Genomic DNA, 288,358 nt, shown 5'->3' on the forward strand with positions numbered 1-288,358 from the left:
CTGAATCTGTGATAGAAGTTGCAGATGTAGATGCCATGGCAGACAGAGATATGCTCCAAGTAGACCTTCCTAAATCAGACTCTGATGTCACTGAGGGTCAGTCAAGAACGCAGACAGTGATAAAAATCAGTGAAGTTTGTTTTATACCGCAAATGGACACAATGCAAGATGAGATTGCAACAGCTGAGGTTACAGTCACATCGGGCAGCGAGGTAGTAGAGCCTGAGATATGCCCTCCCTCAACAGAAAGTGAGAGAGTGGAGTTTGAGATAGCAAAGGCTGAGCCTGAAGTCACGCTTGACATTGTTACACTGAAACCTAGTATTGCAAAGATCGAGCCAGATCTCAGACCAGACACAGACAGACTGCAAACTGAGCAGCTAAAGGTCAAGATTGATCTCTCATCAGATAGTGATAGAGTGACACCTGAAAAATCAGAGACTGACACGGATGTTACACCGGAGAGAGAAACCCTGCTATCAGACATTCCAAGTCCCAAGGCTGATGTGGTGTCAGGGAGTAAAAGAATAGAATCTACTAAAAGAAAAACTGAAGTCAAAGTGAAAACGGGTCGCCGGCGAGTGAAATCAAAATCACAAGATGTTATTTCATTGGGAGGATTGGACAGGGAGAGGCAGCCATCTTTGAGCCCAGATATTAAAGCCGATGTAACATCATTCAGTAAAAGAGAGCAATTAGAGATATTCAGCACAGAGTCTGACTTTAAACCTCTTAGTGCCAGTGTCCAATATGAGATTCATAGTACTAAAGTAGAAGTTAAACCTGCCCCTGAAATTATAAGCTTGGAGACACCTAAGACAGAGACAGAGGTGACAGCTGACAGAGAGTCAATGCCATCTGAGGTATCAACATTAGAGGCAGAACTGACAGCAGATGAAGGCAGACTGCAAGCTGAGATTCCAAAGACTGAGGCAACAGTTGCGTTCGATACAGAGCTAACTGAATCTGTGATAGAAGTTGCAGATGTAGATGCCATGGCAGACAGAGATATGCTCCAAGTAGACCTTCCTAAATCAGACTCTGATGTCACTGAGGGTCAGTCAAGAACGCAGACAGTGATAAAAATCAGTGAAGTTTGTTTTACACTGCAAATGGACACAATGCAAGATGAGATTGCAACAGCTGAGGTTACAGTCACATCGGGCAGCGAGGTAGTAGAGCCTGAGATATGCCGTCCCTCAACAGAAAGTGAGAGAGTGGAGTTTGAGATAGCAAAGGCCGAGCCTGAAGTCACACTTGACATTGTTACACTGAAACCTAGTATAGCTAAGATCGAACCAGATCTCAGACCAGACACAGACGGACTGCAAACTGAGCAGCTAAAGGTCAAGATTGATCTCTCATCAGATATTGATAGAGTGACACCTGAAAAATCAGAGACTGACACGGATGTTACACCGGAGAGAGAAACCCTGCTATCAGACATTCCAAGTCCCAAGGCTGATGTGGTGTCAGGGAGTAAAAGGAAACTATCTATCACCGGAATACAATGCTTTACAATAGAGGACACAGACACTGCAGTCACCGGAATACAACGCTTAAAGACAGAGGACACATACACCGTGCTCACTGGAATACAAAGCGTAAAGATAGAGGAGACAGACACTGCGGTCACTGGAATAGCACATTTAATTATAGAGGACTCAGAAACCGTCATCACAGGAATACAAAGTTTAAAATCAGAGGACACACACATTGCGGTCACTGGAATACACAGCCTAAAAATAGAGGACACAGACACTGCGGACACCGGAGTACGAATCTTACAGATAGAGGACACAGACACTGCGGACACCGGAGTTCGAATCTTACAGACAGAGGACACAAACACTGCGGTCACTGGAATACACAGCCTAAAAATAGAGGACACAGACACTGCGGTCACCGGAGTACGAATCTTACAGATAGAGGACACAGACGCTGCGGTCACCGGAGTACGAATCTTACAGATAGAGGACACAGACACTGCGGTCACTGGAGTACGAAGCTTGAAGACAGTGGACACAGACACTGTAGCCACAGGAATACAAAGCTTGAAGACAGAGGACACAGACACTGCAGTCACAGGAACAATAAGCTCAGAAAAACTTGACAATGAGATTGCCGTTAAAGAAAAATATTTATCATACCAACAGGATTCTGAGATGCCAAAGCCTGATTTCACAACTTATGTGGAAGAGGTTGCCAGAGAGCCCAGAGTAGAAGTGCATGGGGAGAGCACTGAGACACTTCAAGAGGTGCTTTTAGTCAGTCGTAACGTTCACTGGCCTACCACAGTCCAAAGTGTTGAACATGTGGAAAGCCTCAGTACGGCTACTTTACTCACAGATGATCCAAGTGTTAGCATAAGTTCCCAGCCAAGGAAAACCCACGCAGAGCAAATGGACTCTGATATCTTGCCAACACAACCCCTTGGAACATGGACTTCCATTCACAGCATGACACAGCACATCATATCTGAGTCAGCTGACTCGGACTCCTCCAGTCTTGGGCCTGGGTTACCCCAGAGCAGGCCGTGGGACCTACGGCATAGAGTTGCCCATTTGAGCAGCCTGCAGCCACCTGATCCTGATGCTCAGGAGGATACAGGAAGTGGCAGTTCCAGTCTTCCCACTGCCACTTTGAAAACGGGACACACAAAGAGCCAAAAGGGTGTTAACCAAGGCAGCAGCTGTGTGCCGCAGGTAACCCAGCCTGTCAAACACATTCACACCAAGTAACCCAGTCCAAACATGTCTTAGGAGAAGGCTTTGTGGAAAAAGCCCTTCAGTGCTTGAGTGATTTCAATCATTTCAATGATGACATTAATGTATGACGCAGATTTCACTACAAGGGCTCCTGCACTTGCCCTCACCCAGAAACTTAATTATTACTTATTGCTGCATCCGAAATCATGCACTTACTTACTAAACAGTATGCCAAAATAGTGCACAAAATATATATTAGCGTGTCCGAAACCACAGCAAACACTGGTTAAGTGTACGAAAAGTTCCCAGATGGCATACTCTGTCTGGTCAAAATCCAAAGCGTGTGAACACTGGACACTAATCGATCCCATAATGCTTGACTTGACTTGTGAGGAAATCAGGAAATGGCGAGCGAAGGTAATGGTGTTTTCAAGTGTGAAGATAATTCATATTTGAACTCATATCTTAATAAATGTGATAAAGGTATTGTGTTATGCTATTTTTTCTGTTATGGATTTCTAAAAAGCAGGACGCAAAATTGTCGATGTGAAGAGCTGTTCTAGGAAGATAACATTAGCGCGTAACTCTAGCAAATAGAGCTAACTCATAAAAACACAACCACTGATATACAGGACATTCATCATTAAAGGCCAAAGTCCAGCCGTATAACATGAGATAGTGTGTCCAGAATGTATAAAACGTTCGTATTTGCACACTAAGGAATTGTATTAAATGATCGCTGATGTAGTGCGTAGTGTGTGGTTTCGGATGCAGCCCAGGTAGCTGTCATGGCGACGTGGCCTAAGGGGCTGTCAGAGCCTCATGGAGTACGTTGCCTCAACTTGTCGCAGCTTCATAAGTCACTTCCTGCAGCGTGCAAATACAGTAGCACAGGTTATGCGTAGGCTGGTGGCTGTGAGGCTGAAATATGGTTGCTTAGCTGGAAAGCCTCAATAATTTTTTAAGGTTGCATAAAATGAAGATGGGGTTAAAATGAGGACTATTAAGGCTGTTCTGTATGAAATCTTGCCTAACCAGTAAGTATGGCCTATGTAACCTATATAATAATAATCATCATCTCTTTATTAATCCCTGTGGGGAAATTGTCTTTTATGTCTCCCTCAACTTTGTAGAGCAATTTGCTTGTGAAGGGCAGCCACCCATAGCAGCACCCAGGGAGCTGGGGGTTAAGGGCCTTGGGGCGCCCAGGGAGCTGGGGGTTAAGGGCCTTGGGGCGCCCAGGGAGCTGGGGGTTAAGGGCCTTGGGGCGCCCAGGGAGCTGGGGGTTAAGGGCCTTGGGGCGCCCAGGGAGCTGGGGGTTAAGGGCCTTGCTCAAAGACCCGCAGATGTGCTGAGGCTGCGTTTGAACCAGTGACCTTGTGATTACAAGCACACAGGGTTTGCCACCTGAGTCACACACTGCCCATTTACAGGAATCAATATGACGTCCCATTCTAAATCCGTTGGATGTGGTATTCATATAAGACATTTCAAGATTCAAGATTCTAGACAATTCTATGCTTCCAGCTTTGTATGAACAGTTGGTGAAGGACCTATTCCGTTCCTGCAGGACTGTGCAGGAAAGCAAGGTCCATAAAGACGTAATTAAGTGAGTTTGGTGTAGAAGACATTTGACTGGCTTGCATAGAGCCCTGACCTCAACTCCTTCAAACGTTTGGAATGAACTAGAATGGATATTGCAAGCCAGACCTTCACATCCTTGTGCCTGACCTCACAAATGCTCTTCTGGATGAATGGGCAAAAAATCCTACAGACACACTCCAACATCTTGTGGAAAGCCTCCCCAGAAGGGCGACAGCTGTTAGCTGCAAAGGGGGGACCAACTCTGTATTGATGCTTATGGATTTAGAATGGGATGTCATAGGAGTTCCTGTATGTTTAATGACCAAGTGCTCCAGTACTTTAGTCTGTATAGTGTATATCACATACAGACCTTGTACAAGTATGACAGATATGGAGCTGACTTACATATGACTGCTGTAGACATTGGCGGCGTTTGGCCAGTATGGTGCAGTCTGTGTGTCGCCATTATAAACCAGTAAGTGTGATCAGAATCACCTCAATGTTTTGGGCCCCTGTTCCCTGCATTCCATTACAGTGTAACTCTCACTGACCCATCCAGAAATCCTGTAACCGCAGCCGTGCACGAGTACCATAAATATCCAAAGTTATTTTAAACAGTTGAGTCTGCGGGGGGCAAATTTAAATTTCACGTGACTTCTGTGGTTTTTCTCCTTTGTCACTCACACTATTTGCATTCAGCATGCAGGGGCAGGGGTGCATGACAGTGCAGATCACATCTAACTGCTTCAGTAGCTTCTGCAGATTAATGGCTTAGAAATGCCACTTGTCTCTTTTCGCTTATTTTCTTGGGTAAAAACCACAGATGAAACAAGGTCCCCTGCTGAGTCATGGTGACGTCAGTCGTTTGCCTGCTGCACGGTAGCGGCTTGAACCTGCATAATGAAGGCTGGTTAGATTCCCTCAACTACTGCTTTCCACACATTTCTGCATCCTAATTCTCTCTTAATGGTTTTTAGATGATTTGTACTCCCTGTATTATGGTCTGCATACATTGGGCACATGATCTTTCTGTACCCCAATGAAGGTCATATTCTCTTGAAATGTAACCATAATATGAAAGTTAATGGCAGAAATTCACTTGGAAATGCCACGTGCAGGAACTGTTTCCTTAGAGGTGAAGGTTCGTGTTCCTTCTCAGCTTAGCTGATGACTACATTCTGAATAGGTTAACCAACAATTCTCAGGAAAAGTTCTGCCCCGGGGACATAGAACCAGAGCTGGATCATGGAGAAAATCTCTTTGAAGGAAATTTGGGCTTTCTGGTTGCAGAATCAATGGTCCAAGGAAAAACTGCATAATACGATTTTATTTAAATGACGTTGGAAAATGTTTACCTGTGTTGATTGCATTTTTAGATTCTTTTGGTTCTAAACAAATGGCAGCGAATAGGGCTATATAGTGCATTAAGGATCTCGTGTGTAAGGATTTTTTCCCCCTCTCACAGTACAGTAGCAGTGTAGACTGTCCCGCCTGTACTGAAGGAGTGCGACTGTCCCTCCTATGTACCTGGTATTAGCATAGCACTGACTCTTCTCTGGAATCGATTGCTAGTCCTTAGCTCATTTGTGAGACGGGCTGTACACATGCTGGGAGCATGACGGCTGTGAGTATGACTCACACTTTGGTTTTGGCTCCTGCTGCACCACCCTTAAACCGGTTTAAGGCGGGGAGACACACCCCCATTATAGGCCCCGCCTACTGAATTCTATCCTAACTGCTGAAGAGCTGCACGCCACTACTCATGTGCGGCTGCTAGATGTTGCAGGCTGAAGCTCGAGCCACAGCAGCGAATGAGAGTGCTTCTGTTTTCTGGGCAGCAATGGGAACGACGTGGGGGTGACCTGGTAACAGGGCCAGCAGAGGCAAGGTCAGGGGTGGAGTCGGGGGCGGAGTCAGCCAGTCAGCCCACCATGACGGAGCTGCTGATGGACTGCTTGCAGCTCGAGAGGCAGGAAGCCAGCAGCAGCATCAAAGGGGTGAGAAAATTCACGTCTGAGCGTCTCTGCTGCAAACTCTGAACCTGTTGTCTTACCTGTCTTCAATTTGCGTGACAGTCCAACTTTGAAAAATACATTTCATTGCATATTATTCACGCAGCTTATAGCATTGGATGCTGAATGACCTTTATGTAATCTTTCCTACATTTTTTTTCATGGATAAGAGTGGTAAAAATCAATAGCTAGATAATTATATTGTCTTTGATATGATGAGATTGCTGGGAAATAGGAAGTGACACCGGAAATAGGTGTAAGCCAGTGGAGTCTCCAGTGGACGAGGGACACATGGGACACATGGGACAGTCCTCACATGTGTCCATGGGCTATTGAAGCACGCGTGACTTCTGCTCCTGAGAAATGTGACCAGCTGTGTTGAATTGCAGAGAAGCCCGCTGTGGGACGCAATGGTCTGCATAGATACGTCGCCCAGGAACCAGGAGAACCACCTGATCCTGAGCCGTGTGGCATTCAGGATATTATGCTGTCAGAACCAGCCTGCCCGTATCAGCACCACAGCTATGGTCCAACAAGTGGATGAGGCTAAGGTAGGAGAGCGCCCCCTAGAGTACTGTTTCTCAACCCAGTCCACGGGGCCCCCCGACATTCCACACTGCTGTTCCCTCCGTGCTCCCAACACACCTTCACCAAGGAGTGAGGAGCACAGAATTCTTGTTACAGGTGTGTTGGGGCTGGGAGGGAAAAAATGTGGACTGTCTGGGGTCCCTAAGGAAGCTCTGCGCTGGAGTCTCTGCCCTGTAAACCCTATACCTTACACTGTTTTTTTGGCAGGTATAAATATTGCGTAACTACTTGTTTATAACTTTCTTTGTTCCTGCATTCTAAGTGTTTTTTAACGATATGCTGGTACTTTGCCAGATGTGTTCTGCATTTGGCTGCAGGCCAAGCCTGATGAGTATTTGGGCTGTGCTGTGTTGTAGGGCTGTCAGCAGTGGGTGCTCCTGTTGTGTTGCAGGCCTGTCAGCAGTGGGTGCTCCTGTTGTGTTGCAGGCCTATCAGCAGTGAGTGCTCCTGTTGTGTTGCAGGCCTGTCAGCAGTGGGTGCTCCTGTTGTGTTGCAGGCCTGTCAGCAGTGGGTGCTCCTGTTGTGTTGCAGGCCTGTCAGCAGTGGGTGCTCCTGTTGTGTTGCAGGCCTGTCAGCAGTGGGTGCTCCTGTTGTGTTGCAGGCCTGTCAGCAGTGGGTGCTCCTGTTGTGTTGCAGGCCTGTCAGCAGTGGGTGCTCCTGTTGTGTTGCAGGCCTGTCAGCAGTGGGTGCTCCTGTTGTGTTGCAGGCCTGTCAGCAGTGGGTGCTCCTGTTGTGTTGTAGGCCTGTCAGCAGTGGGTGCTCCTGTTGTGTTGCAGGCCTGTCAGCAGTGGGTGCTCCTGTTGTGTTGCAGGGCTGTCAGCAGTGGGTGCTCCTGTTGTGTTGCAGGCCTGTCAGCAGTGGGTGCTCCTGTTGTGTTGCAGGCCTGTCAGCAGTGGGTGCTCCTCTTGTGTTGCAGGCCTGTCAGCAGTGTGTGCTGGAGAAGCTTGACGCTCTGCCTAGTGCAGGCATCGCCCTGGAGACGGTGCATCCCACAGAAAGGCAGTGGAAAGCCATCCTGCAAGATGCCAGTGCTGCTGTGCAGATGAAGGAGGCCCAGATGCAGCTTGTAAGCCAATATGAAGAGAAGAGGCAGACTGCTGAAGGAGCACTGGCTAAGCTGAAGGTGGAGCTGAAGGCCGCGTGCGGGTGAGCTGGCTGAATAAGTTATGGGAGAAATCCACTGCAGTGTAACCCAGCAACAGTGTGTGTGGGTGGATGGATGGATGGATGGACGGATGGATGTTTATTGATTAAATGTATGCACTTTATTAATCCCAAGGGGAACTTGTTTGTATACAACAACAAAACACATTAAGTGCAGACTCAAGACAAAGTGTGAAGAAAATGCATGCAGGGCAACAAGGTTGTGTAAAAATGAATAGATAAATATGACTTTATGAGGGGTATGTGATGTACCAAATATTACCCCTTTTTAAGAAGAATTTTAAAGCCCTTTCCATTATTTTCTCTCTCCTTTTTCTGGATTTTATTTTGCTTATATACTGTATTGCTCTGTATTTTTCCCGTTTAATATTCTTCTGTTTCTCTGGGAATAGTGACACTACGGAATGCATGACACTCCAGGAGGAACAGCTCCGAGGCTTTCTGCAGAACCTGGAGCAGGAGAGCAGCACGATGGCAGCCGTGCTGCAGGTGTTTCCTCAGGTGTCACCCGTCCTCGATGAGGACGACCGGACTGGGACCCTCATTCAGCTCGAGGACCTGCAGGGACACTGGTGGACACTACAGAGGGTAGCTGAGAGGGCCTTGTACCACGCCACAGCCTATGTCCAGGAGTCTGCCACTCTGCTCCGGGAAGCTCAGGACCTTCACAAGCAGCTGAAAGCCCTGCAAGCATCTGAGCTCTTCCAGTCTCGGAGTGGAAACTGTGCCTCAGTACAACTAGTGTTCTTTGGTGCCACTTTAGCAGCCACTGAATATCAGTATGACAAGCTAAATCAGCTCTTTGAGGCTCTTAACCAGAGTTTAGCTGGAGAGACGGAGAGGAGGGATATTAGACTAGCCCTCCAGAGCTTGAAGGAGGGACTAGATCTTGTTAAAACACAATTGTCAGAGATGTCCATCAGTGTTATCTCTGATGCTTTAAGTAAGATTATGAAGGTGATGCAGGACCACCTCACATGGGCAAAGAAAATGGAGATCAAAATCACAGAGAAAATGAGGAAGTTGGATCTTTTCCCAGAGAAAGTTCACCGCCAGATTTTTGAGCTAAAGAAGCTAAAGTGTGAGATCCAAAGTAAACAGATCCAGCTAGAATCTCTGGTGGAAGACGTGAAGGAGCTGACCCCCGTCCTGGATGAGAAGGAACTTCCCCCATTGCTTTCCTTAGTGGACACCTTAAAAGACTTGACCAAGTCAGCAGCGGATAATTCAGTTCGAGCTTTACTGGACGTAAAGCTGAGTTTGCAAATGAAAGAGAAGTTATTTGAGCAAATTACCAATGTGGATGCCTGGGTTGCAAAGCATGTAGAAAAAGAAATGACCAGTTGGGCCAACCAACCAGACAGCGAACCTGGCATAGCCAGTAGACTCCGGCATCGAATGGCAGAGCTGAAAGAGGCAGAGAAACATTCAGCCGTCATCATGACTCTGCTAAATAAGGCTGGAGAAATGGCACCACAGCTCAGCCTTGCTGATAGATGCAAGTTACATGACCTACTCATAGACCACCAGGGTACCATTCATGGAATCATCACCTCAGAGAGGAAAGGTTGTCGGGAGCTGGAAGACCTGCGCCAAGCAAGGGTTTCCTCACTGGAGACATTGGCATCCATTGAGGCAGGACTGAGACAGATAGACTTAGACCTAACTAAGCACAAATTTCCTGTAACTAAAGATTCTCTCACTATTTTGGAGCATTACAGATACTTACTGCTAAAGCACAGATGGCAAGTGGAGCGGCTGCATCACTGCAAGAGGGATAAGAGGAGGGAGCTGCAGCGTGTGATGGTGGATTTACAGAAGAAAATTAACAGTCTTGGTCTTCAGGCTGAGGCGCACGGGAAGTATTTGAGCTCCAAGAAACAGATGGAAGACTGGAGGCAGAACCTGGAGAAACAGGCACTTCAACTGAAGGATGAAAAAATCAGCAAGGTGGAAAGGTTTAGAAGCTGCCACATTCTCTCAGTGCAATTTTCTCTGACTAAGAACATCTGTCAGGAGGTGACTAATCAACTGAACAACATCTCTCAAGACCTGTACCCATCCCAGCTGAACTCAGAGAGGCAGAAGATCCGGCACACAATGCAGGGCCTAGCCTCATGGGAAATGGCCATCCACAATGATTTGAAGATTCTGGAGAGTGCCCTGCTTGAAGGAAAATGCTATTTTGCTGAGCTCCATGCCATGTTAGAGTTTCTCAGAGATGCCCAACATAAGCTAGATCATGCTTTGCCAGTGAGTCCAGATGAGCAAGCTATTGACAGGGAGCTTCTGTGGTGTTTGAGCATCGAGAAGAGGGCAGAGTCTGGAAAGCGAGCACTGGAGGCTCTGAAATATAGAACGGGAACCAGGCAGGACAAGCTGGAGAGCAAGCATAGCGAGCTGACAGACTTAATCGAGAAGGTCCTGAAAGAATCTCACTTGCGCACAGTAAGTGACATTTGGTTCCTCCAAACACACTCATCTGTTGTGTGGTGGATTGTCTTAATGGTTACACCCTGAAACACATGGATGACTAAGATATGTGTTCCTTGCTTAGGGGAGCCTACACCAGGCGAAGGAGGCCTTGAGGGTTTACTCTGCAGCCGTCTGTGGGGCTGCTGACTTTTTTCAGGATGCTGAGTCTCAGCTCCTGCCCGTTCTGAGTGAGACCTCAGGCTGTGCAGACGAGCTGCAGTGCCTTACCGCCGCCTCGGCCTCCCTGACTCAGGGTTTCGGCCATCTCCTCAGCCGGCTGCAGGAGCTTCTACCTCTTCGGACGTGCCTGTCCGTCTCTCAGGTGGAGCAGATCCATATGTGCGTTATGAGCCACCTGCTGGTCACACTGGCCATGCTCCAGGCACGGGCTCAGCTCCAGCACGAAGCCCTGCAGAGGTAACCCCTTCTTCTCTGCTCCTAGTTCACCCAGTGTTTGCTGTATAAATGTTCATTCAGGGTCACCTTGAACAGTTGTTTTCTGTAAAAGGCACCTCCTAAAATGTGACTGCCCCATGTTTTGTAATATGTAATGAAAACTGAAGAGGCAGAGGTGGAAAGTTCAGGTTCAGAAAGTAAAAATCCAGACCCAGATTTAGTTTTAACCAACTAGTTGAGTTCACTGTGACTGTAACTATACTCCACTGATCTGGATTTTTACTTTCTGGACCTGAACTGTCCACTTCTATCTCCAGTTAATTATTATGACCATTCAAACAGTCATCAGCAGAGTGGACACGAAGGGCTCTCAGTTCTGTTCTGATAGAAAAGTGTTGATTTTTTGCTGTTGTGGTAGTAGACCATCTTTAGGACATCCTCCTAGCAACTCATAAACAAGCTGTTTACCTAAGTGATTTGAGCTAGATCCAGGTTGTGCTGTTTCACCCTTTACAGCTGTACAAAGAGGCAGAACCTCTATAGAAAGTCACTTGACGATATCTGCCACCACGTTGAGCACCTTGAGAAGAGCCTCTCAGAATGCGTGTCTCATAAAGTCACGTCTCTCCAGGAATGTTCAGACCTACAGGAAAAACTGAAGGTAAGCATTAGGTCTGAAAGACACATCTGACGATTGAATAACCTGCCTTTGTATTTCACACTTATTATTCGATATGACCTGATGACTTATTTAAATTAGCCACTCTCCTGTCACTTTGCTTGCTTATCTAGTGGGCTCTGCTACATTAAGCTTCTGTCAGTCACATTCCACTGGTATCTGTTGTGAGGCGGAAGAATGGCATGTTGAGATTTGTTCCAACTAGTGTCTTCCAAACCTGTACCTGGCTCTGTACAATAAATTGTTTATATGTCACTTATACAGTGAATATAAAAGCCTACACACCCCAGGTAAAATGGCAGGTTTTTGTTTTCTAAAACAATGAAATCAAGATAAATCATATCGGATCTTTTCCCATCTTTAATATCCTGTTGCAACCAACAAGGTTCAAGTGAAAAACAAAAGGAAGCTTTATGAGAAAACAGAATTAATTAAACAAACATTAGAACAAATTAAACTTACCTGGTTGCATTTGTGTCCACACCCCTTAGTTCATCCTTTGTCCAAAAACATCTTGCTTGTAATTCATTACTCACCACAGCATAACGCACCATGATTTGGCAGTTTTATTCCAATATTCATTGCAAATGAAGTTGCAGATCCATCGTATTAGACTGTGATCTCCAGCTTACAGCCCTCTTCAAGGCATCCCACACTTTCTCAGTAGGACGTAGGTCTGGACTATTGGGCCATTGAAAAACTTTGGGACATTATTGTGTTGGAAGGTGAAATTCATCTAACAGATAACTGCAGGTTGTCTGTCAAAATATGTATTTGACCATTTTCTTGCATAATTCTTCAAATACTTAGAAGGATTGAGTGGACATTTATCCATAGAAATAATCAGTCTCATTACTTTTAAGGACTGAAGAATATGGTTGCTTATTTTCCATGTGCAGGCCCTGGAGCAGGAGGCGGAGTCTCACTCTAGGGCACTGAGAGGCACGCTGACGGACCTGTGGCTGCATTGTCCCAAACCGGGCTGTGGCTCGAAGGACGAGGCAGAAGCAGTCACTCTCAGAAGGCGCTTGGCCGGGCTCCACCACTCAGCTTGTGACCTCAGAGGCTGCTGGGAGCGAAGAGCGGCGGAGTGGAAAGGCATAGCTCTGAGTGTGAGTGGTACGATGGGCAGATCAACAGCGGGGCGAGCAAAGAGTCAGAAGGTTACAGTGGGTTTAGTATTAAACATAACTGACTTAAGAAGTCAGACTGTAAAGATACTGAAAGTTGCTGTTGTAAATGCCAAAAATAACAAGTGGCAAATTTGAAGATTATCAGAGTGAAAGATCTCTGTGAATTCCAGGAACGGGAGGGAATGTCTGGCTTATTGCCAGTATAGAGGGAAAAACTCGCAGTGTCTTCCCCACACTTGGGGCAATGAAGGTTTCCAGTCCAGTTCCTGGAAGCTCTGCCTGAATTCATCTCACTTTCTTAAGATAATGATTTCATGCGTGATATAATTTTAATGAAAAAATGGTCGAAAACTATATTTTTCAAGCGCCTTCAGTTGATTTGGCACAATATTCAAACCTTTGTTGCTTATATTTGACAGTTTATAAAACAAATAGAAGTTTATTAAACTTCATTTGGAGTTATAATGATTGTTATGTAAGGCTGTAGTTCAGTGATGCATTCTTTTCCTCAGGATATGAAGCTCAAATCCCAAATGAGAATGATCGTATTCAACCATTGCATAGTTTGACCTGATTGTGTGTGATTCATTTGACTAGCAGGACGTATAAGCTGAGTTCTGTTGTAAATTTGTAAAGCAAGAATATTGTGGCCATTGTGATGAGGACTGAGGACGCCACACGCTCCTGCTTGACTTAGGACTGCGTTTGAACTGGGTCAGCGTCTGTGTGGCTGGTTAATCTGCTGTTATTTTGTGGTGATAGATGGAAGGTGCCCAGAAGGTACGAGAGCAGCTTGAGGATGAGATACCGCCCAGCCCCAGAGAGGGCGCTCTTCAGGAGGAGCTGCAGAACCTGCTGCCTGACACGGAGAAGTACCTGGAGAGCCTTAACAGCGAGCTGTGCGTCCTGGCCTCCTTAGAGATGCGGCTTCCCCGAACTCTGGGTGACCCTGCCAAAAAGGAACAGGCCACACCCAGCCAATTCTCGCAGGACCTGCAGGCCATTAGGGAAAGCTACAGAAAGTAAGGGTATCACTTTCTTGGTCTTGGTATCTGAAGGATTAGTCATAGTGTTGACGCTAAAAAGGTTGATTTTTCTCCCTGTTGTTGCACAAACCTGTCATGTCTGGTTTATTGGGTTGGGTGAACTCTGAGTATTTCCTGGTTGCATTTCACATAAATAGACAAAAACACTCCAGTAACTTGCCAAAACTGCTGATTAATTGGAAATTTGCCCAAATGGTGTGTGTCTGTTTAGCTTGGACCATAATTATCATGTCTGACGCATGATAATGCAGAGCTTGTGGACTCCATTTCCCAGCGTCCTCTGCTGTTTCTCTCCTTGTGAAGCTGCCGTGAGCTGGCACCAATCTGGGTGCCCTACATTGTACCACTTGCATCCACATTCTCTCCCCTAGCTATTTTTCATTTGTGATTCTGCCGTTTTATATTTTAGGTAGTAAACTTTTTTTTCTCTGTCTCACACTGTGAATTTTGTTTCTAAGTGGAGCTTGCCTACATCAGGACAGTCCTTGAATATTCTTGTGGCTCTGGGATCTTCTGACACAAATCAGTCACCGGTCGTGTTCATAGGCTGACGGAGAAGAGCATGCTGGGAAGACAGGCTGCATCCGTGGAGCTGCATGACCGGGAGAAGGTCCGGGAGGAGATCTATGGCATGCGGGAGCGACTGAGAGTTGCCTCCTGTCGTTTGGCCAGCCTGGAACATTTTGCATGCCAGAGCCGTCTGCAGGTGGGTAACTCTGAGTGCCACGTCCCACACTGATACCAAGAAGGCAGCTGACTTTCTGCTACATGTGGATTTTTCAGTCAATATGTTTATAGAAACTACAGTTTTTGCTACCAATTTAGATCACGATAAAATGGGTTAACTAGGTAACAGCGATACAGCGTATGACTGCTACCTAACTGTCGGGCAGAGTCCCTGTTACATAGCGGGTCTCCTGCTCCCAGCACCCACACAGACACCTGTACACTAATGGGAATACTACAGTGCTATAGCAACGAGCCCCGGGCAACAGTGTCTCACTTTTCTAATGAAGTAAAGAATGGTCCTCTTCATCCTGCCTCATGTGACCTCTGACAGCCCCCTCAGTGAGGTCTCCTCTTCATCCTGCCTCATGTGACCTCTGACAGCCCCCTCAGTGAGGTCTCCTCTTCATCCTGCCTCATGTGACCTCTGACAGCCCCCTCAGTGAGGTCTCCTTTTCCTCCTGCCTCGTGTGACCTCTGACAGCCCCCTCAGTGAGGTCTCCTTTTCCTCCTGCCTCGTGTGACCTCTGACAGCCCCCTCAGTGAGGTCTCCTCTTCATCCTGCCTCATGTGACCTCTGACAGCCCCGTCAGTGAGGTCTCCTTTTCCTCCTGCCTCGTGTGACCTCTGACAGCCCCCTCAGTGAGGTCTCCTCTTCATCCTGCCTCATGTGACCTCTGACAGCCCCGTCAGTGAGGTCTCCTTTTCCTCCTGCCTCGTGTGACCTCTGACAGCCCCCTCAGTGAGGTCTCCTCTTCATCCTGCCTCATGTGACCTCTGACAGCCCCCTCAGTGAGGTCTCCTTTTCCTCCTGCCTCGTGTGACCTCTGACAGCCCCCTCAGTGAGGTCTCCTCTTCATCCTGCCTCGTGTGACCTCTGACAGCCCCGTCAGTGAGGTCTCCTTTTCCTCCTGCCTCATGTGACCTCTGACAGCCCCCTCAGTGAGGTCTCCTCTTCATCCTGCCTCATGTGACCTCTGACAGCCCCGTCAGTGAGGTCTCCTTTTCCTCCTGCCTCGTGTGACCTCTGACAGCCCCCTCAGTGAGGTCTCCTTTTCCTCCTGCCTCGTGTGACCTCTGACAGCCCCCTCAGTGAGGTCTCCTCTTCATCCTGCCTCATGTGACCTCTGACAGCCCCCTCAGTGAGGTCTCCTTTTCCTCCTGCCTCGTGTGACCTCTGACAGCCCCCTCAGTGAGGTCTCCTCTTCATCCTGCCTCATGTGACCTCTGACAGCCCCGTCAGTGAGGTCTCCTTTTCCTCCTGCCTCGTGTGACCTCTGACAGCCCCCTCAGTGAGGTCTCCTCTTCATCCTGCCTCATGTGACCTCTGACAGCCCCCTCAGTGAGGTCTCCTTTTCCTCCAGCCTCGTGTGACCTCTGACAGCCCCCTCAGTGAGGTCTCCTCTTCATCCTGCCTCGTGTGACCTCTGACAGCCCCGTCAGTGAGGTCTCCTTTTCCTCCTGCCTCGTGTGACCTCTGACAGTGCGTGTTCGCTCTACAAAATACTGACCTCATGCTTCTTTCTCAGGGCTGACATCTCATCTCCAAACAAAGGAGAATGGAAATGTGAGATAGGACTACCAGTCAGAATATGCAGTGAGCTATGTGTGTGTGGTGCGCGTCTCCCCAACCAGGAGGTGCGTCTCGAGCTCAGCTCCCAGAGGGCCGTGCTCCGGGGCATCATGGAGGGCCTCAGGGTGAAGTACCCCAGCAGCTTCCCTTTGGTGCCCCTAGAGGTGCAGAAGCCCCTGCAGGAAGTCACTCACCTGCTGGAGGAGCTGGAGGAGAAGGTACATTCAGCAGTGAACGTTAGCTCATCTATCATCATGCATTTCAGATATTTTTTGCCCAAGTCCGGATTTACTTGCTGCCTGTACGGTAAAATAGCTCGTGTCACACCGTCCCTTTGCGAGGCGTTTCACGAGCCCGTGACAAAGGTCAAAGGTCACCGGAGGCCTTAAAGTAACCGTTGAGCTGTCTTGCAGCTGGCAGAGACAGCGGAGAAGATCAGCCCTGTGCGGCGGCTGGGTGTCGGTGTAACCCAGGTGACGGGCGGCTTGCGGCTGGTCATGTCCCTGCTGGAGCAGAAGAGTTCCACGGTGGTGGAGGCAGAGTACCTTCAGAAGGTAGTTGTGATATCCACCAGCTCTCTGTCCCAAACCCCCCATGATGTGAATTATTTATATCACCGTGCTCTTTGCGTGTTTTCTATAATATAATGGCATTCTGGTCTTGATCTTGTCATTATATTTAGTTTATTGTTAATATACTGTATTTTTAAATGGCGCAAGAACCACTACCCATCTGCCAATGTGAACATCTTATAACCACTTACTCTAGTCAGGGTTTAAAAGGCCGCGTGTTAAGGTAAGTGCAATGAAGCTAATTAATCTGGCTCTCACTGTAATAGAGAATGCCATTGAAGATCCAGGTGTGTGTCTGTGTGTGTGTGTGTGTGTGTGTGTGTGTGTGTGTGTGTGTGTGTCCTGACAGCGTGTGTGGGACGAGCTGGACCGCTGGCACACTCAGCTGGCAGCGCTGGAGTCCGAGGTGGCCGACATGAGTCAGGATCAGCCAGAACTGGCCCACAATCTGATGGACCAGCTGACGGAGCCTCTTCAACTGTACCAGAAAGTGGTCAAGCAGGCAGAGCAGAGGACCGCATTCCTCAGCAAGGTTGGTGGAGATCTGGCTCCGAGGCTTTGTGTTGTTGACGGCAGATGTCACATCACCCAACAGGATTTTGGCATGTTACCTATTGTGGAAAAGAAGCCCTTAGACTTATAGGTAAATAGAAATAAAATAATTGCCTCATTACTTCTGTAAAAGCATCTTGACAGGAGTGGCCATGGTGCGTGTCGGCTGGTGTGTGTTCACACTGATTGTGGAGAAGGAAGTATGCAATTTACTCAAGAAAAAGTAACAAATAAACAGGCAAAAATGTACTAAGTAAACGTTGAAGTACCCTATGCCCATATGAAGTACCCATATTTCGCAGTGCTCTGATTTCGAAATTGAAAAGATCAAATATGAGTAAATAATTGTTATTTGTTGAGTAAATTATAAATAATTAAAACAATGTAAAAACAGAAAATGTGCTATATCGTGATACATATTGCTATTAGGATATTTTTCTCATATCACAAAGCTATATATGTGTGTGTTATTAAATAACACTTATCAGCTAATGGTCACAGGTTGGACATTTTGCCACTTTTGTCATGACATTACGTACATAATATTCACAATTCACCAGTAAGTCAGCCTGATCGCAAACAGCCGAGGATCACCTGCCATTTCCAGTCATTGTACTTGGTTACTTTCCACCACTGCATGTGAGCTGGTGCTACAAGACTCTCCTTTCCTCTGGCCTGCAGATTCCGGCTTGCCTACAGGAGTATGAGGAGATCATGGCCAGCTCCAACTCCTGGTTGAGGGAGGCCAAAGGCTGGCTGAATACCCCCTGCAGCTACACCTCTGCCAGAAGCCTCAGCAGCCACGTTCATGCTCTCCAGGTCTGTGTCCTGCTCTCCAAATGGGGCAAAAGCCAGAGTTTTTTGTGTTGCATATCTGCAACGTGGCCTGAAATGTCTTCATTAAAGTGTTATGCGTAGTTATGGTGCATGTGGGTCATCATGGATGTTGATTTTCATTTGGTGGGTGGGACCACAAGTGTGTCTCTCACTGAGCCTCGGCACACGCAGCGGAAATCTTAAGGTAGAGATGGGCTAAACACCTCCGTGTCCGAACCGGCAGGTGCTTCTGGAAGACTCGGAGCAGATGAGGGCGACCTTGCAGGCATTTACGCCGTTTCTAAAAGAGATCTCCACTGTGTGCAACACTATGGCCCTAGAGCAGCGACTGAACCAGGCTGACGAGCATGTTGCCTCCATGCAGCAAAGCATTGTGGGTCCGCTGACCCAGCTCCAGAACACCGCTGCAGTAAGCTCTTCTACTCTGGTTTCAGCGTGAAAGCTACAATTTGGACTGAAATTTCTGCTAAAGCCTTGACTAGATCCAGGGCTCTTTTTATTATTATATTTTATTGCTTAATTAATTGAAAAGTGTGTTAGTCATTTTGGGAATGTGTTATGTGACATTTGCCTATAGGGAGTGGATGCCATTGAAGCAGAAGTGAAGTTTATGGAAAAAAATGTAACGAAAATCAGGGCCATACTGTCATCGCTGGACTCGGAATCGGCGTCTCCAGAAGAGCACCTGCGAGACTGGCAGGTGAGCTGGCTTTTCTCACTCCAGGTTGGCATTTCGTCTCTGATAAATGGCTTTTTAGCAGGTGTTTACGTGCGCATGCCTTTGCCGGCATTCTTGCATAAGTGTGTACTGTGTAATTACTCTAGTATTCCTTTCAGGTGATTCTGGACAACATCCAGGCAATGAAAAGGACAATAACTGAGATCCAAAACTGTAAACCCAGCCTGGGCCTGCCCAGGGAAGCAGAGGAGGCCCTGGATGTCTTCCAGAGAGCTCAGGACCTTCTGCCACCTATACAAGACCTGGAGCAGGAGACTGTTACCCAGATTGCGACAATAAAGGTCTGAGACTGGAAGGTGTCTGTTCTCTGCAAACGCAGACCATACAGTGACCACTGAGGAATGAGCCTCTGCGGCAGATTAACTGTGGGGCGTGTCTAGGGTATGATAAACATATAATCTACTGCGCCCGAGCAGAATGAGGAAGCTGCAGGCTGTTGTCGGTGGTGCTTTGGTTGCTCCTTTAATGCTCTTTGTCAGTTGACTGAGTGCTTTTCTCTATATCATTTAGCACCATAGTATAAACCTCTGGGGTCTAGGAGTTGAACACACTTTCACTGACTGGGGCATGAACACACATTTCTTTCAATATCATAAGCTTAATTCATGGCAGACAAATTATTTCTTATATATTTGTTTTGGCATTAAACTCATCTTAACCTTCTATTCACATATATCAGATTTATGTGAAGTTTGTAATTCGACATCAAAGTATAGACTTTGCAAAATGCAGTTTGGAACACTAGCAGAAACATTATAAAAGTACATAGTAGGCAATGGTGGAATTTTGTTTTGATCCCAGATGTCTGATCACCAAAGTTTTGGCTACATGAAGGTGACTAAATGGTGTAGTTACAACATTCAGTTGGATAAATAAATAAGAAAAAGCAAACTCATGTTACTATTTCTGGCTCCTTCCATTGAATATGTATCTGAATGATGTATCTGAATCGCGTTTCACCACTGCATTGTTCATCTAATTACCATGCAAATGCAATTTGAATACGCGGAAATGCGGCTATTTAGAATGCGAATAGCGATCTTCAGGTGAGGGCGGTACTACACGCCCCCGATGCAGGTAGAACAAAGAAAGGTGACAAGGTTTAATCTTTTGCCGATTTAACTTAATTTTAAAAACTTCCAATAATTTTAAAAATACTTCCAACAATGGACGTTTTGAAAAGACAGGTTACGGATTTAGTCAGCGTTTTTTTCATGTTTCTACAATAAGATTTCAGCGAGTTACGAACTGAAATACATGAGAAAGATACGCAGCATCGCCGACGATGCCGTCGACCCCAGAGGGATAATTTGTGCTGTTGAGGTGGGTTAGCATTCCACAGGCTTTACCAGTATACTGAACATGTGCTGGGTGCCTTGCTGACCATCTTGGCAATGAGGCTCATCTCCCTTTGTCCCTTTGCCTGTGAAGGGGAAGGTGTGGGAGACATCTCTATCTGAGGAGGAAGAGGAGGGCAGCACCCACTCGTCTTCCTCTGACACGCTCATAGGGAGTGTGTCTGAGGTAAAGGCAGCAGCTCTATTCTCTCCTTATTGCCACAGCATCTTCTAACTTTGCCGTGCAGAAACTCCATCTCTTATTCCCTCTTCTTCTTGGTTTTCTGCCTGGATTCCTGCTCATTTTATTTGTCCACATCCCTCTTTTTCTTGGGTCCAGAACATGATCTTGTCCCCTTTCTCCTTACTTAAGCTCTTCTCTTATTCATTTCTCTTTCCTATCTTCCTTCTGCCGTATTTTACTCTTTCACTCATTGTGGTTTTTTCCTTTTCTTTTGTGGGGCACTTCTCGCTACTCTCCACGGCTTGCACGTCACTTTAATCGAATGGGTTTTAGTCATTAACATTGTTAGTTCAGGAGACCATGTCTTACTGCCCTCGAAAGGCAGGAGCCTGCGGCAAGTTGCCTTATAGAGTCATAAAATGTGGGTAATATGCAAATTCTTCCATTGTCCATTGTTCCTACACGGTTCAGTTGTTTTTGTTGAAGTCTATTACTGTGCTTTTCACACCCAAGTATAGCACTCTTAAGACAGACTGGCTGAATAAAATACGTAAGGCCATAACAACTGTGGACCACACCCTGGAACCTTTGGTTCTCAGTTCAGTGATCATCGCCTCGTAGTCGACATCTTTGCTGATGGGGTCTGCAGTTAATGTGAAGGCCCTGAAAATGACCTGGGAGCGAAAGTGATGGGCTTGTTTTTCTCTCCTCTGCTGCCCATTGGTTAGGGCCCCGATGACACAGCTGAAGAGCCTGCCTTCCCTGCAGAGGGTACCATGGGAGCTGCAGGGGGAGGTGGGGCCCAGCATGGGGACTTGGTTGTAGGAGCAGCTTGCGGTGGAGTTGACTTTGGAGATGGCCTTAACGTTGGGGTCCTGGAGACTCCTGAACCCCATCTAATTCCTACCACCAAGGTAAAGCTCTTTCTGCGTGAGGCTAAGCACGCAGTGCTCTAAGTAAACTGTTTATATTTCCAGTAGCTTTTATTATTATTATTATTATTATTATTATTATTATTATTATTATTAACCATCAGCCTTTCATAACTGCTTATGTAGTACGTGGTCGCTTTAATCATATATTGCTGATAGTTAATATATGTATTACATATTAAGAACTTTGCTTGTCAGTTACTGTGGAAAAGAAAACTGAGTGGATGGATATTATGTATATATGTGTATTAATATCACATCCCTCCTCCCTCCTCTCTTCATCTTTGTGCTCCTCCTCACGCTGTACCTGGGCCATTGGGACAGAGTGCAATTGCTTGGAAAGAGGAGGACAGGTTTCCAGAGCCAATAATAAAGCAGATCTTTGACCCACATGACAAGTATATGTTCAGAAGCAGCACTCCCAGTTCAGAGATACTGAAGGATGACCATCAGGCTGAGGTCATGGGAGATGTTTTTGGTCCCCCATTGTCAGTGTCAGCATCACTGGAAACTGACTATGATTCACAACTGAGTGCAACCATTCCACGGGAGAATGTGTCTGTATCTCAAGAGGCTTTATCACTGCTTTACAAGAGGAATCTATCTCTGCCTGAAGAGACTAAATCAGTAAGACAGCACACTGTATCAGTTCCCCAAAGGGATGTGTCAGCTCCTGCAAAGACTACATCAGTAACAAATGACACTGCGTCAGTTCCACTTTGTGTTGTGTCAATTTCTGAAGAGACTTTATCAGTAATACTGGAGACTGTGTCAGTTCCAAAGAGGGATGTGCCAGCTCCCAAAGAGACTACATCAGTGACACGGGACACAGCATCAGTTCCCACGAGGGATGTGTCAGCTCCCAAAGAGACTGTGTCTGCAGCAAAAGACATGTTGTCAGTACCCCAGAAGGATGATTTAGCTTCTGCAGAGTATAAATCAGTAACACAGGAGACAGTGTCAGTTCCCGATATGAATGAGTCGGCCCCCAAAGAGACTACGCCAGTAACACAGGAGACTGTGTCAGTTTGCCAGACAGATGCGGTCCCTTTGAGAGCTGACACATCATTTACACAGGAGACTGTGTCAGTTCACAAGAAGGATGTGGCAGCAACTGCAGAAACTATATCAGTAACACATGATGCTCTGTCAGTTGCCAAGAGGGATATGTCAACTAGTAAAAAAACTATATCTGTAACAGAGGAGAAAATGTCAGTTCCCAACAAGGATGTGACAGCTACCAAAGAGACTATATTAGTAACACAGGAGACCATGTCAGTTCCCAAGAGGGATGTGTCAACTCCCAAAAAGACTTTATCAGCAATACAGGAGACGGTTTCAGTTCTCAAGATGGATGTTTCAGCTCCTAAAGCGAGTGCATCAGTGACACGGGAGACTGTGTCAATTCACGAGAAGGATGTGTCAGATCTTACAGAGACTATATCAGTAGCACTGGACACCATGTCAGTTCTCCAGAAGGACATGTCAACTCCTGCAAAGACTATATCAGAAACACTGGAGACAGTGTCAGTTCCCAAGAGGGATGTGACAGCTACCAAAGAAACTATATCAGTAACACAGGAGACCGTGTCAATTCCCAAGAGGCATGTGAAAGCTACCAAAGAGACTGTATCTTCACCACAAGACACGCTGTCAATTCCCCAGAAGGATGTGTCAGCTACTGCAAAGTCTATATCAGTAGCACCGGACACCATGTCAGTTCTCCAGAAGGATGTGTCACCTCTTGCAGAGACTATATCAGAAACACAGGAGACAGTGTCAGTTCCCAAGAGGGATGTGACAGCTACCAAAGAAACTATATCAGTAACACAGGAGACCGTGTCAATTCCCAAGAGGGATGTGTCAGCTCCCAAAGAGACTGTATCTTCACCAGAAGAAATTTTGTCAGTTCCACAAAAAGATGTGTCAGCTCGCAAAGAGACTACATCAGTGACACAGGACACAGTGTCCATTCCCAAGAGGGATGTGTCAGCTCCCAAAGAGACTGTATCTGCACCACAAGAAATGTTGTCAGTTCCCCAGAAGGATGTGTCAGATCCTACAGAGACTATATCAGTAGCACTGGACACCATGTCAGTTCTTCAGAAGGACGTGTCAACTCCTGCAGAGACTATATCAGAAACACTGGAGACAGTGTCAGTTCCCAAGAGGGATGTGTCAGCTACCAAAGAAACTATATCAGTAACACAGGAGACTGTGTCAGCTCCCAAGAGGGATGTGAAAGCTACCAAAGAAACTATATCAGTAACACAGGAGACTGTGTCAATTCCCAAGAGGGATGTGAAAGCTACCAAAGAAACTATATCAGTAACACAGGAGACTGTGTCAGCTCCCAAGAGGGATGTGTCAGCTCCCAAAGAGACAGCATCTGCAGCACAAGATACGTTGTCAATTCCCCAGAAGGATGTGTCAGCTCCTGCAAAGTCTATATCAGTAGCACTGGACACCATGTCAGTTCTCCAGAAGGATGTGTCAGCTCCCAAAGAGACTGTATCTGCACCACAAGAAATGTTGTCAATTCCACAAAAAGATGTGTCAGCTCACAAAGAGACTACATCAGTGACACGGGACACAGTATCCATTCCCGAGAAGGATGTGTCAGCTCTTGCAAAGTCTATATCTGCACCACAAGACACGTTGTCAATTCCCCAGGAGGACGTATCAACTCCTACAGAGACTATGTTAGAAACACTGGAGACTGTGTCAGTTCCCAAGAGGGATGTGAAAGCTACCAAAGAAACTATATCAGTAACACAGGAGACTGTGTCAGCTCCCAAGAGGGATGTGTCAGCTCCCAAAGAGACAGCATCTGCAGCACAAGACACGTTGTCAATTCCCCAGAAGGATGTATCAGCTCCTGCAAAGTCTATATCAGTAGCACTGGACACCATGTCAGTTCTCCAGAAGGATGTGTCACCTCCTGCAGAGACTATATCAGAAACACTGGAGACAGTGTCAGTTCACAAGAGGGATGTGACAGCTACCAAAGAAACTGTATCTTCACCAGAAGAAATTTTGTCAGTTCCCCAGAAGGATGTGTCAGCTCCTGCAAAGTCTATATCAGAAACATTGGAGACAGTGTCAGTTCTCCCGAAGGACGTGTCAACTCCTGCAGAGACTATATCAGAAACACTGGAGAGAGTGTCAGTTCCCAAGAGGGATGTGTCAGCTCCCAAAGAGACTGTATCTTCATCACAAGAAATGTTGTCAGTTCCCCAGAAGGATGTGTCAGCTCCTGCAAAGTCTATATCAGTAGCACTGGAAACCATGTCAGTTCTCCAGAAGGACGTGTCAACTCCTACAGAGACTATATCAGAAACACTGGAGACAGTGTCAGTTCCCAAGAGGGATGTGACAGCTACCAAAGAGACTACATCAGTAACACAGGAGACTGTGTCAATTCCCAAGAGGGATGTGTCAGCTCCCAAAGAGACTGTATCTGCACCACAAGAAATGTTGTCAGTTCCACAAAAAGATGTGTCAGCTCGCAAAGAGACTATATCAGTGACACGGGACACTGTGTCCATTCCCAAGAGGGATGTGTCAGCTCCCAAAGAGACTGTATCTGCACCACAAGAAATGTTGTCAGTTCCTCAAAAAGATGTGTCAGCTTGCAAAGAGACTACATCAGTGACACAGGACACAGTATCCATTCCCAAGTGGGATGTGTCAGCTCCCAAAGAGACTGTATCTGCACCACAAGAAATGTTGTCAGTTCCACAAAAAGATGTGTCAGCTCGCAAAGAGACTAAATCAGTGACACAGGACACAGTGTCCATTCCCAAGAGTGATGTGTCAGCTCCCAAAGAGACTGTATCTGCACCACAAGAAATGTTGTCTCTGCCCGAGAAGGATGTGTCAGCTTCTGCAAAGTCTATATCAGTAGCACTGGACACCATGTCAATTCTCCAGAAGGATGTGTCAACTCCTACAGAGACTATATTAGAAACACTGGAGACAGTGTCAGTTCCCAAGAGGGATGTGTCAGCTCCCAAAGAGACTGTATCTGCACCACAAGAAATGTTGTCAGTTCCACAAAAAAATGTGTCAGCTCGCAAAGAGACTACATCAGTGACACGGGACACAGTATCCATTCCCAAGAGGGATGTGTCAGCTCCCAAAGAGACTGTATCTGCACCACAAGAAATGTTGTCAGTTCCACAAAAAGATGTGTCAGCTCGCAAAGAGACTACATCAGTGACACGGGACACAGTATCCATTCCCGAGAAGGATGTGTCAGCTCTTGCAAAGTCTATATCTGCACCACAAGACACGTTGTCAATTCCCCAGGAGGACGTGTCAACTCCTACAGAGACTATATTAGAAACACTGGAGACTGTGTCAGCTCCCAAGAGGGATGTGTCAGCTCCCAAAGAGACAGCATCTGCAGCACAAGACACGTTGTCAATTCCCCAGAAGGATGTGTCAGCTCCTGCAAAGTCTATATCAGAAACACTGGAGACAGTGTCAGTTCCCAAGAGGGATGTGTCAGCTCCCAAAGAGACTGTATCAGTAACACAGGAGACTGTGTCAATTCCCAAGAGGGATGTGTCAGCTCCCAAAGATACTGTATCTGCACCACAAGAAATGTTGTCAGTTCCCCAGAAGGATGTGTCAGCTCCTGCAAAATCTATATCAGTAGCACTGGACACCATGTCAGTTCTCCAGAAGGATGTGTCACCTCCTGCAGAGACTATATCAGAAACACTGGAGACAGTGTCAGTTCCCAAGAGGGATGTGACAGCTACCAAAGAGACTACATCAGTAACACAGGAGACTGTGTCAATTCCCAAGAGGGATGTGTCAGCTCCCAAAGAGACTGTATCTGCACCACAAGAAATGTTGTCAGTTCCACAAAAAGATGTGTCAGCTCGCAAAGAGACTATATCAGTGACACGGGACACTGTGTCCATTCCCAAGAGGGATGTGTCAGCTCCCAAAGAGACTGTATCTGCACCACAAGAAATGTTGTCAGTTCCCCAGAAGGATGTGTCAGCTCCTGCAAAATCTATATCAGTAGCACTGGACACCATGTCAGTTCTCCAGAAGGATGTGTCACCTCCTGCAGAGACTATATCAGAAACACTGGAGACAGTGTCAGTTCCCAAGAGGGATGTGACAGCTACCAAAGAGACTACATCAGTAACACAGGAGACTGTGTCAATTCCCAAGAGGGATGTGTCAGCTCCCAAAGAGACTGTATCTGCACCACAAGAAATGTTGTCAGTTCCACAAAAAGATGTGTCAGCTCGCAAAGAGACTATATCAGTGACACGGGACACTGTGTCCATTCCCAAGAGGGATGTGTCAGCTCCCAAAGAGACTGTATCTGCACCACAAGAAATGTTGTCTCTTCCCGAGAAGGATGTGTCAGCTCCTGCAAAGTCTATATCTGCACCACACGACACGTTGTCAATTCCCCAGGAGGACGTGTCAACTCCTGCAGAGACTATATCAGAAACACTGGAGACAGTGTCAGTTCCCAAGAGGGATGTGACAGCTACCAAAGAGACTACATCAGTAACACAGGAGACTGTGTCAATTCCCAAGAGGGATGTGTCAGCTCCCAAAGAGACTGTATCTGCACCACAAGAAATGTTGTCAGTTCCACAAAAAGATGTGTCAGCTCGCAAAGAGACTATATCAGTGACACGGGACACTGTGTCCATTCCCAAGAGGGATGTGTCAGCTCCCAAAGAGACTGTATCTGCACCACAAGAAATGTTGTCTCTTCCCGAGAAGGATGTGTCAGCTCCTGCAAAGTCTATATCTGCACCACACGACACGTTGTCAATTCCCCAGGAGGACGTGTCAACTCCTGCAGAGACTATATCAGAAACACTGGAGACAGTGTCAGTTCCCAAGAGGGATGTGACAGCTACCAAAGAGACTATATCAGTTACACAGGAGACTGTGTCAGTTCCCAAGAGGGATGTGTCAGCTCCCAAAGAGACTGTATCTGCACCACAAGAAATGTTGTCTCTTCCCGAGAAGGATGTGTCAGCTCCTGCAAAGTCTATATCAGTAGCACTGGACACCATGTCAGTTCTCCAGAAGGATGTGTCAACTCCTGCAAAGACTATTTCAGAAACACTGGAGACTGTGTCAGTTCCCAAGAGGGATGTGTCATCTCCCAAAGAGACTGTATCAGCAACACAGGAGAAGGTGTCAGTTCCCAAGAGGGATGTGTCAGCTCGCAAAGTGACTGTATCTGCACCACAAGACACATTGTCAATTCCCCAGGAGGACGTGCCAACTCCTACAGAGACTATATTAGAAACACTGGAGACAGTTTCAGTTCCCAAGAGGGATGTGAAAGCTACCAAAGAAACTATATCAGTAACACAGGAGACTGTGTCAGTTCCCAAGAGGGATGTGTCAGCTCCCAAAGAGACTATTTCAGCAATACAGGAGACTGTTTCAGTTCCCAAGAGGGATGTGTCAGCTCCCAAAGAGACTACATCAGTGACACAGGAGACTGTGTTAATTCACCAGAAGGATGTGTCAGCTCCTACAGAACCTATGTCAGTAATGCATGATGCTCTCTCAGTTGCCAAGAGGGATATGTCAACTAGTAAAGAGACTATATCTGTAACAGAGGAGAGAATGTCATTTCCCATGATGGATATGTCAGCTACCAAAGAGACTATATCAGTAACACAGGAGACCATCCCAGCTCCCAACGAGACTGTACGTGCACCCCAAGAAATGTTGTCAGTTCCACAAAAGGATGTGTCATCTCGCAAAGAGACTACACCAGTGATACGGGACACAGTGTCAGTTCCCAAGAGGGATGTGTCAGCTCCTACAAAGACTACATCAATAACACAGGAGACTGTGTCAGTTCGCCAGAATGATGTGTTAGCGCCTACAGAAAGTATATCAATAACACATGATGCTCTGTCAACTGCCAAGAGGGATGTGTCAACTCCTAAAGAGACTGTTTCAGTAACAGAGGAGACATTGTCAGTTCCCAAGAGGGATGTGTCAGCTACCAAAGAGACTACACCAGTAACACAGGATACAGCATCAGTTCCAAAGAGGGATGTGTCAGCTCCCAATGAGTCTACATCTGTAACACAGGACACCATGTCAGTTGCCCAGAAGGATTTGTCAGCTCCAGTAGACAATATATCAGTAACGCGTGACACTGTGTCACTTCCCAACAGGGATGTGCCAGCTACCAAAGACACTCCATCAGCAACACAGGATATTGTGTCAGTTACCAAAGAGACTACATCAATAACACAGGAGACTGTGTCAGGTCCCCAAGGGGATGTGTCAAGTCCTGCAAAGACTATGTCAGTAACGCATCACACCCTGACACTTGTCAAGAGGGATGAGTTCGCTACCAAAGAGACTATATCAGAACCAAAGGAGACTGTGTCAGTTCCCCACAAGGATGCGTCTGTGCCTTTTCAAACTGTGCCACTTGGGCAGCAGAGTGTGGGTATTCCCCTAGAGCCATTGGCAGTGCCCCCCATGCATGTGCCAGTTTCTGGTGGCCCCTGGGTTGAGCAGGGCCTCCAGCCTTTATGTGACCTAACCACTCAGGTTAGAGCTTGGTTGGAAAGTGCACATGGGAGTCTCAGTGATATGCTTCCAGGGGCACCAATGCCAGGTGGCATAGAGGAGCAGCTACTCACCTGTCAGGTAAGCATAGGAGATGTCAGTGGTCAGCACTATGGAGAGATCTTTTGCCCCACTTGGTGGCAGTCAGCCTATCAGGTCACTGATAATGTCGGTTCTCTTTGTATGTGCAGGGAGCATGTGAGGAAATGGAGAAAAATGTATCCAGTTTGTATAGCCTGAGTCCACAGGATCTTGCTGAAACACGTAGATGGATAGTTACGCTCCTGTCAGCCTTAGACCAACTCAAGAGCAGCTTGCTCCCATTATTGCAGCTGTCAGAACATTCGTGCCAGATTCAGGTACAGCGATTTACTCATACTCACAAACCTGCACACACATTCACATATTTAGCGGACCCCTTAATTTAAAGTCCAGTTTAAGGCCTTTGGGGACAATCTAAATATCCATCCTGAAAATGTAGCAACTGATGCATGTTAATTCTTGTTGAACTGGGGATTCACAGTCTAAACTTCTAAACTAAGAACCAGATCTAGTCAGGAAGACTTCATAGCTGGTGTGACCACTTGGGCCAGGCTCAGGCTAATACTAACAGATTGACCCCCAATATTGCTGCAGAGTGACTTGCAGTGTGGAGTATTAGTCCAAGAGGGAGGGCTGGAGCACACTGTCAGCAATCCAGAGCTCCTGACCACTCTGAAGATTCAATCCATCCAGCAGGAGAAGGTAAGATCAGTGGCTATAACCCTGAGACTTTGGTGGAGCATATCAATGAACTCTTAACATCACAAATCCCCGCTGTCCACTCTGCACTACAGTACTTTGGTTTTCATGACAAGTTATTTACTTTGAAGGGACAATATTTTCAAGAAGAGACTGCTTAAGTCAAGTCTTGTTTAATAGTTTATTTTAATAAAATGATTGGGTTCGTGGATGGCACAGTGGTCTGTGCAGTTGCTGTACAACCTAATAGACGAGGGTTCGAGTCTCCGCCCTCGCTCAGTGTGTGGAGTTTGCATGTTCTCTCCATGTCGTCGTGAGCTTTCTTGCAGGTGCTCCGGTTTTCCCTCTACAATCCAAAAGCACACTGTTATTAATTTCCATCCATCCATCCACCCATCCATTATCGTAACCGCTTAATCCCCACTGGGGTCGCCCGGAGCCTATCTGGGAGCATCGGGCGCAGGCAGGAAACAACCCTAGTTGGGCGGCACATTGGGTTACCAAATTGCCAGTATAGGTGTGAATGGTACAGTGTGTGAGCCCAGGAAAGGGTTGGTGTCGCGTCCAAGGTGGTTCCCTGCCTTGTGCCTGTAGCTTCTGGGATCTGTTGTATTTTTCCTCATTTTTTTAAGTGTTTCAGGATGTTATGATCTGCCTCTGCAGGAGCTCCAGCTTGAATTGAAAGAGCAGAGAGATCTGGCTGTGGCGTTACAACATTACAGCAGCCAGGGGTGGCTGCAGAGAGCCACACAGGAGCACAAGGCTCAACTGCTGACCAGGTAAGGCTCCCCAGTCAGATAAAGCATTTAGGCTCTGATTGTTGGACTTCCCTTTATTAACTGCTAAATAGAAGCAACAGAAGAACATATCACTGGCATTCAGTAATATTGCATTAGAGTACAGACAGAATTATTTATCAAAAGAAATGTCACAATTTTATACTGGATCTTGTAAATGTTCAACAACCAAAATTTTAGCTGCTAACCCAAAACCTGCACGTGCTGTCCCTCTCCACATGTACGCTGCTTTGATCTTGAAGCCATTTTCTTTAGACATCATCCTAACTGGTGACCAAATCTTGGCAGCGCTTGGGAAGCTGCTTTTTGAGCTGTGTGTCGGGAATGGGAGGCAGGTGAACTGGATGGGCTGTCTGTGGACATTCCTCTCTTCAGGTCTAATACTGGGGCTGAAGGGGATGCAACAGCTCAGGAGCGAAGGCCTCAGGTCCATGGGCAGCTGGAGGCTACACTGGCCGCCCTGGATGGGACTGGAAGCACATGGCAGGTCAGTCAGGAGGAGCTCAAACCTCATGTGATCACTGATCCATGGATATAACAGCCCAGTGGTCACTGTCCCATGGATATATCACAGCCAGGGCTCACTGATCCATAGATATATTACAGCCAGGGCTCACTGATCCATGGATATATCACAGCCAGGGCTCACTGATCCATGGATATATCACAGCCAGGGCTCACTGATCCATAGATATATCACAGCCAGGGCTCACTGATCCATAGATATATCACAGCCAGGGCTCAATGATCCATGGATATATAACAGTCAGGGCTCACTGATCCATGGATATATCACAGCCAGTGGTGTATCTGACTTTCCTTAAGTAGCAAAGAATCTTACGAACACTCCTCTCAAACAGTGACAGGCATGCCTTGCTTTACTATTGTTTATTTAAGACATGCATGTCTGTATAAAGACTAAATCGGCTCTGAATAGCATGTATGGACATAGATGAGGCCTGCCCCACTTAGCCGCATTAATTACTGAATTGACACATTTCTTAGAGGTTCTCGGCAGACTATGCAGACCAAACTGCAGCACAGCCGTTTCAGTGTCTACTGCTGTGCATGGAGCAATGCCAACCTTTGTTGTGACCTGCTCCTGTAGGATGTCTTGGCGTCTGGAAATGCGGGGAAGCCTGTGACCTGGAGCATGCCAGCCATCCTGAGACGGGAGGCCATCCAGTTGGAGGTACAGTGACTGCTGTGCGAACGCTGCACTCTGTGCTGATGAATGACTCCCAGGCTGTACTGTGTATGTATCACTGTGCAAAAGTCCCTCAGCAGGAAACCTAATTAAATACCAGAATATATACAAAGCACAGTGCTGTATGCCTGTGTTTCAGTGGCCAGTTTTATTTCCTGTGTAGGGACAAAAATTGTTTTAATGAATATCAGCTGTATGTATCTGCGATTATTGGCTTCTGTTTCTCGGCAGGACTTGCTGAACACCGCCTGTACCTCCCTGCAAAGCCAGCAGGGGGCGCTGCAGGAGCAGCTGGACCAGCAGCTGCAGTATGAGCAGAGACTCCATGGACTGGCCAGCTTGGTGGAACTGGGTTGGGAGAGACTGACCCGCAGTCAGCATGTGCAGCTGCGCAGTCAGGATGAACTGCAGGGTCTTTTAAGCAGCCACAAGGTGCCCTGTCTAACGAAGTCATGTGACACATGACCTCATCAGCTGTGATTTGTGGTGTGATAATAACTAATAATAACTAATAATAAAATGAACAGCTTTGCCTGAATTGACGTCATTTTAATGCGTGCAGTGAATGTCCATCCGGGAAAATGAGCAGTATTATTCTGATGTCATGTGAAGTTCAGACCCACAGCTATTAGTCTCTTTCTCTAAGTATGAAGTAAGTGACCCTCGGCCTGCCTTTTGGGTCCGATGGTGGGGGGCAGACATTCTTCCAGAAGTTGGCGAGCCACTTGGCGATGGTGCAGCGACTCTCGCAGCGGCTGTCAGCGACCGGGCTGCAGACACAGGCGGGAGCGCAGACGGAAGCGCAGGCAGAAGCGCAGGCGGCGCTGGAGCAGGATGCTCGCACTCTCCAGCAGAGGGCAGTACAGCAGGGAGTACGGTTGCAGGACGGCTTGCAGGTACAAAGGGCCTGGGTTTCCTTAGTCTGCAATCGTTCGAGTACCAGTTTGCTGTTCATTTTTTTTAGCGATGAAAAATGATCTGATATTTTATCATTTTCTACATTTTTTAAAAAATATTCCTTGCATTTGGGTTATATACAGTTTTATTTTACTTGTTTTGTCTTGGCAGCTTAGTTATTGCTCAGTGAACTTTGTGATTTTGATTACATTTATTATTCACACAGTCCCTCCCCAGTACAAAGCTATGACACATTCAGGGAAAATGACTTCCAAAGAGCTATATGTTCATTCTTATAAGAGTATTAATTATTAGTCATTTGTCATTGCATCATTAGTCTATATCCAGTTTTACATGTGTACAATATTTACACCTCTGTTTACACAAATTTAATTGCCACTTGCCCACAATAGCCTCACCCATTTAATATGCTTGTTTAGTAAACTGTGCTCACACCTTCTGTGCTCACGCTGTCTGTGATCACACCGTCTGTGATCACACCATCTGTGCTCACACCGTCTGTGCTCACGACGTCTGTGATCACACTGTCTGTGCTCACACCGTCTGTGCTCATGTCATCTGTGCTCACACTGTCTGTGCTTACAGTATCTGTGCTCATGCTGACTGTGCTCATGCTGTCTATGCTCACACTGTATGTCCAAGTATTGTCTGTGCTCACGCTGTCCGTGCTGGCGTTGTCTGTGTCATACTCTTTGTTCTTATGCTGTCTGTGTTCAAGCTGTTTGTGCTCACACCGTCTGTGCTTATTTGTCTGTGCTTCCCTCAGGCTTGGTCTCAGTGGCAGGAGAGTTGTGGCTGGATAGCAAAACTACTGCATGACTTGGAGGCTAGGATGCCTTCGAGTACAGGGCCAGGACATGAGGATCAGGAGGAGCAGCTGCAGCAGACTCTCTGTGTCTGTGAGGTACTGCCACATCATCACACCACAGCCGGAGAAGACTGTGTCACACTGACACCACAGCCAGAGAAGACTGTCACACTGACACTGTAGCTGGAGAAGACTGTGTCACACTGACACCAAGGCTGTAGAGGGACATCTGTGCGTCACACTGACCCTACAGCTGTAGAGGGACATCTGTGCGTCACACTGACCCTACAGCTGTAGAGGGACATCTGTGCGTCACACTGACCCTACAGCTGTAGAGGGACATCTGTGCATCACACTGACCCTACAGCTGTAGAGGGACATCTGTACATCACACTGACCCTACAGCTGTAGAGGGACATCTGTGCGTCACACTGACCCTACAGCTGTAGAGAGACATCTGTGCGTCACACTGACACCAAGACTGTAGAGGAACATCTGTGCGTCACACTGACCCTACAGCTGTAGAGGGACATCTGTGCGTCACACTGACACCACAGCTGTAGAGGAACATCTGTGCGTCACACTGACCCTACAGCTGTAGAGGAACATCTGTGCGTCACACTGACCCTACAGCTGTAGAGGGACATCTGTGCGTCACACTGACCCTACAGCTGTAGAGGGACATCTGTGCGTCACACTGACCCTACAGCTGTAGAGGGACATCTGTGCGTCACACTGACACCAAGGCTGTAGAGGAACATCTGTGTGTCACACTGACCCTACAGCTGTGGAGGGACATCTGTGTGTCACACTGACCCTACAGCTGTAGAGGGACATCTGTGCGTCACACTGACCCTACAGCTGTAGAGGGACATCTGTGTGTCACACTGACCCTACAGCTGTGGAACCTGTGTAAGCAGGAACATTGCCTGATGAACAGGAACCTAAAAATACACAATGCCGCTGTTCCTTTTATAAGCTGTCTGTATTCCTGTCCTCCTGCCCGGTGACTGACTGAGCATCCCTGCTGTTTACCAGCAGCACTCTATTAATACCATGGTGTGTCTTCCCCTCGCAGCAGGTGAGCAAGGCCCTGGAGGAGAGCCGGGCACCACTGGGAGCTGCCGTGGAGCAGGGCCAGGCGCTGCAGGCTGGGGGGTTCGGCAGCACCGTGGGGGCTGCGCTGCGCGAGCTGCAGAGCCGCTGGAACGCCGTACACCACTGCGCAGAGCGGGAGCAGCTGCGGGTCTCTGCGTTCACGCATCTGTGGGCCAGGTATGTCTGCAAAGAACAGGAAATGCACTGGCATGGCTGAGGAACAGAACAGCGATACTTCATTCATCCCCGAGGGATGTTGTTATGGAGCCCATCCTACTCGCCATGACACACATGCTGATACGGTCCCCCTCTGTGCCCAAGGCCGCTGGTGCCCTGAGCAGGATATGTGGTGGAGAGCTGAATGGGAGGACTAATTCACCCCCCACACAAAGATTTGTAGTGCAGTTGGCTTTCATTAGTGTACAAATTTATACAATGTTGCCAAAACGTGTACACACTGTACATGGGCAGTGAATTAATAATACAGTATAAAGAATAAAGTACATAAGGGAGAATAATGTTTGTGGGAAATTGGAAAATATAAAAGGAAATAAGCATAATCAAGCTTCAAGATTAACGCAGCGTGTTGTCATATGTGCAGCACACAGTGAAGCTCTTATTGGCCCTTGGCTGTCTCGCCCATCCCTGCAGGTTCTGCAGTGACTCGGTGGCACTGGGTGATTGGCTGGGCAGGGCGCGGGAGCGGCTGGAGTCCTGGAGGAGGCGCTGTGATGCCACGCCCCCTCAGCAGGAGCATGTCCGCCAGCGGCTCGCCAACTTTCTGGTGAACCCTCTGTCTTCGCCGCATGTTTTCTTGATCTGTGGTTACTTGTACAGTCCTTTGGCCTGTAAGTCATGCTACCTTTGCGTATGTTTGAATTTAGTATGGAATCTCTACATTGAAGCCAGGGGTAGTGAGCTGACATTCGGCCATTTATATATTCAGCAGAGTCTTTTGATGTACAAATGAGGTAAATATGACAGCATTACAAAGACAAATGCTGTTGAGGAGGCGACTTCATAAGTGAGGCTAGGCTGAGCTTCCGGTGAAAGCCCAGGTACGAGGGTAAGCAGGACTGGAGCAGGAGCTACACGGCATCTACCACACAAAGGAAGAACCTAATAAGGTGGATATTCAACTTAGCAGCAAGTGTGACATCGAGAGCAGTCAGGGAGCATAGACTGGTACCAGGCTGGTAGAGTATGTCCTGGAACAGATGGACCTGAAGGTGTTTCCTGAAGGTGTAGTGGGGATCTGATTGGATGTCTGGATTGGATGTTTACCAGATCATTCAACCACTGGAGAATGACACAGGATTAATTTCTTACAAATAAAGAGATCGGGAATAACCTAAAACTTCCAGTAACCATCACAACATGTCATACATACATGCTGTATAAATATGTTATTAAGAGCCTTTGTTATAAGAATGAAACTATTACTAATCCTTTTGGTAATGCCCTTAATGATGGTGTCACATTGCCAGGGCTGGTGTCCCTGAGCTATTGCTGTACGCTGTTCTGGTAAACACCTGGAAAACACGTTTTACGAGACTTTTCTGATGGGGGACTCGCCTAAGCCCACAGCTATGTTCCCCTTCAGCCATGTGTCAGTCTGCACGTTGTCTTGATGTCTTGCAGTGCAGACAGCTTGCTGACCTTCTCTTAGCCTCACCCGCTGTATGTCGTGACTCACCCGCCGTATGTCGTGACTCTGGTCACACGGAGCATTCTACTTCTGCCTGCTGTGCCCTGTGAATATAGGACTTCACCAAGGAGGTGGAGGCCCGGTCTTCGCTGAAGGCCTCTGTGATCAGCACGGGTGAGCAGCTGCTGCAGCTGAAGAGGTGCGGGGACGCTGGCACACTACGGGAGCAGCTGACGCAGCTGGAGCAGGGCTGGGCCGAGATTCTCTCCACTTTGCCTTCTGTCCAGGACTGGCTGCACCAGGTACGGCCCAGCTGGGCCAAACCCTCCACGTCTCCAGCTCGTGTAGCTGAGTGGCTTAGGCCTCTGTGCCTGTGATCGGAAGGATGCTGGTTTGAATCCTGTCCACAGCAGAATAGTTGCATATTTATTGGGCCCTTGAGGGAGGCCCTCAACCCGCTCAAATGCTCCTGGGGGGCTATTTAAATGGCTAAACCTGGGCTCGGACCCCAAGCTTTGCTCTGAACTGTATATAAATGTGCGTGACTCTAAGGAGAGCAAGAAGGAGGTATTCGTTAAGAAGCATTCCAGTGTACCTGAACTCATACTGCTGCAAATAAAGCAGAATTTCATTACATTTCACGATAAAGTCTGAAGTCACCCGGTACAGTGGTTTAGTCGCCAGTAAACAGCATTCTAGTTTCAAGTCCCTGGATACTCACGCTGTGGTCAGTTACTGAAGCATCGCTCTGTGTATGCGTGACATTTTGTTATCTAACGTTCTTGGCCAGACCTTCAAGGCTGTTGGCTGTTGTACAGCAGGAAACCTCCCATGTTGCAGTAACTGAGCTGACCAAAGCTGAAACATGTCAAGAAGTAAGAGAAAAAGCGAGATAAAGAAAGGAGAACATGACTCCCAAAAGCTTATCTTCAGAAGTTACAGCTTAACTAATAAAAGTAAAACAACATTTCATAACTAAATAAACATTGCGTGCGTGTGTTTGGCAATACAGTGACACTGGCAAATCCAGTGGATGTTAAATAACACAAGTGAAGAGATTATGAGATTCCTCTCAGGAACCAGGCTGGGAGAGAATGGGAAGGTGACCTTCGGGGTGTTCCTAAATCCTGAGGAAGATCTGGATTGTTGGATTTGGGGACTGCACCAATAAATAGCTGTACGAAATGAACATAAAGAGGGTGCTACACTAACAGTGAGGTGGAGACGTTCTTCAGGTAGCATTTTGTTTCCCCACTTTTAGCAGTTGATGGAGAAGCTGCATCCTTCGGAGGCCATGACTGAGCTGGGAGTCTGGATGGATGCAATGGAGAAGAGGCTGAAAGAAGATCATCAGGAGATCCGTCAGGCCAGCAGTGCCGCCGGGCTTCAGCCGTTGCTGCAGAGATACAAGGTTTCAGCCGATCAGTCACGATCTGTCACGTTCCGTCACCATCTGTCATGATCTGACACGATCCGCCGTGATCCGGCGTGATCCGGCATGATCTGACAGAACTCTACAAAACAAAAGGAGGCAATATGCAAAAACATTTGCAGTGATTTGCAGTGAGGTAGATAAAACGGGAGGGAGCAAAAACATGGACTGTCTGGGAGTCCCTGAGGACCGGTTTGCGGAACCCTGGCTTAGAGGGAAGCTTTGGGTGTGTGTGACAGCTGTCAGGCCCCTGGGGATGTGAGGTCATGCCGGGGAGTGACAATGTGCAAAGTGTGAGCGGAATGAGGGCATCAAGTCCACATCCCCTAACCCATTTACTTCACTGTGGATAATAGCAGCTCTAAGCAAACATACGCCGATGAGTGAAAACATGAGGACCACCCCGTGTAAAGTGAATAATGTTTACTATGTAGTAAAAATGATGCGTGTCACCTGGATTATATTCCACGGTAAGTTAACATTCCGTACTCATAGTCCAGACTGCATCCCCAGGACGGCTTATGGGCTGCTCACTCACTCAGTCCCATGGGTATCGCAGTCACTCAGTCACATGCTGCACTGACTAGTCATGGCCCCCCAACACAGCCCTGCGCTCCGAGGTTCCAGCTCTGCCCACTGGACCGCAGTGTTACACGACGCCATGTCAGTTCCGTCCACGAGGTCTGCTTCCCGCTGATGTTAGTCTCCCTTCCGCAGGAGTATCAGGTTGAGATGGCCTGCCACCAGCTTACGGTCGACACGCTCGACCAGTCAGTGTCACAGCCCAGCGGCATTGACCTTCCAGCCACAAGATATGAGCTCGCGCTCCATGCTGAGAAGCTTGGCGCCCTGAACTTGCGCTGGCTCCGCCTGAAGGGGGCGCTGTGCAGCCAGGTGAGCCCTGTTGTGAAAACTATATTTCAGCTATAAAAAGTACAAAACTGTAGCGCACACAAGAATCATCTTTAAAAGTGAACTTCTAACCAAGGTTTTATTTATTTATGAATATATATATATATATATATATATATCATCTTCAGGCACCTTTGCAGCAGAGCCAGGTAACAAGGGCCAAATCCAGGCATGAATCTGCATAATACAGGGACTGGATGAGAATCAGCTTGCTACACGCTAATGCTCTCAGAGCGATGTCCTGTCATACTTAACGGGGGGGGGGGCAGCCCGTCCCGTCCCGTCCCTCTGTTTGATTATGAGCTGGATGCTGCTTACCTACAAATGCGTCTCCTGAGACCTTCATGAACAGCCTGCCCACCCGTCCTCCTTACGCACACTTTACTAACGCTAATTCAGCTTAGTTTTAGAAACTTTTTTCATTTCACTGGGTGTGCATTTGCATCTATTTATTCAGCAGAATAGTTTTAGTATAGAGCCACGTGACGCAGGTATGACATCGGAAGCAAACGGCGAGCAGCTAATTTAGGTATGAATGTAGCTCGACTTTTGAGCTCAGGTTCATTCAGCGATGTGACAGCGAGCGTGAAAATGCTCTGGTGCTCCTCAGGTCCAGCTGCTGGAGCAGAACCTCCAGACCTGCCTGGCCAGAGACGAGAGGCTGCGGGTCCTGGGCGGAGGGCTGTCCAGGCAGAGGGAGAAGCTGAGTCAGGTGGAGAGACCCAGCAGTCGCTCGCAGGCCAGGGAGGCGCTGCAGGAGTGTGGGGTATGCGTCCACACTTGCACCCGTGTCCGACATGCACCAGCTTGGCTATTGCGGGTCTGTTCGCATTGCGAAGTGCATAAATGTCGGCCTGTGAACGTGACGCAGGACACAGAGGAGAAGCTGAAAGATACGGAAGCCCAGCTTCAGGAGCTGAGAGAAGTCTGCCTCAGCGATACCGACGGAGAGCTGCGTCGCCACTGCACATGCAGTGAGCAGCTGGACATGCTCCGCAGGGACTGCGCAGATCTGCGTCAGCAGGTGCCTCACACGGCCCGGGCATCACTGCACCCATGATGTAGCGTCAGAGATTCACTGTATTATCTGAGCATGATCACTCTGTCCCGTACGTTACATTTCCTTAGTGTTACATTACAGTACAATGCATCATACATATTGACTATGAATATACTATACTAGATCAGCAGCATAGTACAATGTATAACTGTAATAAATAACTGTACTAGAAAATGCAGTGCATTATACCATTATAACACTAGACCAGACTGCGTACAAAGACAAAACACCGTAATCGCATTTTTCAAAATTGAGTTGTGACTGAAATTGGGTCTCTTAGGCTCTGTTTTATCCCGCAACAGAATTCCTTAGTTTAGCGCAGTTATTGTGTTTCACCTCTGGGGGGCAGTACAGTTTACCTCTGTCAGGTCCCGTCTCTGCAGGTCACTGCTCTCCGCCCAAGGCTGCAGGGGGCCCTGGATCTCTGGGGCCTGGTAACAAAGGGGCTAGCAGAGATAGCACTCCACACCACCAAGAGCCAGTACTCTCTCGAGCAGGGCACCCACGCCCAGTTCTCCCAGCATGCACTGCAGGACCACGTGGATGAGTTACAGGTATCTGTGCTTTCGGCCAGGTTCTGGTCAGCTTCATGCGCATGAGTGCTAAGCACCGATATACAAAATGACCAAACACATGTGATTTTCCGACGTCTTTAAAATCTTTGTTTTATTTCGTTGTCAATTTTAAATCTCTTTCAGACCTATGAGATGATGTGCACTAAAGTCTGCAAACTGTTCACAAGTTTGTGTCGCTGCTGACTTTTGTGAACTGTGCAGGTTGGGTCCCTTTCTGTGGACTGTCAGGGTTATGGAAGTTTGCTGAACGGCTGACATCCGTATTGAAGTTGTTGATGTGGATATAAACTGTAATGCTAGTGAGCTGGACTGTGTATTTCTGCCTGTAGCTCCTGCAGGTAGAGGCAGGGGGCGCTGAAGAGAAGTGGGAGGCTTTAAACCAGAACTTCTCCAACCTGAGGGACGTCATCAGTCCTGCTGCAGCTCAGCTTTTATCGGAGCAGATAGAGAAGCAGAAAATTCGGTCAGTACCTGAGTAAACAGGACTGCTGTCTCCTCGTAGCCTGGCTGGCGTGAAAATTCAGTACAACCACAATTAAACATTACCTGCATGAACAACACTCCATCCATCCATCCATCCATCCATCATCAATGCTTATCCATAACATGGCCACAGTGAGACCCACAGGGCACTGGGCAGTGGACTCCCCCTGTCTCACATGTCCATCACATGACATAATAACCAAACATACATTTAAAAAGTGTCTGTCCATTTCTGTTTGGACGGCTGTGTGACACTGCGTGTCTGCAGCTGAACTCCATGAACCCTTCTGTACCATTGGTGGCTGTGTTTGTTCGCTTGCTGTCTTTAGGTGGGCAGCAGTCAGCCAGGAGGTAGCCGGCGCTCTGCCGCGGGCCCAGGAGCTGCTGGGCCTCTGGAGAAGGTTCAGCGGGGCCTTCATGAGCTGCTCGCAGAGTCTGCAGGTCCACCAGGAACGGGCCAGCTTCCTGCTCGCAGCCTGGCCTGGGAGGCAGCACACTGCTGAGCAAGTGGTAAAGCGACTGGAAGCCAGCAGGGTGAGTCCACCACGAAGGCTGCGAAGGGCTGACATGCAGCAGCACCTCATACGCTACACTCAGTGTATGTCAGTAACCATACTAAGCTGTCATTTATTATCCATTTACATCGTTCAGAATGTAACAAACTGATGAACTCGTGTCATAAGATTAAAATGTGTTAAAATCTCTCTGACATGGTATCAGATGGAATAATTAGAACAATAATTTGGTATTGTGTAGAATGGTATCAGATGGAATAATTTTTAAAAAAGGATTGTTTTTAAAGTGGCCTTGCTTTATAACTTAAATGTTGGACAGATGCAGCAGCAGAGTTTGCAGGTCTTGCAGAGAAGCATGGAGGAAGTGATGGAAACTAGCAAACATCTCACTGGCCACATGAATGTCCCAGCATCCATCTTTATCCAATCAGAGGGCTGGATGTTGTCATGTGAACTCCTCAAGCTAAGGGAGGCACTCGCAAGGAGAGAGGGACACCTACAGGTAGGAGGTCAATGCCAGCGGTCAGACATGTCCATATGCTGATCTTTGATCTGTAATTGGTGGTTAGGCGTGTCCATATGCATATCTTTGAGCTGTAATTGGTGGTCAGGTGTGTCCATATGCTGGTCTTTGAGTTGTAATTGGTGGTCAGGCGTGTCCATATGCTGATCTTTGAGCTGTAATTGGTGGTCAGGCGTGTCCATATGCTGATCTTTGAGCTGTAATTGGTGGTGAGGCGTGTCCATATGCTGATCTTTGAGCTGTAATTGGTGATATTCAACCCAAGTAAATATTGGTGATAATGCTGACATTTCTGAATTGTATTGACAGTTTTAGGTGTCTGTTTTTACAGTAGTTTAAAAGAAATGTTTTTTGGGGGAATAATATTTGGAATAGTAGCAAAATGTAAAGACTGATCATTAGTAAGAAATAATTAACTATGCCTAATAATACTAGTGCCCTGCGATGGGCTAGCCCCCCATCCTGGGTTGTTCCCTGCCTCGTGCCCATTGCTTCCGGGATAGGCTCCGGACCCCCCGCGACCCAGTAGGATAAGCGGTTTGGAAAATGGATGGATGGATGGATAATAATACTAATAACAGCCTAATCAAACTCATGAATTTGTAAAAACAGCCTGGTTCCTCATGTGTGGAGAACATTGCTGTACATATTGTGTTGTCGTATACTGGTAATGTGTTATTGCCTGATCGACTACAGTATGTTATCATTCAGAATTTATTATAGCAATGGACATTGTTACAAGACTGAAAATATCCAAATCACGTTAAACATTGCAATAGTGGTTTAATGATTTACACATTGAGAGTAGGATCAAAAGTCTAAGAATAAAGAAAATGATATGAAATTTGAGTAAAAGCTTGGTAAACCTTGAGATGCTATTTCCACAAAACGTTAAAAATAATAAAATTTGCCTTGGGATGTATCCATGGCTAGTTCTATAATCTGAAGGTTTTGTTAGTGTCCTGAAGACCCAATCGTGGCTTGTTTTGTGTGCATGTAGGGAGTTTGAATTGCTGGACTGCATATTTTTCCCAAAGTATAGAACTTTCTGGGGCTATTAAACAGCAGCAGGCTATAGGAAGACATCCGTCAGAAGCTGTGAAAATAGTACAGACCCCTGGAGATCATCTTTTGTTTGGTTATGGTTAAGGTTAGTTCTAGGTTGGAGTTAAGGTCGCCATGTTGGGATTAGGCTTTACCCCATAGAAATGAATGGAGAGTCCCCACAAAGATATAATTACAAACCTGTCTGTGTGTATGCATGTGTGTGTCTATATGTGTGTGTGTCTGTGTGTGTGTGTGTGTCTGTGTGTGTGTGTGTGTGTGTGTGTGTGTGTGTGTGTGTTTGTGCACTTGCAGGAGGAGCTGCAGGAGCTGCAGAAGTTCACCAGCAGCCTGGCCTCACTGGAGCTGCACCTCTGCTCCTGCCAGAGCAGATTGACCAGCGGCGCAGACTCTGCCCCCCAGGTGAGCTGTGGCTTCATGCGTGTGGCGGTAGTGCGACTCCCATCAGTCCTGGAATTCACCGCTGTGCACACTGGCGTGCGGCAGGCTGGAGACCCCCCCGGGAGCATCCTGCAAACAGGCAGCAGCCCCCGACGCCCACAAGCCATGTGCAGTGTCCCACAAGGCCGTCCATGGGAATTTAAACATGACCCAGTGTCATGACCCCCTTGCTTTATTGCTGGTGGTTTACAGCACCGTTACTGTTGGTCAGGGTTAGGGTCTGGCGGTGAATGGCTGCTCCTCTGCATATTTCCAGAGCGTCCTGCAGGACCTGGGCTCCCTAGGACCTGAGCTGGAGGCCCTGAACTGGAAGGGTGACATGCTGCCCCAGGGGGACCCTGCTGGTGACAGACTTCAAGCCCTCAACAGGCAGTGGTCTGTGACCTTCTCACAGGCGGCACAGGTGTACAGGTGGGGGAGCTGCACTCTTGTCTCTTCACTCTTTCCCACAGTGCCGCAGACAGCAGGTCCTGTTATTTGTTACTGGACATGAGTGTACTGAACCTGGGTAACACCTTCTGGAGTCTGCTGTCCTGAACCTTAAGGTTCATTTTAAAAATGTTAAAAAGCCCTTTGGGGTATTTCAGACTGAGTGTGGTGAGTGAAGACCATGATAATATGGTTCTGTGGCAAAACTCATAATGCTCCAGATAAACTGACAGCATCTTTTCGCCATGCGTGTATCTCTAATGCGTTTCTCTCATGCGTGTGTCTCGCATGCGCGCATCTCTTATGCGTGTCTCTCATACGTATCATTCTAATGTGTGTGTCTCTCATGCGTGTGTCTCTCATGCATGTTATTGTAATGCGTGTGTCTCTAATGCGTGTGTCTCTCATGCATGTGATTGTAATGCGTGTGTCTCATGCGTGTGTCTCTAATGCGTGTGTCTCTCATGCGTATATCAATCATGCGTTTGTCTCATGCATGTGTCTCCCATGCGTGTGTTTCTAATGCGTGTGTCTCTCATGTGTATATCAATCATGCGTTTGTCTCATGCATGTGTCTCCCATGAGTGTGTTTCTAATGCGTATGTCTCTCATGCATGTGTGTGGCTGTTGTCGTGCATGTGTCTGCGCCCCCGTGCCTCTCGCCATGCATTTGACTGCGGTTATCGCCATGCATGTGTCTCTCATGCGTGTTTCTGCCCGTGTCTCTCAGTGAGCTGCAGCAGGGCGCCGTGGGTCAGCAGAGCTTCCAGTTGCTCTGCCAGGGCTGGGAAGCCTTCCTGCAGAGCATGGAGGACAGTCTGGCCAGGCAGGAGCCCCTCTGCTCCCCCTCCCTGCGCGAGCAACTCGCCGTGCTCCAGGTAGCCCCCGGCCCGTGGCACTCTGCCCGCTCTTTTCCTTTACCTCACTCTTACCACACCCCTGGCCCCAGTTGACGTGCCTATGTATGTATTCCTTGCCTCCTTCAGAACATATTATTTATTGCCTGGTAACTTTTGAAGCCATCGTCATGTTAATTAATAACAGCTCACGTAATTAGTCAGCTCACGTCGATTGTGAAAATGGAGCTGGAACATAGTGTCACCACTAGAGGTGATGATTGACATGCAGGGCTGCCGAAGGCCCCATATTGGCTTCCGAAGGCCTGACGTGTCCCCAGCTGTTGTGCCTGTTTCGCTTAACACTGGACAAAATCATCTCCCATATTGTTTCAAAATGGGACACAGCATTTTATTTTTCTTCAGTGTGAGGCAGAACCCATTTATACACGATGGATGGAAACTCTAGTTCCCGTGTCCGTAATAATCAGTGTCCCCCGCAGAAGCTGCGAGTGGAGCTGCCCAGGGGAGATCAGCTTCTGTGGTCCGTCCTTCGGGAGGGACAGGGTCTGCTGGAGAGCCTGGAGGCCGAGCAGAGGTAAGAGATCGACGAGCACCGGCACGGGAGTAACTCCAACAGGATGCTTTCAGTACTCTGGTACCTCAGGGATGATTTTATTGGCAGCAGATGGTGTATGAGTATAGGAACATGGTTATAAAAACTGCTATTAAGTACGTCTCAGTTTCAGCAGTACTTTCATACTAAGATCTGGTGCAGAATGAACTGTATATGCTGACAGCCCTCAATGCAACTAATAAGGACTGATGCTGAGCTACTCTTCTGCATCTGGGTGCCTATAAGCTGGAGTTACTGTGATTGTAACTGAGGCTCAGTTCATTATTGAGTGATTGGCGATGGAAACGTTTGTGAGAAGGTTTGTATCTCAAATGATAACCATGTATTTAATGGCTGTGTCGCCTTGGGCCATCTTGTGTTGATTGACGTATCACGGTAGATAAATTCTTTTCCAGAGGATGGTTTCGGAGGTCTGTGTTTGTGTGCCATTCGCTGGGAGACCCTAGCGTACCGGAGGGTGAGTCACATGACCTAAGTGAGCATGAGTCACATGACCCATTGTTCCACAGGCATGACCTCGCTCTCCAGCTGACCCATATGAGGGAGCACTGGCACTCTGTGCTGGTAAGGGTACAGCAGCATGGGGCCCTGCTGAGGGCGCTAGTGAGGTACTGGCAGCTCTACATACACGGCACAAATGAACTGAGGGCACTGCTGAGCCAGACTGACACGCTCCTGCCCCCTACTGGCCCCGCCCACTGCAGTCTGCGTGAGCTCCGATGGTCCCTGCATGACCTAAAGGTAGGGTTTACCTATCTGTCTGTCCGTCTGTCTGTCTGTCCATCGGTCTGTCTGTCTGTCTCTGTCTGTCAGTCTTTCTGTCTGTCCGTCTGTCAGTCCCTCTGTCTGTCTGTCCGTCTGTCTGTCTCTGTCTGTCTGTCCGTCTGTCCGTCTGTCTGTCTCTGTCTGTCAGTCTTTCTGTCTGTCCGTCTGTCAGTCCCTCTGTCTGTCTGTCTGTCCGTCTGTCAATCCCTCTGTCTGTCTGTCTGTCTGTCTCTGTCCGTCTGTCTGTCTGTCTGTCCGTCCGTCTGTCTGTCTGTCTGTCTCTGTCTGTCTGTCCGTCTGTCTGTCTCTGTCTGTCCGTCTGTCTGTCTCTGTCTGTCCGTCTGTCCGTCCGTCTGTCTGTCTGTCTGTCTCTGTCCGTCTGTCTGTCTGTCTGTCCGTCCGTCTGTCTGTCTGTCTGTCTCTGTCTGTCTGTCCGTCTGTCTGTCTCTGTCTGTCCGTCTGTCTGTCTCTGTCTGTCCGTCTGTCCGTCTGTCTGTCTGTCTCTGTCTGTCTGTCCGTCTGTCTGTCTCTGTCTGTCCGTCTGTCTGTCTCCGTCTGTCTGTCCGTCTGTCTGTCTGTCTGTCCGTCCCTCCCTCCCTCCCCACTCATGCCCTGTCACCATCTTGTCCAGTATGCTGAGGACCAGGTGGGCCACCGCCGTGCTGTCTACCGGCAGACTATGCAGATTGGCTGGCAGCTATGCTCTGCGTCTGATGCGCAGACCCAGGCGCAGCTGCAGACGGAGCTGCGGCTGCTGCAGGAGGACTGGGAGCGCACGGAGAGCCTGCTGGAAAAGCGCAGGGCCCTCACAGAGGCCGTCCTGCAGGTACATGGGAAAGGTCATGAGGGCAGATACTTGGCTGGGTCTGTTTGGACTAACAGCTCAAAGAGGCCTCATTGACTCTTAGGTAAACAAAATGCTTATTTGCTCTGACAGGTTCAACAGCCTTTGCCATCATTTAAGTCATAGATCCTGCTTTTCAGTCAGAACCCTGAGGTCCAAACACAGATACATAAACACATGCCTGCACCTCTGTGCCTATATGCAGTCATGCTGAGATGCTCACGCACAGCTGAGGGATTCGGGTAGGGAATCCGTCACACTGACCCACTGACCCACATCGGAACAACTCAGCAGTGACATGGCAGATGTGACGCAGTCCTCGATCTCTAACGGAGCATGCAGCCAAGCACTAGCTGTGTAGTACACTGTGTGTGGTCCCCGTATAGCTGGATCTGACTCCCTGAAGGATTTTGACTCACTAAACGGCGGTTCAAGAGGAGAAATTCCTGTGTGCTGTGCTCAGCCAGAGACCCTGGCACTGACGCTGTCCTCATGCGTTCTATGAATTCTCTCCCCAGAACTGGGAGCGCTACAAGGCCAGGCTAGCCGATAGCGGAGAGCGGCTGGAGGAGGTGAGGAACAGACTGAAACAGCCGCTGCCTGAATGTCTGGAGGAGATCCGGGTCACAGAGAAGATCACCAAGGTGCTTATCGGAGCATAACAGCGTAACACCATACTGAGCATATAAAACCAGAGCTGAAGGAATAAAAATGATCACTACCCACAACATGCATGAATGTCAGTGAGGCAGCTTAGCAAGTCAGTGAAGGTGGGGCGATGATGTTGTTTTCACTGAGGAAATTTTAGCTAGGATGGCGTTTGGCAACAGTCGCTAAGGTCCAAGTGCTCAACGACATGTACTTGCCCTTATTCTCAGTTACAGTGACTAGCGCTCCTTGGGTTAAGTGTAGGACTTATAAGTGACATTTAATTAGATTTAATAAGTACAATGGCAGCGAAATATTATTGTGGCAAAAGAGCTCCGTTACTGTGTGTAAATATATATAAACTATAAGGGAAAAAGTTAAGATGGACAATAAAATAGATAATTAAAAAAAAACTATTAGAAAAAGTAACAAAATATATATGAGTGTAATATGAAGTGTCCTACAGATGTTGCTCATCCTGTAATTCTCTTATCTGTGCCTATAGTCAATGAGTGTTATATACGCTTGCACACTGCAGCGTCTTCCTAACTGGCACTCACGGGCACCGCTGGGAAGCCGGCAGTGTAGTTAGTGAGAGCAAGACAGTCATTGTTGTACCTCCTGGTTCGCTATTGGCTGGGAAGCCGGCAGTGTAGTTAATGCAAATTGGACGGTCATTGTTTTGCCTTCTGGGTTGCTATTGGCCGGTTGCTCTTCCCTTGCCCCTCCCTCTTCCATCCCCCTCACCCTATCCCAGCCCCTGTCCCGGTCTGTTGCCCAGTCCCCTAATCTGGCGGGAGATTAAAGGAAGGGGGGAGGGAGTGTGCATGTGAGCGCAGTGGCCGTGCGGGACTGAGGTGGCCTCTGCCGTACGATGCAGGAGCAGGAGGAAGCTCTGCAGCACTGGGCGCACGACCTGACGGAGCTGGCGGCCATGAAGACAGAGCTGTCCCAGTACGTGACGGGCAAAGATGGGGGCCCCCCGGACGAGGCAGCCGAGGACCTGCAGCTCCAGTGGGAGGAGCTCTGTGCGAAGGTGGGGGCCGCAGGGCCCGTGTGTGTGGAGGGAGGCAGTGTGTGAGAGCCCATGCAACAGGGGTCCAGATGGTTACACTCATCCAGAAACTTTGTCAGAGTTCAGGGGATGGGGGGGGGGGGGGTTGGTTAAATTGGGTCTTATACATTTCCTAATTGTAATCTGTTTCTAGAGTGTTATATACTGAAGTACATAACTGTGTTTGGTAAGGTTGTAGAAGTGGCTACTTACTGCAGGGTTCTTCAAGAACGAGGTTAGTGATTGTGTCACTGTGTAGATCTAGTTCGTAAATGCTGGTGCTGCTTTGCACGCATGGAAAGCTGAATGGAGATGTCAGTAATGAACCGTGGATGTATGGAGGGAGATCGAGATAGCAGAAACATCACATGGAAAAGGACTTTGCCATAATGAAATCACAGTTACAAACTAGGGCCACAGAAGGTAGAGAGAATGATCGAGCTTCACATCCCATCTCTAAGGGAGAGCCCAGCCATTTCGGCCGCTTGTATTCGCAACCTCGTTCTTTCGGTCACTACCTACAGCTCATGACCACAGGTGAGGGATTCTGGTAGGGAATTATATACCTTGTAAATAGTCTGCAGGGTTTGCAAACTGCCCAACGCTTTTGATGTAGCTCATTTTAGGTTTATAATGGAATAATATAGATTTTCCATGAGATTTCTGGCATGAGCGTGAGAGTCTGAAAGCGTGAGAGTCTGAAAGCGTGAGAGTCTGAAAGCGTGAGAGTCACGCCGGATGCGTGACAGTTGGTAACACTGCACAATTGCACAGTCAAACATGGTTAATCTGAAAGCGTGAGAGTCACGCCGGGTGCATGACAGTTGGTAACACTGCACAATCGCACAGTCAAACATGGTTTTTGAGGCTTTTTATATTTATGTTGTGTTGCATTGCATTGGTGTTGTTGATGTTATACATTTATTTTTTGTATCTGTATTTGTGTGTAGGGTCATTGGGGCCAAAGGGAAATGGGGCCATTCACTGTGTACATGGATGTGTCGAGCATAAAAAACCCTTGAGTCTTGACTTCTGTCATTTTGATCCCCTCCTGTGCGTAACTATAGACTCGGATCCAGTGAGTGGAGGCAGGCAAAGGTGGGGCCGATAGGGTGCATGAATGAGTCACAGGTGGGCTGTTCCGTCTGGCTGATCGCGGGGGCTTCTAGGTGCCCCAGTGCCTGATGGGAGATGACAATGGCACTCTCTGTATTCAGCAGCAGTAGCACTTAATGATTACTAATGGGTTACACCTCATTATAAAACAGTCCTCTTCCGTAATTTGGCCCTAAGACTGGGGGGTGGGGTACATGGAGCTCTCGAGTTCTTTCTGTGTCATATAAGCTTCCTTTGGGTTCTTTAGTTTGCTCCCACAGACATAGAGTTAGGCTATTTGGTATCTTAGAATGCCTGCGGCATATGATTGGATGGGTGTGTGTATGTGCCCTGTGATAGGCTGGCATCACAGCCATGTGCCCTGTGATAGGCTGGTATCCCTGCCTTGTGCCCTGTGCTACTTGGGATAGGCTTCCAGGCCCAATGACCTGATGCAGATTTAGTGGTTGGAATATGGATGGATGGAGAGATAGATGGATAGATGAATGGATGGTTGCAAGAGGTTTGTGAAGTGACATTTTAATCCTCAATAATATTCTCACTTCAGTACACCCTGTGATTGGTGCTGCCCAGTTTTGTGATGGAACATGTCTGAACTTTGAACATTGGAAGCAGTTTGAACGTGTGGCTTTGACACTTTGCAGGTTTCTCTGCGCAAGCAAGAGATTGCAGATCGTCTGAGCGCCTGGGTGATTTTCAACAAGAAGAACAGGGAGCTCTGCGAGTGGCTGACGCAAATGGAGAGCAAAGTGACGCACAGGGCCGACATTAGTTTGGATGACATGATGGAGAAGCTGAAGAAGGTAGGGTGTGAGGTCCCAGTCAGAGTGGGGGGGTCCCAGTCAGAGCCAATCAGAGCTGACTGTACAGATTGGAAGTCAGCAATGCAGACTGGAGTATCTGGGGTAGAACAGCAAAGGCGTCGCTCTCTGCTTATGCTGTTTACATCATAAATAAAATGCACTCCGTGTCATTTCTCTTTAATGGAGTAATTACTGTACTTGCTGTTACTGTAGTATATGCGTCTGGGGAAACTCACCTGTTGTGGGAAGACCAATTCTCCAGTCCCTTTTCCAACCAGGACTTCATGGAGGAGATCAACCTTTTCAGTGAGAACAAGATCCATCTGAACAGGCTGGCTGAGCAGCTTCTCAGCGCCAGCGACCAGGCCCAGGGCGCTGAGGCCAGTGACAGAATGGCCGACGTGAATGCACGCTGGCAGTGCCTGTTAGACCACATCGAGGCCAGGTGAGGGCGCCGCTCTGACCTCACAGCTCTGCCAGTGGCTGTACAGCACCATTGCTTACGATGGTGGTACTGAAGGCTATGGGAACGTTCCGATAGTTCGGGCAGCTAATATGACGTCCTTTCCGTTGCGATACATCCAACTACAGTTTAAAATTCATCATCATTAAAGAAACACCATGCATTCCGCTATCATTGAGTCTGGTCTGTTCCCCCCTATAAACTAACATGCTGAAACTACTGGCCCAGAACTGCGGTGATGTGTAGAGGTGCAGCTCTGCGAATAGATGGTGATGCTTCCAGCCAGTTATTATGTGCATATTTGATAAATTGGCTGATTTATTGGTGCAGATATTGTAATTTGAGTTAATTATTTGGTTATTTGTTCAGCCCTCTCACTTATCCTTTAACGTTTACATGGAGAATTTGTCCTTAATTATTTCTTCAGAGCTTGTAATGCAGTGATGTTTATGAGATTTTACTCTGGCAGTGTCAGTGACCATCAGCAGCTTCAGCTTATTTTGTTGCCTGCTTAGACAGTAGCAGTGACACTCAGGACCATTAATTTGTCTTTGTTTTGTCTAAAATGAGAACTATTTGGTATTTATGCCCATAATATAGTTTAGAAATTGATGAAAGTAGAATTGCTACAGAAACAAACCATGTGACCAGGTCTAGCCCTCTCACTCTCCCTGTTTGCTCTAAGTCATGCCGTCACAACTCGCCCTGCCCAGGGTCCCTGATCACTGGCAGAAGGTTCCGTGTCCAATGCCAGTTCCCGTCCACGGTTCCCAGCGACTGCTCCCTGACCTCAGCCAGACGGAGCGAGCTGTGCTGGAAGCTGGGCATTGGGGTTAAAGACCTGCTCTGCCCACTGTAAACAGCTTCAGATTAGCCATCTGGCCAAGGCTGGCAGTAGGCCTGTGTGGCTGGGTCACCCGTGATTGGTCTCATGGTGCTGCATTAGGCATGATTAACCAATCAGCTACAACTGCGCCTGCGTGGCTGGGTCACCCGTGATTGGTCTCATTATGCTGCATTAGCCATGATTAACCAATCAGCTACGACTGCGCCTGCGTGGTTGGGTCACCCGTGATTGGTCTCATTATGCTGCATTAGCCATGATTAACCAATCAGCTACGACTACTCCTGCGTGGCTGGGTCACCCGTGATTGGTCTTATGGTGCTGCATAAGGCATGATTAACCAATCAGCTACGACTGCGCCTGCGTGGTTGAGTCACCCGTGATTGGTCTCATGGTGCTGCATTAGGCATGATTAACCAATCAGCTACTACTCCTGGACATCCCTGTTTTTGAGGGTGCATCACGATCCAATGAAGGTGCCCTTCATAATCCTGTTAGCCAGTGAGTAGGAGATGGACTCTGCCCCAGACTGGGCCATGGCGATGGTGGTCCTGCTCCAGGGCCGACTGACAACAGACTTGAAGCTTCACTTCCTGTCTGACCAATCATGGAGGAGTATTTAATTTACATGGAGTCTTGGTTTTACACTTAGATCTGCAGATTAAAATGATGAATATAGCTTAATCTATGTAATCTGATAAACCAGTAAGGTGCTGGTAGATGACACCGTTCTTAAAAAGCCTCAGTATGACAGGATGTTGATATTAATAACTTTGTAACAGATATAACATTCATAAACTCTGGACGATTGTTTGCAGTGCAGCCGCCTGTGAGTGAGTATGAGCCTCTGCCTTCTAAGGTATCTGCTCCATGTGCTCCTCTTGGAGTGCAGCCCATGTAGGGTTAAGCTCTTGTCTTGAGGTTTGAAAAGGTTCAGCTGTAACCTAACGGCCTACTGCTGTGCTCTTTATAGCTCTGTTGTTTGTGTAACCATGGAAACCTCAGCCACCCATTGTCAGCAGACCGTGTCAGCTTCTTTACTTCCAGCCTGGTTACTACGGCGACCTTAAGCGCGGGACCAGGTCACCTGAGACACGAGGGTACAGCCCTGGTGGGCGGAGTGGGAGGGGTGGGGGGTGGTGGTGACTGGTGAGACCCACCTGGGACTCTTTCCCAAACGTAGAAGGAGACACTCGCCAGTTTGTGCCTGATACCATTCAGGTGTGGTGGTGTTTTGCGGAACATAACCAGCAGTTTGTGAAAGGTTTTTGTGTGCACATGGAACCAGGTCAAACACAGGGGGACCCGGTTCCATGTGACATTCCCCCTCTGTATGACCCGGTTCTATGTGACATTCCCCCCAGTATGACCCGGTTCCATGTGACATTCCCCCTCTGTATGACCCGGTTACATGTGACATTCCCCCTCTGTATGACCCGGTTCTATGTGACATTCCCCCCAGTATGACCCGGTTCCATGTGACATTCCCCCTCTGTATGACCCGGTTCCATGTGACATTCCCCCCAGTATGACCCGGTTCCATGTGACATTCCCCCCAGTATGACCCGGTTCCATGTGACATTCCCCCTCTGTATGACCCGGTTCCATGTGACATTCCCCCTCTGTATGACCCGGTTCCATGTGACATTCCCCTCAGTATGACCCGGTTCCATGTGACATTCCCCCTCTGTATGACCCGGTTCTATGTGACATTCCCCCCAGTATGACCCGGTTCCATGTGACATTCCCCCTCTGTATGACCCGGTTCCATGTGACATTCCCCCCAGTATGACCCGGTTCCATGTGACATTCCCCCTCTGTATGACCCGGTTCCATGTGACATTCCCCCTCTGTATGACCCGGTTCTATGTGACATTCCCCCCAGTATGACCCGGTTCCATGTGACATTCCCCCTCTGTATGACCCGGTTCCATGTGACATTCCCCCTCTGTATGACCCGGTTCCATGTGACATTCCCCCCAGTATGACCCGGTTCCATGCGACATTCCCCCTCTGTATGACCCGGTTCCATGTGACTTGCCCCCATGTATGACCCGGTTCCATGCGACATTCCCCCTCTGTATCACCCGGTTCCGTGCGACATTCTCCCTCTGTATGACCCGGTTCCATGTGACTTGCACGCATGTATGACCCGGTTCCACATGTGCATGCAGGGTGAGGAAGCTGAAGGAGACTCGGAGCACGGTGCGCCAGCTGGACATGGACATGAATCCCCTGCGAGTCTGGCTCTGCCGCACGGAGGCCACGCTGGCCACACCTGTGACATACAGCATCTGCCACCAAGACGAGATCCAGGGGAAGCTGGCTGAGCAGCAGGTGCTTGCCGTGTTTGTTCCACACGTTCGTACCCTGTGAATATGTACAGTACAGGTGCTGCAAATGCAATCAGCTTTAGCTTTCATTTATCATTCATTATTCTTTTGGACATTTCAAGCCCCTAACTGATCCCTACTCTGTTACTTATTGTTTCTCTGTGTCTTTGCCTCCCTCTTCACTGCTGTGTCCATGTGTCCACGCTTCTCCGGGGTGGAGCAGGACCTTCAGCGAGACGTAGAGCAGCATGCCGAGAGCGTGGCCTCCATGCTGACAGTGTGTGAGGGTCTGCTTGGGGACAGCGAAGGCTGCGGCACCGAGACAGAGCGCAAGTCCCTCCAGGAGACGGCCCGCTGTCTGGAGCAGCGCTGGAGGAACATCTGCACCCGGGCCCTGGAGAGGAGGGCCAGGTGGGTTCTGCAGCACAGACTAAGGCTCAGCTTCCACAAAGACATGAAGCGTTTTAGACTTAAGGGATCTAAGGGCAACACTCAGCACAATACCTCAGAGAAGCGACATTAAATCATTGTAAATAAATCACTAATGCTACAAATACGCAAAGTAAGAATCAAAATTCTTTTAGAATATTCAGGCCACCCCCTTAAGAAGTACCCCTTGTATTTTGTCACAAGTTTTTACACATGGGTTAAGTTAGTTATGAGGATCTCCAGACACCAAATAATGGGGAGAGGTAGAGATTTTCCCACTTTTTCTGCAAATGCACATAATTATTACTAATAAAAATTATTCTGAGATCTGAAAACAACAAGTGTGTGATCTCTACCAGACAGCTGATGGCATCTCCTTAACGTTCCATCCCTTAGGTGTGGTAACAGTTACAGAGGCCTGTAGATAGAGAACCTGCCAGTGGGCAAGGTGACCCTCAGCTCTGAACTCAGCGCTGCTCCCCTGGGATGTACACATCTTACTCGCACTCTAATGAGTCTGTTCTGTTGTTCCTGCTTAATGGAGACCCAGAGGACCAGTGTTATTCACGGCCTCATTCAGATGAATGAGGACCAGGAAAAACCTCATCTGTCATGCTGGTTAATTAGAGGTTCTCCTTCCTCCTGAACATGCTCACCAGCTCCCACACATCCTGTGTGACACGTTTTCGCAAGAAATTTCACGGCAAATCTATATATTGCATTATAAACCTAAAACTAGCTGCGTCAGATGCACAGGGGTAGTTTGCAAACCACACAGACTGTGTACAAGATAATAAAACTGTGACATACAAGTGTATGAATTGAAAATCACTCCAGAGATCTGACCAAAGATGGAGACCCTGCCCAAGCTCTACATACATTGTTGCAATGCCTGCATGTGTGGTTATTCTGGAAGAGTTTCTGGATAAGACCAGCTAAACAATTCAATGTGATTATACCTCCTGCTGCAGGATCGACGGCACGTGGCAGCTCTGGTGCAGCTTCCTTGACGACCATTCGCACTTTGACAGCTGGCTGAAGGCCGCTGAGCACACAGCCGCGAACCCCGAGTCTGCAAACGTGCCCTACGCAAGCGCCAAGGAGGAGCTCAAGAAGTTTGAGGTCAGAGAAGTGAAGTGCCAGGGCTAGAGATACTCGTGTTTTGCTGCAAGGAAGAGCTTTGAAATTAGCCAGGCGGAGTCAGCTCTGCGAAGGGGTTCAATTGTTATGCCTACAAGTTGCTAGCCTCTACGGGCTGTGCTCCTACTTGGTCGCCATATTGTAGCAGAAGTGATTATCAATGAGGTACCTGTTTAGTCTGGGACTGTTCCTGGATCAGCTTTTGCCCACCCAAATCAGGGCCTCACTGATCCAGGCATGAAGCAGGGTTAGGTTCCCACTGCAGTCCTGCAATGTGAGTATCCCTCATGGGTCACCTTCTCCTCCAGGCCTTCCAGAGGCAGGTCCAGGAAAGACTGGCCCAGCTGGAGAGGCTGAACAAGCAGTATTGTCAGCTGGCCCGGGAGCACCGCACTGATTCAGCGGATCGGCTGAGACACATGGCCTGGGAGGTGAATCGGCGCTGGGACGAGCTGGAGAGCCGTGTGGCGGCCATCCTGCGCAGGCTAAGGGTGAGAATGATCTGACCAATCACGTGCAGCCTGGGTAATTCCAACCAACCAATCACTGACTGAGGTGATTGAGTTAATAACGTAAAAGCCACAACACCATATGGCAGGTTTAATCAAATTTTCTACATATTTTGTACCAATTTCTCAGGGTTGTAATGCTGAAACAAAACTATTTAAGCTAAATGATTTGGGGAAAACAAGAAAGGTTATCAGTGGTTTTAGGGGAAGCACTGACCTCATGCTGCATACACAAGACCGACCGGAGTGAGGTAGTGATCGTCCTGTCATGTACATTCAGAAACTGAGACCCTTTTTCACATTTTATGTTACAGCCTTATATTTGAAAAAAAAACAAAAACATTTTTTTCCGCCTTCAAAAATATTTTAGATGGATTTTAGAAGCTTTTGCAAATATATTAAAAATGAAAAACTGAAACATTACAATGACATAAATATTCAGACCCTTTGTTAAGACACTTAAAATTTAGCTGATCACTTTTGGGGACTGATAATCCCTCCATCCATTTTCCAAACCGCTTACCTTGCTGGGTCATGGGGGGTCTGGAGCCTATCCGGGAAACAATGGGCACGAGGCAGGGAACAACCCAGGATGGGGGGCCAGCCCATCGCAGGGCACACACTCACACACCAATCACTCACACATGCACACCTACGGGAAATTTAGCAAGTCCAATTAGCCTCAGCATGTCTTTGGACTGGAGTACCCGGAGGAAACCCCACGACGACATGGGGAGAACATGCAAACTCCACACACATGTGACCCAGGCGGAGACTCAAACCCGGGTCCGGAACCCGGTGTGAGGCAACAGTGCTAACCACTGCACCACCATGCCGCCCCAGGACCGATTATCTTTGAGATATTTCTGCACCTTGTTTGAAGTCCACCGGTGGTAAATTCACTGGATTAGACATGGTTTGGAAAGGGAATCACCACCTTGTAAGCTTCCAAATGTACATCAGAGCAAAAACTGAGCCATGAGTCGTAGGAAATGAACAAGCAAGAATCCTGGAGCTGCTCGTGCGGTCGGGGCAGAATGGCCTCGGTAAGACAGGCGACCAAGAACCCGATGGTCACTCTGACTGAGCTCCAGAGATCCAGAGACAGAAGCATCTCCTCAGTAAAAGAGCCATGAAAATCCGCTTGAAGTTCACAAAAAGGACTTTCTGTTTGCATCTGCCCATCCTTTCCTGGGTGCCTTTGTGCATATTGATATACAGGCTCATACAGGGTCATACAGGGTCACTCGGATACATTCGCCCTCTGAGCTACAGCAGAAGGACACTTCCATGTCCATTGCTTATGGATTTTTGCTCCTGAAATGCCCTTCTCTCCCCCCCCCCCCCCCCCCCCATTGCCAGTCCGCCCTTCCTCCTGTTTGTCTTTGTGAATAAAATTGAGGTTCCCAGAATTCCCACATCGCAGAAGACTTAAATAACGATGTCGCTAAAACAGGCTCCCTGTTCCCACCCCCGCTTCCCCGCAGCACTTCACGTCCCAGCGGGAGGAGTTTGAGGGCATGCGGGAGGGGCTTCTGGTGTGGCTGACTGAGATGGACCTGCAGCTGACCACCGTGGAGCACTTCAGTGAGAGTGATGTCCAGGACAAGATGAGGCAGCTCAATGTGAGTCCTTCACCAATCAGGACCCTGGCTGGGCCCTCAATGACACTGTATGATAGACAGCAGGGCCCTCACTGACACTGTACAGTACACAGCAGGGCCTTCACTGACACTGTACAGTACACAGCAGGGCCCTCACTAGCACTGTATAATAGACAGCAGGGCCCTCACTGACACTGTACAGTAGACAGCAGGGCCCTCACTGACACTGTACAGTACACAGCAGGGCCCTCACTGACACTGTACAGTACACAGCAGGGCCCTCACTGACACTGTACAGTACACAGCAGGGCTGTCATTAGTATTGCACAGTATACAGTTGGGCTCTCACTAACATCTCACTAACACATATTGGCCCTCATTAACACTGTAAAGTGTAACTCTCTCCTCTTTACTTTGGCCACTCTGTGATATCCCTGTGTCTCCCTGACTAGGACTTCCAGCAGGAGATCACCCTGAACACCTCTAAGATCGACCAGCTGATCGTGTTCGGAGAGAACCTGATCCAGAAGAGCGCTGCGCCGGATGCTGTGGCGATCGAGGACGAGCTGGAGGAGCTGCATTCCTACTGCCAGGAGGTGTTCGGTCGAGTGGGCCGCTTCCATCAGCGTCTCACTAGCCTCCAGCAGGTCAGCAGGGGAACTGCATGTTCAGGGTGTAATTACAGGCTGGGGTCACACCTTCATGGGCATGGTGGTGGGATTGTGTTCAGGTGAAAGCTAAACATTTTAAACAAGAAGTGGGTCCACCCACAGAGTGGGAGTTTTACCTGTGCAGTATTGCGAGCTGTTCTGGATGGATGCTGAGTCACTTTATAGATATCAAATTTTTATAGCAGACGCTTTTATCCATAACAACATACAATTTTTGTGAACGTGGGGTCAGAGTCCCTGGAGCAGCTGTTAAGGGTCATGCTCAGGAATCCAGCTATGACATCACTCTGTCAATACTGGGGTGTAAACCAGCGACCTTCTGATCACCAGCACAGGGTCCTGACCCACCGAGCCACACCCAGGCTATGGGGCTGACACTCTCTCCAGTATCTCCACTCCAGTTAATGTGAAGGCAAGTCTGGTAGGATGATTGGCTCACACGGTGTTCTATGCCCCTAGGTGGTACAGGAGCAGCAGCATCAGCAGGAGGACCTGGAGGAGGAGGCACGGCCTGCCCGGGGGGGGGGTCTGCTCTCCATATCCCAGGAGCGCTCAGACAGGGACACACCCGTCAGCGTGGAATCCATTCCCCTGGAGTGGGATCACGCTGTTGATGTGGGGCCACATCAGAGGAAAGGGGAGGAGGAGGAGGAGGAAGAGGAGGAGGCGACCTTCTATAGTGCTCTGTCAGGTGAGCTGCAAATGTGTGCACAGACACAGAAATACAGCACACAGACACAGTCAGCACAGAAATGCAGCACACAGACACAGTCAGGCCAGAAATGCAGCACATAGACACAGCCAGCACAGAAATGCAGCACAGGGAGACACGGCCAGCACAGAAATACAGCACAGGGAGACACAACCAAAACAGAAATACAGCACACACACAGACACAGCCAGCACAGAAATACAGCACAGGTAGACACAACCAAAACAGAAATACAGCACAGGGAGACACAGCCAGCACAGAAATACAGCACAGGGAGACACAGCCAAAACAGAAATACAGCACACACACAGACACAGCCAGCACAGAAATACAGGACACACACAGACACAGCCAGCACAGAAATACAGCATTCACAGCACACGTCTCCTATGTCAGGTTGCATTTACGTACTCAGCCTGTGTGCTGGGGGCTCCGACCTTATTCAGCAAAGTGCTCACAGTCTCACTCATCTGACTGATGTTTCCTTATAGGAATTTATTGGTCTTCTCTGAGTTTTCATCTTCGCATCTAAGTTGTTGGAGAACATTAACCATAAAATTTAATTGTGAGATAAGTAAACTGAGAGAAATCTTGGAAATTGTCATTTTTCATTTTACAATCTAGTGATTGATCTGGAAAGAGTAATAATGAACTTGTAATAATGGCTCCTCTACCTACCGCTTTGATGTCTGTGAAGCCCCATCTTTGAATGGACCAGTGTGTGATGGACAGTGCGGTACGGAGCTCTGATGGCACCTTTGTGGCTCCCAGGGAGGTCTGAGACAGAAGCCAGCTGGCACAGCCCAGAACACACAGAGACGGGCGGACCCTATCCAGACGTCATCCACACTCAGGCCTCTGGGCCCTTGGATACCAGTGTACCCTTAAAAGAAGGCTATGTAAGTCTGCTGCCCCTGGTGGCTTGGAGGAGACATCTCATGCTTCTTGAAAGCAATGCTGGCAATTTGACATGCAGTCACATTAACTTTTTTGGAGGATTATTTTCACCACATCAGGGCAGAAGTTAGATAAATAATACCCATTATTAAAAGATACCCATAAACCAACAGACAGAACATCTTCACAAGCGCATTGCAGGTATGCAGGTCTCACCACAGGAGGGATTCTGCTGACCTGAGACTGATCAAGACCGAACAGACCGGAATTACACTTCTGGCCTTAGACCTAGAAAACACAGTTATCTTCATGTAGAGAACTGTGGTGCCCATTGTGTCAGTCTTCAGTAGAGTGCAGTCTTCCCTAATGGTAGATGTCTGGCACTGGGCCATAGGTGGATTTGATGCTGGAGTGCAGTGGCACCGTGGCAAGCGTGGAAAGGGTATCTCTGATCTTGAACAGCCCCGAGCATCCAGACGACGTGGGGCTCACTGGCATAAGTGCTGCGGACAAGCAATCAGGTAAGGCCCGCCTCGCCTTCCTCATTGGCTGCTCAACACTCATTGACACTGGCCTTGACCAATTAGGGCTGAACCCTAATGTCTGCACAGGAGTGATCAAACGGTGGGAGCTGCTGCAGGCGCAGGCAAGGGGCGTCGAATTAGAGGCCGGCCGTGATCTGAGGGGGCAGCAGCTGACCTCTGACCTGGAGGGCGTGGCTGCATGGCTCGGTCAGGTGCAGTGCGAGCTGGAGCGGCTGAAGAGCAAGCCTTCCGCCAGCGTGCAGGACATGGAAGCCCACGTCAGGCAGCTGAAGGTGAGGCTCGTTCTCCGCTGTGCTCCGCATGTCTGCATCCACAGGCTGTGCCTGTGTGCGGGTCTCGGAACAGCAACCCTACCTGACGTGTCTGTTCCGGGAACATCACCATGTTCCTGTTTATTGGGGCATTTATGGGGCGGCATGGCGGTGCAGTGGTTAGCACTGTTGCCTCACACCCCTGGGACCCGGGTTCGAGTCTCCGCCTGGGTCACATGTGTGTGGAGTTTGCATGTTCTCCTCCGGGTACTCCGGTTTCCCCCCACGGTCCAAAAACTTGCTGAGGCTAATTGGAGTTGCTTAGTTGCCCATAGCAATGCGTGTGTGAGTGAATGGTGTGTGAGTGTGCCCTGCGATGGGCTGGCCCCCCATCCTGGGTTGTTCCCTGCGTCGTGCCCATTGCTTCCGGGATAGGCTCCGGGCGACCCAGTAGGGTAAGTGGTTTGAAAAATGGGTGGATGGATGGATAGATAGATAGATGGATGGATGGATGGATGGGGCATTTATGTTTTCAGCATCTGTTCTTATATTTTTGTCCTGAGGGTACCGAGCTGGAACCTTTATCTGGAGTATTACTGCACTGCACTAAGAAGGAGCTATTTTTACTGACAGTCCAGATCTATAGTGAATCCTAGAGGGTGAAATACACACTGCTGTGGTGTGTAGTTCATCTATGAGGATAGATCTATATTTGATATGTGAGGAGCCCAGTAGACGTCCTCTGACATTGTTAGTATATAGACTGACCCCCCCCCCCCCCCCACATCCAGGAAATGCAGCACAGCTTTGCCAGCTACAAAACGATGATTATTTCGGCCAACCTGAGGGCGCGGGAGCTCCAGCAGAGTGAGGCTGTGGCGGCCCGTGACCTGCAGGGGGCGCTGTGTAGCGTGAACCAGGGCTGGAAGGAGGCCTGCGCCGGCCTGGAGGCCTGGGAAGAGGATCTGCGCAGTGCCCTGCTGTGGTGCCAGGTAGGGGGCGCTGCTGCTCTGTGCTGGGACAATGTTCTCGTGGAAGGTTTGATGACCTCATGGTTTTACTGTAATATTATATATATATATCAACTGATTGAAAAAATTCTATAAATATTGAACTACTTCTACAGCTTGATCTTTTAAGGGCACCATCACCTCTTTGAAGGTTCACCAGCAGAGCCATCCTTTAACCTTTTTTAACCAGTTTGCCCCCTAGTGGTACAGGCACCAACATGCACATCCTAATGAACTCTGACAGACGACACTCAATAAATCGAACTGCTGCGTCAAACAACGAAAACATCTTCTCATTTCTCCACCCCCAAAACATTTTGAAAAGCATATGTAGAAAGTCTCACATTTTATGGGCCACAGTTTTTGTTTTAGTAATATGCAAAAGTGCAGCTGCTGTGATGGCTCATGTGATGGTACCCCCGCACCCCCCCCGCACCCCCCCCCGCACCCCCCCCGCACCCCCCCCCCCCCGCACCCCCCCCGCACCCCCCCCGCACCCCCCCCCCGCCCAGGAATTCCACACGACGCTGCACTCCCTGCTGCTCTGGCTGGCTCACGCCGAGAGCCGACGCTTCGCGGTGGACATGCAGGACCCCAGCCTGAGCCAGGCCGCTCTCCTGGAGCAGCAGGCCAATCTCAGGGTACGGGGGAGGGGCTCCGGGGGGGGGGGGGGGGGTCGTACTGGGTTCCATTCACCTCAGGAGGGGACGGGCTCTAAAGTGAGGTGGGGGTTCTGTTTTTCCTTTCTGGTGTCTTACTTTACTCCCCAGTGTGGCTCATGGCCTCAGCGTATTGAGAACAGCTATTTCCTTCCTTGCCTGGCCTTCCTCTTCATCCAATATAGCACAGATTTCACCCATTTCTCTGGTGCTCCTCAGTATCTGGAGTTTTCACCTCATTGCTGGCCCGTCGTAATAACTTCTTCAATAGCGCCCCTTTGGGCTTCTCTAAACAGCCATCTAGAATTTGCATTGTTAGAATAACTGACCACTTCTGTTGATTAAAGAAAATGTTTATAAGTATAAATATACTAAGTGTACTTGTATTATTTCCCAGCAGTACTTCTGGTTATACCACATACATCGATGTCGTATCTTAGTAGGGTTAGGTGCGTATGGTACAGCACAACGCCCAACCATGCTGACGGTGGTGCCACGCCCCCTTGTAGCAGGCGGAGTTTCTGGTTATAGCACGTACATGGGTGCCATATTAGATGTGTCATGTCACATTAGGATTAGATGTGCATGGTACAGCACACCTATGGTAACAGAAGTGCCACGCCCCCTTGTGGCAGGGTTTGGAGGCGGAGCTTCTCAGCCGCCAGCAACAGGTGGAGTCCCTGCAGGAGATCTCCTCCCAGCTGCTGCCGGAGGCGGCCATGGCTGAGGAGGAGTACGCAGAGGCCCGAGAGAAAGTGCACGTCGTCGGCAGGAAGCTGCACACTCTGCTGCAGCTTGTGGATGGGGATCTGCACGTGCTGCAGGAGCGCCTGGTGTGTATGTCGCCGCATGTAACATCTGTGTGCTGCTTATTCCATATAGAAAGGTCTGAAGGCAATAGAGGGCATCCCAACCTGAGCAGATGTGAATGTCTTAGATAGGACTGATGGGTCATAATTCAGAAAGCGGGGCCAGCCTTATCATTAGCCAGTGATATGTTTTGAATCCCTGAGTGACAGGGGGCGGTGCTGGTGTTCCTGTGGCTCCGCCCATGATCCTCGGTCACTGGAAGCTCTCAGTGACATTGTTTCCTTGCAGGTCTCCTGTCCTCCTCCTGAATCAGCAGCTGATGTTGTCCCAGGCGAGCAGGGAGAGGTACAGACATCCTGCCACCTGTACTTTTCTCTGGAAAATTCTGTTTGAGGAGAACATGCTTGCTCTTTGTACTTGTGGTTCTCCTTACAGTAGATCCAGAGTCACCATGCTGTCTTCTCAAACATTCAGTACACCTAGTGCAGCGGTGGCCAATCTTATCCGCAAAGGGCAGGTTTTCACTGCAACTTCCTAATTTGATTATAAATTAGAGGACTGATTGGCTGAAGAGTCCTCATACCTGGATTTGAACAGCTGACCTAAAGGTTACCCCAAAAACCCCCATATACACTGGCCCTTTGTGAATAAGAGTGCCCCCCCCCCAACCTAGAGTCATCAGTACCTACCTTTTCTGATAAAATCTACTTTTCACGTCCATCATTTCTATGTTCGAGTCTGTAGGTTGTCCGTAGTGTGCATTGCTGTTAAACATAACTTTGTGCAGTGTACTTTTGCTCCATGGGTTTTATGTTGTTGGTAGTAGATATTGTACTATTAGTGGAGTAGAGAGTGGTAAATAGATTGCATTTATACAGCGCTTTTCTACTCCTACGAGTTCTCAAATCACTTTACAATTCATGCCTCACATTCACCCATACATTCATACACCATGCAAGGCACAAACCTGCTCACCAGGAGCAATTTGGGGTTCAGTGTCTTGCTCAAGGACACTTCGATGGGGTCAGGAGGATGATAGCACTACCTCCTGTGCCACCATCGCCTCGAGTGACACTCGAATCAGGTTTGCTGACGTAGCTGTGATCCCGAGGAGATTTCCACACCGCACACTACGAGCTTTTTAGTGCGTCTGTCTGCTTAATGTGGGGTCTAGAACTCCTAATGTGTATGGAGGAAGACCTAGATGAGAGATAATGTGGGGCATGTTTACAGAGCATGGAGACATAGACGTTAAGAAAGACTAAAACTTGCAGTGAAAATGCATCAACTTTTATGTCAGAAGCAAATGAAGAAGCTATTCACTCAGATCCCAGTAATATTTCCATGGTTGATTTCATCATTAGCGTTTGAGAGTGTGTATGAGAGTGACTGTAACTAACTTTGTGATTCTAGGTACAGGAGGTTAAGCTGGCAGCTGAAGGGACCCCCCCGGAGGCAACAAGGTGAGGTCCTGTGATGTTGCCTGGGCAACCTGCTGTTTGAAATCCCTGCTCTGTTTAGTTTCCAGAGTCAGTGTAGAAGAATCCAATATTAAAATGTCAGCCGAACACTCGCGGTTATTTTCTGATATATTAGGTTCAAACCAGGGGTGTCAAACTCCAGTCCTGGGGGGCCGGAGCCCTGTGTAGCTCAGCTCTTTCCCTGTTGCACCACAAACGATTCAGCTCATATGCTGTGTGGTAATTAGCAGTTGAATCAGGTGTGTTAAATAAGGGGAAACCCAAAAATGTGCAGGGCTTTGGCCCCCAGGACTGGAGTTTGATACCCCTGGTGTAAACTGTGGCTTGATGAAACATCTATTCTTAACAATATTAAGTGTATTTTGCCACCTAGAACCCATCCATCCATCCACTAGAACAATTAGTATTGCTCAGGGTCACGGGTAGTTTTGAGCCCATCTCTCAGGCTACAGACACAAGGCAGGGAACAACCTAAGATGGGCCACCAACCTATCGCAGCGCACAGCCTGCATTCCATTTACTTCAGAGGTCGGAACTCAGAACTGGGAATGATGTCACACATGAGTTAACGCCGTTGGAGTACAAGATCGCAGTTTCGAACCCGACTCTGGGCGGTTTCTGTCTTTGCGTCGCATCACCAGGCACTTCCTTATCTTGAACCCTTAGGGGTGGTTGGCTGGAGGATGGTTGGGTGGCGCTACCCACAGAGTGTCCGTCCCTGGCATCATTCTTGCGATCGGCAGATCGCAGCTTCGAACCCGACGCAGGGCGGTTGCTGTCGTTGCGTCGCATCACCAGGCACTTCCTTATCTTGAACCCTTAGGGGTGGTTGGCTGGAGGATGGTTGGGTGGCGCTACCCACAGAGTGTCCGTCCCTGGCATCATTCTTGCGATCGGCAGATCGCAGCTTCGAACCCGACTCAGGGCGGTTTCTGTCTTTGCGTCGCGTCGACCGGCAGAGCTTTATAACACGGCCTTAAGGGACGGTGGGTCGGTGGATGGTTGGGTGGCGCTACCCACAGAGTGTCCGTCCCTGGCATCATTCTTGCGATCGGCAGATCGCAGCTTCGAACCCGACGCAGGGCGGTTGCTGTTATTGCTTCGCATCACCAGGCACTTCCTTATCTTGAACCCTTAGGGGTGGTTGGCTGGAGGATGGTTGGGTGGCGCTACCCACAGAGTGTCCGTCCCTGGCATCATTCTTGCGATCGGCAGATCGCAGCTTCGAACCCGACGCAGGGCGGTTGCTGTTATTGCTTCGCATCACCAGGCACTTCCTTATCTTGAACCCTTAGGGGTGGTTGGGTGGCGCTACCCACAGAGTGTCCGTCCCTGGCATCATTCTTGCGATCGGCAGATCGCAGCTTCGAACCCGACTCTGGGCGGTTTCTGTCTTTGCGTCGCATCACCAGGCACTTCCTTATCTTGAACCCTTAGGGTTGGTTGGGTGGCATGACACACTCAGCGACCGTTCTTGTGATCAGTAGATCCCCAGTTCAAACCTGACTCAGGGTAGTATCTGTTATTGCGTCGCCCAGCAGATCATTTATCATGAAGCCTTAAGGGTGGTTGATCAGAGGATGGATGGATGGATGGGTGGCACGACCCACTGTCTATGCCCATGGGGGCTGTGGCAAGGACTTAAACCTTGAACCCAGAGTTTTAGCCACTACACCACCTAGAGCCCAAGAATAAAGTAAATAGGTTAAAGACAAATGCCCACATTTGTCTTTATTATTAGAGGCAGTAAGCTATAGAGGTAGTTGGCGGAGGTAGCAAATTCTGTTCTGGCAGCTTGAAGGTTGTTGGTTCAAGCCTGACCTCAGGCTTGCTTTTATTATTAGTGGTAGTAAAACAGAAGAAAGAAACAAGACCATTATAATTTCCGCAGCATATTCAGCTGATGCAAATTTGCATAAGCAGTATTTAGAGAATGAGGGAATAGGAAGAATTGAACTGTCTGGTCCCACGACACTGACCATGAAAAGTGGTTAGAAGATGGATGGATATCTGGGAAAATCCTTCATGCCTTTCTTCTCTTGTCCAGCAGGAGGCAGGCACGTGAGCAGTCGCCACCGCGGTCCTTCTTCCAGCGAGTGCTGCGTGCCACCTTCCCCCTACATGTGCTCTTCCTCCTGCTGCTGGTGCTCGCCTGCCTCGTGTACCCTTTCCCACAACTTCGCTCCTTCCACCCAATGCTCCACTACACTAACGGCCCTCCCCCAACATGAGCCCCTCCTCCATCATAGTCCCACCCCCAACATGAGCCCCTCCCCATCATAGTTGTACGCAGTTGGTCATACAGCAGGTGCTGCTCCTTCAGAACATTCTTAATCCCAAAGAATATTTTCTTAAGATTGTATATGCAGGCATTTATAGATGTGAACTACTTTCTTTCTATTGAGAATATGCCGTAGTGGGTGATTTTAAAAGAAAATCTAGAAAAATATCTCCCCCAAGTCTATCATTTAAAGTTTTTTTTTCCCAGCTGAAATTGATACGTTTTGAGTTTTCCCTCCTCTTTTTTTCCTTATTTCTTTGCGTTCATTTTCTGGGGAGCTACATTAAGCCTAATTTTTATTACTGGTCAGCTGGTATATCAAAGCTCAGGCATCATGACATATACAGCAGTTGCTTTGTTTTTTTTCCGTAGATTTCTTGAGATGCACACAAACTTCCCTCTTAGGAAATGCCTTTTATAGCTACCGAGGACTGATTAGGTACACTGATTACGTACACTGATCAGGTACACTGATCGGTATAACGAGCTTCTCTCTCCGAGGCTGTGAATATGAAACATATGAATACAGAAGCACCTTGAAATATCTGAACTTGAGAGACGATTGTTATACTGTCCTGTACTGCTTGTATTCCAATTATTTTAATCAAATCAAAATAAAATTTCACTAACTATTTTAAATAAGTTTACACCATTATTTTTTGTTTGTAGACTATGGAGAAGTGAGGGCCTAGCGATGGCCAAAATGATGCTTCATGAACCACTTGCTGTATTTTTGACCCCACTAGATGGAGCTCTCTGTTTAAAAAAGGGCACAAAGCATGACCCAAAGCAAACCAAGAGCACCTTCTGGTGGAGCCAAAAAATCCCATAAATGGTTCGGGAAAGGTCGTTTTGGCCATCACTGGACCCCTGGCTGTGCTGAGCCAGGCCTTAGGAATAGGACTGGCTGCCACCCTCCCTATCCAAGGCACCATGGGAACTCCCTGCAGTGTTCAGTTCCCGCACTTTCTGGTACCGCATTCCCTTTTGAAAAAGATGGGGGTGGGGGGTTGGGGTGAAAATGCACTTACACAGATCAGCCATAACATTAAAATCACCTGCCTAAGGGTCCCCCCCTGCGCTGCTAAAGCAGCTCTGACACATCGAGGCCTGGACTCAGCAGGATCTCTGAGCAGGATCTCTGAGCAGGATCTCTGAGCAGGATCTCTGAGCAGGATCTCTGAGCAGGATCTCTGAGCAGGATCTCTGAGCAGGATCTCTGAGCAGGATCTCTGAGCAGGATCTCTGAGCAGGATCTCTGAGCAGGATCTCTGAGCAGGATCTCTGAGCAGGATCTCTGAGCAGGATCTCTGAGCAGGATCTCTGAGCAGGATCTCTGAGCAGGATCTCTGAGCAGGATCTCTGAGCAGGATCTCTGAGCAGGATCTCTGAGCAGGATCTCTGAGCAGGATCTCTGAGCAGGATCTCTGAGCAGGATCTCTGAGCAGGATCTCTGAGGTATCTGGCACCAAGACGTCACCAGCAGATCCTTTAGGTCCTGTAAGTTGTGAGGTGGGACCTCCATGGATCGGATTTTCTAATGAGATAATCAATGTTATTCATGTCACCTGTCAGTGGTGATGCTGTGGCTGATTGGCGTATATAACCAGTTATAGCTCAGGTGTCATTACATTTTTCACAGTGGAAAGGTCGGTTTTGGGCAAAGGAGAGAATAAAGCGCCCAGAGGCTGCGGGTCCCAGAGAGTAAACGGGCCCAAGGGCCGCTGGATCCAGAGAGTAAAAGGGCCCAAGGGGCGCTGGATCCAGAGTATGTGGGGGCTATTAAAATATTGCCTGTCTGCAGTACAGTGGGGTTCAAAGCTACACACACATTGACAGAAATCTAAATTTCGGCTCTCTCTCCTTTTTCCAAGATATTTATTGAGAAAATATAGCATTATAGCACATGATCGTAAAGTATGAACAGTTCATACACGATCGAGTCTGTGGCGAAAGCAGGATGACAAATACACAGGGATTCTGGCTGCCAGCTTCAGCATTTCAGACACCGAATCCCTACAGTTGCGTGCAGTTACAACTCAAAACACAGTGATCAATTCTCAATATACATACAGCATAAACATAAAGCACCAATTGTCCCATCAACTCCATAAACGCATGTCTACATCGGTTATAATTAAAACAAAACGATCAAATGACAAAAAGTGTGCACTGTCATGCTCTTGGGCTTTGGGCATCCATTACAAGCGTTTGCACATTTACTGCACAATGACTAATGTGTTTGTTCAGAAATGTTGCATTTTCCTATACAATGGAGTGACGACGCCACACTCAGTGTCACATTTCCCGGCGCTGGTATTAAATCAATCCTGCTGATCTTCAAACTCTCAGACTGAGAAATTGTGCATCATTCATTGCCCGTCAAATCTATTGCCAATTAGAGTAATTTCTTTCAGAATACGCCTGTTACACAACATAAGCTAAGTGGCCTATTCCCACTACAGAAGGGTCTGTGCATCCCAGCGGAGATGAGCCAAGAGTTTATGGTTGAGAGTGTAACAGCAGGGTATTAATCAGGCCTGTTTGCTGCCCTTCCTTACATTTATCAGGAGGGTTAGGAAACCCAAGAACGCTATAAGTGATGCGTCGCACTCGAAAGAACAAAGTCATCATTCAGCGCTTTTTATTGCATCCCCCTCTCAATATGTACGCATGAGACCTGATTCTTTTTCAGTTGGGACACAGGGTTTTGTATTTCAGCCAAAAGCTTCAGTTTTCTTCAGCGAAAGCACAACAGTGATCACAGCTGCACCCTTATTAAAACATGCTAAATCTCTGCAACTGAAAGCAGCAACTATATTTTAACGTGGTCGTCTTGTGCTATGTTGATAAAAAAATGTAAATAAAAAAAATAAAAAAACGCAGTGCCAGTGGTAAAAAGCAAAAGAGGGATTTCTGTAAATGGGTCATAAATGCGGCTGGAATGGAGCCTCGGATCACCTTACAAGTAATAAAACGTGTCCGGACTCCTCGGATGTTTAAGGAGTGCAGATGAAGAAAACCTCAGCGGGACAAAGCTGCAGAACAGTGACTTGTGACTCTGCTTCTTCGAGAGGGCCAGGCCATACTGGACGTCACAGGCAAGCTTTGCTGTCCATTTTGTTTGGGGTCTCCAGTGACTTGCTAAGTCAGCGCCCCACCAGAAGGCGGTGCCCCAGGAGGCCGTCTGTGTCTCCTGAAGGGCTGCTTTTAAGCAAACTTACCACTCACTTTATGACAGAGAGTGAATGAGCTATAAAAAGTGAAACACAACAGCGAGTGCAAGTTCCAGCAGACGCCGGTCCTGTAGGTCTTATGCAGACCCGCAGACGCCGGTCCTGTAGGTCTTATGCAGACCCGCAGACGCCGGTCCTGTAGGTCTTACGCAGACCTGCAGACGCCGGTCCTGTAGGTCTTACGCAGACCAGCAGACGCCGGTCTTGTAGGTCTTGCGCAGACCTTCTCCGGCTCCATTTCAGCCTGTTCTTCCATTTAATCTGAATTACCTCAACTGTAGTTGTCTGTGAATGATGACATTTTAAGCCCGTGGAAAGCTGCAGCACTGATCCTTTAGTGCTGGGGCCGTGACTCCCTCTCCGATATGTGTTTGCAGTTCGTTTGGCCTCCCCATATTCCCGGGGCTTTCTCTAGGTACTCTAGTCCCCCCCCCCAGACCAAAGGCATGCTGTTAGAAAAATTTGTATTTCAAAATTGCTCCTAGTGTACCATCATGTGGCCCAGCAATGGACTGGCATCCCATCCCGACCTCCCTGCCTCCGCCCTGTACTGCCAAAGACAGGCTCCATGTCTCCAGGAAGAAGCTGGAAGATGGATGGATAATTAACAAATGGAATGCCATATGGAAAACTTGAAAATGAATATTTTAAACCAGTCAATTTAAAGGCAGTAAAGTACAAGGCGCTGTGTCTTTGTGGGTCCTCCAGGTTCCCCTCCAGGGTCATGAGTCTTGGCCTCCCTGTGGGGAACCAGCAAGCACCTCTTAGGAATGGCCGACACCAGCCTTCTCTCTCTCTAATTCCATTTAAAAAACTGTTACAGTGATAAAAAAACTCCTGTCATCAGGTTGAGAAACTGACTTGAGTTTCTTAAAACATACTCTATAACTGTGCAGACAGTCCGTGCATTCACTACCTGTGAAACATGCAGTAGGGCCAGTCCGTGCATTTACTACCGTGTGATAAATATAAGCCCAGATTTCTCGCTACACAAATGTTTCTGCATATTACCCACGGATTCACCAAACTGCACTGGTCTCGGATATCGGATTGTGTATTTTTAAAAGGTTTTTTTTTTTTTGGACCAGCCTGATCCAAAGCCTAATCTACAAACAGCAGCAGGATCTCGCAGAGGGTCCCTCTTTATGGACTATTGCCAATAACATCCATATACTTTATTCTGAGTCTGTGGTAAACATGCTCCTCTTTAGTCTCTCCACTAACAGGGCTCTGTGAAGACTGTTGTTTGTGAGCCCAAAGGTCAGCACTGCAGTCTCAGCACTGCGATTCACTCTGCTCTCCTCGTGATTATGCGAGTCCTCTGCCTCTCACCTGATCTTCCATTTTACACGGGGATAAACTGCATAAATTCGGCACAGCCTACGTACAGTATTTATCAATGCTACAACAGTGTGTAGAGCAGTGTTTCTCAACCCGGTCCGCTGGGATCCTAAGACGGTCCATGTTTTTTGCTCAATCCCAGCTCCCTGCTGTGGGCTGTCTGGCAGGGAGATAGGAGAGAGCAAAAACATGGACCGTCTGGGGGTCCCTGAGGACCGGATTGGGAAACACTGATTTAGACGATGCTCTCATAAATTATCCACTTTCGCCTGCTCTCACCTCCATCACCTCTCATTCCTAGATGCTATCATTATAATCAAGATATTTCGTGCTGTTTTCCATGAGAATTTTTTAAGGGAACAAGAAATAATTTCTATTTTCCCAATATAGATATTTTGGGGTTTTTCTGTTGTTGTGACATGGTCACTAAAACGAAATGAAATCTCACTTATTGTTTGCATAGTTTAACCATGGGAAATGCAATATTCAGCTAAACATATGAATTTGGACAGTAGCTGTTTGTGGTTAGGTGAGTAAGGCGACATACTGGTGATTGTCAGAGCCCAGTGTGAGACCACCTCCCTGGTGCAGTTTGGGTTAGGGCCCATGCTCAACGTTCAGTAACGAAATCATATAGCCAGATATGGAATTCAAACCTGCACGGGGCTACAGTGGGGAACTTGCCTCGGGCTGGGGCGGTGCCGGGTTCGGGTAGGGGATGCGGGTGCTGTGCATGATGTGGGCATCCAGCATCTCCAGGAGAAGGTCGTACAGAGGAACCATCTTCTTCATCTTCATGCAGTACAGATGATCCATGCCTTTGTTACTGCAGATAAAAGCCAAGAAGTATGTTTGTCTAGGGGTCCTATGATTGTATTTCAGCTGCTAAAAGCAAACACAACTATAAAGATATAAAGAAGCTAGATAATTACATGCAAATGTCATTAAAGCTGAAGAGATTTTCCCATTTTTCAGCCATACAAGCAGCTAGACATGCTATAGCAAACAGGGACCACAGGGGGGCGCTATGGGGTGCCGTACCTAAGATGGCGGACGTGCGACAGAAGCATGATGAGATGCGCCAGCCGGGCAGACTGCTGCTGGAAGCTCAGGCCCATCTTGCCGATGGTCCAGATGAGAGCCTCCGTCACGGCATCTAGAAGCTTCTGCAGCTTGGACCTGCTGTGCCGCTCATCCCCGCTACCTGGTGAAGCGAGGCACATGTCTGCAGGTGACACACACACACATAAATACACACACGTGCACAGGAATATCTACGGACACACACAGTCTATAGGCAAGCACACACACTCGTGTTTATGCAAAGACATGAAGACACAAACCCGGAAACATGCAGTTAGATTTATACGGGCGCAAACATGTATACCTGTCACAGTGACCGACATAACTGCTATACAAGTTCGCCACATAAAGCCACATGCGCTGCAATCTCTTAACAGCGTAAATTCTTCTTTTATGTGCAAATATACCACAAATGAAACACAAAATCCATGCTTACACAAGCCCGCAACTATATCCGTTTTTTTTAAAAAAAAAAAACTCTTTCAACAGTCAGGACTTTGCTGAGCAGGAATTTAGCATGTAGGAGACGGGGGGGGGGGGGGGGGGGTGCATTCACTCACAAATATAATCAGCACGACCCCCGAGATGCGAAGGGCATGAAAACTACACACTAAAAACGAACAGAAGATGTACCCTAAAATACTCCCAGCTTTACGCAAGAATCAGAATGTTCTTACAAAGACACGCATGCAACAGTGGTCCAAACGCTAATGGCCAACTGTGAAGGTCTTACGGCCTGTAATCCATTATTTTTAAAGAAAAGCAAAAAAAATATATAATAATATAAGGATGTGAGTCTTCCATTCTACTATTCATCATCTGTGGTGCTGCGTTCCTGGCAAACATTCATAGCTCATCACTCTCTATTGCCCAAATTTCCCTGAAGGTTACGGCAATTAGAACAAGCAGTTCCTCTGAGTTATGGCCACTGTCTAATGCTCACGAACTCAGTGACTTGGAAATGAAGACGAGGGGAAGATGGCTGCTTCCTGGAAAGCTGCGTTTCCCTCCTACTACGGCCATAGCTACCATTAGAGCTGCTACATGCCTGTATTTAAAACCTGTAAATCACTTGATTAATAAAATACTGATAATGAAATTACAACACGAGTACAAATACATTTGCTTATAGAGGCATCCGTCAACTTACGACCTATCGAGTAACGCCCACTGTCCATATCTAAGCTGTAACACAGTACACACTGAGTAATGTATGTGAGATGACAGCTACAACAACGAGATATGAAACTGATACAGCACCTGTACACTGCCATCTCCTTACATAAACTCACTGCACTGTACCATGTGAACGCAACTCAGTTTTATTTTGAGCTCCGAGCTCTATCTCAGACATCTTCAATGACATGCATTTGAATATAAATATCAGACCAGTGGTTCCCTCTGTATAAATTAGACACGGCATATACATTTTGTGAACACTGAGCACCGTCTCTGCACTGAGCACCGTCTCTGCACTGAGCACCGTCTCTGCACTGAGCACCGTCTCTGCACTGAGCACCGTCTCTGCACTGAGCACCGTCTCTGCACTGAGCACCGTCTCTGCACTGAGCACCGTCTCTGCACTGAGCACCGTCTCTGCACTGAGCACCGTCTCTGCACTGAGCACCGTCTCTGCACTGAGCACCGTCATGGATCATGTTCTGTATTCCCAGCTGGCTCTTCGTCGCTCTGCTCCCAGCCACAGAGCTGACACACGGCTGAAAATGAAACATCTACGGACCAGAGGCAGTGGATGGTTCAAACCCCTGAGATGCGCACAGCTCCCAGCTTCTCGGCACATTCATCACAGCGCCTCCAGGGCAGTCTAGGCCCAGTGGGGTGTCGTGCTGATCAAGGCTGATAATCGCTACATTCTGACATGAGAGATGTCAGGCTTCAGGTGTGCCAGGGACCAGGAGGATCAGCGCAGGTCACGTAAACAGGAGCCTTACTGGAGTTCAGGAGAACGAGGGCTTTCAGGCAGACGTACTCCTCCCTCTGCAGCTTCAGCTCCCGGAAACGGGCAGTGGCGGCGAGCAGCATGTCGAAGATCTCCACAATGCCCTCGGTGCAGCTGCCCTCGTCCCTGCAGAGCATCACACTGTTATCACTCACAGTCACAATACCTCACCTTCACTCCTCACCTTATAGCTGCTGCTATAACCTTATATAAACCTATAATTTATTCTCATATTCTACTGAAGCAAAACGGTGTGATCGCCTGCTACTGGCACCCGCGATACACAGAAGGTAATTATTTGCTGCACTTCCTGCTGGAGTACAGAGGAGTGAGTGTGACACCGAAACAGGTGCCGGCTAACGAGCTACCTGGAAGCGCATTACAGCTGCAAGCGAACAGACAGGCTGTGCTACTCTCCACACTGAATAAGAGAATTAAAGGAAGATTGCATATTCAGAGGGTAATTACTGCCCCCTGACCTCGGGGTAACGAGACCGCTCACCGCTGAGAAAAATACACGAATTGCCTGCAAAGTAGAAAATTACCTCTAACGGTTTTCAATTAGCCCACAAAATGACTGGATTTTCCTTGCCAGCATTTAAGACTTTGAATTAAAAATTCAAAAATTAAAAAGCATTAAGAGGTCCCCACTTTGTGTTAAACTAGAGGAAAAAAAATACAAACAAATTTGCTGCTGTAATGAAAACCAGATGTGGCCCTCAATCTCAGCTGGCCCAGATGGAGTCACCGAAAATCCGGGGAGTGGCACCAAAACCCAAAGCTGCAAGTGAATGTCAGGGATTCAGTTATGCTGCTGCACTGCGTACAACAGCTGTGAAATGCGTCAATATGAGTGTTAAGGAACCATAAACTGATTTACTTTGGATTATGATATTACAGCTAATTTTATGAATCTGATTATTCCTTTCACATGAACTGTTGTGAAAAATATACATTATGGATTTAAATGTATAGTACCTAATGTAAAATATCAGAGAGGATTATGTAATGCAATCATGCAGCTGGAGCACATGCATATCTGACTTGCTGGGGGGGGGGGGCAGTGCCTGCACTGGTGTGGCTGTGCTACACAGCCTGAAGAGAAGCAGGACCCAGAGTGCTTTGGGATTTGGACGTTTTTCAGGGAGTGGAATTTAGGGAGGACACAGAAATTTATCACATGTTGATGCTGGCAGTGTGAGAAAACAGAACTGCCCCCCCCCCCTTTGGGGTCACAGCACGTAGAAGGCAAAACGGTTTGGCTTTAAGGCCCTATGTTAACTCTCTCAGCCTAGGATCCTCTAAACCATCAGAGATAGCTGGGACACGCCCTTAAGAAAATATCTACCTGAGGCAGGATATACAACTCAGGCATCGTGCACACACACACCAGCCCGCAGACAGACACCTTTAACATGCTGGGCAGGGAGGAGTTACTGTACATGGCTCAGAATTTCTGATTGAGGTCACCGCAAATCTGACAAACGTTTCAGAGGTGAAAATGACACTTGTCCGAGATACGGAAACGACGTCCAAATTAAAAACCCTGTTGTTTCCTGCTTTTGGGGAAGGCGAGACATCCACATGCGGGGTAGTGCTTATCTCGTCCGCGGTGTCTAAATGTCTCTCTTGCTGATTGCAGCTCTGTCAGCAAAGTGATGGATCACAGTGCGTGCTATATTTAGTGAACAGACAATGAATTTTGGTTTTTCACCCTTATCTCTTGTGTACATACCTAAGATCACTAGTGATGTTTACAGCTTGCCTGGGGTCGTATAATTCAATGTGAACGTTGTTCCCAGGGTATGTTACATACTTTTCATCTGCAACAATTTACTACCAAATTTATGGCAAAATAGCTTATTATTTTATGATCATTTATGATCAGAACAGTAGAGGGTTGCTAAGGACAACAACTCAGCAAAGCATCTATTTGTATCTGTACTTTTTAGATGCTACATTTGTAAACAGCCCTTGGACAAATGATTTCATCTCCCACAGATAAATTACTAATACCATTGAAATAAACGTAAAACATTAGAAGCCTGCTGATATTTATCACACTGCTGCTCTTTGCCCCTAATTGACGAGGTGTGAATGGGACATTATCTAGTGGCGGATTTATAATATTTGGCCAATGTAGCTTGTTTTGCGGGTGCAGAATAATAACTTATTTTGATCATTCGACCTTCACATTGGACACGACGTATTTTGAGAGCTTTGCTATACATGATAATATCGGTGACTTGAGTATCCACCTCTGACTCGTGACTTGACTCGGACTCAAGTCACAAATTTGATACCTCAAGAAGACTTGAGGTTATTAGTCCCCCACTGCCTTGTGCCCTGCGATGGGTTGGAGCCCCATCCTGGGTTGTTCCCTGCCTTGTGCCCTGTGATGGGTTGGAGCCCCATCCTGGGTTGTTCCCTGCCTTGTGCCCTGCGATGGGTTGGTGCCCCATCCTGGGTTGTTCCCTGCCTTGTGCCCTGTGATGGGTTGGAGCCCCATCCTGGGTTGTTCCCTGCCTTTCGCCCACAGCTTCTGGCACAGGCTTCAGATCCCTCGTGTCCCAGAACAGGACAAATGGTTACAGAAGATTTATTTACCATAATTATTATATATATAATCTATGTCTCAAAAATGGGAATGACCACGTCAATAACCCACTGTCTATTATGACTATTTCTTAGAAGACAAAATGCTGTGCATTGTGTGCACAGAGCAATAGAAGGAAGGAATTAAAACTAAAATAAGACTTCCAAAATGTGAATTAGGTTTCACATGGCGAATGTGGAGCCTGAGATCCAGCAGGGAATGTGAAAGGCTGCCTCACTGCACACGCGTTTCCGTTACGGCGGATCACTGCTCATGAGAACCACAAAAGAGGCAGATTGGTACCTGCTAAGGATGAAGTCAGGAGAAAAGATCAGCTTCCCAGGGTGGTCCACAGACCTCCACATCAGGCCCAGCATGAGCACCTCCAGCCAGCAGCACTCCAGCAGATGGACCTGATCTGAGAGGCTGAGCTCCGTGAATCCTGGCGGCATGGATGCAGAGTCACCGACGTTACTCCGACATGTGTACCTCCGATAACCCAGAGAGACACAGACATGATTCCTGCAGGTACCAAAGTCCCCACCTGGGATTTTCTTGGCCCAGCTGATCATGTGGACCAGCTCCTTGTCGGCCAGGTGGGTGAGGGACCTCATCATGCTGGCTTCAGTGAAGGGCTTCTTCAGCTCCCCCATCAGGTAGATGTCTGGCGGCTCTGCTTCCATGATGCGGCAGATGAGCTGCTCCGGGCTGAGCCCTGGGGTGCGGGGCCCCTCCACAGGAAGGGGGTGTGGCTTGAATCGCCGTGGGTTACCAATGCCGCTGCTCCCCAGGCAGCACAAGCGGCTCACATGTTTGCAGTGAACGGCCCGGCAGGCAGTGCGCTCTCTCCGCACCCCTGAAATGGCAGAACGAGGGTAGCGCCTGCCGTCAGTGTTAAAGCGGGTTACAGATGGACCAGCGACGCCAAGCACAGGCCCGACGCCTCCACACCAGTCATGTGGTCTTGGTGAGTTACAGTAAGCCATGCTTACTCACCGCCATCCAGTAATGACTGATTTACAGAATAAAAAAACATGCATTTCATTTCACAATTAGTTAAAATTCAGATTTTCCTTTTATTCATGGATATCTGACCAGCGCTACTCGAAGTGAAAGTGCCTCATGATCTTAGATGATTCCAACAAAAGCCTGGACATCGTCTCCTGCCTCGGCTGCAGTGGAGCCACATCTCTCAGGCGGCAAACTCTCAACAGAAGGAAAATCTATCCCTGGCTGCCACACAGCCGAGCGCCAGGGCCGGTTTGAGCAGGTCGGAGCCGCAGATGCTTCCCCGACTATCAGTGTCAGGAGCAAGAGAGAGAGATTTATCAAAAGATTCATTTGCTTTAAACCAGGTTACACAAACTCACTAGGTATTTGTTTTTGTTATGGTTACATTCACTTGTACATGTATATGACGATTAATAACTGAAACCACGAATCAGCCACATTACAGCCAATGACAACATGCTATTCACTTCTTTAGCTCCATCCTTTTCTGAATGATCCCTTGAAAGAATATCAAAACAAGTAAATAATATGGTGTCTGTTACGATAATATATTTTTTCCAGTCGGCCAACTGCCTTCCTCTGGATCCTGTGTCCCTGTGCTATAAGGTTGCAAGAAACATAAAATCCCCTTGTCATCCATCACCAGAGAGCTCTTAAATGAAAACACAGAGACCGTGTGAGTGTGTAGCTGCACAGACCAAGTTATGCGTATGACAACTACTTAAAAAAAACTGAAAAGTCAGAGTGATTATTGAGAAAATTCAGAAGTGTGGAATAGCTTGTCACATGGACAAGCCCTTCACTCATGGTGAGGAAGAGTGTGAGGAAGGCAAAGAGTGACCAGGTACCAGGAACCGCACAGCTGAGTGGGAACTCATGCTTATCAACCCTTGATAAGGTGTGTCAACCCTTAAATGTCACCTCCATGTCAACAAGCCCTGAGAGAGGGTGCCGAAGACGAGACGCGTCACAGGAACTACAATTAGACTGCACTGGACTACAACTGGTGTGCTGTGGTGAGATGAAACCAAGACAGAACTACAATTAGACTGCACTGGACTACAACTGGTGTGCTGTGGTGAGATGAAAACAAGACAGAACTACAACACAAATCACCACAACTACAACACATCACCAGTGATGTCAAAAGCTCTGCAGCTCTTAGCAGTGTCAGTCAAAGGCAGTCCTGCGTTTCCCGCTTGCAGTAGAGCACAGCAGGTGCCCTACATGCCCCCCATGCTGGATCGGGAAGCGCGCCAGCGGGTGATGGGGCGGGTTTGCCGAGTCGGCATCCCCACAGAAGATGGCGCCCTGGGCGGCCACCGGTGTCGGGCACCTACCACACTTCACCATGCCCGCTTCGTAGCACTTGCGCAGGCGACAAGCCTGGCAGCTCTTGCGCCGATTCTTGTCAATGGTGCACTGGTTGGTGGCTGGGCAGATGTAATCCGTTGGTCCTGTGGGAGACAGACACTGCAGTATTAAAGTGGTTAATGCTCTAGCTGACACTTAACACAGACATAACATTTATTCTGCGACTACAGCGCAAAAAAAATAATAATAACCGCAGTGGAATATAACCAAACCTAGCATGGCTCTTCAGAGAATTAATATTTTGATTCAAAAACATATCTGATGCCGAATGATTACAGCTTGCGATCTTCGTCTTTCTATCACTGACTGATGACAGGGTGTGATTCGCTTCAGTGGACCAAAAACAACATACCCTTGTGCGTAAATATTCCCATCCTGCATCAAGCAGAGTCACTGATTCCCAAAACTCAGCGAAAATCTCCATGTGCAACGACAGCCAGTCAAGAACCCACTTTATGGTGCTGGATGGGTCGAGGCCCGGTACCTTGGATGCTCCTTTTGAAGAAGGCCTTGCAGCCCTCGCAGGACCACACGCCATAGTGATAGCCAGAGGCAAAGTCATGGCACACGGCGCACAAGTGCACGTCGCTCCCCGCTGCCCTGAGCAACCCCCCGCCGTTCCCTCTCCCATTCTGTACTTCTTTGCTGGGGAGCAGGGAGAAGCAAAGGACGGTGTGTTAAGGTATAACGGGTGTGTTAACGTTAGAATCTCTTAAATTTCTTGAAATTTGCAAACTAGCAGCCGTACTGCAGACGGGTGAATCAGGGGCTGGGTGAGGGTAAGAAGCAGCATCAGATGTTACCAGTCAAGCAATGACCCCCAGTAGATGGAGGCACCTCAGCAGGTTACCTGTTTTCTGGGGAGGTGTGGGTTCTAGATCTGGGCTCCGTCGCAGAGGAATAAGACCACTGCTCGCTCAGCATCAGTGACGGCAGGTGCTGGCTGGGGAGCCAATACAGCGGCTGGTGAGCAGCCGGGATGCCGACGTGGGCGGGGCCTGCCACAGCAGAGTCCCAGCCGGCATCCAGGTAGGGGGATGGAATCCAGGGGGATCCGGTTGGCGGGGCAATACGGACGGGGGAGGACACCCGCGGGGGGTCATGCGTGGGCAACACAGGCAGGTTCCTCTCTGGAGATGCAGCCATTCGGATTTGCGGTGTGACGTCTAGCGCATCATCCGCAAGGCAAGTCAGAGCACGGCGAGCAGGGGAGCCACTGCAGAGAGGGAAAGAGTTAATAATAGAGTGCAAGGAAAAGGAGGGCGAGAGAGAGAGAGAGGGAGGAGTCAGGGCAGGGTGAGAGAGGGAGGTCACTACAGTCTATATCAGTGACACTGTGAGAGTGCAGTACTATATGTTCTACCATTCTGTAATAATACTTTTGTATATTGGAGTTTTTTTAGCTGATAATTATGACATTTACTTAATAAAGTTTTGGAAAACACATAGTTCCGTTTCCTGCATTGAACTCGACTGGCTACGCAGCAAATTCTACATCCAGTGTCACGGCAAGAAAAACCCCTTCAGTTCTGAACTCAAAAGTCCGTCCTTCACCCTGTCAATTTTCCGTTCATTAGCATACAAAGCTGTCTACATGTACATCAGCCTTCCGGGGAAGCAGGACAGACTTCTCGCCCGCAGTCGGCCTTCAGAGTATAATTTATAGTCCTTAGTTCCAAACTATATAACGCTACATGGGCTAATGAGGAAAGAAACGAATTCAGGGGCAGCAGGATTCACGCTACTAAACTAGACTTTGAACCATAAAAAGTGCCCAGGTGACACACTGAGCTGCGAGGAGAAACCTCCACAAATCTGGGGGACTCGGAACAGTAAAATCTGTTGAGCTGTAGGAAATTTTTCACTCTTGGTTTTGCTAAATGTTCCCTGGAAGCCCCAGGAACACCCAGAGAGTATCTGCCACCCACAGGGGTGCTTTTTCCTGCCTGCTCTGTCAAACGGACCAGGAAGCTTCATCCGTCAGCTAGGGTTCCGCCCACACACACCAGCCCGGCCTGTTACTTAGCAACCGCTGCCTCAGTGACGGAAACTGAGCATCTTCTGACTCTTAGAGGTTTCAAACTGATTTCCTGCTCTTTTGATAAATGAATCACGACACAAAAAAAATTATTGGATTCTACAAAAGGAAAGAAAAAAAAATATAGCCGGTAAACATACAAAATTTCGCACACTACTATGAATCAAATTAAATTTATATAGAGATAACAATGTCTAAAAAGATTATTAATCAAATTCAGAGGAAAATTCTCTGACAATAAAAAGTATATGCTTTAATCTACAATTATAAATGCTTGTGATAATTGTTACTTATTCTGTAGTTTTCAGGTTTAGGAAATATTTCATACGACACACAGAAAACATGCAAGAGCAGGAAGAAAGCAGCCCATCGCGGATGCTATGAACTCGTTTACGATACGCACACACTAGCCTAGGGGGCGCTGTGGATAAAAGTGGCAATGCAACCTACACAGCGCTCATTGGAGTTTTACTTAAGCAAGAGGTCTGAGGGCAGAAGGAAAAATGACTAGAGAGATTGCAATCTGATTGTAGAGGAGGTGTGTCCAATCAACTAGAAGAAGCAGGATCAAGACATCTGATTGGTGGGCCCCATCTCCACTAGTTTGTATACATAAAACTCTGCACCTCAGCCCCTCAGACTTCAGTAAGGGCCCTGCGGATTCACCCGAGGTCAGTCTCACCTGAACCCTGCCCAGATGTACGAACAGACAAAAGCCATGAAAAGTCATTCAGTAAACACGATGCACTGCACTGCAACACAATGGCATCCCACCCAGGGTGTACCCCAGCAGGGACTGGGCCAACCCTGTGACCCAGGCCAGGATGGATGGATGGATGGATGGATGGATGGATGGCATTTCAGAAACTAAATTGTGATCTTACATACGGCTGTGAAAGCTCACAGCACAACATGCCACTTTAAAGCATCTTATGAACATGCCAGCGTTTCCGACTGGACCTGAAATCACTTGGGTTTTGTGTGTAGAGTTCAGCCTCTTAAAACGCTCGTGCTTCCATCCCACTGCGAGCTTTTGTTCCAGAGGTGCGGCTGGGCTTTTTAAAATCTCAAAAAAATATTCAGTCAACTACAATATTCATGTGGTTTTGAAGAATTCATTTAAAATTGTAATGAGGGATTTTCAGATCAGTCAAACTTGAATGTAGAATATTTATATTAGATTAGATAATGAAAACTTAGTACTACAGTACTACTATGCTAGATGGGTACTGTAAAAGCATTATGATAGCTGCACAGAAAATCCAATGTACTGGTTCTGTGACTGAATGAGTAAGTATATAGCTATATACAAGTATATAGTAATTATTGCTACCAACACATTTTATATAACCATATCAGTGGGACAAGCTTTTACTAGCAATCATGACTTTAACATGCTGTTGTATGGGCAGTTGTGACTGTTCCCCAATATTTCTACCAAAAAATTACTTTAGTGTGTATGACAAAAACACAATGACCTTCATTTGCTCTGTTAAATTTTCCATGAAATCATAATAACTATGAGGACACAATAAGCTCGATAGGAACACTACTCCAAGGTATCTGAGGAATAGATTGTGATTTAAAAGAAAGCCAAAAAACTGCACGCTTGGATGTTAAACTCATTTAAATCCGAAAAAAAGATGCATGCACACCTAAAGGAAGCAACACGAACCCTCTGACTGACGGGTTTACAGCTGAAAATGAGGTGCAGCTCTAAGCCGAGTGGGCGCACTCAGCCCCCTCTGCGAACTTGACATGGAAAATTAATTATGATTTATTGAGAGATTAGGAGTCAACAAAAAAGAGAAACGTATTTCTTAGAAGCTGGATGAATCATTGAAGGAGCCTGAAACCTGGAACCAGAAACATAAGAAGATTTATTTCTCCTGGGACAGAAGGTACTGAGCCGTCCGTCGGTGACAGGCTTTACCGGGGGGGTGGGGGGGAGATAGATGGTGGAAGAGAGCCAAGGTCCATGTGGTCATCAAGAGTGCAGCTCATTCACTGTGTCACTCGTCAGGGAAACGGTCACAGGACCGTCTAGTAACGCTGCAGAGATGCCACAAAAGCCCATCACTGGAACATCTCACAACAGTTCTTTCAAAATACCTACTCAACCATCCAGCCATTTTCTGTAACTGCTTGTCCTATTCAGGGTCGGGGGGGGGGGGGGGGAGGCAGGAAACAACCCAGGATGGGGCACCAACCCATCGCAGGGCACACTCACACACCATTCACTCACACAGGCACACAGGTAACTCCAATTAGCCTTAAGAATGCACCACCACACTAACCACTGCACCCCCACAAGCTACTGCAGAACATTTTAAACTGGACAGACCGATTCCCTGCAGTCACAGAACTGATGGTCAGTGAAACTAAATGAAATGAAGGGTCATTTGCCAGCAAATAAGTATGAATAGAGGTGCACTGGAACAGTCCTTTGTATGTAAACCACCTTGGCTGCCTTTGAGCCCCACACACACACACACACACACACACACAGTCAGTCTGTTGCAGTTATATTGCTCATACACACATCTACAGGTGTTAGAAATGAAAAGATTCTTCATTTGAATAAATGCACAAGTACAAAAAGTATCTAAAGAAAATATAAAAATTTTTACTGATGGATTTACAGCTTAGCAAACAATCCAGCCAGTCTGTGAGCTAACAGGGAAAATTGCAGCTTAGCATAAGGCACAGGTCTGGCTCACTCGAGCCAGTCTGTGAGCTAACAGGGAAAATCGCAGCTTAGCATAAGGCACAGTTCTGGCTCACTCGAGCCAGTCTGTGAGCTAACAGGGAAAATTGCAGCTTAGCATAAGGCACAGGTCTGGCTCACTCGAGCCAGTCTGTGAGCTAACAGGGAAAATCGCAGCTTAGCATAAGGCACAGTTCTGGCTCACTCGAGCCAGTCTGTGAGCTAACAGGGAAAATTGCAGCTTAGCATAAGGCACAGTTCTGGCTCACTGCAGCCAATCTGTGAGCTAACAGGGAAAATTGCAGCTTAGCATAAGGCACAGGTCTGGCTCACTCGAGCCAGTCTGTGAGCTAACAGGGAAAATCTCAGGACTTTAAAAAGCTTCTTCTAAGCATTCCCCATCTTGCTTTCCTTAGACACACACATACTAGGGGTCCAAGCCATTTATCCAGCCCCCCCCCGGAAGATTTCAGGGGGTTAAGGGCCCCATGGGTGGTGACTGGAGGGGGGAGGGGCACATATTTATTATGGAGGGGGATCTCGGCCACCCGTTAGATCCACCCCTGGCCAGAGGGGCATGGACACCCTGGTAGACTTAGTGGGCCCAACACCTTAAAGGGCCCCCAAAATCAATTGAGGGCCCCTCTGTCACCGCAGATGCATAAAATCTCTGCACAGAATGAAAATGCCAGCCCAAGCACGGGGCCCCACCCAAGCACGGGGCCCCACCCGACATGTCATCAGGGGTCCTTGAGACCAGCTACACCGCTGGCCACACTGCAGTTAAATTAGGCAACAATTTCCCTCAATAAAGGAAACCCGACAAGACCCATTGATGGCTGTGTATCGATGTTGAAGTGTTCATTTTTCGGTTATACCGAAATGCACAGTGCATCCTGCTCAGCTATTCACATAAAAACACAACGCATCTGCATCAGAAAACACTTACTTACTGTGTCAAAACACATGAGAGCTGCTTCATCTGACACTGGTATGTTCCCCTTAAGAGCTGCATGGAAACAGTAAGAGTACTAGACAATTCCATTCACTATTTTCACATTATTTTCTCTGGTCAACCTTAAATGCAGTATTTCACACTGCCGAAAGTAATAACACTCAGCCAGCTTAAATATTGTTAAACAATAAATCACACTAACTGTATTCGCTGGTTTCGCAAATGCACCCAACTATAAAATCAGAAATTACAGTATATTCATACACCAAGGCATTATATGCGCAATTAAGATGCTACACGGTATACTAAATTTGCCTAGTAAATAAGGCCAGTAAGTAAATGAAAGCCCAGGCTAATATCTCAATATAAAAACCACCCACATTCAAAAAGAGAATGTCTGTAGGGAGAAGCCAGTTTTCAGTCTTGTAAGAAATATTATGTTTGCAAAGTATTGGGGTGAAAACCACAAATACTTTGAACAAACGCAGGCCTTTTTACGCTCTGGACTCCATCCACACTCTCTGACAGTTACATTTCAAAAACACCGATACCCCTAGACAGAAATATCTCATAATTGTCAGAAAAATGAAATAATCCTGAACTTTAAGTATAATTCAACAACAAAAAAACACATTGATAATCAAAGTATTAACGCTATACTGTATCTAGAAGCAAATATGGACCACAAAACTCGACACCCACATGCGGTTTGTCAATATTTACAAGAGGAACTCAATCATACTGCTATTTTAATTGTTTTGGAATTTCATTTCCTTAATTTCTTTCCATTGTTGAATGCAGGATTGCAATGCACTTCCCCTCCTCCACAGCAGAATCTCCCAAAAAAGAAGCAAGTGTACTCTGACATAATGTATAAGGACAAGAGGAAACTATGAAAGAGGACAAGCTATTGAACAATAAGAGCAGCTGAGCAGAGCCCAACGACAATTAATTAATGCATTTGGTTAATGCATCTGGGCATTAGTGCTGAGCAGCGGCAGCTTCAACCCGGGCGCCCGCTGCCGCGAAATGGGCTGCCCAGTGTTGCTCCGCACGTTCAAACGTTTCTAAGCAATGTAACAGAAGCGATGTAATAGAAGATGTTTCAGAAACATATTTCAGGAAAGATCTGTAATGTTACACTCAGCATTTCAAAGGTAACTTCTTTATTGTCGTCTAAAATCTCACAATTACAGCACAGTTATTAAAGGAAGCTCTTTTGCCCAGATGAATCTAAATATCTGCCTCAGATAATAATTTAAGATGAGGGGCTCCCTGACCCTCCCCAAGATGTGCCCTGGCTCGCAACCGGCATTTTAAGGACCCCACGCCTCTGCAGCGCAAAGTGTTTGATTTGTTACGACCATCTCAAAGACCCGATTTCTTAAGAAAAAGCAATTTAACAGATTAAGCTTATTTTCTATAAATGATTGACCAATTTAATCATCTGTTTTACAGAATCGTACGACGTACGCCTAATTGACCGATTAGTTTCAAGTTATTTGTTGTACGATTTGGTGTAAAGCAAACATCGTGGGGTGCAGACTGAGGGGCTCAGCGGTCCGTAACAAGAGCACGGAGTCAGTGTGTTACGGGACATGCAGCGATGACGGTCAATTACAATTAAGATGCTTATTCTCACCGTTGAAGATTTTAGTTGACGCCTTTTACTTTATCAGATCAAAAATATCCGTATTCTTCTCATACTCCACACGGTACTGATAGGGTTATATAAAATAAGTGTTAGAAGCAATAATTACTATATACTTGTATATAGCTATATGCTTACTCATTCAGTCACATCTGTAAGAAGTTCAACCCAAAGAGCTGTATAAAAAGTACAGGCTGTAAGTGAGTGACATGACATTACCTTCGACATCCATGCACAGAGAACGGCTTTAAAACTAACGAGATACTCCAATAAATCAACCGGCTATTCGTACAGTCATCGACACCTTTATCTTCCTCGATATTTTCATATTTATAAAGTCACTGCTGTAGATTTCACCCCATTGACCTCATGCCGGTTATCACATACTTCATATTCGTCTCCATATTCAATCTGGAAGCAATAAATAAAAGTCTCTGAGCACAGCAGGACACACTGGAAGTTGTTTAAAAGCTAAACGCCTCCACCGAAGCCTTTATCAGGGTATTTCAGACGGACACGGAGCCTTTGTACCGCCTGTCAGGACCGTGAAGGAAAGCGGCGGATCGTGCAGTGAGGAAACTCGAGAGCTGAAGTCAAAGACGCACCAAATCAACTTTTACATCTACGTGACGCTAAACCGCAAACATTTCCTTTATCCTTGCAATGCAACAGCAGCCCATTTCTTGTTACCACGTTCATCTTCACCGCAAATACGCCTCATATCTAGGCTATTTTAAAAATGCTTTAAATGGCTTTGGCTTTTTTTGACGTTGGCACCAACCTGTTGCTGCAGCCTTCGTGGTTACAACCGCCGCTCCGCTTCCACTTCATGTAGGATATTAGCACAGAGCCAAACCAACACCTTATCTGACCTAAATCTGGTTTAATCGAAAGAACAAAACTCGGCAATGCGAAAAGTCGCGGCGACTCCTTCCTTTCGCTTCTGGCTCTCAGATTATTTCATATTTAATATCCCGCGGCTGACGTCACTGCCCACATCCGCACCAGTCCTCCCACTCCATCCCTTGAACTTGGCCCCTTAATGCGGGACGTGGCTATTTTAATGCACTAAAAACAGTGTTTGATAGCTTTGATCCGCTGAAGCCCGAATGAAGCAGCTGTTCGCGCACCTTCCTTTCATTGCCACTAGCCCGGTGTGTCTCCGGTTGTCTCGCATAACGGTGACATTATTACTCCCACGTGACAAGTTATTAACGCTAACAGGTATAACAGCATTAACAGGTATAACCCATCGAAACCTACCCATCCGGGAGGGCTGCTCCTCTCACACTAAGTGATCCACGGTCATTCTACACTCGGGCACCCGAGCTCATTGTACGAACTCACGGGCCGGTGTGTGCAATAATTAATTGGAGAACTGGGTTTGAACAGCTGACCCAAAGGTTACCCCAGAAACCGGCGCACACACCGGCCCTTTGTGGACAAGATTGGCCACCCCTGTTCTAAACCAGTGTTTACCAAACCCTTTGCCGCCACGGCACTCTTTTCACAAGGTAATTATGCAAGGACTCCGCATTGATTTTTAACATACTTAGTAAACGGCTCGCACGCGACCACCAATCATATTGTTCTTAACCTGTTGGTTCAGGGTGAAGTAGTTTTCTGAAAATTTCCTTGACAAAAATTTGTCCATGCTCTTGTCTTTTTACTACAGGGGAGTTTTCCAAATTGCCGAACATATCGTACGTAAAGGTGGTGTAATGGTGAGCACTATCGCACCTGTGCGACCTGGGTTCGAGTCTCGCCAGGGTTCCGCGTGCGTGCAGTTCACATGGTCTCCCCACTCCAGTTTCACCCTCCCGTCCAAAAACATGCTGAGGCTAATTGGCGTTACCAAATTGCCCGTTGGCACGCATCTGTGACTGATTGGTGAGGGAGCCATGCGATGGGTTGGCGACCTATCCTGGGTTGTTCCCCGCCTTGCGCCCACAGGCTCCGGACCCCCGCGACCCTGGTTTAAGCGGTTTTCAGAAAATGGATGGATGAATGGATCGCATGTAATGAACGGTGTTAATTATAGGGGCGGTCTTATTTGATTACGTGGAAAGTGAATGCATAAGATTAATCTTATGCATAATCTTAATTCATATTTTATGTAGTTTCTCTCGCTCTGTGTGTGTATATATATACATGTATACATGTACATTTATATATATATCTGCGATGGGCTGGCCCCCCATGCAGGGTTGTTCCCTGCCTCGTGCCCATTGCTTCCGGGATAGGCTCCGGACCCCCCGCGACCCAGTAGGATAAAGCGGTTTGGAAAGTGGATGGATGTGTATGTATGTACAGTATATATACTCACTTACCGGAAGCTTTTTCTCGTACTCAGTAAATTTTATATATTAGGATCTTAATATATTCAGACCAAGTATCTTAATAAAGCAATTTTGACGCAATCTATTAGCCTGCTAAGAGTGATGTGCTGCATTGTTTGTGCAGTAATGCTTCACTTTCTAGAATGTGCTTTTTTTTGAGGCCCTTCCACCCAGTAACCAGCAGATGGCAGCCTTTTTCTTCTCTCCTAAGAAAACCTAGTTCTGCATGGCTAAAGTGAGATGCTTCGGCTTCAGAGCCCATACGGACACAGATTACAGGTTAACCTTCTGATAAAGGAGATGCATGGAAGGGCACACAGGGTACCCGCTGGGTTTATCAGTTACTCTCAAACAGCCACATGTGTTCTCATACGCCCTTTACTTGTGTTGTAATTGGTGACCTGACCGCTGCATTCACTACGCAGCGGGGAGGTCAGACCGGAAATGTCTTGTTATACTTAAGCCAGAAGACTAGAACATAGCCATCCAGGGATACAGTATACAAGCACCGAATAGGCATTCTCAAGAGAAATCATTTGCAGTAGGGCCAGGTTCTCAGACTTTGCAGCAAAAGCAAACGTGGAAAGAGAGCCGTCAAAGCCATGGAGATCGCCGCAGTTTTAGAGGCCCAAATTTCTTAGCTACACCTCGCCATGTAAAGGAAATCTATATGAGCAGAAAATACCCGGCTTCAGATACAAGCTTCTGAGGAAACAAGACAGGAAATGTATCGATAAGAAATACATTTTACCAAGACAACGAGGCTGCAAAGCTTTGTTGTTTTATGTAGGGTAAGTAATTTCTGCAATATGGGTTAAATCTTAAAATGGAAACCACAGTGGCAGACAGTCCACTGAGAGCGGATCATATTCCTAGTAGCTTTCAAATTGTGCCTCTGGGATAAAAGGATAATTAAACCTTTGTCTGCTTTGAAACCTTTACATTTATTCACTTTAAAGGCATGTTAATCTAGAGCAACTCGTATGACCATTAACACCAAGGTGCAATGCATGCAGATATGTAACCAAACTCAGCTACACGCTGTACTGGACCTGCAATGAAGACGCGGAGCTAGAGCTGCATGGCGGGTGTGCGGCTGTAGGGTGAAGCACATACACATAACAGCCCCAGTCGCATGCAAGTAACTTGGGGACAAGCCGAGCCATGAAACGTGAGGTGAATGAGGAGGCAGACGTTGCAGATAATCGTAGCGTCTCCACAATACATCCTTACAAGCTCCCATGTCCAGCAGTTCACTGACACTTAGTCTTTGCATGAGAGTTTACATGATGTCCTTGAAGTCGCTGTGCTATTGCTCTCATCACCATAACATTAATGCCACAGTAAGGGATTCCCACAGCTCTGACATTACAAAGGACCGGCTGGTCCACAAACAGATCCCAGATCAGGCCGAGGGCCATGGGCAGCTCCATAACCGTCTGTTCCCACCTGGTACGTCAGCGCCGCCCCCAGCTCTGATCACATGGAAATCTGGATGAGACAGTATCGGACTGCTCATGTGTGTCCCCAGAGTGCTCCCGTCCTGGTGAGAATCCCGCTGCCTGCTGCAGATACGGTGCTGCAGAGAGCGCACAATGCATCGCTACTGCAACAGCTGAAGGAGCCGTAGAGGTAACTAACAGGGCTGCAGCTCTCACTGAGGAATTACAAATCGAATAATAGAAACAGGAATTATAAATAGACACAATTAACGGGGAGAGAAACGATCCTCAGAGGTGTATTCAAAATGAGAATTAGTCCTATTATCACAAATCTATGCATAAAACAGCACCCTGCCTGGATACGGGTGCCTTCGCTGGGGTCCAAACAGGCCACGGCATGCCACTTCCTTTGAGTGTTTGACCAGGCAGGACAAAGACAAAATTAAAACACAATCAGCTTCCTCTTCTCACTTCTACAAAGTCGCCTTAACATCACTGACATAGGTTGTGACCCGCGTCTAAGCGGCTCCTCCATCGACATCTCAGTTTTCATTCCCTCTTCTCGCAGATCTCTCGTTTTCACCTGCTAATAATAAGCCCCACTTCCCTATTCTTCAGCAAGCTGTTTCCGATTCCGTGGCTGCTTGTGACATGGAAAGCGTTGGGCTGCGAGGAGCAGGGAGGTCATGTGCTGATGCTCCCTGCATTTCCGCCATAAGCATTTCATGCATCGCTTCCATTTTTTTTTCCCCCATTTAATTTCAAATGGGTCGTTCACTAATAATAAAGAGGAGATAGACAGACAGATAAATAGGAGGCGATGCTCTGAAGCAGTGATGCATCTGCAGTGTGAGCTTGCATGCCTGCGCAGTCGGCCGCAGCTGCCACTGATGTTGCTGTTGAGTCACACAGACGGCTGCGCAGAGACCTCTCACACGCTCCCAGGATGTCCCTGCTGGGAAACTCGTGCGGCTCGTCTGTGAGAGCGGGCGACTGGACTGGGCTCAGCGGCGCAGGCGCTCTGACAAGGAAACCTCTCACACAGTTATGGCATCGCCGCGTTAGCCAACACCGGCCTGGCGGTCCGGTCTGTGCAGCGTCTGTGTGAAGGAGCGTTTCACAGAAATCCGCAAGATCCAGTCACAGGAAAAGCGTCACTGTAAAATATACATATTTATAAAATACTAAATGCAATAAAAAAATATTGAAATATATAAAAGTACTACATGCAATAAAACAAGAAAGAATTTTAAAGGTAATGTTTCTCTGAACGTCATGTTGGTAAACATGATCAATGGTAAAAATGAAATTATGCATAAATCAGACAATTTTTTCTATAAAATTATTATTCATTGCATTGAAATCAAAATGGGAATAATGATCTAGGACACCACGGTTGGAACTTGATGACTTTAAAAAATGGCCTCCTGCAGCAAACAGCCGTAACTTAAAGCAGAAATGTGCAGATGGATGTTGGCTGGTGATGTCACTGCTGGCGAGGGAAGAAAGGACAGCCGGAACATTCCGCCGCCCCCGTGAGGTGCGCGGGAACCCGGCCGCCAGGACTCCCGTGGTTTCATGGGAAGCCTCATCAACAGCGTTATGGCACGGAGCAGTTTAAACTCCCCAGCTGCACCATCTGAGCGTCAACGCATGAAGCCAGCCTCACCAGAGAGAGAGAGAAGCGCATTGATGGTCAGTGGCGATGGCTGCCTGCTGGGTGAAGCAAGGTATATTGGAAAACCTATTTCATTCCAGAAAATAATACTGTCAACAGGGGGCGCTATGTGACTCGGCAGGATAGGATTCTGTGCCTGTGATCAGAAGGTCACTGGTTCAAATCCCCAACAGATTTCACTGTTGGACCCTTAATCCCCAGCTGCCCCAGGGACTGTCTGATCCTGCTTTCTCAGAAATTCACGCCATCCTTGATGAATACTTCCTCTAATTAAATGTGACTTTTACACAAGGTGGACCTTCGCAAAGGCAGAGGTGGGCTGCAGCCTTTAGTAACCAGCTGAGAGAGTTAGAAGGGGTTTGTTAACGACCATCGTGGAGTTAGGGAACAGAGCACTGGAATGGCGGAGGTCTGCCAGGTCGCAGGGTATGATGCTGTCACAAGACAGGAGAATGCACAGCTGTTACCGAATAGGATAAAAACGGTAATGCAGACTCCATGTGGTCTCCTGGTACCATCCTGTCACGGATGGCAGAGCAGGGCTGAGGCGCCGGCTCTTTTGGGCGGGCTGGAGCGACGACAGGCCGCTGATGAGGCCCACATTCGGCCACGCAGCCGTGAGCATTTGGGGGAAGTATATAGCCATGGTCTGGGCCCAAGCTCTGCATCAGAACATGACAGCAGGCAGGAATTAATCCAGGAAAAAAAAATATATATATCACTCGATTTCTAGGCCTTATGAGGGTATGCATTTCATTTGCAGCTGCTAGGTAGTGGTGCAGATTTACTGTGGTACGCTGCAGTGGCCAGGACTTGAGAGCCCTTACATGTGTCTGGAAGCCGCTCTGACATTAACACAGTCTGGACTTCACTTCTTACCGTCTCACTTCTCTCATCGATTTAACCCGAATTCATTCAATGCTACCGATTACGACCAATTACGTGTGACAGCTGCCATTTTAATGCATTTACTGGTGGACAAAGAAAAGACAAAAAGGCAAAGAAAAGCAGGTTTCACATACTATGCACAAGCAGAGTGAGATTCCCATTTTCAGTCCGTAGTGATTCCTGGAAGTGTGATCTGTATTGAATGTAGGGACAGACAAACATTAGGTCGCCCTCGTGTGTGATTATGTGTATTAGGATCCAGAGCCTCATTAGCACCATGTAAGTGGCTGTGGCCAAACAGAGGCGTGTTTACAAAGGAGATCAGGCTACTTTCCCCTTAACTGGTCTGTTCTATTTGGCCAGAGAACCACAGCTGTAAAGTCTATTTGAACAGTGATGGAGAAGGTAAGACTCTCCGGCGCTCCTGCATAAACTCGTAAGGGACTGATGGAGAGGAAGGTTTTGTGGACATGGTTCCCTCTCTTAGGGAGATGGGCTTCTATTAACCATTTTTTCACTTGTCTAAATGGTCCTGCAGCAGCCCACCATGACCCGTCTGTGACACAGAGAAGCCTGCAGTCTCTCCCATGAAGCATCTGTTTAAATCTGCATTCATAATGTGTTGCAGTAAAACTCAGCAAAGACCCAATGCAATTACCGTTGCTTTAGTATGTACCCTAAGCAGCCCTGAATTCAATTCGATTCATGTATCAATCATTCAATATTTTATACAGCAGCTCTCGCAACAGAGTTGTCCCATGGTGCCTTTCATGAGTGTGTTGTAATACATTCCTCTATCATGTGTAAAGAATAGTTAAAACTCAGGGAAAGAGAAGGCAAAGAAATGAAAGAAAGAAGGTCAGCTGACAACGGAGGAGAGGAACCAAAAACTCCCAAGTAGGGAGGAAAAAAACCAAGTTCAGCCCCCCCCCACCAGGCATTCTAACATTATCAGAAAATAAAGAGGCTAAAAGCAAACTGTGGTCAAGGTCTAAACCAAAGCCCATCAATGCATTTTCTGGATTTTCATCATTTTTCTCACTTAATTACACCCCTATAAAATACTCTTTAGCAACAGCACAAAATAGTCATGCTTCATTGGTTACAGTAAAATCCCCTGCCTAGCAACAACAGCTTTGGCACAGCAGATTGGCTGATTCCAATGATGCTAAGAGAAGCTGCACATAAATTTGCTAAACTGACATCATACAGCAGCAGGAAACACTGTGATTAGCTGCAAAAACACCCAACAAATAACAATTAGTGGATAACATTACGTATTGTTGGTCGATTTTACACTGAGTGCCATTAAAAATAGTTTTTACAGGTTTGAAGTGTCAATCCTAAGAAAAGCTGCACAAGAATTAAAGAAGGGAGTCGTGTTTCCGTATAGTAAGTCTCACCTTTAATAGCGCGATACAGTGATCTTGTCTAAGTGGTTTCTGTGCTAAACAGACACAGACCACAATGATCAAATACAGCATGGGGGGGGAATCCAGGCGGGTTCCTGTAGGGACTCAGACGACAGGCAAATTAAAAGAAGTGCTGGATTTAGAGGGTGTGGGACGTCCATGAATTATAAACGAGTTAAAATGGGTCTTAATTTTTCAGCATCCAGATCCATCTTAAACTCCAGATCTGCACGCAGGCCTTGCCTCCCTACTTCCTGGAGTGTTCTGGCCACAGCCCTTAATCACGCATCTCCCGTCGTGGTGACGCACCTGGATGAATCAGTGCTGCTACCGAAGCGCACAAACCCTTCTCTCATTGGCCTTTGGGATATATTTCAGGCCAGGCCTGCCTGGTTATTTCGGTACTTTCCAGACCTTGCCTAAAGAATTTAATTTAAGGCACCAGTTGGAGGACACAGTCGTGCGAAGGAGCAGCAGTGCCCCCTGCAGGCACTTGTTGGATGCTGCTAACATGAGTGCTGTTTTTCTGTGAAATTAGTTTGTGGATTAAAACATTTTGTTACACTTTTTAATTATCTTGTTGAACATGATGCATCACCTCATAATATTTTTGGCCAAGGCTGTTGTTTTAAGATTCCTCATTTTCACACCAGGCCAGTCTCCGGCAGAAATGGCTTCCTCCGCATCAGGTTTACACCGGATTTCTGTCTGTTTTTTCTATGCCAGTTTGTCTGTGCCTGGCTAACACACGAGTAAGATGCATGTTCACATATGCCCTTAATAAACGGAGGTATGTTACACAAATGTGTCTGCAGTGTACTGACGGACCGAGCAGACACTATGGCCTTGTCGCCTTTGGATCATACGCTTTCCCGGGAAAGATCCCAGCTAAGTAGAGCTTTGATTGCTAAACAGAAACAATGTAAATGACAGTGGCAGTAAACTTTGCAAGTCTCTGCATTCTAAATGAAAAAGGCAAATCCTTAAAACGTAAATTTTTTTCCCCAAAAACAAAAATAATTCTGAGGGCATCTTAAGTAATGTGCACGTTACTTATTCAGAAACTAATCTGTTATGTAGTCGGATCAAGTTTATCATTAAACATTTGTCTTATTTTATTAGTGCAAATGCTAGAATTAGAGTTAACTTTATTGATCCCCTTTACAAGAATTAAGAAATGCCTGGAAAATCATGGATCTCACTTGTATAAGATGGCCTGTTTAAGACTAATGTATTAGTACAAGCAGCATAATGGTCCCCGGCACCACAGACATCAATCACTCAGCTTGACAGTGTGGTGAAATACCCTTGATGACCTGTAAGGGGCAGCATTAACTAACCAATGACGCTATTAGCTTCACACCCCCCTCCCTGGCTGCCCTGTTCTCTCTCGCTCTCCTTCCATTCCCCTAATTGGCAGAATACACCAGCAGATGCCCCGGAGCTCGAATTAAGGATGGGCTGATCCAGGACACGGAGAAGCGAAATGAGACCATGAATCGGAGCGCTCTACACAGCCTGTACCACCAGGATCTCCCACATTACCACAGGGTGATGAGCTGGAGATCCATTAATACACAGGGAGTATAATGAGATCAATGTGACATTGTCGCTGCTGCAGATCTGTGTCTTTGTATGAAAGGAATCATTCTGAAAGGCTCGCTTCAGCAGATCAATGCCTTTCTCCCGTGAAGTCCACTCGTCATATTTAAAAGCTGAAACTTTAAACTTGCCACTCTTTGCTTCCATAACAGATCACTGTGCACAGTCCTAGGCTAGGAAATAACTTATACGTGCATGATAACCTCTGATATCAACAGGACTGTTAATTACATTTGACCTGAATTTAGAGAAATGGATGTTTTGTTTTGTAAGATGCAAGTGTTTTGTAAGTACATTGTAAGATGAAAACCATGAATATCTAGCAAGCCTTCAAGGCTTTATATTTGACAGACATTTTGACTAAGATTTGACCGTCCAGCTCATAACTACATTGCATTTGCTGATCTTGTTTTGGGTATGTGTCTCAGCACTGGCTGATGATGCATATCATTTGTAAGTACTGAATACTGAGTACTGAATACTGGGAATATTAAGGGTTGAACACTGAGTATTGCAATGGGCTGCTGTCTCCTGCACAGTGCCCTTCTTGTGGGCTCTCCAGCTCCCTGTGACCCCACCCCAGAAGTGCCAGAATTATAGAGAACTGAATAATGAGCCGCAGGTACTCATATTGAGTGTTCGGAATCGTCTCTTGTCTACCGGATTCTCAGTATTGAGTTCTTTATGACTTTGGAGAACAGTCAGAAGTGACGTGTTCGGTGCGAGCTGCCCTCTATGTCCGCTATCGTGGGACAGGAGCCAGCAGGCCATTAGCGATAGCTTTATGACTATCTATAAATGGCAGCTAGGAGACAAGTGCATTAAGGAGAGTGCTGGCAGCTGAGGGCCAGCACCTCCGGCTTCCAACTGGAGAAAAGTCCCGCTTCTGTTCAGCTTCTCTATTCCCTGGCAGCCCTCGCCTCGAAGCACTAACACCTCAAGCATTTACACTCATCCTGGTGATCTTTCAAATGGATCTGTACTTGGTCCTTTCTGTTGACCCACTGGGTCACCTCCACACTTTAGAGAGTGACCTCAAAAGCCTTGCAGTGACATCAAAGCCTCACTGCCTGTTCTGGTGCACACCCTATAATAGAAATGGTGTTGCTCTTGTTTGTAAGGCTTATACAGTCCAGAACAGGCGTATGCCACGGTGCTCTTTTGACATTACTCTCGTTTTGCTGTGTGGTAAGGGTTGTTATGGAGACGAAAAAATATTATTTTACAGTATCTCTTTTATGAGCGAGCGGGTGACTCATCACACAATTCTTCAAGGGATGTAAGCTTCACTGGAGTAATTTAAGTAAAAAGGGAAATCTGCCAGGGTTACATTTTACACTGAAATGTCGAACTGCCATTTATTTAGAAGCCAAGCATTTACTCGTACTCTCCTCACCTTAGTTTGCTTGGTGATGGCGCATTTAATACGGCATGCTTGGCTTTTCAGTGCAGAACTGGATGGATTTAAAAGCATTAAGGGTGGGATGTGTGACCAAAGGCTTGCAGGTACAAGCTACAGCAATGTAATTGCTGTTGTACACTTCAGAAAGGACTTTCCAAGTCAGATAAATCGAAGAGAAAAAAGAAGCCTAAGTGATTTAAGTGAGGTGCTGACTTCCAGTGTCTCAGAGGCGGAAGCTGATGCAGCTGATGTAACTGCTGCCCAGTGGGGTGGGTGGTGAGTGAAACTGAGCCCCACTCCGAAGAGGATATCCACAGAGCTTTTAATTAACACGATTTTTTTCTGCAGGGAAAACTCATGCATGCAAGCGACTTGATTATTAACCTGGCGAATAGTGCAAAATTTCTGGGGCACTGCTGTCTTGGTGAAATGGCAGAGAGCGATGGAATGCATGACGTCACTGCCTTTTAGACATCAGCATACCAATCATAATGTACAAAGTGACAAGCTGCTACAAGACAGCACAACGCTGATGTTGGGTTTGCGTGCTTCAGCTACAGGCCGCGATGCCAACACCTCCAATAAGCCTGTGTGTCTCACATGCCTAAACCTTTTTCATTGCTGACCTTCCGCTACAGGCCGCGATGCCAACACCTCCAATAAGCCTGTGTGTCTCACATGCCCAGACCTTTTTCATTGCTGACCTTCCGCTACAGGCCGCGATGCCAACACCTCCAATAAGCCTGTGTGTCTCACATGCCTAAACCTTTTTCATTGCTGACCTTCAGCTACAGTGTACAGGCCGCGATGCCAACACCTCCTATAGCCTGTGTGTCTCACATGCCTAAACCTTTTTCATTGCTGACCTTCCGCTACAGGCCGCGATGCCAATACCTCCAATAAGCCTGTGTGTCTCACATGCCTAAACCTTTTTCATTGCTGACCTTCCGCTACAGGCCGCGATGCCAACACCTCCAATAAGCCTGTGTGTCTCACATGCCCAGACCTTTTTCATTGCTGACCTTCCGCATAGTGCCAAATGGTTTGAATTATAAAAAACTGTAACCCACATACGAGACAAGAGCAAATTCCGTGCGTTTATAAACTCTGTAAGCCTGATTTTTTTTAGGTTTTTTTCAGCCTTTTCAGATGTCTAAGTTAACCCCTCAGGGTAGGATTTTGTCGATAAGCCAGTTAGTATCCTTGTTCTAGAGAAATATGAGGTAACCTCAGATAAAAGCTGCCGTTATAAGACTGTCTTATTACTTGATGTTTTGAAACTGCTCAGCATCCAAGCCAATAGAAGAGTCCAAGCAGCCACCCCACGTTGCAGCAGGAATGGACTGGCTCACACAGGGTCCTCACACTGAATACTTCCTGTGGTGACAGACATTATCTGACAGCTGTGAATATAACCTTTAGCTTCTCTACACACCTCATCTGGGACAGTGGGATCATATTTCTAAGCTACGTTCATTAGGGGTGAAGCTCAATGGCCTGATCAGTGTTACGTCATGTGGACACCCCTCATTCTCCGGTTCACCCCCTTGTACGTGCAGATACCTTCAGTTAAATTCCAGCTTAACTTCAGTCTCCCTGGACATCCTTGGCACCCATAAAACGAGGCCAACATGTCAACTAACCTTGGGACACTGGTGTTACAGGCCAGTGATTTCTGACCCAGTCCTTGAGGATCCCCAGATGGTCCACATTTTTTTCCCTCTCAGCTATCAGCAGCTGATTGAGGAACACTGTTATAACACTGTGGAAACCACAGGCTACAGACAGACGGACACACACGGAAACCACAGGCTACAGACAGACGGACACACACGGAAACCACAGGCTACAGACAGACGGACACACACGGAAACCACAGGCTACAGACAGACGGACACACACGGAAACCACAGGCTACAGACAGACGGACACACACGGAAACCACAGGCTACAGACAGACGGACACACACGGAAACCACAGGCTACAGACGGACACATATGGAAACACATATGGTTATGGATGCAGGGCCCCCCCAATTTGGAGAAACTTTATGAAATTTCTGGTCCCCTTCGTCCCTATGAGCAGAGCGAAGCAAAGTGTTTGAGATGCTAGTACAGTTTAGGGCACTAAAACAGCACAAAAAATATGTTTGTGTGCCATCTACAGCTTTTGCAAAACTATCAAACAATTCCCATTTAATTTCTTAAGCTAACCCAGCATTAATACCAAAACCGCGTTGGGGAAAGTAGTGATGCGGAAGTGTTAACTGCATATGACTGTACTTACACAGACACATAAACAGCTAGCAGCTGTTTGCTATTTTTGAAATTATGTCTTAATTTACTCTACTAAATTAGCAACCACGGACACATGGAGGAGAATTTACATTTACTTTTCTCCAAAGCAACACACAAGGTCGGAAAATAGCATATTTCAAACAAATGAACATTAGGGAGTTAGGTTGAAAGCCCAGGCACAACTGTAATCAGTATAGAAGCACTGACCACTACCATTTAGGGGGATAGTTGTTTATAAAGACTGTGGAAGGTAGGCGTAAGTTTCTATTTGGAGAACAGATAGGAGGTGTTTGTCAATCGAGACTGCACGGGTAGAATGTGTTTTTCAATAGACACTGCACAGGTAAGAGGTGTTTCTTAAGGGATACTGCACAGGTAGAAGGTGTTTTTCAATAGACACTGCACAGGTAGGAGGTGTTTCTCAATGGAGACTGCACAAGTAGGAGGTCAATTTGTGTGCACAGACTGATGTGTATACAGGCTAGTTGTGTGCGTCTGAAATATTGTAGATATTGTATTCTGGATGACCTGAGAAAGCACCATCGTACAAAAACTGTGGTATTCACACCACCAAAATATCAGCTGTTGAAGAAAGACATAATTATAATTAAATTATTCAAATACCTTCCGTCCCACTATCAAGGCTTGTCAACGAGGCAAACACAGCCGTCTGCACTGTGACCTTAGAAAATGCCTGTAATTCCAGAGTGTGCTGAGGACCCTTATAGAGACACGTCCTGCATCCATGGCTGCTGCCCCTCTCTGGAAGTCTATATGCCTTTTTCAGACCAACACCACCTTGGTCTTATAATATCTTCGCCCTCTTGGACAGACCTTGGACCTCGCGAACCCCCCCTACCCATTACTGGCTGTCCCAGGGAATGAAAGCTGGGAATGTTTCCGATGTCAGAACCAAATTAGCTGCCACTGGGTTTCCAGCCCACGTCTACATTAGCAAAAATCTCTGCAAAGCAAATGCTGCCTTCAGAGATTTTAAATAATGCTTGAAGCTAAACTGTGATATGTTGTGATATGCATTTAAATATAAGTGGACTGGGCTGAAAGAATCCGCCTTGCTCAGAAACCCAAACAACGGCGACAGTTTAGCAGAGATGTACCCAGAAACGCAGGGTGGGAGATGCTGCCAGGGATACTTCCAGGAAAAAAATCAAGCTACATTATCTTATTTTAAATTATAGTTAATGGCAGCAAAATTAGGTAATTAGGAAGCCTGCCTCTAATCATTGCAATTGAATGTTTGAATGAAATGTTTTAACAGTGCATACAAAATTTTTAATTATAAATTTACGATAACTTGTATGATCAGAAGCATAAAAAAACGGTCTTAAAATTGTACAAGGTAAATGTAATTCAGGGAGCTGGAACTCTTCCCAAGATCCCCAAGCGAAACAGACTCATTATTGCAAAAAGCAGAGAGACCTGCCATCACAATAAGTCATGTTGTCCCTGTGCTTCTGTTTTCCAGCTATCAGCCAGATATATCAGTGGCCAAATTCACCCCAAGTAAGGATTAAAGGAAAAAAAAGATTCTTTTTTTAATTGCACATCATTCTCTCAAGTGCATTGTTCTGCAAACACCTCCAAAAGCTGCATGGCACCTGGGTATTTTTGTGGCACAGCCCCATAAGGCAGATTCAGGGTTACAAGCCCCACCCATCAGCCTCCATACCTACACCAGCATGCTGAATCCAGACCAAGGGAGAATTTCCTTTTTCAGAGATTCATAATTAGAGGTTTATTTCAGGGTGAGGATGTGATCCATCCTCTAAGTGGGATAAGTCGACGAGGGTGCTAATAATTCCTCCCGCTATATTTTGGGTAACTTTCCATTTAGTCACTATCTATTACTTTTGTAATTAAGGCCATTGTGTTTATTTGCAGCAGGTAGCAGATGGCTTGTCTACGCACCAGGTTACGGAGCTCCACAAACCATCGTCAACTTCGGGTGACATTATTACCTGCACTCTCCCCCTTATCTCATGTCGGACAATTTGAGGAAAATCTTACTCTGCCATGGCAACACATGTATCTATGTTCTCAACAACGCATCTATGTTCTCCGCCTGTCATTCAGGGATTTTCCTGCCATGGTCCACAATCAGGCTAAGGTAAACTGGAGTTATCAAATTGTTCATGGGTGTGAATGGTGTGTGTGGCCTACGATGTGCTGGTGCCCCATCCATGGTTATTCCCTGCCCTGTGTCTGTAGCTTCTGGGATAGACTCCGGACCCCCCACGACCCTGAACAGGACAAGCAGGTACAGAGAATGGATGGGTGGACTAATCTTAAAAGGCATTTGGAGCCACAGTGGCGCAGTGGTTAGCGCTGCTGCCTCACAGCAAGGTGGTTCTGGGTTTGGTCCCGGATCCTCTCTGTGTGGAGTTTGCACGCTCTCCCCCTGTTCATGTGGGTTTATGCTGGGGCTCCGGTTTCCTCCCATGGTCCAAAAGCGTGCAGGGCAGGTTGAGTGGCGAGTCTAAATGGGCCCTGTGGTGTGTTGGCGACTGCCCAGGGTTGGTTCCTGCCTGCGCCCATTGTTCCTGGGATAGGCTGCGCCCCCCCCCGCGACCCCAGTTAGGATTAAACGGCTGTGGTGATGGATGGATGGTGTTTGTATTTACTCCCACAAGTGGTAACAAACAGAAGAGAACTGCGCAGCCTATAACAGCAGGTTGCCCCAAACAAGGTATCAGAGCTTCCCGTTGGGTTTTCAGCATTAGTAACATTTGCTGACACCTTTGGCTGTTTTTTGTTGCTTTGAGTGAAGCTGCCTGTTTAAGGAGAATTTCTGAATAAGCTGCGAGGAGATGGTCTGAGAAGGATGGATTCCTCAGTGGTGATGGGGCCGTAACAACAGCACACACCTCACACTAACATCAGTGATTCTCCTGTGTGATGGGACAAGGTCACTGCTAGATCAGATCCTGGCGGCCTGACGTAATGGGAGCCCCATCAGCGAGGGCAAGGTAACAGCCCCGTGCTGCACTGACATCTGTGGCCCGGGTGTGTGGCTCTGTGCCTGTGATCGAAAGCTCACTGGTTCGGGCCTGGTCTCGGCAGAATAGCCACTGTGGGCCCTTGAGCGGGGCCCTTAACCCTCAGCTTCATGGGCACCATGGCAGGCGGTTGCCCTTTGCTGTCAAGCTCACTCACACCTGCATGTGCGTCATGGAGAGCTAGATGGGGTAGGCGGGAAGGACATTTCCCCAAGAGGGATCTCTAAAGTGTTATTATGTCTGGCTGTGCTTTTGGGTGCATGACTGAGTGGTAACGGGTAGACAATCTTACTCATCACAGGAGAAGCAGCTGACCAATGACTGATGAGCTGAAAGCGTGCAAGAGCAGCTCAGGGTGCTGCCTGTCATATTCTCCCTCTGTCCCTCATCATTCTGCTTCTAATCTGCCATTTGTTGCATGTAGCATCCCATAAAAGCCAAGATTAACAGCCAAAAATGACTCAGGCTTTGGGCCAGTTTAGAAAATCAGCACTGAAAGGCACAGACCAGTAAAACAGTAACATATTCAATAAGACACATTTGAAGAAAAGAAAAAAAAACCCCACAAAATAATTATATATTTCGCCGGTTAATAGGACACAATAAAATAGTTTTTAGTCCCTAAAGATGGGAATTTGTCTTGGGACAATCACAAGATCTGGAACAGGGGCGACACATTTTCCATTGCACAGCGCATTTAACAACATGTAAGCCTTCATCTTCTGAAAATATGGACCATCTGCCATGCGTGTCTGAGTGAGAGCTCTGCTGGACCACAGGCCTCAGTACCCCAACAGTGAGAAATTCAGGGAAAAAAAAAATACGCAGACGCTTTTCTAGCTCAGGAACTCGTCGCGACTCTGATACATGCCGAGTTTCAGCAACACATGGGCTGGTTTTCCTATCAACTGGTTCCGAAATGGTGACACAGCTTCCCAGGAAAAGATAAAATGGAAGATAAGAATGTGCAGTTTAAAAAGGGAAGCCAGGATTATATTAAATAACGAGGTAAGGAAATGGTCTGATTTTCCTGGCCCCCACCCCACCCTATGAGCAGAGGTACGCCCCCATCAGGTGTGTGAGGAGATTATTATGTGTGGGCTGGCTGGGGGGGGGGGCACAATACAGAACAAGGCTAAAGAAAGAAAGAAGAAAAGACTAGATATGCTGTCATTCAGTGGCTGAGTGAAATATTTGTAAAAATACAAAATGATCTCAGAATCAAATTATTATGGTATACAGTTAACAGTAAATCATTTGTCTTTGTGTAGGGTAATGAAGTAATGAAATAAGTAATGAAATGTATGCTAATATATATATTAGCAATATGCTTTTACCAAAAAAATCATGGCAAACCTACAGTATATTGGTTCTAGCATACCACTGGGTATGCAGTGAGAATAGCCTATCAGTATAAAGACCAGTCACTGGGCAGGCGAAGGGGCTTGGTCATGTCCGCTTTACTTATGATGCGAGACAGGAGGGAAAGACCCAAGCGTGATATCTGGAGGATGATGGGGGAGGGAGCAGTCTGACCCTATAAGGGGGCGGTCACAGTGGCGGATTGTCTGCAAAGGGACAGCCAATGATGAATCACACGCGAACAAGAGAGGCTTCTTTGTTCAACTGTGTAAAGCCTGCGCAAGCGAGATGTAGCGTTAGCAGGCTAGTTTATTGGCTATTTGCACAGAGCCTTTGTAGTGATCTGACTCCGCTGCCCCTCCACTGCGAAACTCCCTCCGCCTGTGTCGACGGCGTGTAAGTGAAGCAGCGGGGGGGCGGCCAGGCTCTCACTGCTCCTGCAGCTCCATCTTCTGCTCTCCACACATCACCTGCCCTAATCGTCACATGCCATTGTGGTCTCTTCACACTGCATGTTTAGTCACTTCTGCAGGTGTAACATTATGTGCTATTCAGCTGACTGCCATTCAGTTCTGTTTCACTACATGCTAAAAAAAACACCACATTGCACACATTTCTGCTGATGGTTCACCACACACTGCTCTCAGAAAATACCATTTTGAACACTTATATCTGCTGATGGCGGCACTTCTTAGAGCAGCCAGCAGGGGGCAGCACTAAAACAGTTCAGACACATGAAAAAACCCTTCGTTAACATTGGTATGAAGCCCTGTGCATGCCTGTGCCTTCAGGAAGAGCGGGATGACACCCCCCTCTCCACACGAGCATACAGACAGGCCAGCTTATTCACAAAAACACACTCGCACACACACGCCACAGAAACCACACATACACTGACACGCAATTGTAAGCAGATAAACACACACACAGCCCACATCGCCCTCAGCTCCACATTTCTGACAAGTCCAAACACTACATGTTGCAAAGAAAAATAGCTTAAGATTAGCTACTGGAAGGTGGACTTGTTTTCAGCGATTCTAAACACACCATCGCACCGCGTACGTCCAAGCTGACCGGCCTAAGGCTGTGTGACCTTTCCCACCGCCAGCACAGCCAGCACAGCCAGCACCGCCAGCACAGCCAGCACAGCCAGCACAGCCAGCACAGCTCCCACATGCTCAGTCCAGGTCTCAGGGACCCGCAGACAGGTTTTTGCTGGAGGAAAAAATAATTATATTAATAAATAAAATAAATAATGAACTACTATGGGAGGGAGCAAGAACGTGGGCCGTCTATGGCTCCCGAAGGACCGGGCTGGGAAACGCTGCCCACAGGCTGGCAGTGCGGGCAGAGCTGCCGCCCTGGGTGAGCCGGAGTCCGCACTCACACAAGGAGGGCAGGTGCCTTTCGCTGGCATACCGAGCATCAGGGTCAGTGGCAGGACGGGAGCCACATTCTCCACCTTCGCCGTCAAATTAAATCACGGCCCACGTCTCTCCATCGGGGGACACTGCACATGAAACCTTATCCGTCTATTTTCCCCTACTGACCATGGAATGATCTGCTCAGGTAGGCTGTCATTACTGAGTTCTCAAGTGAAAAGATTTTTTTTTTTTTTTTTAAGAATTTAGTTGTCTACAGCACACAACAATGAATGTGTTCTCTGCATTTAACCCATATGTGACAATGTTACCTAGCAGGGGGCAGCTTCGGGGTGGAGGAGCACTTTGGGGTGGTACCTTGCTCAGGGTACCTCAATGGTGCCTTGCTGGTTGGGGATTCGAACCAGCAAGCTTTCAGAAGCAATCTCTCCATTACGAGTGCGCTTCCCTGACCATTAAGCCACAAATGCAAACCGATGGTGTTAGCCTGCCCACAGACACAGCTGTCTGAGCTGAGCTGACCTACACGGACTGATCAGAAATGAACCTGGTCAGGGTTAGAGTCAGGGACCTTCCGAGCTGCGTTAGTATGACTCCACCAGCGAGTCGCCTGTGACACACCTGACCGCTTTCCCAGACAAGCGCCCCTGAGCTCTGCTGGTGAATATCGATCTGTTTGGGGGTGAGTCCTTACAGCAATGATAGCCATAATTCTCAAGCATCTGCAAAACTCTGCCTGTGGACCATCTGAGCGACATCCAACCCCCAGGGGCCAGAGTGGCTCGCAGAGTAGCAGGACCCAGAGGGTTGGCGATTCGAAGCCCAGCCCTGCTCTGCATATGGGCTTCGCAGATAATCTGTGTGGGGCCATGTTTCTTCCTGTAGCCCAAAGACATACATTCAGACTATTTTTAGTCTTTTGTGGATGTGTGCGCTCTGTAGTGGACGTGAATCCTATGAATGAAACCCTAGGGAAGGTCTCCCACCATACAAACCAAGCGGTGCAAAAAGAGGGCCAGCTCTCAGCCAGCCCACTGCCTGCAGCACTATTATTAAAATAATAATTATTAAACAAACTATAATACCAGTTAACAGGAAAACAAAGTCTGTCACCAGCAACCTAATGAACAGCTATGCATAGATCGAGACAGACTATAAGGCCACATCCGAAAACACACAGCTGCTCTGGGTGACAATACCATTGGCCGGGTTAAAAAATGAGCCCTTGTCAAGGGGAGATTCCAGCGGAAATTCACCCAAAGACCTACATAAACAAGTCTGCAAGAATCCCTTTTATTGCCAGCTTCGGTCAGTAGCTGTAGCAGTTCCTGACCATAATTAGTTAATTAGTGCGTGAATGTGGACACTCACTTCCTGTCTAGTATGAGAAAACCTTTTCTTTATAGCAAACATCCAGGGGACGTTTTCTTCCCAGGTATCTGTCTGGCATGGCTGGCTGTTACAAAAACGCTACAAGAAGCATGAGAATGCCAGGCCAAAGGAATATTAAATATGCAGTATATTTTAAACATAATCTACTTCTCAATTTAGAGAAATATGCTGAAAATACAAAACAGACTCATGGGACAGAACCACACCAGTAAAAAGCCCCAACATAGAACACCCACAGAATGGGCTTTTTCACCATAAAACCTCGGCTAAGCAGCACATTCTAGAACTTAAGTTATAGAAGGTGGGTTTGTGGAAGCATGGGAGGGTTTGCAGTGCCTTCTAAGCAACAGCAGGCCCACCAGTTGTGGCAGTTCATGTAATCGCACTGAACGCGGTCAACATCTCTCTCCTGCACTTCACAGTCACTACAGCGGTGAGGGACTTCTACTGCCCCCACTGGACAGACGAGGGAGACACAGCATGCCATACCTGCAAAAGCCATAATAAACCAGGACCAAACCTGATATGGTGTCATATTACAAGTCACCAACACTCAAAATATAATAAAGTACAACTACTTCCTCCAGCTAATTAACCACTGCTGTACATTTACTCTAAAAAAATAAAATAAAACAGGCAGAAGTGGTAAGACAAGCCCTGGCCCCGAGGTAGGTAAGAAGTACCCACCATACAACGAACCACCTCAGGGATGAGAACCTGAGTGCAGCCATGCAGTGGGCGATACCTCAGCGCCACACTAGTCCGAATGGACCAGTGCGATTATTTCCTGGTGGCTGGAGACCCAATCCTGCCACCCACCCACAAATTTTCCCTGTAAGCTGGAGAACCTGCTTGCAGGGCTGGATGAAGATGTATATCATAGCCTGGAGAAAGCAATTGCAGGTTAAGGGCCTTGCTCAAGGTCCGAACACAGTAGGATCACTGCTGGCATTCATGTGATTCAAACCAGCAACCTTCGGATTGCGGTCCCAGACGCCTAGCCTCAGGGCCAGCACTCCACAAGCATGGAAAAAATGTCAAACAGACTTAGCCGTATATAAAGGCGAGATGAAGCTGAGGAAGAAGAGAGGCAGAGGAAAAGACAAGAGGATGATGTAGAACGCTCTGGGGGACCTTTTGGTGTTAACTACGAATTTGATCATCACATTTCACACATAATTTTCATGCACGGCCAAGAGGAGCATTAGTATAGTGTCTCCCCACCAATCTGCAATTAGCACATCACACGTGAAACGCCTCAATGAATCATTTTTCAATCCCATTTTTCACAACACACCATATATGCTGGTTTTCCATCCAGCTGAGCTTTTTTTAATTTAGACTTGACTGAGAATTCAAGCCCCACTACCCTGTCCAGACAAAGCTGTCCGAAGACAGATAATATATTAATTGAATTTTCACCATCCAAATCACGTGACAGAATACGTTAACTGAGAAAATGCTGTCTTGTTGAATCCTGATAACCAAAAACATTAAATTCACTATAGTTAATGCTTTCTGAAACTGAAGAAGAATATGCATATTAACTGCTTTAAGTCAGCTAGTCCTGTGGTAACTGAAGGCAACAATAGAATAACTGATTCATTAATAAGTAAGTGGAAGGGTGGCGTGGGCAGGGAGGCTGAGCATGTAGCAGGGTCACCTCATACCGCAGGGTTCGCGGCTTTCGACGTCCTTCCCACACTGTGCGGAGCTTGTGTGCTCTGTTCTGCTCCGCTCGGCTGTGTGCTCTGCAGACTGCTTCTTGCGGTCCACAGACATGCACCTTCGAAGGATTGCTTCCCATCATCTATACCTTATGTTGGACTATGTCATCTGGGGAAAATTCCACATCGCCCCAACCCTCTACTGCATAAATGGTTGGAAAATGACTGGATGAGGTTTTGACAAGGGTGACCACCTACTCCATGTCAGCTAGGATAGGGTTTGCAAACTACCATTCCAATTAAAAAGACCAGGATTTCACTTCAGCACTGAGTTCTTGCTGAGTGCTGATTGGTCAGTGTCCTATAGTGATGCATGTGTCACTAATGTTAATGTGAAACAGCTGGAGTCATTCAATCAAGGAAACAAACCAGTAAAAGCACAAGAGGAGCTGAACTATCTATCAAAGCACAGGAGCCTTTCAGTTTGAAGGTAGATTGTAAAACCTGACATAGCGCAGTGTCCCCCCCCCCCATGGATTAGGTGGTCACCCTAATATTAACAACCCCTAAGCAATAGAAACCACCTTTAAATTTACTATTAAACATATTTCTCTAACATTGAAAAATTAAGGCTTTGGAAAACATGATTTCATTCCAAATGCTTTCAGTTTTATGGGGTCAGTCAACAATCAAATCTGCTATCCATCCATCTCTCAACCACTTGTCCTGGTCTGGGTATATCTAACGCATAATTAAGACATCCATGATAAAACATCACTCACCTTAATGAACTGATGTAACATGAACATGATGTCAGCAAGGTTCCCTGAGATATTCAGTTGACAAGTGAAAGTGACAAGATGTTTCAAGATCTTTTTTTGTGATGTGGATGGTAGTTCTTTGGTGTGGTGAAGCGTTTAGTAAAGTGTTGGCATGTACTCAGATATTACTGGTGGTTTCTAGATATCAGTAAACGTTATCAAATTTCATTGGAAGATTCCGGATATAACTCATTGTTCCCTGAAGTTCCCTGGAAATTTCCTGAACCTGTTTACAATATTTACAACTTAGATCCGGCTTATGGTCTTTGTCCACTCTGCCTTTATTGGAAAACCAAGGACACATGGGCTCAGCCGCCTCCACCCACTCTGTCTCCATCAGCACAACAGCTGTGGCCAGCAGGACGTTGATGCTGAAAAATAAAGGCCTCTATTTCAGGACATGGTGAAGGAGGTGCAGCTAGACCAGTGGTCACCAACTGGCGGATTCCCCTCCGGATCCACACTGAAATACAGTTGAATCCGGGCAACATATGAATTCTAACCGCTACACTGGCAAATTTTTTCAGAAACAGTGGACTTTGTATTATTAATAGAATTTGGGCCACTGGGAAAAATAGCTGGGGACCCCTGAGCTAGAGAATTCCTCCTCATTATGAAACAATGGGGAAGACGTCTTCATGGGAAACCAGGCCTTCGACGTTCCTTTCATTCTGTCTCACTGACCTGTCCAATTTCCAGTTTTCAGTACCTACTGAGTTCAATCATTATTGCTATGGATTAAATTCACCAGACTTCAGTGCCCGATCTTCCAAAGCTTGTTCACTAGCTTTGGCCTTTAATTTCCCACCTGTCGCATAGTCTGTGGTTCCAACAACAATACAAAAATAACAGCAAATGTAAAAAATGTTCTTGTCTTTAAGCAGTCTCGGGACCTGTGGTCTTCATTTTTGTAAGTATTTCTATACCTGACAGTCAATCTGTAAGGAATTCCCAGCCAGTGAAAGACAGCAACATTGTCTCCACGCTCCATCCACAACTCCCCTGTAAATTTTAACCACTGAATTGCAGCAAAGCAGGCAATTAACCCGGGCCAGTGCTCTGGATGTCGCTCGATTAGGTAGCTAATGCTAGCGTGCAAATCACCCCTCCGAATAATCTTCCCTGGGGTATTGCTCTGCTGACGCTGCTTTCATGTCGCAAACATTGCTGGAACATTCTGTGCAGTGTCTAGGCAGGTCCTGCTGCCCTGGGTACGGCACAGTCATGCTTGTCATCTACTGAGGAGTGCACCTTCTAGCAAGCTGCATTGCGGAGCAGAGGCCCATGGCCCCTAGGCTCAGTTTTGGGTTGAATAATGACCGTAGTTAATCAGGAGCTCAATGTATGTATGCTATTTGTGGAGACATGGAGTTCAAAGTGTCTGGAATAACATGGCCAGCAGAGTAATCCCATCACTGTTGGGCACTCAAGCGAGGCCTTTAACCCCAGAATGCCCCGGGGTACTGTGTGCTACATCAGCTCCCTCTCTGACCTCAAGCTTGTACGTCACTTCCGACACAATGATCCACAGCTAAATTAACGTAACACGTAAATATATAAACACTTTGTGGTCAACAAATCTTTGTCATCTAATTGTTCCGAGCTACATTTTGGCAATTATCAGGGGGAGTGCAGCAAAACAAACGAACCAATGGAGACAGGGGCGTCTGGGATATGCAGGTCCCTCTGCGTTCACCACAAGAAACATCTGATCTCCTGGCCCTGGTCAGGTGATCCAGCATACAGAGAGTTCCTGAGGCAATGAAGGCCATCAGATGTCCTCAGCAGATCACATTTTTTCTTGACTTTCAGAAGTGGCCTGGAAAGCCAAGTGAGTCACGCTACGATTACGTAAGGCGTCATTGTTATTTGCACTTGCGAGGAGTCGTAAAAACGTCGTCACAAACCACTAGGCCATAATTACCAGGACCAAATACACAAACAAGCGACCGCATCTTAATGACATACATTGTGAAAAACCAAGACCTGAGCAGTGATGAATCTTATGAAAACACGGGCGGATAGCTCATCAGAACATAATCAGCGTGTAACACAACAAACCTAGAGGAAACGCGGGAGGTCTGTTAATGTTTGAAGCATCTGAAGCAGCCTGAAGGATAATTACATAACAAGTAGGGCATACAAGGTCATTCAGCTAGTTGTGCTTGCTTGGATATTTAATATCTAAGTTATGATAACATTGTACACTTCTGCTGATATGAGTCAATTCAAGGTCTATGCCACAGACACACTGCTAGGAGGACTGTAGTACTGTAAAAAGCACCCCCATCAGATTTTTTCTGCATTTATATAATTTTCACATACTCAGCCAAAACTGAATATTACATAAAAGACAAGCTGAGCCCCTGTAGCGGCTAAATAACACACAAAGACACTTATTTATTTACTGAAGAAAATGCTGCAGCATGGAATGGCTCCAAACGTCATCTTTAGGCAGAACTGCTACTCAAACAGCCCCTATTCAGCCTCCAACATCACCGCTGGATAATCTTACGGCACGCCTCCATTTCACCGTCCTCTGCGCCTCCACGACTTGTCAAACCGCCTGAGAACCACACTGGAGTTCATCACCATAAAGCTTCAGTAGGACTGAGATCCAGACCAGCCCGATCCAAACTTCTTCAGCCACTGTGATGATGATCTGCTAGTGTTTAAGCTCACAGTCCTGCTGCATCCTCCCGCTACACTTCAGCTCACAGAGGGACGACCTGACATTTCCCAGCAGCATAGAGAGCACAGTTATGGCGGTTAGCTGTCCAGACCATTATAATATCACCCCCACATTTTCGGTTAAGCAATCTTGGGGAAAAAAAACACGACCAACATTTGCAAAAAACATTCATTTCTGACTGTCCATAGAGCACCATTCAATATATAATAAGTGCTCTTCATGTATAACATGTCTATGTTTGCTAAAATATTGAAATGACTTACCCTTAGTCAGTATTTACTTAAATGTATTTGACTTTTTACACACATAATCATTGCACATTTGAACGTCACACACAAAGCATGTGGAGTCATTCCTTTCAGATTTGCATCACCACGTCTGCGCAGTTGCTGTATCGCTCCACTGGGTCTACATTAGCCCATTTACATATTGCAACTGCTGACGTGAGGCACTGCTTTCAGTCTGGCAGCTGTGTAATTACACTGCTTGGCGCATTCTACCATCCTACAGTTTTACAATGTTTGATGTAGAACTTAAAACCACAAATGCTCTAAAAATCTGAACACACCGTAAGGTTTTACTTACTTACTTATGGCTAAATACCATTTATTTTAAGTGGCAAAAGGGAGACTTACTGTAAAATGGTACTGTTTGTGTGTGTGTGTGTGTGTGTGTGTATTTGGGAATGCGTCTGCAGATCTATTCAGGTGACACTCAATGTAAAGGACTGATATTGCCATAAATGTATTAAAATCTGTGGGACATTCACATCGTCTACGTTCAGACTACAGGACGTCCTGACCTTTGATGTCGGCCGTCCTGAAACGATCAGCACAGCGGCACTATTCTCTGAAATGGCTCCATCTTGTTTTCTCCCAGCATGCTTGCTTCAAGGTTTCGTGAAACTTTCCCTTATCAGCAGGAACTCTCAAGTTCCTAGAATGGAAATATGATTGTTCCCACCATTGCACATGTAGAGGAAATTAGCTTGGAGGGCTTGTTGTTCTTCAACAGTGAGATAAGAATTCCATAGTCATGCAAGGTTTTAGATGTATTCTTTTTTCTTTTTTTAATTTTGACAAAGTGTCAAGATAATCATTCTAGGGAATGTGTACAAGTATGTGCTTCTGGCCTGAAGCCATTGCAAAGCCACATGGAAACGTGAGGGAGCGAAACTCTCAGCTCTGCTGCCTGCGCATTGTGGGCATTACGAAATGTTGATTTAGGGCAAATTGTTTGCGAAGGCTCCACCTCTCCTGCACATGAAAGCAAAAGAACAGCACGGCCAGAGGGACAGGAAGCTGCCGGTACCCCAGCCAGCCCCCATCAGTGGGAGCTGCGGTCCCTCCCGGCCTGCGGTCACCTGCTAGGGAAAGGCCCTTCTCCCACTGCCTCTTGCTTGGTCCAGGAACACGGGGCATGATGCTCAAGCAGCCCGACAAGGCATCCTCTCCTGCATAACAATAATTTATTATCATTAAATTCAGTGAGACTAATCCGGTTATACATGCCTTTTACGGTGCCTTTGACCACATTAAGCCTCCATTCATGCCAGGATCATATTTCCCATCCAGGCAACACAGTGCCTCCATCCCATAATACGAAGCATCGGAAGTGTTCTTTTTGCAGAGAAAATCCTGACGCTGTGGATACAGAGAGACTTTGTGCGTGGGCTCATGGGGATCGTTTGGTGTGGCGGGCGCGGGGGCTAAGCGCGACCCCCCAGTAAAGGCCCCTTGGGCTGGGACGAGCGGTCCGGGGCTGAGCAGCCTGCAGGTGTAGGGATGCCCCGATCTGGAGGGATGCCCTAATCCATGCCTTCCCAGCTGGTGCGAGTCACCAACCCACGGGGACTGTGACAGCTTGACTCTGTGGCTTCGTTCAGCACTCAAACACGATACCACAGTCTGTCGCACTGCAAAGTCATTCTGTCACAGTCTGTTTCCTGTGTCATCCTGGGACCACGGGGAAAAAAATCAATTTCCTAAACTTCAGAAAATAAAATATGCACCAAGCAGAGTGAATCGGCTACTGTAACTAAGAAAACATCATATCTGTAATTTTGGTGATTTTCAGGCTTTTGGTGCGCTAGACAATGAAATACGCAGGAAAATAATGTTTAAGAAACAATAATTTTGCAGATATGAGGTTTTCTTAGTTAGTGAACTATATATATATCTCTCTGTGCGTGTGTGTGTGTGTATGTAAAAACATATACAGTAATAACATAACAACATTAAATCTAAGCACTGCAGCTCCGCATCCCCAGAGCATGGAACTCAATTTCAGTTCAATTTTTAATTACAGTGAAAGAATGCTGAGTGATAACTGTTGATGTTTTCTGTATTACAATTCAGCTAATAAATGCAAGCCTCTGCTGGCTGGAACTCCAGACGGAGACAGCCAGCACTGCCTTGGTCATCGCAAGCCCAATGGCTTCCTGTCAGACATTTACATAAACCATAACAATAATGCCGGGGTAGCCAGTCCCGATTCTGCCGCTTTGGCGGGTAGATCTGAGCAGACTCCTGTTGGTTCCTCTAGTGAGTCCCTTAAGTCAAACACACCAGCAAGTTCTGAAGCTTTCAATTAGACAGTGAATATACATTGATCCAGCAGTTGGTTACATTAACTCCAGTTCCAGCTGGGCTAGCAGTAGAGACCACAGAGGAAGGACAGGACACAGATAGGACCTCTCCTCGTGTCAGAGTCAAAGGGACATGCACATCACAGCGATGCCTGGCACCCCCCTTGAAGCTGTGGCCAACTCTGGTTCAGTCAAACTGATTGTAGTTTTCGCTTATTTCACGAGTAAATGCAGAGATTTTTTAGAAATTTCTTGCAAATCTCTGCTGTAACAAAAAGAGAGAAACTTGATAAATACAATAACAGGAAAAATAGGAAAGCAGATGGCTTGATTATAGAAAACAATTTTCACTTGCCTGTACTGAGCTTGAGAACACACAGAGCTGTCTATACTCCTCTGCTAATCCTAGCTGGATCTCCATAGTGTGTGATTTAAGAGCTTAAGTGTTTCCTTAGGTGGTTCATCTCCCTAAGCCTCTTTTCATGACTCACCCACGTCATGCCCAGGACCAAGCCGGGAGATCGCTCAGCCTCTGCGTGTCAACCGCAGCCGCAAGGTCCTGCTGATAGGGGAACCATGGCTGTGAGAGGAACAGGCCATGTCCATGGTGCCGAGCTCGCGCTTGTCATATGTAACATGTGATCCAGCCAGTTTCCAGAACGCGAAGGAAGGAAAGAAGGAAGTGGAGAAACATCTAAGTGTATGTCATTGGGCTGCTGAAGGAGGGCTGAGAACTTGGAGGTAACCTGCACAACACGGGAAGAACACGCAAATGTCACACATCAAGCAGTGCGTTCAAAATTCACTGCCAGTGGCTTCACACAAAACACAGACTAATGACAATAATGAATGAATAAATAAATGTGTTGTGCAAAATAGTGAAAATTATAGGGATTATACATAGCAGTAGCAATATCAGGGGGGTGGGTTAGGGTTAGGTGTGCAGACGGTTGGGAAACAATTATGAATTAAGTTGTTCGGTGGAATTGCAGACAGGAGTGCTAAGGCAGAGGTGTGCAGAGGAGCCTGATGGGACGAGGAAAGAAGCTGGCGGTCTGCGTTCAAATGCAGACAGGAGTGCTAAGGCAGAGGTGTGCAGAGGAGCCTGATGGGACGAGGAAAGAAGCTGGTGGTCTGCGTTCAAATGCAGACAGGAGTGCTAAGGCAGAGGTATGCAGAAGAACCTGATGGGACGAGGAAGGGAGCTGGTGGTCTGCGTTCAAATGCAGACAGAAGTGCTAAGGCAGAGGTGTGCAGAAGAGCCTGATGGGACGAGGAAGGAAGCTGGTGGTCTGCGTTCAAATGCAGACAGAAGTGCTAAGGCAGAGGTGTGCAGAAGAGCCTGATGGGACGAGGAAGGAAGCTGGTGGTCTGCGTTCAAATGCAGACAGGAGTGCTAAGGCAGAGGTGTGCAGAGGAGCCTGATGGGATGAGGAAGGAAGCTGGCGGTCTGCGTTCAAATGCAGACAGGAGTGCTAAGGCAGAGGTGTGCAGAGGAGCCTGATGGGACGAGGAAAGAAGCTGGTGGTCTGCGTTCAAATGCAGACAGGAGTGCTAAGGCAGAGGTGTGCAGAGGAGCCTGATGGGACGAGGAAAGAAGCTGGCGGTCTGCGTTCAAATGCAGACAGGAGTGCTAAGGCAGAGGTGTGCAGAGGAGCCTGATGGGATGAGGAAGGAAGCTGGCGGTCTGCGTTCAAATGCAGACAGAAGTGCTAAGGCAGAGGTGTGCAGAGGAGCCTGATGGGACGAGGAAGGGAGCTGCTGGTCTGTGTTCATACCCAGCACCACATGCATGCGTCATCTTGCCACCCATAATTCCACAGTTTAGCTTGCTTATGTTTATTGTACACAGGGCGCTTCCTCATCCAGCTGCCTCAATGCTGTTAACGGGGGTATCTGGCTAACATGACACGTCAATTATACACATATTAAAAAAGGAAGATCTGAATCGTGGGTTGGGATAGTTGTACACCAATCAATTTATCGAATTTTTCCTTGGATAAGACCTGTACAGGCCATTAATTACTTTATAAGTCAGCAATTTTGAAGTCTATTATCAGGTCAATGTGCAGTCAGCGATGAGGAATAAACATGATGTTCTCATATTTTAAAGTTCATTTTTCTTGAACTTTAGAATAGAAGGGGTTTGAGTCATATTGTCTGAAAAACGATTTTTATTTTTTTTGCATGAACGGCAAAAAAAATACTGATTCAGAAAATCCAATAATCATATAAAACATTGAAAATGTACTTTTGTCCGTTTTCATTACAAAGCAAGAACATTCCAGGTTTAGCATTCCCTCCCGATTCCCCCAGGTTTCCCCATTTCCTTGAGTCTCTCCTGATTCTCCCAGGACTTTCCCCATTTCCTCAGGTCTCTCCTGAATCCCCCATGTGTCTCTCTATTTGCCCAGGTCTCCCCTGATTTCCCCATGTCTCTCTAAATTCCCCCGGGTCTCCCCTGATTTCCCTGGGTCTCCCCTGATTTCCCCATGTCTCTCTAAATTCCCCCGGGTCTCCCCTGATTTCCCTGGGTCTCCCCTGATTTCCCCATGTCTCTCTAAATTCCCCCGGGTCTCCCCAATTTCCCTGGGTCTCTCCTGAATTCACCAGGTCTCTTCCAATTTTTTGCTTCTCCCACTGTCCTTCCACCTCACCATTTCTCCTATTAAACTCCTGGTTCCCCACATCCACGCTTTAATGATTGTGAGGATCTATTTCCTACCCACTTGGCAAATTTTATGGGCAGGTGGGGACCCCCATAATGTTGGCAGGTATGATTCAGACCGGTCTAGAGTTTAGGACATAAAAGTCATTTTAAAAGCCAGGAGCAGTCGTGGCGGATGTCAGGGATGGTACAGATAAGCACAGTCAGCAGCACCAGTGAATTGTTAAAGAGGTTAGTGAGAGGGTATCCAGCGGATGGAGGAGATTTCGTTGTAGCGATGGATTTGGAGAGATCCTGAGTGGGCAGCACTGTAGCCTCACACTTCCACGGTTGGCTGTCCCCAGTCTAAAAACACGTAATCAAGTGCCCCAAAATTGGTTATAATGTAAATGTATGTGTATTCTGTGATAGGCTGTTGTCCCCCTGTCTCATGCTCTGTGCCACCCTGTGATAGGCTGGTGTCCCCCAACCTCATGCCCTGTGCTGTCCTCTGATAGGCTGGTGTCCCCTGCCTAGTGCCCTGTGCTGCCTTATGATAGGCTGGTGTCCCCTGCCTAGTGCCCTGTGTTGCACTGTGATAGGCCGGTGTCCCCTACCTCATGCTCTGTGCTGTCCAATGATAAGTTGGTGTCCCCCTGACTCATTTCCTGTGCTGCCCTGGATGGCTCCAGATTTACTGAGGTCCTGCACTGGATGAGTGGCTGTGGAAAATGAATGACTTTTTCATTCTTACTGAAGGTCACTGAAACAGCACAGGCTGCTGTGATCCCAGTCCTGTCAGTGTGTAGTAAACATGAAAGATGAATGGACGGCTTTTTCTTTTGCCCTTAAGCTTAAAGTAATGGGTATCAGACCACTGTGCAGAGCTTTCCTGTTGTGTGATAGTCATTTCATTCACTGGAAGACCATCTTCCATTTTCATTTCAGCTTGTGGCATTGCAGCTTAAGATAATGGCGCGTCAAAGCACAGTGAATATACAAACAAACGTTGTCGCTACTCTTGTTTTCAAAGGAGCTATTTTATTTACAACCTGCAGCAGTAGGCTGCGCGGTGACCCCGTACTAACGCTGTCAATGCCATGCTGAAGTCTAAATCAGCCTTTAGACACGTGACAGCAGTTTGTACAAATGCTAGCAAAGATCGAAAGGATCCAGGAGAATGAAAAATTCTTCTATTCAACATCAGCGCATATATTAAAATAACCGAATACAAGAATTCAGTGGAAATGGACAAGGTTAGGCGGGGGGCCAGTAAGCAACAAGTACTGCTGGCATCCCATTCAGACTGTCCCCTGGGATAGGCAACAGGCTCACAGCAACCCTGAGCAAGCGGAGATGGATGGATGGATGTCCCGTCCCGTCCCCCTCAAGTACAGAACAGCAAACAAGCAAAAAGTAAAAGTATAGCCCTACCCCCCCCCCATTATGGCCTTTCTTCAAGAATGCAAAGCAATTAAGCAAGTGCTCAGCATAAGGTGATAATGATAAATCCTCTATTTGCCATTTGCACACATATGAGTACAGGTGAACTGGAATGCTTCTCTTTGTCTCCCCATAGCTTGGGGGTCACAGTGCAGGGTCAGCCAATAAGTGGGGCCCCTGGAGCTGAGGGTTAAGGGCCTTGCTCAAGGGCCTACGGACGTGTCACTATTCTGCCAAGGCCTGAACCAGCGATCTTCCGATCACAGGCTCAGAGACTTAGCTTGCTGAGCCACTCACTGCCAATAAAGTGAAGGGTCTGAGAACATAAACCAGCTTGGAGTGAGCGGGCAGGTGGTCAGATGTAATGGACAAGATTAGCGTCAGTGTGGATGACCGAGACGCTGCCTGGAGGTGAGGAACTGTGGCCAGAGGCGGCTTTTTACAGCAATTAGCAGGTTGGACATTCCTAAGCGTGGAGTCCCCGATGATGAGCCACCTCCCTATCCACAAGCACGCTGCTGAAAGTGGGGAGCCTATTTTTAGGCTGCTGGTGAGCTGTATGCAGAGGCACTAGGAGCTCGGCAGGCTGACCCAGGTCACGAGCTGCTGGCTCCCCACTGGGAAGAGCTACACAGTTCAGCTGGGTCGATGTGAATCCAGTGGCTAAGGCCATGCCAACCTGTGGTTCCAGCACAAGGGCCAGACTCTGAGTGGACAATACCTGTGCCTTTCTGTCACTTGCAAATGTTAGTCAGTGCAGCACGCAATACAAATGCAGCAGAGAGATGCGTCCTCAGCAAAAGGTAGCCTGCACTGCTTTTCCCATCCTATTTGCATTTATATTTGTTTCGCAGACACATTTGTCCAAAGTGAATTATACGTGAGGAAGATAATATGCAAAAGCATACAGCTGTCAAGGAGACAGATGCTTCTAGCCTAAGTTTCCAAAGATGCACCAGAAACAAACAGAAGATGTTGTGTGGAGATGATAACAGTAAAACGCTGCATACGTTTTCTGTTCTGGTGCATATTAAATTCATTAATTAAATTAGCCTGCTTCATTAAACTTGCTCACTGCTCCCTTGCTGTGCTCCTGTTACACGTGCTTCATGGAGACAACCACGGGAATCTATTCATTCCTGTGTTTTTGAAACTGCATTGTCACTGAACTAGTGAATTTTCATGGAAAGGTAATGATGCAGCTAGAAACACAGGCTCATTCTTCACTGGTACTGGAGGAAGAGCTCTAAGGGGGAAATGGGTGTGGCACACAATGTATCCTCCACAGCCCCCCCTGTTGGTGCAGAGAGCACATGGCAGCAGGATACTAGAATGTGGGCATGGTGTTAAAGGATCATCGGGATCCATTTGGATGAGACAAATAGAGTATTATGCCCACAGACGTATTTATTTTGTTGTGACTGCCTGTGGGGGTGTCACTGTTTCCCGTTTCCAGCTCTGGTGGCCCGCACTGCACCTTGCCGCTGCTCTGCATCACCTGGGCATGATAACTGCTCCCCACACCTGATTGGTGGATGCCCAAACCAAGCCCAGCTCTCATTGGCTATTGCACTGATTGTGGCATGGTGCCCTGGTGCTACCTGTGTGCCTGTGCTTGGAGTAAATAGTAAATAGTGTAAATAGTGTAGTAAATCCTACTGTGGCTAATAATTAATCTGCTTATGTTACTGATGTACTGATGTTAAGGAAGGGAGCAGGTATACATTTTTAGTTTGTGTTCTATTTTGTTTTGTGACAATTAGGAAGGTTAAGGTTTGTTTATTTGCTGTTGTTGGACAGGTTACAATGTTTGCAGTGCCTCACTCCCAAGGTCACTTGCACTTGCTTCCTCTTGTTGGAACTCCTCTGTTGTTATTGATATCCACTGAATAACGTGATACATTGAGAATTGGGGACAGGACAACCCCAGTGGTGTCACCAGAAATTTTGATTGGGGTGGCAACAAGGGTGGCCGTATATCTACTTACATCCATCCCTGGACCCACTTTATTAACTGACATGCTCAGGACTCTGCTCTCCCTAGACCAGGACGGCGATATGCAGGTATAACCAGCCGGACTCCTGGTTATCTGGTCTACAGTTTTATGTTGCATCACTGAGACCCAGCAGCTCCCTACGCCCAGTTTATATTCTGGCTTTCTTTGCTGCCGGAGTAGCTCCATCTAAAATGTTGGCATCAACACCTCTGTGATCTTACATGAGTCATTCAAGCCAAAAATACCCATATAAGAAATGGACCAACGAGCGAAAACCAGACCAAGTGACAAGCTCACCAAGACTGACCAAGAAGCACTGGTAAAATTTTCCTTGAGGGGGTACAACTAACTTATTAACGCAGTTACTACTCAAGTACAAATCCATCCATCCATTTTCCAAACCACTTATCCTACTGGGTCGCGAGGGTCCGGAGCCTATCCCGGAAGCAATGGACACGAGGCAGGGAACAACCCAGGATGGGGGGCCAGCCCATCACAGGGCACACTCACACACCACTCACTCACCTATGCACCTATGGGCAATTTAGCAAGTCCAATTAGCCTCAGCATGTTTTTGGACTGTGGGGGGAAACCGGAGTACCCGAAGGAAACCCCACGACAACATGGGGAGAACATGCAAACTCTGCACACATGTAACCCAGGAGGAGACTCGAACCCGGGTCCCAGAGGTGTGAGGCAACAATGCTAACTACTGCACCACCATGCCGCCCCCCCAAGTACAACTCATGTACAAATATACAAACTGCATGAAATACATGAAGCGTTATGATTGGTTAATGATGCACAAACATGGAATCAGTACGTAACACTTCATTTCCGGTTAAATGATACATTAAGTATGTGTGTACTACTATATTATCTGTGCCCCTCAATAAAGTGCTACCAAAGTTTAAATGCCAATCCATCACAGGGCACAAGGCTGGGGCACACACTGGATGGGATGCCAGTCTACCACAGGGCACACTACCTGCATGAACACAGACTAAAGGAGGAACCGGGACTACTTGGCATGGACAGGACACTCAAACTCCACCAACACAGAGAGGTGAGGCCGGATCAGAATGCTGGACGCGAGTGAGCTACTTAGCAAGGCCCATAACATTCAAAAATAAGTTAAAACAATCTACCAGTGACAACGACACTTAGAGACATTCGACTTGTAAAGATGCACCATAAATAAAACTTGATTTGAAGGTGTGACTGTTTTGGGGCGTAATATTGTTGTGGCGCAGGGAAGGAGGGAAGGAGGGTAGGATGAGATGGCATGTCATGTCTGAGAGTGGGAGAGTTCCCAGCCAGAGAGCACTCAACACTTCAGCCTGCTAAATTCACACTCAGCCCTCCGCCCTCGGATTTGAGCCGACTCAGACCAGGGGTGTTAAAGATGACGTCCAGGGAGCTTTTCAGCCTGTCATCCATTTCACTTGCGGTTCACCAGGGCAGCTCTAGCAGGACAGACATGTGGAGAAGCGACTTGTTGGAAAGGTGTCCAATGACGGTCCTCGGCTGACTAACCTCTTCTATATGACCCCCATTCTGCTGCCATTGTCTGATGCTGCAGATTGCATGGCAGATTGCTTAATTACACACCTGTATACCAGCAGTGGGTGTGGCTTATGTGGCCCACTCCTGTAATTACTACCCAATACTTTTAGTGTATGAATGGCTGTCATCATCACCCCAGTTTGATCCACCACTTTCTTTACTATATCATCTCTCCCTTCCTTCTTCCACTACACAGAGGTTTTTCTACAGTATATTCCAAAGGAGACGGGTGCCAATAGCAGAGTATTTACTGTTCAGGTTATTTATTTGTTCAGTTTAGTTTAAAGTGTCTCACTGGCACGCATAATACTGAAAATCCCCACAGACTGGTGCCATCATGGCGAGTAATACACAGTGGGTGAAGTCCCTCTGTTTCTCCCTCCCTTCATCCCTCTGTTTCTCCCTCCCTTCATCCCTCTGTTTCTCACTGTTTCTCATATTCTCTCCCTCTCGTTATCCTCCCTTTATCAGCCTTTTTTTCCCTGTCATGAGAAAGTGTGACTGCCTGTGCTTGTGAGTATGCGTAAGTGTGTGTGATGTGTGTGACGGGTGTGATGTGTCTGCGTGCGTTTTTATAATTATTACATTGTGGGGACCAGATATCCCCAAAATGCGGTAAAAAAATGTATTGGTTTTGCCCATAAAAATGAATGGAGAGTCCCCATAAAGACATGAATACATTGACTTGTGTGTATGATGTGTGTATGTGCATGTAATGTGGGTATGAAGTTCACACACATCACACACTCCAGGACCCAGCCTACGCAGCATGCTAGTCTAGCGGGTAAGTCACATGACAAAAGGGTCACGTAGCAGCGTCCCTGGAGTCCATCTGTTGGGAGGCAGGTAGGTGTGAAGGAGCGTCTGGCTGCAGGGACGGGGACTCATAGCAGAGCAGACTGCAGCTGCATGCAGGCCCATAAAGGCCAGTTTGGTGTTCAGAATAACACCCCCATCACCTGCCCGAAAAAGCAGCACGTAGAGCAGTACACCCTAAAGCAGCCCCGTAAAAGCTCAGGGCTGTCACAGTACGCAGGGCACGGGCCAGGGAAGCAGGCGAGGACAAGGAAGGATCGGGGAATAAGGGCTTCGATGGGCACAAGGAGAGGCATACGAGAATCGTAGTAACAATACAATGACAGGACTAAGGAAACATGTTCTGACTGGACTTAAATACACAGAACTAATGAAAACAACTCGAAACAGCTGGTAAACAGGGAATTAACATGAGGTTAACGGGGAGACAGGAGGATCGGACGAGCAGGGCATGACAAGGGCTGCCCACAGAGCCCTGTGAAATCATTGTTTACATTTATTTTGATCTGTTTCAGATTTTAAGATTTTTTTTCCACCAAAAAAAATGAACTGAAAAAAATTGCCTTTAAGGAGACAACGATTTAGTAGTTTGCAGAGTACGACATGTCATGCTCTGTCTCTACTGCCTGTATCCACTTTTGTCTCCTAAAGGGTAATTGTTTTGGGTCGGAAGATTATAAAAACTTTGTTCTGGGTTCTGGAATATTAAGGGTATTAGGTCAGTTAAAATAAAATTGAAGCATATATATATATAGCAGGTCGGATAGGAGGTCGGATATCATTTTGTCTTTATTAATAGTTTAATTAACATTAAACATTTATTAATTATTATGTTTTGAGTTGAGGTCAGGTTGAATAAAAGCATTGGCTGAGTTTGGGTCACTTGTGAATGGACCCACGATTCTGTGATTCCATCTGCGTCTTCCACATCACAGAAATCACAGGGCCCTAAGCCTCAGGCCCATTCAGGGGCCGGTTCCAGGCAGCGTGTGCAGCCCATGAGCGCCGTCTTCCACGGGCCATAAGGGGCAGATGCTATCTGCTGGAAGAGGCCTAATCCTGCAATTCCTTAAGCCCGCTGACCATTAATAATTAACACACCGTGGTGCTGCCCTTTCAGAGATGGTACCCTGCCCACTTTCCCTCCCTTGATCACTCTCTCATTTCAAATTTGTTCACTGTTCCCTATATATATATATCTATAATCCAGCCCTACTCAGTAACCAGCTGTGTTTCCTATGGCTCTGCCAACATCTCATGCTGATGTTTGTATTAATATGTACTGATATATTAATTTTTCAGTACTTGCCACCTAAACTTCCCTTCAGCCTCAGCTAACACTGCTCAATCTGGTGCATGGACTTTGGAAATGTAATCACAATTAAGAATGCAGACCACAGAGCTTCTCCTTGGCAAAGAAGATCACCCACTGAGTTAGAGCCTTCCAACCAAGGAGACCCACCCACCCAGAATCCTCCTCCTGCCTAAAAAGCTCAGACAAATGCCCCTGCACACAAGGAGAGGCAGTGCACCAGTGTCATCTCCTCCATACTGCAGCATCCACAGGCCTGCAATCCCAGCGGTCCTGGCTAGCCATAAACAGCCTGCCCATGGAGACCTCTTTCAGGCTTCCCCCTGCCACTACTCCTGCCCAAGAGTATCGGGCAGAGGCCCACAGTCCACCCTCAGGCCCACAGCCCACCCTTAGTCCCGCCAAACAGTACTGGGCAGAGGCCCACAGCCCGCCCTCAGGCCTGCCCATGTGAACACCACGTGACTCCTATGGTGCTGGAACAGCCAACTCGCTATGCGAATGAACTGGCACGGGTGAGTTATCTGCTCTACTCAGAATGACTGCAGCCGGAGCCTGACCTGATGACCTGTGGGGTAAAAGCACAGCAGGGAACCAGCAGGTTTACCAGGTCTAATCCCATGCAGTGAGGGGCAGGTCACTACAGTAAAAGATGCCACTTTACAAATATCATGCTGTTTGGGACAGAAGCATTGCCTAAGTAACTAAATAAAGAAGAAGCACTAAAGGTCACCACAAAGGAGACACTCCAGAGGGAATTCCTACCCGCTACAGGGCACCACAAAGGAGACACTCCAGAGGGAATTCCTACCCGCTACAGGGCACCACAAAGGAGACACTCCAGAGGGAATTCCTACCCACTACAGGGCACCACAAAGGAGACACTCCAGAGGGAATTCCTACGCACTACAGGGCACCACAAAGGAGACACTCCAGAGGGAATTCCTACCCACTACAGGGCACCACAAAGGAGACACTCCAGAGGGAATTCCTACCCACTACAGGGCACACACTCACACAGGTATGTGCAGGGGGGGTTTTCATCCAAAAGACTGGATGTGTCCCTTTTTGAAGTTCTCAGTGCGCATCTTCAATAACCGACATTCAAAATTACCCCCCACCCTACCGATAGGATAATGTACCCTACGTCACGCCCCCCCCCATTGGAGTGTCTACCCTCTACACATCTTTGCACTGCACGGCACTGCACTCACATGCTCAATCTCACACAATAAGGGGAATGGAGACAGTTCACCCTCTCCGTGTGTTTTTGGGCTGTGGTTGGAAACCAGAGCAGCCAAAGGGAATCTGCATGGGGGGGGAACATGCAGACTCCACACACAGAGATAGGTAATAATAATAATTGTCATACCCGGCTCGTATGATCCTCATGTGTGCCACGCCCCCTGATTATCCACGTGTGCTTCCCTGATCGTTCCCAGCTGCGTCTAGTTATTTTTGATCAGTCTTGTCTAAGTCCAAGTCTTGCCTGTGTCCCTTGTCCGTCATTGATGTTGTCAATGCCAGTGTTCCGTCCTGCCCTTACCTTCCCCAATAAATCCCCGGTTTCCCCGATTACGCTTGCCTTGCCTGTTTCCTGCCTACCTGCCTGCCTGTGCGTATTACCCGCGCCATGGATCGTGACAATAATAATAATAATAATAATAATAATAATAATAAATAGGGGCAGCATGGTGGTGCAGTGGTTAGCACTGTTGCCTCACACCTCTGGGACCCGGGTTCGAGTCTCTGCCTGGGTTACATGTGTGTGGAGTTTGCATGTTCTCCCCATGTTGTCGTGGGGTTTCCTCCGGGTACTCCGGTTTCCCCCCACAGTCCAAAAACATGCTGAGGCTAATTGAAGTTACTAAATTGCCCGTAGGTGTGCATGTGTGAGTGAATGGTGCGTGAGTGTGCCCTGTGATGGGCTGGCCCCCTATCCTGGGTTGTTCCCTGCCTCGTGCCCATTGCTTCCGGGATAGGCTCCGGACCCCCCGCGACCCAGTAGGATAAGCGGTTTGGAAAATGGATGGATGGATGGATGGATAATAATAAATTTCAAGCCCAGCCACTACAAAAACAGAACCAAGCATTAGCACATTACATAATGTGATGAAACACATAATATATCATTTCATTTCTTCCTTATCATTTCCAAGGCATTTCACCATGAATTAACCTCAGATAAACATTTAGCACAGGGTGTCATATTTGGCTGCAAAACTCATGTGGGGACATATTACCGATGGCCGAGTGCCATCAGATCTCGTGCTGCTCGTGCAGAGACGACGGTAGCAGTGGAGAAGTGCCAAGCCGGTGCAGTGAGCGTGCCACACGTCCGGGGTCTTGGCTGTGTAGGTAGCGGTCTGTGACTCTACCTCACTCAGGTGCGTCAAAGGCTCCGTCTCTTAAGTAAGAAGTGAGAATGAGCTGCTGACAACACCTGACTTAGCTGAGCAACGGTAAGAAACAGCCACCACATCTGCTATGGCCAGTAGGCTGTGTAGCGGCTATGAATCTAGAGTGCTCTGCATATTGAGCTGAGAAGGAATTACCCGGAAGGCTGTCAGTTATATCAATAGACACTATGTCTAGATAAAGAGGTAAATTTTACTGTTATTTACATGTTATTTGCTTGGGTAAAATGTATCAGCTAAAAAAACATAGAAACAGGAAAGTTTAGGGTTAAAAGATAAAGTTGGTTTATTCCTGGCAACTTTGAATGTGTGAAGCTCTTTTACAAAAGTACATTTGTACTCAAAAATGAAGTAAAATACATCACATTCAACTTAATATATTAAATGTCTATGGAACTTAACAATGAGTCTGTGTTCGCTTTATTATTTAGCAGATTTTTTTTTTTTTAACTAATGTTTCATTTAATGCATCTGTAACCAAAATGAACTATTATAAAAATGCGGACCTGAGAAACAATCTGTCAAAGAGAGACAGAAAGTTAAAAATATTTCATACTGCAGTGATAATCCAGGCTACAGCATCCGATGGACAGGAGGCCTGAAACTGCTGACATAAGCCGCAGAAAAATGCCTTAAGCTCTGCAGATCTGCACTGGACTGGACCACAGAAAGAAAAACTTTCCTAAGATAAACTTTCCATTGTCACGTTTATGAAAAGTGATTTGTAATTTAACACAGAGAAAGTCATGAACAATAATTAGAGTAATACAGGTTACTTTCCTACCACTCAAAGACATGACAGCTTAAACCTCTGTTGCGTGTGTGTGTGTGTGTGTGTGTGGTTTGTCTTTAATGAACCACATCTATGGCATAATCCAAACCCAAATTATGCCAACCTTAACTATAAAGCAACCAAGCAAAATGCAAGACTTTTGGCATTCACAGATTTTTATAATACTGAAGTTGTCCTTGTTGGGACAAAAAAAAATCTTCAAAATAACAGGTTTTTATCACATTGTATGGACATTTGGTCCCCACAATGTAATACATACATGATCCACATGCATGCACTTATACACTCACACACACGCTGCGTGCTTGATATAAGGCAGCATGTGTGTAGGTATACATTTTCTCCACCATGACAGTCAGATGTAATGTCAGGTAAGATCCTGCCCCCCAGGTCCCTCATAAAAATCTATAGCCCGCAGCTTGATTAGCTAACGCTAAATGCATCACCTGGCGTGACCCCCCAGAGGCGCTGGACGGATCATCAAAGGCACGACATTAGGGCCCCGCGGGGGGTGAAAAGAGCAGCAGAGAGAAGAGGAGAGGAGCGGAGCGGAGCTCCACAGAGAAGGGCGTCCCCCCCCAGGGGTGACATCCGCCCACCTCTGCAACTCTTTCATGAACCTTCAGGGAGGGCAATAGTTTAGCTCTTACATGGAAAAAGTAAGGAAATTCTTTTGAAATTCTCTGTACCAGCATGACTAATCAGCTAATGGCTCCGACACTAAGATACCCGCACAGCCATATGCCTGCACAAGCACCCTCACCTCCTGGGTGAAGATAAGAATGCAGGTGTAAGGAGGAATCACGCTCACTTCTCATCGGAGACGCCAAGCCCTCACTCCGCCGTGTGAAACTGTTGCTTGCTTGCCGCCACTGGCAGCTTCGGCGACTCCTCGCTTTTCTAATCGCACATGAGAAACACTGGCTTGCTGCCCAGTGCAGCTATCTGTGAACAGTGGACTGAGAAAAAACGGACCAACGAAAACATGAGCAACAGTCACTGAAAAATCTAACTCTGAAGGCGTTTCCTCGTTTTAGGTGGTTCAGATAGCGACGGACAAGAGGGGACTTTTTCTGTGTCACCTGACGCACAGGCCGTCCTACGACATGACGCATGACGCTACAGCTGTGTAGGGCAGAACGGCTCGGGCTGTACTCTGTGCTGATCACGGTCCGCATGGATTCACTGGCAGATTCAGGGGGCCGAGCACTTGACATACATTAGAGCTAGTCCGGTGGGGGCCCCAAGGTGATATTTAGACAGGGTGCCCAGAATTTTTATGTACGGTCCTGGTGCTGGTTAAGCTGAACCTGAACTCCTGGACCCAGCCCCCCACCCCCCAAGACCTCAGCAACAGCCTCCAAGAGGAAACAGATTAACCATCTTCGCTGTCACTTCAATGACATGGATGGGGCCCTGAAAAAACACCCTGCCCCCCCTTTCTCACCCTGTTTCACTTCATCCCCCCCCATCAGGCCCATTAGGGAGAGACTGCTGCACGTGAAGGTCGGGGGGGGTCAGCACTGAGGACGGGGCCTTGCCAAAAGGTCGAGCAAGCTGACAGCACCCCGCCCCACCTCCCCTGTGGGCTCTTAATCTGTCAAGGCGGCTCCAGGCCTGCCGCTTCGCTAACGTCTGCCCAAACTTGCAAGCAAGCATTTACCCAGCGGGCCAGGAGTGACAGGCAGCCGCTGGGATTACGGAGGCAGCTGCACGCATTTTGGAGCGCGGACATCCTGGCAGGGCGCACCGGCATTAATGCGGCCGCGAACGGGGCGTGTGGGCGCCAGCACATTCTGTCTAAGAGCGGCCGACACTCCAGCCTCATTTCACGTCCTGTCCCACCATGGACGGCACATTCTTCGGCAATAGCTCATTATCACTCCTCATGAAGGACATGCGAAGGGCATGTGGGAGATCACTCTTTGGAAGACGGCCCTGACACACGAGGGCACTCAGAAACCCCTGATGCAGGGCATTCTTCATGGCTAAAGGTACCGTTTGTGGATATAAACTGCGGTTTTTGCAGTGGAGAACTGAGGTGAAGTGCAAACACTGAAATGCAGTGTCAGTGTGCAGCACATTCAAACATAAAGCGTCTTCAGTATCAGGGATGGGTTAATCCACACTTTTTCAGTTCCGATCCGATGCTGATACACAACTGCCGATACCGATACAAATTCCTATACAAGAACTCTTTTTACATTCATATTTTAATATAATAAATATATATAATATATATTTATACTTTATGTGTTATTAGACATTCATCTAAAAGTGCATTTTACTGCATTCAGGACGTTTCTCTAAGAATGATCTGCGTTCCTTTTACACCAAATACGGCCTTTGACAAAAAGACCAGTTTTATTCATTTTAATATTTAATTAATTCGACACGTCTCAGATTGTACTGTCACTTTCCAGCCCACATTCAATTTCTACTCTACATTTCTCTTCTATTGTATATTTCCTGTATTTTTCTTTATTATTTTTCTATTTCTATTCTATTCTTTTAACTTACTCCTTATACTCAGTCTCCTACTCCTTTGCGCTGTACACCAGGACAGGAGGAAACACATTCACACAGTGCGCTGACGAAAGGACAATGGCAATAAACCTTTGAGTCTTGATAAACCGATACTGAACATCATTTAAACAATCCATTACCTTATACCTTTATATACAATAATATGCAAATTGTAACACAGCTTACTATTTTTTACCTTGCACATATTTAACTTTAACATTTATTACCTCCCATCCTGGTGCCGTTGTCCCAAAACACTTAATGGAGGTTTAGCAACATTACAGCTCAATTTTACTGACGCAATTTATGAAGCTGGGCTCAATTTCACTTCCTACGGCCTGATTATGCAAGTGGATTTCTAGGGCAATGATCTTATTCTATGGCTCTCAGAGACAGACGCTAACTTTTTTATCCTCCTGAAATTCGTGGCTAATGAACCGACTAAGCTCTGTGTTTTTTTTTCAGTCAGGGCCAGTGACTCTTTAAGGGTTCATTGTTTAATTTTTCTCTCACGAGACTGGCCACCAGTGAGTAAAATATACCAGAATTTTCCCCCGAGGACTCTGGTTATTTCAATCAGCAGCTGTGCAGAATTTCAGCTCACACTGAACACACATGTGCTCACACGCATAGTGAATGCACATCACAAATGTCCTCTGGGGCTCCAAGGCGATTAACACCTCCTCGTTTGCTGTAACTCTCCACGAGGGTGCAAAGGCAATTAGCGCCCACTAAATTGTGTTAAACTTCTATTCTGGCTTAAAGACTATTACTGTTTAACAGCAGGCAACAAGCAAAGTTAGACCATTGGGTTCTCCGCCACCTGCAACTGTATTTGTTTGCTTCAAAACATGACCTGATACACATCAAGCACGTGCAGAAACATACTGTAAAGGAATATACCCAGATAAGCAGCAGTACCCAGATCCCTCCTTCACGTAATGATGTACAGAGACACGGGGGGTGACGATCTGGTTTTATGAACCACGGAAGCCACTGCACTGTGACACACGTCTGGACAGTCTCGCAAGCAGTTTTGCCGGAAGGAAAAAGTAATCACCACGTTAAATGCCCTGACAAGATATGGAGTAAAGGCAATCCAGCTAGTGGGAAAATAGAAGGGAGCAGTCTGGAAGGATCCCAGCTGTCTCACTGGGTTTACCAGGAACTAACCCACTAGGGGGAGGGACTTCCTGTTCAGGTAACAACTTACCCCAGGCCAGCTTACTTCCAACAGGAGACACTGAGTGCATTTTGGCAGGTGTCGCCACATCATGATTGGAGCAGGGGCCTGTGATTCACCTCCAGCACATGAACGCACTGAGAGCGGCTGCGAGTTCCAGTCACTAATGAGCGGCAGCACATGGCATGATCGCAGTGGGCAGGAGCCCCGTCTAGCACTCCGCCCTGTCTGCAGCCACACGGATGCTTGCCAATCGACTCAAAGATCTGTGCTTCTTGAAATGTTTTAATCACTTTGTGTGGGTTCATGCTTTAACATTCAAAGAAGGAGATTAAAGAAGGGAAACATACTGAGATGCAGCTGCTGCAAAGCGGACATGGACGCATTCACAGAACATCAGCGATAACGGGCACAGATCCATCATTATTCATCTACTGACTCATTTGTTTGTTTAGCAGAAGCTGCAATATAAAATGGGTAGTTTTTACTGGATCTTCACTGAGGCGGCTTCTGTTGACGCTACGTCGCTGATCCCCTACCTGGGAGGTCTTTCCACACAGGTCCGCAAACCTTGGCAAAAGCAAGAAGGTCTCTTGGACTGCTGCCCCTCGTCCGACTTCACAGGACCCAGAGCATCACACATTGGCGCCTGCTTCTGTACGCCCGTATGCACTGTGCGCTCCCGTGAGCACTGTGCGCGCCCGTATGCACTGTGCGCTCCCATGAGCACTGTGCGCGCCCGTGAGCACTGTGCGAACCCTGGGCCACTTTATGCCTGAAAAAGAAATGTTAAACAAGGATTATAGCTACACAATTTTGAGTAAAATATGAAGCTTGATTTCAACCTCATCATTAATCGAGGTTTTCTCTTGCAATTCTTGAACACATTTGTTCATTATTATTTTGCATTGCATATTGTCTTTTTGAAAATGGAACCAACAATATGTACAGATTCTCCACATATCTGTTAACATACTAATACTCCCGGCCAATATTTACATTTTATAAACCTTTAAAACTGGCAGCACCAGAGCTACTGACAACTACTGAAATAAGGGAGATGACAGCATTGATCGATCAGCCATTTTCTGTAATGGAATTATTAAATATGGCCCATAGATCAACCTTTCGTTTTCCACAGTGCAAAACAAAAGACATTAATAAAATCTACCGTAATTCCGCTAATCAGCACTGGCAAGCACATGCAGTTTCATGTCCTGTGCACCAGCTCAGGCCCTTGGTCTGCTCAATACAGATCTTGACAAAGCATATTCCTGTACAAAACAAAATGTGGGGGAGGGATCCTAACACAAAAGGGGTCAAGGCCCCTTTAAAAGGGCTTAACCTGCAGCACAAAGCCCTGCAATTTTAACCCAGCCGTCCAATTAAAGCCAACACCCTCAGGCTTCGAAATCCACACATCTAACCCTATTAAAAGCCCTCAATCAATCTGTCCATTCTGTGCCAGCTGGGTTCTATTGATCGAGGTGCAGGTATGGAGCCAATGATCAATCAAAGTGGAAATGCCAAAGTGCCCAAACCCTTCCCCACACACTGCTCTTCCTCCCACGGTCTCACATTAATAGTGTTAAGGATATGTGATATGCGTCTCTCTGCGTTTCACAGTCATTGAATTATAAGGCTCAGATGTACATAAAGTGTGACCTATGGTGATTAAAATGTCACAGGAACAAGTAAAGATTGTGGTACTTCGGCCAATTTAGCGGCTAAACTGAGCCATCCTGCATTTAGCATATCTTCAGAACATGTAACCAGTGAAGAGTGGACTTGTGGCTCTGTGGGCACTGATGCCTCACACCACCAGCAGTGGGGTTCCAAACCTGGGGCGTCCTTTTACGTCATCTCATGCTAGACACCAAGAAATGCATTCAGATGATCTGATCTGCTTAATAGGAACTTGCAAGGTTGTACAGCAGGGTTGCCCAGTTCTGGTCCCAGAGGGCCAGAATCCAACACAGTTTGCAAACATACCTTAATCAGCGAATTACCCGGTTTAATGGGTGTGTCTGAGCAGGGAAATCGGCAAACTGTGTTGGATTCTAGCCCTGCAGGACTGAAACTGGGGAACCCTGCTGGACAGGCACACATTCAATGACATTTATACAGCTGAGTATTAAACAGAGCTGCACGAAATCACATTGTGATATTACATCGCAATATGTGACATTTCTGCAAGAAATACTGTGATATTTTTAGTATTAAAAAAGGAGATGAAATTTACCATAAATAAACTATAGCCAAATAGAAGTTGTTGTTATCTACCAGCAGTGTGTCAAATAAGTTGGCACTGTTGCCGTGGGATATGTCAACAAGACACAAAGCAGTGCCGACAAACGCAATGCGATTATTCTGCATGCACACATCTCAGTCACGATTCTGAAACGATATCATGCAGCTTTTTTTAGTATATTAACTATAATAATGTAGCTTAAATATCCTTGTCTCAATCTTTGTAAACTTCTTTGTATTTCAACCAAAAAACAAGGATACCATGCCATGCAATGATGTCACTTGTTGGAGAACAGTGCCCTCACAAGCTAACGTCCTCAGTGTCCCAGATCTGGTCCCCTCTGCCCTTCCCCCATGAGGAGATAACAGTCCCTATGGACACTGTCACTGTCCACATGCCACTCAGGTTGGAAGTCTGACTGGTTTCCATTCCCTGACCTGCCTGTTACTCACAGATGTCTTCCTTTCAGTTCCTTAGTCACAGTACCCCTCATTCGACTCTCATGCATGGTCTCCTTGCCGAAGCAACATCAACAGTCTATTATCTCAGTAATATCAGTGTCAGTTTATCGCTTTACCCCCTTTGTCAATCAACAGAGCATTGCTAGGCTGGCATAAGACAAAAGCACTGCCTGCATGGCGTGAATACCAGCGCACAATAACACACACGCGAGGCAATGCACGGATGGAGGGGAGACAGGCACAAGTAGTCACGCACATACACACAACCCACGCACAGAAATGTGTGTCCAAACAGGCCCGACCCCATTCACGGCTCAAAAATGGCAAATAAATGGCGGATTTGTATTTTGGCTACAAGCAGCTTATCTAATTGAGGAGTGAATGATGGCAATGATTGGAAAACAATAGGAATCCAGAGTCCCTCATGTAATAGTGAGAATGCCAAAGCCGAGCCCCAGACATTTAATCAAATCAACAGAAGAGTTCACAGGCCTGACTGCCTGCTCCACCATCTGCGGTCCATCCTCTCCACTCCTGCTCAGGAAATCATCAGCAGTCTAACTTTGCAGCTCTAGCTGCCCTGCCTGAATCTTCAAGTAACAGATGCCACTTATCTGTGGTTTACATGAAAAATAATTTAAAAGCATGTGTAACTCATTAAATATACATTCCAGAGAGAAATTATACACAGCAATCCTGGTGCCTGATTTTCGGGTACTTACATATGGTAAACATTAATTAATCAATTAAGCACAGTAAGACATTACCAACATTAAATTCAATAATAACAAAGTACAAAGTATAATATTATAAGGTACTGTACTATCTCTCTTATTCTCGAATGAAAGTTATTTCGGTGGTTTAGCCTAAATATCAAGACTATAGAGCAATGAAAAAAATCGCGTATCAATGATGACGAAGCAATGAAAATCATGCTTTTTATACCCCTCAAAGGAAGGAGCAATGAAAAACATACTGCTGCCCATTTTACAATGAAAATTACTGGACAGTCTACCTGTACATAACCTGTAATGAGAAAATTGCGTCTTTTTTCAAATATATCGTAGCCTGTTGTGGGTACTCACCGCTTTAAAAACCGTTTATTTAGGAACTTTCCAATTTTTCGCACCGCGGTAAACCGCGGATACCTGGGTCCCGCTGTATCTACTAAAAGTACAGTTTACAGGAGGACCTTAATTTGATGGTATATAGTAGTGGTTCTCAACCGGGGGGGGGGGCGACGCAATAGGGGGGCCTCAGCGAGAAGAAAGTACGACATTCCTATCGATATATATTCAAAAGGAGACATACGTTGATATATCAATATGCACTTAGTATACTTAAAAATTATTCTTTATGGAAGATTTTAGTGAAAATCAATCGTATTATATCTGCTTCTGTTTCGGTTGTGACGTTGCATCGAATCCCAGAATTCACTGCAAAAATCTAAGGTTTCAGTTAGGCGAGTCTCGCGGGAAAGCTAATTGGGGGGGGGGGAGACACACAATGTTTAAAAAAATTTGCGTTATTTGTTTTATTTTGTTGAAGACTAATACCTTAAAAATGGGGTCTTTACCTTTATTAAGCACACGTGTAATGGCTGTCACGCTTTGTTTATTATATTAGAGCTACATTTTGGGTTTTACGTTGTTTTTTGTTCATATTCACCTTCTGCTTAGAGAACAATGTCATAAACAGAAAAAATAACGTTGTTGGAAAATATGTTTATATTAATAAACATTAGCAATTGCTGTCATCATTGCAGAACGCATACATCACAGACAATATCATAACCTGTGCAGGGGACTCCAGGCACGTTTTTGGTTGAGAACCTAAATCCTAATTATATGCCTTATGCTAATTTATACTATTCCTCCAACAGAATTGCACTACCTCAACGTTTCTTAACAAGTCTCCGCACCAGCACACAATATAGTGAAAAACTAAGACTGCGCCTCAAAGCGCAGACATGCCTGCCTTACAAAAACAGATGCGGCTCATATTTCATCGTGTGATAAAGATGAATTTGCGATTGTAGAATATTCATCTCATTTAGTGTAAACTGAGACATTTTAGTAATATTGGTGTACCTTGTCACAGCAGTTTCTTCGCTGTTTTGTTTCTGTATTTTTCCGTTACAGCCATCAGCCAGTCTCTACATGTCTGGTCTTCTAATAAACCATCAAATTGATCTAAACTAATCTCCAGAGTGTTGCAGGATGATGGTGACACCAGGGATAGACATTTTGGGGGGGAATCCTCTTTTTTTAGAGAACGCCTGGGCGGAAGGGCAGATCCTGATGTCGTTTCCCTGTTGGGATCCCCATATGCAGAGAGATGTGCCAGATACTGGCCGCGTGACTATACTTTGTTATCAGGAAAAAAATAATGGATCTGGTCCGTGTGAGCGTAAGTGTAAGTGAGAAGCATCGTATTTTCGCTGCCCCGTGCTCATGTGACCCTGCCGGTGGCGTGTGACGAGGGACACATTTCCGCTTCCTCTAGCTCTGGGATTGATCAGACCAGGAGTGAACAGCAGAGAGCAAACGTTCAGATTAAGAGCAGCTCTAATAGACTGCGGCACAGAGGTTCCTTCAGCAGAAACAACATCTTTTAACTACCTTCAAATGGTGTTCACACATAAATATTACATGTAAATCCATGAGCAGGGTGTAATCCAATAGTGAACAAAGTTTCATTAACGATGAAAAAGCCACAGATTCAATTTTCTGAGAAAGATACTAAATATCTTCAGCAAAATTAGCTGTGTACAGTGCTTAAGCTTGGAACAAATTACACATTGTATTTTTAAAATATTTTAAAATTACCATTCTTTTAACTTCACTACTTCAAAAACAATCCAGTTGTACAGAAATACATTTTAAAATTATACCTTTCCACGTTGGATATGAAACATGACTGATAAATAATGCTTTTAAATCATATGGAAGTTCAGGTATTATGTGTAACACTGTTAAAACAGGAAGGAAGAGAACCAGTGACTGAACAGGCACCCGGAGACAGCACTGATACTCATCCATTGGCACGCCAACAGGTGCTCAGGCGGTTCGTGATTGGATGGCAGCCCTGCACAGCAGTACGTGATTGGACGGCAGCCCTGCACAGCAGTACGTGATTGGACGGCAGCCCACTACAGAGCCAGAGAGTGATGCACCAAGTGTGGCTCCCTACTGCCAAGGTCGTTCCAGGAATCCGGTGTCAGCTTTCAGCCACTCGTGGTTCTGAAATACCGGCACTCTTGTCTCAACATTCGTATTAGCTGTGGAGGAGTTAGCCTGCCTGCCAGAGCTGAAGCTCAACAGTGTCCCAAGTTATACACCGAGAACTACGGTTCTGCAGTTCTACCCTGTTTTATCTTGGGTCCACCGTGGTGGAACAGCTGCCATCAAATGGACCTTGAATCAAACAGGAATCTTTTTCCGTCGCTTTGGACGAAACGGCCTGCTGGATATATGTTTGACATCTTGCAAGACTTTGTGGCTGCAGAGGACAACAGTATGCTGAGGAGCAGGGAGGCAGAGTTATGGAGAAGCGTAGCTCACAGTTACGGTCTGGTCATGATACTGAAACAGCCATATGGTGAAGCACACGGACGCAGATCAGTAGCTATGCTGGGAGGAGCATCTTTTAATGTATTGGAGACTTAAGTGCAAATGCAGCAATTACATGTTCACACACACACACATCTTTAACAGCTGTGCTGCAGTTAAACACTGTTACCATGGAAACCAGCCCAGCCACATGCGGGGCAGAGCCTGATCCTTGTTACAGGCTACAGGTTCATGGGCTGGAATGGTCACGGGCGCAGTGCTGCAAGATAACCCAGAGTGCCGCGGCAGGACCGGGCCACCAGGGGAACACAGCCGCTCGGCAGCCCCCGACCGGCTATAAAACTCCCTCATTAAACTTTCAGGTGGATGAAGCCACAATACGCCGCCTCACCCTAATGGCCAGTCTGCAATCAGCCCAGAGGAGGAGATGGCAGGTGATTGGCTGGTTTGAATTAGACCAATCCCAATGAAGTTGGTGTATTGATCCATTTGCAGTATTTTTCCCCTTTATGGTATCTGCTGTATTTGGAGCAAGGGCTCATTCCATACACACACACACACACACACACACACACACACACACACACACACACACACACACACACACAGCATCTGCAGCAGCAGTCAGCCAATAAACCGAGATTCCGGTTTGACACGCGAGAGCTGGAGGAGCATACAGCACTTGTGGAAGCTCACTATGATCTGTCACAAACCGCTTTGAAGGACAATATAAACTTTTTAATAAATAGTTTGATTTATTTCTAAGAACAAATAAAATTTACACTAAACGAACCTTATGACTTTGCAAAACAACTTTACAAAATATGTACATGTTCTTCCCATTCATATCCCCCACCCCCCTTAAATCTCTTTACTCTCCAACTTCTACAACAGCTCTGTCAAGTAATGCTTTTAATTCCTTTATTTTTGTGCTGTCCCAAAACATAACAGAATTCTGTCCAGGGGAGCCATGTCAAACACAGTAAGAAACTAACTGCCACTTCGTAACGGGACCAGTTAACTCCTCCTATGGACTAAGGTACAAAACGTGGAACAAAATTAACTGACAAAAACTGTTCCCTTCATTTGGCCAAAATTTCGAGTAGAATAAGCAGATGCTCACATCAAATCACATCATTGGACAAAAAAAAATGTAGTGGAGGCGGGACATGATGCTCCACCCACATTTAACAAAACTGAAAGAGCATGCTGGGATAGGGAAGGAGACTGAGAATAAATACAGGTCAGGATGCAAGTGTCTAAATGTCCTTTATAAAAATAAAAATAAACTAAGAAAAGATCAACGATTATATTAATGCTCTCAAGATAAGCTGGATGCTGCATATTTTGTTCAACTATATAAAAAATTTGTCAGCTGACAAATAAAAGGAATGGCATTGTAAAAATAATAATAAAAATAATAAAAAAGTGACTTAAGTTACTAAATTCAAATTACACAGCGATTCCTTTATTATATACATATATACAAAGTGAAGGTATATCTTTTGTCAAATACCTCTTCGGTGGTCTGAAAATAAACAAACAAAAAAGGTTGCCTATCCCTTTTTCCTTGATTACAGGGACAAAAATCAGGTTCCTCAGGAGGCACTTAGCAACACAAACACTGAAATCCTGGGCCAGTTGGAGACGAAAACAAACAAAAGAAGGCCACTTCAGGGGGAAGCTGCCCCCCACCTTTCCAGAAGTCTGTTACAGTCCTTGAAGAAGCATGTTAGTGTTAGTCTCTCCCCCAGACCGCGCTCCCCCAAGCCCCTGCCGCCGTTCTGGAGAATTGTACAAATCTCATTTGCCACTTAGCCATAATCCGCACTTCCCCTAAAACAGAAAAAAAAATGTCCATCGTTCTCTTCTTTTACTCGTGTAATCCTTAATCTCGGCCCTGCTTCAGTCATAACTGTACTTGGGCAAACTTATGTTTCCTTTAACCTCAAATTAAGAAAAAAATAGTCTCATCCTTACATAAAAACAAAGCGAATACTACAAAAAAAAAAAATCTCGGCTCCGTCTCTGAGCCATAAATCGTTTACAAAAAGAGAAAGACAGACGTGAGTCTGGGGCCCGGCGGATGGCGTGATGGTTCTCCCTGGCCTGGCGGCCCGGCGGCTTCCGGTCACTCACAGGGCGCTTCATACGCTCTGCTCTTTGAAATTCTCGCTGATGCTGGTGCGGTTCACATTCTTCCAGCGGTTTGTCTTTGGGCTGAGTGCCACGTAGGCTTGCTTATGGGCAGAGCTGCGTGTGGTGCACACCAGGGGGTGCAGTCCTGGGGTGCACGTGCTGCCCGGGATACTTGTCCACCTCCACGGTGACTGGTCCATTGCCCTCTTCCTCCTCCTCCTCCTCTTCGTCGCAAGTCCTGTCAGGGGAGGGCATGAGCTTCCTGCACTCTTGCTCCGCCTCCTTGTTGTCCTTGGGCTGCTGCCGGACTATGGGCCGCAGTGCCTCCCACTGGTTGTTGATGTTCTCGTCCAGCGCCGCTGGCTGTCGCCTCTCACGCTCTTTCCTCCGCTTGCGTGTCCACCAGACGCAGACCACCAGGCAGGAGAATGACAGCACGCAGAAGAATGCGCACACGACTGGCACCAGGTAGTCTGCTCAGGGGGACAGCCAATCAGAACACACTATGGGCCGTGCTGCACAGCCGTGGATTGGCTGGAGCTGACTCGTATGAATTCTGGCCACAGTCCACATGGGAGCAGGTTTGCACTCATATAGTCAGACAAGTAAGAATACTCAGAAATGGAATTCTCTATGGCTGATGGCTGCAGACAGGGACTGCTCGACTCGTTTACAAAGGTAAACAATACTACTGGGCCTACGCGGACATAAACGATGATCACACACGTCTTTTCCCAGTGCGTGTCAGTCAGCAGTCTACTACAAGCATATCAAATTATCGGATCGCTTATTTAACAAAGGCGGCTCCAGAACAGGATCCTGCCATGGGAGAAGGCAGAATCGAGCATGGCGTCACGATTGCAGACGTAGCCCCTCCCAGAGATCCATTGGCTCCCCACTCACCTGCTAATTTGGGCAAGACCTGCGTTTCAACTTTGACTTCGATGACGGCCAGCATGGAGGCTGCTGTTGTGCCGCTTGGACAGTGAGCCGCGATGGCACTGGCCGCCTCCTGGATCAAACGATGGTCCACATCATCCTGCTGGAAGGACTGGAGAAGGTGCGTGGTGTCACAAGACCGTGTGTACAAACAAGGTGGTGCCAGCATATTGGAGGAGGTCCACGATGAGGGGGCGGGGGCAATCTCATCCGCAAAGGGCTGGTGTGTGTGCAGGTTTCTGGGGTAACCTTTAGGTCAGCTGTTCAAACCCAGGTGTGAGGACTCTTCAGCCAATCAGTCCTCTAATTATTAATCTAATTAGGGAGCTGCAGTGAAAACCTGCACACACAGCAGCCCTTTGCGGATAAGATTGGCCACCCCTGCTTTAAGACTACACCCACAGCTAAAGGACTAGCTGCTTTCAATGATCAGGTAGGACAAGGGGGGGTGACGAACTGGCATCACATGTAGGTGTTGCCCAGTTTGAAGACGACCGCCGTTATCCACCAATGAGCAAGCTTCCCCCGTCTCAATGCCGGGATACTTACACCTGCAAGCTGTGCTGTCTCAGGCGGGGTAGAGTTACTGCAGAGAAGCTAAATGCAAGAATCCCTCATTCTACCAGCAACAAACACAAACACTCCCTCTCAGCTGAAAACGTATAAAAACTTATTTGCCATCATGCCCCATTTTTATTTCCAGTGGTTAAGTACATACCTCCGAACAACCAAAACTGGATTGTTAGCTTAAAAGATATTATGGGTTTACACAGTGGACAAACTGCAACTTCATTTGGGTAACCAGTGGTTAATATACAGAAATAATGAAACCAGGTAATTAATTACACATAAACACCCGTGGGCCACTCCTATGTAAGTGCTAAAGCAAATTAACAGAAAGAACCATTAAATATAATCATCCTCCTCCTCATTAGTCATAAAATAAAACTTATATACTGGTCAAGAGATCTGGACAACAACTCAGCTAATTAATTTTTGCTCATTTTCAACCTAAATGGTTAGAACTCCTATCTTTGACACACAAACAGTATCAGTGGGTTACAAGGTCAAAGCAGACAAGCACTATGGGGGGAGGAAAAGCTTTAAACCCGAGTTTCGCTCTGGGTCACCTGTGAACCGGCAAAAGCACAGCAGGCAGGACAGGACCCTGCAGGCCTTAATCTGGACTCTCAGCTGCTGAGCTACATGTGCGAAAATTTTATTAAGTCAGTTCAGATTCCGTACCTGAGCAAAATAAATGCTCCAGCCATTTAAATATGGTTCTTCCTGCAACTTACGCAATGCCCAAATAAAGATGTGTGTTAAGTTAAGACACCCCCTTCTGGATTCACATGGAAACAGGTGAGGAGGGGTGGATACTCACAACGGCCACCTCCACTGCATTGGGATTGCCGGGCGAGAGGTCACACAGCAGCACCAGGCCTATGGTCTTTGGCCAGAGCGCGGCTGGCCGACAGGTTACCTCAGCTCTGAGCAGACGTTCTCCACTGTGGGTGCCCTGCAGAGGAAAGGCCCAAACTTGTGCATTACCATATGCGACTCGGACTGGATGATCACGCCATGGAGCAGCAAGCACCTCTCGCATTACACATCCCGGCACGAGAGCTCACCTGAGGCACCTTGTTCTTGTTGAAGATGAGCGTGATCCTGGCACAGCTGTTGTCCAGGTAGCCGCTGTTGGGCTCACACCTGCTGTGCAATGGGACGGGGCGTCGGGCTGGGCACACACGCCCCAGCGGTGGCAGGGCGGGGAGAAGCAGGTGAGGAAGTGATGCTCCTGGACAGGGCCGGCCCCCGGGGCAGGGGGACCGCTCCTCACCAAGATTTTCATGGAGGAGACACAACCGGCGCCCACAGAGCACCTGCACAGAGAGAGGTGCCGTTGGAAGAGAGGAATGCAGGACGTGGTCACGTCGATGCAGGGTCACACATCATGGCTGACCTGTGACCAACACGTCAGTGCAGCAGCACTTAGGGCATGGCCGTACCTTGGTACACTCCAAGTTGCCGTTGGTGCACTGGCAGGGTATTGCAGTCTTGGTCCCATTGGCTGCCATGGGGGATCTGCAGTCCCGCATAGTGGCACGCATTCCCGAAACCTGCGACTGCACAGGGAAACCAGAGGTTGAGTGATCTGCAACAGCGCATGAAAAGAACCGCCTGCCCTATCCTACCCCTGTGCAGGTAAATAGATCAAATTATGATATTGGGCAATCAGTCAGCCTGAGACCACATCCCACCCTCTGAAACCTAAAGTGACAGAATGGGGCTATCCTGACCGCGAGGCCCTCAGCCTGACACCACATCCCACCCGCCGAAACCTAAGGTGACAGAATGGGGCTATCCTGACCGCGAGGCCCCTCAGCCTGAGACCACATCCCACCCGCCGAAACCTAATGTGACAGAATGGGGCTATCCTGACCGCGAGGCCCCTCAGCCTGAGACCACATCCCACCCGCCAAAACATAAGGTGACAGGAATGGGGCTATCCTGACCGCGAGGACCCTCAGCCTGAGACCACATCCCACCCGCCGAAACCTAATGTGACAGACTGGGGCTATCCTGACCGCGAGGACCCTCAGCCTGAGACCACATCCCACCCGCCGAAACCTAATGTGACAGAATGGGGCTATCCTGACCGCGAGGACCCTCAGCCTGAGACCACATCCCACCCGCCCAAACCTAATGTGACAGAATGGGGCTATCCTGACCGTGAGGAAACTGCTGTTACTCACACTCCTGACAACGAGGCCCCATCTGGCCAGGGGGACACACACAGCGGAAGCCGTTAATCTCATCCACACAGGTGGCGCCGTGACTGCAAAGGCGAGGACTGGCATTCGTCAATGTCTGGGCCAGAGGAGACGATGAGAGAGAGAGACTCAGACCCTGGTTTACAGTGGTGAAAGCTATGCTCCTTTCTCACGGGCAAGTTTGGCAGCCAAGCCGCCGTCTCTGGTGGGATCCACCTGCAAGCCTCACATTACTGTGCATGTTCACAGAGGACAAGAACTAGAGGATCTGACTGGTGGATTTGACTACACTTATCACTTAAACAGTAGTAACTCATCCACGTGGTCTGCAGGTCCAAGGCCAACCACTGCTGGGGTGCAGGGATCAAAGGTCAAAGGTGTAGGACTCACTGATGCGACAGTCTGGGCCGGCGAATCCGGGGGGCACATTCGCAGCGAAACCAGTTCACTCCATCCACACAGATGCCACCGTTGTAACTGTGGGGATGAGACAAAAGTGTGTAGTTACAGTGTCCCCCCCAGACTTGATCCTGCTAGTACACTTCGACATGAATGATGATTACTGATCTTTCAAATGGTCATACATGCCTCAACACATCCAGGCTTTCAAAAATACCCCCCCACACTCATAAAGAGACCCCCATTTAAGCCTGACAGAGTCCTATTTACTCAGACACCCACCACCAGGTGATTAAAGTTTACTTCCCAAACCGGAAGATTCAAATTTGATTCAGGAACATCTCCAGTGTCTCCAGGCAGCATGGGGTGGCTATCGCCATCCCCACCAAAAGGAAGGGGTACTATGGGGGGGGGTCAGAGAGGCCACTGACCGAGAGCTTTACTTACCAGGGGTGAGGGTTACAGTCATTCGTGTCTGTGGGGGAAAGTGGAAAACAAGATGTAATTACAGCCTGCCCCATGCACAGGAAGCGAGAGCGGCGGCACATCCGAGCAGCGGGCCGGGACCCCGGAATACGCTGACGGCAGCTCCGATCCATAACCCCGGATCCAGCTGGAGTACGTTACGCTGCTAGTGTGGGCGCCGCTGACGTTGCCAGCGTAGTCGGGATTTCTGCTTCGCTGTGTTTGGGACGTCTCTGGCTGACGCGTTTCAGCGATACGTTTCCTGACCAGTCAGATACACGCAGGGGCCTTCAGACATTAATAAAGTGCAGATTCAGGCGTTCTGTTTAATGGAAGGGGGGGGGCAGTGATGTTCCCCCAGGAGCCTGAAACCTGGACACCCCCATCAGAGTGGAGTGCATCTCCTCTGCATCTACCAGGGAGGCATCTTCTGGACAAGAAATAACACCCCCCGATATCTGCTGGTGGAAATTCATAGATCGAACCTCCATAGCTTGTGACCGCCCTTGTCTTGCTATATGCCGCTGCGGCTGAAGTGCTGCAGAAGATTCCGGAAGGTGGCCTTACTCAGTGCACAGGTGGTGCCCTCCCAGCCATCCTTGCAGATACAGGTGAAGGCCTCGCCGCTTCCCACACACGTGGCGCCGTTCTTGCAGGGGTTCGAGGCACAGGTGTTGTTTTTGGCTGAAACGGGACAGGGGGGTGGAGTTAGATATGTCCGGCCTGTGTCCCTCCCCACAGGAAGGCTCCCAGCATGCACCGGAACTGACCTGTGTTGCAGGTGAGCCCCCCCCAGCCAGGAGGGCAGGCGCAGCGGAAAGCATCTCCATGGTCGTAGCAGGTGCCACCGTTGCTGCAGGTGGTAGCATCACACTGGCTTTCACCTGAGAGGGGGGTGGAGGGGGGGGGGATGTACTTAGGCGGGGGCAAAAACACACAGGCCATGGGTTGGAGGGATGGGGAGAGTCAAACCGGGGTGAAAATACATAAGGCACAGACTGGGAGGGGGGGTGTGGGGCACGAGGAGAGTCAAGCATGGAAGACGGGGGGTTTGTGAAAGCGACAGGGCGAGGGAGGGGGGCGACAGGGCGAGGGAGGGGGGCGACAGGGCGAGGGAGGGGGGCGACAGGGCGAGGGAGGGGGGCGACAGGGCGAGGGAGGGGGGCGACAGGGCGAGGGAGGGGGGCGACAGGGCGAGGGAGGGGGCGACAGGGCGAGGGAGGGGGCGACAGGGCGAGGGAGGGGGCGACAGGGCGAGGGAGGGGGCGACAGGGCGAGGGAGGGGGCGACAGGGCGAGGGAGGGGGGCGACTCACGCGAGTGGCAGGTCTTGCCTTTCCAACCGCCAGCACACTTGCAGTAGAAGCCGTTCACCAGGTCGACACAGTGACCGCCGTTCTTGCAGGGATTGCAGCTGCACTCGTTCACGTCTGGAGGGGGAGGGAGGGGTTAGAGCTGGGAGGCAATGGAATGGGGTGGGGGGGGGGGGGCGCATGGATGAGGGAGGGGCAACTCACCAAGGGTGCAAAGTTCACCCTTCCAGCCGTCGGTACAAAAGCACTGGAAGGAGCCGACGCCATCGACGCAGGTGCTGCCGTTCTGGCAAGGGCTGGACGCGCAGTCATTGATGTCTGCGCATGGGGGTGGGGGCAGACAATGAGTCTGAGCAGGGGAGGGGATACCTTATACTTAACCGGGGGGTGGGGGACATACTCTCATGGCAGTAGATGCCACTGAAGCCAGGCTCGCAGGCGCAGGAAAATCCGCCGCCAGGCTGCCCCACGCAGCGCCCATTGGGCCCACACACATTGGACAGAATGCGAAGTGTGCCCTCCTCTGTGGAGTTTGTCGCCACGGCGATGGTGCAGCTGTCAATCACTGGGGGAAGGGAAAAAAATATCAATGTACAAATGTACCGCTGTGGAGCCAGGCACTGCGAGGGACACCTACAGCACCCGGCGATGCAGCAAACCTTCACAGGCAGTGGTCTTGCAGGGGTCCTTCAGGTGGGTGCAGTTCTTCCCCTCGTATTCGCTGGGACAGGCGCAGTAGTAGTCTCCATCGAGGGCATGGCAGGGGGCCTTATTCTGACAGGGACTGGGCTTGCAGGGGTCTTTGTTGTGCTTCACCTGTGAAGGCAGCAAGATGCAGCCCTGGTATTAAAACAGTCAAGCAGGGCACCGTAAATTCAGACTCATGCAAAAAGGGAGTTTGCTCTAAGGAAAGCCTAGGGACACCCTGGACAGGAGGCCAGTCCATCACCGCACTGAGCTTCCCACAAACCTCTACACGTGTCTGGGCCGGATTTTTTAACGAGTTTCAGCAGCAGATCCAGACCAGCACAGCAGTCCATCGCTAAAAGCCTGAACAACTTCAAATGTGCATCAGACCAAGTGTTTAACGTCGATTCCCAGCTCACCTCACAGAAGATGCCCGAGTACCCCAGTGGGCACGAGCACATGAAGCTGTCCTGCAGGGGGCGACACTGGCCCCCGTGCTGACATGGGCTGCTGACGCACGCGCCCTGCTGGACCTCACAGCGCTGGCCCATGAAGCCGGGCGGGCACAGACAGCGGTAGGCACCTGCCTCTTTCTGCGAAGGCAGAGCCAACACCAGTCACTCAGGGTGTGCTCCCTCGGGTCGAGGTGCATTATGGGTAACCAAAATAGCAGATGAACTATTTCTAGCAAGATTACAGCCTACCTATCCTATCCAGGCTAAAAACCTACCTTACATGTAGCTCCGTTCAGACACTGTCCACGACAGGCGTTCATCTCTGTGGGGAGAGGAGAACGGGAGGTTAAAAATGCACAGCATATGGATTCTGACACTGCTAGTCAAGATGCAAGCCAAGGTTACGGGGCAGATGCCCAGTTAGTGTGGCCACCGCGGGCAAAACCGGTGGGTTCAGTGGCATGCGGCGGTGGTGGCGACACCGGCGAGGAGGGGGATGGGGTGAGTGGGCAGGGCACGCAAGCCTGTGCTTTCAGCCCAGAGGACCAGCAGAGTGGGCGGGGCCAGCTGGCAGCCCCGAGCGAGATGGCAGCGCGGGATAATGAGGTCGCGCGGGGTACTGACTGATGTCACAGTTGTGTCCGGCCCATCCACGCAGGCAGTCGCAATGATAACTGCCAATCAGGTTTTTACACGCGTGGGCGTGACGGCAAGGCCTCCGCAAACACTCATTAGCATCTGTGAAGTGCGGAAGGCGAGCAAGTCACGAGGGGACAGAGAGAGACAGAGAGAGAGAGAGAGAGAGAGAGAGAGAGAGAGAGAGAGAGAGAGAGAGAGAGAGAGAGAGAGAGAGAGAGAGAGAGAGAGAAACCTGAGAAAAAGTCCCGCCACCAATAACTCAGAAAGGGCCCAAGTCATGTGATCTCCCACCTCCACCGAACCGCATGATCATGCGTCGTACATGGATGTGCGGCAACAGAGACTCCGGCCTCTCCTGAATTCTCGAATCCATATGCGGAGTTCTCCGCACCCAGGAAGTGCGTGTGTATAAATCCTAATTAGGGATTCTTCTTTACATAAACATTTCTATTTTTATTTCATCTATAAAAGTGAAGTACATTTTTGAGACAAAACAGGGTCAGAAATTTGCTGAAGTAATTAGGGATCGAGGGCCTTGCTGTGAGGTTCGATGGGTGAAATCACACTGCCGAGCTGGGATTTGAACCAGTGACCTTTCGACCGTAGACACAGCATCCTGACCCACCCAGAAGAGAGATCATCCCTCTGAACGGGGGAGGAACAGCGGACGTGCAAATGTCATTGAGTGGACGCGGACTTTGCATCAAAGCAGGTTGAGCTGATCACCGAGCTGCAGCTGTAATCGTGTTACGGAGGCGGGCAGGTGACAGATACCCCGGCCAGAGCGGTGGAGGGACGCGACCCAGAGCAGAGCCCCTGAGAACCAGGGCAAGTCAGTAGGATGTTTGGTCTCCATTAAACTGTAAGGATTCATTCAACAACAACTGCATCATTAAAGAGCTCAGCAAGAAAAAAAAACACAAGCCAGTATAGCTGGGGAAGCCAAGAGGCTTCATGTTCATGTGCCTCAAGAAACTGTACTTCCCGGGGGGGGGGGGGGGGGGGGGGGGGGGGGGGGGGGCAGGGTGGGTGGTAAAAAACAACTGCCCCCTCCAGCCCTACATAGCCAGCCAGCTGGCTAAATTTAGAGCTGTGGCTTGCAGTTGTCAGGCCTGAATTATTTAGCACTTAACTGCAGTCACCCGGCTCACATTACAGAGGAGCATCAGAGCCCTGTGGAAAGGAGAGCTGTGGTGAGCAGGCCCACTGTCCACAAACGCGCCCCCCCACCCCCACCCCCCCCCAAACATCAGGGCAGGGTGCAGGGAGCCAGCCCTCCGCCCTCCACCGCCTTGGCACTCACCGATCTGACAGGTGAGCCCCGCCCACTGCGGGGGGCAGAGGCACTCAAAGCCGTTGTCCCGATCGATGCACGTCCCGCCGTTGGAGCAGGGACTGGAGGAGCACTCGTCCATGTCTGGGGGGGGGAGAAAGGAGGCCATTACCGGTTGGCACACGCATCCACAGCCACTACTGCCAAACTCTTCTGCACCACCTGGCTCAAGGCCAGGTTCAAGGCCGGATCATAGAACACAACTACCTTACTACATTACTCTACTCTGGGCATGTCGGAGCTCGCGGAGGAGAGAGGACACCCAGAGTATGGTGCCATAAGACATGCCAGGGAGGGGGGGGGGCGGGCACACCACGGTGGCCGCAACGCAGCACTCCCCTCCCAGGGGCTCACCTTTGGCACAGGTGAGCCCAGACCAGCCGGGGGGGCACTGACATTCGAAGCCGGGTCGACACTTCGTGACAAGTGGCCCCATTGGCACAGGGGTTGGACACACAGGCGTGTTCAGCTGGAAGAGAGAGGGTTAGGGTATGAAGAAGGGGGAGCTGTGGGGGTGTGACGTGGGCATGGCTGTGATGGGCGCGGCAGGTATGAGCTCCTGATTGGGGGGAGGATCTGCTTCATGGGTAGGAGGGACAGAGAGGTGCAGGGGGGATGTGACATGATGGGCGGCCCTGATTCAAGAGCACGGAACCAATGAGTCCACTCACCGATGTGGCAGTTCTTGCCTGAGTAGCCATCAGGACAGGCACATCTGTACTCATCAGGCTCTGTGTTCAGGCACGTCCCGCCATTAACACAGGGCTGGTGGGTGCCACAGTAGTTCAGATCTGGACACACATATTAATACACTTTAGTACTTATCTCACGCTTGGCATCCACATAGCAGCTACCAGCATCAGGGCCAGGATGGGGAGGGGGGGGGAAGTAACCTTTGTCGCACAGAAGTCCTCCCCAGTTCTTCTCACAGCTGCACTGCCAAGGCTTGACACAGGTCCCGTGGACACAACCCGGGTGCGGGAGACACTCGTCACAGAATGGGCCCTGCCAGCCGTACTTACACCTGGAAACCACAAGGCGGCGCTCATCAACAAGCCTAGGTAGTCAGGGCAACTTCAGGAAGGACAGAACCGACAGGAACATTACAGGGTGAACATTACAGCAAGAGGGCCGTTACCAGGGAAGGGCTGGCCAATCAGCACGCTTGCATCACCACTCTGCTATCTGAGCAGGGGGCAAGCAGGCTCATAGTGTGGCAACTGACAGCTAGCCAGTGAAGGGTTATCCAATGGGCTCGCTGGTATCGCCACTGCTATTCCAAGGAGAGGTGCGTGCAAGGAAATCTGTGCAGTCACACCCATGGCCCAGAAACACATCACCAGTCCAACCAATCAAGAAAGTCCTTCCTGTTACTGACAGCAGTTTCGAGCCCACGGACTCACGCGAGAGGCCTCACAATCCTCACGGGTGGATTCAGCATATTAATGCAGCATATGCATTTTGGGCAGGAAGTTAAACTGAGCCTGATCATCGCCATGGGGACCGCTGCTTTCAAACCTCATATCTCAAACATGGGTCACCTCAAGATACGGAGTTGGTCATTTTTATCAGAGCACTGCTCCAGAACGGGACCAGAAGTCTGTCCATGTCTGCGAAAGAACCCGATGTTGGGCTTGGATGCAGAAGTGCCGGGATCTCACAAAGGTGAGACGGATGAGAGGGGCCTGAACGTAACAGACAGTTATGTGGCAGGTTTGGCACTTTCAGAGAAAGGTCAAGCCTTAGCAAGCATCACATCTGGGGTTGAGGCAGGCCTCTTCCTCAGGGATTTGCATACAAGTCGGGGATCTATACACACGGCAACACTTACCAGGTATTTGTGAAACTGTGACACAGCCTGATGAAGAATCGTCCATCAACAAGACATCATCGCCTAAATACACTAATTGAAAAATGCAGCCAAACAATCACAGCTACAAACCTCGAAGAGAAGAGCCCTTGTTGCGAATCACTCAGCACTGCAGTCGCTGTCCTTCTGGACAGCCCACCCCTCACTGCACACCACACCTTCCACCACGCTGCTGCCGGGGTCTCCGAGACCCTCACTGCCCCAGCAGCCCCCCACCTACTTCACTGCTGAACTACACAACCCCCGAAGTGAGATTTCGGTCCCTCTCTTGGACATGGTAATACAAAGGTTGCTGGTTCATAGGACTCTGAGAAATGAAATATATCCCTTAAGCTTATCACATCGTTTCCATTGCTTTTCACAGCTTAGACCGGCTAGGTTACCGCTAAAAGGCAGCACTTGGCAAATCTGGTCCCTACAGTACAGTTTTTACTGAACAAAGTCCCTTTTCTGCCTCATTTGGGTTCAATGACTTGTTTGCTTAACACATTTAACTATCTGGAGAGGCATACAACCACACACCTGGGTATATTATCGGAGCAATTCAAGGCAACACTAAATTTGCTGACCATTACCCAATCGGCCTGACGGCATGTCGGCACAGCTCCTAAGTGGCGCGTCTTCCCTTCTCTCGGGCTACGCTAACTGCTAATGGTCCTGACCGCATGGCAAGCTCCCAGCTCTTCCCGTTAGCACTGCTGGCAAAGCCTCTACAGTCATGCCAGTCACCTTACCGTAATGACAGATGTAAAAGGGCACATAGTCACAGCCCTTCCCGTCACTGGGGAAAGTGGCTCACCCACACTCCTAAGCTGGGACTCTCAACGCAATAAACACGCCCATGTGATATAGATGACCAAAATGGGCGGAACTTGACCCAGAACAACCACTGACCTAGGAAAGACAGGGTTCCTCCACAAGGACAGAGACGAACTAAGAGAGAAAATAGGGAGAACATCCACCCTTGGGATCTAACAGCCAGCCATAGCAACTGATTAGCTGATAAAATACCGCCCAAAGAAAAGGTGTAGTACAGCTGATGTAGGCTGGGCCGCACACTGAGCACACAAACGCAGGACCCCTTACCTGCACTCTCCGGGGACTTTGCAGGTGCCGTGATTGCAGCCTTGCTTGCAGATGGCTGGGAAAAGTGAGGAAAGAGAAAATAAACTTCTGTTGTCCTTCCTAATACAGTCTTTGTGACCCTCTAGACGATTATGCCCTCAGTTATGGGTCTACAGGCCATACCTAGTAGCTCCACCCATCCCAAGGCCACACCCCACAACCTCCAGGCCACGCCCTCTCACCTATCTGGCACTCTGGGCCCATCCAGCCCTCCAGGCAGCCTGGGTTGCCAAACTGGTCGCACACGTAGTGCCCGAAGTAGTCGTCCCTCGGCCGGCACTGCTTGTTGCACTTGTTTCCATAGTAGTGGAGGTCGCAGCGGACGCGCAAGCGATACTCCAGGGTTGCTGTGGCGCCTGCGTGCCTGATGTACTGCCACTCGTCTCCGGGGTTCACCATGCCCGTGTGGATGCTCTGCTCAATCAGGAGGTCCCCGTCTGAAACGGAAGGGAAGCGTCAGCTGCTTCCCCCCACGCTCCTCTCGCCCCCGCAGGCTGCGTCCGCCAAAAGGCAGCCTGAAAACTCGTTACAGTAACGATGCTGGAGGACAGCCGGTCTCAAGGGGGGGCTGCTCACCACCAGCCTCTTCACACCTTGTTAGCGCACAGGGTAAAGGGTGTGTAGGAAGCTCCATCTCAAGCATACCCTAGACGACAGCCAGCAGATGAAGATGACAGGAGATCCTCGCACACTCCTGCCACCCCCTCCCCCCGCCCCTCGTCTGACCAGCCACAGGTAGAAACAGGGATGCCACGAGCTCCATCTCCCAGCTGCCCCTGTGGACTGGGGCCCCCTGGCTTGGAAAGCCTGAAAGGGGTCTCCTTTCAGTTCAAAATCGGAGCCAGCACAGGGTCGCGCCGCGGACGAGGGGGTCTGCGATTTCCTCAGTGCGCGCCCTCCCCAAGCGCCCACAGAAATAGACTGCCGCCACCTGATAAAGAACAATGCGGCCCCCCATCCCCCATGCTGGGTCTAAACAGGAACCCATCCCGGGTCCTTCCTGACCAGTAAACAGGGCCCGGCAGCCTCCTTCCTGAGTCCCCGCCGGCCGGGGAGGGGGGTTCTGACCAACCGCTGGTCATGTGACAGGGCAGCGTCGTCGGCAGAATCGGCAAGTGGGCCATTGTGAGCAGCCGCTAATTAGTGGCTTAACGAGGCTGTGAGTCTTTCAGTTTATTTTTTTCTTCCCTGAGGTCAGCGATGAGGCTCGTACCCTATGCAAAGCACAGTCAGTGAAACAAATATTTTTCTCCATTATTGAGGAAACACCCCGACCCTGCCTGCATCCTATACGCTCAGACACTCATTCCCACCTTCCTCTGCGCAAACAGGATCCGCGTCTTGTCTCTGTGGTGCAGTGACGCTGTGAGTCATTTACAGCGGCGATAATGGCTGATATTAGGCTTTCCTCATGTGAGGTAGTGAGGTGGCCCTCTAGCTAAGCTAGGCTCAAAGAGGCAGGAGAATGGCCCAGTGACATTCATTTCCAGACAGGGAGTCCTACAAACAGGAAGCGAAGTTGGTAAAGCCCATCTAAGAGTAGTGGGTGGGGAGCTGAACAGCCCCATCGGCTGACGCGTTACAATCCGACACGCTAGCGTCTTATACTCACGCCGGGGCCGTAGGAACTTGCTGCCGTTTACGCTCGAAGCGTGATCCCACAAGTGGGTCACTGGATTTGGTGACGAACACCATCTGCACCCATACAGATGGTGTGGAAACTCTCTTACTACATGCAAGCGTCATTCAAACGCTGCTCCTGGGCTCACAATTATAAATGCAATCAGGAGATGCTACAATTTTCCTTGTTTTTGTAGTATTCTGTCTTAATGTTGTAATACGGCGTTTCTCAAACTTATTTGTCCCGGGGACCAGTCCTGTCAGGCTTTGGGGCTGCAGGACCCTGCATGAATGACTACTCCCAGCTACCCCCCCCCCCCCCCCCACGGATGCATATCCGCATAGGTAGATAGATATTATTACTATAGATAGACAGTACTACTATTATTATCATTAGTATTATTACTATTATTATTAAGTATTATTATAACTGACCTGATCTGACTGAATTTTGATTGGTGCAGAAGCAAGGCTTCACGGACCAGCAGGAACCCTCTCAGGGACCGGTACCAGTCCGCGGCCCATAGTTAGAGAAACGCTGTTGTAATGTATCACAACACACCCATTGTGAAAGGCGCTATATATATATATTAAAATTATAAATATATATAAGTTAAATTGAAACTGACAGGGGCTCTGAGTAACGTACAGCACTTCGATGGTATCAGACGACCACTGAGAGATTTGTGCAAGTGATTCTGCAGGGAACTGGTACCAAGGCATCTGCGACCAGTATTGACCTGCAACAAAGGGCGAGTTAAACCTCCGGTGGCCGGTTATCCGCTCAGTGACTTGACCAGACTCCGCCATGATAACATCCCCAGGACCTTCTGCCTTGGAGGATATTCCAGGCCCAAGTTCTCAAACAAACACCTTCCGATTCCTCAGGTGTCCCGCTGTCATGGCAAAACAAAAGCCTAAATCGAGCAGCCCCGAAAAGCCCACGGTCGGGGGGCCCAGCGGAAAACAGGATGCGGTGACCTCGCGCTGGCTCCATGCTTTAAGCCGCCATGCACTTTGGGGCCAAAGCGAGGTTCGGGACGAGCTCCTGATGACCAGCCAATCAGATCAAATCTCCACGGTGACCATCCAATCAGATCAAAGGTCCATGCGTATGGGACTGGTGGTCACAGTTCTCAGAAACACCATCAAATGGCCATTGAGATACAGCTCGCTAACCTAAGCTAGCGGCACTTCCCATCATCTCACCTTGGGCTCTTTATCCTAAGTCTGCTTGGCCTTTTAATTCCCAGAATGCTGTGGGATGACGTACACTCCATAATTGTAGAGCTTCCACAAATTCACACGCGCGCGCACGCACACGCACACACACACGCACACACACACACACACGCACGCACGCACACCACCAGTGTAAGCTTGGCTGGTGTTTTGGCAATAAGGGACATTGTACTGTTTTGGGTATAATGTGGTATTAGCCGAGTGGGGGGCTAGGTGGTCCCCACGATGAAATCTGCTGTTTGGCGACATATTGTGGGTGGGGTTAGAGGGGGTGGGGCAGTAGGACGCAGCAAATTTAAGAATTGCCAAGATTTCAAAACACTGGAATAGTGTTGCTTTGGAGAATATCATCGAAATACCGTATACTGCACTATCATGTCTGGGGGGTGCGAGAACTACAAGCCTGCACCGGCATTCATCCACCCAAGGCTCAGAGGGATCGACGATCACTGGTTCATCTAGAAAAGTCCGGAACAGTCCCAACAGATGACCTTGCTAGGGAGGGTGTGTCCATTCATTAAAAAAAAAAAAAAACACACACAGGAAGCTGTACTGGTCCCTGACCGCAGCCTGTCAATAACCCAAAAGCAAAGCTAGATGTCAAACACACATGGGGGGCTGGGTCTCCAAGAGGGCCCCACCGTACTCACCAGAGTGTGTGCCGTTGTCCCAGTCCCAGGCCTCCACGATGACAGTGTACGTCCGCTGGAGGAGAAGCAGAAGAGAGTGTGAGCGCAGCTGCGTGGGTGCATGTGAGACACCCGCCCCGTCCGCCTGTCTGCGTGCTTGTGCCACAGCACAGCCAATGGTGACACCACAACGGGAACACCTGAAGCTTGGAGGGGGTGGGACGTGCGAAAGCAGGACAGCCGGTAGGGGCCATAATCATGACCCAATCGATGCAAGACAGCCAGAGCAGCTAAAGACAAGGGACCTTTACACTGCTGGGGGACACAAGGGGAGGAATAGAACAAGGAGCACCCTGAAGACAAGCAACCTAAACGAGTAGGCCACGTCCCACTGGCCCGGAAAATTCACCCTGGCCCATGGAATGCGACGTCGACCCTTAAGAGGGAGACGCACAGACGCGCGCAGAAGCATGTAGCCCCCGCAGCCCCCGCAGCGCGGCTGCGTCCCGCGGTGAAAGGATGAGGCAGACACTGTGACAGCACCACGGAAAATCCATGACGGCATAATCAAAGGAGCCCTTCAGGAAGAGGAGGGGCCTTAAGCTGTCATAAAGCAGAGAGCCCGAGTTTGACGGATGGTGTCAGGCAGACATTTGTGCCGGGGGGAGGCCAGAATGGGAGGGGTAAATGGCAACGATACCCCGTTAGGCCGAGGGCGACGATCTCTGGAGAGCCCAGGATGTCGCTTAAGGACAGGATTACGGCAGGAGTAGGTGCCTGAGCCCGTGATGCTGTGCGTGATGGCATTGCCTTTGCGTGTGAGCAGCACACACATGTAGGCGGCGAGCCCGTGATGCTGTGCACGTCGCTCTTCATGGTGGGGCGGGCTCTCATTCCCACACGCTCTGCCCGATTAGCGGGATTAAGTAACAGCTGCCTAAGCAGCCCATGAGGGGGGTGGGGGCTCAGTACACACCCCCCCCCCCGCCCCATCCCAGCCATGCTTCAGGGCTGCAGGCATGCTTCCCCTTGGGGGCACCGTCTGTGGTCCATGGAGATTTAGTGCTGATGTCCGCAGCTGGTCCTCAAGGCCTTGTATGCAGACATATAGAGTGCAGCACCATGTAATGGCCAAGTGTCTCAGGTGGCCATGGAGTGGGGGGTGGGGGTGAGGGTGGGGTGGGCGCAAAACTGTGGGCTTTATGAAGGCTGAATGGAAAATGGGGGCAGGGAGCCATAGGCCTGCCACAGGTGCTTGTTCCCACAGTGGGGGAGGGGGGCTTCCTGGATAGGCACCAAAATAGACGGCAGCCTGAAGAGCCAGGGGTTTGGCCAGCCTGACACCCGACGGTGGCCCTGGAGTATGCCAGGCAAGAGCAGGGGTCAAGGGTCATCAAAGCTGGGTCACCAGGGTCACAGGCAAAGGGAGGTGCACAGGAATGGACCCATAGACCCAGACGGTTGTGACTGCCAGGGGACAACAGGGACAGGACACTGACACAGACGTCTAGCTAACATGCTAACGGCGAACAGCAGGAGAATGGCAGCACAATAACAGTTTAGTGGTATGATCATGAACAAGGAAAACACGCACCTTTGTGGGGACTCTCCCTTCATTTCTCTGGCTATAACCCGAACCCCCACCCAGCCCTAACCCGAACCAGAAGTAACCAAGCAAAATATAAAACTTTTGGTACTTTAAAAATTCAGATTGCAGTCACAGATTTTCATAAAAATTGAATTTTCCTAAAGAGGAAAAAAAAAAAGTATCCTATAGCATGAAAATAAGGTTTTTAAAATCACACTGTAGGGACATTTGTAACATACATGACCGAGACACACAAAGCAAGACCTAATACTCCACTCAGTGCACCTAGCAGTGGTCATGTTACCCACATCTGCCAGAGAGCACCACAACCTCACCATCTTCCCACACACCCCCGGAAGCAGATGTGACAGCCCCCGGATTATTGTGTGCTGACGAGGGAGGGGGGCCTTTACATGTCAGAGAGACGAGTTATTACGGTGCTTCATTTTCAGCTTTAAGTGTCGTGTCTATCTCAGCCCTGGGGAAGCCACAGCAGACGACAGCACGGTGTGTAATCACGAACAAATACCTGACAAAACAAGGACATTAAGAGGAGTTTGAGAGCACCCAATTAAACAGTGTACAGCAATGCAAATTAATAAATAAAGAGGAGAGGTATCATATGTCGTCTGTGAACATCATTGCGTCACCGTATATCATGAGTAATTAAAAACTGCAGTTCCGGGTCAGCAATGCGACTCGTGGAAACCCGTCTGATACTATGCTGAATGGAGGCTTCGCATGAGGACCACATCCAGAAATTAAATTATAAACACACATGACAACTGTGTACATTTAGGTGTCAAAACACCCCCACCTGTTTTCGCACTTTTTACCGAGATAAACAAACAGTCTCTTCCCTGCAGTGCTGGGATAATTTAACACGTTATTAACAGCACGCCCACCTCTTTCTGGAGGCTGTGCAACAGGCTCCCCTGGGAGACTGACGGGTGCTTCCACCAATAACAGAGCACTTGTCCCGCTGACATGTGTCACGGGGGCTACAAGCAAAATACCTCCCTGCTTTTCACGTGGGATTCACGATGATTCACTGCAAGCACGCTCACAGGAGGTGTGCATGTCTGCAGGGAGGGATTTTCGTTTAATTCCCCAGCAGGAAGAAGCAGACAAAAGCCGTCTTGCGCAGCCATTGTGCTGAAGGCAGAAACGTCAGAGCTGCCGAACATCCTGTCTTAACGACGTTTTTGGATCGGCTTACCGCCACGCGTCTGAACTGCGACTATTCTGAGCTAATCAATGGAAAGCGATCCGGTTTCAGAAGCTGAGGGCATCGTGTGCTTCAAGCTCCAGTCTCCCGCTGGGGGGGGGGAGTAAGGAGCTCCACAGCCCAGCCTGCCCACCCCCCGTCTGAGACAAGCCTGCGTATCGCAGTGCATTCGCTGTCCTCGCCACTTCTAGGGGACCGGAGAGGAAGAGAGTGAGCCTCGCTGATGAAGCAGAAGCAGCCTCAACCTGGATGAGCCCAGGCAGTAACCTCCTTTAGTTAAAGCGGACCTGTGACCTAAACCCTGCAGGCTCATTATCCTGAGTGGCGGCTTTGCTGGGATCAGTCACATCCCAGCAATATCCTGAAACCACCCAGCAAAGATGAGATCATGGCTGTTCATAAGTGAGCAGGGCATCAGCACCAAGCAGGACCACAAGCCTCCCGCTTGCCCATCCTGTTTCAGAGCGACGTTTCACCTCAGCCTCTGTGTGACGTGAACCCCTCCCCTCACCCGCACACACTGCACTCACCACTTACAGTGCGTCACTGTACCCACTCCCAGACACCACCTCTTGGCCAGCAAGTCACGGCTGATGTGGGACCCATGCTGGAACCACTGTGTACAACAGCCATGGCCCACAAAGGTTGCGTGAGCATCACCGACATGCTGACAGACCTGAGCACAGATATCACCCCTCACCCCTGGGATGTGAGGGGGAGGCAGGGAGTCTCCTTCTGATAAAAGAAATAAGACAAGAACCGGGGGCCACAAGGCAGTCTGTGACCGTAAGAGCCAGCATTGTGAGACACGTACATGGATGTGCCACGTGAGGGGGGGCAGGGGGCGCTAATAAGGAGAAGCTGTGAAACAAACTCGAGCACAGGAACCCGACACAAGTCCCAGAGCAAGAAACCAGTCCACCCAGCAAGAGGAGAAGACCAGGCCGCCAGCGATCTGCCGACTGCACCTCACTCTTAATTACTGCACTAGCAACGGCTCCACTAATCTGCACGTCGCTTAGGGACAGGGGACACGGGAAAATGAAGACCCCAGCAGGCAGAGGATTCCTCTCAAAGGCCGAAGCAACGAGGGCAGCATAATCCCAAGTGGTGGACGTCCATTACAGGATGTGTTTGCTCTAGATACAGTCTGCAGTACACTCCAGGCCTTTATGCTGGAACAAGAGGAAGACACTTGAGCCAGGAATTTGAAACAAAACCGAACAGGCTTCCTGGCAACAACGAGGGAACACAAGGCTGCTCAAAACACAATCCCCTCTCCGACGCTCACGTAACGCGCGATCACTCCTACAGCAGCCGCCGATCCGCACTCCGCAAGGCGGGCAGCGTAGCCATTAGCACCGGTGCTAACGAGCTCTAGCCAAGCTAGGTCTGGATCCAGCTGGGCAACTGACCTGATGGAAAGACTCCCCTGGGCTCCCAACCCTGTCCAAAATGCCCCACCTTCGAACCCTTAGTGGAGTTTACTAATGAAACCACATTAGGTGGGCCGAAGAACCAAAGAGTCCTCAAGCACAGAGGACACGGCTGAGATGGGGCAGCATCATTATCCAATAAAAGGATGTACAACCTGCAAAGAAACAGGCTAATGAGAGTCTGAAAGAGATATTTCAGACTTGTCCTTTGGCAAACCATGTGACCAGGGACAGGTCTCCGGGGACAGGCTTGGACCCGAGTAGGCGTCCAGGGACAGGTCCCCAGGGACAGGCTTGGACCCGAGTAGGCGTCCAGTGACAGGTCTCCAGGGACAGGCTTGGACCCGAGTAGGCGTCCAGTGACAGGTCTCCAGGGACAGGCTTGGACCCGAGTAGGCGTCCAGGGACAGGCTTGGACCCGAGTAGGCGTCCAGTGACAGGTCTCCAGGGACAGGCTTGGACCCGAGTAGGCGTCCAGGGACAGGTCCCCAAGGACAAGTATGTGTCCAGTGCGTCCATCACAGAACTGTCCAGCAGTCAAAGTGCATTTGGAGGCTGAAGAAAGTCTCTGCAAAACTCAAAACGGCCCCCTAGTTAGGAAACACAAAAACATTCGAGCTCAGAGACAAAAATGCTGTCTACTTGTGTGGGAAGGGCAGGTGATCAGCCCAGAAATTCCTCAGCAGCACAGACTTCCTGTTCCTGTAACAATGAGCTACAGTAAGTAACAAACACTTCCCATAACACCGCATGCTGTGAGCTCGTGTTAGCGATGCTCGGCGTCAGGCAGTCACAGTGCGAGTATGTGTGTGTGTGTGTCTGTGTTTTGGTGCCTCACCCAGGCAGGCCCGTTGTTTCGCTTTGTAAAGGAGCCCACGGTAACCTCCCGGTCACTCAGGGTACTGCCTCAATTACAAAAATAAACCTCCCTCCCAGCTCACAGGAGCGGGTGAGATGAGACAAGCAGAAGCAGCTCACACCCTGCTGCACCAGGCACTGAGGCGGAGACCGCAGCTTAAACCGCGGCAGGAAGCCAGCTGACTACCTCTTCTTGTGGTCCGGCCCTCAGGTGCACAGAGAGAACAGAGGTCCGCAAGCCCGCCAGTTGGGGGCTGGGGTGGGGGAGGGGGGGCGGTGGTAGTGGAGCAGGTGGGAGGTAATTGTTTACTAAAGGACTATTAGACGGTCTCCTAGCAACACCCAGCAAGACTCCAAATCAAGTATGGTGAAGCTGTCGTTCAGTGCCCCCTGCCCCACCCCCCAAAAGGCCACTGTGACCATCAGCAGGGGAAAGGCCCAGCAAACCAAGGGCAGGTCTACAGGACTACCTCTCAACATCCCAGAGGCCGACACACACCTAGCCAATGGCATCCCTGGCGTTTGGCCAAGACAATACAGACAGACCCCACGACAGGCAGGAATAGCACAACCTGCTGCAGCATTTCGGGAGTCATGCCCTCATTACTGGTGCTGAAGGTCCAAACTTAAGAGACCCCTCAGCAAAATAGGCTCTAGTTAGCCATTTGCTTCCTCCGCTCCTTTATTTTCCAACAAATATCCTAACATCAAGGGTACAGTACTGGTCAGAATTTACCTATATATTAGTGGCGCCTAGATCTTGTTAAGCTGGGAGGAAGCAGTCTGCCTTCCAGCTGACAGGCTATCAAGGGAGACCATCAAAGCTCAAAGAAAAGCACAGCCTGTTTCAGTTACCTCCTACCACAAGAGGGCACTCAACACAGATCTTATCATTAGAAAAATCAGCTCCTCTCACACAAGTTATATCAGATTGCTTGGGGTCCAGGAATATGCCCTAAAACTTCACATTTTGTTATTTTAAACAATATATAGTGGAATACTATTTATTTTAACAGTTTGTACAGTGGGTTACTATTTATTTAAATTTTAGTGGAACATTTCCATCTATATCGACTTCAGCAGTTAAGTGGAAAATTTGTTGAAACAGTTCTGGTTAAATATTGTGTGTAGTACAATATTATTGCTTATGCCCTGGACATCACAATTCTGCTGGCATGTCCAATTCCTCCTGTATTAATGTTTTAAAATAATGATCGTAACACTCCAAACACAATGCATTCCTGACACCAAAAGCATGATTTACCTCCCTCTGTCCTCAAATCTATGAAAATCACTGTCATGGCTCTCAGGATATTAAAGGACAGAATTAAAATGAGGCATTAAGTTATTGGTTCCATTCAAGCAAAAAGGGACATAAGACAGGATGCGTGTGGATTTCAGAGCCTCATTTCTCAACAAAATTTAACATGGACATGAGGCCATCCAGCTCTTTGAAGAGTAAACCCCAGTCTAGAATAGACAAGACTTTCTGCCAGTCCTGTGCAGTAGCCCATGTACTGGTCTATGCTGGATTGTTCCACAGTTTAATGCAGATATTAAGTGACAAGTAAAATTCAAAAGTCACTAAGTAGCATTTTAGCAAAGACACCAGCATCCAAGGAAACACTGAGAACTACCATAGTTTTGATAGGTTAAATTCTGCTACATCTATAGTCAAACCTACCTAAGCTGGAGTAAGACACAACACTAGGTGTTACAAATTTAATTCTTATCTCCAGGGTTAACTGTTTACCAGTTTTATATCAGCCAAGTGCTGAACAGCAGCAAACTTAAAATCCAATGGGGGTTTCAATTACCAATAACGAAATAGTTAATCTCCCCGACGACAGACGATCAGATGACAGAGTACATGCAAGATAACTATGATTTCCTGGGCACCCATTCAGAGTTTAAAGTAAATGCTACAGTTTCTGCAAACACCGTGTAAAATAGGGACAAACCTAAGAATCCTTGTACATTCAGTTATGAAAACCACCAGTCTCCTCTACTTTTTCCTCATGTTGCGCAGCACAGACGGTGGGATAATACCCGGCCCCTACACAAGTCTAATCAAGTACTGCCTGGAGTAAATCCTAGTGTTGATTTTACTCCCAAGTTAAATATTTCCCCGGTTAAAGAGCATCCTCTTATTTAACAGAATTAAACAGAAAAGCTAAGCACAGCAATTAGAGCGTTTAATAAGCATAATCTTAAAATGAGCATAATACCACAATTAAGGCCCCCAACAGCAATGTCACGTTGAGACCATCTATTGATATTAATTATTAGTTACCTAGTTGCGTGCGCAGGAAGGGAAGACGGGCGACGGCACGCGCACCCACACCCACACCCACACCCAAAAGGGCCCGCGCGCTCGTTTCACGCGCCAGCTCTGCCCTAGAGGCGGCCGCGGGGCAAAGACGAAGCTTGGGCTCTCCCCTCTACCGGCTGTGCGCGATAGGCCAGTCGATTTAATACGCTATTAAAGTACGCCGGAGCAAACCGGGGCGATCACTGCAGAAGCAGCCCCTACATGACGCGAGATGCATTTCTAACGGGAAGCATCTCCATAAGGCTCTTTTGTACTTTGCGCGTTAACATCCTTTTATTAGGCACGCCACAATAGCAATTTCTAAGCCTGATTTTTTTCTTAATTCACATTAAATCAAAACGAACCTAAGGAAGCAAATAAATCCTACACTTCTTACAGTCTTCCGTTTGACACCACATACGAATGATATCGAAAGCAGGTTGCTACATTTTAACACCTTAACAGTTGTACGTAGGAGTATGCCGGGACTTTACTGCACGGTGCAACGTAGAATTACTTCAGCAATAACACATGTTGGTTGTTTTGCCAATATACGAAAACAGGTGCAATGCTGATCACAGAGAAAATGAACACACTCACCGGCCAAGCGAACTGGAATGGGATAAGAATTCGGCCAGCATCGGTGATTTTATTCGGGTTGTTTTCGGCGCTTCTAAAGGAGATAATATTCCCACCAAGAACGTCAGTAGATCCATGTCCGTAGGTGCACAGGCCATTGGTCGTGACTTCGGACTGGTACTCCTTCAGGCAGACTTTGAAGTAAGTGTCGCACTCGTCCCGGCTGCAGACGCGATCCTCGGAGTTCCTGCCGCCGTCGCAGCACTGTCCGTCTGACAACTCACCGAATGCATTCTGAACGGTAATCAGCTGCAGCTCAAAATAGCCCGAAGACTGGGACACCTATAAATAACATTAAAATGGAAAAAGGTCTAAACGCGTCGCTTCCAGGAGAAATGCAGGTGAAGACAACAAATAAACTTCAATCAAATCGTTTGTTTCTTCGAACGACGGTGGTATGTTTGAAGCAGCTTAGCAAAGCGTTATCGATAACGGGATTTCGATTCACTGCATAGGCTAAGGGCTGCAAGACCGGTAGGGATTTACGTCGAATAAACTGAGCGTACTAGTACTTGCCCTGAATCAATGAAAACTGAAGTGCAATGTTACTGCGTTGAAATAAACAACCTTCAAATTAACATAAAGCAGTTTCCATATGAAATGGAACTGCCTTGATGAACGATTTGTGAATCAATTATTAATAGGTACATGACAATAAATACAAAGCGTGTTGAAATCAGCCTTGACAAAGACATAAAATTCAGCATCAAATGAAAAGACGGTTCTGATGCGTGATTGAATGAAGCAAAATCAGTCCGTTGAAATCACGATTAAACAATAATTACACGCCCACAAAGTTACAACTGCCGATTACTTAAACATCAATTAAATACATTTGCATGATATTGGAAGAAGCAATCTACTTACCTTCGCCCGTAACGTCAACAGCAGACAGACTAATGAAAACCAATTCGTAATCCTTGAAAATTTCCACATGCCTCCGATTAATTAGTGTATCATGAGAGATAATAAAAGAAAACTGAAAAACAGCCGTAAACCGGCTACCGTATTCTCCTCTGGGGGCATGCAAATATTAAAAAGCGGGATCTGTGCCTACTATATTTCTGAAGACAAGAGAAACATTAGATGCGTCTTAAGAAAGCCGAAGCAATTTACCAATAGACCGACCATACGAGACTCCCTCCGTCAAATCACTTCACCGCAACTGATGTGTTTCTCGGCTAAACCCGAGCCTCGGGATGTGTTTCTGATTGACACCCGAACCGACCACTCAACGGCACTCAGAGTGGCAATCAGTAAGCCAATCAGAATGCGGGGGCGGGGCGTGTCCAAAACTTGTGCTGCCGAGGTTCACCGCGGGGTAGGACGTGAATTTACTTGTGCTATTAAAGTATGTATTCCCTTTAAAATCATTTGCGTTTTTTTTATTTGGCACTGGCTATGATATCCGTGCAGGTAAACATTCATCCATTCGTTATTGCTCGCTCACAGAGCGCAATGCCAGAATTTACCTGAGACCCAGAATCTTTTCCCGAAATACAGAATTGACTATATGACCGGTCACTCTTAGTGATTGGCGAAATAATTTATTTTCAGTGAGAAGAAAAACAAAATAAAGACTCACCACAAACAGAAATCAAGGTGTAAAACTCCCAAAACAATCCATTATAATGGCGGGGGCATTTATCTGTGTGTCGTAAACAGAGCTGAATGCTTATTTCATGGTTGACAGGTTACAGTCTTAAAGCGTGCTCTGTTGTAAATGAAGACTGTATGATGTTAATTATCTTTCATGGTTACCCAGTGTTCCCGTTTGAGCTTCATGTTGTGGGTGCGCTGAAAAAAGAAAAACCTTTATAGTAAAACCCGCGGTGGCGTGTGTGCCATTTAGGTTCAGATCCAATATGCACATTATTTCTGCAGTATTTCACAGCTGTGTGCATGAGGCGTTTACATACACATTTATCCACATTGAGCCTCTGGGTCTGGCTGCCAGCGCCCTCTACTGTTAATCTGCGGTTTTAAAATTAGGCATGAAACACTCCTTCATACACGCAGTGGACATTTTATTAGGTACACCCATCCAGTACCAGGTATGAGCCACTTTTGCCTCCAGAACAGCAAACTGCAAAGCTATTCTACAATTGACTGTTGTACTGAGTACAAGTAAAGTTTGTTTACTTGTGTCCTTCCTGATACGTTTACCAAGTCTGGCCATGCTGCTCTTACTTCTCTCATTAACAAAGTATTTTTTTGGCCACAGAAATGCCCCTGTTTGTGGTACTAAGCAGGTGTACCTAATTAACTGGCCAATAATATTTACTTTGGTCAAACAAATAATGCTATCATCAGCTAGTTCCCAGACTATAATTGTTACTATATGAATTATATATGATACATATACAAAATATAACCCAAATGGGCAGCCAGCTGCCCATGCAGAGGAGGTGTTGGTGGTGGATGAGGGAGGGAGTCAGCCTGAAACATGCTGACAGCAGCCGACAGAATCGCACTACAGCCACTCACTGCCGCTGTGACTCGCCGCTGCTGTGACTCGCTGCCGCTGTGACTCACTGCTGCTGCAACTAGCCGCCGCTGTGACTCGCCATCACTGTTGCAAATGCTGCAAAAAAAATCACAGCAAAAACAGGTGTGCCGGGCTCATTCTCTCAACATCTCCGTGGTTTGGAAATATGTACCACTGCAACCCTGCAGCATGTTCATTAAAATGGCAAAAATGGTAAAATAGACTTCAGAGCAAAACGTTATCCATCCATCTTCTATACCTGCTGGTTCAATTCAAGGCTGCAGGGGTCCAGAGCCTGTCCTGGAAGGTACAGGTGCAAAGCAGGGAACAACCCGGGATGGGGCGCCGGCCCACTGCAGGGCACAAGGCAGGGAACAACCCGGGATGGGGCGCCGGCCCACTGCAGGGCACAAGGCAGGGAACAACCCGGGATGGGGCGCCGGCCCACTGCAGGGCACAAGGCAGGGAACAACCCGGGATGGGGCGCCGGCCCACTGCAGGGCACAAGGCAGGGAACAACCCGGGATGGGGCGCCGGCCCACTGCAGGGCACACTCATGCACCAATCGCAGGAGAACGTGCAAACTGCACACACGTGGAGCCATGGTGGAGATGCGAGCACCAGCTGCAGAGGCGTGAGGAGACAGCGCTAACCACTGCACCGCTGTGCCAGCCCACAAAAAAATATCACGTAAGCTTCACTGTAAACAATATAATGTTCCTGTTTTATTCTTAAAAGACACCAAATGATATCTTCAGTTTAAAAGTTCTTCTTCTGCATTGTAGCACAACCCGGGTCGAGCAGCTATACCCAGATACCAGGGGATACGGAGAGTAAAAGGAGCCCCTATTTCTGCATGGCCGCCAGCTGCCATAGATCTCTCACACTTGACTTAGACTCGCCGGGCTGCTCACACTCACCGTTTGTTCACTTTAACTGGTTTCCATCACCAGCCTGCTGTGCCAAACAACATTAGAAACACAGCTGTAGGGGAGGGAGTGCCGGCCTGGGTCTCGGGCGACGCTGCCGGCCGTCGCCGCGTTCAGGCCCCTGCGCTGGTGTCCTTTCCGCGGTGATGCCACAGCACAAGTGGTGTTGGTGGGGGAGTGAAGGGGGGGGGCGAAAGAGAAGCTTTGTGAGACAGGATGTTGGCGAGGGAGAGTCTGTAATCTGTTACGCTGAATTTGCCCCCTGGGGGAAGGAGGTGCGATGTATATTGTGACATCACAGTGAGTGCACATGCAATAGTCAGATTGTGAAAAAATACGATGTCAGAACGATTAAATCATTTTTAAATAATAAACAATTCATTATTTTAAATAAGACTAACACTGTTTGGGGTGCAGATTCACAAAAATGGTAACCAAAAAATAGCTGATCCATACAATACAAGGATTTTGCCTGGTATAGGACAACAGTAGGTATTAGCACTGTGCATGTGCAGCGAATTGGCCTCAGTAATTTGCACATTCGTAGTGAGGAACAAGGGATGCACTATTATTTACTTGTTTTTTGGGGATGCCTCTGGTCACGCCCAGTGTTCCCTTGTAGGCTTCTGGCTTCTTCAGGCACACGGTTTATCCAGGCTGCGGGACCCACACACCGGAGCCTGTAGCAGAGCTTGAGGGCGCTTGGGGGACGACTTCACACCCTTGGGCAGACAGTGAGCCCAGGAGATGCCTTCCCCACCCATTCATAGGGGCACCCCCAACCCAGCCCAGTCTAATTATGCTCCAAATATTTGAGGGTCTCTGGCCCTTGGAATCTTCCTAACCATCCTACCATATTAACCACACGTTCCTGGGGAGCATACACAAGCAGCCCGGCCCCCCAGCCGTCCCTGTCATCCATAAGTGAACCTCAGCGCCCGTTGCTGGGCACCTACTGCTTGATGACTCAGTAGCACCTTCCAATACGTAGGTCATACCTCATCATAAGCATCCTTCCTCTGCCACACTGGATCACCAACCCGTCAGTCAAAGTCACAGCCCTTTGCTGTAGTATACAATCTGATAACCCATCAGAGATAACCACGAGAGAGAGGATTGCTTGCTTAAGATGAGCGCTGGAATTTATCTGCTTCTGCAGATGCAGATCTGCTGTTTACAGGTGGGGGGGGGCAGCCTGAGATGGTGCTTAAATATTCAAAGGACAATAAGGGACAGACAGGCTATGCAAGCAGGACTGGGCAGCCTGACCTCATGGGCGATGCCCACAGATTTCTGTGCTCAGCTCCGTAGCTGCATCAGCACGCAGCCATGAGTTTTCAGCAGCACCTATGTCGTTATAAACACATTCCGCATTCAGCCACACATTCCAGGTGGCCGCAAATGCAAACATAACCCACTAACTATGTGTGGCCGCCAGATACAATTCAAGTGCTGGAGGTGGAACCTGTTGTATCTCGCATAAGCTGCCGCCCGTTTGCCCCAATTGGGAAAGAGCAGGAAGCAGGTCTGCATCTTGGCATTGGAGCCAAAGCATTTTACAGAGGAGCAGCAGGCTCAAGATGTGTTGCAAGGACGTCTCCTTTCACTCGTGGCCTGAACATCATGCTTTCCTTCTGAGAAGTGTGGGGAGGCAAAATTTAATCAGCTTTCCCAGAATCCCTTGTATGACAATTTCTCTGTCAATCTGGGTTTTTCATTAAGGAGCTGAGTAAGTATGAACTGCTCCAGTCCGAAAACAACAATAAGAATTTATTAATCGCTGTGGGGACTTTCTCCTTCTGCCCATGTGATCTTGCTGTTCATGATGTACGTGTATGTAAGAGTAGTTTGAATAGTAGAACTTGTAGCCATAAGTGGAAATTAGCGGGAGAATATTTTAAAATGAATTTTAGGAAGAAGAGAGTATGGCATAGTCTTCCTTTTAGTGTAGTGCAAGCTAAAACCTGGGTTCCTTTAAATCAGAGCTAGATAAGATTTTAACAATTCTGAGCTATTAGTTAAGTTCTCCCCAAACAAGCTTGATGGGCCAAATGGCCTCCTCTTGTTTGTAAATTTACTTAGTAGGCTTGGTAATGAAGGGCAGCCACCAACAGCAGTACTTTTGCCCAAGCGCCCGCAGGCATGTGGCTGTTCTGCTGAAGCTGGGCTTGAACCAACAACCTTCTGTTCACAGGCACGTAGCTGTGATGTAGCCCATTGAGCCACACGCTGCACCCTCTAGCTGTATAAATAGGTTGAACTGAAACCTATAAAAGTTTCTTTCACAAAAGAAATACGAAAAACTCTCAAATGTATAAAAAAAACTTTTGTATGAATTAAATATGGTCCAATGGGGAATGAGGACGTATTGGACGTATTGGATAGGGATCTTCCGAAAGCTGGCATCTCCGTGGAGTGAGTCACGCTGGCTTGGAATGTAATAAATCTGCAACCCAGGGTGGAAGGAGCAGCAGTCTGTGCTGCAGACGTACAGCATACAGCCCAGTGTGCATTTCTGCATCCCATCGCCATCACTGCCCACCTGTGCCCTTTCCAGAAATGACAGTAATGCAGAATGCTTCAGATATTCTAGAGCATTCTATTTTGGGTTACTCTGTCACGCTGTTATAAGTAGCACAATCTTCAAGGTGCAACAGGTTTTTTGGACTCTGCACTCCCTCTGACACAATGCCCCCAAAAGGTGAATCCTGGTATGGCATGCTGCTTCGCTTACTTACATCTATAGCTATATCTGTAGATAAAATGAAATTTCGCAGAAATACAAGATAAGCTGTTTTGCATTCAGAAATCTGCAAATTTGTGTAATAATGAGACATAATGCAACCAGTTTAAATTGATTATCTTCCCAGTCAGGCCTCTGTTTTGTTATAAACACACGCTGAAGTCCAGGCTATATTAGTTTTTAAACGAAGGCTGGCGAGGTATTCCTGCTGCAGCGCCGGATGGGAAAAATCACAGGCTTTGAAATGTGAAAATGCTGCTGCTTTTGTGACGACAGGCTAAGAGAGGATGAGGAGAGAGGGAGCGGTGAGCAGCGATTAGGCTGCTTCGTTTATTTCTGCTCTTCTGGAAGGTTAGGCAGATCCAGGGCCTCACCTCCAGCGAGTCAAGCAGAACCGCGCGGAAGAGAAAAGAAGCATGTTGCTATAGTAACCCCACACCAGAGCAGAAGTCACAAACGCCAAGAGGAGCAACTGCACTGCAAAATTCCTCTTGGATGTTATTCTCTGTTTGGCCTATAACAGGCCAGCCTCCCATCCCGGGCGCCCGCAGAGGCTCCTGTGCTGACTGGGATACGCTCCAGGCTCCGCATGACCTTGCTATGGAATATGGAAGATGACTGGATCTCATCTTCACGCACTGAAATTTTCCACAACGGAGGACGTGATGGCATTTTAGTATTACTGACGACGTGAGTGATCTGCGCGTGGACTTTGGTGATTTTCTGTCCCTTTCACACTGCAGACACCGCAATAAATAAATAAAAAAAGGCATCACTGTTTCTGTATCTAGTGTCGGATTTGACTTAACTAACAAGTTAACGGAGCTATGGGTGCAAAGGGAGGTGCCAAAGCCTGGGGGCAGAATGCAGCCGCATGCCGCTCTGAAGGACCATAACAGGCTGAGTGTCTTACTTCCTGTTACAGAAATATCCGGTAACATTTAAACTTGTGTCTCTGTGGATTTCAGCCGCTCTTTCTCCATGCCTGTGAACAGCCCCTCCTTCCAAAGGGGTTTAGCACATAACAGACCAATAATGCTAATAGTTAGATGCTATTTTTACCATAATTGTCTCGGATTAGGAGCCGCTGCTGTCATCTGGAGTGAACAGGACATCCTTTCTGAACAGGACAGACACGCTAATTACATCATCCCGACGCCGGGCACGCTGCATGCAGACATAATCACAACATTGCAACAAATTTCGAAAGCCGTTCGGAGGAAATTCCAGAAATTTCTGGAGTATAAAAACAGAACAGAGGCTCATTCCAAAAAAACGGAAACCTTTGAGAATTTGAAGATGTCAGCTCAGTCAAGGCTGATTAGATCTTCTGTGGACAGTTTCCCTGGCCTGGTAATGGAACACATCTGATTGTGAGCTGCTGTCTTCTCCATTCCACGCATGAACAAGGCTCCATCAGAAGAGCCTCTCACTTTTGGCCCAATCAAGCTGCTCCCAGATAATCTCCATCTCAAGCCTGTCACAACATGCCTGCATGGGTTGTACCATTCCAGCCATTTCTCCTACAGATAAGGTCACGGGAGCCTCTCTTACAGGCTCCAGGTGAGTGCTTGACCAGGATGGATCACCTCGGACAAGGTGAAGATATGTCTGCTGCATGAGCGATGGCCCTGTGAGATAAGCCCATCCATCTTATGACCACTTCTCCTGGTCAGAGTCACAGAGCCTGTGGGATTTAGCACCTAATAAATAACTGGTGAAAGGCAAAGCCAGGTCTGGAAGCGCAGAACACCACCTGCGCATGATGTTCTGGGTAATTAACTAATGAACCATGAAGGAACGTTGAGGCCTAGAGCAGCTGCTTCTAAGATCTCCTGAACAGACATGCAAATATCAGCAATACAAGAGAGATGTGACCAAATCACCTGGCCCACGCTGCTGGCCATAACTAAGCAGGTCTATCGCGTCATTATTTTTTGTTTAATTCGCTGCTCATCCACACAATTCACACAGATCCTGTGATGGTGAGAGAAGGTGGTAACTCAGCTGCTGACTGCTCAGGCTCTGCAGAGCAGTAATTAAAAGCGCAGTGAGGCAGCGAACGCAGAGGATCTTCAGCACTTCATTAATGCAGAGCTCCCTGGGCTGTTTGTTGCTCTGGGTCACATGCTGGGCTCCAGCCGGCTATGTTGCGTCTCTGCGGGGCTGGTTTAACAGGATCTCAGCCTAAATTGTTTAATGCAGTTCAGAGTGCCAATTAGCCCTGCTGCATATCTGTGATCTATGGGAGATTAGAGTATATAAAGGAAACTCGCATGGCAGAAGTAAAATATGCAAACTGAACACACGCAGAGTGACGGTAGGATTTGAACCCCCAACCCAGGTGTAAAGTAACAGTGTTAACCAGTGAGCTGCCGTGCCACTCATCATCATCACCATCATCATCAACATCCCCCCTTCTACCCCAGATAAGCAGTTGGATTACCATTATCTTTGTGTTGTGTTCTGATAAAGGTATGATTTAACAGCGAAATGCTGAAATTTTTCTTGCAAAAAAAGTAGTGAAGAATAATTTGGCCTTGTATGATTGTTCCTTTAAAACGTATTTTGAATGTTTTTGTGTGACGTTTCTTGGCAGGAGCCCCAGCTGGACATGTTCTTCGGTTTATCTGAATAAACAGGTGACACACATCCCACGGGAAACCGAGACGCCAACAACGACTGGGCCCCGGCAGAGCCAACAATGTACCAAAAACAAAGATAATGAACTGGTTCACAGCGTTTACGTGATGACCACAGCAGTGAGCTGAGCGTGCTGAGTGTGCTGGGATGCGGGCCCACTAGCAGCCGGTCTGTTCACCAGCAGGCCCTGACGTAGCCCCTGACGTAGCCTCTGACGTGGCCCCAGATGTGGTCCCAGATGCGTTTTTTCATTCTCCACTCCATCTTTTCTCTTTTCTTTTTGCTGTCCGCTTACAGTGCAGCACACATGCAGCCTGAGCAAGAGCTGCCTGTCGCAATGAATTACAGGGACACAGGATCGGTCCCTCAGTCTGTCACATCTAAAGTGACACAGCAAGAGTAACAGATAAATACGGAGCTGCTCCATCACGCATTTCACGGCTGTGCCGGGAAGATCACTGTTATTATCATTATGCTTTTATTATGGCTTATTTTCATGCACAAATACAAATTAGTCAGAAAAGAAACGTCTATAATTAGCAATTCTGTTTCTATGCTCTAAATAACAAACGGATTTTAAAGCACCTGCACATAAATATCTGTACTGCGTGCAGTTAATAATTCTTGGAATAATTAGGATATCAAACTGTTAATGGTACTTGGAGGAAATAAAGACTCAGACGTGGATGAAAATGCAGGGAACAAAGCCATGAAGTAAGTGTGCAAAGTATATAAGTAATGAAGAGCAATTAGAACTCACTGAGACATGTCTAGTTGGCTTGGCCACGCCGGTTACTCGGTAACTCAGTCATGTCAGTGGTGTTCGGATCCGAATAGTTCATGCCGATAATCTCCAACACAAGGCTTTCAATCACCTAACAATAGTGTGGGTGGGTGCTTTGCGTGACCTGTTGCCATCTGGTTTCTAGGCAACAGGCCCTTAATTCTGAGTTCTGTGTGATGGCGAGGAATTTGATGGGCAACCAGTGAGAGTGCGATGAGCCGCGCTATCGAAGCTCACATCTCCTCCATGGTCGCTTTCTGAGGATGCAAAATGCAGAGCCACTCGGTGGACCCTTGAAGGGTCTCGGTCCAGGAGGCCAGCCGAAGACCAACGAGTCACAAACATCCTATTCAAACATAACTGAGAAAACACTAACTGGGATTTTTAACAAGCCAGAGGACCGGGAATACTAGGATCCACATTCTCAGTTTATACTGGTGTCAAAGTGCTCCACACTAAATATTTAACACCTTATCTGAGCCCTGCAGGTGAGAGAGAGAAATAAAATAAGGCAATATGCTATTCTCTTTATTTACGTCCCTCCCATCACTTCAAGGTCAGCGGTATTCTCTGGGCAAACCGAGACAGGCATCCTCTATATAACAACACTGAAAGCCAAGAGGGCAATGTTAACCATTTTGTAGACAGCTCTTTTGACAAGTAACTAGCAACCATGTGACTCTGTCTGCTACTGTACATGATCATAAAAATCACCTGAACTTCAGGGTCTTTAAGGTTTAATGTTGTTTAGGTTTATACGTGCATGGAGCAGCTTATCGGGCACGCAGACTGCATGCTTCACACATCACGAACAGCCCCACAGTCATCAGAGAGATGAGGGCGTGGCCTTTTCTGAAGCCGGGGGCTGGGTCACAGCAGGAATTGCATTTTCTTGCCCATTTGCCTCATGCTCCTCGCGCAGTGCCAAAGTCTGCCTGGAATGTTTCTGTATCTCACCAATGCAACAACCAATCCCAAAATATCAGACGAGTAACACAAACTCATATTTGCAATTATTTTTCTGGCATCATCGTAGAGAACAGAAGGCCTAAGGAGTGAAGAAGCATTCTCAGCGCGGTGGCCCGTTCTCCCGCCTAGGTATTTTTCTGAGACTCACGCGGAAAGGCTCGCTGGGAAGGCCCCCCTACGGAGAAGTGGCAGAAGGAGTCGAGCTGCCACACCTAGCTCATAGTCAGACCAGTGGGAAGAGGTGGCACTGCAGTTTTGGGCCCCTGGCTGGAGCCCTGTGTCTTCACTGGCGCAGGAAGCTGACACCTGGAAGTGCTTGAGCAGACAGGAAGTGGTGGCACTGCAGTTTTGGGCCCCTGGCTGGAGCCCTGTGTCTTCACTGGCGCAGGAAGCTGACACCTGGAAGTGCTTGAGCAGACAGGAAGTGGTGGCACTGCAGTTTTGGGCCCCTGGCTGGAGCCCTGTGTCTTCACTGGCACAGGAAGCTGACACCTGGAAGTGCTTGAGCAGACAGGAAGTGGTGGCACTGCAGTTTTGGGCCCCTGGCTGGAGCCCTGTGTCTTCACTGGCGCAGGAAGCTGACACCTGGAAGTGCTTGAGCAGACAGGAAGTGGTGGCACTGCAGTTTTGGGCCCCTGGCTGGAGCCCTGTGTCTTCACTGGCGCAGGAAGCTGACACCTGGAAGTGCTTGAGCAGACAGGAAATACACAGATGGAGGACAAACAGGCTAAAAATGCCACCTACACCATTGCTTCTTGCCATCTGGGTGCCCATTCCGCACCAACTCCTCATGTTAAAGAACACGCAATGCAGCCTTGGCAGGCATTATCGCAGAGGACCGACATTACCCGTCTGTGGGCCAATGAGGGTGATCCCTTTCATATTTGCAGGCGTGGCCAGCTGCCCCGCTCTCCTTTGACGGGAAATGGTAGATTGCAGTATTGTGTGTCACGTTTGGCCAGGAAAGTCCCCTTCACTCAGTCCCCTCCCACCCCCCCATGTCTCTAAATTATCCACAATAACAGAGGCTGACAGTGATGCATAAATATAGGCTAGCAGGAACGGTGGTCGAGGGAAAAGAAGACAGAATGTCTGTACCTTAGGGATCACCAGGACCCGTCGTGGTGCTTTTAGATGTATGATGATGTATCATTTGTCAGCTGTTATCGCTGCACAGACATCTATCTTAAATACCTACAGTGCCACATTAAGAACTGACAGTTTACAGTATCAAAGACACACACACACAGTTCCTGTCCAGCACTCGATGCCTTTGTTGTCATACGGCTTGTGGAAGTGCTGTTACTATGGAGAACGCTGGGTTTACAGTGTTTGGTTACTTAATGTTTTCACCTGGAGGTTGGTTCCGCTTTCGCACTTTGCCGCTCCAGCCACACGTCCGCATTTCTGTCTAATGATTGACACACAGGCATAGGTTAACGAGACAAATGCAAACATCCCCTCGGCAACTTGACTTCGCTAACAAGATTCCTCAGGCACGAGACTCGGGAGACAAGCATTCCTGTCCCCTGGTAGGCGGGCGTCCATGACAAACCCATTCTGGTATTCAGGGCTGGTCCATCATATCACTTAGTCAGACACATTTATAGGTTATTACTTATTTAAAAAATTATTTAACCAGGCAAGATCTTCCGAGGACCATAACCTGTTTCTTCTGGAGAGCCAAAGACAGCTGTGGGATGTAGCAATCTTCTCCTCACCTTCTGTAGGAGCTTGTGTGAAGCAGTGAAACACACTGACCACAGCACTGAACACATTTATTTATTTGTCTCACTATGTGCGCAAAGTGCCATCCGACAGGAAAAAGTGATGTTTAAAAAATAACAGTAACTGCATACAAAATCAGGTTTGCATTTTAAAAATGAAAAGTACCGCACGACATCATCTAGAATAGCATATTCAAAGCTCCATATGGGAATACAAAGGGGTGTGGGGAGACGTCTTCTCTATGACTCACTGAAAAAACAGCAGCTTTCATTTGACATCAGAAGTGTCTCATGTGGCAGATGACTTGTCATTGTGATTTCTGGATAATGACCATCACCTACACCTTTAAGATGGACGGTCCACCATCACTTATACCTTTAAGATGGACGGTCCACCATCACCTACACCTTTAAGATGGACGGTCCACCATCACCTACACCTTTAAGATGGATGGTCCACCATCACCTACACCTTTAAGATGGATGGTCCACCATCACCTACACCTTTAAGATGGACGGTCCACCATCACCTACACCTTTAAGATGGACGGTCCACCATCACCTACACCTTTAAGATGGACAGTCCACCATCACTTATACCTTTAATATGGACGGTCCACCATCACCTACACCTTTATGATGGCTTTCTGTTCTGAAAGCAGTTCTTCCTCAAAACTCAAAAGTGGAAGCATTTCACCTCACCATGGGACAGCTAAAACTAGCGAATAATTCTGCAATCGAGAAGTTCTTGCCCTGGTTAAAATTAAAAGCAGCATTGATGACAAAAAACAAACAAGCAAAAAAAAGGAGAAGTCACATGTAAAAATGTATATTTTTGGGCGTGTGCTGAAATAAGTACTTTCCGGAAAAAATTAAACGTGTGACATCAGGCCACAAGGTAAGAAAGTAAGTGTAAAGTTGTTAGGAAAACAGAGAATGTTACATTGTTCATGCTCTACCGACGAACTGTCAAATCCAAAGTGTCAGCAGTGTGATCATTAATGTAAATGAGGGAAGCCCAGCCCTGGCCTCAAACGGATGTACACATCCAGCCCTGGCCTCAAGCGGATGTACACATCCAGCCCTGGCCTCAAGCGGATGTACACATCCAGCCCTGGCCTCAAGCGGATGTACACATCCAGCCCTGGCCTCAAGCGGAGGTATACATTCAGCCCTGGCCACAAGCGGAGGTACACATCCAGCCCTGGCCACAAGCAGAGGTACACATCCAGCCCTGGCCACAAGCAGAGGTACACATCCAGCCCTGGCCACAAGCAGAGGTACACATCCAGCCCTGGCCTCAAGCAGAGGTATACATTCAGCCCTGGCCACAAGCAGAGGTACACATCCAGCCCTGGCCTCAAGCAGAGGTACACATCCAGCCCTGGCCTCAAGCAGAGGTACATATCCAGCCCTGGCCACAAGCAGAGGTACACATCCAGCCCTGGCCTCAAGCAGAGGTACACATCCAGCCCTGGCCTCAAGCAGAGGTATACATTCAGCCCTGGCCACAAGCGGAGATACACATCCAGCCCTGGACTGCTTTATTGAAGCCATGAATTAGGCAGTTACTTGCCTCACCTGATAATTCAGGCACAAAGCAGGTGCTAATTGAAATGTGCCCTTTAAAACACCCTGGACCCTGATTCCGCAGGATCGGATAGACTCATGTTTAAGCCTCTGAGTTCATTGGTCTCAAACTAAACACAGACAACTGGCACAGATATGTGAGGAAAACAGCCCTGACACATGACCAATGGTGTCACATGGTCGCCGGGTCACACCGGACGTGGCGTACGAGACCCTTATCCTTCATATGGGGCATCTCCTACTGTAACCGCTCTCAGAGGTGTAAAGCTTCATTATAAAGAGTAGAAATCTGGTGTTTCACAAGTCCCTGAAAGACGCGCCATTTCACAAAAGCATCGTTTTGGACCTGAGATTCCAGCAGGAGATTTTAAGGTTGACTGTCCCTGTGCATTTTAATTCCCTGGGCAGCTGTCAGCTTCAGAATCAGAACTTTTCTGGTCACTGCAACCGCAGCACGGACATTTCGAAGGAGTCTCCTGAGCAGAGTGTCAGCCCCTCAGTCCTGAGCACAGACTTCCTCCTGCAAGCGACGCTGCCTCTCTTGGGCCATTCAAGCTTCTCCTGAAGGTAAGGAAGTCCATACCTTGCCAGTGGTTACAGAGGGAGGATATAATTTTGCAACACAGACAACTGGGTTTGGACCAATGACATAAAACCCTCAATTACAACCAGTTAGTGTAAGCAAAACCTGACCTTTTGAACAGCACCCAGGTCTTGCAAAAATGAATCAGTGCATAATATCAGCTTTCAGGGTGTAAAAAGGAAAAATAAGTAGCTTCATCAGAAGATAAAATAAATTAAAAAATCAATAGTCACGTATGAAGACTATGGAGAAGATGGACGAGTGGCTACACGCTGGTGGAGATCTTAAACTTGGGCGACATGTTGTTGTGGAACCACATGAAGGAGAAGATGACCCCCATGCTCTTAGGGATGCTCTCATCATATGCAAAGTTCATGGCCTCGTGCTGGGGCACCTTCACCACTTCGATGAGCTCCCCCTCCTGCGGCTGGCCTCCGCCTTCACCCACGCGGTTCTCATCCGATACTTCCGCGTAGAAAAGGGTCTGCTTGGCACCGGTCACGCCCACGCCAGACCTGCCAGGGGACACAGAGGAGTGAAGTCAGCCGCAGGTGACAGCGAGAGACACATACAGACACGGCGAGATACTTGCACAGAGATGCGCAAAGACATGGACACTCGTGTACATGTGCGTGTTTGCATCTGTGTTGAGGGGGGATGCAGACACGGCCTCCTGAGTGCAGGGCCTACAATGACCTCCATCCAGGTCTGAGCCTTAGGGATACTGTCTGGAAGAGCTCCCAAAAGGTTCAGCTAGACTTCGGTGGGCACAGGGAAGCTGAAGTTTACCAAATACACCTTTAATACCCGCCTTAGTTACCATATATGGGCTTAATCTCCTTCATGATTGAGATGGGAGAATCCCACTTTATGTCTGCCAAAATAAACTCAGTCAGATGTTTGCTTTTCAGACCTGCCGGTCCGTGGCTGCATGGTTCTTCAGACAGATTACGATGTGGCTAACAGAGGCAAAAACAACAGGGAACCTGGTTCTTCAGAATAAAGGAGCGGGTCAGTTATTTCCACACAATAATCATCCACCAAGCATTCCTCATCTACATGACTTACATGCTAAATCAACATAAAATTCTACCAAGTCTGTAAGAATGGCTTTGGTCTCATGCCCAGACAAGCTCAGCTCCCAGAGAAAGCCCAGCTGTGCCTTGGTTTCTATCTGTCTCATGGAGGACAGGGACAGGCCCATCTTCACGCCACATCCTACCCCAGGCCCCGCCTCCTCCCCATCACTCTCCTGGCCCATCTTCACGCCACATCCTACCCCAGGCCCCGCCTCCTCCCCATCACTCTCCAGGCCCATCTTCACGCCACATCCTACCCCAGGCCCCGCCTCCTCCCCATCACTCTCCAGGCCCATCTTCACGCCACATCCTACCCCAGGCCCCGCCTCCTCCCCATCACTCTCCAGGCCCATCTTCACGCCACATCCTACCCCAGGCCCCGCCCCCTCCTGAAACTCCCCCCACCCCGCCTCCTCCCCATCACTCTCCTGGCCCATCTTCATTCCCCATTCTGCCCCAGGCCCCACCCCCTCCCCTAGCCCTCCCCACCCTGCCTCCTCCCCATCACTGTCCATGTTCATCTGCATCCTGTAAGCTTTCCGTTCCTGTGTCACAGATTTGGGAGTCGGGGGGGATTCCGGAAAGAAAAACACAAATCCTTAATGGACGAGAAGGGATGCAGAGCCATGAATCGGTATCCCAGGGAAAGTGATACAAATTCAAAAGTCAATTTGGGCAAACTGAAACAGTAAGGGGAGTCCATTTTTTCATTTATCAAATGATGTCCTCTCTATCTAAGGAATGTCTATTATTTGCGCACTGAACAAGGAAATGAGCAGAGGCATCACCAGAACAAAAGGCCTTTTGTTTTACTTGAACACGTTAATTAATTTCAGAATTATTGTATGTGGTTAGAAGATGGAGCAAATGGAGCTTCATTCCTGGCTGAATTCTGTCACAGACATTTTAAAAATAAACACGCTGAACATGAAATGGATAGATTGTACTGCCATAAGCCAACAGCTACTTTAGACCAACGTATAATGATGGATGGCCAAGCAGAAAATAAGACAGAATGCATTGCCCTCCTCGCCTGTTTATCAGTGTCAAACTAAAACAGAGGCCTTGAGAAGGGCCTTCTTTGGCTGGCTACATGACTCATCCGATTATATGGTTTACATTAGTACAATATTCATGTCATCCTGCAAAGGCTGTGATGATAGTGTGTGGGTTTATTCCCGCGAGGCGGTTTGAACCGCAGGAATCTTTGTCATGAACCAGAACCCTTTTCAGGAACCAGGAACTTTTGACGTATTCACACCGCAGGAACTTCCCTCAACTATTTAACAAAATGACTTGTTCATCCCTCCATTGTTTTGGGGTGGCAGTGTAATTTTAAATGAAATTATATGTGTGACCTACAACCTTTTTGCGTCTCACATGCTTATTTAGGATGAAGGTCATAGTTCCTATTCTGCAGTTTGTGTGCAGTGACACACAAAAGTTCCTAATGGAGACATCATAAACGAGGTTCCTGACCTTTGGTGTGAAAGCACCTGTTAGCTAGCCTGTTATACCACCATGGAATAGGGGAGCAAAAGGAAACAGGCCAACGTCAAAACAAAGTCACTGAAGGACATGCATGCGTATGGCGTCTGTGAGAGAAAGAATAATATTTCTGGTGAACCAGCACCTGTAGGAGGTGATCCTCCGCAGCTTATCTGCTGGCACATCATAGCCGCACTCCTCCAGGACCTCCTGCCGGGCAATCTCCTCCAGGGAAAGGTGGGGCTTGTCCACCAGCCCCGCACACAACTCGTACGTAACCCCTGCTGATGCCGGGGGGGGGTCTGCATGGACATCCACCGGCTCCTCGGGGCCTTTCTCCTTCCGCTTGTTCCTCTCCCACTCACACATGTAGACGGCTGCAGGAGGTATCGGGAGATCAGGACTAGATGCAATGGCTTTGATGATCAAGAGAGATTAGCTCTCAGGACATGGACAGACTGGTTACTGGCACTAGGACAGAAAGGATAACTGGAATGAGAGGCTGGTTGGCAGAACCACTGGAGCTTGACTGTTAACGAGCGTGAAAGCTATCAGGAGACGCTTAAAGTTACCGGGCACAAGCCCACCCAGACCCCCGAGTCACTGCTGCAAATGGACTGTAGACTTTATTCTCTTAGAAGCTTTAGAAGGTTCTGTGTTTCGTTCATGACCAGAAGGCTGCTGGATCAGATTCCAGGAAGGACAACTGTTATAGCCTTGAGTAACTTACAATTCCTTAACTACTATTGTCCCACAGTAAAAAAATGTGTACAGATTCTAAACTGTGAACTGCGCAAGCTGCTCTGGGCAGGAAAAATGGATCAAGCAAATGTTGTTATCACAGCCATGGCATGAGGTTTCTCTCATTACTGTCCTTTCTTGACACTTTAGCTCCATCCCTAACCCCTCTCTTGGTCTGGTGGTCAAGGCCATGACACCAGGCTGCCCTGGCTCAGGATGCTTGCGAGTGGAAGAACAGGCCAAGGAGCACTAAGGTGCCCTGAGCAAGTGTGGTCTCGCTGCACAAAAGCAGCCATTTTCCCTGTCCGCTCACTGGAACAATCCCTTCTAGCACCTGGGCTTCCTTCCATTATGAGCGGCAGCGGAGCGGCCCAGGTGGAACCTGCCGGCACAATGCTCTTCACTCCACACACCATGATGGTGAGGAAAGTGCAGCAGAAAAACCATTTTTTTAGTCTCTCGCCCTGAAGTGGAGGCCAACAGCTCGAGAAGAAGCCGTCCGTTCCAAAACTTTCCCCTATCGATACTGCATGCTTTCTAACTTTCTGTACGGTGTGGGATCGTGGACCAGCAGATTATACAGGGAACAGGAGTTCTGACTCTGTGACCATGCATTCCTGCGGGTGCTAACAGAGAGAAAAACCTCTCTTTTCTGACGGTGGGAAAGACTCTGCGATGGGCCACCGTAAGTCAAGGAGTAGGCAGGGCGGCCAAGTCAGGAGCAGAAACTAACAGTCTCTTAAGGCTTTTATAAATAAAAAAAAAAAAGGGTGGGGGTTTAGACAAGAGTAGTGCAGGAAGTGGGGGTAATGAAGGCAGTTCATGGTCCAGGGGTGATCTAGTGCCTAAAAAGAGACTTAAATTGATGATTAATGATTCTGCACTTGGGAGGGGCCAGGGGAGAGTCTGGGAGGATGGACATTTCCCCCCAACACCTGTCACTCTACAACACACGCACGCATTACCGGGTGACGCCCAGGGCTAAACAGAGACACGTACAAGACTAAATATCTGCTCCAGAAAGCTCCCAATAGATACATTTTTGCTTCATAGAATATTCTAGTTTAAGCATGTTTCCCTTCAGGCAAATTAGGTATTATAATTTTTTATATAACTTTAATATAAAGAGAAATGTGCCTTAGAACAAGTCCCCCGCAGCAACGGCATCTCACTAAAATGGCAAAACGAAAACAACTTGTTCATCTTGGATGTTCTGACTCTTGATTCAACTTGATTTAAGGATTTATGTTCAGATGTTTTGTGCAAATCTGAACACTGATTCAGCTTGGGTACTGATTTCTGGTTTCATCACACCTTCGATCTGTTAAACAAGGCCTGATCTTTTTTCTTGATTGCTACGTACATATAAAATATGTCATGGATCAAAGCTCTTTTAATTTGTTTTAATCTTGCTTAGGTTGCCAGCCTCGTTCTTATAGCTTGGCTACTGGTTTTTAGTTTGGCCCACCCTGAACTCTTATTGGCATATTGGCCGGACTAGACGGGAGAACGCACCTGGACGGAACTGCTTGACCAGGATGAAGCAGTGGGCTGTGGTGTTGAAGATCAGCACTGACACGCTGTAAGAGAGAACGCAGCGTTACGACAGTTACTATAAACCACGTGGCAGACACAGAAGACCAGAACGTTCTTGGTAAAACTTTGCCACAGGTTCCCAGCCGTCAAACTGTCACATTCAGGCAAAGAGCCGACAGGCCTAAATCATCCACCAAATCCAGTGACAGCAATGCATCAAAGAACCGCCGAGCTGGACGAAAACGTACTAGGTGAGGCCTTCATTTTCACTGAGGCCATCGGCTGGTCCTTGCTACAGGCTGTGTCTGACGCTCTGTTCTCTGAAAAGCTGAGCACCTACTGCCGCTTGTCTCAGCGAGCACGCTCAGCCTCGAAGGCGGGGGAAAGTGGGTGAAGCAGGGCGATGTGGGGGAAAGTGGGTGAAGTAGGGCGATGTGGGGAAAGTGGGTGAAGTAGGGCGATGTGGGGAAAGTGGGTGAAGCAGGTCGATGTGGGGAAAATGGGTGAAGCAGGGTGATGTGGGGAAAATGGGTGAAGCAGGGCGATGTGGGGAAAGTGGGTGAAGCAGGGCGATGTGGGGGAAGTGGGTGAAGCAGGGCGATGTGGGGGAAAGTGGGTGAAGCAGGGGGATGTGGGGAAAGTGGGTGAAGTAGGGCGATGTGGGGAAAGTGGGTGAAGCAGGGCGATGTGGGGGAAAGGGGGTGAAGCAGGGTGATGTGGGGAAAATGGGTGAAGCAGGGCGATGTGGGGAAAGTGGGTGAAGCAGGGCGATGTGGGGGAAGTGGGTGAAGCAGGGCGATGTGGGGGAAAGTGGGTGAAGCAGGGGGATGTGGGGAAAGTGGGTGAAGTAGGGCGATGTGGGGAAAGGGGGTGAAGCAGGGTGATGTGGGGAAAGTGGGTGAAGCAGGGGGATGTGGGGAAAGTGGGTGAAGTAGGGCGATGTGGGGAAAGGGGGTGAAGCAGGGTGATGTGGGGAAAATGGGTGAAGCAGGGCGATGTGGGGGAAAGTGGGTGAAGCAGGGCGATGTGGGGAAAGGGGGTGAAGCAGGGTGATGTGGGGGAAAGTGGGTGAAGCAGGGCGATGTGGGGAAAGTGGGTGAAGCAGGGGGATGTGGGGAAAGTGGGTGAAGTAGGGCGATGTGGGGAAAGGGGGTGAAGCAGGGTGATGTGGGGAAAGTGGGTGAAGCAGGGGGATGTGGGGAAAGTGGGTGAAGTAGGGCGATGTGGGGAAAGGGGGTGAAGCAGGGTGATGTGGGGAAAGTGGGTGAAGCAGGGGGATGTGGGGAAAGTGGGTGAAGTAGGGCGATGTGGGGAAAGGGGGTGAAGCAGGGTGATGTGGGGGAAAGTGGGTGAAGCAGGGCGATGTGGGGAAAGTGGGTGAAGCAGGGGGATGTGGGGAAAGTGGGTGAAGTAGGGCGATGTGGGGAAAGGGGGTGAAGCAGGGTGATGTGGGGAAAATGGGTGAAGCAGGGCGATGTGGGGGAAAGTGGGTGAAGCAGGGCGATGTGGGGAAAGGGGGTGAAGCAGGGTGATGTGGGGGAAAGTGGGTGAAGCAGGGCGATGTGGGGAAAGTGGGTGAAGCAGGGGGATGTGGGGAAAGTGGGTGAAGTAGGGCGATGTGGGGAAAGGGGGTGAAGCAGGGTGATGTGGGGAAAATGGGTGAAGCAGGGCGATGTGGGGGAAAGTGGGTGAAGCAGGGCGATGTGGGGAAAGGGGGTGAAGCAGGGTGATGTGGGGGAAAGTGGGTGAAGCAGGGCGATGTGGGGAAAGTGGGTGAAGCAGGGGGATGTGGGGAAAGTGGGTGAAGTAGGGCGATGTGGGGAAAGGGGGTGAAGCAGGGTGATGTGGGGAAAATGGGTGAAGCAGGGCGATGTGGGGGAAAGTGGGTGAAGCAGGGCGATGTGGGGAAAGGGGGTGAAGCAGGGTGATGTGGGGGAAAGTGGGTGAAGCAGGGCGATGTGGGGAAAGGGGGTGAAGCAGGGGGATGTGGGGAAAGGGGGTGAAGCAGGGGGATGTGGGGAAAGTGGGTGAAGCAGGGTGATGTGGGAGAAATGGAGGAAAGCGGGGGAAAGCAGACCCGTCTTCCAGGGCATTAGTGCGGGATTAGCACCTCTGGCTTTGTCCTCACTCCAATTGTGAGATACTAGCTAATTCCTCCAAAAATGAAAGGACCTTGGTGCTGAGAATCTCAGTATAATAGGATCTCTTGGGATAAGGACAGCGAACACAATGTCTCAGCTGGAAGTTCACCCTTTGGGCCTGGAAAGCGTCGAGGCGTGAAGCCCCGGTCAGAGTCACTGGGCTCATTCTGCCCACCGCTGTCTGGGAGAAAGTTAAAGATCGCCCCCGTGCCAGACATGCAACTGCCTTTCTGCTACCTCAAAGAGGCTCCTTCCGGAGGTGCTGACACTCACTCGCATGTCACTTGTGTTTGTGTCCCACAGCATAGCGATAACTGAAATGGAGCTTTAAGAGGCAGTCTTTGATTCACCTGTAGGAAGCTTATGATTTAACATGCTTTACTAAATATATATATATATATATACACACACACACACACACACACACACACACACACACACACACACACACATATATATATAAGCATGTCTTATAAACATATATTCATAAAATTGTGAAATAATAAGTTCTAGATATGCAGGCCAAGAGGTAGATAGATCTGCTTTACTGATCCTAAGCGGGAATGATGAGAGTGCTTGTGTTGCAAGCAGAGGCACAATGATTTTAAACAAAATTATAGCGTGCATTGAATTAGGTGGGTCCCGGCTTTAACTTCTGACACGTGGGACTTTCCCTGTTCAAGCAAGTCCTGGAAAAACAGCGGGACGTGCCGGGAAGCCAATTTTTAACCTACTCAATGGACTGAAGTGTGTTATCTGAGGAACAGACTGAACAGGACAACGTCATGGTAGCAACAATGGTGCTGGAGAAGGCAATGTTTAACTTACTCAACGGACTAAAGAGCTTCACGTGAAGAACCTTGCATTTAAAATGTACCACTCAACTGTCCTCCACAGCACAGCAGTACAACAGAGTACAATCTTAAGTAAAATATCACAGGTTGTTTCCAAGACTTCATTATTCAAACATGAATTTTTAATACATCAAATTTTATTGCACTCAAGTGTTTTTCTGTGTGCGCTTGTCTCCGTCTCCTGAATAAAATATGAAAATAAAGATGCAGGATCTCTCTGAGCTAGACACGTACTGGCAGCAGGGGCAGTGCTGCAGAGGAGACCCTTCATTCAGTCAGCCAGTGGGGGTGGGGTCCCTGCCTGAATGATCACACTACCAATATCACCGGGCCTGCAGGCTGATGCCAGTGTTGGGCCCCTGAGTGAGGACCTTAGCCCCCGGTTGTTCCTGGGGTGCCGGACAAACGGTCTGCCTTGCAATGGGACGAGCTTCACTCTCAACTCGCACATGTACAAATGGTAAATAAAGCATAATTTCCATCAACGTGTTTGTATTTGTGAATTTCTCTGCGCATGTGTGTCTGAGGCTCACGCTTGGCTTTCGGGAATAATTCTCACTGTGTGCAGGCAGCGATGAGGCTGCGGGGCGCGCCCGCCCGGCCGTGTGGGTCACAGGGCGCTCACTCTTTGTCTGCCCCGTTGGCGAGGCCATGCTCGCAAACAGGAAGTGGCCCAGGAAACAGGAAGCGGACGACGCCCTTTCCCATGCCGAGAGCGCCTTGGTGCAGCACTGCACCCCAGGTCCGTCCTGGGAGTGGGGGGTTTATCAGTACCTGGCCACATTTGCTTGGGCCCCGGGGCCTGATTAAGCTTTATGGGCTCCACTACTGCCAGTTCTGTCTGGTAGGCACTTGGGGCACCACCCAAAAAACAATTAAAGCACCCCAGTAAGAGGAACCCACCCTGTGAGCACGGCTTCCTGTTCTTCCCTTCCAGACAGCAGCCGCAGTACTGGCCCGGAATGAGCCACGCTGGGTGACATGCGGCCCGCCTCCATTTGCCGCACCCCCCCTCCCGATCCGATGCCTTGGTTATGCCAGAACATGAGGCCCAAGCACAAGCACAAGGCACCCAAACTAACTAACGAGCCCCTGTTCGAATTACGAGGAAACCGACGACTTCCTCCAAACAAACACGGAACCAGGCAACAGATCTTCCCACAAAATGATGTTACACTGGGAAAATGATCCTCATCCACATAAAAGACCAGCCGTACAAACTGACATCTTCATCCAGAGGAACGAGAAGGTATACAGGAGAACATCCTCATCCAGGCGAAGGAGCAGTCATGCCAGGTGGGGACAGATTTTCCTCCATGCATGACACACTATAACCCCCCCTCTACACACAAGTAGTCCTTCTCGCCCTCCCCCAGGATCCAAAAACCACCGGCTTTCGTTATAGGAACATGCTGAGGACCAATCATGGGTGAGAATGATTTCTCTAATGATGTTAACAAATGCTGGCCTTAATGGCTTTATGCTGCAACAAGTGCCTCCCTGCATGCCCCCCCACACTGAGCCATTGTATCAGGCTACCAATAAGAGGATCAATACAGCCAGCCCTGAGAACTCACTCTCACCGCTTGTGCACAAAGGCCATCTGGATAAAGGGCACCAGGAGAATTCCTGCTCTCCTCCATTCTCCTTCTGTCCTGCCCTTCATTCTTCCATTCATTCTTTCTTTCTTTCTTTCTTCTCCCCACTGCTTTTCATCATTCAGATCCTCTGCTATTATGTCTTCCCCGGCTAAACTCCGGCCTTGTTTTCTCTCGGACCGCGAATACTTCCCCATGCGGAACATGACGACGACACATCCCCCTCCATCCTCTTTGTTCCAAATGCTTTTGTAAACAGAATTCCGAGATGTTACTCCATGAAGACACTTCAGCTGAACCTTAATTATCCACTTTGCAGTTTACATTTACTCCATTTATAAACAGCTGGAAGTAATTCTGGTTTAAGGGCTATGTTCGGGGACCACAAGGCTTCTCCCGTAAGCTGAGCCAGCAGCTGCCCTGGGCAGTAATAGCCCTTAGCAGAACTGCCCTTTGTATTACTGACCAGGGATGAATGGTCCACCACAGTGATCTTCGTGCACAGCAGTGACTTCCAGGCATACAGCACATTACCTTTGGGCTTCTATAACACTTCTCTGTCCTAACAATTCACCCCCGCTTCTTCTGCGCAGACCTCTCGAGGTCTATCCCCATACTGTTTCAGAACACAACTTTAACCATGCAGCCTATCTTAAATTTGCAAAAGCTGATTGCTTGTGTATCTAGCTTCCTAATGTTACATAGCATTAGCTTTCGAGCAAAATCATCAAAATAATTACGGAGTTCGCCTGCAGAATTAAAAATTTCTTACAGTACAGCTACCAGCTGGCGATGAAGTGACTATAAGGGACATACAAATCAGAGATCTTGACCTATGACCTATAATCTCTGACCCTGAGGGAAATGCTTCAGCTGCTCAAGACGTCCAGGTACAAAATAAAGGAGGCAGCAGCTCCCCCGAGGAGGGAAGGGACAGGAGGAAACTCCTTTAATCATCCTGATTATGAGCCTGGAAAGATAGCCTCAAAGAATCCACTTCAACAGACGCCAATATGTGAGATGTTCAAAGACCTGCATAACTACCATCTTCCAAAGGACAGCAGAACAAATGCACTGCCTGCACGAACATACCGCTTGTCTCGTTTGATTTTTGTAAAACAGAAACAATCCTCTCACACACATACATTATGGGATTTTTTCTATCCCAGAACACGCTGTGAAGGTTTGCTCTTCCATAACCATCGTATGCATAACATATGGTGACAAAGCATGGAAGATACATGCCCAAACCAGGAAACAATGGACCTGGAGAACTTCAGCCGGACAACCGGAAGCTGTGTTCGGTGACTTATATTGCAATTGATGACAGCCACTCCTCTGTTAAAATTTCATCTTTAGGAGATTTTTCTTTCAGTATAAAAGGAAAAAAACATTTATGTACATAATCAGATGTCAGCAGAGAGCTTTGTTTCATGTTGGCAGTATACTGAACATTTGTTTTGTAACAATACTTAAAGCAGTCATATAAATGCATTATATATGCCCTCATAATGCATTACGATGCAATCATAGGGTATTATAAACAAGGTTATAAATATTTAAAGAAAGGCATAACACATTACAGCCATGTTCATTATGCATCATGAATGCTCTAATCTATAACACACTACAAATACCTTCATAATGCATTATGCTGACCAATATAATTCATTATGAAGGTCTTTATAGTGCATTATAGATGAGAGCATTCATAATGCCTAATAAACATGGCTATAAAGTATGCCTTTTTATAAACATTTATACCTGTGTTTAGAATGCTTTATGAATGTTTTATAATGTGTTTGGCATGTGCATAGATACTTAATAAGCATGGGTTTCATAGAAAATGTTACCCTAAGTTTAAATCCAGCTAATCTCGCTAGTGCATTTTCTTGCATTGATGGTTCGATGCTATTCTGTGTGATACTTGCTGTGAAGATCAGAATTGGCACTTCATTGCTATTCTACACAATCCTTGTTTGCCATGTCGCACGATTATTCAGCAGGCCAGCGGCTAATCGCTCTGACGTGGCCCGTAACCGTCACCACCTCCAACTTACTGTCTGCTGCTTTGTTATGCACGAGCCGTGTCTGAGAGGGCTTTCTGCGGCATGTCTTGGAAACTCACCTGTCATGGGTCCGCATGAAGTCCCAGTACTTTTTTGTCCCATTCTGTGAACCAAGAGGAAAAGAGTGTCAGTAAAGAATAGCAGCACAATGGTCAGTTCACTGGACGTCGAGGGAGTGCTGCCTTGCTGTGACCTCTCCACTGAAGCCATTCATGTAGTCATTCACCCACCCGTCCATCCATCCATCTCTTTTATCTAAAGTGACTTACAGTAGAGGGAAAGGTCACAATGTGTGTGTGTTCTGTGGGAACCCCAGCTGGCAGAGCACAGGGGAGGGCGAAGAGGAATTCCAGAGGCCAAAACCCTGCCTTACAGGGGCAGATGAGCATTTAGCCCATCAAACCGCACGGCTTTCAGCTTCTCACACTCACACAACTGGCTGCTCCACCAAAGCCGCTTATGTGCCTTGCTTCCATGAGGATGGACCAACTACTCCGCCTACCAGACTAACCAACGCATTTGGCTCCCCGAGGCGACTCTGCCTGGGTGGGAGGGCTGACGGCAGAGAACGTTCGAGAAGTTAATCTCTGCTTCGGCGCTCAGGTCACGACTTGCAGCTCGGAGCTAGGGATTTCACGGTGTGCAGATGATCCCGCGCATTACACGACTGCGGAATGTTGGAATGCCGCTTTTTAATTTTGGGTGCGACTGACACGGGCACAGATGGCGGGATGTGGGATAGAAGTGTAAATAATAAAATGAACGATGAGAAGATGTCACTAAAGAAAAGAAAGCCAAAATGACAAGGATCACAAACTTTGCGGGAATACAGCATATACACCTGACCAAAGTCATGAAAAGAATGCAGGTCTCCGGTAAAAGTTGCAAAACTTTTAGAAAGACAATTTCGCCATTTTGTAGACACCCCCCCCCCCCCCAGTTAACTGCAATTCCATTTCATTTGCGTTCCATTTTATTTGGCGAGACCAAATTCATCTTCAGAAATGGATGGAGAGTTCCATGATGACTGAGAGAGTTGTGCAAATGTTACCTACAGATGTAAAGGGAGTCAGTAGTGAACAAAAGAACATCAGTCATGGCTGCTCCCAAATTCACGTCATTTCTTCTGTGTTTCCGTTTTGCTGCAAACTGAATGCATATAGTGTGCGGAGATGCTGCTGCCACAAGCACCGGAGGTTGACTTGCTTGCACCTTTGTTAACTTCATTTCATTGTCCTGAGCACTTCTGCTTTTTTCAACGAAAACAAAATAGAATCTAGTCTAAATTTCAACACATCTATGGATGTGACTAGACTCTGGGTACTCGATTATATGAGTGAGACAGTACTCTAGTAGACTGGTCATTTGAAAGGTTGTGGATTGTATCAGTGGTCTCCTTTGGAGAACTGGTGGATAGTGCCCATGGTCTATAAAAAAAGAAGTGACTTACATGCAGACTATTAAGTTTCAAAAATTCAAGTTTTATTGTAATTTGTATTCAACGAATACAATGAAATTCTCGTCCTACAGACTCTCTCCATAATGTCAGAAGAGGAGGGATGCAACACAGGATGAGCCAGTGCTGCACTTTCACAAGACATTAGTGCATCATCAAGTCAATGCAGTACAATAGAGCATAAAATGCAATGAATTAGCACAAGGGTACCACTGATGCAACTGAACAAGAGAGGCAACAATTTGAGATCCTGGGCTGCCAAGTTAATACACCATACTGTGATGTATCCAATAAGGACACTCTGAATGATGCAGTGGTATAATTTTGTTGGGAATTTGATTCTTTAGTCTCCTCAGAAAGCACAATCCCTGTCGTACCTTCTCGAGGATACTGTTGGTGGTTAAATGACCGTGAAAGGGAGTCTGAGATTTACATTCCAAGGAATCCCAAGATGTTGGCATTTTCACAGGCAAACCACCGATGCCGAATGGGACGCGACTGCTTGCTGTTCCTGAAGTTGACGATGATCTCCTTTGTCGCGTTCATCTTCTGAGTGAGGCTGTTCTGCTTGGACTGTACTGCCAAGTCTTTAACCCTCCTCCTGTAGACAACCTCACCATCATCCCTCAAGAGGCCAATCACAGCGGTGTCATCTGCAATCTTGATGCTGTTGCCTGTACCCTTTGCCGCATAGTCATAGGTGAACAGACTGTATGGGCGCTTTTCCACCGCACCAAGTACGGTACTTTTGGTACTTCGAGAAAGTACCAAAAGTATGATTCTTCAAGGTGTTGGTTTTCCATTGGCGTAAAAACTGATACCAGTGCCAAATGACATCACAACGTGAGGTGGGGTATTTCATACTGAATTTAAAATATTGCTAGTATATTACAGGGCTGGATGATGTGTGATATTAATACCCACATCGTATGTAATGCACATGCACTGCTTACATCACTAGTCAGATAGATTAAGATCAGACCTTTTCTTATTTTCAATTCTGTAAGGACATTATAACACAGAGTTTAAGTTTTGGCAAAACATTATTACTGTCACAGCTAGCTCTGTTTTTTTAATTATTATTCCTTTTACAGATTACCCATTATATGTTTAGAAATCAGTTTTTACCTGCTGCTTTTCCATGAACGCTGCATGCGTTCTCTGAGACAAGCACAATCATTTTCATCCTTGCTGTTTAAATCACTCCTAGAATGGTTTGTGAGAAATTTATGAAACTCCTTTTTGTTTTATAAATACCCCAATATTTTTTTTACAACAAAATCACATCACTTTATGTACAACAAAATTAAATTGAATCACATATTAAAGAAATACGTCTTTAATTTCGTCATGCCATACTGATTTTTTTTCGTTGTGTCTGTTCATCCGACCAGATGATGATAATTTTTTTTCTTCATTTATCGGTGTTTCCTGAGAGTCTTGGGGCATCAGGATAGACGGCAATTCAGACTTTGTGACGTTTAACCATTTATTAACACTATGCTTTTTTTGTTTTATTATTACGCCAACCATTGTCACCTGCAGCTTCATCCGATGTAGACTAAACATAACCTCCTCCACTGGGTTCCAAACCAAGAGAAGTTGCTATAACACATCTGGAAGTGAGCAGGGCGTATCTGCACTGGATAAAAAGCTGTACATTAGACAGGAATAGAATGGCTTAATAGAGTAATAGGCTGTCTGATCTCCTTCGTATTGGATTCGAAGCATGATTCTTCTAGCCTGGGCCCACGGTCAAACTATCAGGATCAGATCTCACATATGGGGGGCCAAGGTTCATGCAATTTGGGGAGGAGGGACAGGGAGGTGGGGAACATGTCAGAAATGTCTTTCACAAAGATTTACGCCAGTCAGTTATCAAGAGACAGGTTTACAGAGAAGCCAAACACTACCCAGTTATATTGTGTGTCCCTCCTTGAAAACATTTGGAATCCTAATTACTCTTCCTCCCACCTATTCATCATTATGTTGGAATGAACGGGCTTTTCCACAGCTCTCTCCATGGGACACGACAGGAAGTGGACCCTACATAGCTGCGTAGGTGTAAAAAGCCATCGTAGTCTTTGAGGAATAGGCTAAGGTTGAAGGAGGTACCACCCTTTAACAAGTGTGTACTTGAACACATAGTTGTGGGGGTGGCCAGGTTTAAACTGTTGTGGGGGGCTTGTTCTGGCCAAAAGCAGGATAAGGAGTACTGCTTAAAGACCTGAACTTGTGACCTGTAGGTCCAGAGGGGTTAGTTGGCCCCTGAAAAGATACAGGACAAGAATTCCTTCATTATAAAAGGAAGAAAGTTGACATGTTGGATATGTTGAGTTGTAAGCTATGCAAGTCACATGAAAAATGTGAATTGACTTAAAAATAAGTAAATAAATTAAAACACAAGACGAGAAGACAAAACTTACAAATGAACACACTTTCTTGTAATGATTCCAGCTGGTCTGTTACACAGCCTGATAAGTGTGTCTACCCATCACACTGTCAGGGAAAAAGGGACCAATTTGTACCTCTGAGCTGGGGCTGTTCCCTCAAAGGCCTGCCAACTGTACCCAAGCTGTAGGTAAATGTACCTTTTAAAGTACAGAAACTGACTCTGTGCAACATTTTTATACCACTGGGGTTACATTAATGCTTTTTTTTTGTACCTGGGGAGGCACACAGCAGCAGGAAACAGTGTGGAGCAGGGTGGGTGTACGGGACACAACAGCCCTCACCTTACCAAAAAAAAAACATCCAAAAAAAAACAAAAAAATAAGCAAATCTTAACTTCCTCATTAATAAAGTCAATCTGTGTATGTATCAGTGTGGAGGGTCAGATACTTCACCCTTAATCAGTGCTGTGGAAAGTTCCCTGCTGAGCAGATGGTGTGCGGAGGCCCCGGATGACATGTAGGGTGACAGGAACCTCATTAGAACGACCCGAGACCTGGAGTGGGGCGTCTGCAGCCAAAGGGTTACGGTAAAGTGGGAAACAGCACCAACAGCACGAGCTCACTGGGAAACGCACTGCTGCCTGGAACATCGATGGGCAGGCATTTCATTATTTATCAGCGCTAATTACTTACATGAGGAGAACAAAAGCATCACATCACGTGACATTCTTGGGGCTCATTTTCAGATTAAAACCTGAGGATGACATCCACTCAGCTCCGCCTTAATCCCTTCTTTTTACCTTTACATTTTATTTAATTAGCGACACTTTTACCCAAAGTGACATATCTTTTTTTTTTTTAGAAAGCAGGGTCAGCCAGTCGCTGGGGGTTAAGGGCTTTCCTCAGGGACCCAAGGTTGAACGTAATCTGGCGAAACCTGAACCAATACCCTTCTGAAATGGCATCTTAACCTATGGAGCCACACACAGTAATCATCATGTGACCAGACCCTATCATATCCCACAATGCAGCTCCTCCCAGGACAGCAGACAGACTCCCCCAGTCTGAATTACTGTGTTAAAAACAGCAGATGACAGCACAGCACTAATATTTCCTAAACTGCACACGGTCCCCACGAGCAGCCAAGAACAGCCCTGGGGTTTCCTGCACGTCATTACTGCCGTTCCTCATTGCATTCACCATTTCATCCATCTTCCATAAGCACAAATTTAATACAGGGTTTTGGTTGAACCCACAGCCTGTCCTAGGAAACACCCTCAGTGGGATTGCAGGCCACCACTGGGCTCTCACACTCACAAGCACATTACAGATACTCCTACTCATCATCACGACAAATTATTACCGTCTTTATCGTGGAGTTGCACGGTATTACGGCAATATGGTATTTTGGCTATACCGCAATGTTTTGAAATTCTGGTGGGAAGATTTCCCGTGTAATGTTGGAATGGTAGGAAAATTACATACCTCCCAAAATTTTATTTTGCAATTTGTCCCACGAATAAGATATTTTAAAGATGTGAGTTGAGTTACAGTCCCTGGCTGAAGGTCCAACAGGTTCAGCTGGTACCCTAAACCTTAGACGTCCGAGCTAAAAGACACCTGTATAGATCTCACGCCACAATCCGAGGGAGCGGCATGGTCCTACAGGAATAAACCCGTCAGGGCAATCCTTATAGCCCTGCTGGGATGGAGGGAACCGCCAGTGGTGCAGATTAGTGGACAGAAGACCACAGAGGCGCCAATGGAGATGCCATTTCAAATATTAGAATAACAATAGATTGCGCTGCATGGCCTTATGGGAAACAGTGGCCTCCGGGGCTATTCTGCCGGTAATTAGCACCAGTAAGTTGGGGGGGAACTAAAAAGTTCCCTTAGTGGTACAAGCAGAGGATCCTCCCCCATTTTGACACCCCTGTTGGAAGCTATTGCAGTGTCTCACCCCCTGAGCAATAAAAAAAAAAGTGCTGAAAGGGGGGAGAAGGGAGGACATGATCCCACCCTGTCAGGTGCTTAAAGTCTAATTAACAGCCCCCCGCCCCCCCCAAAACGGCTGAACCTTGGCAGCTGCGGACGTCATGGCGCTGCCGTTTACAACTGCGACCTTTTAATTCCTGCCATGTGGTATTCAGCCTCCCGGGGGGGGGGGGGGTAAGCTGCTCGCCTCCCCCGTGCCGGGCGGACGGGTTGCCCCCGCGGGCAGCTACTGGAGGTGTTAGCGTGCAAAGCAAGACGATTAAACCAAATGAGGGCGCCGGGGAGTCGCCGCCAGGGCAAGCAAGGTGACGGTAGGGGCCCCTGAAAGGGTCCATTGCTGAGGCATGAACAGGACGGGGCCCCGCTCCCTCCCCCAAGGCCTTTTCTCATGTGCACATATAATCTGTGTGCGCTCTTGTCCCTTTGAAAAACAGACACCTGCTGTTATAGGACACGCTCCATAGGAGGCTGTGGGTGGAGCCACCTGCTGACCACGCCCACTGCATTAAGACGGGGCAGGAGCCAGGCACATGGCAGGCCAAACGACAGCACGTGCTGGTGTCGGGCCTCACTCCCTCCCCGGCACACGCTGCTGCCGTTCGGCCCTCAGAGCAGGTGGGGGATGCTGCCCCTCTCAATCCAGCCAGTGTGTCCTGTTTCAGGAGCCCCACCGACGGATGCCCCCCTCCATAGACGTGCATGATTATTGCCCACATCCTCAGAGCGTGTGCAGGAGCTGCTACGTACGACTCCTGTGTGTGGAGACAGACAGATTCAGACGCCGCTGTCAGCGGTGCTGCTCAGATACGATTGTAACAGGAAAAGAAAATAAGGATAAAATATCCGACTCCACTTGAATCGAGTGGCGACACGTACAAACAGGCTACCGACGGTGCTTCACATGTAACAAATAGCTTGAATTTTACGTCAACATTAAATATGTGTTTTTTTTTTCCATGATTCAACAGGGTTTATATAAGCTGAGGAAGTTCTGCTGCAAGCCTGCCAAAGTGCCAACCATGCGAGCGCTGTCTCTCCACACGCTCGGACTCTGACGGTCACTCTGCTTCCCCCCCTGACAGGTGTATTTCCCCAAAAAGGTCCATGTCCACCCCCATGTTCCCCCCCAGGACAAACGGGACCAGAGCTCAGCAGACCCAGGCAGTTAGGATGAAGCGAGACAAATTTCACGCGGAACCATTCAGTCTACTGGATGCAGAAGATAAGGTGAAGATAAGGATTTATTCTATTTCAGCATCAGCATTCAGTATTTCTGTTCTGGGGTGTGGGGGGGCATTAAGTGCCATTTGATTTTTTTTTTTCCTCCTTCCCTTGAAAGTGAAAAGGGCAGCAATGTACTTCAGCTTTACAATGTGGTAAATAATTTATGAGTCCTTTCATAGCAGAATGAATCATTGTTCTTTGTAACAATCCACTATCTCGCGGGGAAATTATACACAGGACACAAACACAATGAGGCGCGGAGGGCGGGAAAAGCACGGCGGCGGAGCGGAGCGGAGGCTCCTCGCGAGGCCACCTCTCCGTCAGCAGGGCCGCCGGCTTGCACGCTACGCACGGGCAGGCCCACGCACCAGCTCCCACCAACCCGCACACGCTCCCCCATGCTGGGAGCAGGACGGCGGGAGCTGGAGATCGCGGAGATCCGGGGGCACCCGTCACAGGGGGTCACGGGTTCAAACATGGGGCACCGTGTACCTGTTCTGCTGAATGATCGGAGCTTCCAGCACAGACCTTTCTGGTGGAAGTTCGGATCGCACATAAAACGGGAAACATAAGTCAACCAGTACGGAGCAGAGACAAAGGCAAAGACCTGAAGCTGCTGCCCCTCTCCTCTCCAGTGAGCGAGGACGTCTCTGCCCCATCAGGGACAAGAAAGCCCCCCACAACCCCCCACAGAGGGTTGGCACTCAAGCTGTCACTCTGGGGCTGAACCACACTGACCAGCTGTCCATCAGAACCGGGCCACAGCCGAGCGGCGGCCACTCAGGCGTCAAAGCAAGCAAGACCCTCCACCGGACAGCTGGAGAGGGCCTGTGAGGGCACATTAGGGACGGCGGAGGGGCCCGGCCGCATCCGGGGGGTGCCTGCCCGCCCACCCGCCCTCAAGACGTGCGCGCTTACTCGCCCCTGACACATTCAGCGGCCCGTCACAGCTGGCCCTGGTGAATCGCACTTCCTGTGCGCATTGAGCACAGTCAGTGGGCCGGGGCTGTGGACAGGGCACTCATCTCAGCACCTACCCCCACACCCCTAAGCAGGCCTTCACGGGGTTTCTCACCCCCATTGTCTCACACAGACACACACACACAGCCTCTGCCGCCCGCCCACTCGCGGGCCCTAATCCCCAGCCTTGCCTTTGATAGCGCCCCCCGCTGCTCAGCCCTAATCCAGCAGTCTGTCAGCTGGCGCTGCCCTCAGAGCCAGCCCAGCTGGCAGCCTGGGCCCCCGGGTGCCTCGCCGACCTGGGCCCCAGGGCTTGTCGAGTGAATATCCTAATTAATTACGTCTTGATCTGCCCTAATAAACTTGTGAATGTGTCTGTACAGGCAGAATATACATATAAAGGCTGTGGCTATGCAGAGAGAAACGTGAGCTCTGTCTAAAGAAACCAAATTAACTAAATCATACCCTATAAACTCTCTCCAAACCTATTTGGCCGAAATGCAGCGAAGCTACGCTATTATCATACACGCAGTCTCGAGAGTTTAGGGACCACATGTCATTTATATTTACATCCATGGGATATAACATCATGATATTCTCAAGTAATCAATAGGGGAAAGGAACAGACAGGATAAAGTCACGATATTTCAAGATGTGTTAGTGCCACGTCATAAAGGAGCTTGTGACAAATGTAATAAGCTTTACTTATGACATCAGTAATCTGTTCATGACATGTACAATGTTATGTCTGACATACAGCACGTAATCTGCATGACATTTACCTTGGGTCGGGACATATAATATCAGTATGACATTCATTTGCATGTATAACTTTCCTAAGTTAAATTTGACATTCATCTGCATGACATTTACCTGTGTGTGTCATCTTCCAGGCCATAGTAAATAATTCATATGTATTTATGACATAATTCATGTGTGTGCAGCATTTTGTGACATTATTCTGTGACATTATCTGTCTCTATAAGCTTTTTCAGCGTGTGTGTCACAATTCATCCATGGTTATGACATAATTGCATTTTGTGCACGATATTAATTTGCTCAGGAAATGCTTCTATGAAAAGCAACTAAGCTACTTTACATTTTTACACTTCACCCATTTACTGAGCTGAACATGTATTGATCCAGTTGCGACAAAGTAATTTGTCAAGAGTATAACAGCGGTTCCCCTTTGGGATCCGAACTGAAAATCCTCCCACTGACAATTCAGCTACTAGACTGACAGCAGACCTTTCAGTTTAAAGGTCTGTCAGGATCTCCCCAAAAGAAAAGTACAACAAAAAGTGAAATAACACAGCTGTTGTGAAATAACCAATCGGCTACATCCAGAGAGACCAATGGCACGCTGTTTCCAAAGACTTGTCGCGAAGCCATTTCACAATGGGTTACAAAACACTGGGGCAGATGTAGACAGGCGGCTGGCATGCAGGTGGTGCGTGGCCGTGCTGGGGATCGTAGGGCAGGCCACGTCTAGCACCCAGCTCTCCCCTCTGGGCTCCCATGTGGCATCCCTTCACAGACACGCAATGTGCACCAGCCCGCGATGGGCACCAGCCCGCGATGGGCACCAGCCAGCACAGTAGAGGAACCCTGAGCTGACTTCCAGTTAATAACACACTCAGCTACAGCTCCTCTCCCCCTTCCCCACGACCCCCACATCAACAAACACAACAGATAACATTAAGTCCTAAAACAAACGAGACAGAAAATCTTGCTCTGTTAATCACCCAAAAAGGCTCGACGAATACCGAACATTAATAATTCCTCATATGTTCTGAGTCATGTTTGTAATACGCTTTTGGTTTACATGTATTCACCGCACTGTAAATCCACGTGGGCGTCTGCGCTGGGCCCCTTGCACTCATTACTGGTCATTAATGTTCCTCACACATGGCCACACAGCTGGGAGCGCAGATTCCAGAGCCCTGCAACAGGAAGGTGCTGATCCACATCCCTCGGCTTCATCATCTCAATCGAACACCCACAGGTGTAAACAAGAGATATTACAAATATTAACATTCAGACATATGCAGTGGCCCTGTGTCAATGGTGAATGGCTCACTGCACTAACTAATAATAATAATAATAATTATTATTATTATTACCACCACCATGGTCTCCAGAGTCACGGTGGTGTTGTACTGAACAAGCAGTATTGAAAAATGCATATTATATATAAAATTTGACTATACCCAGTTAATGTGCATGAAAGCTGTATTTTGTCGTATACAAAACTGTTAATCACAGGTACGACCAGGCTGGTTGCTAGCATTTTTATTTGAATTAAAAAGATCACAAGCAAGTTTTTAAATTAAAAAGTAACTTGCATAAGCAATTTGCAAATTACTGCTCCCATGATATATTCTTTTAACTTCTTTTGCCATGACAAGGCAGATAAAAAATGTCTGTATCGGGGACATGGCAGGTCTGTGGGGTTTGGGTTACCGGTTCATGCGACTGGGCTAAAGGAGAAGACGTGTACCAATATAGCGGGCGCATTTGGGCGCCGTTCCGTGATTGGCTTCAGAGGGGCACCCTAGGCCCGCCCACCCATGCAAGGCTGTCCTCAGAGCTGGAGTTCCATCCTCAGAACATCTGGACGGACACTCCGGGCGCTCTGCCTCTGCTCATGCGCCCGTGGCAGTGCAGATGAGTCACACGGATCAGCAACACAATGGAACTAACCTTCTGCGTCAATACAAGGAAACATTATCACTCAGACAAAAATGCAAGGACTGCCCGGCAAAGATGTTGGAAACAATTAATAGGAAACAAGCGGCTGGCAACAAAAGAAAATAAATGTTTTAACACCTTAAAAGTGTCCAGAGGGACTCCATTATCACATGACAGAGCCCTGTGGCACACAAACAGGGGTCGATGGCAAAGCACACGTACTGTGGAAGGCATGCAGCAGGATGCATAAGGGCAGTGTGTCTGGGGGGGCAGCCAGCTGCACAGGTAGCACGTGTCAGACAGTGAACCTGGCACTGTGCAGCCAAAGCCTGCACACCTGCGTAGGAAGCGTTTCTGCCTTGGCATCTCACACACCTACTGGAAAAGCTGTACAAACACCCCCCAGAATAACTCTGAGCTTCTCTTGGCAGCTCCAACCGATTTAACAAGAATTCCTTTTTTCTTTTCTCTTTGCTCTCAGGGAGCGGCTTCCGTAAATCAAGGTTCGGAATCGGAGTTGCCGTTATTGCGAGATATCTGTCTAACCCTGAGACTGGGTCACTTATGAGAGGGGAAAGACTCCTGCGGACGTCGACAAAACCGCCGGACGCCTCTGTGAACCCATCCAAGGTCGTGGGCTGAGAATGTCAAACAGAAGTCAGACGAAATCAGTGCACTCAAATGTCATGTGTAACATAAGACCCACGGCTGCCAAACCCGATACATGATTTGACACCGTATTTTGAGGCGGCTGAGATGGTGTCCGATTTCCCACGATCTGCGAGTCACGTATAACGAAGGGCATCCCATTCACACATTCCGACTACAGTAATTTTAGCTACGTATATTGCAAAGCCTAAGCTGAAATGCAGCAATGGTCCTCGTAGGAACATTTAGCAGTAGTTATATGTACTTTGCAACCGCTGCCATCACCACAGAACAAGGGACCAATAAGCAGTGTTATTTCGCAGACTGACCTTCCTTACAACGGGGAAACGTCCCAATGGTTATGTGAACGTAGAAGTGCACCACGCGCTCCTTGTGATTTCACTGGGAACTTATAAGTCTGCAAATATTGAAGGCAATACGCTGCCAATTTACTTTTAGAGCCACATCTCCGGCTAATGCACAGCACGTGTCCACGACAGCATCGCCGGTTAAGCATGAACCATACATAGGACAAGACGGTGCATTCGCAGTTTATGGTTAACGTGAAGTGACCGTCATCGGGAGTGACAAACACGAAGTATGTAAATCGTGTAGCAGTTGTTTGGGAGGAATGAATGGGGGTGGGGCGACTGGATGTTTTGCGTGTCCGCTTCTCACGGTCATAAAGTTAACCGAGGTACGGGTGATCTCTCTCAACTCACCTGGCTATAGTGCACCCGAAACGGTCTCAGGTAATGGGAGCTGTCGCACGGAACCACCTCGATATTGCTGATCTGCTCCATAGCTCATTCAGGAATCACCGTCCACCCGGTGTTTCTTACCACAGACAGCACAGCCGCAGATCTGGCAAGCACCACAGAGATCGATGGCTACGGATGCCGACGAAGGACATAAGAAATATGCAATCGCGAAAACATCCTGGAATAAAATAATACCGCCACCGCAGCTGTATCACTGAATGCCGCCCCGCTTCTACCTTTCTACCGACATTTAACGACTCATTTGGTTGTTTTATGTATTTTGTTATAATTAAGTATTTTATATTTGACATCCGCGACACAGAAATCGCCAAATATTGTATATATGACACCCAGGATAAGCGGTTAGAAAATGGATGGATATTTAAGACGAAAATAACCTATAAGTGGGCTCATAAACATACATCGCTCCATGGAAAGTCAGCACATACGATAGCCGAGTTGTAATGAAAAATGAATAATTTTTAAATTATACGAAATATGACACGATCAATTACGGCAACAATGATCACATGGTTGAGCTATATGAATGCGAATATAAATATAAACATCCATCCATCCATCCATTTTCCAAACCGCTTATCCTACTGGGTCGTCCGGAGCCTATCCCGGAAGCGATGGGCATGAGGCAGGGAACAACCCAGCCCATCGCAGGGCACACTCACACACCATTCACTCACACACGCACACCTATGGGCAATTTAGCAACTCCAATGAGCCTCAGCATGTTTTTGGACTGTGGGGGGAAACCGGAGAACATGCAAACTCCGCACACATGTGACCCAGGCGGAGACTCGAACCCGGGTCCCAACGGTGTGAGGCAACAGTGCTAACCACAACAGTGCGCCCTAAATATAAACATAATATTAATAAATATATTCATATCCTGATATTATTGTATAATGATGGAGGATATTGTTATTGTTGTTGACACGTTGTTTTTTTTCCCTGAATTGTAATGTATGTGTAATTTTAAAGAAATAGTTAAATTTGTAAGTTTCCAAAAAACACGAGCAGCAGGGCTTTTCTCCCCCCCCCTTCGCCGCAGCCTGTCTACTTCGTGAAAGACTTACAGCGCGAAGCTCGTGGCGTGTTTACCGCGCGCGCGCGCGCGCCTGGCGCGAGTCTGGGGCGCTGAGTCGCGTTCTTGCGCATGGCGCCAATCCTGCCGGCTCGCGCTCCCCGGCTCACCTTACTCGACTCCCTCACGCCCTTAATTCACGTCGGCATGTTCAAAGCCGTGAGCGAATCGAGGTGTACGAACGCCAGCGCGGTATGTGCACGTTAGTGATGAATTACTTATGAACAGTTCACCACGCATCTCCTGATACAAATGGGAGCTTGACTGAAACTGTGCAAACATGATTTTTTCAGGGCCAAGAAAAATGCAAACACTGTAGCAAGCAAAACTTTAATTACTCAAATGCTTTAAGCTGTTTCTGGCATTTGTATTCTGAGCAGATAAACGTTGACATAAACTCCCCTAATGGGGTATATAATAGAAACTTAACTTATCCGGATTCACCTTACCGTGTCCCTGTCACTTTTCAGGAAGGAAGCCCAGCAGAGAGACAGGCTGTAATGTAATGAACAAAAGGAAAATTCAGATGAAGTGTATTTATCCATGGACTGGATCCAAGGTAAAGCTAGCAGATGAGTACAGAATAATCACAAGCACTGGTGCAGTTCAGCACAATGTCATGGCTGTTAATATAACCACTGCTAGTTAGAAAAGAGACTTATGTCTCTTTTCCTTTTTAGGTTTTTCCTTTATGTGAATAAGTCATTTGTTTCTTCGTCCTAGTCCAGCTTGTTTCTGGTATATTCTTTCATTTCTTTAGCTTCTAGCATCTTTAGCCATAGCAGCTTGAAGGTGTGAGTATTGCTGTCTCAGAGCATGTGTGACATCATTCTATTAATATGTCCCCTCTATGCAGAAGCAAAATGTATTCTCCGATTTGGTATTTACAGCAACGGTGCTTTAGCAGTATATTAACATGCTAGCGTCCTGGGTTGGCTATCTCTTCAGAGGAATGACAGGTCACTAAGACGGTGGGTGATTAGTGGATATTCTTCTCAGGAATTGACCCTTCTGTACATCTTTGCAGCAAGATGACTGAAGCGGTTTAAGTACTGATTAAATCCAAAGAAAATGTTACCCCTCGGACAGCCAATGACATTGTCGGTAAATAATCTGCATTAATAATCTCTCCAGAGGTGCTTGGTTGATTCTTGGCAGGGGTAGGTATGGCTAAGACTATGTGCCAGCCTTGTCCTGGGTGCTCAGATCCTGTCACTGTTTAGTGAGACAAAGCACACCCCAGCCATACACCCTGTCTCATTCGGAGATGATGACGTGTGGGTGCTAACTATTCCTTCTTTAAGGATGCCACCAAAGTATGTCCCTCGGAATGCTGTGCCATGCTGTTAGGTCTTTGGAAATGCTTTTCAAGTCTGTAACTAACCCAGCTTTCCTTTGTCTATGGTTTTCACATTTTGCGAAATAAATTATAGTTCCAGTTATTGGCCATGGATATAGCTGCTAAATCACCGGTTTCCCGTAATACTGTTTATTTGTGTTTGAGTCTCAGGTGGGGGCCTGGTCTAGTCCCCTTACTCAAAGTGTTAAGCGTGATTTTAATTGAATATATTGGTGAGGCGACATTTTAAGTTTCCAACTAAGCAAAAGAAAAAAAAAAAACAGTAGTAGGTATAAATGAGAAGACAACGAATTTTATAGTGAGATTCTCTGAAAAGGATTCTCTGAGATTTCAAATCGATCGTTTGTTTGTGTTAGACTTAATGCTGCAAATTAAAATTACGCCACATGCTGCTTCTTCTAACTCAATTCACAGGATCATTATGTTCAGTCTTCACAGAGTTGTCTTGTTTCTTGTGTAACTATTGACTTTTTGCTTCAGATAGTACATTTTGCTCACAACCAGCATCTGGGTGAAAAAATTCATGAATTCATGCGTCATAAAGAGAGGTGCTCCCTGTCTCATTTATGATGTCATGACCACTCCTGGTTCCTAATCGGTCCATCCTCCTTAGCTCCTTCATTCAGACCAGCTGAGGTGACTTCTCTATGCTTACATCCCCCAAACAAACAGCATCTCTAGAGATGCTGTATGAATTGATGCACCCTTTATATTCTTTAAGGTCACACTGTTTCAGTTTCCCTGGACATGGAGTCTTCTCATCACACTGTCCTTGGATGGGTGAAAATATCCCAGTCAGAGATGTTTCGTACCCTGCTCCACTGAGGGAAAGCTGAAAATAGTAAATAAATGTCCTACTTTTGTTCTGAGAACATCCAGGGTAAAGCAGCCAGCTTCCTTCAAATGCCCTATTAGATGATTTGCTTCAAGCCGCTGAGCTCTTTGAGTTCTGTTAGGTACAAGGGACGGTGTAGTTAAGCAACAGTTAATATTTGAAATTGTTTGTTGGTTTATACCTAATAGTCTATATCACTGGTTCTCAGCCTGTAGTACTTGGAGCACCAGGTGGTACTCAAGAGGACCATGGTAAGTTGTTGCTGTGATTCAGGTTACTGTGATTTTTTATTTTTTTTTGCCCATGTGGTACTTAGCTGCTTTGGTCTGATCGGAAGTGGAACTTGGTCCAAAAAGTTTAAGGACTGATGTCCTATAGCAAACTGACATGCAGTGCAGGGTCTAACATCCAGTGCAGGGTCTGACATCCAGTGCCAGGTGTCCCTTGCCGTGCGTCCCATGTGTCTCCCTGGAATAATCTCCTGGCTCTGCGTCATCCTGTTCAGGATAAGCGAGGGACGATGGGACTGTCCTGTGCCTCTGGATGGGCCCTGGTCACATTAGGGGTCACAGAGCGGGAGTCAGTCTAACTGCTCCGAATGCAGTTCCTTATTCTTTTGTGCAGGGTACTTTCCAATTCATGAGATACGCCCTTCTTCACTGTTCTCTGTAGGAGACAATGGCTTGGACCAAATGTGAAACAGTTACTTTGTTACAAAGAATGCCTCACACTGGGGGGCTTTAAAATCTTTCGGATGCTCTCATGGGGACCATGTCGGCACGGCTTGCCCAAGACGCGGGGCGTTCCCGATTTCCACGCCATGTGTTTGAAAGAGAGCCGCTACCCCGGAAGGCCCTTGGCTTTGTAGCGCTGTGCAGAGAGCAGGCCGGCCCCGGCCTGGCCAGTGATAACGGCGATCGATGCGATAGCGGGCCTGCTAATAGCAGCCGCTGAGTGGAGCAGCAGGCAAGGCGTCCCCTGCGGGGATGATGTAACCCGCTGCAACGGACCCACTCCCAGCGCCAAACAGCCTCGTCCCAATCTCCTCAGGCCAGCTTCCTGCCCGGCCCTCAGCTCGACGCCCTGCACGGCAGGCAGGATATCGTGCTCCCGCTACTGCAGATCTACATCTGCATAAACAAGAACCGACAAAACAATGTGACATTGAAAATCACGGCGCACCAGTGCCCTTGGCATGCCAGTTAGTATTGAGCAATTGGTACAGACCTCATCACCCTTGAGGGATGATTGTTCACAGCCCCCTAGAGGGGTGTCTTACGCAGGGCTGAGCTCAGGAAAAAGAAAACCCACAGACCTCTGGAGATTGTGCAAAAGACTGTAAGGACACAGAGGCCTGCAGAGAAATGCTAGCGGCATGCGGCCTCAAGGCTCTTGTCCTCTGCTGGCCCTTGTATCCTTAGACCTTGGGTGGTGAGGTGGAATGTGGATGCCACCCTGCTGTTCCTGTAAAATCACACTGTATCTTCAGCTTTTCTCATGAATCATTCCATTTGGAATTCTGCTGTATTCTGTTAGCAAAAAAATGTAGCTTTAACTGCCAACATATGCAGCATATTTCTGTATTTGCTGTGTCGGAAGAACTGCCACGCAATATGTCAGCAACGATGGCTAGTTGACCAAGCTGATCACTAATGATGCTAGCCTCTCTCTTCATCTGAATCTCATCCAGTAACCTTATTCATTCCTGGGGTACACACAGTCTTCATGGGACGATTCAGAACTCTTGTGTCTCTCCTTGGTCAATGACAGACGTCTTCTGTCACTCCAGATTAAATCTGAGGCCTGAGACAGGAGGTTGCTCTCTGGTGGCGGGCAGAGTCATAGAAGCCCCACCGGGGTTGTCGCACATCGGCCCGAGATGGAGGAAGCGGCAATGACGGCATACTCAAGGAAGAAGTGAGGAAGGAAGATCAAAGAACATCATCGTTGTCTAGTGAGGAACCCAATCATTTAGTCCAATGGGAAGTTTACAGTGTACCAGACCTTCAAAAGGGTCTTATAGCCACAACAATGGATGCTTTTTGTTTTCTGACGACTGACTGGGAAAATTTGCAAAAGCGTAGAATTTGCACCCTGAGACAATTTTCCTGAGGAAGTGTCCAAGTGGCGCACAGAGCCATATTAGGGAAACAGCTCTAGTTTGTGGCAAAAGTCCCTCCTGTAATGGCATGACTCACTGCTGTACTAATCTATCTCATTTCCTAGACAGACATAACCTTATTCACTCTTATCCATTAGATCCAGTTAAATAAATCACAAAAGAGTTACATGAACGCTTTTAAAATGTTAGCAGATCAAATCAGATTGATGGAAGTTACTTCGCAGATGTATTTAACGCAATGAATTAGTCCTGAGTTTATTCTGAATGTGTCCTCAGTCATTATAATAATCCAAAGCCCCCCAATTTCACGCTAATGTAAATGAAGAACCTGGAGCAACTGGAGAATATATGAGAGGCATCTGGCTGCAGAAGGGCCTGACAGCGCGTGTCCTCTGTCAGGCCCCTTCCACTCTCAAGCCCCTACGTCATTTCCGTTCGAACGACAAATCTTCTTGTCGCGAGCTATAAGAATCCATCTTGTCGTGCGGATAATTCTGAAGTCGTGGAATGTATGACTTAACTATTTAAAAATTAATTATCACATCGAAATACGCCTGTGTTGAACTCATCGCCTTAGTACAGGCAACTCATGTTTACCTTAAAAAAGTCCTAAGAGTAGTGCTCGGTCACATACAAAAGTCAGCCAAAGACAAAGTAAACTTTATAGTCATCTCAGCTACTGTATATACAAATATATAGAGAGGCAAGACGACGTGACTCCGACGTGACTTACCGTTATCAGGAGTGGCAAGATGGACTTCATAACTGAATATTACACTGAAGAAGAGAAAGATACCATTGTCTATCCCTTTTTTTTTCAATTTTCAAATGTTTCAAAGACATGCATTTGTTTTTAGAAAACACAGCCGACAAGAGCTTAATCGTGTTTTGTGGTTTAGCGTAGTAGGTTCACTGTACAGTACATTGTTATTGTCACAACCGATCGTTCAGACCTCGTGGACCACGCCCACTTCATTTATCTCGTGTGAATCCCGCTTGTTACCAGCTTTCCTGTTTGATCTTGTTTGTCTTGTGTATTTCAGTGTGTTCTATTTCATTCTCCAGATCTGTCGTTGTTGTTGCTACGTGCCTTGTTCCCTGTGATTCCCTTTTTACCCTGATTAAACCCCGTTTATTCGCATTCACGGCTCCCTTCGCCTGCTTCTCCGCACCCGATGTCAGTTATTTTTTATATTAGTCATATATATGCATCTGTTTTTAGTGAAAAATCCTTAATCACTGATTGCAGTTGTCATGCCCGGCCCGCTCCTCCTGTGTGCCACGCCCCCTGATTACCCACGTGTTTTCTCCCGATTGTACCCAGCTGTGTCTAGTTAATTTGATCAGTCCTGTGTATTTCAGTCCGTGCCTTGCCTGAGTCCATTGTCTGTCATTGTGGTTATTACCTTGTGAGCGTATTCGTGCGATGTTCCCTAGTCCTCGTCAGTTTAATAAATCCCCGTTTGCCCTGATCTTGCCGGCTCGCCTGCCTCTTTGCTCGTCGCCCCGTCCTTGCGCCTCACCCGCACCGCACGCGCGTGACAGCAGTACTGTAAATTATTGTATATTTTCAAAGATCTGTTATTTGTATATAGTATTTGTTGTCATTTCATAAAGTAGTTCATATATTTAAGTGTTTTATACTGTATTCTGTTGACATCCTGTTTGGTTTGAAAAATAAACCTTTTGCTGTTTTGTGAGGATTTTTTTATTATTATTAAAAACAACATAGTTTCTATATAACTAGAATAGTAGTTTTTCTTGTAGAAATTTAATTCTCATCGGCTCCTTAGAAAAAAATTTACATAGTAAAAATATTGTATTATGGCCAGTACCAAAGCACAACTTTTTACTGGCAATCGTTTATTTAAATTAGGCAATTACGCAACTGTTTCAACTTCACATTATATTATTGTCTTCACAATATAATTAAAAATATTTTTATTTGTTTTTTTATTAAAAAATGACTTCGTCATATGTTTACATAATATTGAGGTATGTATTAATATGTGATATATAGTGTAATACACGGTAAGAAAGTTCTAATTAGCTATTTAGGCACACTACACTCTAAATCTATGTTGGAACACTGGACTCTAGACATCGTTATTAAAATGATGTTATTACTTGGGCACATATCTTGGGTAAAACAAATACGTTTTGTCAATAACCAATAACGCACAAAACATGTTTATTAGATTATGACTTAAAAGTTTCCGTATAAACATTGAAATGCTGACATTATTAAAGTACAATATTTGACGGAATAAATATGGCACAAGAAAATAATGATTTAAGTACATATTAGCTATAGTCTGATGTCTCACAATAATAACACATACAGTAGCACTACATTTATTTACACACACATATGTACAACTATATTGTTCAGGTTTGAGACGGATTCCCTCGTTTAAACAGAAATTACGTATTGGGGTTTGTCAAGACGGATTTGTCCACAGGACGGATTGTTTGTTTGTCTCTTGGAAAAAATAATCTCTCTCCAAATCTGCTGAAATATAAAGCAACAACACACAACAGCGTGTTCATGGAGGCAGCCATGTTTGAATGGGAGATCGTCACCTCGGAATTTCCGGATAATCTGTCGTTTTAACGGAAATGACGTAGGGGCTTGAGAGTGGAAGAGGCTTGACAGGGGACACGCGCTGTCAGGCCCCTTCTGCAGCCAGACACTCGTGGAATATATACTGTATATATTTTTTATTGTGGTGGATTCCCCCCCCCCCACACACTCAGGTTTATAATTATATCTTTGTAGGTACTCTCCATTCATAATTCACACACACACACACACACACACACACACACACACACACACACACATACACACACACTGCTCGGCTTGGGCCAGTTCTTAACCCAATCCTGCCCTGATGGTGCATGCAGTTATCATGGGGATATTGGCTATGCATTGCATGGGCTCAACATGGATGGCATGACTGGTCATGTATTCCCATAAATGAGTGTCACACACTGGCTTTATATGGTTCAACGCCTCTTAAAGGAAACTCAATGCAAAGAATGTATGTCTGATACATTTGTCAAGGCAACAGCCCCTGTCACCAACCCATCATAATGAATGTCCATTTTATTTTTAGGGCTTGCTGATACTACTTTTACTCAAGGTCATTATTACTTATTTTCATTATTACGTGATTTTACTTTTAAAAATATTCCATTGTAGCCATAAGCACAAGCAGTCAAATATAGAGTCGAGGGGGAAATGTGCCAAGGGGGGACCCTAATGACACCCCCTCCACCTCACCTGTAATTTTTGGGGTTTGGCCTAAAAGGTTTGGGAACCCATGCCTTATTAAGCCCCTCATTCATGCCGGCCTTTTAAAAGGCCAGTCCTACTGGGGAGGTGGTCACATGACCCTCTCTAGGCCCGCTGTCCAGTCCGGGCATCATTGTTTTTATAACTGGATGAACAGTCTCAGGCTCCAGGTACCACGTAACTCAATCTGCTAAACTTGACCCAAACCCACCAGTGGGCGCGCGTGGGATTTCCGGAGAGGGCACCCCGGGTGATTGGGCCACCCCAGACAGGCTTGCCGTTTAGTAACGAAACACAAAAATCAATGCGTGACATACTGAGCTGATAATCTCCTGTTTCATTGGAGGTCCATTACACTGTCCTACACGCCAGCAATTTGGTCATTCAATCAGACGCACTTAAAAAGCTCCTTTTATGTCCCAGGGAGGACGGCTGAAAGCAGAAGGGTCAGGTGACACGGCCAGCATCCAATGACAACAAGCCGCATTGCGGTGGGGGTCATTAGCCGCCAACTGAGAGCGGTAATTACCGGTTTTGCCGCGCTGCGATATTTTAATGACACACTGGAGCGCACTTGCTTCCGAGCAGCAGAAAATTCAGCCTCGACCTGAAGCTGCTCTAAAGTCGTATGTTAGTGTTTTCTGCCTTCAGGAAACAGTCACAGAGAGACGATGAGCGATGAAAATGCATGGGGGCCTGGGGGGGGGGGGGGGGACATCGATGACAACTGGCCAGCACGAGTTTCTAATGTAAGCAAACCAAACCAAATTCGCGTTTAATGGGCCACTTCACAGCGCCATCAATTCATGCTAAAGCGGAACTGATGCTCATCCTCATATCCCTTCGCATCGTTTTGACACTTTGCGCTCTCTGTCTCAGGGCAACCACATGACCGACACCTTGTCACGCTACTTGACGTCTTTTTGAGGGGTGGGGGAGAGTGATAATGAACCCCCCCCCTTCCCCCAACGTGTCATAAACCAGCATCAGAGGGCCTCCTGGCAGCGAGACAGCTGGACATGGCCTGTGGGTGCAGGGAGTCCACGTCACTGGCGGAGGAGGAGCGGGGGCCAGCTCATTAATGGTGAGAAGGAGCACGCCGCTCGCTCCCGCTCGATCCACGGGGGGAATTTCATTTTCACCTTTGTCACAGCGGCGGCACAAGCCACGGCAGCGAAATCGCTAGGTCGGCTTTGTCATTACAGGAAAGCGAAGGGCTGTTTTAGAGGGCAGGTCAGCACACAAAATGCTGAAGATCAAGGCCTTACATAATGCCAAAGCGTGCAGGGCTGCATTATTCAATAGCTATAATTTAGCCCAAATAGCAGTGGTAACCATAAACATGAAGCAGTGCTTACTTTCTGCTTTGGACTCCTCACGGATTCTGCTTGCTGTCTTCCTGCTCTGTTTACACTCTCGGGTGTTTGTTTCACAGTCAGCGTTTCTCTGAAGCTCCCAGAAGATGCTAAGAATCTTTCTCTGTGGAGGCTCTGTGATGGTCTGGACCACACCACCATCCTCAGAGTGGCCATGACAGGAATCGGTTCACATAAATCTCCCACGGCCTTTGCAGAGGTGCTAAGGGGCTGGCGCCCTCACGGGGAGTGTAGCTGATGTGCGGTGTGTTTGGGCCACACCGTTCGTATGTCGTGTATGTGTTTCAATACTTTTTGTTTTCCCACCCTGCCTTCTTGGTACAGGGTCCGGCAGGGACCGAGCTGTCCGACCCTGAGCTCCAAGATGAGGTCTGCAGAATAGACCCCATGTATCGAGAAGCATCTTCTCCTGGGTCTGCTCCACTGCTGCACATTTAACCAGTGCCTGACTGGGGCGAGTACACGGAGAGCTAGCCTGGCCTGGGGTGTGGGGGTTGGGGAGGCTGTACCAGAGCCCTGCTAATAATGCGAAGGCAGCTGATGTGATGTCTGTTCACACTGGCCGCATGTCACAGTTATTACGGCGATTCTGAGGATAAATGGCAGCCACCGTCATCATTTGGGCCACAGCCGCTGGCTTCACTGTGTGCTTAATGTGCGTGACTTCAGCGTGCCAACAGAAAAGCAGAGAGTTTGCTCCCCTAACATCCACTCCAGTGGGCTCTTATGCCTCTGGTGAGTCAGATTCCTCCATGCCGACACACCCCTGCGTCCTGCCTGATCCTACGGCAGCCCGTCTGAGAGCAGGAAGCTTGTCCCATCCTGCCCCGCATACCTGCCTCCGTCCTGGTGCTGCTCCGGGGCATTTTATACCCCATACCTGCCAACATCTCAGACCTGCACCCTCCCCTCTTACAGAGTCAGTTCTGCCTGCTTCGCTGGTTGTTGAGCCGTTGATTAAACATAAGCCAGGAAGTTATACCTATTACAGAAAAAGGAATTCCTTTGAAATTCATCTGTCCACCTCTTGGTGTCTTGGGTTTGCTGCAGCTTATCCTGGCATCAGGGCGTGTTTCCTGTTGAGACGTATTTTGCTTCAGTAAGTCTTAATCCTAGACGACAAAAAACCCCATGCTGTGGGCAGGACTAAAGCATGTGGCCCCACCCACAGTCCTCCTTGTGACAGCAGTGCTGTAGTCTTAGATCCCCCCCCCCAAAACTTACGGTGCCAGTGTGTTAGGAGACTTACGGCGCGCCGCTGTAAGTGAGGCTCACGCTTTGCCCACAAAATTGCACCCTGAACATCCTCAGCTGAGCCTGCCTAGTGATGCACGCATTTTCTCCAAAACATCCCTTTTTTGTAACTCTAAGTACACTGACCACAATCCTCTTTAACACCCACTCGGTGTGGTTGGGTATGCTGATGCCACTGGGCCCGAGACTGACCATAGCCGCCACCATCTCCAGACCCATGTGACCGACACAAATCTCTGTATCTCAGACAAATGTAAACAGCTATATGAGTGACATCCAGCAACAGGGCAGTGATGACAATGCTGCTGTCCTATTGGCCGTTCTGGGCTCCTGGGCCTTCCCTCTTTAGGAGAGCTAAGTAAACAGTGTGGTCACAAGCCAAGATGCGTCTCAGCCGTTTCCCAGAGGACAAACGTTCACTGCCACAATAAACTGCCAACAAAGCAGAGCTAATTACAGGACACAGGCAGCAGCAGATCCTCCTGCTTTCTGCCCACTTAATCAATTACCTTTTTATGGCTTGGCACAGAGAAATGAGATGCCCTTTGCTGAGGGTGAAAGTTACTGCCCCAGCACACAAAGCGTCCTACACATGTCGGTCCATTAGCATGGCATGAAGAGCCATGAAATATAAAAACTAGGCAGAAATCGATGTAAACAATGGCTTTGATGATGGACCACCGGCGGAAATGCAGCGATGGAAGCAGAGGCACACAGAGCAAAGACGGTAGACTACAGACAGACACCATATTATATGGTTTTGCTGCAAGGTCTTTTAAGATGTCAAAGCACTATTCACCAAGGACTCAAAGACCACTTTCCACCTGAAGAGGATGACAGACTGATGCTGGTCTGTGAGCGTGTTTCAGGTCAGACTGCAGACGCCGCATGATGGCCTTTATGATCCTCTACGGCACCAGGAACCCAAAACCCAGAGTAGTCAGTGGTTTGGCTTAGGTGTCTTATTTCAGGTCAGACGCTGCGGAACATAAGGCACTGTGGATAGGCATTGTTGGATTAACGGCCAATCAGAATACAGGAGAGGTGCAGTGGGCAGGGCTTCTGCCTGTCACTGTAATATTGAGCTCGGTCCAAGCGAGGATACTGCTCTTGGCTCTCCGGAGAGCAGGAAACCCTGTGGGGCATGACCTTACAACAGCAACACAAAGGGGGTCAAGGCTGTTGATCAGATGTGGACACATAACTGAAATGTGGTCCCTCAGCCATAGCCTTCGATTCTATTCAGCTTTGTGTTCAGATTCAGCTCTGTAGTTTACCCTGGGAATGCAAAACCTTCATCGATCTACCGCTCATGACTATGTATCCAGTACACAGTCACTCACAGCCTGAACCCAATTCCAGGAAGTCAACAAAAGAAGGGCGTTCTTACGCAAAGGTGCACATCATAACTGTCGAGATTCTAAGTGATCTCGTCATGGTTTAAAATGAATTGGCTGAAGAAGCTAAACTGAATCCTACAGTGCATCGTTAAAATATGTCTGCACTGCAGTCCGTCGTGTGCCCAACATGTAGATTAATCAGTCACTCATTAAAAAAGATACAAGAGTCACAGGCATCAGTGAACCACATTTAATCGCTGTTTCTTCATTGTTATTTAGCCACAATAATGGCTATTTTTTGTCAAATTTGACATCCAAAGAAACATCACAAATTTTACATTTATATATTAATCTTTTACGGAAGTTTTAAGAAGACCTTTTAGAGGCTTATTTGATCTAAAAGATGGACTCAAAGTTCTATGGTTATAATGTAGGGAGTCTGCGCTCTTCCACACACAGGCTGCACCTCATCTGAGGCTGTGTTCTCTCTCACACACAGGCTGCACCTCATCTGAGGCTGTGTTCTCTCCCACACAGGCTGCACCTCATCTGAGGCTGTGTTCTCTCTCTCACACACAGGCTGCACCTCATCTGAGGCTGTGTTCTCTCCCACACAGGCTGCACCTCATCTGAGGCTGTGTTCTCTCCCACACAGGCTGCACCTCATCTGAGGCTGTGTTCTCTCCCACACACAGGCTGCACCTCATCTGAGGCTGTGTTCTCTCCCACACAGGCTGCACCTCATCTGAGGCTGTGTTCTCTCTCCCACACACAGGCTGCACCTCATCTGAGGCTGTGTTCTCTCCCACACACAGGCTGCACCTCATCTGAGGCTGTGTTCTCTCTCCCACACACAGGCTGCACCTCATCTGAGGCTGTGTTCTCTCTCCCACACACAGGTTGCACCTCATCTGAGGCTGTGTTCTCTCCCACACAGGCTGCACCTCATCTGAGGCTGTGTTCTCTCCCACACACAGGCTGCATCTCATCTGAGGCTGTGCCCTTCCTTTGTCTTTGCTCACTAACTGCTGCCTGTGGCAACATATTCTTGTAGATGCCTGTCTGCTCCAGAGTGTGGTCTCTTAAACTTAACAACACCGCCCCCTGGAGGAAAGCCCAGGTACATTTTTAAATATGCGACTCATGAACTGAGTTCATCTGGTCTGTGCTCAGCAGGAAAATATAATGTAGAGTAAAAAGAAGGCTCCATTTCTGCTGAAGTGTCTCCTCTGGAATACTTCCCAGCGTATATTTTCCAGTAACATTAGAGCCGGACTTTAAGCACAGTGGAAAGCAGATATTCTAGCTGGCTGGTACAGCATCATAATAAAGTCTATCTGCAGCTGTTTATTTGTCCTGACGATTTCCTGTGTCGCTTTATAAAGCTATCGTGTGGCCCCAAAACACTTAAAAAGCAACAAACAGGAAACTGCCCATTGCCGCCTTCTGAAATTCAGGGAAATTGGATTAGCTTGAGGAGGTGCAGCTGGGGTGAGCAAAAACTTCCCTGAACATCCCCACCTCGCAAAAGCAGACACTCACGATCCAGAATGCATTTGTAACTTTCCACGACATCACTAACGGAGGTGTCTACGTCACCATGGCGCCTGCCCTCAGCCAATCACCGGACAGCACCAGTGTCTTGCCACTATCAGCCCCATTGGGGGAGCCCAACAATGTCTGCACTCAGTATGCCTGCAGTTTTGGCCGACTACCAGGGAGCCACAAGTCACCATTAAACAGCACATACGTCTGCCAAATAGTCTGATGGTCATAAAAGCCGATTCTTAGATTTGCACCGAAGCATCTAAGAGCTCCAGTTTCATGATAATGTGTACGGCGGGCTTTGGCCAGTGCCCAGACACACTGAGTGTTTCTGAGTGTGTATAATTAGGCCAGTGCAGTATCAGCACAGACACTGGACTTGGCAGACCACCGCTCCTCTTTCTGTCATTGTCGTTGCTGCACTCTACTTGGTCCCTTACCATCTCGGACGGACAGCTTTAGGACAAACATTCTTGTCTCCGCTCTGTCTGTCTGTTTTTGGAGTTTAATAATCAGTACATTCAGATAGCTTTTACGATAATAGGAGGGTTGAAATCGGGCCTGTGGTCGTGACTGAAGAATGTACTGTGTATAGCTCAGTAGGTTAGATATCTGTGTCCGGGGGTTGTGGGTTCATGTCCTGTCGCCAGCAGAATCACTGTATCTTGGTTGGTTCTCGAGCGAAGCCGTTATCCACTACAGCCCTTGGGATTCTGCTTCACCCTGTTCTCTGTCTCAAACCTTTCCCCACTTGTATGTTGCGTCGGCTCAAGCATCTGCTGCATATAAATTAATTAATATAAATAACTTGGGGCCCCATCCAGGGTTATTCCCTGCCTTGCACCCATAGCTTCTGGGATAGGCTCCGGACCCCCGCGTCCTTGAATATGTCAAGCGGGTACAGAAAATGGATGGATAGAGGGATGGATGGAAATAACTCTGTAGCCCTACTGTAGTGTTTACTAGTGAGTTTCCGGATCAGCTGTGAAGGCTATTATGGCAGCTGCATGGGCGACAGATTTATAGCATAAAGGAAGTTACCAGCCAATACTTGAACATCTAAAAGCATGAACCTATCCATAAAAGTCAACCCCCTGACATCACAGTGGCCATCTGACCTCAAGGTATAAATGCTAGTGCTATTTCAAGGGTCTGCTAAGTTCTTAGACCCGATCAAGAGCTTCTCCTGCAGGCCCGTCAGCGAGACCCGAATTCCCCCCTACCCCTGCTCCTTGGACTGGGTAGCCTTTACTTTATTTGTATGTCACGCTTGGTTCACAAGATCATCTCTTATCTATAAGTCTATTTCATCCTCAGAAAATCAGGTGACGGCTGCTGCTATGCCTCTCAGTTGGCTTGGTGATCCATCACCAGGTCTCCTCTGCTGTTTTATAGATGAAATAGCCAACCTTCTCAATGCACTCCTGTTTGACAGGTCACCACTGATGATTCACCTTGATGGTTCTCAGCCTGCTGCCTTCCTCTTCTCATTGTATATCATTATATTCCATTACAAAAGTCAAAATCAGGTCTTCCCTTGCAATTAAAGTTCAGTTTTCTACCCATTAAACATTTCACTTTGGCCAAGCAGCCTAATAACCTCTCTTTATCTACGACGTCGACCTCTCTTGGCTGTCACTGCCCTCTGATATTTAAGCTAGAAAGACCTTCCCTGGCCTTTATATTTTGACAAACTGTGGGCTGATTGGAGCCGGAGGAGAATGAAAGTGCAATTAAGCTGAGGAATCAGACACAGCCAGTGGAATGAATTCTTAGCCGCCAACTCAACATGACCAATATGATTGACATGATCTTACACATTTCCCAATGCTCCCCCCTCAGGAAAGCTGACCTCCCCAGATGGTTTCTGTGGATCTCAGAGTCTCCCGAGACTGACACCTTGAGAAGAAACATCCGGTTTCTTCTACAACATCTGAAGCAACTTGTACCTGCTTTCTTCTCTAGGTGAGTTACTAGTCCTCTCCAGTTAAACCAAAATCCAAAAATTCACGATATGTGAAGATCTACACTGGGGTGCGAGCAGATCAGGCTGGAGATGGAACAATTGCACACTGCGCAAAGTGTACATCAAACCCTATATTCCATTATGGTGACCGTGGTCCTTTGGATGTCCGCCTTATCATTACTGTACTGGAATTAACCACATAATACAAAATTCCTTAAGCATGTTATAAAAAAAAAGATTTAAAATGTTAAAATTTCAGGTTGTGATTTAATGACCAAGGAAAAATGTGGATATTGAGAGTAAACTAGATAAGAACCACTGTGTAATAGGAAAAACCAGAGTATCTACGAGCTGCTTTGCCTGTGTGTAACTAACCACAGGGGTACCTTGACCCCTGACCTCTGCCCTTGGGGTGGTGAGTGGCCCTTACCTGGCAGGCTCTGCCTCCTGTCTCCCCCCGCTTTGAGCAGAGTGGTTGCTTCCCCTGCTGGGCGGTCTGACACAGCGCTCACACCCAGGCTTCCTGTCAGCTTTGGCGGCCAGCAGTGAGCGTGTGAGGCAGTAGGGTCACCCTGAGCACACACAGGCGTGTGCGGCGTGACTGTGCTCGTGCGATGGATGCCTGCTCGCGCCCCTTCTGCAGAGTTCCCTAATGCCTTGGCATGTGGGAACTGTAAGACTCGCCTTGACCTTGATGACATAGAGACACACAACATGGCAAACTGGGGGTATTATCTGGGTGCAGGTTTAACAAAAAGGCGGGGAGGAACAACAGTGGCTGTTATTTTGGCTTCAGCACAAGGGAATCAGAACAATAAAAAAGGCATCGAACTTTAGGCAGGGCTATGATTGGACGGGAGAGTCCTGGACTTGTCGTCTGGGGTTCGAGAGACAAAACCTAATGATTTACGGCATCAGTGATTAGGCGCAGGTGCATGAATGGACATTTCACATGATTTCGCCAGCATATTAAATATCAAGCTCCATTAAGTAACTCAGAGCACATAATGCAGCGCATTAAGCTGATGCAGGGCAGCGTAACTTCGATTTCGTAATAATTCACACTGGGAGCTGTCCGTAGGCTGCAGCTCTGCCCATTGCGAGCACCCTGAATTACATATCTCACACTGGGAGCTGTCCGTAGGCTGCAGCCCTGCCCATTGCGAGCACCCTGAATTACATATCTCACACTGGGAGCTGTCCGTAGGCTGCAGCCCTGCCCATTGCGAGCACCCTGAATTACATATCTCACACTGGGAGCTGTCCGTAGGCTGCAGCCCTGCCCATTGCGAGCACCCTGAATTACATATCTCACACTGGGAGCTGTCCGTAGGCTGCAGCCCTGCCCATTGCGAGCACCCTGAATTACATATCTCACACTGGGAGCTGTCCGTAGGCTGCAGCCCTGCCCATTGCGAGCACCCTGAATTACATATCTCACACTGGGAGCTGTCCGTAGGCTGCAGCCCTGCCCATTGCGAGCACCCTGAATTACATATCTCACACTGGGAGCTGTCCGTAGGCTGCAGCTCTGCCAATTCAGGATTGCAAGCATCCTGAATTACTTATTTATTTTAAAAGTTCATAAAACTTGAAAATAATCCTTGAAGAGGTCTTGGTACACCAGTGTGTACTGCCACCTAGAGGCTGTCCCAGGCAGAGCAGGGGACACCCTGGATGGGACGCCAGACCATGACAGCAGCAAACAAGTCCTGTATAATGATCATACATTATATCAAGTGATCATATTGTACTGTATTTTTTTATACCAGTTACCCATAATGCCGTGCTGCTTGGATGTCAGCACTGTTTCCTGCTGCTGCTCTTTACAGAATAAAAATTGGTAAAATAACACCAATAAATTCAAACTCCTGCTGTCACTCACTAACCTCAGACTGCGGTTCAGTGCACAAACACCACTGCACACTGCACTTCAATGTACATCGATGCACTGCACGTCAAACATAGGCACACTGTATATCTTCTATATATTCTATATATTCTGTCTCATACACTGAGCTCCATGCATGACCCCTGAAAGGGGACACGCTTTCGCACACAGAAGGGACTTTTGAAAGTTTTTCTGAAGTTCATTTAGCATTTGCGCCGATGCGGATGTAATGTAATCTGATATGGATGTGGATGTATCTGCAAGTCTGTGTAATAATTACCAGCAGATGGCGATCTGATGTTTTAAAATTCCAGACAGATGGCGCTCCTGTTGCGTTTGTGAGCATGGATTTCTTCAAAATGTCATTTTTTTCATTTTTCATTACGTTTATTACTAAAATGGCATTGTCTTGACTAAGACCATGATACATTCACTCATACTTTGCCCATTAAATTGTTCAGTTTTAATGGAATGTAATTGCTTTTCCAAAAAAAGGATGGGCAAGGAGATGACTGTGGCCTGGCAGACTGGCGCTGTTCGCTTGCGGCGTTGTGTCGGTCTCAGCCCTACCCGGTCTCCGTGCCCCCATTCTTTGGCAGACTGGCGCTGTTTGCTGGTGGCGTTGTGTCGGTCTCAGCCCTACCCGGTCTCCGTGCCCCCATTCTTTGGCAGACTGGCGCTGTTTGCTTGCGGCGTTGTGTCGGTCTCAGCCCTACCCGGTCTCCATGCCCCCATTCTTTGGCAGACTGGCGCTGTTCGCTTGCGGCGTTGTGTCGGTCTCAGCCCTACCCGGTCTCCGTGCCCCCATTCTTTGGCAGACTGGCGCTGTTCGCTTGCGGCGTTGTGTCGGTCTCAGCCCTACCCGGTCTCCGTGCCCCCATTCTTTGGCAGACTGGCGCTGTTTGCTTGCGGCGTTGTGTCGGTCTCAGCCCTACCCGGTCTCCATGCCCCCATTCTTTGGCAGACTGGCGCTGTTCGCTTGCGGCGTTGTGTCGGTCTCAGCCCTACCCGCTCTCCGTGCCCCCATTGTTTGGCAGACTGGCGCTGTTTGCTTGCGGCGTTGTGTCGGTCTCAGCCCTACCCGGTCTCCATGCCCCCATTCTTTGGCAGACTGGCGCTGTTCGCTTGCGGGGTTGTGTCGGTCTCAGCCCTACCCGGTCTCCATGCCCCCATTCTTTGGCAGACTGGCGCTGTTTGCTTGCGGGGTTGTGTCGGTCTCAGCCCTACCCGGTCTCCGTGCCCCCATTCTTTGGCAGACTGGCGCTGTTTGCTTGCGGCGTTGTGTCGGTCTCAGCCCTACCCGGTCTCCCTGCCCCCATTCTTTGGCAGACTGGCGCTGTTTGCTTGCGGGGTTGTGTCGGTCTCAGCCCTACCCGGTCTCCGTGCCCCCATTCTTTGGCAGACTGGCGCTGTTTGCTTGTGGCGTTGTGTCGGTCTCAGCCCTACCCGGTCTCCCTGCCCCCATTCTTTGGCAGACTGGCGCTGTTTGCTTGCGGGGTTGTGTCGGTCTCAGCCCTACCCGGTCTCCGTGCCCCCATTCTTTGGCAGACTGGCGCTGTTTGCTTGTGGCGTTGTGTCGGTCTCAGCCCTACCCGGTCTCCGTGCCCCCATTCTTTGGCAGACTGGTGTGTCAGCTATTTGCTGTGTGTCCTTCACGAAAGGAACATCATTACATCAGGTACACATCCGAGCTGAAATATGGTCTGTGTGTCTGATTCATGACCTTATAACCAGCTTGTGGACGTTGTCATGGCCTGCACGTGAATCCTGACCTTGCTTACAGGCCGTGACACCGTGTGTGCAGCCAGCGATCTGCTGGCGTAAATCTACACACTAATTTACAGCCATGAATGCCGTTAACAGCTAGGGCCATTTCCTCGTATTCTAAAATCTCGCTGTGTGGTCTTGGGAGGGGGGTGGGGGGTTTGGCAGCCAGTATGTTGTCTTCTGGCTTTACTGCTGTCCCTCTTCCATGCTTCATGCACCAAACTGTGTAAATGACATAGCTGAACTCCGTGACCAGTTTGTGGGGTGTCTACCTGGCATATGTGCTGAGTGATGGCTTTGATGATCCTGAGGAGCATTGTGGAGAAACCAGGAGCAGAAGAGTGAAGCATGGTGTCCCCTACGTGGAGTGCAGGGTCTGGAACCCCACTCTGCCATCAGGGTGGCCCATGGAATCCCCAGCTGACTGCAGTGTGTAGAAGTGAACCGTGATGGAGCAGCTGAGATGGCCTCAGCCCACCGGGCCTCACGGCGCCGCGGATGGAGTCCGCCGAGAGGCACTGCTGCACAGGCTCGGGGAAGCGGGTGGCTGCCAGACGCGCTGATCTGGAGGGGGCATGTGACAGTGTGACAGCCCCCTCCCGCCGAGTCACCATGCATGTCTTCCGCTCGGGGGGGGGGGGGGGGTGGCTTATGAGAAGAGCTGGGAGGGAAAAATCGGGGACATTTTTGAAAAAAAAGCATGACTCTGACTCAGTGCACACAGTCTGTGCGTGTCGGTAAGGAGGATCACACACATGGCACTGTAGGGCAGCGTGCGTGTGTGTGTGTGTGTGTGTGTGTGTGTGTGTGTGTGTGTGTGTGTGTGTGTGTGTGTGTGTGTGTGTGCCTGTACGCCATGCTCTGTGCTCACGAGGGCAGCTGCCAAGCCCTCCCGACTCGTCCTGGTGTTCCTTCGCTTGGCCCATGAATATGTTAACACCCAGAGGCCCCCGCTCATCCGCGAGATGCTTAATTGACTGTCCTTTAACGAGCGCTTCCTCTCCACCCCCCACCCCCCCCGTCGGGCGCCAATCTGCAGCCTCCCGTTAATTATGCATGGCTGAGTCCTTGAGTGCCCCGTCTGCAGCTTATTTTGGAGAGGCTAGCGCTGTCGCTTTGATTCGCTCCATCGTTTCCGCCTGCCGTCCGTAACTTTGCTTCCCCTTTGATGTTAGTTTGCTTCTTTTCTCGTGGCTCCATTTCCATAAGCACGATTGGCAGCGATGGCAGACGGGGGCCGCGCAGCATGAATGCCACGATTCTCGTCATGCACAGCGGGGCCCCGTCCACATGCGGGCCCTCAGACTGTCCCGAGGCCCAGACGGGCCCGACCGTTAGCTCAGTCATGCTGATCGGTGACTGGCTCCCAGGGCTGGCCCAGGGCACACGGCGCCATCAGCCCCATGCGAAGGCCTGCTTCCGAGGAAGGAGGCAGTCAGTGAAGCAAACGAGGAGCAGGCCCGAGATGTAGCTTCGCTACAGGGAGACTCAGGGCTGCCACACGTAATTAAACATTGGAGCAGCAGAGGGCGACAAAGAGCCACTGCCTGATTAAGTTTCATTATTTTGTTCAAGGGCATAGGAATTGAAATCGTCCCACTCTTTCTAAAAAGATTTTTGAGGAGGCTTTCCTTTTTCCTGTATGATAAGCAAGTAGTGACTAGAGTTGATGACTCTATCACTGAACAAGGCCTTGGACTCCACAACGACGCGCCCCTGCCTCCCAGGCTTTGGCCTTGGAGAGCATTTCTGTGAGAGATGAGAGATAAATGCAATGGGAGGCAACAACAGGCATTTAAGGGCATTAAAATGATCAAACACTGAAAGACACGAGGATCTTGGCAAAAGGAACCGGGAGATTTATTGGGATAAAATGGAAATGAAATGTAAAAGTAACAGAACACAACCACACTGTGACCCCCTGACAGCTGCGTTACTGCCACAGTCTCTCTCCCACACATAGAACAGACTAATTTCCGGTTACTATCAGATAGTTACAGGTGTCTATGTGTGTGGGGGGGTGCTTATCCTCTGACTCCTCTTCTACCACCAGAGTGGAGGGTCTGGAGGTTGCAATTAATGCTCAGTCAACCAAAATATAAAAATAAAGTGAAATATCAAGCCCCTTCGCTACTCCTTTCCACCACCAGTTAATCGCCACACCTACCTGCATTTGCATTTATTTCTATATTTCATGCTTTTATTCCAAGAATAAAGGCAAGGCTTACATTGTACGCACGCTTGCCCAAACACACACACACACAAAAAGCTATGCTTTCTAACTTAAGAAAGCAGATCATGATGTCAGGAGACGGGTTGCCATTCATAGTCTCTGCCACCTAAAACGCATAGCAAACCTGCTTTATAATATGAGGGTTTGTGGCCTGACATCGGCCTCCCTAGACGCCTCGACACCCGCCGTGAGTTTCACGTGTGCAAATACACACATGTGCTGGCAGGTCAAGCGATGCCGCTAGAAGCCGGAATCCCTGGGTGCAGCGGGGCGTCGTCACTGTATTAGTGACATGATGGAAAATCTGTAACCTTCGGGACGTGAACAGAGTGCAGACCCACAGATGACAGCAGCACAACCCAATGGACAGGAAAAATAAATGATTGCAAACCAGGTGGAGTTTTCATCAGACATTGCCTTGGTTTCAATAGGTCCTAACATATATAGTTTATAAATCATAGTTCATTCATGAGAGTAGCTTTAAGCCAATACATACATAGGGCGCCAGGAGTCTGGAGCAGATAGCTTAAATAAATGAAAATCTGAAATCGCAGTATATCTCGGAGCTGAGAGGGAAGCTGGAATGAGCCAGCAGTGGGTATGGAGCAGGACGCAGACCAGCTCCCTCTCAGTAGACATGTGCAGTAAGACATGGGCCAGAAAGTCCCCCCATAACTGCAGAACAAAGGACTCTGCCGGCGTCTCTGTGAAGCAGTGCGGGTGCAATCTGTTCCTGGACAGGAAAAGAGAGGAGAGGGTCAGGACCCCACGACAATACAGTGAAGCGAAAGGAAAACTGGGAAAACACTCCTTTGGATGGATCGAAAAGGCATGGAAAAGACATTTTTGTTTTAATTCAAAGGTGCAAAAGTGATATTAATGTATTACTGATAAACATGTCTTCCGGAAATATCCCCTCAAATCTCCTGAACCCACAGAGCTGAGCGTACTGAAGTGCTGCTTTTCCCAGGCAGGATCAGCATGGATTCGTTATTTGAGGCATTTGTAGGCGTGGAGCTGATGATCAATCGCCATGGCAACGCGTGAGCTCACCCTAATCCAGCCACGTGCCATGGCTCCGCCTCCCGCCATCTCACGGCGAGTACGGCGCATGTGTGAGTGTTGGACTGCGTCCACGTGGATGCGCGGACGCGCCTGCCAGTTTCTGCATGTATGTCAGCGTGTGAGTCTGTGCGTCTGGCTTTATTCAATCAAGGGAGCGAGACTTAGAGAGCTAATGAGGTCTGCATGCAGCATGTCATACTGTATGTGACAGGAAACGGGACAAAATAACAAAAAACAAAAAGCCAAAAATCGGATTGAATGGCTTAAATATCCAGGCTATTTCACTGTAGAAGAAACACAGATGAATTTATACAGGCACACAGTCACATACAGGCACACAGTCACATACAGGCACACAGTCATATACAGGCACACACAGTCACATACAGGCACACAGTCATATGCAGGCACACACAGTCATATACAGGCACACAGTCATATACAGGCACACAGTCACATACAGGCACACAGTCACATACAGGCACACAGTCATATACAGGCACACAGTCATATGCAGGCACACACAGTCATATACAGGCACACAGTCATATACAGGCACACACAGTCATATACAGGCGCACAGTCATATACAGGCACACACAGTCATATGCAGGCACACTGTCATATGCAGGCACACAGTCATATACAGGCACACAGTCATATACAGGCACACAGTCATTTGCAGGCACACAGTCATATACAGGCACACACAGTCATATACAGGCACACAGTCATATACAGGCACACACAGTCATATACAGGCACACAGTCACATACAGGCATACACAGTCACATACAGGCACACAGTCACATACAGGCACACAGTCACATGCAGGCACACAGTCATATGCAGGCACACAGTCATATGCAGGCACACAGTCATATACAGGCACACAGTCATATACAGGCACACACAGTCATATGCAGGCACACACAGTCATATACAGGCACACAGTCATATACAGGCACACAGTCATATACAGACACACACAGTCATATACAGGCACACAGTCATATACAGGCACACAGTCATATGCAGGCACACAGTCATATACAGGCACACAGTCATATACAGGCATACAGTCATATACAGACACACACAGTCATATACAGACACACACAGTCATATACAGGCACACACAGTCATATACAGGCACACAGTCATATACAGGCACACACAGTCATATACAGGCACACAGTCATATGCAGGCACACACAGTCATATACAGGCACACAGTCATATACAGGCATACAGTCATATACAGGCACACACAGTCATATACAGGCACACACAGTCATATACAGACGCACACAGTCATATACAGGCACACACAGTCATATACAGGCACACAGTCATATACAGACATTTTTGGCACTTTTGGCAATTTTAGTTTTTGATTGATGTAACAGATTTTTATAAAATTTAATTTTCCGTTATGGGGACTGAAAAAAATGCAACCTACAGTCAAAATGACAGGTTTTTATCAAATATGGGGACATTTGTAATAACTCATAACTCACAAACACACAAACACACGCACACACACTGCCAGGGTGACAATGTGCATTTCAGTGCTGTTTTAAATGTCACCTCACTGTATGTTGTGGTTTTGCAGGCTTGGGGGAGCAGTGCTGATTGGCTTTGGTCAGTAAAGCCCCATTCATTTTCTCAGTGTTGAATCCCTTGTTTAATTCAGAAGGTTGTGGTTTATTTTCCCTGTCGTTTCATTCCACATCCTCTTTACAGATTCCAGCAGTTAAGACTATGTCAGTAGCTACAAATGTCTTAAATAAAGAAATTGCAGAGATCGTATAGAGAGGAAATGGTGTAGTGAAACACTGTCTTGATCATAAAACAGTTGCATTCTTGGTTGATAAAAAGCTATTTCCACAATTTCTACATTATTTTCACAATGATTATAATAAATAGATTGATTGGTTCTTTCAATTAATAATTCATCTGAATTATGGGTTCAGTGACACATATGGTACCAATTGTCTGCTTAATGTAGGGCTGCTTATTAAAATGTTTACTTCACCTGCAGGGGTTTGGAAACACAAACAATGGGGAATATGATGTTCCTGGCCAATGATTAGCGATCAGTGCAAGTCAGGGGCAATATTATTAGATTATCTTTGGAGTATAATTAGAAGAGTGAATGTGATTGGACGAGCTGCTGGAATTTAGAACAATGGAGAGCATCACAGGTGAATATGATTTGAGTAACTGCTGATTCAGAGGCCAATGGCTATTTTGAATTTGAATTTAATGGCTAATTAAAACACATCCCATAATTATTGACTTGTGAACTGAATTCTGAAGGTACCTTCTTAGGCACCAATGGCTGCGATGTTGCCATGACATTCAGCCGTTCTCCTCCACCGCACATAGCAGCAAAAACAACATGATTGACACAGACTGAAATTAATTTGACTATGATTGGCATATGCTGATGGCGACGTCACTGTGATTGACATCCTCAGAAATCAATTTAACTGTGGCTGACAGACTTAAATACATTTTATTGTGACTGAAATACTCAAAAATCCATTTTACAGTGACGTAGACTTGCATCAGTTTTAATGTGACTGACATACTCAGTAATCCAGTTTTACAGTAGTTTATGTATACTTAAATCCACTTTATTGTGAATGACATACTCATAAATCCATTTTACTGTGGTTGATGTATACTTAAATCCATTTTAGTGTGATTGACATACCCAGAAATCCATTTTCCTGTGGTTGATGTAGACAAATCCATTTTAGTGTGACTGATATACTCAGAAATCCGTTTTCCTGTGGTTGATTTAGACTTAAATCCATTTCAGTGTAATCGACATACTCAGAAATCCATTTTACTGTGGTTGATGCACACAGCAATCCTCTTAACTATGACTGACACTGAAATCCATTTTTCTGTGCTCGTATATTGAACTTTGCTGTGATTAACAATGCTTGGAGGGACAGACCCTAATAGTGATTGATTTGAGTTAAGTCCAGTAACAATCTATTTGAAACCCCAGAAAATCATGTGAAAATAAATATGCAAATATACTGCTTAAGTGCTAAATATACTTACAGTGCCAAGGCAGATGTGCCTTTATTGCTGTAATACGCCGCTGCTCTTTGGTGCTCTCTGATGTCTTGGATTGATTGTGTTGGAGAAGCTTCCTCACTGGGCATGTGGCTTCTGCAGAATGATCGCTCACTCATAATGAAAACGCAATAGACCCATCAGTAGCACACTGCTCCAGTGCGCTCATGGCATACATATGACGTGTTTCATATGCATTTTTTGTAGATCACTTCTTTGTTTTGTTAAAAAGTAATAAAACTTACATCAAAAAGAAAATGAAATCTGAAAAACACAGGCGTGATGGGAATGACCTCACAAGCAGATTGTCTTTTTCTGTAAACGCTTAATTTGTTTTTCTCAAAGGGAAAAAAAAAGTTTTGGTGGTCTGGTTTCTGGCAATAAAGGAAGAGTCAAAAGCGGCTGTAAAAGATCACTGCTTACAGACACTGAGGAGGAAAACTTCAGATTTATGGAACGTTACAGAATCACCTCATGTAATAGTTTAGAATTCACCTGCAGATTTTTATTAATTATATTATAATTTGTACCTTTAAAAGAAATCATATATAACTAGTGTGTGAAGTTGCAATACAGTAAAATTACAGTGTCAGAAAGTACTATGCAATAACAGTACTTAAGTGCTTCACGATGCTGTAACAGTACTAAAGTGCTTCACTATGCAGTGACAGTACTAAAGTGCTTCACTGTGCAGTGACAGTACTAAAGCGCTTCACAATGCAGTCACAGTACTAAAGTGCTTCACGATGCAGTCACAGTACTAAAGCGCTTCACAATGCAGTCACAGTACTAAAGTGCTTCACTATGCAGTCACAGTACTAAAACGCTTCACAATGCAGTCACAGTACTAAAGTGTTTCACAATGCAGTCACAGTACTAAAGCGCTTCACGATGCAGTGACAGTACTAAAGCGCTTCACGATGCAGTGACAGCACTAAAGTGCTTTACTTAATACATTACACATCGTCTAAAAACGTCATGCAGAAATACACAGATCCTAAAAACATTACACTTCTTCCTGACAAACACTGCAAGTCTCTGAAAGCACCAACAGGAACTAAATGTACAGTACAAATCATGAGTGAAAGTTACCATCATGTGACATTTTCAGAGGAGTGCCGGCTGTGCTGCTTGGCTGTCAAGGTGAATTAGATGGTGTGGAAGTGGGTGGCGACCACCTCATGAACATCACCTCGATGCTAATGTCTACAGACCTCCTCCTCTGAGCAAAGTTTGCACTGGATCCCATCTATTCCTTTTCATATTCTTGGATTATATTGCGCCTTTCCATTAACCACATCAAGACATAAATGGTTGCTCAGTTATTCCGGACCTGCCCTGTAGGGTATGATGTGGCCCAGGTCCTGCCTGGAGTCACACCAGTAGTCAGGAAGTCAGACAGTGCCAAGATGTATGGCATATGGCCCACAATGCACTTCTGCATCACCACATCATAGGCTCCCCAGCTGCGGCTGCCCCCTTGCCGTCTTGCATCCTGTTTAAAACTGAATGTCCTGAAAGACACAAACCTTTCCCAGCCCACGTACTGCTGCGCCAGTCTATCTCAGACGCGCAGAAGTAATTGGATAGGATTGTAATGTGTGCATAAGTCTTTAAGCACACAGAGATATTAATCAACAATGTACAGATGCACAGATGGCTGCCACGACTTCAGAACTGCTCCTCGGAACATGGGAGCTATAAACAAGGTCAGATGCCGTCAAAACAGCCCTGTGATAAAGAAGCTGCTGCTCCGCGTCCTGCCCTCTGCTCCAGCCAAACCTCACCCTCCATAAACCTTCTGTGATTGATTTTTATTTTCATTCAAGGCCCTTGGCCTCTCAATATTTTCATCTAAAAGATGACACATCTATTTGGCATCTCATCACCCCCCCCCCCCTTCAACCCCAGACTCTCCCCCTTATACCACAGTCTCTAAATAATATCTGGACATCATATTCCAAGTTCAGCAGGAAATCCATCCAGGTCATAAGCCTGAACAAGGTCTGAGCTGTGCTGAGTGGTGCCATTTCTGTGGTTCAAAGGGCAGGTAGTTCCGCTGCCCCCCAGGTGCCACTGCTGAAAGGAAGACGATCGCCTTGTGATGTCAGTGACGGGTATGTTGATGAGAAGGACCTGCAGAGGATGGGCCGAGTCGCGGCCGTATGACCCTGTTCGCAGAAAAACCCTCAACCCCAAAAACGACGGGAGGGCTCTCATGATGAGAAGCACGAGGAAGAGGCCCCACAGACCACAGGCGATGGGCAGCAGAGGATTCATTCTCGTTGGGCTCCTTGCTAAGAAAAGATCCTCAGGATGTAAGGGGGAAATGGCTGCTGTTTGATCCCCGTTTGCAGATGAAGGCACTTAACTGTCCTGCAGAGAATCAGGACTCAAAATACACCTTTAGAGCGAATCGGAGTACAGGATGCAATACAACAAAAAAGTAAAACACAAGAATGAAACGTGAATAGTAACAGAAATACAAATTATGCTAAAAATAAACAAAACACGAGCGTGTCAGTATGAAGAGAGGGGGACCCTCAGCAGCTGGGGTCGTACCAGGGTGGTTTCTGGGTAATTTTGTAGCGAATCATGTGACAGGATGCTGCTTCTCCAATCAAACAAGCTCGCCTTTCAGCCCCTTACACACATGGGCACTGAGCTACTGTTTTAAATGGGACAGCAGCAGCTCCTGAAAGACAAACTGTCACCTTTTTGAGGCAATAGCAGGAACATCATAAATTATTGTTTTGCCTTTACTGTAAAAATCATTTTTGTCAGTCTGATTTCCTCTCAGAAGCCAGCAGAAAATGGCAGGAAAATGGCTGATGTATTGAGAGAGAATATCCAAGATTATCTGTCTTTTCCTATTGGCCCCGGAATACATCTGTCTGGCTAAGAATGCCAAGGGGCGGGAGGGGGAAGCACACAATTCCTAGGAAAATAACACAGGCATTCATCGTTGGGAGACACACGATGACGCGATGACTGTAAACCTGCTACACATGCACGCAGAATCACAACAAGCACCGCTGATGTGAATCATTCATTATTTACTACACTCTAGATACCTTACAATATTTTGAAGACATTTTCATCCATCCATCCATCCGTCCATCCATCCATCCGTCCATCCATCCATCCGTCCATCGTCTGTACCCGCTTGTTCCATTCAGGGTTGCCTGCATCCTATCCTAGGAGCTATGGGACAGGGAATAAGCATGTTTGTTCTCATTATTTTCTTCTCTCTTCATGCACCTCAATTCAACCCCATGTATAGTTAATTTTCTGTACTATATTAAGATAGTGTTTGTATATTGCTTATGCAATATATATTATATATAAACATAATATATATAATATATATATTGTTTGTTTTGGTATTGTAATATGTGTAATATTTCTAATTTATTAAGATATTGCTTGTATATTGCTTATATATGTACATAAAATATAATATGCATAATATATAATATATATATATAACATATTTATATAATATATTGTTTGTATATTGAGTTCCTTGTATTAGAGCCATTTGTAATTTTGGTGTTGTAATATTTGTATTATTTGTTATTTAACTATCGGGAACAGTAACCACATAATTTCCTCAGGGATCAATAAAGTTTTTCGGAATCGGAATCTGAATCATGAGCTCCGCCCCCATGACATCACCGCTGCGGTTTCCATGCTACTTGCAGGACTTGCTCTGGCCTGCTGTCAGGACTTCACTCCCATCACATGTGCCAAAATAAAAAGCTTGCCAGCTTGGATCTTATATTTAAAACCTCTTTAATGCCCATATTTCAGCCCACATGCATTTCATGCTAATTTTGCCCTGTATCAGTCATGTTCCCAAAGCTCCCGCACAGAGACACACTTTCAGGATTCCAGCAAACTGTGACACGATCAAAAGATTGCAGAGTTAACTGTTAAGTGGGTGTCTGACTTTTGTACCACTGAACTCTTGATGTCTAGCTGTGTAAAGGTGTATAGAGAGAAGTCGTTATAGTTATATGTATGGCTAGGAACTGTAATGTCTATCAGTTAAATTAATGATGTGTTGTTGTGTAGCCTGATGGCCGCATGGTCCATCCATAGAGGAACGAACTTATAAAAATTATAGAAATTATAGGATATAGGAACGGCACCTCGTGTCAGAGAAAATGCAAGTCGCCTTCAGAATGTATTTCCAAAAACGGTGACTATGTGTGTCCTAATTTGACAAAGGCTAATAAATGTTCTTAATAGAATCTCCACTTCCTGCCTCCCATTTACGCTGCCTCCCCAAACGAGCCTGGGGGGGGCACAGGACCCTGGGCCCCTGGGTGCCGGTTCACTGCCCTAACGATGAATTTCTCATTTAGAAAATACAAGCAGAAATTTCATTCCATTATAGGCGTTGGTGAATTTCTGCGTGTACTTGTGAAAAAACTAATAAACGAGGATGGATTTTAAAGATTAAACTTATTCACTCCACACCCAGAGCATGTCAGGGTCCCGTTATTGAGGTTAATGAACCTCATTAATGTTTGAAGCCAAGCTGTTAGCATATATATTTTTACATTGAGTGGGTCTGTACCACTTTGGACAATGGGAGGCCCTGGAGTATACCAATGGGAAAGAAGAAGGGGGGGGATGAGTCACATCTACAAAGGGGCTGCCACATTACTATGGGAGATCAGAATAGCCAGAGTACCAAAGTAGTGAGGATCAGTTAATTTGGGTTCTGCCAATAGTAATTAGCTTTAAATAGCTTTAGCCTCATTAACATAACTGTTAGCCGCAGCAGCAGCCGTAGACCTCCTGTCCAAATGCTATTACCAAAGCAACATAGAATTTAAACATTCTTGGGAGGGGTTTGTAGGGAAGTTTCAGACAAGGAAAGAACATGTTTTAACACCCAGGAACTTCATCCCGTTTCTGGGAAATGAATTCCAGCCCTCGCAGGTGACTGGGACGACAGCACACGCAGCAGCATTTCGTGACAAAGTGCAAGGTTCACGTCAAAGCCAGGCATAGCTCAGGTCTAGCCCCCTGTTACAGTCTCAGCTCCTGTGGCTGCCTGTCAGACACACCCTCTCTGCTCAGGTCACTGCCTTTCACCGGCAATCGGTTCTCAAAAAACTCCCAAGTGTTGCTGGGGAACAATACAAATATTGTGTTTATAGCAAATCCCTTCTGCGCTGCTTCTGTGGTGTCGTTGTCAGTCAGTGTAATCCTGCTGGCCAGTTTAGCTCCTATATATGGTGCTTCCACCGTGGAAAACACTCGCTAGCATAAATCCATAGTTGTTGCCCTGTCCAAGTTTAAGAAGCAAATCCAATTAGCATTAAAGTATTTTGCTTTCGCACAAATTGGGCATACAAGACTTCTAGTTATACTTGCATATGAGTCCATTCAGGCTTGTCTGTTGAGGTAATTTCCTACCTTGTGAAGTGTCACACACCAGTGTAGGAAGTCATTAGTTCTGTTTAAAAGTTTTATTTGTCAATGTTACTATAACACTGTGTAATGAAACAAACTTTTAAACTCTTCTGTTTTTAAGCACCATTGATTAGCACCTTTTTTTTTTATCCTTAAGTCTCTTATTTTAATTATCTTATTTGTGATTGGTCACAACTGGACCAATGAGAGCCAACAAAGAGGCATGGGGGTGTGGCTAAATGGATTGCCTGGAACAGGTCACCTGCTCATTTTTTTCTTTCGTAAACAGAATGACAGTGTTATTGCACTGGCCATTGAGAAATCAAAACAACTAAGGCTATGAAGAAACTCCATCTGTTCAGGGTAGAGTAAAGGCAGGTTCCTCAGAGCCAAAACTAAGTGGCCAGAGATCACATGGTTTCTACATGTACTCAAAAAGCATAAAGTGTTCAGAAAAACATAGAGTGCTGGACTGCAACTTTACTGATTTTGCGCATCACTGTATATCGTTCTGAAATAATGATCTCAGAAGGTATCTCACCTGCTGTTTCAGACGTCAGTCAAGCCGTGGTATTCTGGAGTCTATCCCAGGAACTGCATGATAAGATAACTGGGGCACACGGTCACACATGATGGGGGATTCAGTCATTAGTTCATCTGCCTGCGTGTTTTTGGACCAAAGAAGGAAACCAGAATACTAAGAAGAATCACCCCCCTCCCCCCAAAAAAATAAATAAATAAATTGGGAAAGCATTCAAACTCACAGCCCCAACTCCTGAGGTGTGCGCCTATAGAACTGAGAGCTATACCACCGTGCTGACCATGAGAGGATGCTTTGAATGAAGATATCATAGCCCGTGGGGGCCCAGTGTAGGACTGCTTACAGTGCCGGAGGGCCTGCGTTCCTCAGGTGACGTCACTTTGACCCACCCATCTCAAGCATTTCAACAGGAGCTGTGTAGATATAACAAAGCAAGCATTTCTGTGCAATTTATTTCATTGATCTGCACCCGATAGAAAAATGCAGGTTGCACAAGCATTATGGAGAAACGGGGAAGTTCACTGCCAGCGCACGGCATCGTGATGACCATGTGATGACCTGTTTGTCACGCCGCTTATTTCGCTTTGTTGGGATAATCCTTTACAAAACAGCATCACAGAGATTGGTGACACAGTGATTGGCCTCAGGACTCGCTCACTTGCAATAGCTTAACCAGTCAGGGATGCACAATCGTGCTCTGGGATCTGTCACCAGAATTAGACCTGACAGGTGGGCTGCGAGTGAGTCTGTCCCATGCTGCAGGAGGCCTGGAGATCACACAGCTGCTGCAGATTCTGCATGTTATGCGACACGGCCTGCCGTGACTGAGAGCCAGCTGTAAGGGTGTGTCTGTTTTCTGCCCTGGGCGTGCTAATGCGTCACACTTACAGAGGTACACACTGCACGTAAGCACACACACACACGTGCTCCACCGCACAAATGCATACCCTGACATGCCTCCACCACCCCCGCACACTCATTGTCATGTCACGCCACACTCACCACGCCTGAACACAGGTGAAGGACTTTGCTGAAGGGTGCTGAGGCCTCGCAGCTGTTGATTACCATTCAGTGTTTACAGCGCAGCCTTAACCTTCAGTAAAGACTGACACATGGATATTTGGTTGGAGATGTGAGGCGTGGAGCTGTACAAACACCTTTCCTTTAGGGTTAGGGCCTGTTGTCCTCCTCTTAGCAATTAATACCCTAAATACGGATGACTTACAAGCAGTGAGGAGTGGTTTGTTAAGGGTAAATCCTGCATCTCCTCATGTATCATCATTGAATGTCAGCCATGGTGTAATTGGATATAGACAGCCATTGGGGGGCGCTGTGATCCACAGGTGAACTTTCCAGGCCTTCTGAGTTCATTCTAATGTGTGATGTGCCACCCACCTACGACCCTGGGTGGAGATGATGCTCACTCACCCCTGTTTGTCTTGCACAGATTCCTCCAGGACCTTCTCTCTGATCCTCCCACCTCCCAAGACGAACCCTCAGGATTCCTTGCTGAATGCATATAAAGCACAAAAGGTGAGGTTCTCCAACAGTCCTACTGGGATTTTTGTTAGATAATGTTTCAGGCCTGGGAATTTCTCCCACTGAATGCTAACCAGCACTGTCTAATGCTGACTTGGTCATGCCAGTATTTACACCTCCTTGGGAATATCATTTATCGGTTGGGATTATCAGTTTACCATTACAATGTAATGATTACACACAAATTATTTTCCAGTGAAGATATATCTCACAGTTTCGCTAGGAGATTCTCTGGCAGGTATTGGCCGTGTACCAGGGTAAAAGCAGGCTCATCTTGGTAGGTGGAATTATCCTGTTATGGTGAAAAACAAGATTCACTAGTGACAGAAATCCAAATGTAAACGTAAAATGAAACATAGGTGGTCCAAGGCCCTATTTAGAGGGGCTTTACCCCCCCACACTTTTTATCCCTGCTGCCCTGAAAAATAGTTTTTCTAAAACCATTTAGCAATTTATCCTGGATTTTCGTATATATGTAATACTGCCTAACTGTAATGTGGGGATTCCTCCCCCCTTGGCAAATCTAATTATGGGGGGGAGGGGGGGTGTGTCCCGTATTGTTTCAGGGGGCTGAGCCGCCCTATAGGGTCAAATCCCAGGATGGCCCCTGCACTCACATGAAAATGTATGCCCACAATGCTCTCTGGCTTGCAAATGCTCAGCCTGTGGGGGGCGGGGGGGGGGGGGGGGCGGCTGTCAGTCTGCAAACCTTTTCCCAGCCTTAATGACTGCGCTTCCTGTTGTTCTCGGCTGCCACAGGAAATGGTTTAATAAACACAGGAGGGTCTGTATCTGCTGTCAGAGGGAAGAGGACGCCTATGCAGGAAATACAGCTTTGATTGGGAATGAATAAACATATCTGCACCTGGGGTGACAGTGTGAAGCATGTGACAGCTGGGGGGGCAGGCCGGGGGTTAGCCAGCATTCTCCGATCTTACAGGGCCCTTGGGAATGGTTACGAACCACCTAATACTAGGGCTGGCCGATATGTACAATCGGCAAATAAAACTGAGGATCACATCGCAGAAACAAACGCAGTTCCAATCAGTCTTTTCAAGATGGACAACCTATGGCCAACAAATGAAAAGCAACGTGGACTGATTATGCAGCGCGTGACATGACATTACCATGTTACCATGGATGGAGTGCCATGGAGTTACCATGGATGGAGTGCCTCACCAACGCTATAGCAGTAAGGGGAATGGACATGCTGTGTAGCAGGTGTGGCTCCATTGTGCGAGGCGCTGTAGGTAAACAGGGTTAATGGGGAGTAGACAATGATAAAACACGATCATCCAAACAAATATCGAGGTCCCTTTCATAAGTGCGGGTCTCGCTTGAGAAGGTCCTCATTAGTAACTTCAAACCAAGCGGCTCCTAATGTGCTTCTCCCCTCTTAAGCTGCTGCAACTTTATTTTTTTTTGCACAAGTGACTTTTATCCATTAGCAATGGAAGGAGAGAAGCGATAGCTATTGCCTTTAAGGCAGGGCCATTAGCTAAAACAAACCTCAAAACACATGAGAAGTATGTGATTATAGTGCCAGGAATAGTGTGCGAGGGTTTAGGGATGCTGTCACTGACCGGTGTCGACAAAGAAGCATCTCGTCTTCCATCGACGTTCTCTAAGGCTCATCGCTGAAGGCTGCAGCACCCTGTAAGCAAGCTGAGGTGAATTAGGGCGTCACGACTCTAACTGCCCTGGATATTCAGATGGTTTGTTACCCAATGTGATGAATGAGATGTGCACATCCTGCAGATAACTAAAGACAGACATTGACTTTCTAACTCCGGACAATTAATTACTGTCGCACTAGTATCAGTCATACCACGCCAGAAATGAAAAAGTGAGTGACTGTAAATAGCCATAATACACATACATATATATGCACACACACCCACATCATGTATTCATCATGTATTTGATAGTAATTGTGTGCAAATTAAACATGCTAAATGAGGTTGTTCCTGACAATGACTTTATGATGTTCGGCATTATTCTTCCCTGGGGGAAATTCTGGTGCATGCAGCAGTGAGAATGTAGCGCATAGACACACAAATAGCATTTCCTGGAAACAGAATATTGTAGCGAACACCTACCCCTATGAACGCAAAATCTAAGCAGGAAATAGTTAGTCCATTAACTGGTTACATTGCCGCAGAGTGCCTGGTCTGGTGACGGTTACACATCACGGCGTGAGATGAATTTGACATTTTTTCAAGCACTGATGCCGATATATAAATCCCAACAAAGGCTGCTGCTGAACTGCTCCCCATTAACCTACCGGCTGATGTGACTTATTTTACAGCAACTGATTTCTGCCTTAATGACTTAATTAACCTTTCTGAGCTGACAGAAGACACCGGGGCTCCCACCCACATTCTAGAACAGTCTATTAAATTACTGCAGTTGAACTGCATCTTGTAACAAAAGCAGGTCGGTACACAAGTAATGGAATCCCATTAGAGCAGCATTGTTTGGACTTTGGCGTAGTCTGAGGTAACATATCCAAGTGCAATAGACCCCGCGATTCATAAGGAAGCCATTGTTGGTGGTGGCACGCCTTGCAGTTTGTCAGTGAACCTCGGGGGGGGTTAGGGTTAGGGTTAGGGGGGTCAGGGGGGGGCAGCTTAATGCTCCATGCTGCTTCTCTGCTCTCATCATGCGCCTCCTCAGGTGGCAAACCTGGAAGCGTCAGTCGGCCGCCTCCTGTCGGCGACCCGCACCTCGGCACTTGGCACAGACTCCCTAGACGGTGCACCCATCACAGAGTCGTGCTGGTGAACGTCTCCGAAGATGAATCACGGGCATCAACGTGACACGTCCCACACGCTTAAAGGCTCCAGATTATAGTCTATGGGGAGATGGATCACTGACTGCCTACCCACTAAATGATGATGCGATTAAATTATAGGATTAATGCAGTGAAGCTCATTCGACATTAAAATTCTGACTTGAATGTGTAGAGTCCTTAAGAGTGCATATTTTATATATATATATGTACACACACAGACAATTATATATATATATGTACACACACAGACAATTATATGCACTACAGACGATTACATGGGGCCCCGGATTATCTGTGTGGGGGAGGAAGTGAAATGATCATTGGTTTTCTTGCTAGGGGGGCCTATGAAAAGGCAGAGCCCGCCATGTCCATAGCATATGTGGGACTAAGAGTAGAAAGGATTTAAGATGATAGGCCGAGTGATGCTGAAGTAACAAGAGAGCTGGAAGGGGAAAAGAGATCATGTGATTGGCCAGCTGAGCGATTCTGCCAGCTCTCCTCCTCTCCCACAGCACACTGTCCTCCTCTCTCTGCAAGTACAAGCAAAACGTCAGAGCTCCTGCCATGACGGCCAGGATGGAACTGAGGCACGACACGGACTGAACAGCACGACAGAATTCCTAATGAGGGACCCGGTACGGGAATGACAGCATCTCTCGCCGTTACTACAACTGGAGGAGACAAGTAGCTGGGACGCCCTACCCGGATACATGGGATTGGTAAGAGCAGAGTAACTGCATGTACAGCTGCATGCACAGCTGCATGCACAGCTGCATGCACAGCTGCATGCACAGCACCGAGACACTTGGGTATGTAAGACTAAGCGCATCAATGGTAGTGCTGAGTGCTCAGATCTGGCTCAAAGAGAGAACGGACACAGCAGACGCACAGAGACACAGAGATGGCAGGCATTCTGCAGAGAGGCCACACGCGTCACACGGGAACGGGAGGCATCAGCTGGACCTTCTACACAATGTTAGTGCTGCAGGACAATCACACCCATCTGATTAATAACAGGATAAGTGTGAAATTACCTCTGATTTGACTGTCAGATTTTTGCATGCTGGATATCAGTTAATTAACCTTGTTCTGACCTTTGCAAACCATGTCACCCCTAGTGTAGCGGGGGGGGGGGGGGCACTCTGTGCTGGTCCTGAGAATAGGACTGTGTAACGGGAGCTGTGTATACACCAAGAGCATCACGATAGAGGAAACGCCATCGACAGCTCAACATTTCCTGTTCAGCAGACCATCAGCAGAGACACATTGCATGTGGTGTTAGGGTTAGGGTGCAAACTGAACTACGTCAAAAGCGTTGGGTCAGTTTGCAAACCCTACAGACTATTTGCAAGGTAATAAAACATGTAAATACATGAGTGTGCATGAGTGTGCAGACTTTGTGACTCTGCTCACCCCAGAATTTCCTGTTTGATGACACGGTGCTGTTTTCCCATCCCAAAGTTGAGTAGCAGGTCTGGATCACCAGCTAGTCACTGTCTCTCACATCTTCGATCGACTTGCTGTCCTGCCAGACATTCTGGCACAGCACCGAACATTGAGTGCAAACACCACAAGCACTCTGTTAGTAAACAAAGCCCACATGCCCCCCCCCCCCCCCCCCCCCCCCACTCGCATGGTCTAATGTCCAGCAGAGATATCAGGACATCTCTAAACAAACAGAAAGCAATTTTGGGTCATGCAGGCAGAGTGAAGTGGTCACATTGATGATTTTCATTCAAAGACTGTACGAGACCAGTTAAATTGCAAAGATGTAGCATTCAGTTCATTTTCACTACCAGTACAACCAGTACTGCACCAGCATGGACACATACTGGGCTGCACGTCCATTTCAGGGCATCTATATCACCTGCAGAAAGCTTCAGACAGGACTTGGTGTCTGGAAATAACCAGAACAGTTCAGATGACTTCTCTGTGTACAAATTACTTTGCAGATTAGTATTCACAGGACAAAAGGTGCTCAGTCGACGTCCAAGGTCTGCCATTCTCATTACAGATTTAACCATGGAAATGATTCCTGTCAAGAAGGAAGCCCCCACTATCTGCTATTAATAACCAGCCTTGAATGTCTACTACTACCACAGAATAAAGAACAGTCTGGACTCTAGTGTGAGCCAACCGGAATCGATTCTAGCAATTTCTACAAGAAATGAATGCAGAGGGAGACTGGTGCAAGACTGCGTCAGGGAAAGAGATGCCGCACTGCACCCTGGGTAGTATTTTATCATCTGCCCTATGGGACTGGCACTGCAACAAATTAGGTAGATTACCAAGATTTGTCAACAGCGTCTGCTCTCAGAGTGGAGAGCCGAGAGAGAGGGAGGAACAGAGCAGCGGGTCGAGGATAAATGACTGCATGTGGAAGGAAGGCTCTCCGCCAATGGCACTGCAGCGTGACTCATAGACACACTAACGGCAGCATGACAGCAGGCAGTAGCTGTTCTGGCTGTGTGGTGACTGGGAACACACATGTTTGATAGGGATCCATCCATCCATCCATCTTCAAAATCTTGGTCAGGGTTGTGGGGTTTTACTGCTATCTATAAATTAACATAAATTTATAGAGGGGAGCAGAATCTCTATATATCGCAATACTTGTTTTCTCAGTGTTATGTAATACTAGTTAGTACATATTTTTGTCAATCTTTAACCAGTTGTTTACAGTCATTAAACTCTACTACATGAGATACTGCAGTAAGTCCCCCTATGGTTTTGCAGCACAGGCTTCAGTGAGTATACTCATGGTTTTACTCCACCAGCATGAAAAAGGACAGTTTCAGGGACAGACTGCTGATAGAATCCTCTGCTCTGTGCGTCGTGTCTTCTGCGTGGTGGGAGTGACACACAGCAGAGCCTGTAACACCCCCGGCAGCGTTATGACCGCGTGCCAACGGAGCGTCCTCAACTGCTGGGAGCCCGAGATGCTGAAAGCTGAACGCCGGACGGCAACTGCCAGAGCCGCACCGCGAAGAAAACACCGGCTCCGCCGCGATGGCCAGATCGGCCCAGCCGGCTAACGTGTCTGGGCTCGCTTTCCTGTTTTATTCCGGGGGTAATTAGGAAGCCCACTCAGGCGGCTGTGGGTAGGGGGAGAGCGGCTGCGGCCTGGCCATGGCCCGTCAACTGGGATTAAGCCCAGCCCCCCTCCCAGTGCTATGGCGTGTCCCCGGCTGCACACGAGCTCGGTGTCTGGGAGGCTGCTTATCATCCCCCCGGGCCAGGAAATAGACACGTTCCCTTACCCAGGTTTAGGGAGGGGCTGTTTGGTGCCCCCGCCCCCCCACTGCCTGTCTCAGCGACAGATCCCCATCTGCCCCCGACGTGCGGCTTATCTCGGCCGAGCAGGAGCCCCGCCCGACAAAGCGGCACAAACAGCCGTCATCTCCACTCCTGGGGCTGTGAAATTTAAATGGAAATGCTTCACATCGCCGAGGGAAAATAACAATCTGAGCACGTTGAGGACCAGAGGAAAAAAAACCACGCTGAAGCGCGGGACAGACTCACAGCTCTGGACGCGGCCTTCTCTTTGAAGTGCGCGACGAGAACTTAAACCGCAAATACGAACGGCAAGCTGCAAATAATCCCCTTCCACCAGTGTTTGGTGTGTCCTAAAGAAGGTCCCGTTAAAGCGGAATAAGTTTGGTTTGCTTTCTGGATGAGCTTAGCAGACACGCGGATCTGTTAACGCGCCCCTGAACATGAGTCCGCAGGAGGGATGCCGCTGGGAGCGTGAACCTGGCGCCGTTACAGCGTTAGTTACTGCACTGCTGTTTGTCCTGTTTGCACTGTCCTTTGTCCTGTGTCCCCATGCACCTGTCCCCTCCCTGCAACTGTGGCACAAGAATTTCACTGTCTCCCTCAGAACACATGTGGCAAACTGACACTCCTCTGCATTCTGGTGGCCTGCCTCCCAGTAGTGGGCACAGCTGAGCGAAAAGTTAGCCTTACTAATTAGTGAATAACGGATTAGCGGAACCCCGCCCAGCACTGCCTCTTCCTAATACAAAGACAGACTTCATGTGACAGGGTTGATCTAAATTGTCCTCCGTGTGACTGTCCTTCACGTGAATCCCTTTAAGGTCTCAGTCAAGAGCCCATAAACTCATTCTGCTTGTGTAAGTGGTCATTAAAGGACAATGGATGCTACGGAAGATCGGCGACACCAGCACGTCTGAATGTCCGCGGCTCGGTAACATGCTTCCGAATTGTGCATTTTGTGCACATTCTGTCTATCCGTGATTTTGCACTGAGTGCCCACCAAACTAATTAAATTTCCAGAACAAATAAACTACCTCAAAGAAACAATCACGCTGAATGTTCAAACGCTGGACTGAAAACATCAAATTGCTGCAAAATATAAAGCTAATTAATGAGGCGAAGTGAAATCAGACAAAATTTAAATATAGAATCCTCTTAGCAATAGATAAAACATGGTTTCAGATTAAATATGTCCGAAGGTTCCTAATTACAGTCTCCACAACCGACGTAAACAAATTGAAGCAATTACACAAAATATTGCATCAAGGGTAAAGCGAATTGTCTAATTTTCAAACCATAACAAGCCAATAAGTTTCAGCCACTGTCTCATAGAGAGGCAGCCGTACAGTTTTAAAAAACAGATTAAAGAGGATCCATTGGTCACATCAGCAACATATCAGAAATTGGTTCTAACCTCAGAAAACTCAGACAACCAGCTATATTAAACTGACTGCTTGAAAAATATTCCCATTTTTTCCTCCATTGAGTGGTAAAAGCTATTCTGAATGCCACGGCACTTTTCATGATGTAAGAAATGAAACAGATGTGTGTGCATGCATGTATATGTCTGTCTGATTGTGCACGACACGCTTGCATGTGTGTGCAGCTTGACTCAAAGCAGTCTGTAACAGCGCATTAATGTGTAATCTCTCCAGCGAAATCACAGCTATCAATAATGAAATGGCTTTGTCTGCTGAGGCAATGTCACTCTCTCAAACTGCCTCAGCGTCTGTAATTTTGCTTTGTTAAACCTGGAGAACGTAGAGATTGTGGGTGCATACTGGGGCGGGGCCACAAGGGCCCTGATTGGCCACCAGAGTTCCCTGCCCCTGTCACTCACCCATTCAAAGCATATAATTGGTTAATGATAAGGTTGGCCACTCTGCATGAATTATAAGCCTTCTTATATTCCCTCACATTAAAAAATCATAAGAGTGCACCTGGTAGAGGTTCCTCAATAGTGAAAAAGGACCAGGGATTCTGACAGATAGCTACTTGCAGTGATTTATACATTATTTTCTTTCTGCGGCTCATTCTGAGTGCTGAGAACTGGTCCCAAACATCTGCAGCGCCCCTCTCATGTCCCATCATACTCGGCGCCATACGGTGGCTGTGCGATTCCCCCCTCCCCCCCCCCCCCATCTCCGGCTGCTTAGGACTACAATGCCAGCCACACACAAATAGATTCGAAAGCCACGCTTCGAGGAGGCTGATGTAACAGCAATTAACCGCAGGTCGTTAAGGGGGCAGAGGGTCTTTTTGCAGCTGGAAGAGGGTGCACATGGCCTGCTAGGGGTGGCAAGTGTGCCGGCGGGGGGGGGGGGGGGGGGGGGGCTCTGGTGCTGCCCCACATCCTCAGTTCTGCTGCAGTTCTGCTGGCCTGTCAGAGACATTACTACACCTGTCAGTCACCTCCCCTGCCCCCCGAATCGTCTCTGATCCACTACAGCCCTCCAAAGAGACACATCCAAGCATGGAGGAATCACATTACACTTACAGCATGATATTTACTTTAAACTCCCCAGTGCTATTTAGTCACATCATTTATTTATATCACTAAGGCTTTACGAACAGACACCCTATTCTCTTACTGAGGTCTTGCAGATTTTGCAGGTTTCCCTGCTGGGACTCCTGGGAACTGGGAACCTGACAGATTCTGGACAGTGCCTTTCCCTCTCTGCCACCTGCTGCCTTTCCCCACTTACATATGCTTGCCTCTATATCACTCGTGCATGCAGTACTAGGTTCTGACAAGCCCACAAGGTGCTGTGTTCAGATCCTTCCACTGTGCCCCCAGTGGCAGCCGTGTGCATTGCAGATTCAGTTCCTCCCGTTTTTTTTCCCATTGCAGCTGGATCTCCAATCGGGGTGGACAGTGGAGTGGCCGTCACTGACAGGAAGCTTGTTCTAACCAAAAGGAAAGGCCTGATGTTAGCATTAAACACCAGTCTGGGTAAAATCTCCTCTGGTTGGTGCAGTGCAGTCCATTGGCATGCTGAATTTTCTGAACCGCTTAGCATACTATAGATATATTGCTTTCATTCGTTTAAAAAATAAATCAGTTACACGATTGCTGAATTCACTTAGGTCTTGGGAGCGTTAACATTTCAGGGAGACCATGATATTCACAACAAGGACTACGGAATGGTAAAAACCATTAACATCACCAGGTAAAGTACATCAGTGCTTGGTCCTCCTGGTTTGTACTGTCATATTTTCATGATTACTTACAGCTATTCCAGATAAACTGGGGGGAAATTATATGAGGGACCGACAGTGGCACTGCATTATAGATAAACTAGGAAGAAATTATGTGAGGGACCGACAGTGGCACTGCATTACAGATAAACTGGGAGGAAATGATGTGAGGGACCCACAGTGGCACTGCATTACAGATAAACTGGGAGGAAATGATGTGAGGAACCCACAGTGGCACCGCATTACAGATAAACTGGGGGGAAATGATGTGAGGGACCGACAGTCGCACTGCTGTACAGATAGACTGGGAGGAAATGATGTAAGGGACCGACAGTGGAACTGCTGAGCAGATAAACTAGGAGGAAATGATGTGAGGGACCGACAGTGGAACTGCTGTGCAGATAAAATGAGCAGGATCCCCATTTGGATAACCTCACTTTTATAAAAATCTGTGACTGCAATCAAAAAAGTAAAAATACCAGAAGTCTCATATTTTGTTTGGTTGCTTATAGGCCTGCAACGATTCATCGAGTAACTCGAATAACTCGATTACAAAAAATCCTCGATGCATATTATTTGCGTCGATGCTTCGTGTAATCCGCACGTCTACGTACTGCTTAGTGATCAGCGTGTTTCACCCGGAGGATTATTACTGTCGCACAGTGTGCTTACGCTGCATTACGTGTAGCAGGTTTGATTTGATGGCGCGATGGAGGAAGATAGGGAAAATAGTGAGGAAAGTCAGAGAAGAAGAAAAATGTCTAGAGTTTGGGACCATTTCAAACAAAAGAAAAGCGAAAATACTGTACAGTGTGTCCATTGTAAATTCGAATTAGCTTACCACAATAGCACAACGTAAATGATTCAACATCTCCACAGAAAGCACGCAGTCTATGCATCCAGTCCACAGAGCGGAACCGGTACAAGGTAAGCGAGAGCGTTTCACTCACATTCGCGGCTAAAATAGACCTGCGATAGAAACAAATTTATGGGCATATGTGTGAATAAAAAAGTATAACGAAATTCAGCCCAAGCAGCCCCTATTTCTCCTCAAAAAACACTGATAACAGCAGTGAAAATGATGCTGTCGTAGTTTAACATGGAGCTGGAGCCCGTCTATACACTAAGAGCAAAGAGACGGTTCCGTTACAGAGACGGTGAACTCAGGTGCAGTGAAGGAAAACAGCAGCAGTGCTTGTAATCGCTACTAAACCTTTACTGGTAAAGAGCTGGCGAGAGTCCGTAATCAAACCAGCTGTTCAACAAGCTTGAAGGTAAAGAAAAGCGATGTTTTCAGCTGCTCCCATCCACCGCCGTTTGTCTTACATAGCAGCAAGGTTACAGTAAAGCTATACAAGGTAAAACAGAAGCTGCTTGTATGCAGATAAACTGTTAGCTTAGTTTGACATAATATTTAAATTTGGCAACTTGCAGCAGGCTGACAGCAGCCGTACGTCACACTTTGTCACAGTGATACCTGCAGCTAGCATGCAGGGGTGAGTCTAAAGGGGAGCATGGGGTGTACTCAGCTAGATCTATTTCAAGGCTTTAGTAATATTGTTTTGCAGATTCATTATTATGAATAATATTACATAATTATAATAATATATATTAATATAAATAGCAAAGTGCTTTCTGTGCAACATCTATACCATCAGAACGTCTATTTTCTGTAGCAGGAAACATTGCGTCATTGCGGAGGACAAGCCTGTTCTGAGCATGTTGATATGCTCACTTTTCTTCATTGCAACCGCCACATGCCCCTTTAAAGGCTGACACACACACACACACTCATTCTCTAACACACTCAAACACACACACTCTCTCTCTCACATTCACTTACACACACATGAACATGCACACACCAGTCCTACCTCATCCAGTAGATACAATCCTGTCAGAACTTTTTTATGCCTCATATAAATGTACAGGAATACAGAGAGTAATTTTAATTTATGCCTTAGTTTAAGATATATGTATGCCCTTTGTCACTAATTTTATTTGACATTATTTCATTTTTGCATTTAAGAAAGTGTTTTCTTTAAAAAAAAAACAAACAAACATGTACATCAATGCACTAAAAGGGTTTAGTTCAATCATTAAAAATGTTCCTAAAGAGGAAACCCATAAGTTCTACATTTTGAGAGACCCGTGTAGTTTTGCTTTTTGGAATAGTTACTATTACTCTTTAATAAGACAAAAGTATTTCTTATCCGATTACTCAATGGAATAATCGATAGAATACTCGATCACTAAAATAATCGATAGCTGCAGCCCTAGTTGCTTATGGTTAAGCTTAGGGTTGGGCAGGGCTTAAGGTCGTCATGTTGCGATTTGAGCTTTCCCCATAGAAATGAATGGAGAGTCTCCACAAAGATATACTTACAAATCTGTGTGTGTGTGTGTGTGTGTATGTGTGTGTGTGTGTGTGTGTATGTGTGTGTGTAACTGTATTCCTCTGGAATGGGCTGCTTTCCATTCTGTGAGCCTCTTACCTCTTAGGATGGCTCTGTAAGCTCACCGTGACCCTGAATCGGATAAATGGTTACGGAAGATGGATGGATTTCTTTCCCTGAATCATATGGCCCTTACTTACAGTACGACATAACTGACTTGAATCAGCCATCAGCTGCCTAGTTCAGCCTTCTTAAGCACTGTGGTTGTGACACAAATTTTCAAACTGACAAAGAAAAAAATCAGCCGGAAACCTAATAAAAAAAAACTCCTATAATTTTGTGTGCTGAAGGGAAACAATGGAGAAATACTGTATGTCTGATAAGCAACTGACAAACAGCTGAAATGAACTGGGTGGGTCTTTTCTCTGATTGGCTGGCAGGGCCGCACTCTGTGTAATTGAATCATTTTCTTTGTCTCTTGGCAAACCTCTACTTTTGCTTCAACTGGCTGTCAGAGGAAGACCCTCTGCACGGCACAGCAAGCACACGTCGCCTCACAGAAAGGCACACCCATCCCTGCCAGCGTGAGGCATGGCAAGAAAATTTGATCTGGGAATTAGCTAGGGTGGAGGGGGGGCAGAGGTGCCGTTGGCACGGAAACGAGGTTCTCAGCCTTATAGTATTTAATGCCAGGCTAAGGGCTGTTAAGTGAAGGAGGGGGTAAATCTGCTTTGCAGCCTGTAAAGTGGATGTATTTACCTTCATACGTGCAGGTATGTTCCTGCGGTAGGACAAGCCATGAATATTATTATGTACACAAAACCCTAGCTTGCTGGGAGCTGCCTTGTGAGGTCGCTCTTGGTTATAATTAAATTCAATTAAAATACCCGCAGCATTTTAAGAAAATTAGAAAAAATAAGATGAGAATTTCCAGGCGCATGAGAAGCATATAATTGTCTTATCTGGAGACAAGGCTCTCCAGCGGGGTGTGTAGTTAAGCGGCCCCCGCTCACGTCATGTGAACGGTGTTCTCTGTAATACGCTTCAAAGGCGTCTCTCAAAAACGGTCATTTACATCGAGCTCTAACCCATAATACGCGCACGGAATTGCAATTTGCATTCGGCCTGCGTTCTGACACCAAACAGAATCTGCCGGTGTGTTATAAATAAACAGCTGCATGCAGAGCTCTCTGAATTTAACAATAAAGTCTCACCAGAGAAAGCAGGCAGCTATTTTTGTTTACATTTATTGAAAATGTCACCACAGCTCTCATCATAATGCGGAATCCCCCTGGGGAGGGATCGTATTTTCTTCTCTGGGGTGAAAGCTGGTCAAGGAGAATCCAGATGTGCTCTGCACCATCTGAGCTGCAGCTTCGTGCGTCGCGGAGTTTAGAAAGGTAGCCGTGTGCTTCCTGCCTCGGTGCTGAAGTTCCACGGTCTGATGGTACAGACCCTCGGCCTTGCGGTCCCCGTTTGGACCCTCGCAGTGAATCTCGTTTTGCCGGCATTCCCCCGTGCTGCTTGTCTCCGGAGCGACGGACATCCTACGTGCCGCATAATGTTTAGTGAAGCAGCCCGGAGCTGCAGGAGGGAAATCCCTCAGGAGACTCGAAGCTGCAATTATGTCGGCCACCTGCCGCCTGTAACTGATGTTATTCGCACAGATTGGGAGGGAAACACGCTCTTCCCAGTACTCCAACAAAGATCGCACTGCAAACATCCCCTCCATCGGATTCAGGCCCCCCCCCCGGTCGCCTTCACCGTTCCCCTCACAACTTGCCCCGTTAACTGAAGGAGAATCACTCCCCCCCCCCACCCGCTCCTCTCCCTTTCTTGTTCTCCCCCAGCACCTGTCACAGGTGCACTGTGGGTAATCCGGAGCCTGGCAGTGATCTCCTTCGTGCTGCAGCCTGCAGAGGACACTGGGATTCCCCTTCCATCCACTGTGAAGAACAGATGTTGCTTTGAGCGCCATTAGCAGCTCGAGCGACGCCCAGCCGCATCTGCCGAAGATGGGTCTTTAAAGCACAGAAATAAGCCCAGCCTGTGATTGCATGCTAGAACGTTTTTAGAAAATGATTCAAAGGGCAGGTAAAATCCCCTCCTGCCGTTCGGATCTGTTAGGCTGTAATCCAACTATTAGTCTTTGGTATGGCTGCATGACACAAATCAGCCTCTATAGCTTAGCCTGTCCAAATAGTCTCTGCTTTTAATTAAGGAGTGTCCTTGAACAGCTGTACCAATAGACAGCCGCGTTGCTGACCTCTTCCCCACTTTCAGGCCCCATCCTATAACTTGCCTGCTGTACCATTCTTGAATTTTGATAGTGATGTTTTCTGTGAGAAAGCAGGATAAGACTGTGTCAGTTAGGGAGTTGAGGGCCTCGCTCAGAAGCACAACAGTGAAATCACTCTGCTGACCCTGGGATTCAAACTAGCAACCTTCCAACGACAAGCGCAGGTTCCTAACCTGCTGAGCCATGCTGCGTCCTCCCGAACCTCTTAATATTCCATTTTCAGTCTTTACTGCACACTATACTTTGATATTTTGAAGTCAGCAATCTACCAATAGGCATAATCCATTTCTGATGTTTCACGTCTAAGTTATGGCAGCATTTGCTAATGCTAGGCTATACATACACACTCACACCTGCATCTGCACCCACACGCACACTCAGTAGGTAGATTGACTTCTTTGTCTTCTGTAGAAGACTCTGGAATTCTACTAAGGGATTTCAGAGTCCCTCCCCTCTCCTGGTTGGGATATTTTATTTTAGGTAGGGTCGAGTCTGGGGGAGGCTTGCAGCCCACCTGTGAGATAAAAGAGTTTGAGATTCTGGCCACAACAGAACATATTCCAGGAAGAGTTATGATTAACGCAGCAGATGTTTGAGCCTCTGCCAGTGCAGGGCCACTTACTGTCACTGCAGACAATAGAGGACCATCTTCTTACATGGCAGATACAGAGAGGCCCAGCGACACCTGGCTGCTTGGCCAGAAGCCTGGGACTGAGGAGTCTGCCTTGCCAGGGGAACCTCTTCATCCACCAAGGCTGCAGTGATGTGCCTCGGAGGCTGCGATTCTCCAGCTGTTCTCCTTCGATTTGCATAAGCCAGGGCTGTCCTTTAACTCACAGTGCAGAATGAATATCAGCTCACAGCCCATCTGAGCGCCATCACAGGTGCCGAGGAAGCTATCGCAGCTGAAAGGCCCTTCTTATGAAGAAAAGGCAACGCTTTTAGGCTGCTGCCTGTTTTCTTTTTATTTGGCTTTTGAACATTATTAGCGACAAAAATTGGACAATCACTGCGAGTACTGGCATTGTTTAGACTTATGTTAATGACTGAGTGCACTTAATGGAAAATGCGTAAGATTTACATTCCTCGGTATTTATAACTTGTTTTCAGGGCTTCCATTACAATGACCCAGTTATTAAAGCGAGCTGGTCACGTGACCATTCCATGTGGGGGGGGGGCAGGAGCCACACAAGGCACGGCACCGTGACGTCTATGGAAGGGGCAGAATGCAGCTCTACTGACTACGGTACAATTGACTTTGTATGTTCATAACATCAAACAAACAAATGAAGAAATGAAAAGCAAAGCACCCAGAATAGCCTGGCAGAGCAGGAGAGGCTATGCGGTTCACTGCCTGTCTTTGTGCTGCTCTTTATTACGTCATAAATGAGCACTAGCTAGCTTTTATGTGCCTATTACTGCACAGCACTGCAGTTCAAGCATTTCGGATTCCAGCGTTTTTCAGAATAAACCACATTAAGTGCTCGGGAGGTGATGACGATCGGACGCTCATTATTATTCATCCATGTTCTTATCTACAAGAAAATTGCTGCGGCAAGCTACTCAAGCAGGCATCTACATGTAAACATTTAACTAAACATTTTGCATTATTAAACCCTGGCTGTCACTTTTGGTAGCTTACTGTGCCATGCAGAATGCAGTCCGCTGGCTAAGATCCAGGATTGCTTTCGGTGTTGAGCACATTATGTGAATACATAAGAGATCAAGGTTTACTGTGAACACACCCGCCCATCAAACTGTTTTCCTATCTAAGTAAGGCTCACAACTGGAGGCGAAATCATCGTCTTGGTGAAGATTTCTTGGAGTGGGGGGGGGGGGGGGATGCTGTTTTTGCAAGCATCATCTGCAATATCCTATTCATCGTTTAACTGGAGACTGCAATGGACAGGAGTCCCGTCATGGGTGAATCCCAGGCTTGGTGTCTGTACTACCTGGTTTAGGTTCCAAACTCGTGCCTCTGATCAGGATAACCGATTAGCAGATGGGTGGGTGGATGGAGAGAAGGATGGATGATGGATGGATGGATAGATGTATGGATGGATGGATGATGGATGGATACAAGGATAGATGACTTACATAATTACACTAGCTTTCTTTGAATTAATTACATAATTGTATTATTAAACCTGGTAAATGATCTAGCATAGTGAGTAGCAAATTTAATTAAATATATTTGTCTATTCATTGTCTTTCCAGTAATATGCCATAATTAATTAGATTATATGTGATTTTTTTCAGTAGGCAGCAGTGGCTAATTCAGACATAAGTTCCCAATTCACAACACAATCATTGTCCAAACCCTTCTAACCAGAAGAAGATTTCCTGATAAAAGTGCAATGATTATGATGCATTGACTTACCTCAGTAGCTACAAATGATCTTGGACATTTTTACTGCTAATCGACTGAATTGTTGCCTGGAGGTATTATGAAAATCTTAATTATATATAAAGTACATTAAATAACCTGCTAGAATATCAAACTGTACAATAATAAATATTATAATCAGTGAGTTCATTCATTCGACTTCTTATTAATGGGATAGCATAGCGGATAGTACCAGTACTTATAGTACCAGTACTTATGGTACCAGTACTTATAGTACCAGTACTTATAGTACCAGTACTTATTGTACCAGTACTTATGGTACCATAAGATATCACTTCTCCTCAAAAGGAAAAGGGAGCTTTTATTTAGAGGTCAAAGAATCACTGTTTTATGGACTTTTAACATTGTGGACTTGAATAGCAAATGAGTGGGTGCAGAACAGCAATGGCCAGATATGGGGTTTTCCGGGCAGAGATGAAGAAGCAGGTCCTCGTGAAATAACAGCACAGTCTGGGCCCTGGAGGACAGCAGGAGTTACGTTGATCTTCATAAAGGTGACTCAGGTAAACAGTCCAAGCATTTTTAGTAAACCACCTTTTAGCACTTTTTAAAAATAGAAGGCGTCGGAGTATTAGTAAGTGTGATCTATAAACACTTGAGTACTTCACAGATATTCAAACAGTTTTGGGTATCAAATGCAAGCAGCTTAATGTGTATTAGGAACATGCTGTTTGCATCCAGGTAGTTAAAGTGTCTTTTGCAAACATTCAGCATTGCGCCCTGCAGTAGGATCACTGCAGAGTAGTAGTTTATGTCGCAGACTGATATCTTGCCCACCTTCCCGGAAATTTCACGCAGTACAGGTGATAGAGAATGGTGCCGCAAACAGGCGACATCCAGTCAAAGGCAGTTCTGTTACCAAAAGCCTAATTTCCCTCCAGGGATCGATGAAGTACCATCTTATCTGTCGCATCCCGAAAACACCTTGTTACTGAGAGTGGTCAGAGAGTGACCAGACTTATTAAAGCTAACAGGAGGGACACCAGTGGAAATATGACAATTCAGCGGTGTGCAGAGCGGTTTCATTGAGCATGCAACTCATCTGCCCTTGAAACGGTTCTGGAGGCAAAAATCTATCTGGTTCTAGCTAGGTGTACCTAATTAAGTGGGGGCTACCTGGTACTAGTTAGGAGTACCTAATAAAGTGGGGGCTACCTGGTGCTAGTTAGGAGTACCTAATGAAGTGGGGGCTACCTGGTACTAGTTAGGAGTACCTAATGAAGTGGGGGCTACCTGGTACTAGTTAGGAGTACCTAATGAAGTGGGGGCTACAAGGTGCTAGTTAGGAGTACCTAATAAAGTGGGTGCTACCTTGTACTAGTTAGGAGAACCTAATGACGTGGGTGCTACCTGGTACTAGTTAGGAGTACCTAATAAAGTGGGGGCTACCTGGTGCTAGTTAGGAGTACCTAATAAAGTGGGGGCTACCTGGTGCTAGTTAGGAGTACCTAATAAAGTGGGGGCTACCTGGTGCTAATTAGGAATACCTAATAAAGTGGTGGCTACCTGGTAGTAGATGTACTCTTCTTACAACATCCAGCTACATGTTTGAGTAATTTGACACATCACTCGACCTTCATACCGGCCCTGAGGTGCCGCATGTAGGAAGCACCTGCTAAAGTCGCACACCTCCCAGAGTACAGAGACAGTGGGAGTGGGGCAGGGAAGGACTGTGGCACTCTGCTCTTTCTCCCTTAACAGTCTGGTGCATCTCCACCTCACCTGCTCTTCTCTAGCATACTTCACACTCGGGTACAGAACCCCGTAGCTAAATACTGCTCCCTTAATGTGTTCATAAGGCTTTTTAAAGGTCTCATTTTTGTGCTTTGAATTTGGAAAAATTCAGACACATGCAGCTTTTTTCTCGAGGGAGAGAAGGTCTTATGAAACAGTGTTTGGAAGAATGCATGCAAGGAATTTGAATAGGCTGGTAAGGAGTATACTGGCTGTGGACCAGTTTGGCAGGGATTTAGAGGCAGAGGTTAGTGCGGGACAACTGGGATCTTACCTTCAAAGAGCACTGACGTTTCTAAATGCGATACTAAATGCAATAACAATGTCTGCAAAATGTCCATCTGGAATAGACTTCAAACTATGAGATGTAACAAGCATCCTACATGTGAATCTAACAAAACTGCTGAGGAGAGAGGAGGCAACTTTAAGTTGCTGTGGTCCCAACCTGGAAAGCTCTCCCGGAAAACCCAAGAGCGACTGAATGTCTTTCGAAACTAGGCCAAAATGCATGTAATAATCTTACATAATCAGTTATTTTATGCATATATTATTTTTATAACCGATTCTATTTTTATTTTTTATTCTATTTAAATTTTTTTCTGTGTGTGCTTATTTTACCTTATTTTCTCTTACGTGTCTGTAAAGCACTTTGCAAACCCTGCGGTTAAAATAAATATAGATTGATTGATATGGCTCTGATAGTGATCGTGTTTCCTGTTGTATAGTTCTCTCTGTCTGTACACTCTGCGTGTGCGTGTGTGTGTCTCTGTGTGTGTGTGTGTCTGTGTGCACGAGCTCTTTCCCCAAATTGAAAGGTTACCGTGGTTACCTAATCATCCAAGTGGAAAATAGGTGCTTGTCCAATAAAATATATTTTGCAATATTAAATTGTATTCTATTTTTATTTATAAATACAAGGCTCATGCAAATTGGAGCTGGTTGGCTTTAATGGTAGTTCATCAGAGTTTTCCCCTGGCAGTATGTTCTCCCTTTGCCCGCACAGATTCCTTCAGTTTCCAGTCCAAAAACACGCACTTAGGTGTCTCTAAATTGTCCCTGTGGTGCATCTTGGGATATATACTGTACAACCAAACTTACTAAATAAGTGGCATTGGACGATAAATGGTCAAAGGGACTTTCAAATTCAAATTGATGAAACACTGTTTGAAATCAGGCCGCAAGTTTCGAAGTGAGAACTTAGATCATTAACTCTATTCCCGGAGATGCTGAAGTCACTGTGAGCGTCCCCCCCCCACCGCCCGCCTCCATCTTTAGGTTAGATCTAACATATCCATGCAACATGCGAGCTGCTGCCTGACACTGTCAGAAGGCTATTTTATTTCAAACCTCTTAGATTTTCTTAGCAAGCCACCCCACAGAATGCAGCATGTGAGGAAGTGAGACGTGCACATTCGACCTCAGCTCGAGCAGAGAGACACTAACTGCTGTGGGCTTCTTTCTTTGCTCAGTGAGTCAGGGACGGAGTAGCACACATGAAAGTGAATAACACTGCCTGCGACTATATTTTAATTGTCATTATTTTTCTAAATTGTAGGAACGGAGCCCAAAGGGACTTTTTCATTGGACGTCCCCGATGTAGCGAGTTCTCCTGAAGAAATGTAAGTCTGTTTTTTAATCTTCCATGGGCTTCATCACATACAGACTCATTAGAACTCAAACCCTACATGACAGCTGAATTCAAAGAGGAAATGTAGGGTAATCTCAGAGCCCACTATTAAGGACGAATGCAGCTTCAGCTGAACTCTCGGATAATTAGGTTTGACTTTGAGCTATAAATGTAACGCAGTGCGAATCAAATCACATTGCGGCTACAGTTTTTAGCAAAAATGTTTGTTATAAATACGTTCCTCTCAATTCAAATTTTGTTAAAAGTTTAACAAACTGGATAGTATGCATTTTGTAATTAATTTTCTTTCTTTGTCTTGATTGTTCAAGAGCTATGGATGCGGATTAATCTGAATAATTAACACAGATTTATTCATTTTAAAGGGAAATGCTACCGTGTATTTAAAAACATCTAGGCATTTTTCATCATTTCAATTGTTCCTGACAACAGTTTAGTTAAACATGAATGCAAAATGAAAGGCTGCCTACAATTAATGCATCTAGTGAAACGGGATTTTAATCATGCGATTCATTCAATCAGCTGCTCAATTAAGCCTAATTAATAAAGCACTTAGCTGGACTGAAAATCAGCACGCAGACTGTATCACGGAGACTGGGATTGGGGAAAAAAAACACTGATTGACATGAGATGGATTCACTTCAATCACTAAAAATCAAGACACCTAATAATGACAAATGACCTTGTTTTTTGGCAACACTTCTCACATGTTTGCAGTCTTGATTACAACATTCAGAGGCCTTGTGACCTAAATTTGTCAAAAAAGTGTGGGTGCTTCATTGACACCGCTCACAAAGACCATTTAAGAGGCCTGTTTTGCTGTGGGCACTATTGAAAAGGCTCCCACAAATACAAATTGCTAATTGTTATTGGGTAAACATTAAATTTACTAGTTGTTTCATGAAATGAATATGACAGACTAGCCTCCTTATGGACAGGCTCCTCCAGGCTGACGAATGACACTTGCTGCTGCTGTTTCTTAGAAGGAGGGTTGGTCACCTCAGCAGGGGGGTCAGTGGCTGACTGTATTGACTTGCTAAGCCGGTCCCTTGTCCACATGCACTTTCACAGGTCGATGTGTTTTCCTTCCCTCTGGTGCCCAGTCAGCCTCGTCAGACGCTGATATCCATTCGGACTCCGTTTACCTTGTATATTCGCCTAACTGCATGTTGTCATGTCGACCCTCTCCTGCCCTATCGCGTTAACCCTGAAGAGAGTTTCCTAATAAAAGAACTGAAGTTTGCTGGGCACCATCTCCCAGTCAGGTTCTGCTTTCCATCCCAAGCAGGTGAGCGTCTCCCTTAGCAGCTTGCACTGCCGGTACCAGGCAGCTGAAGAGCTCCCACTCTGAACGTTTCTAGCGGGAACCTTTGGAACACGGTACATGTAATATACAGTAACATGCGTGGTCATATGAATGACCTGGCATTTCCTTTAGGTGTGGGTGGGTCGGTGCGGGCGCCCGATTCTGCTCTAACCTTTTAGCTGGCTATTCATTAAAGCCCTGAGGCCAGGTGCAGGTGACCTTAATGTAACTCATCAAGCAGGCTGACATTTATAATGAAATGCTATCCTACATTTTAAACAATCAGCCCCCCTACTTTACACTTTGTTACCTAAAAAGGTCACAGTTAAAATCTTAATATACGGGGGGGGGGGGGGGCTTCAAGTAGGAGCCAGCTGAGGAATCGTTTGCTTCTGAGCAGCTCTGGCTGCGACGAGGAGCTCAAGGTATCTGTCATCTAATGCGACCGAAAGATGCTGGTTGGCACCTCTGTACTGATGGAAATGCGTGATGATAATTAGTTCCTGTGTATTCACAGCTGAGGAAGCACACATTCAAAAGCACCAAAGGTTCTTCTTCTGGATCGTTCTCATCGCTCCTGCTCCAGAAAGAAATATATATTTAGTAAAGTGGCTACAAAACACTTTGGTGCCAAATAATGATAAAAAAATTGTCCAGGCAAAATAAAAATGGAGTGAAAAGACTGGCGCCAATTTGCATTATCAACCATGAGGCACTGATTTGCTTCCCTGCAATTAGGACAGAAATAACACAGTGAAGTTTGATGACCTGTGAGCCAATAAGGGCTCCTTGCTCTCTCTTGTTGAATCAGTGTGGGAGGGGGTGGAAGTACAAGTTGTCGACCAGGGGTGGGAGGAGGCGGAAGTACAAGTTGTCGACCAGGGGTGGGAGGAGGCGGAAGTACAAGTTGTCGACCAGGGGTGGGAGGAGGCGGAAGTACAAGTTGTCGACCAGGGGTGGGAGGAGGCAGAAGTACAAGTTGTCAACCAGGGGTGGGAGGAGGCGGAAGTACAAGTTGTCGACCAGGGGTGGTTGGAGGCGGAAGTACAAGTTGTCGACCAGGGGTGGGAGCAGGCGGAAGTACAAGTTGTCGACCAGGGGTGGGAGGAGGCGGAAGTACAAGTTGTCGACCAGGGGTGGGAGGAGGCGGAAGTACAAGTTGTCGACCAGGGGTGGGAGGAGGCAGAAGTACAAGTTGTCGACCAGGGGTGGGAGGAGGCGGAAGTACAAGTTGTCGACCAGGGGTGGGAGGAGGCGGAAGTACAAGTTGTCGACCAGGGGTGGGAGGAGGCAGAAGTACAAGTTGTCGACCAGGGGTGGGAGGAGGCGGAAGTACAAGTTGTCGACCAGGGGTGGGAGGAGGCGGAAGTACAAGTTGTCGACCAGGGGTGGGAGCAGGCGGAAGTAAAATCTCCTCAGTGTCTGAAATAACACTGCAGCATCCTCAGTGTGGATGGTAGTGCTGCATCTTCCTCAGTGTGTGTAATAACACTGCACCATCCTCATTATCTGCAATAACACTGCACCATCCTCAGTGTGTGTAATAACACTGCACCATCCTCAGTGTGTGTAATGACACTGCACCATCCTCATTATCTGTAATAACACTGCAGTATCCTCAGTGTCTGTAATAACACTGCAGCATCCTCACTGTGGATGCTAGTACTGCAGCATCCTTGATATCAGTAGTATCACTGTGGCCAGGCTGTCAGTGTAAATAAGAAATAAAGGTTAAATAAATTAAAATAAATAAAAAGGATACACATCCCCAGACTTTCTGTGCAGTTACTCCGTAGTGCTCCATCTATTAGAAGGAAATATCCTAATAATGTGTATTTAAACCCACCATTTCATTATAATTAATTACTTTCTTATGCTTATTTAGACACATTGTATCTCATGTACTAAATAATCACTGTTTAAGATTAAGATAAATATTGCTGTTTAAATTCCAGACTATGGTCTCCATTGTGAATGACTTCTGTGGACATCATCACCCAAAACACAGTTTTTACAAATAGTGTTTGTTCAGTGATATGTTCAATGTGTTTCTTAAAGAAACACATACAGTAACTACACTAGTACTTGTGCAGGCTGTGATGAATAAACAACCTACACTTGCACACACGCTGCTTTGAAGTCGAGAACACAAACAGCAAATGAGAATGTTCCCAGTATCAAAATGAAATTCCTTAAACCCACCTCAAGATATACTAATACTGCTGAAATAAAAATATTTTACTTAGCAACAGAAAGAGGAGTTAAACAGGAATGATGGTACATGCTTGATGTAAAAAAAAAAAATCTTTGTGTTTACTGGACTACAACACGATTTCAATAAACTGAAATTACTGTATCTCTCACTGAATATATCTGCATCCTTAAAGAGTTAACACTTGCATCAATACGCAAGGTCAGAATCTATTAACTCATGGCAGAAAGCTGGACTGTCATCCCAGAGATTCTGGACACTTGTTCTCCCTTGGACTAAGCAAGCTGTTCAAACTTCCCAAAGACTCACATTAGTAATCATGCTCTGTCTACCAAATGAACGATGTCAACTTCCAGAATCTGATGTAGACACGGGGAAGCAGGACGCATCACGCAGTCCCACACTGGATCAGCACATTTCCCTGTTATATAACACAATCAATAGCCATCTTTAGCTCTTCGTTTCTTTAAAGGGAGGGGTGTCCCCTTTCTGTCCAGGCAGGTTTCAGCATTAAAAGCACTGTAGTGAATGACCACCCCCTCACTGTTGTTCCGCAGTTTTCCAGATTTCCGTCACCCCTAATACTTTGGGGCGTGACATCATTGTGACAGGCTCATTGCCCCCGAAAAAATAGGCCAGTTGCCCTGGAAACAAGGTGCCAAAGAAACAGAGAGTACCCCCCCCCCCATCACTGCAGTGGATGGATCTCAGAGAGCTAATCTGCCACTTTGCTGTGTAATTACCTCGTACAAGCAAAGGAAACAGACCTACTGCTGAACGACCTGAGAAGGGGACAGGAACTCCCACCACCAGGCCACACTTCAAGGCTCTGATTGGCTGCGATTTTACCGTACATAACCATCATGTTTGTGAAAACAGTGACACACGTTCTGACCTCCAGACAACATCCCACAACTCACTCATTCACCCGGAGCCATCAGGCGACACCGCAGAAATAAAGCACTTCAGAGGTGAGGTTTCTAAATCTCCTGTAATCAAAAAATATGCTCCCTCTGCAAAAGCCCCCCATAACTATTAAATATTAAGGCAACAGTGAAACGGCACACAGACATCCTGCGCCCTGCAGTGTCACATAAGCAAAAGCCATCATTACGAACTTACCGAAGGAAACTTTGCGAATACGCCACAGAGCAGCAAAAAGAGAGACCCCTTTAACTTGCAAAGATCTCTAGCAACACTGATGCGACACTGGGAATTTGTTCTGGCAGGTATGAGGGAGGACAGCGGGCGGATGCCATGCTTCCTGTCATGTGACATGCATTAGCAGATTGCTCCACATCAAGCTAATCCTCTTTAGCTCGCGGACGCCCACCCTGCTCACCCAGCAGAATTCACAATAGAGGAGATGACTTCAGTGCATGGCAGCAACGCCGAGACCCTATCTGATGAGACGTGCATCCACTCATCCGAAAGACCAGATGACGAACAGTCTGGAACTGAGAAGGACACAGGAGAACTGGGACTGGATCCCACACGCTAATGGTTTGCATGTGGAAGCGACTGATGCTAAACCAGGATAATACCCAATAAAACATAACCTCAAAATAAAAATGGCAGTTTCCAGGTTCTAGAACACAGAACCGAAACTCGTTAAAAAATGTATATCGACAGTCATAAGGAATATGACTTTAACAAGACTGTCAACCTTGATATCACAGTAGCACCTTGGATACATGCCTTTTATAAACATCTGTAAATTTTAGCTTGTGCTTGTCGAGAGCAATGATTTACCATCCGCATCAGCCCCAGCATTTCCCATTTGTTTGTAAAGATGACGCTGTTTTCAAAACAGACCCAGTCAAACAAGAAAATTAAAAGAACATTAAAATGGATGGATGTGCAGCATGATGGTCAATAAACTACTGAACGGTCCTCAGGCCAGTGCCAGTCAAGGCCCCGATGAGCGAGCAGACGGCACCAGACCCAGGAGGAGATCCAGACTGCGCCTCCACCAGGGATGGATGGATGGATGGATGGACATACTTTTCTAATTCCCAGCCGCATCATGCATGGGTCACCACACTCAGCACTTTTTGTGCAGTTTATTCACCTGGGGTGTATTTTGCAGCCTCCTGTTGAGGGCGAGAGCTTCACAAAGAATCACGGGTGAGGAATCGCCACCATTTACTACCATTTATTTATGGGATTCATGAGAGAATACCTGCCACAGAGCTGGCCAGGATGCCACACATTTCTCTCCTTCATCGGCTTGTTTGGTTCAGCAGACTGGACAATATCAGTCAGCCGGCCGCAGCCTGTCCGTGAGGCACAGCAGTGTTTATTCTCTCCACGTCTGACTCCGTCACCTTCCACAGCCCTTCTTAGGGATCAGAACAGGCCAAGGATCCAGAGCTGCCATGCAGATTACAGACACCAGGCACGTTCATGTGCCCAGTTTTCTAGCAGCCTTCTAGCCCACTTCCGACTCCAGGAAGCAGGAAGTGCATCTGTGCATGTAATTCCTTAGTAACCCGCAGCTTCAGGGATGGCCGGTGTCTCCCCATGTCCTCCCTAATCCATCGCAGATCCATCAGACCTTCTGGCCAAGGGAAATAGTGGTGGATGTCATCCATTGCTACAAACAATGTACCTCCTGTTCCTACCAGTATGCATGTGTGATACTTTTATTTTGCAATGGAAAAGACTGGCTGACTTTTAAGTAGAAGGTTGGTGGAGCGTCACTCAGCGTGTGGGTTTAATTGCTCAGGTCCTTACTTTCATCTGTTCATGCATAGCACCAACAAGCAGCATTACTATTCTGAACCACAAAGGCACTTGACTTGTGTTGATACTTAAAAATCACACTTGCACTTCCTATATATTTCCTGTCTGTTGACCAGTGCGCCTGCTGACCACTGTGTGCTCTTGTGTGTTTTTGTCTAAAGGTTGGACTATCCTCTGTTCCAGTCATTGTGTGAACAAAATGAATCACATTAGCCTTTAGCGTGAATTTTATATTGTCTACATGACGTACATGTGTCAGTATGTATTTAGTATGTACTGCACAGAAATGCAATACATACTAAATACATGCCACTGAAGATTGTAGTAATCAATTTTCTAGTTACCCGATAATAGCTACCTAGAGATGTGTCCGTCCTGATTCACGCTGCCCACAATGAAAAGCCAGCGGGCGGAGTCGTGTCGCTGCTTTACTAGGAGAGACTGGCAGCCTTGACAAGCTGGAGCTACAAGCTCATTTCCTGCCCTTTCAGTTTCAGTGACCCTGAAAGCCTTCAATGACCTTCTGCATCAGGCTATTTTAATACTCTTTAGTGCTGCATAAATTGAGGTGGAAGCCTTGCAGCGGTAACAGTGTCTCGTCAATACATGTTCACCACAAACGTGGCAAACAGGAGAGACATATCGATACCACACTAATTCCTTATTTCACAATAAACAGTGCGTAAGTTACTGATGTCCATTTCGCACTCACAACACAGAGAAAAGAGAGTACGAGTCACATGACCGCAAGCCCAGTAGCAGGCCTGACAATGCATCTGCATCCCTCCGATGACGCCTGTAGTTACCCATGTATTATATGCAGGGATGGACATACAGTAACTGCTATGCAAGTATGCATTCACCTTTAAACACAATACGCGAGACAGCCAATTGTTTGTAACAGTGTAAATGCATACTTATTTTATGTGCATTTGCTCTGATATGAAGAAAATAGCTTGCATTTTAACCTGTATACTGCAAATAAAGTAGAGGTAGCATGTAAAGGTTAAAATGCATTATATTTCATTCTCATATCAGCGCAAATGCACATAAAATAAACAGGCATTGACACTGTCACCACTGTCGATTGTTGCACGTGTCGCTTTTAAAGGTGAATGCGTACTTGCGCACCAGTTATGTCCATCCTTGATTATATGCCAAGTTGTAGCTGCAGGGTCTTACATACAGTGGACCAGGCGGCCCCCATTCACACCTAGTCGACAGGGTGGCCCCATTAGCACCTAGTTGACCAGGCGGCCACATTTACATACAGTATCCACAGAGGAGCAGCTATGTTGACAAGGAGAGGATGGATGGGATTAAAGTCCCTGGGTTTGTCATCTATCACATAACTCTGGGGAAGTGGTGTCCTGTCCTATATTCCACAGGGGAATTATGTCATACAATGTAAACCTTAAGAGAAGCGGCCTTATATATTAATATGTCTCAAGGGAAATGACGTCAAACAGCATATGCCGTCTCGGAAACGGGGCCATATTCCACACGTCACACAGATAACCAGAATTATTTCTATATCAGTGCATCGCTTTACTCCAAATAAAGTAAATGTAAATAAAAATCAAATTCTCAAAATCTACCCAGTTGATGTCGTTCAGGCATGTAGATGCTCAGCAGGCTGAATATTTACACGTGTGACAAGTTGACGCGGATTGGTTCTGCTGGCGTGCCTTCCGGGACTTAACATAGCATTACCTCCGTGCGAGGCAGCCTGAGCCACGTCAGCCAGAACTACAGAGCTAAAGTGCTTCACCCCACAAGCTTGCAGCCCGAGAAGCTGCTGCGACATTTAAATACGTCTCTGCCTCTGTGTTCGCTGCGATTGTGAGGTGTATAGTGTTGTATGCCACATGCATTAAAGACAGTCGTACTGCAGCCTTGCTCCGGAAGGGGTCAGTGGGTTCCCCGTTCTGCATCTGGTGGAGCACAGGCTCTGCAAGACGGAGATCAGCGGCTTGTAAACCTGATGCTTTTACGGCTGGTGACATTTGGCCCGTAGCGTGAAGGGGGCACTTCTGGGAGGCCGTGGCTGCCGTCGCCACCCTGTCTGAGTCGGGGGGAGAGAGACAAAGGCAGAGCTTGTCTGCAGGCCTGCACAGAACAAGCCGAGATAAAGGAAATGACAGCAGGAGACGGACAGAAGCAGGGAAAGCGAATCGTGACCTCATCCGCATGATGGGTGACTGGCTGGCTGGTTTCACTGGAAACCGTACACCTGGTAAATACACAGCACATCCCAGACTATTAAATACACGTAGAAACAGAGACACAAACATCAGCCTTTCAACACTTTGAAGAATTTAACATCACAGAGCTAAGCCAGTCTCCCCTACAGCCACCCGCGAACATACCTATCAGTTACTCGTGTAATTAAAAGAAAAGAGGAAGGCTGAAGCTGTGGTCATGATCTTACAAGGCCAGACATTGAGTCTCACGTTCCCCGGTTTGATCCGTTAGTGTAGGAAACACGACTCTCTCACTGATGGCATAAACGCCACGCACACCTCAGCAAGATTCTGACACCTGATAGTGTTGAAATCCTGGATGAAGCAAAGTGCTCGTGCAGCTGGACCAGGAATAACCGTCCCATCTTGCTCCAAATGCTTTTCAAATCCAATTCTGAAATCGCCATTTCGGGAACCAACTTTCTGAACTGCTTTTAGCCACAAGTTTATTGCATCCGGTCGACAACGCGCCCATTCTCCTCACTGTAATTCATTTCGACCTCCCCCTTATCAAAGCATTACGCCACTTCTAGGAATCTTTACATATCTAATCAACCTTCAAATCTCCCTAATCTTCAGTCACAGTTTCAATCCATTTTTAAGCATTTTGCCAGAGAGGACGTCCAATGACATACCTCCACTATGACTATAGAACACGAAGGCAGCTCTGAAGATTAGCTTTGCCCATTGAGGCTTCAGTCATCAGGCTAATAATATGAGTCGTGATCCAGCTGAAGTTGTAAACCAGGTGCAAGAGGGAGAAGCCATCTGCTGCCTTGAAGGAACATGGAGACGCACATCAAAGGCTGCCACAAGGCAAGAAGGAACCTTCCGTTCCGCGACAGAGGCCCCGGTCTCCTTTCTCCCTCCCTGCTGGGACCTTAAGGCACAGATGAGGGATTACTGTAGTGAAACAAGCCATAATTTGTTGTGGAGCATGGAGTCGTTGGAACGTGCTAGTGCAATCTTGCTGTTGCACACAGCTGGATTAAACACAATTAGGGTGTTTGAGATTAAACACACAGTTATTTACACAATAATGGAGAACAGGGAGCATACAGACTGCCTGTGCAAGACATTTCCCCCCCCCCCCCCCCCCCCCCCCCCCCCTCACTGCCTGAAACGTGTCTGAACGAAACCTTTGTGACGTCGGATTATGGTGAAAATTAACTGAATATTACTGACGTTTCCAGATAAAATCTATCCTGGGTGAAAACCACCACCCTTGTCTAGTAGACCTGCATTAAGAAAAGACTCTAGGATTCTTTTGCAAATTCTCTAGGGTACCATTGACAGACAAATAACTGAATAATCAGACATCATGGTCACATGCTTACAGAGTGTACTATACTCTACATTAATACTGTGACACTACAGGATTGGTTATCAAGGGCTTAACTATTGGGATTACCGGCATGATTTGTGTCATTAGAGTGTCTGACAATGGAGTGTCTGTGTATCGTTAGTGTCTGAACCCCAATACGAGTATCACACTAACTGTTGATTCCTAATACAGTTGTTCTCTAATACAAGATAATAACAGTTTGAAAAAATTTGATATTTAATGAACGTTAAATATAAAACATTTTACAATACTACAATAGTCTTTTTTTCCAAAGAAGAGAGAAAATATGTTTTTTAATTACAACATAATTTTATTGATGAGTTATTTCAAAGTTACTTGTTTATAATTTAATCTCAGCAATGGAGGGGGTCCCTCCTTCTGTACGGATGCCACCTTCTGAATGACACACACAAGGAGAGAAGCAGAATAACACAAACATTTATGGTAAAACTCAGCTGCTCACCAGTAGCCTGCATCAACACCGGTCTCTACCCACTGGCTGATATTCTCCTTTATTAGTTGTTAAAAGGTTTAAAAACGGAGTTACAGAACAATCACAGGGCAGAACATTCATGTTGTTCCCTCATTGCTTTAAATATGAAAATCTCACTATTTTATCATTGTTGATGTTTAAAATTCTGTTTTTATCATAGCACCTTTGATACAAAAGAATAACAGATATGGCTCAGTTTTGTTTTACGTTCATCATTTTGCTTATTTATAACGTTGAATTTTGACCAAGCGTGTAATATTGTGCTTAACAGCACTTCACTGCTGTATGTGTCATGAAAAGACACTGTCAAACATCAATAAATAAACTTTATATTAATACTTGCTAGAAGAATGCATAGATAAATTTTCTTCCATTACTTCCTCCTATTAGCATTACTAGCTTGCTTTTCCTGATCTCATAAGAGTTAAAAAAAAACAAACTTGTTGGATGTAGCATGGACCTACTCTCAGCTGGAGCTGATAGCAGCAGCTGGAGATGAAAGGGGACCACAGGACCCTGGAGAAACATGGCGGGCATAATGAGCAGGTGTCCTGTCTCCAGAGCTCTCCACTGGCTTCCAAAGACTCTCTTTGAATATCATCTGTTTTCCAAAAGTTCAAGTCTCTAGACATCAGAGCTGAGAGGCAGCCTGAGGAGCTGGCAGACCCTGAGAGGGTTCTCCAGAGGCCCCGACACGCCTGGACTGCTTAATACCTCAGCTTACCCCATGTAGAGATGTACTGCTTTCCGCGGGTGTCTGGGCTACTTTGGCAGCCACAGAACTCAGTCTTGAAGTCTTATTCCCCGGCTGAAAATATCAGCAAATGCTGGTCATGACTCTGCTTTTCACTGCAACTTCTAGGTGTCCCTCAGGTGAATCCAGTCTGGCGCGGACCGGAATGATCTTCTTGCATTGAACCTCTTATTGCTGCTGCTCGGCTCTTGGGTCCAGTGTCTCAGTCTTTTGGTCAAATACTCGTCAACAAAGCATCCGAGGTTCAGCTGAGCCAGAATACCAAACACCTACTCAGCGCTACTGTCTTTCAAGGGCTGCTGCCATTCACCATTGTGTATTAACAGTTGCTCATCTTTTGACAGCCTGTGTTTCCTTCAGTTGTGCTTGACATCAGCCTAGGGGAGCTGTGCTCTTCCTTCCAGCGTACCTCCCCTAAACAGGAAGAGCTATGTCCTGTTCCTCAGATCTGACCTTGGTCCATATGGGGCACTCTAGTGGCTTATCTCTCAGTCTTACGGTGTGCTGTGAAAGCAACGTGGCCAGTCAGTCAAACGAAACCAGCACTGCATCTTCTCTCCGAGGAACCGCATATAAAAATGTCTCCTTCTCAAACATTAAGGACAAATTCCCTGAAACAGGTGGGCCTCCAGTTTCTCCAGGAAGGAAAAAAAAACAGGCCTTCGTTGTTTACAGATGAACGGTTCCATCTGTTACTAATAAGATTTTTAACGCAGCCCAGCTCGGTCCTCTAATCATACCTGGTTTATGAAGCACTACAGAATTGCTCAGCTTATACTAACAATATGGAAAGTCTTTAGATTAATAGGTACATGTTCACACTGAGGTTCCTGCAGGTTGGGATCTGTCATTTCACCATGTACACTGTCCAGCTGGCATCAAAATAATACGAAGAAACGCAGCCTAGCTAATATCGTTTTGGCAGATCAATAACAGACACAACACAGATTTCCTCATTAAAGCATAGAAAACACCATAACTTTGTCATTAACTGTGTCTGAGGTTGTGATTTAATTAGCACATAGAGCCACTCACAAATCTTGCTGACAAACAAAACTATTTTTAGAAACACGCTACAAACAGAATAAAAGTGGGGCAGCAGAATTAAAACAAGATGACAGACAGAAATTCATAGTTTTATTATTATTCTTGACCGCGGAAGGACTATATGCTTCATTGTGCTGGCTCTGCAGGTACAGTCCCAGGTACAGTACATACCCGATGTCCCTCTGAGGGGCTGCCAACCTTCCGATGTCCGCGGAATGCCGGCCGATCCAGCAGCAGTTTCAAAAGTTTAATCATTTCCATTTTTTTTCTGATGTCAACAGAGTGTGCGAATGGGACCAGTCATCAAAAATTGAAAATATATCATCTATCTTTGGAAATTGACCAAAGCCTCCGGCGCTCCGTGGCCCAGCGGAATACTGGACACAGACTGGTACTGATCCGTGGACCAGGGTTGGGAATCTTTAATCCATCTGATCAATAAAGTGTGCAGTAAGGTCTGCAAAAATCCAGCACACCACAGCCTTCCGTTTGTATGCCACCTATCTCCCTCTGTTTAAGGATTTTATGTGGCTTTACTTATTGTCACAGCAACTTTCAAAGCAGCATTTGCTAGAACCTACTGGGCCAGGATTTTGATCTTGCACCTGATAGACACTTGATTTGGGGAGGGGGAAGTACCTCAGTCCCCAAACTAGCAGGAAGGGCTCTTCTCTTGTGCCAGAGGCATCAGCCTGTTGGCTAGTGCAAACCCCCTAGAAGAAGCTCACTTCTTGATGTGCAGTGCTCCAAAACATATGTACATTCCCTTCAGAAGATCAGCACAGTAACCATCGGCAATATCAGGCTCAATGTAGCTAAAAAGTGTTGATATGCTAACATTTAGCATTCACCTTGGGCATGTCATCTTCAGTGCTGTGAATGACCCACCACCCTTCCTTTTCCATTGGGTGTCCTCTCTACTAGGTGACTGGAAACCTTCAACCAAATCTGTTTCTCTTCCCTCAAGCCCCACCTCCCACTCTCGCCTCCCCATCAGTGACCCATACAGATCTGCATCTTCCTGAATCCCCATCCATCACTGCCCCTCACCTCCATCAAATGGGAGCCTATCTGCAAAACAGTATGTCTCTCTGAGGCATAGAAAGTGCATAAAATGCTTGCTAGTCCAATTCCCCCCCACAGTCACCCACCCACACAAGGGAGCCGAAAATGGAAAAGAAAGACCTTAGCAGAGAGGTGCAGTTTGGCGGCTTGATGGGTAGGAGCCAGCACACATGTCACTGTGACGTTCCCGCACCACAGATGGGCGCGAGCGAGTGAGCAGCTGCCTTCATCGCATCGCCCTGAGCGATTTCACACCCGTCGATCTGCACTGCGACGGGTCATGCTCTCAGCGTGCCCCTTGTATCGCCAAGATGGCGACCAGTCACACGGGCCGCATCTCAAACACGTCTCCCTCAGCACGTACTGCGCACTGGAGTGTGACTGAGAAACCAGAGTGCGTTTCTAAACTGTAAATGCCGCGCGAAAACACTCGCACGTCCGCCGGGGCAGTCACAGGAAGTAGAGGACACCAGGCCCTCGATGGGATGCTGAAGAAGCACATGGGATTTCACAGGTTCTCCCATGTTTTAGGTTGGGACAGCGCCAGTCCAAATAGTGTCCAGCAGAGGACAATATATGTCCAGCAGACTGAATGTATTAAGTGGGCTGTTTTTCTGAGGAACAGGTGGAATAAGAAAATGCAAATAGTTTCAGTCACACAACTCAACATCTCAGATGGTCTGAGAAGAGAGACTGCAAGCAGAAGCCTTGTGAACCTCCAAACCAAGACAGTCCCTCTTAAAACCTCACCCTGCTGTCCTTTCCTGCAAACTGAAGCCCCTTTATTCCCCTGATAAGAGATAAAGGGATGTGGAGTGAGTGTCCCAGGACATGGAGGTCCGTGCTCAGAGTGGCACCTGTGGGTGGGCAGGCTGAGCTGGGTCCAGCTGAGTCGAGCCAAACACGGAGAGATGCTCCATTTCCAGCCTGTGATGGCCCAACGCCCAGGCAGCCCACATGCTTCTCCAGACCTCCAGACGGAGACCTTGTTAATTAAATAAACTAAAAGTAATTTTGTTGTCACCATTTCTCTGAAAGTCAGGGCCTTGCCCAGCTGTTCCGACAGGATGTGCAAACTGAGGCGTGATGAGAGAGGTGAAGCTTCCCCAGACAGACCCATCCAATTACACACTACGTGACACAGGCCCGTCCAATCACACTCTAAGCGAGACAGGCCCCTTCAGTCACGGCCTGGGGTCACAGTGGAGTTTACAGTCATTCTAGAAGTCATTCAGGTCTCTTTGGGACACAATCAGCCACAGTTCAGTGAAATCTGGTACATTTATGGAGTTGCACTGCCTTTAACAGACCCAAAGGAACAACAAGAGCGATAAGCCTGTTCGACAAACCCCTCTTTAATTAGGGCTGTTTTAAAGCTTTGTTAAATTTGTTTTTGTCTCCAAATATTTCCCCATATATTTCAGGAATAAAGTCAACATGGACTGATTGGATAATAACTCCAGCCAATCAGAAAAGGCTTCCTTTAGAGCCCAGGAAGTGACAAGGCAAGGCCTAACATCAGTTACATTTAGTCACAGTAGAATTTTCCGGCAGTTTTGCAGATCCATGATCCATGTCTGTAAGATTACTTTACCATGTTACAGGTATTATTTGTATATTACTTTTTATGAATACGTTGAACTCAGAAGTGACATGTCTATAAGAATATCTTTTATTTTGAAACCACCTTATTTTACATTATGTACAAAGGAGAATACTGCACTGATTGTCAGTACACACACAGCACACGTGCAGTACACGCGCAGCACACGTGCAGTACACGAGCAGCACACGTGCAGTACACGAGCAGCACACGTGCAGTACACGAGCATCACACGTGCAGTACACGCGCAGCATACGTGCAGTACACGCGCAGCACACGTGCAGTACACGCGCAGCACACGTGCAGTACACGCGCAGCACACGTGCAGTACACGAGCAGCACATGTGCAGCAGAAAATACTCCTGAACAGGGGCAGCAGTTGGGTAATGACGCGGTTGTTGGTTGCATGCGGCAGACGTCACCAGACGGCTGCATATACCGTCCCAGTCTATGCGCAGAAGGCGCCCTTCAGGTCAGGGGGGCTCTTCCCGCGACTGCAGGGGACGCTGCTTATTGGTCCAGCTGAGCTCATAGTTAATTAACCTTTTTGCCTTGATTAAATGCTTGGTTGAATTGATTTATTAATGTTAAGCTGAGCACATTAACTTAGAACTCCCTGTAGTTCTTCACTCACGCTAAAGCTGATTTGTTCATTGTTATTATAAAACAGTTTCATGCGCAATTTGTGTAATGAAATATCAATTGTTTCCTCCTTTAGAATAATCAATTTTATTGGTGATTAAATTGTTCAAGGGCTATAAACGACTAATTCACTGATTATTCGGCATGTGGAATATAAATTGATTTGAATATAACGTTAAAATTGTAGCAGGGTCCCAAATAGCCCGCTAGGTGACATATTATTGGCATTTTATGGTCCAATCAATAAAAGCCCAGCCAAAGTTAATAGATTCATAAATTAAGTTAAACTTGGGTATAAAACACTCATACGACCTCCTGTCACTGGAGTTTAACAAACCTGTTAGGTTACAGTCTTAAGGCCCTCAAGGCTCGCAGGAAAATGTTGCAGTGAAACATATACTTTTTGACTTTCATCCTTCTTATGGTTAGTGATCTGGTCACTACATAAACATCCTTAATCAACAGCCAACCCACATACCCAACACTTAATGAATTTGCATACTTTATGTTCCCTGACTTCACATACTCAGCACTTCCTGAAATCACATACTAAACACTTTCTGAAGTTACACACTCACGTCACATTGAGCCGACTCTCTTCCGCAAATAGCCTCATGCCAGTCAGAGTCTGTCCTGTTGCAATATAAATGTGTTTTATGAAGCCGAGTGCTTCATAAACAAATACTGCCAATCCACGAGAAAAAAAGTAATCTTACATTGATGTGGAGCAATTACAATATGATTTAGCTTCTTTCAGGTAAAATGGATGAAGAAAGGAGTGAAAAGAATTATCAGAGAGACAGTGCAGGTTAGTGAAGGACAATGCAGTGAAGGACAGTGCAGGGCAGTGAAGGACAGGGCAGTGCAGTGAAGGACAGTGCAGTGAAGGACAGGGCAGTGCAGTGAAGGACAGTGCAGTACAGTACAGTACACGCGTCAGTGCTGCTCACACAAGAGCTGCTGAAAAGCACGAGCAACAGATTCCAGGAGACCTGGGCTGTGCTGGACACAGATACCTGGACTGTATGCATATCTTTGTGGGGACCCTCTGTTCATTTCTATGGGCAAAACCCTAACCCCCACCCAGCCCTTACCTTAAGCATATGTAACCAAAGAAAATACAAGACTTTTGGCATTTTTAGTTTTTTGATTGCATTAACAGATTTTTACTAAATTCAGTTTCCCCTTGTGGGAACTGAAAAAATGGTCTCCCACTGTCAAAATAATAGGTTTTTATCGTATGGTGGGAATATTTGGTCCCTACGATGTAATACATACATAACCCTAACCCTTACTCAGGGGGCCAGTGGTGGCCTAGGATTTGAACTGGTGACCTTTTGGTCATGAGCATACAGTCCCAACCCACTGAGGGAAAAAAGACAAAGCAATCAGCACAACTGTCCACAATCTACAGTATTTCTTGCAAGATTTGTTATCTCCTTATTTAACAATTAGGTACCGTTTTTTATAGTGGATATGTTGGTAAATACATTTATGGCTTTACTATTGAGTTACTGCTCACTGAGTATGTCAATATCTATGATATTGGCTAACTTGTGTACCATCCCAATTAATGACATCATATGTTAATGTTTCGTTTAGAAGGCATGTATCCTGCAGAGTGATATTGTTCTGTTGTGTTCATAGTCATTAATCCCATTGATGTATTTGTATTGTTAGGCATTATAATAGAGCTGAGGGCTTTGTGTATCTTTCTTGTTGCCTGCGTAAGCGTTTCAGATGTGGATTTTCAGTAAATTACGTGTAATCCACTGTGTGTGACAGCTGCCGTCATCACAGTAGCTGGTGCCCTTTTGTCCTTTGCAGGGCACTGGTTTTATGGGATTTGTTGTGTTCACCTTTAGTCAAAGCAACAAATGGCCCGTCTGACAGCTTTGTGTCCAGGAGTTCCATAAAGTGTGGGGGAAAAAGCAGGACCCAAGCACTTAGACAGAAGCAATAGCAGGCACGGCCGTCCTCAGTCAGGTAAAAACGCTCACAGACTCTCACACACCCTTTGCCGGTGGTTTAAATGAGGCTCCCCCCGCTTCCCTGGTGAGAATCCTCTGAAGGCCAGACTCCCCACGATGACAGGAGAAGGTGTGTTTAATTAATCTGCTGTGGGTGAGACGGCCTTCCAGGCAGCAGCCTGCCCTGCCCCGGCGTCACACCTCATTAGGAAGCAGGTGCAGCCCGGCCCATCTGCGGGACCCGTGTTCGGCGAGACGTTTCAGACTCGCATTCGCTCCCTTTGCTGTTTACGTTGGGAATTCCGAACGCAGTGCTGGCTGTATTGGCATAAGATACTGATGACATCACTGGCAAAATCATTAAAATAACTGAATAAAATCACTGTCTTGCAATATCACCATTACTGAACATGTTACTGGCAGTGTCAGTGGTTTAACACATAACTAGAAATACTAGCATTAATACAGTATAATCCGTCCATCCATCCATTCATCCATCCATGCATCCATCTTTCATAACAACTAAACCCTTACAGGGTCCCTGGTGGGTGATGTGTTGCTAAGTAGCTTAGGACCTGGATTTTGATGTTATGGGGACCATTTTCAGGTCCCCACAAAGATCTGTGAATGCAATCAAAAAACTAAAAATGCTATAAGTCTTGTGTTTTTTTCATTATTCATGGTTAAGGGTAGGGCTGGGTCGGAGTTAAGGTTGTCATGGAAACTGGGGTAACTGGAGAAGCCACACAACATGAAGAGAATAGGTGACCTCCGTGCACAAGGCCCCGGCAGTGCAGTGCCAAAGAGCTGCCACTGCATTATAAGACCAGTGTGAAACTTACCATCTTGGTGACATAGTGCAGCTTCCTAATAAATCCTACTTCTGAAATGCACAAGAACTGTGAAATTCAGTAAAGTTAGTGATTTAACGAAATATACTGACCTGTATTTGTGTTTCAAATTTAATTTTCGAAGTGGTACTTTAATTTGTATGGCCAGTCCGGATTGACAAATACATAAACACAAGGACAATGCATACATGGACACGCACAAACATGGACACGCACAAACACCCTGCCCTCTTTTCACTGAGGCTGGGTTGTGCTTATCACCACGACAGTCTAAAACGGTCCGATTCTTTCCAGCTAACAATGAAGGTATTTGTAGTCAGCCTCCACCAAGAGATTGGAGTCAAACGGTTTGGGCCATTCACCCGGAAACACTTTCACTTTTTGGGAAATCAGGCATGAGGGACAGCAACACAAAGGCAAAAATAAAAACAGAGTAATGACAGACGAGGGCTGAGCTTGACAGCAGGAGAAGCGAAGCCAGAATCGATGGATGAGCCGCATAACCCCAGACGCCTTTACGACATTTTCACACTTGTCTGTCTCGGGGGCCACGTGAAAAAGAGGGAGGGGGCTCCACGGGCCAGCAGTGCTGGGGGGGGACGGGCGTGTGACTCTGTCTGCTTCTTCTCAAATCGCCGGGTTTCTGCTTACTGCCCTCCCATGCCTGGGGGGGGGGGGCACTTCCCCTCATCTCTATGGTTACATGTGGATTCTCTTTATTCCAGCTGGCATAATGCAAGAAGTAGCCACCGATATTTCCCCTCGTCCCCCCCTGCATGGCTCTTTGAACCAGACCGTATGTCACTAAGTCAAATGCTGTGTTCCTATGCTTCAGGTAACACACACATAAGATGTGTACATAGTCACATATAAAGGATAACTGAGATAATGAGTTACATCAACTCTTGAGGATTAAAAGGGTCCCACCTTGTATTTGTACTCCCTAGTCCACCAATAGACCTCGGTTGTAATTCCCATGAGTGCCCAGTAGGCCGACAGTCTGTGGGTCTACAGCTGCAGCGTGGAAAGACTCCAATAAGACTGAGTGTATTGACTGCTGTTGACCTGATTAATAGCCCCAGCAGGGCCTGTCGGACTTTGGCAGAATCTATCGCTTGCCCTGCTGTGCACCCCAGCGACCAGATGGTGAACGGAAGTTCTAATTCACCCAGTGGGAGCCCAAGCTCCTTCACCCAATGACCGCCTTCACCTTCCGGGAAACCCCTCACACACAGGGCCCAACTGGGGAATGACAGTCACACATTTCAGCCATTTCTGCTTCCCCCAGAGGGGTAAAAAACTCTGTATCTAGCATCATCACCCTCATCAACTGTCCTCATTAACCTTATTATCTCTTATTTTTAGATAATCCCATGCAGTTGAAACTGAGACTAAATGCTGTGCAGTGTTAGTATATGGGAGTCTTTTCCAGATCGTACCCTTGTGGTTTGACGAGGGAGCTGTATGTTATGCTTCTGAGCAAATGCCTTTATCATAACTACCCAATGGTACAAACACTGATGGTTGTCAGTTTCTCTTTCCTTCTTAGACAACATACGACACCGAAAGTACATGATGAGATAGTCGCTTATAACATGCGTTGTTCGACACAGGAAACCCAGTAGAATATGGTCAAGTTTCACACATTCGAAAAGAGGGATACGGTTTAATGGGGACCTGAAGCTTAAAACACAGTACAGGAATGTAAATCTATCCTTTGCTGCTTCTAAGATCTTTATTTATGCTTCTGGTTCCTGCGATTTTTAACTATTTATGAAGTTGACATCATAGTTTCAGCCCCATGGCATTTTCCTCATCTCCTGTCCCAGTAGTCCTGAAACCTCCCGTCTCAAGATCCCACCACAAGCCGGCCCAGACCCAGTAAACGGCTCCCTCCTCTGGGACTGCTTCCGGGGGGTGCTGCCACCTCCACAATCATACCGTCCCAACACGATGAGTATCTCCTTGCATCCATGACAGGGCTAATTGATTCAATTTGTGCTGAAGGGGGATGACACGTGTTTCGTTTACATCTGCACCTTCCGTTTCACTGCGGCTTAAGCTAATGAGATCTCACAGTTGCATCTTCCAAAGGAGTGGCCATGAAAGGCCCTTGGTTTTATAAAGTGGGCCAGATGCTTCAGTTGACTCAATGGGTCCACAGAGACTGGCATTGACTATGACTACTCAGCCTCTCTGGCAGGTGTCAGTGAATAGAATTTCCACTCTGCTCTCCCAGTTGTCTCAGTAGGGAGGGGCAGCCTGGTCCCTAGAGAGATGAGACTGCCTGGACAGAGACCAAACATACTTCACAGCTTGGAATAATGCTTCCCAGCCACCCTCCATCCCCCACAGGTTACCTCATCCACATTGTTAAATGATATATTTCTGTGGTGATGTTCACATGGACAAGACTTTTGGTTCAACTGATAGTCACAGTTAGAACCATGCAGCACCTGCCTACTGCAATAATAAACAGAATGAAAGGGGGGAATGACAGCGCAGTGCATAGCGAAGACCGGACCAGGGGACCGAAAACAAGACAGTATAGTCCATGGTGTAGACCGGACCAGGGGACCGAAAACAAGACAGTATAGTCCATGGTGTAGACCGGACCAGGGGACCGAAAACAAGACAGTATAGTCCATAGTGTAGACCGGACCAGGGGACCGAAAACAAGACAGTATAGTCCATGGTGTAGACCGGACCAGGGGACCGAAAACAAGACAGTATAGTCCATGGTGTAGACCGGACCAGGGGACCGAAAACAAGACAGTATAGTCCATAGTGTAGACCGGACCAGGGGACCGAAAACAAGACAGTATAGTCCATGGTGTAGACCGGACCAGGGGACAGAAAACAAGACAGTATAGTCCATAGTGTAGACCGGACCAGGGGACCGAAAACAAGACAGTATAGTCCATGGTGTAGACCGGACCAGGGGACCGAAAACAAGACAGTATAGTCCATGGGGTAGACCGGACCAGGGGACCGAAAACAAGACAGTATAGTCCATGGTGTAGACCATACCTAGGGACTGAAATCATGACAGCATTGTCCAGGGTGTAGACCAGACCTGGTGACAGAAAACAAGACAGTATATTTCATGGTGTAGACCAAACCTGGGGCACAGGGGACATAACTGCATAGTCCATGGTGTAGAAGAGCCCAGGGGACCTGACAGCATACTTCATGGTCTATGTCAGACTAAGTATGTATCATCCAATCTGAAAACTAAAAACCATCCTAAAAAGTGCATCTGCTTATAAATAAACAAAATGAAGCAAAGGAAAGAAAGAAGCCAAAAAACAGAGGAGGCCAGTGAGACGAGGGGGGTGTAGCTGTCTGCTGTGTTAAAATCAGGGCCGCTGACATGCGGATCGGGTGGCGTAGCGGCAGAACAGGAGGGACAGGAACCAGCTGGCTAACATGCTGCTCGGAGCCTGGAGGAGAGGCCCACTGCCTGTTAATGACTGTGTTTAGTCAGCACCGGGGGTGGAAGCTGCCAGATCGGACCAGAGGAAGGAGATGTAGAACACACACGACTCAGCGGGAGTTCTATATACTGGGCTGGAGTGAAAAACCATCCAGTAAAGGGGTCGTGAGGGGGAAGCAAGCCTTCTGTGCTGATGGAGTGACATGTTAAGAAGACCCAAGAGCTCCAGGCTAATTATCGGCGATCCTTGCCGAAGAACGCAAAGTAAAAGTCATGGGAGGAGTGGCGGCAGCACTTTGACTCTGCACAGACGTCGTCAGTGTCTGAGAGCTGTCACTGCACAGACGTCGTCAGTGTCTGAGAGCTGTCACTGCACAGATGCGTTTGGTGTCACCGCGCCAGCACCGTCGGTGCGTGACAGCTGTCACTGTCAGGGGGATCTGAAAGTCCAAGTCCAATCCCACCAGTACGAAAGAGCCGGTACATCAGCGAGGCAAACAACAGTCACTCCGCACTCACTGGACCTGCTTGCGGACCCCTGTCTCCACATTTGTGCACTGCTCCATTAAATCAGTGTCTCGTGAGACAAAGCAGCTTCGGTCACACATTTAGGTGCACATTTGTTACACAGCTATTATTAGGATTGCCATGGAGTCCCATGTGTGAAGCACCCGGATACATATAAAGTATTTTATACACGCATGTTTGAAGTGAGGATGGTTAGCAAGGACAACAAGCCAAAAAACAGAAAGAATAAAAATGTCCAATTAAAAAGCACTCAGACCCATGAAGATGCTTTTTCTGGGTAAACATTAATGACTTTCTTATTCCCACCTACCCCAGAGATTTGTTTTAGATGTTGTTTTGTGTCAGACATTGTTCACTGATACACATCTTCCCTGAACCAAGCAAACTCATTAACTGCCAGGCTTTTTGGTTTGCAGATGTGATCTTATGCTACACCCACAGGCATTGGAGGGGCAAAGATACCCTGTGAGATTCTGGGGGGGGGGGCAAGGCACTTTACAGGGGCCCCTGAACATGAAAAAAATATATAAATATAGGTGTAGGCTCTGGAAACATACCTTCGTTCTGAAAATTTTACCATGGAAGGTCCTGCGCCGGGCAGCATGGTGGTGCAGTGGTTAGCACTCTTGCCTCACACCTCTGGGACCCGGGTTCGAGTCTCCGCCTGGGTCACACGTGTGTGGAGTTTGCATGTTCTCCCCATGTCGTCGTGGGGTTTCCTCCGGGTACTCCGGTTTCCCCCCACAGTCCAAAAACATGCTGAGGCTAATTGGAGTTACTAAATTGCCCATAGGTGTGCATGTGTGAGTGGATGGTGTGTGAGTGTGTCCTGCGATGGACTGGCCCCCCATCCTGGGTTGTTCCCTGCCTCGTGCCCATTGCTTCCGGGATAGGCTCCGGACCCCCCACGACCCAGTAGGATAAGCGGTTTGGAAAATGGATGGATGGATGGGTCCTGCGCCCTGCTCGACAAATTCCACCGTGGGTGACCCGTATTTCATCAAATTGAAAATGCCAATTCAACTGGGACGCAAGGTGGCATTTTGTCGGGGGATGCAGAATTTCTGGCTACACCCCCGACTACGCCCTCACAGCCGTTTTGCTGTGAGTGAGCAGATTGTGCTTAGGGGGACAGTAACAGGTCACTATTTTCGTAACTTTCTCCTGCTCTGTGCTTAAATCTGTCCCCAATTCTAAAAGCACCTCCCTACTGCCGTTCTTTGGTACTTCCTACCATAAATGTAAACGTGCCTGCAGTTCCCAAAATAAATTAAAAAATTACTCTTATTGCACAGAGGCACATTAATTATACCACATTAATTTAAGGTTTTCTAAGCGCCGAAGTAAAAGTTTAAGAAAAAAAAATGTGTTGAGATGACGCGATTGCACATTGATGTAAAAAAATCCTCAATATTTTCATGTTTGGATAAAACTATAAGGCAGGTCATTCTTTAAATTCAGCAGCTATCAGATGTGTTGACAATTAGCTTCCAGAACCCCATACTGGATATTGGTGAATCTTGGCTCCTTCACCCAAACATATTTTTAAAAAATGAAGACATAAAATGGGCTTTCTGTGATCCACAGAACTGTCTCTCGTCCAAAAGTTTTCACACCAAATTCTGCCCAGAAGAACATTCATATGGAAGGAGCTGAATTCCTAAGAGGTTCCCTGAAAAGCTCATGAGCAGCCTGGGGGCGTGGGGGGGCGTGGGGGCACGCTCCATACACTGCATCACGAAGTCATGCAGGCTTCGATGAGGCTGAGTTATAATTTGTTATAATTCATTTTATAGAACACAGCTGTCAGTCTGTCGAGAAGAACAAAGGTTTGGGGCCTGTGACTTTGCGAGGTGCTTTAACGGAGACGCGGTCGTGGGATTCCTGAACTGGGAACAATGTCACTGTCAGTACGAACTCAAGAACCCGAGTGAGCCGGGGCCCCCGATTGTCTGGCGGATTCAGTCAAAGCACGTCATGTGACACAGTCGTTGTCCCAGTGCACCACAATTATGCAATAATGCCCACGACAATTATCGGGATCCCTCCTGAAATGTGCTGAGAGGATTCAAATCTATCAAGACGAGGCACCTACATACAAAAGGAGAGCAAACATGCTTGGTGCGTAGCCTCTACGCAGTGGTTCCTGTGTGAAAGGCCATCAGCTATGAACCATCTTCAGATAAGTACCCTTGTTAAGCCACTAAAGTTCATTTTTAAAAATCAGTCCAGATGCTGTGACTGGAGCTGATTTTCGCTCCACGAGGACAGAAGGGCCATTAATGAGTGTGGACGTAAGACCCCAGGACATTTTCACAGAGCAGATTGACTCTCACTGCATCTCTGACCTAGGCGACAAATCAGTAAATAAATCAGCCCCCGTAAAGCCTGAAAGCAGAAAAAGTCTCAAATAACTGAAGCTTTAAGGCAAAAACATATAATCAGCTGAATGCAGGAGAAAAAGCCGCTGTAATCTAAGAGAAATTTAAGATGTAGTGAGATAAAATTAGGCTCCTCACAGTCCGTGCAGAGATCCGTTTGTTTTTTAGATCCAACTGTGCCTTCTGCCAGAATTCCAGGCATGATCGCAGAAGGAAAATCTACGCTGTTGGTCTCATCTCTGGTTTCTAGGAGAAACAGAGCAGAAAAGAGAGAGAAGCCTGTCCTCCGTACTCAGGTCCCGTCACTCACTAAATCCGCCTTATTCCCCTCCATGTGCCATTCTGAAATTCCATTCATTTCATTCATTCACTTCAATACAACAGAGTATGACAAGAACACATTAGATTCCACAGAATTAACAAGCAGCCTAAACAATTGATCGGTCGGCCATATCTTCGACTACCATAACCTGCCAATACACCATCTTAACAAGCTAGAATCTAAAATGTTTTCTACTGTATTTACAGTATATTCTAAATGTCTTACATCATACAGCGAGATACTAAACTGTACACTCTACTACTCTAAGATCTATAATATCAATATGTTTCTTCACCTGACTTCCATTGGTACCTCATTGTAAACTAATTCTCATTGATATCTTGTTTTAACTATCATTTCTTGTATATTTCAATTGAGGATGTATGTGGATTTTAATCAATTTAACCTAATTGTATATGCGAAATACAGTAGCAAATTATCTTATTCATGCAGAAAACTTGTCTTATCTGCTTTTTCAAAAGAATATTCCCGGATATGAAATTCCAGGCCATTCAGAAATATACAGGAGATTCCAAGGTTAAATAATTGCTTGTATTTTAAGTGAAAAATATCATGCGGATGTGTAATGATCTGCCTGTCTATTTGGAGGGGATAAAGTGGCCCTACATGCTATGCCAGAACATTCTGGAACTGCCGCTATTATTCTTAATGCCTAAAATGCAGCTTTGGTTTATTTCTACAGTAGGAGTGCAGCAAAAATATTTTGCATGTTCTGTACATCCTGAATGTCATCCAGGCTCTCTGTGTCACAGCGTGTGCACACATGCTTCTAGCTATTAGCAATCCCCTCTGCTATTAGATATAATACTACAATGTACATTAGGGAGTGTTTCATGTGCGAGACGCTCCTAGTGAACACTATATACATGTTAAGTATGCTATGGGTATGTTACACACGTCACATATATGTGGAAATGGTACAGTGGTTCAGGGAGGCCTAGGAAATGAATATGTTACTTCACGTCAGTATTTATTGCTTCGCAGAAAGTGTCTGAATTATTAAGGAATCAAAAAATATTTCTACTCTCACACGAATTCAGCTTAATATGATTTGGAACTGAATTCTCCTGCAGTGGTTCATGGACCTCTTTCATGCTTGATTGTGATTCATCTGTCTGCCGTCTATGATTGGAAAGCCATTAGACAAAATATATTACTTTATTTCAGATGCTGTCAAAAGATGCAGAAATTCACCCAGAATGGACTTGAGGTTTGAAGCAGGTAGGCGAGAGAGAAACCGCTTTGAAATGCTGAATAGTTTCTATTAGAGAGGAAGTTGCAGAAATGTCAGTATTCATTTTTAGATAGCCATGTCAAATGTAAGTGCGGGCAACAGCTTGTCCTGCCCAGCTCTATTAAACCTTGAAAGTTTCATTCTCCGCCTCAAGCAGAGTCTGACAGACTTTGACTCATGATGTAATTTCCTCGAGCAGCATTATCATACGTTGTAAAGTGAGTTGACATATAATATTCACACTTTGCATCTGAAGGCACACGCCAATCCTTCCGGGGTCTTCCGTTTCCTGTACCTGACCTGCCCACTGCCACAGGGCTCCTGACTGACCCCTCAATCAGGTGATCCTACAAGCTGTGTACCAGGCCGGTAATATAGTACATCTTGTGTGAGATTTCCACATACCGCAGAACACATTTGTTTCGGCCCAGTCACAGTTGTGGGCTTAGTCTAGATTAGGTCATTATTAAGGGTATCGCTGTTTCCTACACTGTTTGAAGGGAATTAACCTGCAAAGGGAATTTCTGCATTTTCTCTGACACGTCGGCTTCTCCTGATGTTCAAGCCAGATCTGTTTCTGTCAGAAGAAGATACATAAAAGTGAAGACTTGTATTCAACTTGCGTAGCCTATGTCAGCATCGCCAAGCATAGCCTCAGATGTTGCTGGTGCTTTTTGCTATGATTTTCAACTCTAAAACTCTGAATGTAATTACTGAAATTGTGTCTGTAAAGGCTGAGACTGTCTAGAACGAGCAGAAAGATGCATAAAGAAAAACAGCAGATGTTACAAATGAGACGAGAGAACGGGGAAAGCTTGGCGTCAATGGAGAAGGAAAAGTGTTTTCGCACAGACTTTGTAAAAGGCACACAGCAAACAGCATAATTCTGGCAGCTCTATTACCACATAGCAAAAGAAAAATCCAACCATCCATCCATCTTCTATCTACTTATCCTGGTCAGGGCTGTAGGGCACTGCTCTTATTATTACCTTACAGAAAAAAAAATTGATTGTAATATTAAAATTTAATGCTATTGACTGCAAAACTTTCGCGGATATGATGTGGCACCTTGATACTCTGCCCGGTGGCTTTTATAAAACAAAAATATTCCAATTGCCTGCCAATGGATGTGTGCTGCATGTAGTAAACAGCTTGCACCTGCTAAGGCTTTTTTCAAAAAGTCATTGAAAAGTGCAGCTATTAAACGCCTCCTGAAAAACGGCAAGCTGGGTGCCACCATTATAAATAGCTGTATACAAATTTCAAATCTTCCATTCAGGGAAAAATACTGAGAAAGTTGTTTTACTTAAATGTAAACGCTGTTTAGACAGCTTTCAATCTGTGTTCTCACCACATCGTAGCATTGAGACTTTATTTTCTTTTTTTCTTTTTATAAAGGTACTAAATAAAATTGATCTGAATACTGATTCCGGAAAAATAGAGGGCTTCATGTATTTTGGATCTTAGTGCAGCCTTTGATACTGTGGACCCAAAAACCTTCTACCGTTGGAAGAAAAAATATGTGAACCCTTTAGAAATACCTGGTTTTCTACATGAATTGGTCATACAATGTGATCCGATCTTCATCTAAGTTAGAATAATGAACAAACACAATCTGTTTTAACCACAGTTGGGTAATTTAGGTCCAGAAAGTAAAAGTCCAGAGCAGGTTGTCTTGATTTTAAGTGTTGCTGCTTGTTTATAAATATCACGGTGGCTTAGGCCCAAATGTATTTCTGATATGCCTGAAGAATACAGGCCCAGTTGGTCGCTTAGTTCTTCAGGAACTGGTCAGCAAATATTATGCAGAGTTAGATCCAAACCTGACGAAGCGACATTTAGTTGCTTTTCTACATACAGCTGGAACCAACGTCAAGAAGAGCTAAGATTTTTAGCCAACTTTAGCCACTTTTAAATCTATGTTTAAATCAATGTTTTCTTGCGCCTTTCATACTTCTTACAGATCAGGCCCTTTTATTTATTTGTGTCTTTTATGCTTTTATCTGTGTTTATGTAAAGCAGTTTCATTGCATATGAAATGCAGTGTATAAATAAACTTGCCAGGTCTCACATTTAACATATTCATGAGCTGATGCATGAGCATGTATCCTGAAACCTTCCCTGACATGATATAACCTAAGAATGGTGCATGTCTGTCTGTTCCTTACCACGCACATGCTGGAGCAGTGCCAGGGCAGATACACGAACCACTGCCGTTCACAGACAACATGGCTTGTGGGAACACTAGGCCCATTGCATCTGGGTGTAAAGTCTTGGATCTGGCGGAGATGAAATTACGATGGAAATGTGTGAGACTGGATACAGCTGTTAGGTGATCTGTATATTTATTCACGGATGTGCCTCTTGGTCGACCATGCAGCCATTCCAGATGCGTCAGAAATTCACAAGAGCCATTTTCTACCATTTTCACCTGGATTCATGAGCCACTTTGCAGGTTCCCCTTAATGTGAGGCTTCAGTCAGGACCTCGAGCCGACCTTGTAAGAGGGCATAGCAAGATTTATGTAGGTATTACCAGGCAGAGAACGGAATTTTAATAAGTCATTAAGATTTAATTAGTCAAATTATTACATAAATGACCACTGGAGCAGACAGTCTGAGCCCTGATAAAACAGAAGTGATTACACATTGACCAAGTTCTTGGTTTGAAAATCACAATACATTAAAAAAAACATTCTAAGGTAGAATAATTGCTTTGAGGGGCAGGCAGGTGGCCGAGTGGGGGGGACACACGCTATAACCCCATCGCTTCAGATCTCCAGGCTTGGGGATTGGGATTCTATCCCCACTACCTACATTAACTGGGCTTTTTCCTTTCAGGAATACAAGTTCATGTCCTTAATTACCATGCTATTCATCACCTAGCGCTCTTTCGGATTTGCTCCTTAGAACCGTCTGTTCAGGAGAGGATTGTGTTGTGTCTTGGTGGACAGGATCACGACCTTTACAGTGACGGAGATCAGGGATCCGTTCCCAGAAAGACAGGCTCATCTAATTATAACTAAATTATTTCGTAAATGGTCTGGACATCACAGATATTTTGGGGAAAAACCATGTTCCTGTAATTTCATAAATCATTAGTGCATTTCGGTACTTTTCCCCAGTCCTTTTAAGAATTTTTAAGAATCTCGAATTTAGGTCGAGAATGCGAACTTGAGTCAAACGAATTCACGCTGGCGTCTCCAGGGGGTGGACAGAGCACTCGCATGACATGTTAACGTGGACTGTGTGAAGCCTGGCCTGCTGCAGCGTGTGATGATAATACATGCATTTGTGATGATAATACATGCATTAAGGGCTTCTCCACATGCTAAAATGAGACACTGAAAGAAAAGAATCCCTGAAAAATGTGCCACTCATAAGCAGAGTTTGATGTTATGGGGTGAAATCCCACATTCTGCTTACCCTATCTGCTGATGCACGTACCTGATGCACACATAACCTACTGTATTAGTTTGTCTACCTATATGGTACCAACAAACCGCTTATTTGAAGGTGCCCAGTACCGGCATGTGCAATGCTGATCTTGCCAATTAATTGCAGTTTTGACTGCACCCCCCACCCCCCGACCTTGATTATTATACTCAGGAAAATGTGCTGCCGTTTATTTTTGGATCATCAGAATATCAAACGTGTCCTGATTCTTCAGGTTTTCTTGGTGCAATTCATCTTAGGAATCATCTCGCTGGAATGGAATCCAAAATGTTTTCTGCATTTGTCTTCTGAGTTTCTTACAACATCATAAAGGGAGATACTACACTGTACACTCTACTACGCTACGTTCTGTAATATGAAGATGTTTCTTCACCTGATTTCCATTGATAATGTACCTCAGTGTAAAGTTACTTTTCATTGATATTTTATTTCAACTCTAATTTCTTGAATACCTCCATTGAGGATGTATGTGGATTTTCATGAATTTAACCGAATATGCAAAATAATCTACCAACTTACCAACATCAATACTGCACCAACTGCATTATCTGCATATCTCTAATTAATGCAAAGAACTTGTCTCATCCGTCTTTTGTAATAATATGACAAACACACAGAAATGTACAGGAGATTGCTATTCCAAGGTCAATGAAGTCATTAGCTGCTAATGACATGTACCAAAGGAAATTCATTGTGCAGCAAATGTTCAGTGTTTTGGTTTAATTTTCAGTTCGCATCCTCCCATTCTCACCACAGTTGGCCCCCGTCTAGCTGCTACATTGCATCAGTTGGAGGTTTTACATTCTCTGGACCCAGAAGCGCGTGATAGAATACGAAGTGTGTGGACCTGTCTACCACTGGCACAGTATGCAGCCCTGACACATTCACGTACCCGAGGGGAGCCCCTGAATGCTTTAGCGGAGAAGCATGATGTGAGATTCCTAATCCCTCACCTCAGAACACGCGGCACACGATGCCCAGAAATCTCCCTCCAAAAATGTGGATTTTTGGAAGCATTTCCAAGTGCTGCACATGGGTAGGAGCTGAATGAAAGCTAACCGAAAATGAATCACTGCGCCACATAAGCTGGTAAATGTATTTGTCAGCAGCCGCGCACAGTAACAGACGCCTCCATGAGGCAGCGTGCGAGACAGTGAGGGGTGTGAAAGTGCCTCTGTAATGGCTTCCTGGCTGCTGCTCCCATAGTCCTGTGATTTCCTCATCAGCGGCACCGCAGACATCCTCGACCAAACCTCAAACATCGAACAGCACCCGCTTTCTGCGTCTGGTCTGTAAAAATAACCCGGCTTTATTTAGTGACTCTCGCTGTAACAGCATGTAAGATTTGGTCAGACTGATGTTGATGATGATGTTCACTCGCAGATTCTGATTTACTTTGTTTATTGTAGAGGAGCAGACGAGGAAGTGATGAGGAGACCGGCTGTGGGCGTGGCCTGAAGCTGGCGCCTTGCTGTCCCATGTTCTCATCGTCACAGGTCGTGCCAGTAGGGCCATGTCTGTTTGAAACCTTCCCACACACCTATTAAAGCATTTCGGTTGTCTTACAGCAAGCACTGACATTCCTTCCAGGGTTTGCTCTGCGCCACTTTCTGGTTGTAACATGGCTGAACATGTAGGGGGGGGATTCCCCTGTTGTAATGCTAATGTAGACAGTGATAGCCCTTGGTCTTGGCTAACAAAAGCTAACTGTGCCCCCATCGCAACCCTAGAACGAGCCGATATATATATGTGATCAGTAACAAGGCATGGTGCAGGCGGGAAAAAGGCATGGATCCACAGAGCGGATCCGAGAAAACAGCGTTTATTAATAACACTGAACACACTCGGGAAAAGCACAACATAATGGGACCATGAGGGGTCAAAAACAAACAGGAAAAATAAAGAATACGCTAAAAAAAAAAAACTCTAAGTAAACACAACTGGGGATCAGAGTAAAAGACTAGAAAACAAGCAGCGCTACAAACACACAGTAACAAAAAACAATGAGGGACAGGAGTCCTGAGGAACAGGACAAAGGCAGGAACTAAAACACTAATATAAACTCAGATAACGAAGTCTAACAAAGGGCAGTTGTAGACCATCGCAAAAATGAACCAATCAACAAAGGAGCAGGACAACAAGCATAGATGGAATAAATCACAACTTACAAACTTACAGGAACTAAGAAACATTGGTAATACTGAGGGCTAACACTAGGGAAGACTAGGAACAAGCAGAACCAAAATTAAACAGGGCACACGCAAAGTAAACCAAAGAGGAACACAAATATAAACTATAACAGACATAGAAAACCATACCAAACACTAAAGAAAAATAAAACCAACCATAACTTAACCAAACTCATGAGTGAAGGGTGTCAGCTTCAGAGCCAATCATTCAACCCACTGAACTAGGAAGCAGCCCAGAAAGCAGGGCAACACGCTAGGGAGTAGGGCTACAAGACATAGGGGGTAGCAGGGTGACCAGCCACCCCTGCTGGCCAAAAAGGGACAAGACATGTAAGGCAGAGACACACAGGCACCAACGCTGACAATCAGGCCCTGGCTAACCATGGTCAGGTTCCACCATGGAGGATCCCCTTCAACTGTGACTTTTAAATCATATACAGACGATTGATTTCTATTTACAAAGGCAGAGTTATTGTGATCTGACTGTGAGATCAGTCTGTCTCGCGCTATTGCGCGGAAATAACGCCGGTAATCTATTTACATAATTTCTTACATAATTCTCATTACACATGCTCCAGTGCTCAGCTAAATTCATCGTTAATTCATTGTAATATGATCGTTCCTGAGGGAGGAGGCATGGCTTGTGCAGTGGGTTATTCTGTTTACTTTTTTTACTACAAGCTTAATGTGCAGCAGCAGTATATGGAAATCAGATATATAGTTTTGGTGCACGCACAGGTAGTGTGCGACAAGGCGGGCCTAAGAGGATGCTTAGCCCAATCGTAGATAGTACTATGCTCTTTGGAACTGCATGTCTACTGCTTTACTGCCCCCGAAATCCTTACACTGACATCCTTCTAAATGACAGTCTCTGGTCAACCCCTCTGCTTAAGTGCTTCAAAGGACAAAGGCTCGTATTAAGCAGCACACCTCGTGCATCTGTCAAGGCACCAAACAGACATCCATCTCCCACTCCTGTTCCTCTCCCCAAAAGCACAGCATCCAGAAAGACATCCCATTCAGGCCTGTGATGCATGCAAAGACCTCTGAGCAGCCACTAGCAGCTCAGCCTAACCAAAGGGGACCCTTTTAGGATGAGGGCCATGCTCTGTGTCTCACCAGGTCTCACATGTCCATAAACAGTAACCAGGAACATGTCGAATCAAGGCATATAGCAGGGCTTTGGAATACAAGCACATAACCAAGCACATAACCAATGTGGTGTTCTTTTAGCCACCCAACAAGATATCAGTAACTTTTTGGAGAAGAGAAGAAATTCTTCTTAGTTTCTGAACAAATATACATGTACTACCCAGATAAACAGCTGTAAATATTTTCTTAGAGTGACGTCTGCACAGTACTGTACATAAAATATTAAATCTTCCGGTCTCTTCGTGTGAGATTCATAGGTATGATTCTATGGCATTGATGGACAGGAGATATGCGTCTGTGTGCTGATCAGAGAGTCAAGATTCTTTATGCAAGCAGCA

At 47.2% G+C, this 288,358-nt stretch overlaps 5 protein-coding genes and 5 long non-coding RNA genes across 48 annotated transcripts; 4 read left to right on the forward strand and 6 right to left on the reverse strand.

The window, feature by feature from the left end:
- Positions 1–843: 843 nt before the first annotated feature.
- LOC125714415 (nesprin-2) lies at positions 844–67,466 on the forward strand. 16 transcript variants are annotated; one of them, XM_048985006.1, is made up of 67 exons: positions 844–2,705; positions 6,131–6,289; positions 6,694–6,855; positions 7,809–8,038; positions 8,449–10,504; positions 10,614–10,948; positions 11,444–11,588; positions 12,506–12,718; positions 13,502–13,761; positions 14,332–14,491; positions 16,147–16,302; positions 16,498–16,638; positions 17,006–17,188; positions 17,890–18,027; positions 18,269–18,454; positions 18,623–18,745; positions 18,883–19,065; positions 20,015–20,107; positions 20,216–20,308; positions 21,034–21,219; positions 21,562–24,364; positions 26,318–28,911; positions 29,022–29,189; positions 29,467–29,574; positions 30,235–30,350; positions 30,744–30,855; positions 31,477–31,560; positions 31,807–32,007; positions 32,274–32,471; positions 33,260–33,397; positions 34,380–34,576; positions 35,051–35,183; positions 36,164–36,349; positions 37,309–37,458; positions 38,197–38,373; positions 39,002–39,157; positions 39,263–39,415; positions 39,835–40,005; positions 40,356–40,489; positions 40,839–41,043; positions 41,344–41,526; positions 42,907–43,014; positions 43,310–43,464; positions 44,213–44,360; positions 44,822–44,916; positions 45,465–45,696; positions 46,352–46,546; positions 47,083–47,208; positions 48,093–48,248; positions 50,027–50,185; positions 50,464–50,630; positions 53,667–53,829; positions 54,049–54,236; positions 55,226–55,376; positions 55,703–55,885; positions 57,391–57,528; positions 57,960–58,154; positions 58,638–58,869; positions 59,662–59,789; positions 60,182–60,308; positions 60,399–60,604; positions 61,375–61,575; positions 62,106–62,234; positions 62,888–63,085; positions 63,351–63,407; positions 64,476–64,525; positions 66,591–67,466. In XM_048985006.1, exons 1-67 carry the CDS (start codon positions 852–854, stop codon positions 66,772–66,774), a joined length of 19,494 nt encoding a protein of 6,497 aa, XP_048840963.1. In that variant the 5' UTR covers positions 844–851; the 3' UTR covers positions 66,775–67,466. The 16 variants fall into 16 exon arrangements, with proteins under 16 accessions (XP_048840963.1, XP_048840966.1, XP_048840968.1 ...); XM_048985009.1 differs by having other exon boundaries at positions 21,562–23,734; XM_048985011.1 differs by having other exon boundaries at positions 21,562–23,356.
- Positions 15,247–15,800, forward strand: LOC125714421 (uncharacterized). The gene is made up of 3 exons (XR_007383681.1): positions 15,247–15,308; positions 15,409–15,708; positions 15,759–15,800. It is a non-coding gene; the product is annotated as an uncharacterized LOC125714421 (long non-coding RNA).
- LOC125714420 (uncharacterized) lies at positions 15,248–16,135 on the reverse strand. Its single transcript, XR_007383680.1, has 3 exons — positions 15,937–16,135; positions 15,437–15,836; positions 15,248–15,286 (listed from the first exon to the last, which is right to left on the reverse strand). It is a non-coding gene; the product is annotated as an uncharacterized LOC125714420 (long non-coding RNA).
- A 1,215-nt stretch (positions 67,467–68,681) lies between the features above and the next one.
- LOC125714418 (estrogen receptor beta-like) lies at positions 68,682–109,151 on the reverse strand. Of its 7 annotated transcripts, XM_048985018.1 has the most exons (11): positions 86,996–87,434; positions 86,768–86,843; positions 80,276–80,641; positions 79,910–80,070; positions 79,392–79,508; positions 77,585–77,896; positions 77,344–77,482; positions 74,437–74,570; positions 72,443–72,626; positions 72,086–72,227; positions 68,682–70,800 (listed from the first exon to the last, which is right to left on the reverse strand). In XM_048985018.1, exons 3-11 carry the CDS (start codon positions 80,569–80,571, stop codon positions 70,783–70,785), a joined length of 1,503 nt encoding a protein of 500 aa, XP_048840975.1. In that variant the 5' UTR covers positions 80,572–80,641; positions 86,768–86,843; positions 86,996–87,434; the 3' UTR covers positions 68,682–70,782. The 7 variants fall into 7 exon arrangements, with proteins under 7 accessions (XP_048840975.1, XP_048840971.1, XP_048840970.1 ...); XM_048985014.1 differs by lacking the exons at positions 86,768–86,843; positions 86,996–87,434 and adding an exon at positions 108,661–109,151 and having other exon boundaries at positions 68,682–70,796; positions 72,082–72,227; XM_048985013.1 differs by lacking the exons at positions 86,768–86,843; positions 86,996–87,434 and adding an exon at positions 108,661–109,148.
- Positions 109,152–109,286: 135 nt separating this feature from the next.
- LOC125715232 (uncharacterized) lies at positions 109,287–136,659 on the reverse strand. Of its 5 annotated transcripts, none has more exons than XR_007383973.1 (8): positions 136,260–136,659; positions 132,629–134,783; positions 131,997–132,232; positions 118,022–118,126; positions 115,249–115,503; positions 113,534–113,623; positions 112,973–113,106; positions 109,287–109,849 (listed from the first exon to the last, which is right to left on the reverse strand). It is a non-coding gene; the product is annotated as an uncharacterized LOC125715232 (long non-coding RNA). The 5 variants fall into 5 exon arrangements; XR_007383972.1 differs by lacking the exon at positions 136,260–136,659 and adding an exon at positions 135,255–135,576; XR_007383974.1 differs by lacking the exon at positions 132,629–134,783.
- A 1,814-nt stretch (positions 136,660–138,473) lies between these two features.
- On the reverse strand, positions 138,474–164,602 carry LOC125714712 (protein jagged-2-like). The gene is given in 35 exon segments (XM_048985598.1): positions 138,474–140,038; positions 140,040–140,353; positions 140,784–140,931; positions 142,204–142,260; positions 142,262–142,300; positions 142,302–142,327; positions 142,441–142,545; positions 142,548–142,620; positions 142,622–142,702; positions 142,829–142,864; positions 142,866–142,945; positions 143,576–143,663; positions 143,665–143,690; positions 143,984–144,014; positions 144,016–144,070; positions 144,440–144,467; positions 145,025–145,141; positions 145,228–145,341; positions 145,773–145,886; positions 145,974–146,087; positions 146,170–146,334; positions 146,429–146,585; positions 146,876–147,049; positions 147,187–147,233; positions 147,536–147,649; positions 148,854–148,967; positions 149,238–149,289; positions 149,291–149,352; positions 149,555–149,674; positions 149,777–149,907; positions 151,840–151,894; positions 152,061–152,315; positions 155,391–155,445; positions 163,391–163,711; positions 164,297–164,602. Coding segments are annotated over 35 exon segments (3,687 nt in total). The 5' UTR covers positions 164,366–164,602; the 3' UTR covers positions 138,474–139,888.
- Positions 164,603–175,754: 11,152 nt separating this feature from the next.
- nudt14 (nudix (nucleoside diphosphate linked moiety X)-type motif 14) lies at positions 175,755–201,656 on the reverse strand. Of its 13 annotated transcripts, none has more exons than XM_048986253.1 (7): positions 201,481–201,656; positions 189,451–189,494; positions 182,709–182,773; positions 180,598–180,829; positions 176,339–178,400; positions 176,211–176,242; positions 175,755–176,146 (listed from the first exon to the last, which is right to left on the reverse strand). In XM_048986253.1, exons 1-5 carry the CDS (start codon positions 201,559–201,561, stop codon positions 178,151–178,153), a joined length of 672 nt encoding a protein of 223 aa, XP_048842210.1. In that variant the 5' UTR covers positions 201,562–201,656; the 3' UTR covers positions 175,755–176,146; positions 176,211–176,242; positions 176,339–178,150. The 13 variants fall into 13 exon arrangements, with proteins under 13 accessions (XP_048842210.1, XP_048842208.1, XP_048842207.1 ...); XM_048986251.1 differs by having other exon boundaries at positions 176,211–176,274; XM_048986250.1 differs by lacking the exon at positions 176,211–176,242 and having other exon boundaries at positions 175,755–176,056; positions 176,089–176,146; positions 176,307–178,400.
- On the forward strand, positions 176,705–177,330 carry LOC125715046 (glutamine-rich protein 2-like). 2 transcript variants are annotated; one of them, XM_048986255.1, is made up of 4 exons: positions 176,705–176,842; positions 176,873–177,022; positions 177,053–177,202; positions 177,233–177,330. In XM_048986255.1, exons 1-4 carry the CDS (start codon positions 176,751–176,753, stop codon positions 177,261–177,263), a joined length of 423 nt encoding a protein of 140 aa, XP_048842212.1. In that variant the 5' UTR covers positions 176,705–176,750; the 3' UTR covers positions 177,264–177,330. The 2 variants fall into 2 exon arrangements, with proteins under 2 accessions (XP_048842212.1, XP_048842214.1); XM_048986257.1 differs by having other exon boundaries at positions 176,745–176,872; positions 176,903–177,022.
- A 29,671-nt stretch (positions 201,657–231,327) lies between the features above and the next one.
- Positions 231,328–237,447, reverse strand: LOC125715264 (uncharacterized). Its single transcript, XR_007383983.1, has 4 exons — positions 236,861–237,447; positions 235,490–235,569; positions 235,167–235,247; positions 231,328–234,151 (listed from the first exon to the last, which is right to left on the reverse strand). It is a non-coding gene; the product is annotated as an uncharacterized LOC125715264 (long non-coding RNA).
- Positions 234,986–238,807, forward strand: LOC125715265 (uncharacterized). Its single transcript, XR_007383984.1, has 3 exons — positions 234,986–235,081; positions 235,186–235,271; positions 238,584–238,807. It is a non-coding gene; the product is annotated as an uncharacterized LOC125715265 (long non-coding RNA).
- The last annotated feature ends 49,551 nt before the right edge of the window (positions 238,808–288,358 follow it).

The sequence above is a fragment of the Brienomyrus brachyistius genome, chromosome 19 (assembly GCF_023856365.1).
Source record: "Brienomyrus brachyistius isolate T26 chromosome 19, BBRACH_0.4, whole genome shotgun sequence".
In the NCBI taxonomy this organism is placed as follows: Eukaryota; Metazoa; Chordata; class Actinopteri; order Osteoglossiformes; family Mormyridae; genus Brienomyrus; species Brienomyrus brachyistius.

Excerpts from the sequence above, each read along its gene's own strand:
- LOC125714415 (XM_048984996.1), top strand. The coding sequence starts at position 852 with ATGCCATCTGAGGTATCAACATTAGAGGCAGAACTGACAGCAGATGAA. Across the intron at positions 39,158-39,262 it reads AGGCGCTGCAGGAGTGTGGG|GACACAGAGGAGAAGCTGAA; the intron begins GTATGCGTCCAC and ends AACGTGACGCAG. Across the intron at positions 63,408-64,475 it reads TCCCAGGCGAGCAGGGAGAG|GTACAGGAGGTTAAGCTGGC; the intron begins GTACAGACATCC and ends TTGTGATTCTAG.
- LOC125714418 (XM_048985014.1), bottom strand. The coding sequence starts at position 108,800 with ATGATGGGAAGCAATCCTTCGAAGGTGCATGTCTGTGGACCGCAAGAA. Across the intron at positions 80,642-108,660 it reads CGAAAGCCGCGAACCCTGCG|TGGCTCCCCTGCTCGCCGTG; the intron begins GTATGAGGTGAC and ends CCCTCTCTGCAG. Across the intron at positions 72,627-74,436 it reads CCTCGTTCTCCTGAACTCCA|ACATGTGCCTCGCTTCACCA; the intron begins GTAAGGCTCCTG and ends TGTCACCTGCAG.
- LOC125715046 (XM_048986255.1), top strand. The coding sequence starts at position 176,751 with ATGTACACATCCAGCCCTGGCCTCAAGCGGATGTACACATCCAGCCCT. Across the intron at positions 176,843-176,872 it reads AGCCCTGGCCTCAAGCGGAT|GTATACATTCAGCCCTGGCC; the intron begins GTACACATCCAG and ends CCTCAAGCGGAG. Across the intron at positions 177,023-177,052 it reads AGCCCTGGCCTCAAGCAGAG|GTACACATCCAGCCCTGGCC; the intron begins GTATACATTCAG and ends CCACAAGCAGAG.
- nudt14 (XM_048986252.1), bottom strand. The coding sequence starts at position 201,561 with ATGGAGCAGATCAGCAATATCGAGGTGGTTCCGTGCGACAGCTCCCAT. Across the intron at positions 189,495-201,480 it reads TTCGGGTGCACTATAGCCAG|AATGGGACAAAAAAGTACTG; the intron begins GTGAGTTGAGAG and ends CTTGGTTCACAG. Across the intron at positions 182,774-189,450 it reads TTCATGCGGACCCATGACAG|CGTGTCAGTGCTGATCTTCA; the intron begins GTGAGTTTCCAA and ends TCTCTCTTACAG.